Here is a 266940-nt window from a genome sequence, read left to right on the forward strand (position 1 = left end):
TAGTTCCCCACGGTGGCGAGAATGTCGAAGCATTCAGCAATGGACATGTGGTCTTGATGATGGGGGGTTTCCCGATTGGAAATGATGGAGAGGGTGTTAAACACGGATGCCCAGTACTGCAGGGCCTCCGGCATCTGTGGCAGATGCTTGCTTACTGCTATATTTCCAAGGTTTGACAAGGTTCTCAACCCTGCCCAGTACTGCTCAGGATGCATGACTCTGAGTGCCACGGACGCGATGGCTGCTGGCCTTGCAATGGCTTTGAGGATATTCTCGCAGGAAGGTCCCTTCAATGATGCAGATACCTCCGGATCGGACACATTCTTTGGGATTGGTGAGTATGACTGCCGGAATCACCATCTCATCAGATCCTACCTCATGTCCCTGTTGAAACCATGCCGGAGATAGATTGATGCATCCGGGAGTTGCTCCAACATCTTCGGAGCCCCGGTTGAACAACCTTTGATTAGTTCACCAATTGCCATCAGCCCTTACACTTTTTTCGAGGCTTGGAGCGAGCAAATCGGTGGCCTCCCTGATTTCCTTCTGTAGGTTCCATTAATATTCGATATCCATTGAGTAACAATGTATATTACACACCTGGGTGGTATCTGTCAGGGCGTCTGGGAGATACCATGCAATGATGGCACCGGATGCATCAAGAATTATTGCAGGTTCATCGACCAACCTTTTGCCTTCATGGCCAGGAGGACACCTCTCAATCAACCTCGCCTCTCTATGTTCATTATGCCCGGTGTCCTTCGGGGAGATCAATTTGCTATATCTTGCAATATCTATCTGCATCTGAACTGTCATGCAGGAATTTGAATGATAAATAGAATTTTTCGAATCTGCAGGAAGACCCACTGGGATTTTTAGATGCCTTTATGAGTACATCAGCCAAGCGATCGCATGCCATCACCAGATCAGTGTCTAGGTTGGGGGAAGGTATGACTGGGCCTCCTCCAGTCTTCTCTGCCTTGAATTTCTGTTCAGTATATTCCCCTGCTTCATAAGTCACAGTCAGGGCCCAAGTGCGCCAGATGTTTATGCTATCAGGAGGGGAAGGGGAAGAACCGTTCATGCTGGATGTTAATCTTGGGAAATCAGACGCTGAATGCTGGATGTCTGGACTTTGGTGTTATAGGGGGTGGAGATAGAGAGGATCAGATAAGGGAGCCATGGATAATTTTGGCTGTCAAAGATGTATTATTATCCATTGCTCAATGAAATACTACCTGATTGGAAGTGTGCTGGTCATCAGATATTCATTTGTCGACTCCTGGGTCCCGGAACTCGGAAGTCGGTACGGTTGACCCATATTTGGGTGGTCGGAATTTGGCGTCTCGTAGGGCAACACAAGCTTCGCACTGCCATATCAGGAGATCACCTGCTGCTCCGGGAACTCGGTAACTTTGATTTATAACCTCCTCTGAGTACGGTTGACTCACATTTTGGTGGTCGGAACTTGGCTTCTCGTAGGGCAACACAAGCTTCGCACCCCGGATTCCACATTCTGCAAGACAACCTAAGCACCATCAGAGGCCATGTCAAGAGAGCACCTGCTGCTCTCTTCAGAAACATCTCAACTTCGGTTGGCCATTTAACATGGAAAGTATTAACTAAATTATGTGTTGAGTTCCGGGTCCCGGAACTCGGTACAGTTGACTCCAATTCTGGTGGTCGGAACTTGGCTTCTCGTAGGGCAACACAAGCTTCGCACCCCGGATTCCACATTCTGCAAGACAACCTGTGCACCATCAAAAAGTATTAACTAACTTATGTGGTGAGTTCCGGGTCCCGGAACTCGGAACTCGGTACAGTTGACTCAAATTCTGGTGGCCGGAACTTGGCGTCTCGTAGGGCAACACAAGCTTCGCACTGCCATGTCAGGAGATCACCTGATGCTCCGGGAACTTGGTAACTTTGATTTATTACCTCCTCTGATTTGGTTGATGTACAACTACCTCAGCTCCATCATGTCTACAATTATGATACACATGGGCCCACCCATCTATATTGTATACCACCCTCGGCCCACCGGTCTAATTAATATGCGTCTGGGCCCACCCGTATAATACAATATTTTATAATACCCTCGGCCCACCCGTCTAATTTAATATGTGTCTGGGCCCACCCGTGAATGTGATAACAAGTACCTACCCATCTATCTCATACACATCTACCTTAATACACCCATCTGCATAATATCCAACTACCTCGGCCCACCCGTCTACCTAATATTCATTTACATCGGCCCACTCATCTACTCTATATATTCCCTGCATGGGCCCACCCGCCTCCATTGGGAATAATTTGCCTCCCGGCCCATCCGTCATAGTCGAGGATATTTTTATCATGGGCCCATGGTCCGCTGGCCCGTATCATACGGGATATTATGCACGTCTGTTCCCTCGTATTATACGGAGATAGGTCACTGTAATATGTGCTGCCTCACTCCCTGAAACCAGCCTGTCGACTCCAGACGATATATTGCCTGTGTTTACTCTCGATGAGATGCATAAACACATTGTCAAATTCATCATTGCTGATGATCAGGTGAGTCAATGTGCACTTTCTATGCACTATGGTTAGTGATTTTCTTCAGGCAATCAATATCATTGAATGCCTGGAATTTTGCCGCCTAATTCGTCTTCTGCGGCCATCGCTAAATGAGACTGATATATTCCATCACACCAAAGCTCGTGAGTTGGTCATTGATGCTTTCCATGAGTACTTCAATGCCCTGAAGAGGGACCTTGCGGTAGGTCTACCATTGTCAAGAGCTCTACAAAATATCTCATATCTTCAGGCTACCCAGGGAAAGGTTTCGTTCACATCTGACCTCTGGTCAGATTCTAACCTTTGCCCGTTCTAGTGCTGCCGCAGTCCGGTTCCGAACCTCAGTTCGAACCTGAACCTTTCCGAACCGGACGCATGGTCCGGTCCAAGGTTCGGCCAAGACTCAGAACCGAACCTTTCTAGAGGTTCAGGGTTTGGGCTGGTAGTGAATAGGTTCGAACCCGTTCGAACCTCTCAATTTTTGCACGTCCTCTTCACACGCCAGATTACCTGCCCCACCCCATCCCCACCCCCAAACCTTTACTCACACTGCCGCCGCTCTTGATCTCCTCATGCTTTCGTCATCCCCGCCCACCAAAGCCAATTCTAGAGCAGTATTCTATCATGAAACTTCTCACCCTTACTCGTCGACCTCCTCTTCCTTGTTGTCCTGTCCACCCAAAGCTCGATCCGCATCATACACATGCCCAGTTCAGACAAGGAGCTTGTCCCTATCGCGCTCTGGACAATGCATCCAACCCACAGATACGACGTAAGTCCAAACAACTTAAGCACCAAATTGAAGATGACTTACAATTTTTGCAGAGCAATATGTCAGTCAGTCAATTCCATGTTTATCTGGTATCACTACTCAGCGCTCGCCGTCATCTACCTATCAGATGTTCCTCCTTTGTCGAACTCAGGCGCGCCCGCAAAGAGCATTTGGAACACTCGAGGATGGACCGTTCAGGAGTTTCGCTCGTCAGTTCGCCTCCTGTATCATCAACCACACACTCTCAACCATCGCTCTAAGGAGCCATGCCTGGAGGATCTCTACATCTGCCCTTACATGCTGACACTTTCAGCTCTGGTACCACACCTCCCAAGGCGCCCAACTACAGCATGCAAAACTGACCCAAATAGCAGGTCTCTTTATCACCTTCCACCCGCATCTCTCCCTTCCCTTGATTGCTGCGAGCATCTCTCTGTCCAGTCTGTCTGTACAATGTGACGTCCTTTATCGATTAAGGTCATGCCACAGGAAGAGGCCGAGTCAAGCACGTCAACGAGATGGGGAGAAGCGCCATTGAGTGCATTATTGAGGGTCACTCCGAATCCGCTGGAGCAGAGGACGGTTTTCGTCCATATTGGTCTGTAGTTCTACTACCTTGTATTGATGTCGTCTGGTACATATTTACAAGTTGTTGATCTGGGATCTGTTGTGAAAAAACTAAGTTAAACCTGGTTCGAACGTGAACCGGACCTCCCGAACGTGTTCGGTGACGTTCGGTCCAAGGTTCGACCAAATGGCTGAACTGAATGTATGGTTCAGTTCGGCGTTCGGGAAATTTGCCTCAAGAACTGGACTGAACCGGACTTTGGCAGCACTAGCCCATTCATGGCCATGACTGCCCACTGGATCGCTAGGGAAAATCAGAGTTCAGCACTTGTCTTGAGGGCAGCCCTGATAGGCTTCCACCACATTCCAGGGAGTCACACAGGTGATTTGCTAGCATCAGTAATCTTGCATCTCCTCGATCATGCCGGTGTGACCGAAAAGGTCAGTGTTTAAGTGTACCATGTAATATGCTCTGACTTCGATTAGACTGGTTATTTCACTTTGGACAATGCTGCAAACAATCAGGTTGCCATGCGAGAGCTCTCGCAAAAACTGGATTCTCATGGGATTGATTTTCATCCAATTGACCGCAGAATACCTTGCTTCCCTCATATTATCAATATATGTGTGAAGCATATTATTGATGATTACCACAAAGCTGACTTTTTGCTCATGGATGAATATTGGGTAATTGGCAATCGCACTGTCATCAAGACAGAGTATGTCAAAGCTGTGATGGGGAAAGCTCTCAGCAGAGCTAGAGATGTTGTGCGCATGCTTCATGCATCAAACCAGCGACGCAATTCCTTCAGGGATACCATCGTCACAGGTAACGAGAAGAAGTGGTTCCTGGATGAAATGGGCGAGAAACTGCAGCTCCCTGTTGTTGAACTCCTGCTTGATGAGGCAACCCATTGGGACTCGGTTTATATCATGCTCAACTGTTTACGAACCCTTTACCAGGTGAGGTACCACTCACTAAACGTCTGCCATGAACTAATAGTGGCCCAGGCAATAGATCTATTCTTTGACTCTCCCACTCAACGCTCGATCAGCAAGTTCAAATTAAATTTGATGGAGTGGCAGATGTCAAAGTAATCTCAGAGGTTAGTTCTGTCATATTCGAAACTCATGTTCTATTTTATTATTTTATACTAGGCGCCCCACGCTGCCCAACAATGCATGTCGGGCGAACGCACTCCCTGCCTGAGTGGTGCATTTCCAGCATTCAAGACATTGATTGAGCGGTGGAAGTTTTTAGCTCGACATGTCCCACACTGTGAACCTCTTGTTCAGATAGGTCTGACTTGGGCAGATAAGTATGACGAGAAGATGGGCGCCACAAAAGCCTATGCAGTCAGTATGCATGAGTCCGGTATCCTTCAGTAATGTTTGGTTGCTCATGATTTCATTTATAGTTGTTGATCCTGCAATCCGAATGTCGTGGGTCTGGAGTCATTGGGAGGCACAACTGCTTGCAGATGTGGAGAAACATGTAATTGCTCTGGTACGTCTATCAAACCAATAACAACTTTAAACTGATGTTATCACATACAGATGCATCAAAAGTGGATTACAAACAGCTCGGCATCTGCAGAGTCTCCAGCTAATAAAGCAATACCTCAGCAACAACCACGCACGCTAGGCTCACGCCTTTACAGGCTTCCTGATATTGATGTCCTGCCATGTCACAGCAACAACACCCAGACGGTCGAAGAAGAATTTGAGGCCTACATCACGGCTAATCTCAGCCCCAAGGGAACCAATATACTTGGATTCTGGGCAGTGAGTGTCTCCTATCTCTGCAAGTTAAATCATCATCATTGACCATGAGGTGTTGACCAGGTCTCACAGACCTTATTTCCGACACTTTATGGCATTGCGATGGACCATCTCCCAATACAGGCCTCTGCTGTTCCATGTGAGCGAGTATTTTTGTCCAGTGGTGAAACCGACACGAAGAAATGTAATCGCATGAGCCCGGTCCTGATGGAGGCCCTGCAGATGGTAAAGTTCCTCCTGAAAAAAGAATGACTCAATTTTATGAAAGGTTGGGCAGCATCACAAAAAGATATGGAGTACAAGATTTTGGGCGAAGGAGACGAGACTAACAATCTCTTGACATTTTCTAGCAGCGAAATTACAGGCGATGTATGTGACACTCTTCTCAGAGCTATCGCAGAGGAAGAATGCGATGACATTGACAATGTTCCTACCACCTACGACTTCTGATGTTTTTCTTCCTTACACATTTTTCACAGATTTTTTTTTTCATTCCTTGTTTACCATCCTGACTTGTTCTGGCTACCTGGCATCTTGCTATACTTCTGTGTCAAGTGTATGCTATACTACCTTCCTTCACCGCCTGCCTTTCATCTGGTCTAACCTGTTCGGAGAGTGTCTACGACTCAACTCTTCACTAAGTCTTTGCGGTGGTTCTGAAGACTGGTGAGTGCTTGAAGGACATGCTAAGATGTACTGACTTGGAGCTAGGTTATTGGGCTTGGTTCTAACTTTCCCTTGGTATCTGAGTTGATTCTCATGATGTTGAGATCCACTGCCACTGCTGCAAGCATGCTGGTGCTGGTGTAAGTTCGGTTTGGGTGCAGGCCTAAGTGTCACTGCAACTACAACCGTAACTGCAACTGCTACTGTGGGCATGGGATTAGGTGCAGGCAGGGACGAAGTCGTAGAAATCATTGGTATGCTGATGCTGAAGCAAGTTCGGTTCAGGTGTAGGCCAAAGTGTCACTGCGACTACAACCACAACCGCAACTGCTACACATATTACAGTGACCTATCTCTGTATAATACGAGGGAACGGACATGCATAATATCCCATATGATACGGGCCAGTGGACCATGGGCCCATGATAAAAATATCCTCGACTATGACAGATGGGCTGGGAGGCAAATTATTCCAAATGGAGGCGGGTGGGCCCATGCAGGGAATATATAGAGTAGATGAGTGGGCCGATGTACATGAATATTAGGTAGACGGGTGGGCCGAGGTAGTTGGATATTATGCAGATGGGTGTATTAAGGTAGATGTGTATGAGATAGATGGGTAGGTACTTGTTATCACATTCACGGGTGGGCCCAGACACATATTAAATTAGACGGGTGGGCCGAGGGTATTATAAAATATTGTATTAGACGGGTGGGCCCAGACGCATATTAATTGAACAGGTGGGCCGAGGGTGGTATAAAATATAGATGGGTGGGCCCATGTGTATCATAATTGTAGACATGATGGAGCTGAGGTAGTTGTACATCAACCAAATCAGAGGAGGTAATAAATCAAAGTTACCAAGTTCCCGGAGCAGCAGGTGATCTCCTGACATGGCCTTTGATGGTGCACAGGTTGTCTTGCAGAATTTGGAATTTGAGGTGCAAAGCTTGTGTTGCTGTATGAGAAGCCAAGTTCCGATTACCAACCTTTGGGTCAACCGTACTCAGAGGAGGTAATAAATCAAAGTTACCGAGTTCCTGGAGCAGCAGGTGATCTCCTGACATGGCGGTGCGAAGCTTGTGTTGCCCTACAAGATGCCAAGTTCCGACCACCCAAATTTGGGTCAACTGTACCAACTTCTGAGTGCCGAGTGCCAAAGCCCAAGACCCGAAAATATGTACACAACATGTCCATTTTTGACTCACTGCACAAATCACCAAGTTTCGAGTGCCAAAGCATGAAACTTGAAACCCAGTGTGCAACATGTTGATTTTTCATTTATATCACACAAATAACCAAGTGCCAATTTGTCCAGTCCCACATATTGAGTCCCGAGTTCCAGGACCCCCGAACCCCGAAACCCAGCAGTCCACAATTTTGGGGTTTGGGGGTTGGTAAATTGTTTATGGATATCCAAAAGGTTGATTCAAACATTTTTGAAAAATGTCATCTCAAATGTCAAGTCCTGAGCTCTGGGTTTCGGGACTCAGCACCCGGCACCCGGCACTCAGGGTTCGGGGGTCAAAAAATGTGTATGGATATATGAGTATTTCCTGCGTTCCAGGTTTCGGGACTATTTTTCAAAAATGTTTGAATAAACCTTTGTATATTCATAAACATTTTGCCAACCCCTGAACCCCAAAATTGTGGACTGCTGGGTTTCAGGGTTCGGGGTTCAGGGGTCCCGGAACTCGGGACTTGATATGTGGGACTGGACAAGAATATCTTTGTTTTAAGTGTTGTGTTGAATATCGAGTTCCGGACTTCGGCACTCGGGACTCAGTAATTCAAATGTTTGCTACTTGCAGAGGTAACAGGCCGAACCCCGAACCCCGAGACCCGAAAATATGTATGCAACATTTCCATTTTTCACTTGTTGCACAAATCACCGAGTTTCGAGTGCTGAAACTCAAAACTCAAAACCCAGTGTGCAACATGTTCATTGTTCATTTACATTACACAGATCATCAAGTTCCGAGTGCCGAGGGCCGAGACCCGAAACCTGAGACCCGAGACCCGAAAATATGTATGCAACATTTCCATTTTTTACTTGTTGCACAAATCACCAAATTTCAAGTGCTGAAACCCGAAACTCAAAACCGGGTGTGCAACATGTCCATTGTTCAATTATATTACACAAGTCATCGAGTTCTGAGTTCCGAGGGCCGAAACCCGAACCCCGAAAATATGTGCACGACATGTCCATTTTTCACTCACTGTACAAATCACCAAGTTTTGAGTGCTGAAACCCGAAACTCGAAACCTGGCATGCAACATGTTGATTGTTCATTTACATTACTCAAATCATCGAGTTCCGAGTGCCAAGGGCCGAGACCCAAAGCCCAAAACCCAAAATCATGTACACAACATGTCCATTTTTCACTCATTTCACAAATCACCAAGTGTCGAGTGTCAAAACCTGAAACCTGGTACTTCAAATGGACACAAATTGTATTTGTATGTATTATCCATTGGTGTAGGGCTCAAATAACCTGGGAATTGTATTTGTCAGTACTCGGTACTTGGGACTTGGTACTCGGCACTCAGTGATCGGTGGTCAGTGGTTGGTACTTGGGACTCGGGACTCGGGACTCGGGACTCGGGACTCGGGACTCAGGACTCGGGACTCGGGACTCGGGACTCGGGACTCGGGACTCGGGACTCGGGACTCGGGACTCGGGACTCGGGACTCGGGACTCGGGACTCGGGACTCGGGACTCGGGACTCGGGACTCGGGACTCGGGACTCGGGACTCAGTACTTGGCACTCGGTGATCGGTGGTCAGTGGTTGGTACTTGAGACTCAGTAGTTTTTCCCTGATACCCACCAAAAAACCCACACCCACAAGGTGGGTGTGGGTATATCATGGGGTATGGGTGGGGGTAGTGCTACTCATACCCCGGGGTTCACCCACGCTATTCCCTATCAGTACTCGGTACTCGGCACTCGGTGATTGGTGGTCAGTGGTTGGTACTTGAGACTCGGTAGTCAATATAGGCAAATGATAATGAAAAATGACAGTTGTAGTCCACGTCAAGGTGAGTGACTTGGTAGTCTTTCCTTGTCATTCAGCAAAACATCAGCAATAATGAAAAAATGAAAGTTGTTATTATGCTTAACTTCCTTACCAAAGGTTGTAGTCCAAGTCCAGGTGAGTGTAGTGGTAGTCTTTTCTTGTCAATTGGTTATCTTGTTACTCATTACGCAGTACTCGGTACATGGTAATTGGTACTCAGTATTTGGTTTTGATACTCGGTATCTGGGAATCAGTAGTCAGCTTAATGAAGGTTGTAGTCCGAGTCTAGGTGAGTTTATTTGTAGTCTTTTCTCGTCCATTGGTTACCATGTGACCAAGATATAAGCTAAAGAAATCCAAAACATCAATAATGACAAATGAAATACATGTGTGCAGTAAGTGAGTCTAAAGATAAAAGAATGAATATTAATAGCGAGACTTGCACATTATGTCGAGATATCCAACATAACAAGCCTGTGATGTGATCAGAGACCTGGAATAACACCCATATACATCCATTATAATAGCTTAAAAGCTTAGAAATATTCATGAAGGATTGATGTAATGATAGGCAAAATGACATATGTGTGGAGAGTGACAATAGACATCTTTTATACAAAGTCACATTTATATATGATTCAGGCCGAAAATATCATTACAAATATGTAGGATAGATCGTAAACTACCCAAGGAACCCATACTGCCTACTGCCCTGAGGGTAGGGGGTGGGTAGAAGGGATATAGTGAAAATATGAGTTGACCCAGCATTAAAGTCCTACCACTGCTCAACTAACCATTTTCGATGCTTTGGGTCTTTGAAGTTTCCCACACTCAATTTCTTACCCATTTCACTTCCTCAGTACTCAATTCTTGGTTGATTTGTCTGTAAATTTATGTCTATGATACTTAAGATATTTGAAATGTACCCCAGGTTTCTGATTATGAAGATTCAATGTTTTGAAGGCATGGGCCCCTTATCAGGCGAAATGACAAGTATACACACTAGCTCACAAACTCCAGCCTATTGTGAGCTGATCTTGGTCATAAGAAGCAAGAATATAAGCTATGCTCATTATATATTAAAAGGTTGGATCATGGATGCAAGGGCAAGATACTGAAAATTGTATATTGACTACCGACCACCAACTACCAACTACCGAGTACCGAGCACTGACAAATACAATTCCCAAGTTATTTCAACCCTACATCAATGGATAATACATACAAATATAGAATCCATGTCCATTTGAAGTACCGGGTTTTGGGTTTTGGCACTCAACACTTGGTGATTTGTGCAATGAGTAGATGGGCATGTGGCATACATGTTTTTGGGCTTCAGGTTTTTGGATTCGGCCCTTGGCACTCAATGATCTGTGTAATGTAAATGAACAATGAACATGTTGCACACCGGGTTTTGAGTTTTGGGTTTCGGCACTTGAAACTCAGTGATTTGTGCAACAAGTGAAAAATGGAAATGTTGCATACATATTTTCAGGTCTCGGGTTTCGGGTCTCGGCCCTCGGCACTCGGAACTTAATGAATTGTGTAATGTACATGAAAAATGGACATGTTGCACACTGGGTTTCAAGTTTCACACTTTGGCACTTGAAACTTGGTGATTTGTGCAGTGAGTGAAAAATGGACATGTTGTGTACATATTTTCGGGTCTCGGGGTTTGGGGTTCGGCCCTCGGCACTCAGAACTCGATGATTTGTGTGATATAAATGAAAAATCAACATGTTGCACACTGGGTTTCAAGTTTCACACTTTGGCACTCGAAACTCGGTGATTTGTGCAACAAGTGAAAAATGGAAATGTTATATACATATTTTCGGGTCTCGGGCTTCGGGTTTTGGCACTTGGCACTCGGAACTCAATGAATTGTGTAATGTACATGAAAAATGGACATGTTGCACACTGGGTTTCAAGTTTTACGCTTTGGCACTTGAAACTCGGTGATATGTGCAGTGAGTGAAAAATGGACATGTTGTGTACATATTTTCGGGTCTCGGGCTTCGGGTCTCAGCCCTCGGCACTTGGAACTCGATGATTTGTGTGATATAAATGAAAAATCAACATGTTGCACACTGGGTTTCAAGTTTCACGCTTTGGCAGAACTCGAAGTTGTTGATTTAGATATCACCCGAAACCTGAACACCCGAATGTCAAATTTTCAGTGCCGAACCCCCAACCTTGACTGCTGGGTGCCGGGTGCCGAGTCCCGAAGCCTGGAACTCAGGCATTTGACATTTGAGATGAACGAAATTTTTCAGACATGTTTGAATTAACCTACGTATATCTATAAACATTTCACTAACCCCTGAACCCTGAAAGATATTTTTGTTGTCTTACATACCAAATTCCGAGTTCCGAGTTCCGGGACCCCCGAACCCCGAAACACGGCAGTCCACAATTTTGGGGTTCGGGGGTTGGTAAAATGTGTATGGATATATGAAGGGTTGGTTTAAACATTTTTAAAAGATGTCTCATATCAAATGTCAAGTCCCAAGTTTCGATTTCCGGGTTTCAAGAGTGCTGAGTCCCGAAGCCTGGAGTCCCGAAACCCGGAGTCCTGAAACCTGGAAATCAAAACTCGGGACTTGACATTTGATATGAGACATCTTTCAGAAATGTTTCAATCAACCTTTCATATATCCATACACATTTTACCAACCCCTGAACCCCGAAATTGTGGACTGCCGGGTCTCGGGGTTCGGGGGTCCCGGAACTCGGAACTCGGGAAATTTGGGGAGATCAATAAAATTTGATTTACAATCGAGTTGATTGACAAACACATTGATTTACCCATGTTTAAAATATATTTTTGTTCTACATACCAAGTTCCGAGTTCTGGACCCCCGAACCCCGAGACCCGGCAGTCTCAGGTCTCAGGGTTCGGGGGTCCTGGCACTCGGAACTTGGGGAGATTTGGGGAGATCAATAAAATTTGATTTACAATTGAGTTGATTGACAAACACATTGACTTACCCATGTTTGAAATATATTTTTGTTTACACATACTGAGTTCCGAGTTCCGGACCTCCGAACCCCAAAACCCGAGACCCGGCAGTCCACAATTCCAGGGGTTTGGGGGTTGGTAAAATGTGTATGAATATATGAAAGGTTGAATGAAAACATTTTTGAAAGATGTCTCATATCAAATGTCAAGTCCCGAGTTTCAACTTCCTGGGTTTCGGGAGTGCTGAGTCCCGAAACCCAGAGTCCTGAATCCCAAAATTCAAAACTTGGGACTTAACATTTGATATGAGACATCTTTCAAAAATCTTTCATTCAACCTTTCATATATTCATACACATTTTACCAACCCCCTGAACCCCAGAATTGTGGACTGCCGGGTCTCGGGTTTTGGGGTTGGGGGGTCCGGAACTCAGAACTCGGTATGTGTAAACAAAAATAGATTTCAAACATGGGTAAGTCAATGTGTTTGTCAATCAACTCAATTGTACATCAAATTTTATTGATCTCCCCAAATTTCCCCAAGTTCCGAGTGCCGGGACCCCCGAACCCCGAACTCCAAGACCCAGCAGTCCACAATTTTGGGGTTCGGGGGTTGGTACATCTCGGTTTGGGGTTTGGCACTGAAAATTTGACATATATATTTTTGTGAGTGTTGTGCTTCTGGTGTCCATGCTTAGAAATAGGATATGTTGCACACCAGGGTTCAGGTGTGGGGTTTTTCCACTTCAGTCCTCAATTATTGGTCAATGCCACACATGGTTCGATTCATGTTTTTGTGCTTAGGGGTTTAGATTTGGTGGTCGATGGTAGGTATATGCACTCATAGTGTACATGTATCCTACGTGTTTGATTCACTGGTGGCTACATCAGCTGTATGTCTTGATGAAACATATCTAGGCTCACCCATATATGTACCCATCTATGTACAATTCCCCCACGTTGGCCCACCGGTCTATGTAATATATCCTATGTTGGCCCACCGGTCTATATAATTATACCCCACCTCGGCCCACCTGTCTATGTAATAAATATTTTATCGCACCCTCGGCCCACCGGTCTATTTGATATCCCTTTCGTCGGCCCACCCATATATGTAATACTTTCCATGTCGGCCCACCTGTATATGTAATACACCCCACATCAGCCCACCTATCTATGTAATATTCCCCTACCTCGGCCCACCCATATATGTAATACACCCCCGTTGGCCCGCCCGTCTATATAACAATATTTGCCTTACATCTCTCTTCAGCCCAGCTGTCTATAATATCCTACTCTACATATTACCCAGATGGGCCCACCCATCTCCATGAATGATCATATTCCCCCGGCCCATCCGTCAACATCAAGAATATATATATCATTGGCATACATGGGCCCACCCATCTCCATCAGAAATAATATGTGTCCCGGCCCATCCGTCATCATCGAGAATATACACAACATGGGCCCATAATCCGCTGGCCCGTATAATACGGAATTTGTCACTGAAGGGGCTCACTGCTACTGTTGGCATGGGATTAGGTGCAGGTAGGGATGAAGTCGTAGAAATCATTGGTATACTGACACTGAAGCAAGTTCAGTTCAGGTGTAGGCCCAAGTGTCACTGCGACTACAACCGCAACCACAGCTGCTACTGTGGGCATGGAATTAGGTGCAGGCAGGGACAAAGTCATAGAAATCATCAGTAAGCTGCTACTGCGGACATGGGATTAAGTGCAGGCAGGGGCGAAGTCGTAGAAATCACTGGCAAGCTGGTGCCAGTGTTTGGGTGCAGGCCCAAGTGTCATCGCGACTATGACTGCTGCTACTCATGAGATTAAATGCAGGCAGGGGCGAAGTCATAGAAATTATTCGTAAGTTCAATTCCATTTCAATGAAGTAGGCTTTTCCAGGGGAGGGGGGGGGGATTTATACTAATACATGAATGAACTTCACATCTACAGGCAGCGTGCAGTACCACTACTGCCGCACATCTATAATGCAGGTTTGGTCTTTATATCTAGGTCATAAATATTGATATTAATTGTAAAGTGAGAAAAGACGCAGATACGCACCACATTATCCCTCCCGCTTCCAGCCTAACTTCTTCAACACCGCATGCAGCCATTTCTTCATTGGCCATTCAACAATGTCTGTTCCCTCTGCGACATTCACTCTTGCCCCCATCTCCGTTGGTCTATGCCCCGTCTTCACGCGTCTATGGTTTCAAAACTCCTTCATTTTTTGTTTGATCTCTGCTTGCTCTGCTCCATATTTGCAAGCACTATTAATACTGCAATACAGCTACTTGTATTTAGCTGAGTCAAAACATTGCGTGAGATTTTTCATGTACTTTGTCCTGTGGATCCATTTCGATTTGCGATCAATGTTGATCGTCAATATCTATGTGTTGAGTGATGATTTTTGGAGTATCTCAGACACAGGAGGCTTGTTTCGGTGAGTCGAGCTCTGAGATGTTGATCCTGTATGTTGTGTGTTGATATTTGGTCTTGCGAGTGGCTTATACTGATATGTTAAATTTTTCTCGCTCAATTAGCTTTCATCCACTCCAAGTCCTTACCCACTGTTCGCAGTCCGTCAGTGTGTTGATATGCCTTCGAGTCTTATGGTGGGTGGTTATCCAGCTCCAAATGTCCCCAAACCTTGAACTTGAGTCAGGTGCCTATGCTGTTGGCCTCATCAATGATGAGGAGCGATTCGATGTCATCAGACATTCATGTCCTGGCGCTGGTGCCTGCGGTGGTATGTATACGTACGTGTTCTGTCGCTTTTAAGCAGGAACCTTCTCATATGTCCTAGGGACAACACCATGAGCTCTGCTCTTGAAGTCTTGGGCATTTCTCTTCCCTACTCCTCAAGCACACCAGCAATATACCCTGGTGAGTTAGAAAATACTTCTGTTGCATGTAAAATTTTGAATTCGTGTATCAGAGAAGGCACAGGAATGCTTCAAAGTCGCCAAGTATATGAAATGTCTTCTAGAGCTTGATTTGAAGCCCAGAGATATCCTCACCCATCAATCTTTCCTGAATGCAATCACTATCGTCAACGTCCTCGGTGGCTTAACAAATGCTGTTCTTTACTTGCTGGCTATAGCCTGTGCCACCAATGTTCCCTTGACTATCGACAACTTCCAGATGATTTCAGACAGGACTCCATACCTTGCCGATTTGAAGTACTTTCGTATTCATGATTCGATTGCGTTCTCTCACAGTAAACATCGTCAGGCCATCTGGAAAGTATTATATGGAAGACATTCACAAAATTGGTGGCATACCAGCGATCATCAAATACCTTCTCAAGAACACTGATCTTATCGATGGTAACCAGATGACTGTTACCGGAAAGACCCTCGCTGAAAACCTCGTGGATGTTCCGGAGCTCGACTTTGATAAACAAGACGTCATCAAGAAGCTGGACAACCCCATTAAACCCTCTGGTCATTTGACTATTCTCAAAGGTAGCTTGGCTCCTGGAACCACTGTCGCCAAGCTTACAGGGAAGGAGGGTTTGCGCTTTGAGGTGATTTATGGTTATTTGTTGATTCCATGTCATGACTAACAGATACTGTGGTGGTTCAGGGTGTCACCAAATGCTTTGATAGGTACAGTGTAACGCCAAACCTTATGTTTAGCTTGCCTCATATACTTCATCTTTAAGTGTGCATGACTTTTATCCTGCACTTGAGCGCGGAGACATCAAGCATGGAATGGTCTTGATATTCAGATATCAAGGACCGAAGGGCGGGCCAGGAATGCCAGAGGTTGGATGTTATCCTTGATATTAGTTCTTGCATGCTCACATTCAACTCCAGATGCTGGGTACAGTCGTATTTTAAACGAGCCCTAGAGTCCTCCTAATCCTTTTACGCACAGGTCCCACCGCCACTCTTATGGGTGCTGGGCTGGGCAACTCGACTGCGCTAATCATGGATGGTCATTTTTCTGGAGCATCCAGAGGTTTCATCATTGGTGCGTCTTTTACGCAACTTCACTTGAAGACAAAGGCTGACTTCCGATCTACCAGGTCACGTCGTCCCTGAGGCAACCCTCGGTGGTCCAATTGCTCTTGTGGAAGACAGCGATCTCATTGCCATCGATGCAAAGAGTAGGACCATCGACTGGCTAGTGGGCAAAGAAGAGAAAGTATGCCAAAGAAAAGCATGGGAAGTCTCAGACAAGGTGAGCTCATTGATCCTCGTTTGGGCAAGAGCCATGCTGATCCTTGTCATTGCCTACCATTTACAGGGAGTAAGTTCATCAATCCTCATTTGGGCAAGAGCCATGCTGATCTGCGTCGTTGCCCACTGTTTGCAGGAGGTGAGTTTGTCGATCCTTGGTCAGGCAAGAGCCATGCTGATCCTTGTCATTGCCTACCGTTCGCAGGGAGTGAGTTCCTCGATCCTCATTTGGGCAAGAGCCATGCTGATCCTTGTCATTGCCCACTGTTTGCAGGAGGTGAGTTTGTTGATTCTCATTTGGGCAAGAGCCATGCTGATCCTTGTCGTTGCCCACCGTTTGCAGGAGGTGAGCTTGTTGATCCTCATTTGGGCAAGAGCCATGCTGATCTGTGTCGTTGCCCACCGTTTGCAGGAGGTGAGTTTATCGATCCTCGTTCAGGCAAGAGCCATGCTGATCCTTGTCATTGCCCACCATTTGCAGGAGGTGAGTTTGTCGATCCTCATTCAGGCAAGAGCCATGCTGATCCTTGTCATTGCCTACCATTCGCAGGGAGTGAGTTCCTCGATCCTCATTTGGGCAAGAGCCATGCTGATCTGTGTCATTGCCCACTGTTTGCAGGAGGTGAGTTTGTCGATCCTCATTTGGGCAAGAGCCATGCTGATCCGTGTCGTTGCCCACTGTTTGCAGGAGGTGAGTTTGTTGATTCTCATTCGGGCAAGAGCCATGCCCACCATTTGCAGGAGGTGAATTCATCGATCCTTGTTCGAGCAAGAGCCATGCTGATCCATGTCATTTCCCACTGTTTGCAGGGAGTGAGTTTGTCGATTCTCGTTCGAGCAAGAGCCATGCTGATCTGTGTCGTTGTTCGCTCGAGCAACAGCCATGCTGATCCAAATCGTTGCCCACCGTTTGCAGGAAGTGAGTGTGTCGATCCTCATTCGAGCAACAGCCATGCTGATCCAATGGCTGGACATTAGATAAATATCATTTGTATATTTCCTTTTCTTTGCTTTCGTTTGTCACAGATAGAATAGACGTATCTCAGGCTATCACTGAATAGACCAGCAACTGTATTTCTACCACATCAGCACATGTCCCTCAAATTTAGAAAACTGCAAAAATAAGCAGATGCGACGTGATTGGTCACATGCACAAAAGCAACTTTGTCATGACTTAACAGTTCCATACAGCCTGACAGATTCCTGGTGAGCAAGAACCATGCGGGTGAGTGACACACCAAGGTAATCATAAGATTATATATTGTGTAATTTTAAATCAGCTAAAGCTGGCTCTAGCTGACGTGAAGACCATATATGTGGTTCCATTGACCGAACCAAACCATAAATTATGTAAGCCATAACTAGGTACACGGCTTGGCTAACTGTAGCTCCGCCCACAGCTAAAGCCGGACATAAGCTGAAACTGCGGCAACACTAATCATGGGGTCCCAGTGGCACTGCAAGAGCTGAACGGATCACAAACTGCATGTATTTACCCAATGTCAATCTCCATTACTAGGTTACATGTCAATGCACATGGCACTAGCCTGAGCATGATGAATTCTAGGGAAGATGGGAGCCGGGGACTTGGTGTGTGAACATCGTTACCCATAAGTATAGTCACCTCAGCCTTCACAAAGATTTTTCTGAAGACATTACAGCAGCACGCTGATCCTCTCCAGTGATACCAATCTACCTTCCTAACATCATGGCCAGTATGGCTATGTAGTACCAATTGTCAGCCGGTATCCGGTTCCAGGATTTGAACAGCATAGATATCTTGTCCCAGAGAGCGGTCGGAATGTCCAATCTGGGTTGCACTATAGTCAGCATCTAACCAACGAAGGTTTCAGTTTGCAAGGCTGACCCTATCTGCAGAACTTATGTGACACCAGTGACTTAGTTGATCATGCTGGCAGTCCGGTGAACATTTCTGCTGGCCTATCACTCCATTTCAATGTTCATTGAAACTGGAAGCCCTTCAGACCTATTCCAGATACTATCAAGTAGACAAACCAGATTGGTGATTATGTACCATATCGAGCTCTTATCAAAGCAGAAGCCGTTAGTTTACAAAGAAGCCACACGACAAAAACGATGTAGTAGGGAAGACATTTTGGTTAATTTTTTGATTAACCAATTTTCTGATCTTTCATCAGGCCGACCCTACTACCTTTGCAGTCTGACGCTGATGGTTACAGCCACCATCGGTAGTTAGACAATCACAATATACCACATTCATTTATTGTAGATGTATATGTGAAGTAGGCCGATTCTGACCTGGGCACGTATATAAGTCCTGCGGGAAGCTCTGGACTGGACCAGTGACAATCTGCCTCTCTTTCAACTTTTGCACTCATCAGAAATTATATTTTGGAAGCTATGGATGCTCGCCCAAAGACAATATACCTCCCAGACACTATGGTTAACTGGCCCTGGCCTCGTACCATCAATCCTCATTATGAAGATGTGAAAGCTGAAGTCAATGCTTCATTCCGTGATTTCAAGGCCCTGAGTCCTAATTCACAAGAAGCATTCAACAAATGTGATTTTGGTGAGTGGACCTATGTCACGAGCCCTAGATTCAGACGGTGATTTAACACATTTTTTCTTATAGCCCTCCTAACAGCACTGCTTTATCCCAAGGCACCACGAGGTTCGTACTCTTGCCATTAATGCACCACATGACCCTAATTCTGTTTCTGAAAAAATAGAACACTTTCGAATTGCTTGTGATTTGATGAATTTATTTTTCATTTACGACGAGTACACCGACTTCGAAAATGATGCACTCACAAAGAATATGGCAGACATCGTGTTGGATGCTCTACACAATCCTCATAAGAAATGACCAGAAGATGAATGCATTCTGGGCAAAATTGCGCGACAGTAAGTACTTCTGAATGGTTTGACGATCATCTGAAATTCATGGGGTTTCAAATAGATTTTGGGCTCGTGCGATCAAATCCGCAAGTTTGTCTTCCAAACGTCACTTTCTCGAGACCTTCCCTGCATACCTTTATTCAGTGGTTGCTGAGGCTCTTGACCGTGGACAAGACCATAGGCGCAGCCTCAATGACTAGTTACAACTCCGGTGCAAAACTGTTGGTGTAATACCTTCTTTCCCAATATTGGAGATGGCAATTGACTTTCCTGATGAAGTGTTATACCATCCCATCATCATGGATCTTGCTGAATGTATCACAGACTTAGTTCTGATCGATAATGTAAATTGGTATTGAGGATGTCTTGGTTTGTAGTATGCTCACGATCTTCAACAGGACATGATTTCATACAACAAAGAGCAAGTAGTTGGGAACAAAGCCCATAGCATCATCAGTACCATCATGTTTGACCTCGGCCTTGACGTAAGCGGTGCAATGGCCTGGGCAGCGCACTATCACACCGAAGTTCAGAAACGATTCATTGATGGTCTTGCAAAAGTTCCTTCATGGGGACCTTCCATTGATGTCCTAGTCAAAGAGTATCTTGACAAGACAGCAATGTGGGCTCGAGGAAACCATTCTTGGAGTTACGAATCTCAGAGGTAAGTAATGTGAATTTCTCATTGGTAGCCACATCACTTAACCCAATTGGAATTGCAGGTACCTTGCCACCATGGGCCCAGAAATACAGCAAAATAGGCTTGTCCCATTGTTACCAAGCCCCAAATGCAGATCCATGTGAATATACCAGATCTGTTCAGATACAAATCTCTTTTCACAGAATCTGGCACCAGCTTTTCTTGTACCTCGCAAATTATGTTGTGATATATGACTACCATACTTCTCACTTGGTCTCTCATATATGCCACTCATGTCTCTAGCTTTCAGCTGACTAGTGCTTTTCAATGTTCATACATGGCTTTTGTAACCCCACTGGCAGTCGCAGTTACTGTAATGATATTACACTTAGGTTAGTATGAGAACTTTTTGCTGATGTCATTATAAACTGTCATTGATCGAAGCCTATAAGTTTACCTGTGCAGCTTGGACACTAGCCAATGGCATGTTTGTGCGTTGTTACTTGGAAGCCTACTCCCGATGTTACCTAATCCTGACCCAGCCACATGGCTACATACTACTAATACCGAACTTTGAGCGCAATTGCAGTGCACTAAACTGACCTGTTGGCATCCAAAGGCGTATCCCGAGGTAAATGGGGTCACTAGCAATATTCAATTGGCGGCTAAATTCACTTACTAGCACACACCTGTTCTGCCTTCAGCACAGGTCGCAAAAAAAGAGCGCTTCGCGCTCTTTTTAAGCTTCCTGGCCTCAGCTTCATCCTAATAATTCTGAAGGCTCCTGATGAGCATTGTTCCTTTGTCACAGAAAGCCAAGGAGGGCTGCGCCCTCCTTTGGCTTCCTGGCCTCAGGCTGCATCCTAATAAATTGTGTATTTTGAATAAGATCATGCCTTGATAGTGAAAATACATTTATGAGCAGCATTTCAAAAAAACTAAAAGTACATAGTACATAAGATCAGTCAGTTCTACATTCTTTGAGCAGGAGTTTGACAAAATTAAACTTACAAAATATGTAATAGTATCATTGAATGTATTTATTTTCCTGTTTTTCCCTGCCCCCCATCTTCCATTGTGTCCTATGTTACTGTCTCCCATTGTCTCTCCCGTCTCCCATCTCCCATTCTCTCAGTTTCCCATTTTCCTGTCCTCCCATTCTCCAGTTTTTGAGTCTACATTGTCTTTGTCTCCTTTTTTTATTTTTTCACAACCTCATCTTATCTCCTGTCACCATATTTGTTATCTCCCTGTCTGTAGTTGTATTATATGTTGTTCAATTTATGTACATATTCAGTCACTATTAACAATCACAGTAAGCAAAACACTCAAATCCCATCGTCCCCCTGCTCAAACACATTATTTAATGACATGTATTACTAACATCATGCTGGGTTCCCAATGGGCAACATTATTTGAGTCACTGCCCTCCTGTCCTCTGGTTCTCCCAGCTTCCCATCCCCATTTTCCTGTCCTCCCATTCTCCAGTTTTTGAGTCTTTAAGTGGTCTTTTTCTCCCTTTTGTTATTTTCTCATAACCTTCTGTCATTCATCTCCCAATCTCTTTATCTCATATTTGTTTTCCCCCTGTCTGTAATTGTATTATATGTTGTTCCATTATTTGCTCTATGTATACAAAAAATACTACCATAACAATTACAGTAGGGAAAACACTCAAATCTAATCACACATCTGCCTTTCCCTGCTCATACACATCTTTTTCATTATTTAATGCCATGTACATACACAGTTACCAAGGTTGTGCTAAGTTTCCAAAGGGCAACACTATTTGAGTCGGCTGTCATATCCCATATATTCACGCTTCTCTTCCGGACTTCGGACCCTGAGATCCGGTCCGGTCCGATGCTTCCGATCCGATATCCGATAAGCTTCCTATTTCATTTCCTATTCATTTAATGTTAAACACAGCTTATTCGGTATTTCCTATTCCCAGTGTTTCAATTATACCTATTACCGGTATGATTACTGATCCGTTAGACTATGCTTCATTTCCGACTCGTGCTTGATAACCTTTGCACATGCTTCGTACATAGCCTTCGGACCTCTGCTTACTTATCGTTTCATTAACCTCTTAGTATATAAGCCCGTGTATATGTCCTGTAGTACCTCAGTTCGAATATCATCTTAGTTTGTCCTCTTTCTGTCCTCCGGACTTGAGTCCTTCTTACTCTTGTCACCTTCCGAGACTTCGGATAGATTCCGATAGTCTATATCCTCGGCTCTACCTTCGGGTAGTCTTTACTCTGTTAGTTTCTAGTTCGGATACGTCCGGATTAGCCTTATACGCGTTTCCGATATCCGGAAGACATCCGGATATACTACGAGACCCGTCCGGACCTTCGGACGCGATATCGTTAAGTACTTTGAAATAAGGGACAGTACTTGGGAAAGGGGCACAGCGTACGAGCTGAGGCCGAAGTCCTTCGGATCCGATCCTACGAGAGTACGACCTTAACATCGGCGCTCGAAAACACATGACAAAACCACGCGAGATTTCCAAAAACAGGTTTAAGCGAGGTAAGCGAAATACGCGAAATACGCGAAAGCCATGCGAGCGCTCGGACGTTTCCGAAACCATTGTACTTTACTTCTTAGATATAAAGATATAATATAATATGGGTGTGGGGGGTGCGGATAACTATAGCAGGCACAGTTTTCAACCTTGATTCTTGAAAAATATGGTTCATGACCGCCCATCATTATGTCCTCATTCATTCTCTTGATTGATCTTATCTTGCTTGTTATCGTTAGTAGGGCTTGTATTTGACCTTAGCGTTCGACGAATCGCGGAACTCTGATTTCATTCGCGCAAAACACAACATGTTCGACTCAGAATTGGTTGTGGGTGCACAGTAGTATCAAAACTTCTACTGATGTAAAGCTGTGACGGTGCGGGTGTCACGGATATTAAGACTAGATAAGTATAGTCACCTCAGCCTTCACAAAGATTTTTCTGAAGACATTATAGCAACACGACGATCCTCTCTAGTGATTTCCTAACACCATCATGATGGCCAGTATGGCTATGTAGTACCAACCGTCAGCTGGTGTCTGGTTCCAGGATTTGAACGGTGTAGATATCTCGTCCCAGAGGGCGCTTGGAAAGTCCAATCTGGGTTGCACTATAGTCAGCATCTGACCAACGAAGGTTCCAGTTTGTAAGGCTGAAACTGACTCCAGAACTTACATGACACTAATGACTTGGTTGATCACGCTGGCAGTCCGGTAAGCATATGTGCCAGCCTATCAGCCTATTTCAACGTTCATTCGGGCCTATCAAAGCAGAAGCCATTAGTTCAAAAAGAAGCCTTGCGACAAAGACGATGTAGGGAAGACGTTTTAGTTAACCTCTGACTAACCAATTTTTCTGATGTTTCATCAGGCCGATCCTGCTACCTTTGCAGTCTGATGCTGACAGAATCGTGGTTATATACCACATTTATTTATTGCAGATGGATATGTGGAGTGGGCCGATTCTGACCTGGGCACGTACTATATAAGTTCTGCGGGAAGCTCTGGACTGGACCAGCGACAATCCGCCCCTCTTTCAACTTTTGCATTCCTCATCAGAAACTATATTTCGGAAGTCATGGATGCTCGCCCAAAGACGATATACCTCCCAGACACTATGGTCAACTGGCCCTGGCCTCGTACCATCAATCCTCATTACGAAGATGTGAAAGCTGAAGTCGATGCTTCATTCCATGATTTCAAGGCCCTGAGTCCTAAGTCACAAGAAGCATTCGACAAATGTGATTTTGGTGCGACCTATGTCACGAGCCCTAGATTCTGACGGTGATTTAACACATTCTTATAGCCCGCCTATCAGCACTGGCTTATCCCAATGCACCAAGAGGTTTGTACTCTGGCAATTGACTCATCGCAGAACCCTGATTCCATTCCTGAACAAAATAGAACACCTCCAAAGCAGTTGTGACTTGATGAATTTATTCTTCATTGTGGAGGAGTACACCGACATGGAGAATGAAGCAGTCACGAAGGAAAGGATGGACATCGTGCTCGATGCCCTACATAATCCCCATAAGATACGACCAGAAGGCGAATGCATTCTCGGCAAAATTGCACGACAGTAAGTGCAAGTGCTTCTGACTTGCTTGACGAACATCTGAAGCCCAAGGCTTTTTTGCATAGATTTTGGGCTCGCGCAATCCAATCCGCAAGCCTGCCTTCTCAACGTCACTTCCTTGAAACATTTGATGAATACTTTAATTCAGTAGTTGTCGAGGCCCTCGACCGTGAGCAAGGCCGTAGGCACAGTCTTGATGACTACATCAAGCTCCAGTGCGCAACTGTTGGTTAAAACCTTCTTTAACAATATTAGAGATGGGGATGGACCTTCCTGATGAAGTGTTCTACCATCCCATCATCATGGATCTTACTAATTACATCACAGAGCTCATATTTATCGATAATGTAAAGTGATATTGAGGGCATCATAATTTGCAGTCTGCTAACATCCTTCACAGGACATGACATCGTACAGCAAGGAGCAAGTGGCTGGGAACGAATTCCATAATTTGATCAGCATTGTCATGTTGGAACTGGACCTCGACAGTGGCAGCATGATGGCTTGGGCAGCACATTATCACACTGAAGTTCAGAAACAATTTATTGACGGTCTTGCAAAGGTTCCCTCATGGGGGCCTTCCGTCAACGTCCTAGTCAAGGAGTACCTTAATGGGGCAGCAAACTGGGTTCGAGCAAGCCATTCTTGGGGTTTTGAAAGTCAAAGGTAATAAGACTTTCTCGTTGGTATGAACCATCACTTAACCAGATTGGAATTGCAGGTACTTTGGCACCATGGGCCCAGAAATACGACAAACTAGGCTTGTCCCATTGTTGCCAGGGCCCGATCGCAAAGCCATGTGAATCTGTTAGATCCTTCCAGATACAATGCTCTTTCCACAGAATCTGGCGCTAGCTTTTCTTGTACCTCGTAAATTTCGTTTTGATATGTCACTACCATGCTTCTCACTTGGTCTCTCATATATGCCACTCTTGTCCTCCCATTTCTCTAGCTTTCAGCCGACTACTACTTTTCATGACTTTTGTAACCCCACTGGCAGTCGCAGTTACTTCAAATTTACGGTCATTTTTTGTTGATTATCGTTGGAGTAGGGGTTCTGCGGGCATTGTGTGCTGCTCTACATCAGGTAACTGACACGAAAATGATAAAGTTTTGTGAAGCTTTACCTGGCCTAACATTTGTATAATATCCATCAAAATTGCAGTTCAAAAGATAAAGCTTTATATACCTGGACTAAGTTGGATGAACACTGCCAACAGTACAATTATGACAGACTATTTGCAATTACTTGCCAATTATCACCAAACCGGCAAATGTTTGCAATCACTTGTCAGCGCTATCAGCTGTTACATAGTTTGCTAATGCTGGGCTGCACACAATTTTTTCACTCATTTGTTGGTTTGGTTTTTTGAAATTTTTGATAAAAAAAGAAGTAGCAAATATACATAGGTAATTCTACAATAAATGGAAGCAACAAGGAGATAAGAAAAGAGGATAGACAAGGAAGTAGGGTCCAGATCCAGATCCACGAAGGGCCACAACCATGAGGAAGGACCAGGACCGCGAGGAAGAACCAAGACCGTGAGGAAGAACCAGGACCACGAGAAAGGACCAGGACCGCGAGGAAGGACCACAACCACGACGAAGGACCAGGATTGAGGAGGGACCATGACGAAGAACCACGGAGTGACCTTGAGTGAGGAGGGCCTAAAAAGTGAGAGGGCAAAATAATAATAATAGCGGTGGTAGTGGTTGAAAGGGAAGTAGCGGTAGAAAGTTGAACTTGACGAAAAAATTTCAGATGGCTCACTTACATAAGCTTCCTTTAAGGCCAAGCATTGTGATGCACTGGATTACAATGTGATGCCATCGGTTACCATTCGGTCGAGAAATGCTGGTGCACTTGCATGACAAGACCTATTTTCATCTGAATTGTAGGTTTTTTGTCATATTTTATCCTTGGATTTCAGTTTGTTTTTCTTGTATATTACTTTATCTACCTTTGTTTTTGCATGTAATCTCGTGAATTTCTGATCTGATATTACCAAATTTTCCTGATGTAGAAGCCATCGACAATCTACCAGTGACCCTTTCAGTAAACTCTTCTTTCGCACAACTCGAACTTCATTTCAAACACCGCGCTTCGCCTGCCAAATCTACATCAAACCCAGATGACTACGTAACTTATAATTAACGTCACTAGACCATGTTCGTACTTAGCCGTCATCATCGCAGCCTGCCTGCTTTACTTTAGGCTTAGGCCGCTGGCTCCTGTCCCACTGTCATCTTGGATTCGCTCAAGGTCACCTTGCAGGCAGACTTGAGTACGCATGGGGACTACTTCCGAGTCCAAAATAACTCGTGGACACTCTTCCCGAATTGCGATGGAGGGCGTACATAGCACATGATGCATCATGACGCTCCTGGACTCTATCACGACCCAAATTCCTCCTGTTTCACCTTCAAGCTAATCTGATCCTGACACGTCTCTCAAAGTCGATTTGTTCACTAATGTTTCTGCTGTGTCTGTAGACGCCTCGAATCGGTGAAACTTTCTGTGCAGACTGCAGTTCAGTATGAAGTGAGTACTATGAGCACTTTCTAAGTCTAGATCTGATCGTTCTGGTCAATCACTAGTAGGCATCGCAAACAACGTGAATCCCAGCTTGTAAGTGGATCCGGATGGTGCACGTCCTACTTCGCAGTTGTAGCCCTATAGTTACTATCGCCATGCCTTGTTATTGTTGATACCTGCCTCATTCTATACTGTCTTCCCTCATCGGAAACAAAGTCTGTGAAAAAAACATAACTTACTCATCGTTTAGAATAACATGGTCAGCGTACAAGTACATGGGCACTATCATATCAATACGTAGTATTGCGATGCATATATATCTTCAGGGTTTCTCCACCGAGTCCAAAGTTCCTTTCTCATGCACTTCATGATGATGCTTCTCACTCGGTCGCCAGCCTACTGATCGCCAGGGCGGAATGCCAGAGCGGTACAACTCATCCACCTAGTTGTTCATTAGATGGGCAGCAATTTAGAACGTGCAATGAATTATTACCTCTTCTAAAGTTAAACCTTTGGTCTCAGGAATGGCAAAATACACGTAAATGTATCCAAAGACAAGCATGCCGAAGAAGACCATCATTATCATTGGACCAATCCTAGTAAGGTGTTCAGACACCGAGAAATATCTTCAAAACATTTGGCTGACTCACCGATCGACAATCCTTGGAGAGAAGAATGAAAGCATGAAGTTCCAGAACCAGTCTTGGACAAGCGTGAGTAACGAATTCAAATAGTGAAAATGGAGCAATCGTACTTGTCGCGCTGCCCAGAGCAATTGACTTGGGGCGTACTCGAAGAGGGAAAGACTCCCCAAGGTACACCCACGGAGTAGGTCCCCAAGTCGTACCGAAGCTGAACACTTGAAATACTGCAAAAGCAATAACGACGTCGCCCCCAGCTCTATTACGAGCAGTAAGTGCCGAAGTTGGTGTTCCGGTAGGCGCAAGAGTGGTATGCCCCACCACAGCAACCTAGTAGAAGTATCAGTCCAACACTGTTTGTCAACGGATGGTGTGCACGAACGATTAATGCACAGACAGCTTGCACAGCTGCGCCAAGTAGAAGGGACTAGAGGAAAAAGTAAATTTCTCCTCTTATCGTCTAACAGAAGAAGGAATACCTTTCGGCGACCCCAAGCCTCGATGAAGTACAGTGCGGGGAGAGTTCCAAAAACCGACACAGCACCAAGAACCGTCTGGATGATATAAGGTGAAAGCCTGACATTACATGAGCTAAATTGCATTAAATGGAGAAATTCAAGACTCGCCCTGCACCTGCACTCTGAAAGAAGGTGTCGCCATAGTAGTCTGTCGACAATTGTCATTATAAATCAAAAATAAATCAGCATGAGGGATCTTACAGTAAAAGTTCTGGCCGTTAAGCTGCTGAATAAATTGAAGCATCATGCCATTGATTGTTCGACGCCATAGTGCATTTCTCGTGGAGAAACATTCTAACCAAGTCGCTTTGCCACCCTCATTCTCTGCTCTGATAGCAAAATCGAGTCCCTCGACAATTTCAATGACAAGAGAGTCGTCCTCAGAAACTCCGTTGAGTTCTGCAACTACCTTGCGCGCTTCGTTACCTCGTCCAGTTCCTAGAAGGTGTCGGCTAGTAAAGGTCAAATTCGTCAGTTTGAAATGAGAAATTTTCAGCATTGCACGTACGGAGATTCTGGAAGGAAAAATATTCCAGACAAAAGTATGATGCCCCAGACCATTTGCAATCCGATAGGGAGTCGCCAAGACGCAGAGTTGTTGATTGTGTGACTTCCGAGTTCAAGCACGTAACTCAAAAATATGCTAGATAGCAACCGTTAGCGAGTGTTCTGATGGAGGATGAAGACTTCACGGACCCCGAGATAATTTGGACTTGGTAGATGACCAAGATCGTACCACGAATAGCTTTCGGTGCCGTTTCTCCGTTGTACAGGGGCACAATAGCTGAATAGATGTAGTTAGATTCACAGAGTCTTATCCTGACATCAGCACCGACCTGATAATGAACCGACACCTAAGCCTGCGATATAACGCCCTATTACCAACTGAACAAGAGAGTATGTCGTGCCAGTTTGGATAGCCACGCCGACAGTAAAGATAGCCGACCAGAACAGAATGGATCCACGGCGTCCAAGCCGATCAGATGTGAACGCTTGAGCGATGGCTCCACTTTAAGCATCGTCAGATTATTATAAGAGCAAAAAAAATATAGTTCCCCCACCAGAACGTGCTACGACAGGTGTGAATGTCAGCACAGAGTAGAACCAAATATCGTAGTCTTACCCAGCCGACAGAAGAGAAACGATTATCGATTGTCTCGAACTTGACAGGTAGTACTGACCATCCATTCCTTCTTGGCCGAATCGGCGAATAAAGTCTGGCATAATCAGACATCCCTAGAGTAGACGAACAATTTAGACTCGGATGTGCCGAGGATTAAGGAAGTATGAGTACATACGGAAATGACGCCCATATCATACCCAAACAGGAAGCCTGTATCACCGTAGGTGTCAATCTACTGGCCATGTAAGCAAAGAAGTGGGAGCTTTATAGTTGCTATTAAACGACGTACGTTTTATGGTCTGTATATGAAAACCGCGCACCTCCTGCAAAGAAGAGTTCAATGAGTACTGGATGGCAGTGACGAGAGTTAACTCACCGAACGCGATGAAAATGGCGAGTAAGACCGCTCTACGGCTCGTTGGAACATCTCTTGCCATGATCTAGTAGGACGAACGTCTAAGAAAAGGCGGTTGGAGAGTGGTCCCGCTAAGCAGGTAGGCTTAAGTACAAGATCTGAATAAGCGAAGTGAATATCCATCCATCGTGACGTATGACAGGGTCATGCGGTCCGGGATCAAAGAGAAGGAATTCTTCGATCCCCAAAGGTACAGGCTTGCGCACTCCCCCGTACACAAATGAGCTAAGGGAAACCGTTTTGTAGGTAAGAAATAGCCAATGCATAGAGTTTTCCAAGGCCTTCTCTGCGCGCACAAGCAACGACTTATCTGGCCAGTCATTCTGAGCATCATTCAGAAGCAGATTGGTCTACAATACCCGCGCGAAGTTTGTGCGTCGGTCGGACCTCGGTACATTTTGAGGGTCGGTTTTTATCCCTGACTCAACGCGTGACCTGAAAGCCTGATGCCACAGCCCACGAGCGCGTGAAATAGGGTCACTGGGCAAGATCACTGCTGAACAAGCACACCAGTATGTTAAGGCGGTCAAGGCATATTGCTATTAGCAAAGAGTGCTAGTGCACACGTGAGTGAACGACAAGGCACGTGTTCTCAGCTTAGAAATAGGTGTGCCCCTGTAGCAACCATACTTAGCATCGCTAGCTATCGCCGCACTTAGTCTAGTGTCGCTCCCTTTCCCGGGCAGTGCTGAATGCAAGGCGGCTGCACGTCGGAGCACCGAGGAGTATTCCTAGCAAGACATTCCCGACAAGACGGACACCTCGTATTTCAATATATATTTCCAAACAGAACGAACCACATAACTATGTTGGGTGGCAATGTTGTTTTGGCTCATTGGTTCATGGAATCAAGAACACTCACAATCAGAGAAAACAAATCAAGATCAAGGGCATCGATCGCTTTGCCATCGCATCTCTACATTATATTCCTGTGGAGCCTAGCCAGCTCTCCCACTCTCTAACTATGAAAGACAACTCACGTTTACCTTTTCCGCCTGCAACGGGGTCTCCAGCTCCGTCACCAACAGATTGGCGATCCTTGAGTGAGGCACTGAAAACACCCTCCACAATAGCGCGTTGCAGCCAAGGAACAAGAACTCGGGTATATGCTGCCCCAGCTGCTTGCAGAATCTGTATCTCTTTCGCATCCCCACCTCGCCAGTCTTTGGCATATTGTAGCAGACCGTGGCCTGTATTTGCAAGACACTCTTCGGCACCATCTACGATGCCCCACAACGCATCAACAGGCGCAAGCATGCGTAACCTGTTTAGCGCACGAATATATGCGTTTAACATTTTCGCAAGCGGCGGGAAGGCGGTTAGCACTTGCGGCGGAGAATGCGAAGTATTGGATGGCGAGAGAGCGAGCGTCTTGAACGCAGGCACACTGTTAGGTGTGGCAACCAGCCAGATGGAAGGAGGAGAGGCCTTGGGTTTGTTCGTGACGTGCTTGGCAAGCACGCCAGACCATTCATGCTCCGCACCGAGTCGCACATCTCGTACAAACCCGCTGATGACTGATCGTGAAATCAGTGGTGATAGTAGCGCACGAAAATCCTGTATGCGCACCAATTTAATGCGAGAAGGATTAAAAATGTATGACGCTTACCATCCCTACGCGTGCTAAAGCAGAACTACAATAGGCAAGCTGTGTCGCAAGTGGTGCGAGGTGAGGATAAGCACGTTCAAGGTACGATCGGAGAGTCGGAAGGAGCAGCTCCAGAAGTGTGGAAGGCAACGTTTGTCTGATGATATAAGAGGATGTCGAGGCATCCTGATCTGCAGGTGGTGTTATCCGTGCTCCAGCATGCGAACGGTCGAGGAATATCGTCGTATATTGCGTGACAAGATCGTATGCGCCTTCCCTCCAAATGTCAATGTACTTCTTTAAGAACCGGGCGACGTCATCAGCCTCTCTATCAATCTCCCGCTCTCTTTCCTCTACAGTGCTTCCAGCTGGGAACTTAAACTCCAGACTTCCAGCATCGGAAGGTATACCAGCATCCCTTTCAATACCATCCAAGGTATCACGAAGGCATCCAATTCGGGCGCTGATGAACACGAGTGCTAGTTCGTCCTCGTGTATGGCCTTCATTCGACGAAGAAATTGTACTGCTTTCCAGAACGCTGGTAGCTTGCGAGCGGGTTCATATAACGTGTTCAGGAGGATGAGTTGCATGGAATGCAGCGAAGAAGCTATCTCAGCTTGCAAGGAATCTGCGAGTTGAAGCGGCAAACCGTGCGTCGCTTCTTCGTCACCGCTGGAATTCTTCCTACTTTGAGCGATTAGAGAGGACAATGCAGATGACGCGTGGGCAGCTAGTGAGAGAGCTTCTGCATAGAGCCCGTTGCGGACGCATGTGTCAATGAGGACTGGAACATCAAGCAAGTCACATAGTTTGTCGTGCTGCTCCAGTACAACGCGTGCTTTCTGCCTTCCCTCGATAACCTCTGGACCAGTCTTCTCGCGAAAAACGCGTGCGGCGCCATCAAGAGCTGGTAGAGCAGTGTTGATTAGAGAATTGAGTGACGTGTCAAACGAAGAGAGTGATGTCAGCAGCGCTGTTGATGTGTCGTGAAGGGAGAGAAAGGTCGGATAAGATGTATGTGTCAAAGCAGTGAGTGAAGAAGTCAATGTATGAGATTGCGTCGTGAGCGCGGTCGGCGTTGACAGTAAATCTGAGAGCGCATTGGTAGGTAATTCGGCGAGGAAATGAAGATTAGATGAGCTTGACGCGAGCAGCGAGCCAGAGAGAACGTCTGGAAGGCTCGACAGCTCGCTGGATGTCGAGACCGCCGTAGTCATCGATATCGTCGACTGCTACTCACTTACATAGTTCATTACTGTTCCAGGACCAACAAAATGAAGAACGCACCTTGCGGGGGTCGAAGACTCAAAGCTAGCGTGTGTATCAAGAGTCAAATAGAATTCAAGCACAATAACCACCTCAAACTGGAATTATCTTGGCCGTTATGACCGTGACCGGTTAACCCTTGGAACAAGACAGTGACCGTGATCAAGAAGATAATTATTGCATGAATCAATGGTTGAGCCCTCGTTATGTGCAGTAGAGTAATAGTTCTGTCATATTGATGTATGTATAGGCTGATACGTATTCCGACAGCTACAATAGAAAATATTCATGAATGAATAAGGTGTGATTAGAAGATGATCATGATAACGCAAAAGCCGACGTAGAATGGGGGTCGTGTCCAAATATATTGGTACTCGTAGGTAATGGGATTCTTCAAGTGTCATGACGGAATTACAATCGTCGGATTATGCCACAAAAACAGGGCAGATAGCAGGTTGCATGCTGTCGAGAGTCTGAGTGCGCGGGTACGTCGGCGGCACAACTGGATCCCCGCGCTATTCGGTCGATCAATGTCAATTTTACAGCAGGAAAGAAGGCTGTTTACTCACTACCAACAAGCGCATCCTTCGCACATCCCGCGTTAGACGGAGATCAACACCGCGGTATGCGCACGCCATCTGGAGAAATGCGAACTGCGGATGACGGTGGCCGTCGCGCCAAAGGTTAACTGTTACTGCTTGCAGGTCGTCCCGAGTCTTGACGAGATCAACGATAGGATTGAGAAGGGTATCCAGGTCCAGCCCGAATGCTAGGTGTTGTATAGTCTCCGGCATTTGACGGCAAATGACAGGAGAAGACCATGAGCTCTCGGTGCGAAGCTCGCGAAGAGAGCGGCATCGCATCGCCGCATGTGCGTGCTCATGCGTGGCAAAAGATGGAATGGCTAGCGAGTGCAACGTTTCGCCGTGCTTCTCGACGAGGAAGTCTAAAAGTTCGGGACTTGGCTGACGTTCTAGGTCAATGACTCGTAAACTCTTTTCTTCCGCGGAGCGATGCAAGAGCCAGTCAAGAAATTCCTTGGCAGGTTCTCTTTGGCAGTTCAAGCGCAGTTCTTCCAGAGCGCAGGGGAATGGTAGATACGTCATGCCAGGCGATAGAACGGGAGATGTTCCAGTGATGGAGAGTGATTTCAAAGAAGGCCAAACTTCAAGAAGTTGGAGAAGGGACTGATTGTTCTCCGACCAGTTGCTGAAGTTCAAAGCCGTGATGTGTGGGCCAGCAATAAGTAATGCTAGGGAATGGTCGTCAAAAGACGGGGCGGGACGACGCATGCGTTCTTGGGCAGGACTTCCAACGACATCTTTACCAGCAGCCACGTACCCGTACTGAGCAAGGTCAAGCTCGTACAAATTGGGGCAATTAGCCACTGCAACAGCGAGTGACGATTGATTGAGGCAACCAGGCTGGTTATAATCAAGGACAGCACGCATTTGAACAACGGCGTCACCGAGTATTCGCCCGCGCGGAGAACTCCGGTTGACAGCGTGAGTAAAGGAAGCAAACGCCGAATGCGAGCGGAGGCGAACTCGTCGAAACAAGAGCTTTTGAGCATGGAGCGACCATGCTTTGCAAACAAGTGTGCACTTGCTTAAGAGGTCGATGTCAGGACCACCTTTATCATCGAAGTACGCGGTCTCCAAGATGGTCAGCACAATTTCAATAGGAATGCCGCTAGCAGGCACGCGCGGTGTTTGAATGTTGTCGTAAACTTCCGAGTCATGAGGAGGACTAGACGTGAATTTGAGTGATATTTCGTGTTCCACAACCTGCAGATATGTTAACAGTGCGCCCCGACGACCTGCATCAAACTACTCACCATTGGAGGCCCGGAATATGGTAAGTATCCGCAAAAAGTCATGATATTAGATCACTGATTAAGATACGCGATGTATAGGACAAGATTGGCCCAGTGCTATTCAGCACTTGGTCAGCTTTGGCAGGCTGAATATTGGTTTCAACGCATTCCGTGGAACCATATTTATATGAAGGCGGTGAAATGAAATGACCACAGCTCATAACAAATTTCTAACACTGCCGCCGGAGCATGATGACGAGACGCGCTGTTCCGAACCTTGCAATGATGGTAAGCAGATGGGCTAATTACCTCCGTCTACACGGTTCACACCTTCCATTTTCAAATCTCAATAAATCGAAACGTTAACGAAGCTTATACGTTTACTGAAACGAGACCCTACGAAGAGCCCACAAATTCTCCGATGTGACGGTCTGTACACATCATCGATTGGGAAGTCTTCCTTCAATTAGGAGGGACATAGTCATAGTAGGGACATGTAGTTCCCTAGACCTTCAGGCCACTCGGATTTATCGATTCCCTGATTCCAGTGCCATTGGATTACATCCCACGACTTACGGTCACCGTCTGTCATTATGACTCATTTTCATGTCTTCCGTTCTGTCAAGAACCTTCTTCCACTGCTAGGGGCAACCTACTGTCGGTTGTTGCCGCGCGGACGGCCCTCAAGCTTCTGGCGCTCAGACAAAAGCAATCCACTCCAATCAATCACAATCGATAGACTAAATCCCCCACAAACCCGCTCGATGCCGCGACGACAATGTATAAATTAATCGCAGACGGCACATTGCTTCAAATCGAGTCGGACGCGAAATGATGTTCTACCCAAAGGGTTCTGGATTCTGCTTCAGTGAGTCGGAGGCGAAATAGTATTATTTTCTCAGAAAATTTTGGTCTTCCCCCTGATTTACTAAGGCACCCGCGAGTTTACACAGGTTTACACGCGACGGTCGTGTTCTCACAAGTAATATAATAAATTGTAATAAAAGCTCATGAAGGGCCGCGGTTGCACCCGCTCATTGAAGGGAGTTAGGGAACGTTTCATTGGTGGCCGATCGGCAATTACGTTCTTGCCTGGACTGAGATCGTGATTTCAGCAAGAGGCCGCGCGTTAAGGTTATCTCACTTGATCAGAACGGAGTGATGGAACAGGGGGGATTGCGCCACCTCTCAAAGAGATTACAGGTACTGGGGAGCTGATCGTGATATCGCTGATAGCGACTGATCTCGGTGAGGTTGATCACAGAGTGCATCAGCCGCTTTAACGTTACTGACGTCAGCGATAAGGGGACGTACACTGAGTCTGGGGTATATCGTCGCTTGCTCATGACGCATATGACTGACTGTAAACCTTGCTATTGTATCGGATCGATAAACAAAAAGGCCTTGGAGTCGAATTACCATAGAACTCTATAAGTCGATCCGCGGAGCTCCCCTGAGCATGCCATGCGTCGTCTACGGAGAAACAATCACGCGAGACTTACACGAGACCATTCAAATTCATTCAAAGACCTTCTCGTACTTGGGCCGAGTCTTTTGTTTTCGTCAAATACTTAATAAGAGTCGACTTAGCAGATCAGGCGGTATGTGATCGAGCCGATGCCTGCGGAAAGTTTGATTTCGGAAGGGACGAGTCTCAAAATATTTGCCAATGGTGTCGTACTTGGGTCAATTGAAGTTCGCTCGCCTGTGAAGATGCATCCGAGAGCGAGTTATGATCCGCACCTAAGGTCGCCGACGGACCGGGAGCCACAATAAGCCAAACAATGACAAATATAGCTGTGGGATTCAGATTGCCGAAGACTCTCAGAGGGACGTTGTCAAACATGTCCAAGTCGTCGCTATCCTCCGTCGTTTCAAACCTCGTCCGGGCGTCCATGGGGACAGCCGTTTCTCCGTCTATCACTGACGACGACCTTGACAGACACGTTGCAGAGCTCATATTGAGGGAAGCCAAACAGAAGGCCGAAAGCTACGGCACCGTAGGAATTAGGGCATATCTTCCACCTGCGTGAGTCTACCATCTAAAAAAATCAAACCATCAACTCACCAAAGACTTGTTTAGGCCTGACCCAAATGCGCCTCGCCCGAACAAGCGTTTCCTCAGTTCAATCATTAAGAGCACAGATGATCACAACAAGACTATACTTCGCGCACAGGCGCTTGCTGCACAGGAAATCAAAAGGGAGAAGGATGAGCAAGAGCGCAGAGATAGGAAAGCTCGTGCGGAAGAGGCTGTCGCTGCCGAACGCATGAGGAGACGGAGACCTGACCATGATGAACATGGTTGGGGTATTCGAAGGGAACATGACCGACGGAGGGATAAAGACCGGAACAAGGGGAAAGAAAAGAGTCCTGGGAGGCATTACAAAGATGATAAAGATGATGACAGTCACTACAGAAACAGGCCCAGCAAACGGAGACATCAATCACGTTCACCATCAAAGGAACGGAATAGTGATACGAAGCACAGGACAAGCAGCCGGAGATCACCATCTTCCGAGAGAGCTAGTTCTTTCGATCACCGTCAACATACAAGACGTAGACGACATGATGACGACAACCCCAGAAGGAAAAGACGCCATACGAGCCGTTCTACTTCTCCACGTCGCATCGACTCGCTAGCGCAGCCTGTTCCAGGGATTCCGGTCTCCAGGAAAAGGACGCGATCAGTATCTCTATCTGATGATGCTCATAGAAAGACCACCAAGCAGACGCGGCTGAGTCGTCGTACGACTCGGTCCCCTTCCCGGTCATCCCAAACCTCCCCAGATGATGAAGCTGTGGAATCCACAGGGGAAATTCTACCTTCTTTCAAGAGTCAATCAGGAGCTCCCAACGAATTTCCCAAACCGCCCCCTCGTACACTTTCACCTTCCCCTCCACCACGCCGACCCCAACACGTAGTCACTTCGTCAGGTTCATACCACAGCGTTCGGTCACCGTCTTCGTCACCCCCTCCTTTACCGCCCGCGCGGCTTCCCTCAAAGATGGACAAATACTTTCAAGAGTCTTACGACCCCCGACTCGATGTCACAACACTCCCTGTCCCCAACGTACCTGCTACTGGCTTGGTCAGTGACGCAGAGTTCGAGGGTTGGGACGCCATGCTTGAACTCATTCGGCAACGACGAGAAGATAAAGCTGAAAAGAAACGTCTTGAACGTCTCGGAATATCAAAAGACAAGGTCAACAAGAAAGGCACAGACAGTGAGGTTGCTGATCGTTGGGCTAGTGGGGGTGATAACATTATGGATATCGAGTACAAGAAAAGGGGGACTGTTCGAGAATGGGACTTGGGGAAGGAGGGTTTTTAAGAGTTGCTTGTCAGCAATACTAATTTGTATCTACGGGACAGAATACCATCATCACATAACGCTCTTGCTTTCATGTACAATATGTTTTCGTAGTAGGGAACTGACCATCCAAACTCAGTGATCAATAGCGTGGCGCACAACCATAATCTCCTCAGCCGACAATTGTTCCATGCTTGCGGAAAAGTTGTTGACGTTGTGTGATGCGCATTCTTTGAAGAATGTCACCAAGTGCGCCTGAAATATCTGTCAGGCACGTACGAGTCGCCGTTAAACCAGCAACACCTACCTGCATGTCAATCTGAGAGATGGCGTCGTTTCTAAGGTCTTCATCATCCGTCTCTTCGAGAATGTCGTCATTATCAAAGTTGACGCCGCGGGGACCCAGCATCTCAGAAAGGAAGGCAAATTCTTCTTGCTTGAAGCCCTGATTCTGTTGCTCTTCTTCTGTCCATTCTTCATCCTGTTTATCGCTTAGCAGGACATATAAAGGAGCCTGAAAACAGTACGCACACCATCGTCCGAGTCCACATCAAACTCGGCTTTGGGGATCGTCGCAGAGTCGCCCCCAGCTCTGAGATCGTGCACGAGCAGTTTAAGCGCCTTCACGGGGAAAGGCACTGATGTAAATTCATGTGGTGCTGCGCCGCCAAAAGTCAGTACCAAACGGAGCAAAAAGAACAAGAGATAGGCAAATGATGCATACTCGTCTTCGTTCGCGACCGGGTCATGATCACTGTCCCGGAAGCACAAGCAGAAACCGTTGAATATCCAGAAACGAGTAATTCTTTATGCAGAATGAAGACTCACCATTCTTCGTCTCCGGCTTCAAGATAATATCGCCCTTGACCATCAATGATTGCAGGCTTGGACGACCAGAGGCGTACAATTTTGTGAGCGCCAGTGTGCTAACACGTGATTGCCAGAAGCCCTGGAACGTCTCTGCGTTCTCACACCACGTCTGGATAAGGATATCGAGACCGTTCCTGCCATTCGTCGTAGTAGATTCCAGCAAATACAACACTGTGTCCTGCTGGTTATAAGCGAGGAACGCGAATGGAATGACGAGGCTCTGGATGAATGTGGCCGTCTTGGCCGATAGCATACGCAATACCATAGCTTGAAGAAGCTCTGGAAGTACTGGGAGAACAGCTTCGCCTGCATGACGCAGCAAGTGGATGATGAGATCACCAATGACCAAACCACCGGATTCATCGTCGTTTTGCAGAAGCTTCGCAATAACTTTCAGAATATGATCGAGACCGGATTGGCCGGATTGGCCCCGCCATTCTAGGATCTGCCTGCAGTCTTTGCGGACTATTAAAGCAAGACACGCCATGCCGTTTTGTAGAACATCACGATCTTCTGCTTCACTAAGGCAGCTAAACAAGCTAGGTGCTAGGAGAGCGAAGAAGCCGTCTCCAAGGCCGCCTTCGGGTGCACCACGAACGAGGCTTGAGATCAAGTCAATGGCAGACCCTGCTATCCAGGCTTCTTGAGGTTTGGAACTCGCGATGGCAGTACAAAGAGTGGGAAGCGCCTGTTTGACAACCGTTTCGTACACTCCTGTGCCAATCGAGGAGGCCAGCGAGGTGAATATTTCGGTGAAAATTGATAGGAAGATGGGATCTATGATCTCCGATTAGTTTGTTGAAAGGTGGAGGTGAGGTCTATTCTACCTTTGTTGTTCTTCGCCCAGACTTCCAGGACGGCCAATACGAGAGAATTGGACAAGTCAGTGGTGAGCCATTGAGCCCTGTTGACATCTAGAACAACCGACATCGTCTCGAGAACCAAGGATAACGTGTCCTCAGTCGTTACCAGTAGGAATGGCCCCAGGTCCTGTGCAATCCGCGACACAAAGGGCGTAATAGCCGACTCCTCCGCGCCTTCACAGAAGCTGCTGAGGTATTAGATGGGTGTCATTCGAAGTACACAACACATACTTGTGAATGGCTTTGACAGCAGATATTTTCACGGGAATCCCAGCAGCATTCGATTCAATGACATGCATAGCAGCTTCCAAATACTGACCAGCCATCTGTAACGGCAATAGCCTGGCAAACTGGCTCGCGAATACGAAACCTCTGCCTTGCAAGAATGGAAAGTCTGGAGAAATATCAAATAACGTGAACCCCACGTGAAGATGCGTGATGCATACCAGACTGGTTTAGGACAGACGGGACGACATTGGCAAGCAAATCCTCCACATCAATAGGTTTTGCTCGGCCAGAATCCTGTTCATTTTCAATGCACTCGAGGACATCTTCGGATTGAGAGCCAATCGCAGCCAAGGATGCTTCAAGTGGTTTCCACCTGTGCTCGACCGATTAGAGGTTGAACGCAATCTATTTTCAGCAACTCACCAAGCAGTTGACCCATTTTCTCGTGCTCTCTGTGATGTTGCAATGACCTGATGAATCGTAGTCTGGAAGGTAGCACAAATTTGGGCGGGAGAACGGTTGAGAATAGTCTGCGGAAGACATTAGTCTTCTTTTGAATGTGTCTAGCCCAGCACGTACATATAGCAACTCGAAGCCAGCGACTCTGACGCCATAGGCCTGTGTGTCATCTTCCTCATGTGCCACGAAAGCATTGGCATTTGTCGCCCACGTCTCTTCCTGTAGTCAATCAATCAACATCCAAAAGCAAAGACGTGGGTGGGACGAACGTCATCCGCCGTCATCCGTGAATAATTGAAAATCGCGGAGACCAAACTGTTCAGGTTCTCCATCTGAAGCCATTCCTTCGCTTTTCCCCCTCTGACAACATTCGAAACAAAGTCGAACAAAGGGCAGATGAGGTGCGGTATTTCTACTGTTTCCTCCTCTGACGACCCAGGGGCACTTCCGGATCCTGAGATGTAGAATGTATCATATGTTTCGGACATCACCTGAAGGTGACGCAAGGATGCATCTAGATAACCACGAACGTACGAGGTCATGGCACGAGGGAATGATGTGTGAATGACGTCCAGTGTCTGAAATTGCATGCATCAGGAAGCCCGTCGGATCGTGTATTTAATCAAATACCTTGAAGACCTGGATTCTGACAGCTAATCCATCCCAGTTATCCTCGTTGGATACGTCCTTCAAAGGGTCAAGGTTAAGAAGCACTTTGAATGCATCCAACCAAACTGGCAGGATGGTTGCAGTAGCTTCCTTCACAGCTTGTGGGTGTTGATCTTTGACCATGTAGAGTGCTGTCACGCATTGACGAAAAACGGACACAGTTCGCGCCCGAGTCAAAGGTGTATGTTGCTATTCTCAGAATTTCAGTCACAAATCAAACTTCAGAACAGAAGTTGGATCGCACCTCCGTGGATCCAAGGATGGTAAGCAAGACGGGAAGAAGCTGTCGCAATACAGGTAAAATTTGATCTTCGGTGAGGTCCGATTTTATAAATTCGGTGAACACCTGCATCGCGCCATGCACAGCGTCAGAAGAACTTGAAGAAATCAAGGAAATAAGGGAATTGAGTAGTTCAGGGTATTCATCCGGCCAATCGCAGTTCCCAATATATGACATTGTATGAGCCTTCGCATAAAAATTGAGATATAAGTGTGCCAATGGCTCAAGTTGGGTTGGGACTCACACATAAAGACCGGATTTTCCGGTTCGAGTCTGATAAGCCTTGGAAGACAGCATGGCGTATGCGGGATTTGATCTGTAGAAGATCGATATGATGAACCCAGATAATGTCGAGAAGCATACCTCTACTGAAGGTGCGTTGCCCTTGAACGATTCAAAGTATGGAGACCATCGTTCCTTTACATATTTTCTGAGGACAATGCTTGCTGAGTGCTAGGTAAGATCCAAGATAAAGAGGCAAACATCGCAGCAAGAAGGGAAAGAACTTATCTGCCGGAGCGGGATATCAACGTCCTGTGCTAAAATAAGCTGTGCTAGAGCTAGAGCTGCCTCTGATAAACGCGTGCTAAACATCAGATCTGCAGTCAATGGTCGCGATTTTGAAAACCAGCCTTGATGGAGCAGAACCTCAGAAAGCTTGAGTTCAGCAGCGATCCTAGTATTTGCATCTGCGCTTAAGGTGTCTGCCAGTATCTGAGAGACATTCACCGCCGCCATCGTCAGTGATGATGATATACTCAGAATAGAGCAGGAATGATATGCTAGGGTGCACCTCACGTGCAGACGCGACGCGTTTGAAGAGCGGAAATTGCCGTTTATTAGAAAACTCAGTGAGCCCAAGACGATGGAAATTGGGTTCCGACCGAATCCTACCGTCTCTTGTTTCTTGTTTCTTTCCACCGTCATCACAGTAACTTTTCTGTCATAATTCTTGTTTGATTGGCAACATACTAGCAGTTCGTTGACAATGCGACCACGAAACTCGGTTGCACAAGCGCCCGTCGATAACGGCAAGAAGCCCCGCAGACCCCCCAAAAAGCGTATGCGTGGGTCTGACGTCGACGGAAATCAGCCAAATGTCGAACTCGTCAAAGTTGGTGCAAGGAGAGCTAAATGGCAGCCCAAGCCGGGAAAACTTGCCGCCCTGATGAATTTACCTCTGGACGTCTTATTCGAGGTTTGCCCCTTTTGCTATGGTCGCTATGTGTCTAGTATCTAAAAATGCTTCAGGTCTTTGGCCACTTGAATCCTTTAGATATACTTCGCCTGGCTCGTACGACGAAAGAATTTAGACGCGTGCTCATGCATCGTTCTTCAATGTCCGTATGGAAAAACGCTAGAGACAACGTGCCAAACATGCCAGATTGTCCCCCTTTCTGGACGGAACCCCATTATGCGAACCTAGCTTTTGATCCGCATTGTCACGTAGGCCCTCAATTTTAATCATAATATGCTTTCTTACATCTAGAAAAAGGAATGCGGTGCTCCTGGTGTGCGCAACGTCGACTGGCGCATCGGTAGGCGTATCTGCGCAAAGTGCTCCAAGACTTGGTGTGTATATCGTTTCGAACACTTGACTTTGCTCATCGAGTCGACAGCATGGTAGATGCCTACCACGGGGAGTCCGTAATTAGCGGCCTTGTTCCGAGTAAATATGGCAGTCTGTATCATTTATCCGTCATCTAAGAATGATTTTGAGTTGATATCTACAGAACGGGGTCGTCTTCTATTCTACCGCAAGGATGTCGAAGAGGTCCAGAAGAATTTGCATCTCCTCACAGGTTCAGATGGGCTTGAAGCCTATCGCGAAGAGCGAAGGGCATTCGTCAAGGAAATGGAAACGGTGAGTAATCTTTTCCCTGTGATATTAGCACCGTAAACATCTCTGTGCAGCAAGCGAAAGCGTTAGAAGCATGGGCAGCGTCTCAAGCTAAAGACCGATCCGATCAACTAGAGGATGCTAGGCGGGACAGGAAAACTGCGTAAGATACAAAGTTCGTGATTACCCCAACACTTAACCTGACACTTCCTAGGATCATCGAAAGGCTTACTGAAATTGGTTGGGGTGATGAAATCGAACATATCCCATACACAGACGATTTGAGCCATCACAAGTTAGTCAAGCAACCCACCCGCCTGACGGATCGCAGTTGGTTTTTCCCATTGATGATTCCGACCCAAATTCTTACCAGTTATCCAGTCTGGAATAACATCAAGAACGACATGATCAAGTACATGGAAGAAATGAGAACACGACGTCTTGAGCGCGAGCGCAAGGCCCTGCTTATTGCACGAAAGCGTACCGCCATTGGGGTTTTGCGTCGCTATAAAATCGCTCACCTCCCTTTCACCGGTGTTATGCCAGAGGCAGTGGACTTCTGTTCCTTCCCCGAGGTCAAGGCAATTGTTGAAATGTCCACAGAGACAGAAGTTACGGAAGCGTCCTTTGTGGACGTTTCTTCCCGAATGCATGACTTAGTCAACTCCTGGCGCACTCACATCCACTCCCAGCTCAGGGCTAGAGTCAAAGATAATCTGCTTTTTGCCGGCAAGCGGCGTGCGTCTGCGGAGCGAGTGGCATCGGATCCATTATACCAGGAGTACGTGGAAAGCCTTGGTGCTACTATAGACGTCAAAGGCAAGAAAAAGGAGGTATCGCTGCCAGTGCCCGGTGACGCTGAGATCGATCAGATGATTCCGTTAGCAACGACTGTGTTTCGCTGCAAAACATGCACTCCATCCATTGGACTCCCAGGCGATTCGTCCGATAGTGAATATGACGATTTCCTTGATATTCTCGGCGGACGTCGGTCCAGATCCGTTCCCCTCTTCTATCCCAAAGTCATGGGACATTGTTGCCTAACCAGATCGAGAACGCTGCCTTGGGACTATTTTGCCACGGACGACCCCAACTTCCGCATTGATTTTCCAATGAGCACCCGCACAAATTGGAACGCCCACCTCCTGCAGGTGGATGAACAGGCAAGCAAGGCTGCTCGTACCGTTGTGGAGGCATGCGGTGAAGATCCGCTCATCACCACTGCGACCAAAATGGACGAGTTAGATCCCCACTTGGCCTGCCTGGACTGCATGAGGTGGTCCAAGCACGAGGTGAATCAAGGCGAGGTACCCGTCTTCACTTGGCGTTCAGCGGTCTGTGCTTTACCATTCCGTGTCTCTGATTTCACGGCTTCTAACTCGTTTGTAGGTTCAGCACAGAATACGGGAGCATCGCCCTGACCGACAGCCACCTAAATGGAAGAAACTCGAGGGTGAATTACTCGAGGAGTCCAACCAAAATGCTCGCAATATGCATATACACATTTTCGATTTTCCACCTTTCGCAGATATCACCCAACCTGCTGCAGGCGTCATCTGGCTTTGCGTCCACTGCATGGATTTGCCACAGGAGAGAGAATGCCATGAACTTGGCAAGATGAAGAATCACCTTTCTACAATGCACGTTCTGCTCTTTTTCTCGCACTGAAAATATTACTCATTCGTAACATTAGTCACGGCGTCGAAGACCCTGTGGAAGATCAAGATTATTACAAGGATTATGAAGCACCGCAGGGCCGCAGACCAGACTTCAAACTTTCTGATTCCGTGGTCACTTTGCAAATGGAAAGGCCACCTCATGTTCCTCTACCTGGGCACGGTTTCTTCAACTTTGAGGATGATGAGGATGATGAAGATGATTATGGAGACTACGATGATGAGGATGACTTTTATTTGGGTAACTCTTTTTTCCCTATCTTCTGATTGGAACAATAACATTCACCGTAATTGCTGCCCCTAAAAATACATACTTAGCTCGAGTCTTAATATTACTGGACACATTTCTTGATGCAACGAATTTTAACACATTCTACATACATATACATCCTCTTCTCCAGGTTCATACCAATGAAAGAGTTTTAATTATTGATGTCAATTCAAACAAGAGCGACTCGCTTGCCGAAGTATATTGAACGAGATAATTCTGTAGATGATGATCAAACTACCAGCTCTCCTTCTATACTCGCAGCGTCGAGCCCAAGTCGAGGAAGAATAGCTTCATATCGGTCACGGTCAAGTTTCCTCAAATATTTAAGTATCTTGGCCCGCTTGTGCACAAGCTGACGAAGGCCCCTGCGATTATCTATGTCCTTGCGGAAAGCCAAAAGGTGCTTCCATAGCCCACGTATTTGGATCGTTAGCAAGGCAGCTACATCCAGAAGGCTTCAGCATAAGTCGGCGGTGAAAAAATTCTGTGGTAAGCACCTTGTACTTCAGGGCGGCCAGTATCAAATGGATTTCCCGGCGGCGAAAATAAGTTGATGCAACGGCGGCGGTTCTCGAATGCGAGACCTTTCGCATTTGCATTACGCAAATCAATAACCTTTGCGAACATGTTCGCTTTGGCCTTTTCGTTTTCCATCGCTTCTTGCATTTCGCTAACCACGTTCTCGCTGAACTTGGTCACGCCCTCCTGAGCTGACAACGGAGGTAACACTTTGAAAAGCAGCTCCTTGGACCTCTCATTAATGCCAAAGCTTAGATGCGGCGGAAGCTCGATGTCGCCTTCGGGACTGTGAATGATCTCAGGGACAGAATCCGAGTATAGCGCGTCCTGCGTGATGACGGCCTTTGCAAGGGCACTGCTCTGCCATTTGTGATCTTGCCCTGGACGGTGACCGAGAACAGCATATTCGCGTTGCGCGTCGAATGCGAGCTTGTGATTTATGCGTGCCTGCACCTTGGAGACCTTCTCATGTCGAGCTTGTTTGCTTGACAAGCGGGCATTGAGAACTGCTGAAGTATGGAGTGATGAACGGCTGGACGACGCGACGGATTGTGATACTACACTCTGTCAGAAATAGTCAGAACATCATGGAACTGAACACACCGTTAATTAGGCAGGATTTCAACATAGCAAACCCAACGCGCCTCGTCCGAAAACTTAAGTTGGCAAGAAAGACTAATAAGCCGTGGGAATTTTTGTGTACATTTCTTGAGGTTTTGAAGATCAAGCTCAAGTCTTCGAGCGTCACGGCCGTATAGCACAGTGCACGATGGCGCCCATAAAAAAGACCAAGGCTTCACCCAAGGTCCGCTCTTCTGGATCCAAGGAACCATCACTCAAAAAAGTGAAAGGCGAGAACTTTTACCGCAATGCGAAACAAGTCTCCCGTCTCAAGATGCTGTCTGGGGGGAAGGCCATCCGGGACAAGGATGGCAAGATAATCCAGGCTGCTGCTTTTCAGAAGGGAGAAGATGAGACAAAACCTGGCCGAGTCCAGCCCGATCGTAGATGGTTTGGTGAGCTGCGTCGGGATATGTGTAGGCCATTACTTATGAAAAATAATAGGCAATACGCGAGTGATCTCACAGACAGCTCTTGATCATTTCAGAACGAGTCTTTCGACGAAGAAAGATGACCCATACTCAGTGCTACTTCGCCGGAATAAATTACCCATGGCACTCTTGGACGATGCGTCTAATCCTAACACTCGAAAGGTAGGTTTTCTGGCAAATTTTATGTTGTTTGTGGGCTGATATTATACAGCGATCCCACATTGTAGAAACGGAACCTTTCAGTGAAACCTTTGGACCCAAGGCTCAGCGCAAGAAGGCCAGGATTGACGTCGGCACTTTTGAGGAACTAAGTAAATTAGGCGCAGCCGCGGTGGAAGACGCAGAACAAGCGGCCAATGCTCTAGAATTAGGTGCTTCATCACGTGGTAATTTTCTCCAATTGAACATGTTCTGATGTTGTGGTAGCGCAATCTTTCGAAGTCCCCGAACTGCAAACTCACGCAGACTATATTGAACCCATTTTCGCCAAAGGAACGTCAAGACGCATCTATGGGGAGCTGTACAAGGTTATCGACTCTTCAGATGTTATCCTGCATATCCTTGATGCTCGAGACCCCCTTGGCACCATGTGCGAATCCGTACTCGAGTATATGAAAAAAGAGAAAGCGCACAAACAAGTTGTTCTTGTCATCAACAAGTGTGACTTAGTTCCCAATTGGGTGACCGTAAGCTTCTAGTGATTTTATGTACATCCCCCTGCTGAATGTGCCACAGGCAAGGTATATTCAACATCTAACACCACGATACCCTACAATTGCTTTTCACGCATCGCCAAATCACTCGTTCGGCAAGGGCTCTTTGATCCAACTACTTCGCCAATTTTCCCAGCTTCATTCAGATAAGAAGCAAATTTCCGTTGGATTTGTTGGATACCCAAACGTGGGCAAGAGCAGCGTTATCAATACGTTGAAGAGTGGTAAGGTCTGCCGCGTTGCCCCTGTGCCAGGAGAAACCAAGGTACGTGTCAAGAATGACTGTTAAACTGCCTAACTCAACATGTTTCACTTTATGAGCTTAGGTTTGGCAGTATATCACACTAACCCGGCGGATATATCTCATTGACTGTCCCGGGGTAGTCCCCACGTCCGCACATGATTCCCAGACGTCCACTGTGCTCAAAGGTGTTCTACGTGTGGAGGCCCTTCCCGTACCATCTGAGCACATCCCCGCTCTCATGTCACGCGTCAAGCCTTTGTACCTCTCACGAACGTATGGTGTCGCCCTTCCGGACCCCGACGACCCCTCTCGCTCGTGGGATCCGGAACAGTTCTTGGACACTCTTGCGCGGATGAAGGGACGACTATTAAAAGGCGGCGAGCCAGATGTAGATGGTGTCGCTAAGATCATACTGAGCGACTGGGTGAGAGGCCGAATACCATTCTTCGTGCCTCCACCTGAGCGGTCGGAGGAGCTCAACAAAACTGAAGCCAAAGTGAAGGCGAGAAGTAAGGGCAAAGCGAAGGCTGTTGACGGCGGGACCGAGGTTCTGGCGGTCAAGCAGAACTTGAAGACCATTACACAGAAAAATACGTTCCTTGCTGAGGACGTGCAACCGTTGGACGAAGATGACAGCGAGGATGATGAAATTTCCAGCACCCCAGGAGATCATGCATTAGACTCGGACGAAGAGGATGAAGGTAGCGAACTCGGTAGCGACGAAAACAATGAAGACGAGGTCGAAGAATTGTCTTGGAACGATGTCTTTAACGATAGGAAGGAGCCGGTCGGCGAAGCTGTTGAAGACGATTTGCCTTCGGCCGAGCAAGGTATGGTGTCATTTCGTCGCAATATCTGTAGGCTAATCACGTCTACAGGTGACGCATCCGATATAGCGGCCACTGCCCCGACAAAGAAGCCACGCATGAAGACGAACAAGGTATGACCATTTCTCATTGCTGTTCGTTTCCTGCGCTAACCAAGTACGTAGAAAAAGGCAGAGAATTTCTACACTAACACTAACGTGAAGAACAAAAGTCGAAACAAGGCGGCTGTGATGAAGTCTCTTCCTGTGGGCAAGAAGGGTGAAGGACGTAAACGGCGCTGATACCTGACTAGATTATATGTTGCTGTACAAAGCGGTGTCTGGTACCCTGTTATGCATCCGGAGCTTTCTCGGTTCATTTGAACGACTTGAGACACACACAAAGTCCGGACATCCTGTGAGGCACACGTCATTCACAACGAAAAAGACCCCAGACTCTGCTCGACATTCAGCTTAGCACTATGTCGTACGTAGCCGGCATCAGTATACAACGACTTCAACATATTCTCACTCCCCCACATGCATCCCTTCCCTCCTCTTTTTAACTTCAACTTTGTCGGGTCGATCTCCTCGACATGTTAACTTCTCGCTACATAGTGACTCTCCTTTATTAACACTTTGCAACGAGTGTGTAGACAGTGTAGTATACAACCCTGACCATGGCAGCTCCCTAGGGTGGGAAACATGAGTCCCTGAATGGCATCAAATTGATTACATCAGCGGTAAAGACCTCAACCACTCGGCGGGAGCTTGTCATTAGTTCATAGCCTAGTACCTAGTACTACCTACCCTCGTGCGTTCCTATTCTGCGTTGTACTGCCACGTTCGCTTCACTTTAATCTCCATCACCGAGCTAGCTGCTCCGAATCCTGCGCCCAACCCCTTTGTGCTCCCTATGGACATAAGCACCGACGGACCTCGATTGGAGTCACCAAAACAACGCTTCCCCACTTTGCCTTCCTCATCCTCGTGTCCCCATCTCCCTCGTGTGTGCCGCCCTCTCCCATGCAGAACTTTGGTGTGCAGTCTAGCAGTATCTTCTTGACAGTGTTTTTCAAGATGAAATTTTAACCATGAACCAACTTTTTAAAATTCTCGTGTCTTTGGTTTGCTGGGTGAGATGAACGTGCTGCCCGGTCTTAATGCGCTGTTCCGAAAACAATCGACTGGCGAAGACGACATAACTAGGCTGCAGTGGGAGTTCACGAGCACTACAGTCTACTAACGTAACTAAGGTTGGCAAAAAAATGGCAGAGTATGCTGTGCGCAAACTTTGGCCGCGAGCGAAGATAGAAACCTTATAGTTCTCGGGGTCCGACCTTACTAAGTAACGTCAGTTGAATGGTAACATGGTTTCTGTAAAGATCTAGAGAGCCAATCTATAACAGGTCATAATCCCAACGTTCATCATAGCATTGGCAGGCACGCTGGTAAAGTCACTAGCTACTCTAACGTATCAGCCGGATTTGTGAAAATGGCCGAAATCTGGTACGAGGACTGCGTGGGAAAGCACAGAAGCTGATTATCTATAAACCTTCGACTGAGATTTCACCGAATCACCCCATCTTGACTTTTGTCCTTCATGTCTGTTACCAAAGTCCACGCTCGCCAGGTGAGTCAGTCATGTCTTCACTGCAAACTTGACTCGAATACTTGCAGATCTTTGACTCTCGTGGCAACCCCACCGTTGAGGTCGACCTTTACACTGATAAAGGTACGAGATCGAACGCGATCTAACTTTGGATTCCACTCTTACACGTATTTCTTAGGTCGTTTCCGTGCTGCTGTCCCCTCTGGTGCATCCACGGGTGTCCACGAAGCTGTCGAGCTTCGCGATGGCGATAAAGCCAACTACGTGGGAAAGGGTATATATCCCGTTTCATGAGTTCTAGTCACGTCCACTGAACATCACTCAGGTGTCTCCAAGGCTGTCAACAACGTGAACACTGTTCTTGGTCCAGAGCTGATCAAGTCTGGCCTTAAGGTCACTCAGCAGAAGGAGATAGATGACCTTCTGATCAAGCTTGATGGCACTCCTAACAAGGGCAAGCTCGGTGCCAACGCTATTCTTGGCGTTTCTATTGCCGCTGTGGAGGCTGGTGCTGCTGAGAAAGGTATTCCTGTATACCAGCATCTCGCTGAGCTGGCTGGTGTCAAGCCCCCCTATATTATGCCTTGTCCTGCGTTCAACGTCATCAACGGTGGTTCGCACGCAGGTAACAAGCTGGCATTCCAGGAGTTTATGCTCCTTCCTACCGGTGCTACTTCGTTCACTGAAGCGATGAAAATCGGTACCGAGACCTACCACACGCTGAAGAAGGTCATCAGCGCAAAATATGGTATTGATGGTAAGTAATATGTGCTTTGTCCTGCTTGGGGCTAAATTATGTGCTTCAGCCGTCAACGTCGGTGATGAAGGTGGATTTGCTCCCAATGTTTCGGGAGCTGAGGAGTCCCTGGAGCTCCTCACGGAGGCTATTAGCAAGGCCGGATACGAAGGCAAGATCAAGATTGCTCTTGATGTTGCTTCATCCGAGTTCTACAAGGACGGCAAATATGACCTTGACTTCAAGAACCCCAACTCTGACCCTCAAAAGTGGATCTCAGGCACTGAGCTCGCAGACCTCTACCTCAGCTACGTCAAGAATTACCCCATCGTCTCCATCGAAGATCCTTTCGACCAAGACGATTGGGAGGCATGGACTCACTTCACCAAGAATAGCTCAGTCCAGATTGTTGGTGATGACTTGACTGTTACCAACCCTCTTCGCATCAAGACGGCCATTGAGAAGAAGGCATGCAATGGTCTCCTCTTGAAGGTTGGTGTTCATCATTTTTCAGGCAGTCATGTTGTTTGACACTGGCACTACTTAGATCAACCAAATTGGTACCATCTCGGAATCCATCCAGGCGTACGTTACTGCTACCATGAGCGTGCGTATGAACCTTGGCTGACGATGTTTTAGTGCACAACTTGCTCAGTCTGATGGCTGGGGAGTTATGGTGTCACACCGCTCTGGTGAGACGGAGAACACCATCATTGCTGACTTGGTCGTTGCTCTTGGAACCGGTCAGATCAAGACCGGTGCGCCCGCTCGTAGCGAGCGTGTCGCAAAATACAATGCATTGTTGCGCATTGAGTGAGTGTCTGTTTTGTACTGAAAAGAACTTTGTTGATCATTTGTCAGGGGCGAGATTCAAGACGGAGTTTATGCTGGCGACAAAGGTCTTTCCGCTGGTTTGGCGGCACCTGCTCTGCTCAAAAAGTAGATCGAGAGATGCATGGACTAGTGACGGGAAGCTCAACTGTATGATTCATAATTTAGGTAAATGCCATGTTGACAAGTGTACATTTGATCATGACGATAACCCAAACATTTTCAAATGCCTGAATATACGTCATATGTAACTACGTCGCGATACGTACGTTGAGATGAAAGATGTAGTATTCTTGTCGTCGTATTCTGTAATCGATTACAGGGATTGAGGACAAGAATACTATTTCCCAGCAGCGCCCCCTGAGGGCATTCATCTCCGGCACTCCAATGAATGAATATGGTGGAGCTAGTTCCTACATCATCCGTGTCACTCCAGCGGGCTTACAAGAGATGAGGGGCACACGCATCAAAGGAACATTTCTTCATCCAGATCTTCGATAAAGGAATAGAACAGCTTAGGCTGCCACAAGCCATAAATAATATCAGCCCGAAGTAAGTCGAGGAATAGCCGTTCGTGAGCAACATCTAAAAGAAAAAATATGATTGTCCCTCGATCGATCGTGCATGTGTCCGACTACAAATTTGTCCTATTAAACCATCGCTGTATCCACAAATCAAACACCTACCCATTTCAAAGTAAGCCGATCTTGTTCCAGGAATGAACAGAAGCCCTGTATTGGAAAAAGGAGTGCCGGAGACGGTCAGTGTAAGCAGGATCCGAGAAAATAATGTCTCTATTGAAGTGCAAGCAAATTACTGAACCTGCCTTGCAGATCAGAAGGTCTGGTGAGTCGGGATTATATATGGTTTTCTGAGCGAGTAATGACTCGCTTATTGAAGTCCCAGATTTGCACGTAGCAGCAACTGTCAGCTGACTCGAGTACTCCCAGTCTTTGTCCAGGCTCAAGAGTACGATCTTGCGGAAGATCATAGGCCATTTTATTACCAACTTGAGACAAATTTTGTGGCTCGGGTGGTGCGGAAAGCAGCATGTATGCTGTGATCTCCACTTTAACCAGATAATCTGCACAGGCGTCTCCGAGTGCAAGGCCGTTTCTGAGGGGATGGCCATATCGATGACTAGGATAACCCCTTAGTCTAAGGGAAACTCTGAAACCATGATTTGTGACGTCTACCAAGGGCATACAAGTAGGCATATGTTCTGGGCAAGCCGCTGCGCCACCACGAAACGATGGATGGGCATGAACAACCATGAATAAATGCTGCTTATGTTGAGCCCTTCCTCCAATATCCCTACTTGCATGAATGCGCCGGACTGGGCTTTACCCATGTCCTCAAATTGATAGAAGACAAATACATGGTCATTCCAGATTGCAGGCGGGATATATTCGGCCGTTCACAACGGCAATTGCTTCCCCGTTTGCTTGCAGCGCCGACCTAAGCCCGAGCTGGAGTTATATCACATTTGCTCATGAATGCATATCATATCTCGACTCAAATATTCCTTGGGCCGAGTATGAGAGCTTCCGCACTAAGTGGCGCTGATTGCGGTTCTCCATATGTCACGGTGCTTCTGTTCGGATATATCAGCGCTTCAACCCTCTGATAAACAATTATAGAATGATAGTCCCGACAGGACTAGTGTGGCATGAATTTGCAAAGTTCGAATCAATCTTGACTCAAATATTCCTAGGGCCGAGTATCGCTCCTACAAGAGCTTCTGCACCGGATGTTGTTGATTGCGGTTTTCCGCGTATCACGCTTCTGTACGGATATATCAGCCCTCTGATAGAGGTAAGCAATTATAGACTCTACAGCAGATTGTCACGGAGCTTAGGAGTTTAGGCTATATCATGTGGAATGGCTTTCAACGAGTAACGCGAGCAGAATCGTCATGGCATAATCCACTCCTCGAGTTTGGTTAAGTGACTTGGTGCATGCAACTGTTCGCCGTGCGGGTTACTGACTGCCAATCGTAGTTACAGATTCTTCCTCTGGATTCGGCAGGGCGATGGTGGAAGACGTCTTGCATAACGGCGAGATTGCTGTCGCTACTCTGCGCAAGCCATCCGTCCTTGATAACCTCGCGGCCTAATAATACCTGCCCACTCAGCTCCTAGTACTACCCCTAGATGTGACGAACGAAGCGCAGGTAAAATCTGTCTTCGCACAGGCTAAGGATGCCTTTGGGCACATCAACGTCGTATATAACAACGCGGGGCAGGCAGTATTATAGGAATTGAAGGGAATGTCGTTGGACTTGCCAGGATGCCAATTTCTGGGGCGCGGTAACAGTGAGCTTTGAGGCGGTTGGATTCTTTAAAGAAGAGAACCCGAAGGGGTGTGGGGGGATGCTCATCCAAGTATCGAGCCTGGCAGCGACCACCGCAGTCCCGCTTGTCGGGTTCTATAACACCACATGAGTGGGTTGATGCTGTCTGGGTAAGCGTCGCTGAGACATTTGTTGTTTGTAGAAAAGCAGGTAAATTAGTTATGTTGCTTATGGCACATTGTGTGCCTTCGATTCACCACCGCTAGCCTTAGATTCGTTCACTGAGGTTCTGGCACAAGAAGTCATTCCCGCTTGGAAGATTCGTGTGAGTAATTGATTCGGAAGGGATGACTGCTGAGTGGCCATACAGCTCGTGAGTGTCCACCCAGGTTGGAGTCTGGACGCGCATGCTCATTGTATTATCAAGCAATGAGATGCTTGAGCCTCCAGCACTGTATGCATCGTAACCAACAACCGTAATGACGAAGTTTCGTGCTATATTCGATGCATTCATCGGAAATGATGCACTGGCTGCCGTTGAGGTTGTGACAAAACGCATTTGGTCGGTGACGATGAACGATGCGCAGAGGTGTTCAGGAGAGCATTCCAGTCCTGGTAACTTGCATACGGGCATGAACTTTCTGGAGTGTGCACTGCGTGAAGATTGGGCAGCTGCAGGTGAGCTAATGTGGAATACGAAGGTTGTGTTCTAAGCGAGTCTGAGGAACGAAGACGAGAATATTAATGTCGACTAGTAAATGTCGTGGTCACAGTCACGGTCACGGTGCAACACGCGCACTCAGGTATTAATATTAGTAATGCTGTCATTTATCAATGCCATCATGGTACTACTAGACAGAGGATTAATACTAGAAGGACTTCGAATGCCTACTACCTTCTCTTCTCTTCTTCTCATTGGCATCTCTAAGCCTGTTTCGGCCCCGACAACACGCCCCCATCATGATATACGGGGTGTCAATGCCCTATCTCGTCCTCTGCACGGCTATATCAACACGACATCTTATCATTTCAGGATAAGTTCTCCTTTGTAATTAACCTCTTTTTCGCGCGTCTCCAGAAACGTACAACTTCGTCAGCTGAGAAATACCTTAGATTGCAACACTGTAGGTCCTTTTACTGTAGCCAGGTTTTCAAACACTTATGCACGCCCAGTCCAATTGAAAGAATCGTACACCCTCGTTGCGTTCAATCGCTGTTACTTGCTTGTAACGTACACAAAACGTAAGTATGTGGATTCAACATTCTTCAATTATTGGAGGCAGGGCGCAACTCAAGGCATCCTGATTTCATACTTACGAGCTCGAATCCTTTTACAGACGTCTTCCAAATGTCTTCTGTTCATCTGTTTAGCCCCTTATCACTTTGGGCCCAGTTACCCCCCACTGCTGCTGTGTCATACACTACATCCTTGAAGATACCAGGGAATGGTACTCAAAAACTCATTCCGGCGAAGATTACACCTCGCCCTGCCTCGCGAAAACAGTTTCACGGACTCTGTCGGATGTTGCTTGACGCCTGACCTTGAGGACGAATTCATGCCATCGCCGAGTCCACCACCACGTTCCGCATCCCCTGCCCATATCGAATCGGTTCTACCCTCCACTGGGTCCTCCCAAGAGCCTGTACCTCAGTCTTGGCGACATGCATCTTCGTCAATAATTCCGGCCTCGCTGCGGCAAAAACGTGCTCCTGGCCTCCATTTTCAAACACCCAAAGATCGCTTCCGCGCATGTGTTCGGAAAGTGATTTCCATACACCGGAAAACAACAATCCTTTTGGGCTTCGGTCTCGCCGGTGCAGAACCTGGTGTTGACCCGCGCAGGCAGTCCGCATATCTCCATTACGCGCACATTCGCGAGCGCTGCGAGATCCAAATCGCCGACTATAGTACCTTGAGGAGTAGCTTTGGAAATATGGATAATGAGCGTTTTGTACAAATGTTAAATGATAAGAGAAGTTCGGAGAGGGAGCCATGGGTGAAGGTGAGGTGGATAAACGTGTGCGGCATTAGCTGGGATGTGATGAGTGCGCTTGCCCTGAAGTATGGTATGTAAATGGCCACGGTACTTCATGCGAGGTGTTGATAATAATCGTGCGTAGGCCTTCACCCGCTCGCCCTCGAAGCTGTCCTGCACAAACACGGACACACGCGCTCCAAAACGGACTACTACAGTCAACACCTCTTTATCCATGTCTTATCTCATACACTCGCTTCCTCCTCCTCATCTCCAAACTCCTACACACCAGAAGGCGAAGACCCACCATGGAGCTCCTCACCAGGTCCAATGACGCCAGGGGACTACCACAAAGAGTATTTCAAGGATGACGACATCCATGCAGATGCTGAAGGTAGCACGATGTATGGCGGCAGTGCGCCTGCAACCTGGCGACTTGGAAGCACTATCAGAAGCAGAACGTCAGCAACAGCTGACATGGAAAGTGTGGCAAGAGTCAGGGAGGATGGCTTAATCCCGCTAACATCCGCTACGCGGAAAGACAGCGCGGTGAGTTGCATCTCTCTTCATTCATCATATTTCGATTTGCACTTTTGTCGACGGTACTTTTCTACTCTTTTCTCTCCAATTCAGCGCAGTCCCAAACCAATACTCATTATAATGTCCTTACTGCGCAGTCCCGAAAACGCCGGGAGAAAGCTCAGATGACTCTCACTGATCTAAAGAAGGCGGGCCGCGTGGACGTTTGCATCCACCCGATATCAATTTTCTTATTGAGAGATGGTGAGTGCTAAACTCATTTGCCTAGTTGTGTCATCGTTGTGTGGTTTTACATTTGTTTCCTGCCATATTCTGTCCTTCCTTCTTGGCATACTTGTCTTGTCATGTATTAATTCATGCTGATCGGACTGCGACACATCTGGTGGGCTACGTGTATGATGCTTTGTGGTGCATATATGTCGATTTTGAGTTAACATTGATTATCGAGTCACTAGTATTATATACTTTTATTTCCACGCATATACCGTGATTTGTGCGCATTTTTGCGTATATGCTTCGAATGATAATAGCTGACTCTATGTGACACAGGCACAGTGATCTCTGTTATGCCGTCCAATTTCATCGACTTCACAGGTTCCATTATGGCGCGTCTCCGACAACCTGACACGGGGCTGCGTACATCTGCAGACCCCAGTCTACTCGTTCAAAGCCTGCTCGACCTCATCGTGGACTCTGCACTTGAGGTGGTGGATACATTCCATGAGAAGATATTACAGCTAGAATACGACGTGTTGATGAAGCCGGATATGAAAGTGGTTACAAGGCGTGCGCATTATTCCCCTTGTCCGTGTCTATTTGTGTTGACAGCCCTGAAATCAGTACACATTCTTTCCGGTGATTTGATGTTGCATCAGCGGACCCTTGGGCCCCTCAAGACGGTTATTGGTGGGCTACGACGGTATGACGAGGACCGGTGTGCTGCACTTCTCTCGCCTGCTGAGAAGTGGGTTCAAGAGCAAAGCAGAGAGAAAGTGAAGGGTTTCATGTCCCATAAGAGCAAAATATACTTGGTGTGTCATGACCTGTCTTCAGCCCCTTGTATAAGTTTTGGCTGAGTTGAGATGCGGTGGCAGGCGGACGTACACGATCATATGGAATATGTCCTTACAAGCATGGATATGTTCGCAGGGATCACAGAAAACCTGATCAACTACACGTTCAATGTGTGCAATTACTTGATCTCATTTTTTCGTGCTGATTGACGTGAGTGACAGATGAAATCATACGAGATGAACGTAATCATGTGCGTTCATTTTTATTTCATCGACATGCTTCGAGTTGATGTCGACTGTCAGGCGCCGCCTCACCCTCGCAACTCTCATATTCCTCCCGCTGACATTGCTCACGGGTTACTTTGTGAGTTTCTTCCCGCCTCACTTAGCCCACCGAGTTAAACGTATTGCATAGGGAATGAATTTCAAATCTATGTGGAGTGTCAATAACCATTCCGACGCCCTGTACGTATCCCGAACTCGCGCAAAACTCAAGCTGACGTATGCACGCGCACAGATTTTGGATGATCGCAATCCCTGTCACGACATTCGTCATGCCCTTAGTAGTCAGACTTCAAGCGTACTACGCATCATGCTGAGAGGCGGTGAGCGGCGAAGTTATTGATGGTGCGTTATTGCTTACTTTGTTGTGTGCTTATATGTTTATAATTGCCTGATAGACAAGTTGGCGTGAATGCCACTGACAGATGCCATAGCTCAGCGCGGTTGTACTGCCCAACTTTACGCGGTTTGTTGTTTTATAGATTTTGGAGCATTCACTTGTTCGGTCTGGGTATGTCTTGTTTTCTATTTATTGTTAGAGTGTAACTGTACTCGTTCGAAACTTCTTGTTCTTGACGTACCGGTCTTTGCTAAAGTAATTACTGCAAGTGATTGCCGCTGCGCAGCTTGTCTTGTAAAAGGACATTCTGTATGAGTTTCCATCTGCTTATAGAAGATTCCTTTTTGTGTATCAATATGTAGTATTGTGTATAGTATGTCGTCTATCTTACCCTGCGAAAATAACATCCAAGTATACGTGCATGGTATGTATAATTAACAGATGCTCAAAGAGCTGTATTGAAACGAAAGATAGTTTGAGTGTGAGGTGTTGGCTGCATGCAGCAGAAATCAGAATTCGCACACGGGTACTAAAAGTAAACATAAAAACTCGAGTTGCGTCAATTGAATGAGTCATGATTGAAATTGAGTACAGCTCAGTTGTGTGCACAGTGGGACGTTGGCTGTCGTTAAAAGCCAATGTAACTTGGTGTAAGATGAAGTAGACATTGAAACTCTAGCGGGCAACAAACAGTGTGAACATTCACAAAAGTTTTAACATGAGCGGATGAAAAGCCCAACAGGGTCCATCGAGTATCAAAGGCACATGGTCCTGTCACTCCTGTGGTTGAATTGTTGAGGAAAACTTCATAGCGCCGCAGCCAGTGCTTGAGGTCTGAAATATTAGATTACATACCCGCCGGGAAACAAAGGTTTATCACCTAGACGAGTAGGCAGACCACGGTTACATTCAAAAAGTACCTCGATAACCTGTGTATAGACATCATCGCGAAAGCACGGACCAACGAATGTTGGCGCGTTAATTCGGCGGCATAGATTTGAGGTAGTGATCAAGTTCTGACAAAGCGCTCCAAAACTTTCTTCCTGTTTCATGAAATCAGTTCATTTGAACGGAGGTAGAAGAAGTGAATATATCGAACAAACGGATCGGTGTCACCCGCCACCCTCAGTGGGTGCACCAGGCGCCTGTCTGTCTGTCTGTCTATCTGCGATATCCCAGTCGTCGACCAATCTTTCCCCTTGCACGCAGGTGACATGCTGATTTTTCAACTGTGCACGCGCAAGTTGGAGTACCCTATCCTACATGGAGCCTACGCTTGACGCGTGTGGCTCGGGGAGTATTTCAAGTTGTACTTTGTCACAATCAGTCACGGTGGACCGGTGAGTTCTTGCTGGCGATTATGCTGATTGCGGTGCATTTACATCCTTTATAATGGCCCGTGGTTCTGCTGCTGTAGTAGATGATGAATGTTGAACATATGGTGGGTCAAAGTTGGGAAGCTGAGATTTCCCTACAGTGGACAGCTTCAGTAGGAGATATATCCACGAGATATATCCATCATGAAGGACTCTTCTAGTGACGGTGTGATTACGTTTGACGCTTAAACGCTGTGGTGGCACGTGACCGTGAAATACAATTTCAATTTTTCTAGCATGCACTACGAATGCACTACGTCGGCAAAGCCTTCTCTCTCCTACAGCCAGAATATATATAAGAGGAAGACTACCCTATATTATCCCTCTTTCATATGGTCTAAGTATCTGACATATGTTTCGGCTGTTCGGCTGGGACACGCTGGGTTTGTGAGTATCGATTGACAGCGCATGGAAGGAACCAGCATGCACGGGTCAGTGGGAGGTCCAAGTAACTAGCCATGGCACAGCAGCCATAGCTGATGCGTACCCGCCATCTGGCTACATCGCAGCAGCGGGAGTCATGACTGTATTATCTGTGGCGGCAGTAAGCAACACATCTTCCTCAATACTTGCAGTCTCTGAGTCGGCAGGCAGAATTCATGCACGCAAAATCGACGCAATTATTGCCAGATCATTGATTGTGGTTCACTGACCGCTTCCAGTTATTGATTGTTCCTCTAGACCCGTGCAAAGGAGTTCAGGAGGGCATTCAAGATATCGTGAACATGCAAGCGGGCACGAAATTCACCGGAGTGTGGGCGGTTGCAGGGCGAGCTGGTCGCACTGTCTCCAGGGTTAGTAGTTGTGTGTTGGTTGTGTATATGTATGAGTGCACGCATGCTAATGACAACATTATGAAAACCAACCTCGAGGCACTATAGCTAAACGATAGCTCGTTATTGTGGCTGTGGTCGCGCAGCTATCCTGCAATTCATTGCGATCTCCGTATGCTCTCCACAAAAGCAAGAAGGTCATCTTCCAGCATTGGTTTCAATCCGTAATCGACGTCCAGCTGAAGGTCCAAAAGACGGTGGTCAAGTTCTTGGACCAACTCAGCAGGTGCAGCAGGTCTATCCTCTAGTTCAAGCTGGTCGAGCCATGACCGAAATGTATGGATCTCAGCATCTTCTACGTTGACGTTGAGATCAGGACCAGTCATCTCTCCTTTTCCGACTTGCTTGGGAGGTTTGAAACGTACAAATGCATACGTATGACATCGATCTCTTTCATTCCCAGAGCTGTCTCTCGGTGGCGTATGCAACGCAAACACCCAGCCTTCTCCTTGGAGACCTCGCAGCGAATACTGCGGAATACACGCGACCTCTCTATTCTCGCTATGTGCTTGGCGGAGCCCAGAAAACAAAGTGGCAGGAGTGACAGTGGATACGTGCTCCAGGAGATCAAGTTGCCATGGGGAATCTTTGGGGCCAGATGCCACATCTAAGATAGCGTGGGTGATGACAGTTGGCTGGAACAATGCTACGAGATCGAGGATAGCGTGGATGATGACAGATGACTGGAACAATGGCAGTGCGCATGCAATTGGATGGCTATGCGTGCCTGAGGCTTGTATGTAGGAGAAGGCAATGGGGTAGGGTGCGTTTTCACAAGTGAGGGCCAGAGGCTGCAAAAGAGCGGGATGTAATAAGGTATCGAGTGAGCGAAAAAGATGCATGTTGTATCGCAGGAGTTTATAAACGTCGTCATTTTCTATCAAAGGGCAACCTAGAGCTATTAATTTGTTCAAGTGTGGAGCAAGCTGCAAGATCCTTGGGACGATCTGCGCCGTGAGGTAGGAATTATGGGAGAGATCTAGTATTCTCATTTTGTTCCCATGGATGTTCAAGATTTCTTCAACCTGATCGTCTCGTACGGCTATCTCCGCAAGTGACAGCACGCCGTTGTTGTCGCTCAACTTTTTCACGACAACACTGTGCAATAATGGCATTCCATTGCGAGGAAACGGCAATAGTTCATGCAGGGCGCCATAAACTTGAAACGTTTTCCCAGCCTGCCAGAGTTTATACATCTGTTCGATGTCATACGTGTCATGGGTATCCTGTGTAATGGTTATGGTTGGAATTTGTGCATTCGATTTCGTCGTTAGTTCTGGTGCGACTGATTGTAACAGATGCATCCCGACAAGCTTTCTGACTTGCTCGCTGATCGTGAAGTCAAAGGCTTCAGATCCCGACGAAGCACAATCTTGGGGAATTTCAGTCCTCTTGTATTCCTTTGGCCAAACTGATATCAGAGTGTCCAGGTTTATGAGCTTCACGTTGTCAAGTTTTGTGACATGGCCATTGTCGTGTAAATCACCCTCCGTATACGCATGCAGATATTGGCGCGCAGAGAGCGGCATACGTGGAGATGGGATAGCTTCGCCCTCACCATTGCTTGCCGTCCTTGTAACGTGAACGAAGCAATACGTCGGCGACCTCACCTCGGTGAGGTCAATCACAGTAATATCTTGTTGATTGTCTGCTGAACAGACTCAATTGTCGTCTACATTTATAACAAGGTGCAAACCTGCACTATCGTTTCCGATATTCTCATCGAGGGGAGAATATTGGCTATACCCAACATTTGGGTTGCCAGGGATGATAAACTTTGTGCTCCAGCACATAGCCATGAGGAAAGTAATGAACGGGCAACAGACAGCCGGTAGATCCTCGTTACTGCAGTACTTGTCATGCAGAGCGCTTGTTTCTGACTCTATTACTTCCTTATTACTCCCATGTTTCATCGTGGCAAGAAAGCGAAGAAGACAGCACAGCGCTATTGCCCCTTGACATTGCATGACATGATATGCTGCCACACAGCGGTACTTGGAAGATCCTGAGCCCGCCGTACGGACGCGGGCGATGACGAATATATGTTGTCGTTCACCCATTGGAAATCTGAGTGACGACAAGCTTAAGATAGGACTGTGGTGAAGACTTGGATGGAGCTTTTCGGACGACTCGGGGACTAGTGGCGTTAAGCTGTACATGTCACGGGTCCGCGTCACAACCGCGGCAGGCGCGGCAGGGTCGGAGGACGTCAAAATAGTTGCGCCCAGTGGTTAACTTGAAAGCCAAAGCTTATTCTTATCTAAACTTGCGCCAAGTACCATTTGTTATCCGACCAATGAAATTTCATTCAACCTTTCAAGTTAACGCGCATGTCAGGCCTTAAAGCTCCAGCATCCAGCGACAGTCAACTTGTTACTCGGTTGAACAGACTTGGACCTGACTGCCTGAATAGTCAGCACTAAACGTATCTCCTTGCCAGACAATGTTCGACGTGATGGCCCTCAGAGAGAGCATCTGGGAAGTGTTGGATGCTACTTTGAAGAAGAGTGAGTTCCACAACCGTCATAGTGACCAGAGTACAACATTAATGCTGATTATCTTGCGCTACAGGAGACACTACCACTCAGTGAGCCAATAGCACTTCTGCCGTTGCAGTATTCTCATTGCATACCACAGGTTCGACCGTGGAGATATCTCTTTCATAATTATCGCAGGTGCCATGGTATTCTTTATGATACCAGGGATTGGTTCGCAATTTCTCTCACATCGCATTTCCCATCCGCTCACTTACATTGTTATATCAGCCTTTCTATATTCCGGATTGTCAAGAAGAAAGTCCGCTTTGTCTCTTATCTGGGCAGTCTCTGCCAGCAATGCAGTCTGTATTTTTCAGTGGTACTTCTGGGGTTACTCCTTGGCGTTTTCGCCAACTGCCACCAACGGATTCATAGGCAACCTTGCCAACTTTGGTCTCATAAATGTTCTTGGCGACCCGTCACCAGGTTCCCCGTTAATTCCTGACCTGTTGTACTCATTCTATCAGATGGAATTCGCATGCGTCACAGTAGGAATCCTGATGGGCGGGATCGCCGAGCGTGGACGGGTTCTCCCGGCTATGATTATCACGTTTTTGTGGATGACCTTGGTTTATTGCCCCCTCGCTTGCTGGCCGTGGAATATAAACGGATGGGCCTTTAAGTACGGCGTTTTCGATTATGCAGGTTAATCAATTATGTTTACTGCTGTATTGTTATCTCTGACATTGTTTTTCATTCTAAAAGGTGGAGGCCCTGTGGAGATAGGAAGCGGGATAGGAGGACTTGCCTATTCCTGGGTGCTTGGCCGCAGGCAGGAGAAGGAACTCCAAAACTTCAGACCGCACAATGTTTCCATGGTTAACCTGGGTACATTCATGCTCTGGTTTGGATGGCTCGGTTTCAATGGTGGTAGCGCTTTTGGAGCGAATTTGCGCGCCATCATGGCGGTGTGGAACTCTATGCTTGCTGCCGCATTTGGCGGTATTGTTTGGTGCCTCCTCGACTATCGTTTGGAGCGCAAGTATACCATGGTCGGGTTTTGCTCTGGAACTATTGCAGGTCTCGTAGCAGCCACGCCTGCTTCAGGATACATCCATCCCTGGGCGGCAGTCATCATGGGCATAGTCACCGGCGCTGTATGTAATTACGCAACTAAAGGTGAGACTACTGGATTGCTCGGGAGTGCACTTATTGACCGACCCTAAGTTAAATCTCTTATTCATGTGGATGATGCACTCGATCTTTTTGCCGAGCACGCTGTCGGCGGGATCTTGGGTCTCTTGGCGAACGCCTTTTTTGCTTCCCGTTCCATTATCGCCCTGGATGGCGTCAACCTGAATGTTACTGGTGGGTGGGTCGACCACAATTGGAAACAACTTTACATCCAACTCGCCTATATTTGCGCGGTGTGTTCATACACGTTCGTTGTTACTGCTCTCATTGTCAAGTGCGTCGACTGCATTCCTGGTCTCCACCTACGCACAACGGCTGAGGGTGAAAAACTCGGTCTTGACGAAGTCGAGGTAAGCCTTATTATACTCTTGATTTTATATTGGTCTAATAAGAGCCCAGATCGGTGAATATGCGAACGACTACATTGAAGTACGGCGTCACTTCATGGACTGGACGGTATTTGGCAACGGTACAGGTACACACCGATCCAGCGTCGCTGATGATAAACACGACCAACCAACCCTCGCACATCGGGATCAACAACAAGACCTACACATTGAAGAGTTAAATCCCGATGCTAATAGTGCTGACGAGAAGACCCTTGATCTCCCCCATGCCGACGCGGCCTCGGTCTCTTCTTAATTGCAGATCTATTTCAGCATCTTCTTTCGTCTGTTGTTTGGGTTATTGTGTACACCAATCTCCATTCTGTTTTCTATTCCTATTTCCATGCATAATTATTGGGAGGGGCACGTTGCTAACCTTCTGTACTTCACTTATAAGGCGCATCCCAGAAAGAGGGCGCGTCCACAAAATGGTACATATGGTTACCTAAACATCTACTAGTACTACATAGTATCCCCAAAAAAGAGGGCGTATCCACAAAATGGTATATAGTATAGTTACCTAAACATCTACTAGTATCCTCACTACATAATATTTATCACTGCTGGCGCAGTCAAGATTCGAGTCTGTTAGTTCTGAGCTCATAGTATCCATCTGGAGTGGAGAAAGGGCCTGGAAATCAATCGCGCTTGTGTCCGACTACAAATTGGTCACATCAAACCACCACTGTATTTACAACAAAAGATGCCTACTCATGTCAAATTCAGTCGATCTTATTCCAAGAACAAACAGAAGCTACACGCCGAAAAAGGCACACGGAAGACGATCGCAGTGTAAAGATGATGTCTCCATCGAAGCACGACCGGGCTTGCGGATGAAAAGGCCTTGTGAGTCGGAGTCGTACATATTTTTCAAACGAAAAATAATCCGCTTATTGAAGTCCCAGATGTGTACGTGTCCATGTAATCCTCGGTGGATATTTCTTCCAGTCTTTGTCCAGGCTGAGGAGTACGATCATGGGGAAGACAAGACCATCATGATAGGCCATTTTGCTACCGCACACGATGACTCCGAGTCCGTGACTGGTGATGCGGAAAGAAACATGTATGTTGAGGTCCCGGTCTGACCAGAACATCTGCACAGGCATCTATGAGTGCAGCACTGTTCCCGAGAAGATCTGTGCTGTGGAACGATAGATCGGCCAGACAGCTGCGTACTATGCAGAGGATGAACGGTGGCACTTTTGAAAGAGATAGGTAATTCGGTGTTGCAGTGACGCATCAAGTTCTTGTAATGTATACAAGGTTACGAAGCTGATGGCAACAACCATCTATCATCCTTCATGCAATAGTAGACAAATATACGATCACCAGATTTTAAAATTTTCCTTGACCCTCACACGATAATAATTAGACAGGTTCGCTGCAGGAAAATGCCCAATTACAATGTCTAGCTGCAGACGCTTAGGCTGCGACCGCAACATCCTGTAGAGGGACCAGGGTTGACATCAGAAACCGGGGTTGAGATGACAAGCTGCCTTCGGGTTCGGAAGAGTTGTGATTGTAGGTGCAGTCCTGAATGAAGAACGTTTGTCCGATCGGCAAACTAGATAGACTATTCATTCGGGAAGTGTAAAATATAACATACACCCGAAACCAAATCGCCACGGCTGTGGAATGAATGATTTCTATTTGGCCATATCATAAGATTAGTCACGTGATACGATATAATCGGAGTTTCCTAATGAATTTCCTATTTTGAGTTATCTTGGTGGAGTGCTGGTCATGACAACGTTCGTCATTGGTAAAAGCCGTGGGCCAATCTCAGCTACTGCTACTTCCGCTTCAAACCAGTAGCCGTGGTTCTGACATATCTTGGCCCTTAAGGATCAAAGGCAATGTTTCCGCCACCGCCGTCACCGTGGGATATCGCTTCCACCTATCTATATAAGTGAGACATTGTCCTTCAACCCTTCTACATGTCTACCACATCCTCCGAGAAATCCCCAGAACAACCGCATGAGACGGTAACCAATCGTCTCACCGAAGTCGGTGCGAAGGACCAGCGTGCCTATGAGCGCGCTAGGCACCAGACCAAGGAGCGGCGGGAGTATGCACAAGTGAAGGAGCGCAAGGAGAGAACGGTTGCTGGAGCACCAGCACCAGCCCTCAAGGAAGGGCATGCCAGCCGAGCTGCTAAGAAGGCTAGCTTGGAACTCTGGGATGGCAACGAGCTTGACTCTCGTATCCTCATTGGATCGGGGCGTCCTGTCAATGTCGCACCAGTGCCGAGGAACAAGTCTGGTTTCTCCAAGATGGCACTTGCAGATTTTGTGACGTTCAAGACCAAGAAACGGTTCAAGGCGCAAGGTACAGTGCTGCCACATTTCGTTCGTCATAATTCTGACTCAAAGTTGTGCATAGATGCTGACTTCGAAGTCCTCCCGCCTGTTCGTTCAGTCATTGCTCTTGATGACTTTGGACATGACATTGAGATCAATGAGCCCTGGGAATTCATTTCTCTCTCCCCTGAATCACCCGCCTGCAAGGGCCTGTCATACGCTCAGGCTGCTGCTTTGACGCTTTAGATTACGCTATTGTGGTTGATATTTGATTAGTATCACACCATATCACACCACACCCATTATGACTTAGTTCATTCCTAATTCGCTCATTACGAACTCATGCTATATCTTCGAGCTCCACGTCGTATCGTCTTGGTCCTTGTTATAATTCTACTTAATGGACTAGGCGGTTTATTTAGACCTGGAGTATCAATATAATTGATTGGTGTTGGATGCTGCTAGTGTATCGAGGGCGCCGAAGGTCTGAAAATGGTAAAGCTGAAATTGTCCCATGTTTCGATGCAGCCGATAAACCTATGAAAGCTAGATACACCAACCTGCTAATAATATTAATCTGACCATGGTACAGCGCGAATAATTAGGAAAAGCCGGTGCGTATAGTTGGATTAAATACAGGCAGAGGATGCGCCTGTCCAAATATGAGTATATGCGGAATGACAGATGCATGTTTCAGACTTACCTCCGTGTTGAAGACATAGTCTGTGAAACAATGTGATACATGAACTACGTCTTGTCAATTGAACGGGGGACTCACCGTTGAGAGGAAGTACACTTGAATCCGCAAAGAGTAGATACAGATACTTTAATGTTTCGCTCTGATGAGAAAACTGAGTCAGCTACGATCATGTGGGAAGGACAGAGTCACACACCATCAAGAAAGTCTCCATTTTATCGTCATACTCCACGGGAACTTGATCCACATTTATCACACTCGCATACCCACCCGTCGGGATACGGCAATGCTTTTCGATGGCCTGAAATATCGCCCAGCCGTAATCGCGATACTTGGGATCACCGGTGAGCCTGAAGGCAATGAAAATGGATTCGACAGTTTCCGGGCTGCAGTACAAGTTGAATCCTTTATGAGTGAACGGCGCAACAGAAAAAAAACATACCGGAGGATATATCGGGCATCAAAAGGAGGAGGGGCGTTAGGGCTGGTAATTCACAAGCAAGTCAATGTGCAACTCGAGTGACAAGTGAGTCAATATACCGCGCGCCTTTGATGTACCAGTCCGCAGGAACCACCGAATCATCCATCCCATCGCCCAGAATACGGAAGTGCGCAATTTCAGGCGCCAGGCCGCTGACCGCCATGTTCAGTGCACATGTAAACACTACCGAAGCACAACGAAACATACGTTTGGGTGTCATGTGTGGCCATACATGTGTCAATGAGTTCCACTCCTGTAAGCCAATCACGTTCGCCTTGGTTGGTGAGTTCGTCGGTTGACGGTGGAATCGAGACATTGTGAGTAAGGGCACCGGACGTCGTGGCACCGAGCATGAGGGAACCGCCAAGGAAGCACACGAGATGATCTTGCTTGGGCGTTAAACGCCATCCGCTATTGATCACGTTAGGGCAATTATCATCGAAGAATGAGATATAGCCAACAGTTCCCCATTTTGAGTCCGCTCTGGGTTAAGTTCAGCGATGTAGAGAAGCTGGCTGGAAAGCCCTCGTTTTACCAGGTGTGTTTGGATACCTGTCATCGCAGTGTCATACATCTAAAACGTATCATGAATGATGTATGGACCAGACTGTCAAATACCTATACCTCGCGATATACAAGCTCCGTTTGGTTCTAAGGGAATCATCAGACTTTCCAACATCGACCTTTCCTGTATACTATACTTACAGTTTGCAAGTATTGTTTCCTGTGACTCAAAGATGAGAGCAGCGTTAAACTTAACATGATGTCGACTCACAGTAGATATTCGTAGTAAGAATCCCCGCGAGATCCGAGTCGGATCGGCGAAGTTTGGTAGCGACCCATTTTCGAGCTGGCATATGAGCTGTATGCTTGGCGATTTTATGAATTCAAGACTTACTCAACAAAGATGGGGACTAGCCCGCTCGTCATTGCGCTCGCCCTCAGGACGGCCATTACCTGAGACAATGTAAAATCTAGTGCAGAACCTCAAGTAAAATACTCACATTTTCAGCCTTTTCCCAATACGTATCCTCATCGGTAAGGTACGCCAGATAGCGGAACTCGAGTTGTAATGTTGAAGCTTCGGCCGTACTGATCATTCCACCAGTATCCCTATCTGGCACACCTTCTCGAAGCGCCAGATTGATTAGTGATAATGGAAGACCAGACTCTGTCTCAAAAACGGGCAGAATGCGGCTACCGAGTTCCTGAGCCTTCTCGAGAAACACGGTGTCATCCCCAGACAAATGGTACGCCGACAGTAAGCCTCCTAGGACTCTGATTGTGACCTGATGATCGAAAACACATCAAGTCGCCAATATGCTATGAAAGTATTTTCTACTCACCTCAAAGGTATTGAAATTACCATCCCGTTCGAATGAGAGCTTGTCTGCCACCCATGCCCTTGCACGCTGGTACTCATCCTCCAGCCCCATAATAATCATCGTGTCGATAGAATCTGCCACAGTATACCCAATACCCCCCGCTTTAGTTAGATTCGAGCCAGTATGCGCGATCGGATGGTACTCGTCATCACCCATAGCGTCTCTTTCTACTGAAATCAGTTGTTTGGCTCATAACTATATGAACTGCGCTATTACCGTATGCAAGCCACGCATGCTAAGGTCAGGTGTCAGTCCACGAAAGGCTGAGAAGATACATGCTTTCGTACTTTGAAGGCCTCTACCACTGCGTCTCGTCTTGCTTCGTCTGCGGTGAAGGTGGGGACATAATGCGTTCGAACTCCTGGTAGATGTCTGGTAGGTGCACCGAGGAGCGGGCTCTTCACTAGAGCCAGAAACTAGCAATGGGTAAGTAGAATCCACCGACTCTGAAAGCATTTTATACAGACATTGTAAAGTGCCAAAGCCAACACGGCGGCTAATAATATATACACTTTTGGAAATGCTGGACCGGACTTGGTTTCACTGCCCGTCTGCATGGTTGGTGCCAGTCATTAGCGTATCAGCCTGCCGAAACAACTGTCAAGTGCGCACATCGTGACCATTCGTGAACTCAGTAGCTGCTTTCTTCCTCTGTCTAACTCCTGGTTCTTCCATGACTGCAAGTGACAAAGTGATCTAAGCAAGCGTGGGCAACTGGTCAACTTCCTTTCGTACTTGCCTAGGCCCGGGGAAAACCGATATTATAGTTCTTAACGGCAACTTGACGGGCGTAGCTGGTCCGCAATGGCATGCCTGGACCGCGCCTCCCGTGACGCGCCGCCCGTGACACGGCTGTGACAAGAAATAACTCTATATATATCCTAATTTGTCCATCTGGACATATCATAATTACATAAATCCTTGGTTGCCCAGGCCCTCCCGCAGGTTTGAATGTATACACTCGTCCCTACTTTTGGTCCCGCTCCTAATACTTCACGTTCGGCACCGGTTCGGGCCGGGGACATGTTTGTAATGAAGATAAGGCCGGATCAACCTCTTTCTGCTCGACTTGACTTTGCATTCTCATATCTGATTTTGAACGCAACATGGCTATCGAACTAGCACCAATCGCCCTCCCCGCCACTGCCAGTCGTACTGATTTTGACCCCGATTTTGGCCGGGAAGTCAAGGGCGTGAAGCCTGGCGAACTAACTCCTGAGCAATTCAAGGAGATCGAGACAGCTTTGTACACTGTAGGTCTCGGATCTTCACCCGGCGCACTCAACTTATGTACTTCACAGCATGGAATTCTGCTATTCAGAGATGCTGCACTGACACCGGAACAACAGTATGCTCTAACGAAGGTAGGCGAATTCATTGACATAGCTTTCAACGCAGTTCTCAAGTTCAGATAGGCTTTTGATCCTGAGTCCGAATCATACGGACATGGTAACAACAAGACGCAGTCAACCAAGAAGTCTATCCTTCATCCAGATCTTAAGACGATTCCCCGGGTGCCCCAAGTTCAACTCATCGGCAACGGGATGGTTTACAACCATGAAGGCCTTGAATCTGCTGCTCTCAAGCACCCCTCGCATACAACCTTCCACAAGACCCGTGTCTCTCCTGAAAACGAGGCCCTGGGCATCACCAGATTCTATCGTTGGCACATAGATGCTGCGTTGTACGATTACAATCCACCTCGTGCGACTACCCTCTATGGCATCACTGTGCCTGGGGGTGATAGGCAGACTGTCAGGTACAGCGACGACGATGATCCATCCGGGGAGATCCTATCTGTGCCTCTCGGGACCACAGCTTTTGTGTCAGGAAAGAAGATGTTTCAGATCTTGCCGCCTGAGTTGAAGAGCCTTGCCGTTCGGACTTCTGTTCGGTACGCACCCCACCCTTACGTCTGGATGGCACCTGCCCGTGCGAAGTCGGACGGTCTAGGAATTGTGAACGAAGGTCTAGAATTGCCGCTGAGCGAACTTCCAGAGTGGGAGCAATCGAAAATTAAAACGCTGCCTATTGTACGTCCTACTTCCATTCCGCGGACATGAGTTTAAAAAAGCTGAGCACGCTTAGCTTTGGAAGAACCCTGTCACAGGCGAACTACACTTCCAAGTGCATCCTTGCGGTGCTCAAGAACTTATCGTGAAACCCTTACCGCTTGGCGCTTCCCGTGAGGGTGCTTTATACCCCGATGGAGAACATATCAAGGACCTTGGGAAGGTTCGCGAACTTCTGCACTCGATGCAGCGGCCCGGTATTGCCCCCGGGGTATTATTTTTGCTTTCTTTTTCTCTCTATGTGAACTGATACGACTGCTTAGTTGGTGTATCCACACGATTGGAAGGAACGTGATCTCGTCTTGTTCCACAACCGCGGTTTGCTTCACACCGTCGTCGGTGCTTTCAAGCCCGATCAAGTTCGCGCATTCCACCAGTGTAACCTCGCCGCGTCCGATGTTCCCGCTGGCCCCACAGAGCAGGATATTATTGCATGGGCTTGAAGTACGATCACATGTCTGAAACAGTCACTATTTGACCATTCGCGATCGGAAGCATATATATGCGACACTATGGAACTATACAATATCAATATCAGTGACGTTCACTTTGCCTCGATACTCGTGCATATGCATTTATCTCTTGTAATCAATGTACTCACGATGGACTACCTGGTCATCCTGTATCCAAACTATAGCGTTGTCCAAACAATTTGTACTACAACTATTCAGGTATCGCAAGAAGAACATGACCAAGACAGGGCAGGTGATGTGAACCGTACCCGCAATTAGGGCTATAGAGACCAGATAACTAAGTGTGTGAAGCTAAGCGGATCCAGAGGGCATAGAAGAGGAAATCAAGAACTGGTTCAATCGAACGCGGACAAAAACGCGAAGACAAGTTTTAACGACAAAGAGGATAAAGGGATACGAGATCAATATTAAATCAATTTTGTAAACGCAAAGCATCAATGAGAGACAGGCAACATGAAAGACACATACAAGACAACGACCGATGAGAATGATCAACATATAAGGCAATCAACGTTATCCACGGCGACGATTCATTGGACGAGGATGCGGGAATATCAACAATTGTCATTGGATTTAGGCTGCGCGGTTGGCGGAGAATGCGGAGTTGACTTGTGGGCTTCGTCAGAACCTTCACGAGACATGGATGAAGGCGAAGGACTGGAAGATGGTCCAGGTCCTGCAGAGACAGGTGTGCTATCTAGGTGTTCATCAGCAGGTACACTGTTACCGCGTGCCATGTCTTTCCTAGGCACCATGGGAGCGGAACTGAAAGCGTTGCGGAAGTTGTACATCGAGCGGAGGTCGCTGAGACTGTGTGTTGTCTGACGATGGTGACCCTCATCCTCAGAAACTTCTGTTTCCTCCTGTTCGTGATCTGTCTCCTCAGCCTCCTCACCCATTACAGTCCGGAGGGAGGAGACTGCGATGTTGGTATTGTTCATGAAGCCAGCGGCAGCCGGGCCGTGATAGGAAGATGTTAAAGAGGTAAGTGGAGGAAGAGAGTAGGTGCGTGGAAGAGTAAGAGGAGCGCTTCGGCTCGCCGCTCGTGAAGCAGCAAGACGTGCCGGATGGATCGGTGGGGTGGACGCAGCCGATTTAGTCTTACGTGCTGGGCGGACTGCTCTGCGGGTGCTGCTCGTCTTAGATGAAGAGGCGCGCTGAGCAGCTGCAGAGGGACTGCCGTCATCAGGAGTAGACTCTGCAGTGGTAGCTGGATGTACGGAATCGACGGAGGTCTGAGAAGAATTGTCACCCTTGTGGACACGTAGATGTTGAAGCAAATTATCATTCCGGTTGAAACGTTTGTCGCACGTGGGGTGAGGGCAGTCAAATGCTGATCGTGACGGATATTATTAACAAAGTCCGGAGATGCGATGATGCAACAAAGAGGCTCACGTTTTTCATGTGTATGAATAGATCGGATGTGCCGTTTGAGATGCTCTCCACGGCTGAAGCACTTGCCGCAGTCTTCCACTTTGCAGACATAAACGCGTCCCTTACGTCCCTCAGCTGCTTCTCCTTCTACTGCGGCATCGTCGCCGGCGGTAGGGACGCGGCGACCGCGACTCTTTTTTGTCAGGTTCGGAACGGGAATAGGGGGGGCCGTGCGTATCCTCGGTCCACGACGTTCAGAAGTAAATGAGGAAGAGGAAGCGTCAAGGAAAGTATATTCCCCGGGCATTGGGGTGCCACTGGGTTCGAATGGAGGCGTGACTTCCTTTAACTGAGGGGTATCCTCAACCATTGAACCGGGAGACGATTCCGGGATCAACACGGTAGGTTCCATCTTGAGAAGCTTCGATGGCACGTAAGTTGGGTCTTGATCTGCCTCGACGTCAGTTTCGTCGTCGACTGCTCGCGCGTCGAAGGATCGTTTGAGAGAAGCACTAGATCCTCTATATGGCGTGTCTGGGGGGTCACCTCTGCCGTGCTTTCCCCAACGAACGGTTGGACGACCTGTTGTTTGGGAACGCGTTACTCTTCGAGAATTCGGATTTGAATCGGTTGAAAGATGTTGAGAGTCCTGTAAGACATTATAATGGAATATAAAGAGTGGCGTTATCCTGGTAAATATTATAACGGAATATAAAGCAAAAAAAGATACTGACCAAATTATTAGGTTGATTAAGGTCTACTAGAGTGTCGTCGTCTGGTAAATGTGTTGATAGAGCTCCGGGAGATTGGTTGAATTGAGATTCAGGGCTTTCCATCGTTTTTGCGACGCCTGATGGGAGAATGAGAACAAGGGGCTTTTCGGAGACGACGACTGCTCACCTCTTCGACAAAGATTTATCCAATGCTGTTAAAGACTAATTCTACGGTATAAACCAGCGTTGAACTGTGTTTTCAAACCAACAAAATTTCCTTGCAAACGAACTCTGGCGTAGGGGATTTCGGACAGGGGTCCTTCGTTGTTTTTTTGCCAAACTACCCCGTTCACACGATCGAGCCCTATCCACGTGTTCAACCGTGACGGTCCATGGACCACTCGTATCATAGTCCAGGACCGTCATGATCACTACGGTGCACAGCGGGCGACGCTGTTAACGTCTATACTATATCGTTCTGCGTTAACTCTGCTTTGAGTTCAGTTATCTTCATACTAATACACTGGGAGGGTACTCGGTGTTAGCTCCCACTTTTACCAGATTTACCAATATAGGCATCCTCTGCTCTGCTGCAGGTGTATCGGGACCACTACTGCTGGGCACTTGAAGCGCCCGCTGACGCCTCCACAAGATCCACTCTCTATTTCCTGCCTTGTCTCAACAGTTGCCGAACTGAAGTAATAATTTGCCTTTACCGTCATGTGGCAGCTACCAGCTTCGTTTGGCACGCTCCTTCGTAGCTTTGGTTTCGGATAATCTTGGCCTAGATTGTATGTTCAAGAATGTACGTATTGTGACGATAATCTTGTTGACGCGACTCAGTCTCAAGGCGATGTATTTATTCCCAATTTCCGCACTCGCGTCTACAACGGGCTGTCCAAGTAAACGACATCGTCGCGATACTTTCCGTTCACTTACCGGTGCTTACTTCCCTGATTCTTTAAATCGCCGTTTTCCTTGTTTTTTACTATTAATAACGTTCTCATCCATAGCTCCACTGGCCGGATCCAACCTGAACAGCGTGTCTTGGTGTCTACAAATGAACAGTGCCTGTTGGCTTTCGCACATCCGCGGCATCGACTGATGGGATGTGTCAACCTTCCCATGGACGATGGGGCGTCATCTGCTACTAAGCACTGAAGCCACAAGCCATTAACTCATCTCAAGGCCACAGTGACGTTGCCTGCTTGTCAGTCACTTTTCTCGAATGCGTGCTTCACGATAAGGTTATCTCTTCGAGGCTATGCACGTACACTCGCTAGAATCGTTGTGTATGTTCTCCGCTGTTCCATATCCACACACTACTAATGTATGCATTTGCTAATGTCGCAATTCTCAAAGCATCACATCGTCGGGACCTGCCGACTGATTGTGAAGTCATGCGCTTCGGCATTGTCCTTATTTCCTCTCCGAGTCAATCCGCACAGTTATTATAGTCTTCCAAAGAACGTGTCGACTTGCCTAATGGCAATACGGCGATTTTGTGTTTTTGGAATATATTAGTAAGTTAAGGGAGCCTATTTACTGTTCGGGCGCTCATGTTACGCTGACTGAACATGAAGCAGGTTTCTGTATTTGGTGATTGTCAAGTATTGCCTTCGCTGCTTTGAAATTCATATCAATAATCAAGATGCAATTGGCTGTAATTGAATTTGAGACCGTCAGGACACGCAGCACACACTGACGGTCACGTCAATTTCGCAGTCAATCGGCACCTAAGCTACTTTTTGAATCCAGGGATTATTGCGACATCACCCTTGGATCAGTCACCGCACGGCATACTCATGCTTGCCACTGGCACAAATCCAGCAAGGCTAGCTATTGGATTAGCATGGTTCCCCCGGTCTTCAGTTCTAATTCCATTCGACAATGCTAATTACCTGTCAGTTCGCACAGGTTTCCGCTTAATAATCGTTGGCGCTCCGTCCCAACTATAGCGCCACCACTCTTAGCCTGTTGAATCGGACGTAACTCGGATCTATGTTGGACAAGCGTTAGACAGCTGCGGTGCTTGTAGACCGCGCAGATGCAATCATCACATCCGCAGACAAGGTCAGGGTCGTCTATTACTGATCTTTGGTGTATTAAAATGAAAGTTGCCGACTGTCGCTCCAGATCAAGTTGTATGCTCATTCGAATTTTAATTAATTTTATGGCTATCTGATGGGGCCTTGTCCGCTTACGTCCCGTGCACACTCGCTCCCGCCAAGATGGCTAGTCAGAAAATGATTTGCCGAATTTAGCTATCTGGCGGGCATTTCCATAACGCCCCTGCTCTATGGAGATAGAACAGGCGCTTTAGATTCGAGTATCAACCGCAAAAAGGAAGGTTGAGCGGCATTGTTGATTCTTGGCAAGTCTCTATCCAGGATCACAATGGCGTGCACACGCCTGCCAACCGACCTCTTCATAAATGAAACCATCGATTAAAAACGATATGCGGCGCGATACGAATGTGATTCCCAGGGATGTAGTCGTTCATGTCAAGTGCCATGAATAGATTCTGGTCTAATTTCCCGTAGAAGCCAATAAATAGATGATACACACCGCAATCAGGGTGGCTGGGGTGATTGAGAAGTGCGTGATTGGAAAGGGATGGTGAGGTCTACGGCAACGCAGTATGAATTTAGAAGGTAAGTAGCACGGTTGGTGTGGGGACCTGCGGGAGTGGATTTCCGATCCATAGATATGAAAGTGCGAGGTGAAACTCTCAGGGAGCTTCTCGAGGAATTCTTGATTTACGTCGCTTTGCCACCCCTGGCGCGACTGACATGCGGTGACAGGATGGAGCGGAAGCCTTTCCTGGGTAACGGACTGATTAGCTACCGTAAAGAGGTTTTATGCTGCAGGGAGGAGTAAAATATCAGGCTGCAGGGAGCCGAGTGCCTCGCGTTGGGAAATGAGTGGTGTAGACGACAGATAGATCAAAGAAGGTAGCTTAGGCACAACTATGTACCTAAACTAACGATATCTCTGTGAGTATAGAAGGCAGCTCACGAGATCCCTACCTGTGCAAAATAAAGCACGAAGAATACTCTGACGTAGAGATGCTCTTCGAGAGGGCTAAAAGGGTAGAACATCCGTGTGATTTGCAAACCCGTTACGATGATGATAACGTAGATGAACGTTCACGGCTTGAGATCAGCTGCTGTTAGATCGGAGCTTCCGTACAAACCTTAGATCAGGCTCTAGCCTGAGATGGTACTAGCTGCTGCCTGCCGGTGCTTGAGAACCATAGCTCTCCAAAAGAGCAAAGATTGTCGAAAAGTGTTCAGTAGCCTCGTGCTATGACCACCGAGCATGACTCGGATAATGTGGCTATACTTTTCGATTGAAAAGGACCTCGTCCAGAGGATAGCCATTAAGGAAAGCTGGTACCGAAAGATCCCCATCGAAGAACTGGCAATCCGGCAAAGTAGGATCAACAATAGTACACAGGTAAGGCTTCTCTATGATCGCAAATGAGTTTCGCTAAATCGTTCTCTTGACTCCGTATCACTACCAGGTTCGTCGGCGGTGCAAGGTTTCTTTATGCTGTACTAAGTGGCACTAAGGTTGCAGTACTAGATTCTCGGTTTATCATCTGCTCTCGTTTCGCAGGCTGTCCCTCCTTCACCTTCACCTTCACCTTCAAGTTCATCGCCGCTCAGAAACTGCGGTACTCATTGACAGAAGTTGACTCTTTTATTGTTCTCCATCGCTTCTAACAGAAACATCAATTTGACGAACACTCACGATTTTTGAACACGACGTGACTCATTTGAAGAGCAGTGCACTCTGGCAGCAATTTGCTCCACAGCCCTCGATCGCATTTCCATACAACTTTCTAGGCCTCGGTGTCCCGCCGTCGACCAACGCGCTCCCCGCGATTGTTCCATTCTCAGATCTTTTTCCCCCTCAATTGTAAATTACATTCACAGCCACACGATCACATCCGCTTAAGGTACCTGAACGCGACCGCTTGCCTTGTGCGCGAACCTGGCGATTGTCCTTGGTATGACCAATAATTTCCAACTCAAATCAATTCCCTTATTTTAGTGTCCTCAGATAAATCTGGGCTTATATTCACTCCAGACAAGGCAAGACCGTATTACAACTCTGTCCTTAAATTCAAATGGACTCGAATATTCGTCCCTCTTATTTCGACTCTGCTCCTTATCCTTTCCCCCATCAGCCAGCCCCACGACAACAGTCTGGACGTTCGGCGGCTGTCAACATGACAAGCTCCCCGTATTTCGCTCGCACGCATTCACATTCTAGTTCTAGTCCTAGTCTTGGCCATTTCTCCCCCTCTATTCGTTTCAATTCATACTACTCTCTCGCACAGCAGTCGCCATATCCCCAGCCACTCCCAGACTATAGCCCATTCCCGTCGGACAGTTCAGCCGCTTCCGCTGAATCTCCGCTCTCTTCATCCTCGGCCAACGAGAGCCCGCTTCCCGAACCTCCCATTGATTCGATGGAGAACGACACATCGCATGTTGTTGGTGATGATTATTATCCCTACATCATGACCGATGACCTGGTCGCTACTGGATACTTGTTCCCGCACGCTCCACGGGCATTCCTATCGGGGTATGTGGCCGAGAACCCAGAGGTGTATAAGCAGCCTGTCGCAGCGCCACTGCCCATGCCCTTGTCAGTCGCAATGGGGTATTCTTATTCACCTGAAGCGAAGAAATTTCAACCGTTGTGTCCTCCACCGCAGCAGGAAACGGATCCTCAGCAATACAGCAACTCCTTGTATGGTTCTCCTCCTACACCTGCAGCTCATCTCACCCATCCTGTGGGGAGCGATGCACACTCTTATCCACAGGATTTTGATGCTGCATACCAGCCGCAGGCGGCCACAAGCTCTTATCATGCTTTCCCGGCTTCGGTCCCCCCAGCTTCGCATGCCTGCTACCAGCAGCCTCGTCAGAACATCAAAGTAGAAAGCATTACCGACCTTGTAGCTTCTTATAGCCCACCAGCTGATATCTCCAACTCGCCCACCAGCTTGACAATCTATGATGGTCTTTTTGAGACAGGTGCGTACTCGTCGAATGTTTGGACCCCTGTACCTGACGTCCTCAGCATCAGGTTCACCCCCAATTGGGCAGCATAACACTGGTATATCGGAACTGGTAATGCGCTATATACCAAGCCAAAGCAATTCGTTGTCATCGATGAGCATGCCTGTACTGCCTGCACCTGTTCCGCGACAAGCGTATCTTGGATCATCCATTGTCAGCGATTGTGAGCGCACGTGCCAGGAACAGGAACAGCAACGACAGGCTTTGAGAGTTCAGACACAGGGTTTGCAGGAGCAGAGAACTGTGCGACCTGCAGAGGTATCACCCGTGATGGGGTTCACGGATCTACCGGAACCTGAGGATGAGGATGCTGAAGGCGAGCCAGACATTGCAGCTTTTAATCACCATGGGTCCAGCTCCAATGGTGGACATAGTTCAGGGAAGCGTCACTTCATGCCACAGGGCTTCATGCAACAGTCTGGTGAGACTTTCCTTGTCGAGAGAGACGATGATTTCAGTTTGGACGACGAAGAAGACGCAGACGGTGTTGATGAAGTTGGCCTTGACAACGACGATGATTACGGCGCGGAAGAAGTACAGGATGATGATGGAGACGGCGACTTCGTACCCCACATGCGAACAACGTCAAAGAACACGCGAAGCTTACGTTCTCGATCTTTTTCCGGCAGGAATTCGGCGCGGTACCATCCCTATGGCTCAGGACTCCCACAGCCTGCACCAAAGCGTGCTGCGAAGTCACCTCTTATTGCTGCCTCCACTTTGACGCCAGGCTTGTCATCTCAGGTAGGAAAGTCTCGCAAGAACGCACGGTCCCTCCCTGTTCCCGTTCCAGTCCCTAACCTCACGAAGAAGTCGAGGGGTCGTCGCGTGCCGACTGTGAATAATACCGGCGGCAGCGGTCGGGCCCGAGGTTATAGTGACCCCCTCGGAAGTCGGATCTATTTGTGTGACATTAGCGGTTGTGGCAAGTGTTTCGCAAGAGGAGAGCACCTGAAACGACACATCAGGAGCATCCACACCAATGAAAAGCGTAAGTTAAAATTTTCTACCGTCTATTCCATCGTTCTTATCAACAACGGCAGCGCATAGATGTCCATACCCTGGTTGTGGAAAGGAGTTCAGTCGGCACGATAACCTAGGCCAGCACATGAAAGTCCATAAGGATCTTCCCAAGTTGATGGAGAGGATGGGTATGGTGGATGACATTTAATTACATCCACCGTGATTTCGACAACGGCTTCAGGTTTGTCGTTGGTTCGGAATCCCGGATGCGCAGGACTTACGCGTTCTTCGTGTATTCTTCTGCGGTGTAGTCGGCTTTTCGCCAGGTCTGGCCATTGCGTTATTGTTCTTCGACCCACCCTTTCTCTTTCTCTTACTCGCTCTACGACTCTTTTTCCATCTCTCGATCCTGACTCATCTCCTGCACCCGAAACTCATTTGATGACCCTCATTTTCTTGTTCCTTCCATGTTTGCATTGACCGGCTCCATGTCACAATGCGTCCTCATTGCCGCACGTCGTCCTGGTTAGCTTATGTCTGTTATTCGCTTCTCTGTCATGTCATCGCCACTTTCAAAGCACCTACATTCTCGTGACTCTCGCCCCGCTCCTTCGCATCATCTCCATGTCGACGGCTAGTATGTCGCTATCGTCGCCACACGCTCTCGCCTCTCAGTTACCCGGAGCTCTTGTTCTATCCGTAGAGCAGTCTTTGTTCGCCACAGAAGACTGCGCCCACTATGCCGCCGATTACATGCAATCCTTGACGAACGTTTTCTTGACATCCGACGCTGCCACGAAAATTCAATGCCCCATGCCAATCCTGTTGTATCTTATCCCTGCATTCCATCGCCACGCTGTATCCTTATCACTCATCGCTTGCACTATCATGGACAGCATTTTTATTTACCTCTCATCATTCTCAGTCGTATCCTAACGCCAGTCTGCGTATGTAGCCATACGTTATGGTTGTAAAGTATTTTACTCGGGTGTTTATTTTGGGGATTTGTTTTACGGGTTTTATTATTTTCTTAGTCTTCTTTGGGGAATTATAGGCCCTATGATTAAGGCTATGTAGCCACGAGTGGACAATAAATGCATGTGTTTTTATGTGCCATCAATTCAAGCTGCGCCGTCCGGCAGCCTGTTAGCTTCTTGGCGTCTCTCAAGCTTTACGGCTCCCGATCGTGGTTCGCAGTGGGGACCAGGGCCGCGTCACAAGGATTCATAGAATAGACATAACTCAGCGGCGTATTACATATCAACCGGTAGCTGTAGAATTACACGAGGGATTCTAATGAACATACTAGCACAGCTGTTTATATTACGAATAAGAGGGCGCCTTTCTTGGTTAGAAAATGACTCACAGGACGAAATTCGTGAATGTTCCAGACAGAGAACGATCGCAATATATTACTAAACAATTGGGAGTTAATAGATAATAACCAGCCAGAGCCGGTATAACAGTATACAACTCGAGAAAATAGGAAGAAATGACAACCATCAGGGAAGAGAGCTATGCATCATCTGTCATGATGGCGAAAAACTCTTGTTCGTTAATCTCTCCATCCTGGTCGAGGTCAAATTCATCTATCATTGCTTGCCTGCGAAATGGAAGAACAAGGGGTGAGCAAATTAGGAACACCACGAACGAAAAAAATCAGTCACTGCCAAACGGCGGTGAAGAAAAAGCGGAAATGCAAAAGAAGGGAGCTGATGCAGTAACGAGCACGAAAAAGGGTTACTGGGACGAAGTGCCTACGTGCCTCTCGCAGACCTTGCACCCCAAAACGAGAATGAATGGGGTTTACTCACAATTCATCATCTTCCAATCGGTCACCGATCTCTTTTGCGACACGTCGAAGATTCCGTAGACTAATTTTTCCTGTGTTGTCATCATCGAACAATTGGAAGGCTCGGCGGATTTCATCCATCGGATCTCGCGCCAGGATCCGTTCGCTCACTAGGAAAACAACGTTAGCAAAAAGGGCGCGCAATCACGAGAGAAGGCGCTGTAGGCGTGAGATATCCGATTTTATGGAGATCCAATCATGTAAACATGAGACGCGTGTTGGGGATCTGGCGCGGACTCATCGCTTGAGTAGAATTAATGGAGCTGAACTACTCAACTGATTTTTGCAAAATCCTCAAAGTCGATTAGACCATGACCGCTCTTGTCATGGTCTCGTAGTATCTTCAATACCTCTGCTTTCTTCATGTCAAAGCCGAGGGCGCGCATCGCGACCTTGAGCTCGTGATAATCCAGCGAGCCATCCTTGTCCGTGTCAAACAGTTCAAAGGCCTCTTTTATCTCTTGTTTTTGTTCATCGGTAAGCTCGGGACGTGTATGCGTGCGTCTCTTGGCTTTTTGCGCGGAAGCAGAATACATGGCGAGCGGATTGAGTGTGATGTTTAGCTCAAGCAGTTTAGTGGTGGCAGAATTGACGTTTGTTTGACGCCGACGCGTCTGGGACCCCTTGCACCACTACTATAAATGCCAGCGCGATTCGCGTCCGAGTCGAGTCACTCAACCTTTTGTCGTTCTTCGAGAACCATCGGGAGTCATTACGACGACAGAGTCACTATAAGTTCTTGAGGTACCGCTAACACGCCTATAACAACACAGAAATTTTCAGTAGAGCTATCCAGAAGATGACTTACTGTTCTCGCTGTAACCGCTCTTTCAACTCCTGGCCTGCTTACTACCAGCATCTCAGAGACTCCCCCAATCATTGGGAGTGTCAACCTTGTCAACAAGACTTTGAGTCTCGACTAGGACTCAAAGAGCATTACGTTCAGAGCCCCCGTCATCACTACTGCCAGTATTGCAACATCCATTTCGACTGCTCGTCGGAGCTACAGGATCATTACGAATACGAGCACGCCTACTGTAGCTCTTGTCACAAAGTCTTCAAGAACGAATTAGGCTTGCACGAGCATAACCGGCAGAGTCACGCCGACGTGTATTGTGTTCTGTGCAAAAGACTCTTCCAGACTCCGAGCAACCTTCAGTCTGTAAGTTTTACTCCGTTCTTGGACCTGCACAAAACCTAACTTAGACGAACTAGCATTTGAACTCTAGTATACACCGCCCTAAAGACACTATCTGCCCCTTCAACGGATGTGGCTTGGGGTTCATCAACAAGTCTGCACTCATTCTCCATCTTGAATCTGGCTCATGTCGATCGGGCGTCAACCGACGCGTCGTTGACAACTGGGTCCGCGCCAATGATCGCTCTAACGCGATTACCAACCCAGCGCGACTCATCACTGCTGGCGAACGTGCCAACATTAAGCTTATCGCCACAGAGCAGTCGTGGAACGGGCAGGCTTATGAATGTGTTCTTTGTCACACGCAGTACCGGGCGTTGATGGACTTGAACCGTCACTTGGATAGCCCTCGCCACCAGGAGAAGGTCTATCGGTGCCCTCTCGATACCTGCCGGAAGCATTTCGTCACCCTTAGTGCGTTGTGCCAGCACATTGAGAGTGAGCGTTGCGGTGTGATGAAGTTCAGGGCAGTCCGAGACGTCATGGACAATCTCCTCAACGGCGTCGCCCGCATGACATTGTAACATGGTAAGTTCTACGTGACCATTGAAGGTCTACAGGCTATAACCGGATACTTCGTATCTAGCCCTCGTGTTGTCTGCGTTCCTTCACATGCCATATCCACATGGTTTCATCACAGATAATCACTTTCTATTCTTCTACTATACTTTTTTTTCATTTCTCAACCGGCATTACCGCCTTACCTATTGCAAATCACTATCTGCGTACCTTTACATCCTTTTTGATAAACCAATTATGATAGTTTTGCCTGGTCTGGCCAAAGCAGGTTTCTTGGTCTCCCTCAGTTGTACATGGTAGTCATATCTTACATACGTCCTTACTTTCCGCGTTTCAATTGCGCCGTATTGTGAATCAAATCGAAGTTGATAAGTGGTCTCGTAATCCCGTCTCTGACTCCATCCTCACTGTGCAAGCGGAGGCAAATACTTTAAATGGGACCGCAATCATCCAACCAGCGTGAATTGTAAATGTTTGCTCTCATGCTTCACCCCTTCATTACCCTGCCCCTTATTGTGCTATTCATTTGCGAGGAAGTCATCGCCAACACGGAAATTATCAACTTCCTTGCCGCTGAGGAAAGCAATGTCGACTTCTCGTCTACCACGGTTGACAGTTGGTAAGTTCGAACACGATGCTTGGAGCAGCTCCTGGTGTCTTGACGCAGTCCTGCGTGCAGGCCAGTTTTGAATTACAAAAATAATCAGGGGTATTGGAACGTAGATCCCCCTCTACTCGACACGCCTTTGCAGCAGGTATGCGAGTCAGAGACAGGCATTGATCCGGCGAACCCCTTCTCATGCCTTCATGAGCTCTGGGTAGCGCTAGATCTCGATGATGAAAACTGGATGTCCTATTCAAAGTTTACGCTACGTCTATCCTGGCCTGCTTCCGTACGTCGCACGCTTTTTCATTCCAATCCCAATCCCAATTCACATTCGTCAACCATACGTCGCTATTACAGTCCCCCGCGGATTTTTTGCTTGAAATCCACAGTCCTCAGGCGATCTTGACCCGTTTGTCTAGACTACCGCAACAGTCAGCGATAGACGGTGCTTCCATCACTACGCCGCATTTATCGCGCACGGGTTTATCCACTACTCGCCTCAAGTACGCCAGGATACGAGTCGTTGATACTGGCATACGCACACCCACACGCACACCTGATCTCCCTGTTTCGGCTGCTCGACCGATATCATTCATTCTCGTTCTCGAACAACTCTATCTTGGCGTTATACCGGCTTCTCTCGTTCCTGCTGCGTGTTTCCTTATCCCCGTTCTGGCCTGTGCGGCTCTAGCCACACCGTGGATACTTGGTTATCTCGATCATTTCATAAAGGAGGCTAGACAGGAATTGCGCGATTTTAGCACAGTTGAGGAAAAGAAGGAACACTGAGATGTGTTAGTCGTGCGGTATACATGCATTTTTCTCGATGCTGTGGCGTTTCATCTCGACCGTGGGCGATCCAGCACTCGTGATACAAACACTGTCATTTTACGCGCGTCAAAGAGAATCCATTTCATACTAATAGATCGAGTTAGCATCTCGGTAGACTACGGCGTGTGCCTGACCAAGAAATACACCGTCTCTCCATCAAAACCAAGACTCCGCCACAGGTGTGATTGATATCAAGCAACGCTCTCCAATTCAACAAGATGAACGGCTGCAAACCACGCAAGGATGATTTCCACCCGTGGGCCGTGCAGCGGTATGTTGAAATTTAACGGCTTCTTTTTGTTCCCAGCTTTGACTTTCTCCGCTGCTGCCTTCTCAGCACGTTCCTTTTGCCTTGCAGCTACAGGAACAAGCAAAATTCTGGCACAATCCAATGCCTCTAGAAGATCCTCACGACTCCCACTGAATGTACTAGAAGGGGTATTTCGTCCGTTGGTGGGCAATGAGGAACCCGACGGGATTTGACATGTGTTTGAAAAAGATGTGAAAGCAGAATAGAATTCAGCGTCTGCAGAAGACGTGGACATAGTATCGGTCGAAGACATCGGCGGTGAAGGGGGCGGTGGAGGCTCAATTACAAGCCGGTTTGTCGCCTTCTTACCCTGTATGTATGAATGAGGTTGTACACCGGGCATCCACCCACTAGCAAGGCGTTCGAGGACCTCGATAAACTCGGCTTGAGCCATCGAACGTGGAGGTAGAAACACAGGGTATCCCTCCAGCCCGTCTACAACAACTGCAGTCCGCGAGAAAGTGGCAAGGAGAGTGGGTAACTCGGCGAGCATAAGTTGGCAAATAAGGATACTGAAGTGGGACTCCACGAGTAGGGGATGATAGGTGGTGAACGTTGGCGGGAGAATGGAGTCGACATGTGCGAGGCCAGTGGCGGTTGACGTATGAATATTTGGGCGCACCAGCTCAGTTAAAAGGAAGGCAACCTCCACCCTTTTGGCCAGATCTGCTTGCATTGGCGCAGGACCTTCTAGAGTGTCAAAATGAGAGAGGAAGCGTTCATGATCACGCAAACTCTTCTTCAGGAGGGAGTGAATATTTTCACGAAACCCGTCGTTTGCCAGAACTTGCCGGTACGCCTGGGCTTTGGGGCCATCACTGCGTCCCAGCGGTCCGTCAGGATTCCCCATCTCGACTCCCCCGTAGCGGCCATTAGAGAGGTAGCAAAGGCGCATCTCAGCTCCATCAAGGGATGAATTGACCTTGCTGACCCCCTCGAGCCGCAATATTGCAGATTCAATGAGGTACACGGCATGCTGCAAATACGCTGCCCCCCTCAAAAATAATAACTGTGGTTCGATAGGGTCTGGTGCATCTGGCAAAACCGAAGGATGTAAGAGTAATGGCTCCCCATTTATTCCTTCGATATTAGTCCCATTCGCAGCGGCACTAGTACCACTAGGGGGCGCCTGTCCGTGAATTTTATTGGAGCTCTTTTTCTTTTTAGTAGCTTTCCCTCGAAGCTCGCGGGAAGATATTAAATCTTGATGTGCGGTACGCGCTTTTCTCGCCGCACGGGACTCTCGTAGCGCATGAGTAAAGTCTTTTGTCGCCAAAGAATACTCGTCGCGGAAACAGTGAACTATTCCACGCGTCCGATGATATTCCAGGCGCTGAGGATAGGCTACAATCAATTCATCAAGCACTTGCGTTGATGTGGAGTCCGCAAGTTGCCTATTAGAACTGAATTTAAAAAGTCAGGTAAAGAATTATATACGCGTTGCACGAACCGGGAGGGGATTTTTTCATGGAAGAAATGAACATATCGTGCATCAGCGTCGTTAGGATCTGCGTGTGAGTCGCATCATTAGCGCTGCGCCCCAATGAAAAAATTGATGGGGCCTCCTGAACATACCACACTTGAGAACTTTCTCAGCGATATCATCAAATACACTTCCTCCTTGCATCACCATGACGCTACTGGCAATTTCATCCGCCTTATAAGCGGCCGCAAGCTTCTGAACAGCGAGGGCTCTAAGCCTATGTATGCGCATTGCGCTCATAGCGACATTCCTGCCACCGCCGATGTTATTGGAGCCGTCAAAGCCCAGCCCTTGAGCCGCAGCCCAGGAATTATTGATTGGTGTACGTATAGAGCCAGCAGCAACAGCCGAGAGACCAGAGGATGCGCGTACGGAAAGTTCAGAAGCCTCATCGATGAGCCTCCGAATCGCTGCAACGTTCCGAAAAACGCCAGGGTCAATGGGTGGCGGAGTAGCTTTACCCGGGGCAGGCAGGGGAAACGCAACTGACTGTGAGGTCGGAATATACGGCGTTGGTAGTGTGGTCAAAGTGTTGCCTGGTGATTCCGGAGGAGTATTATCCTTGAGTGAATACAATATGCGGTCGCGGTCGCGAGGACGTGGCGCCGGTCGTGACTGGATGTTTCCGAGTGAAGTCTGGGACGAATAAGCAAGAGCGGGTAGCTGCGTTTCCGACGAAGACAGGGTGGCAGGGTCAAGATTGAGGACAAGCAACGATTCCAGCAATTCCAATGGAAGTTGCAGCCACGGGCCCTGGTATAGTACGCGAAGGATCAGTTCCGCAGCTTCAATGAGATAGAGAGCACAGTTACGTGGTAAGAGCTGATATATTTCCAATGCTTGTTTCTACTAATACAAAGCACGGAAGCACGCTCAAAGTCAGGTGAAGGGGATGCCCGTGATTTTGCCGGAGGATCAATAGCTTCACGAGTCTTTGGCTTCTTTGATTTTTTCTTCTTCTTTTTCTTTTGGCTCGCCTCCGAAGGTAAAAGGTCGCATGTGGATGAAAGTCCAATGGAGGAATTAGTAGTAGCCGAGGACGTTATGACCTGGGTAGTGAACTCTATGGACTCGACTTGCACGCCATGTAACGGTGTGGTATCGTCCTGGGAAATGAAATCCATTTCCGACGACAAAGGGCCCTGCTTCGACATCGTCTGCGACGGTCAGGATGAACTTGGAAACTAGATGGAACAAGTAGCCTGTCGCTAGTCAGCTCTCTTTTCACCAACTTAATCAAGAATTAGGAATCCTTTCTTTGGACAATATTTCTCACGGTCTTGATCAACTACGTTCACTTGGTACTTGCGATTTGCTCATCGAATGCAAGCTTAAACGCTTGCGCTTATTCCTTGCATCATGCACTCAACAGTGGGCCAAGATAGATACACAGAAACGGCTCCGACTTCAAGCTTCAGCTTCAAAATCACATCATCTCAGACAAATCTCACATGCAGGTTCGGGTATTCGACATGTAAACAATCCTTCGAAAGGTTAAGTTGGCGTGTAGGAATGATTGTTGACTTTGTTCGACTTCTAAAAACAAACGATCCCACTTCCTTCTGTCCCCTGCCACAAGGAACGTGCATCAACGATCCCGCAGAATCTCGCAAATCTCACCAATGGATTCATGGCGGTGTGAAGGCACGACGGGCATTTTTTCCACCTATGACTATCTGATATTATCGTCGATATCGGGCGTCCCTCTTCATGCTTGGTCTTGAATAAGACTGCGAGGGTTTGACGGGAAATGGAATGGAATGATAAGGGTCAGGACGAGACACGGAGAAACTTCGATGGACTTGGGTAGCTAAATGGAATATGCGAGAAGTGTTAAATACTGAGGGGGATTAATCAGTGACTGGCTCTACGAAAGTTACCTGGAGTTCTCAAAACGGGTGGCGTGAAGGATGGGCAAAACAGAAAGGAGGATATAAGTGAATTCGTGAAAGGACACCGAAACGAGAAGCGGTGCATACGATTGTCATCATTCAAGTTGTTGAAGTGATGAGTTCGTCCAACGGTCAGGGTGAATGCGAAGCCTTCCTTACATTCTTGCATTTCAACAGAGACGTCGCCAGCCGCCGCTTGCGTCGGCTGGCAGTGCTCTCGTAGTAGGGACTACGTACGTATATAGAGCCCCACGTGTACTTGTGTAACTCCCTCTTGAAGTTAAGTCTCTTTTTGAAACGTACTAGGCTCAGGGAGTCGTCGGGTAGGATAGGCGTCGCCAGTCAAGTAATGACATAACAAGCCAGGATCGCTAAACTGATGAGCGCCAAAAGATTGTGAATGGTCTGTTAAGCCCTGGTGGGACATGGAGCAGTCCTAAGGCCTAAACGTTAAACCTCAGCAGCCTTTGGTTTAAAACTCTTCCAGAGAGTACCGGTGATAATCAGATCAAGAGTAGCGCAGCGTAAATGCGATCCTAATTTGGTATATTACGTCATCGTCGATATACGTTGAACAATTGAATTGAGCACGCCAAGTCGCGTAAACATTCTGGCTTTATTTTGTGTGCCGAGCATGCGGCTCCAACTCACCGCGGAAGCTCTCAAGGTAATCGAAGAGATAGAAGGCATTATCCACTTCCGCTATACACGGAAGATTGTTGCTCATAACAGGTTTCAAGATAACAAGAAGTCACGTTCTCGAGCGCGGGTTTCACCACAGCAACTTGGCGTGGATTCGCCCCTGCCAGTGTTTCTTGCTCAGCATCGCCATCTAACTGATTCGCGCTGCCGTCGGTTTAGTCCTCGTCGTAATCGTTCCGTTTGAGAGTCCCGGCCACACATGTGTACCCAGCTGATTATGACACGGAGCGCCATCAACCGGGTCCTGTAAAAATGTCGAACGTAAAGATGGGGAATTGAGCGGCTTCCGCATGCTACGGCACTCACATGACACCCGGGCCAATCTTTGAGGCTTTGACAAGCCCATCAGAATGCCCCTGGGCATGTTAGAACAAAGCCTTACCTTGTGGTCCTCTGTGTTGGCAAGCTTTTCCTTACACCAGATACCTTGGTTATTATAACCGTGTAGGCATCAATTCCGTGGCGTCTCACGCCCGAACCTCGTCTCGCATGTGATTCAGTCAAGCTCACGGATTGGGAAACCGGGATACCAACATATATCTTCCTATACTTCTCTAGGTCCATGTCCGAGTTCTTCTTCAGGATATCCACTATCTTAGCACCGCTCACGAGACCTACTTTCGTTCCTGCTTGATAGCTCTTATCCGAGGCAACCAGTTCTTCAACAGTGTCATTCTTTGAACCTGGTAGTCATGAATGAGCTTGGGTGTTCAGATGAGTCGCTCGGTGTTCAGACTAGGATGAGTATAATGAGTTTTCACGGTAATCCGGCTTAGTGTCTTCTCTGAACCCACACTCTCGCCACTAGTTCGCCTTATCAAAATGTTCTCAGTCATATCTTATCTAAGACTACTTGCAGGTTGCATCGTGCCCATTTACTCTCGTATTTATGATAAGCACTTATAACCTAATAATTACAGTTTTTTTTATTACTGACCTATAAGAAGGGCACAGTTTGACCCCCAGTAGCCTATCAGCCTCAATACTTCCGTGTTCTCTCCTCAATATGGCTCCTTCAGCCTCTCCTGCAACCGCTACGACGGTATACACTCCCGTGACAACAAAGTCTACAAAGTTTAAACACCCCCTAGACCCTCTGACCCCAGATGAGGTACTGATTGATTGGCTTTCTGCCTTCAACGTGTCCTCATTCCCTCTTCTAGATCAATGCAGTGTCTTTGGCGATCCGGCTTTACACTACCGCAAATACACCAATCAAGGCCGTCCGCTTCATCACTTGCACTCTTGTCCCTCCTCCGAAGAGAGCCGTCCTTGCGGCACTAGCAATCCCTCTGACTCCGGGCGCCCAGCCCGAAGCGCCCACTCCGATCGTCAGGAAAGCCGAAAGTGATGTACGTAATAAAAATGCATTTAACGTTCTACTCCTTTTTTTTCTAACTGGCGACGGGCCTATCACCTAGTTCTTGGACGTCGTCAACGGGTTAGTGATTTGGTACAATAATCGTGATCACACGACAACTCATCGTAATATAGGGGTACATATAACGCTATCCTGTCTCTTGAAGATGGCACGTGGAACGTCGATACCTGCGGGTTAGTCGCAGAGGGCGCAGAACCTCAAATTTCTCCAGAGGAGCTTGCCTTCTGCGAGCATGTTGTGCGCAGAGATCCCACAGTTCAAGCACTTGCGAGAGAAGTCGGTAAGTGCTGACTCGCTGTGACTTGGGATCCTACTCACTGTCTCATAGGAGTGGAACCCGACCAAATCTATGCTGACGGTTGGGCTATCGGCTATGATGACCGCTTCCCAAAACATACTCGCTTGCAACAAGCTTTCGTCTTCGCTCGTTATTCTGAGCATGAGAACCTTTATGCCCACCCATTGGTTGGTTTTTTTATTCACTTGCTGAATTTGTCGACTTAACATATGTGACTACAGGATTTCGTTGTAGTCATCGACTCCCTCGCAGAGAAGGTTATCCAGATTGACTTCCCACCAACTTACAAGAAGGCCAAGGATGGTTCGGTAGAGTTGGGTGTCTCGAGTACAGAGCCGTGCCCATTGTCCGAAGACTCTTTCACCGAGTCAAAACGAGAGCGCATTCCACCCCCTGTCCGGTCTTTTGATTTCCTCCCGGATCTCCTCCAGGCGGACCCGACTCACAAGCCTCGTGATGATATCAAGCCTCTTCACGTTCTCCAGCCCGAGGGCGTGTCATTCAAGATGGATGGCAATGTGCTCGAGTGGCAAAAGTGGAAGATGCACATCGGTTCGTCATTTGTAATACTCAGCCTTGTTGTTTATCTGAGATGACATTCATGCAGGATTCAGTCATCGTGAGGGTATCGCGCTTTCGACCATTACCTACAACGACGACGGCGAAATCCGTCCCGTCATGTATCGTCTGTCGCTTGCAGAGATGGTTGTTCCATATGGCGCACCAGAATTCCCTCATCCTCGCAAATTCGCCTTCGACAGGTGAGCAGTCTCTCGAACAATTGTTGATGGGTGTCTCAAATTATTCTAGTGGTGAATATGGCATGGGGACGATGGCAAACGAGCTTTCCTTGGGCTGTGACTGCCTTGGACAGATTCACTACCTCGTACGTATCCATAGGTATTACTTCATGTGATGATGTCTTACCGATCCTCCTCCAGCCTGGCGCGTATGTCACGCATTCCGGGACTCCGTTTATAATCAAGAATGCGATTTGTATTCACGAAGAAGATGCTGGTGTTCTTTGGAAGCACACTGACTATCGTCCCGGTGGCCGCCATCAGACAGTTCGCAGCAGGCGTCTTGTTGTCAGCATGGTCTGCACCCTTGCAAATTACGGTATGTTGACTGGGACACAAATCTGGCTTGTGGTGGCTGAGGTTTCCATTGCAATCAGAGTACATCTGGAACTATCATTTCTATCAAGACGGTAACATTGAAATTGAGATCCGTCTTACCGGAATTCTGCAGGTGTATGTCGCTGCTCAAGACGAACCCAACCCTTACGGTACGACTATCGCTCCGAGTATCAACGCGCACAACCACCAGCACCTGTTCTCCGTTCGGGTCGACCCGATGATCGATGGCCTCTACAACTCGGTCGTCGAGTCCGACATCGTCCCTCTCAGCGCCCCCACTGGCTCGAAAGAGAACTTCGCAGGCAACGGTTTCGTTGTGAAGGACAAGGTGCTCAAGTCTCAAGTGCAAGACGGCGCGCGCGACTTCGACTGGGCCCGTGAACGTCGCTGGCGCATCACCAACCAGGCGAGGACGCATGAGTCATCAGGCAAGGATGCAAGTTATGCTATCATGATGAAGGGAGGTGTGCTTCCGCTTATGGCGCATACTGACTCCTGGGTTGCTCGTCGTGCTTCATTTGCTCACAAGACGTTATGGGTTGTAAGAGATCAGGAGGGTGTAGATGGTAGCAGGATGTGGCCAAGTGGAAAGTACGTCCCTCAGACGCGTGAGGAGCCTGAGGACTCTGTTGGCAGATGGGTCAAAGATGGAAACGGAAGCATCGAGAACGAGGACATCGTGCTCTACCTGACTGTTGGTGCGTTGTACCCTTGCTCACATTCTTTGGTCATTGGATAAACGATATCCCCCCACCTCTTTCGTAGGCACGACTCACATTCCTCGCCCTGAGGATTGGCCTGTGTGAGTACCGCTCACTGCATATAAGAGTCCGGCCACCTAACCCTCCCTTAGCATGCCAGTTGAGCACGTTAATTTGATGTTCAAACCTAACAATTTCTTCACGAAGAATCCGAGCATGGATGTCCCAGGAACAAACGACCCGATGAGCAAGCCAGCCTTCAATGGAGCGAATGGCGCCAACGGCTCGAACGGCGCTTGCTGCTCCCATTAATGTGATACCACTCACCCGACGTTTTCTTGGTTCTGCGTACTCGAAGGACACCAGTGTATAACATTTTTTTCACCGCTATCGACTGCCCATGCGTGTATCAGATATCTCGAGTACCTAGTATGATTTCTCGGACAAAGATCCGAGCGTTTAATTTGTCTCCACTGTATTACCTATGCCTACTTGGATAAATTTCCAAGCTACTTAATACGATTTACTGCTGTCATCTGTGATCTGGCGAGAATGAGGGAAATTTGAGATTCAACGAAAAGGTGGACTTGCCTTGGGGTGGATATCCACATGTAAATGTTTTCGCGCGCGAAAGCGCGATCCTGGGTGTATCCTGAAGTCCTCCTCTTCTTCAAAAACTGAGTCCCTGCATCGTCGGTCTTCTCGCGTCTTCTTCTAATTTCCACACCTGTTTCTGCTGATCCACGCTTTGAACACCACCATCCTCAGTAGATTCAGCATCGACCGCTCTCAACGTAGGCTTCACACCAAGCGAAGCGCACAACGCCTTATATCGCGATCGAATCTGGCGCTGCAGCTTCGAAATATCAATCTCTTCCATCGCACCAGAAGCCACCACATCAGCAGAAGGATTTATCCGTGGGAACTGCGATACAAGATCAAGTAAATGCTTGATATGGTGCATCGCGCGTCTGCAAAAGAAAAAGAAAAGTCCGAAATCATCATGGAGAGAGGAAGCGAGACAACGCACTGGTCGTCCCGTCCGTGCTTTGCGTATATCGTTTGCCAGGTGGTAGCGAAGCCCTCGTAGAAACCGATCTCTTCCCATATCTCGAAGCCTTTTTCGCGCCCGAGGGCTCGACCTTCGATCAGGCCGTGGATGCGTCCGTGCGCAAAGCCGTCGGTGTACCCCGCGTCGTAGAACCTGAGGCTTGCTCTTCAGAGAGATCTGGCAATTAGAAAAATAATGAAGCCAACGTCTGTTCCAAGTGCACGAGTGCTTCGAGATCAAATTCATCAGCCATAGCTAGAGGGATTGGCGGTAAAAAGGCTGCATATGAGTTGTTTGGCAAAGGCTTTAAAACCTAACTGATACAAACAAATTGAAGTCCTACTTGGCGCGGTGACACTGCACTGAGCTTACTACAACTAAACATCGCGCGATGATATAAAGATAAAAAGTTATCAGTCCATATGCTCATATTGATTGTCCATATACATGACGTTTACTACCTTATCCCCTCCTCGTAATACATAGGGGTATACAACCTAATATTAGTAGAGTGACATAAAAAATGAAGCAAGGTATTAATGAAACCCCTCATAGCGCATTTGCACGATCCAATAGGCCTCTGACGCGTCTGCTAAGTCTCTCGGCCTCTATTTTCCGATCAAGGACTTGCTGAGCAGGACTATCCTTCCTCCGCATCCACATCTTCCCACCTTTACAATCACTTTCTGCTCTCTTTGCATGAAGAGCGGATAGATCAACAACACGAGGCGATGAGGAGAATTTGATGACGTCCCGGTAGAGAACCTTGGTTTCTGTGGCGAGCGAGCGAATGGTAGGAGGAGCGGATGGAAGTTCCGTATCGGATTCGTCTGTGTCGGATTGTCCTGAGGGGTCCAGTGGAGGTGTACGTACACGACTGATAGGTTCTGGGAGATGTGGTAGTGCTTGTATTTCCTTGAGCAGGTCCTGGCCCTTGAGATACGAGTTTTCTGTGCGCAAGAAGCGGACGGTGCCACGAAGAGCCTCGATCTATGTGAGAGTCAGAACAACAATGATAAGATGGCTCTAGACCTGCACGGACCTGCTCCAGAAGGTGTGATGTCTCCACATTACCTTCCATGGGGACATTCTCTGAATCGACAGGTTGTGTGCCAGCAGCTGGACACGACAAGTTATCGGACCGTGCAATTGACCCCAATACAAAGAAACATACCTTGTCGCTCCGAACCCGCAACCAACGCCTTCAGTTTCGCATTGTCTTGCTCGAACGTATCCAGGTCTGCCTGCAGTTGCTCCATTGCCTCTTCGTATGCACGTTCCTGCTTGCGCGCTTTCGAGAGTTCAATCTCAAGATCTCCAATGGTATCCGCTTGCTTCTTGACCGCTTCCATGCGCCGTTCCATGTGCTCAATCTTCACCCCTGACTCCTGTATCACTTGGTCTTTCGTCTTGAGACTCCGTACAAGTCCTTGTATTTCTTCCTGCAGCTGTGCGGCTTTCTGCTCGGCTTCGGCATTGATAGCCATGCTGGCTCTGATCTCCTCAATTCGTAGGACCCACGGTGGTGTGCCAGAGACTTGGTCATCGTTAGCATGATATTTGACGAATATTAAAGTTAAAAGAAGCCTACTCTTGAACACGTTCTCAGGTTCCATTGCCAAAGGAAGTAACTTGTTGCACTCCGCTGATAACTGGGCAATAGCTTCACCAACCGCCTCGAAGCACGAGGTCCCAGGTTTCATGTCCTTGGCGACAGTGGACATTGCAGTCTGCCTGGCGTACGACAACACTGTTGCAAGCTGAAACGGAGCCTTGGCACTACGGGCGTCGCTAAGGTGTGGAATTACTTGTTGGGCGAGCTACAGTTGTACAAATAAGCAGTCTTCCTCAGAAAGGGGAGCGAAAACACTAACAGAGATACCAAAGTTGACTAGCTCGGGAACTGCATTACTGAGAGTCTTGAGTTGCTGAACGAGATGTGACTTGAGTGCCGAAGACTCCTGGATAACGTCATCGAGGCGCTTTGTAAGTTTCCTGCCAACCGCTCAGCACATATCCGCAACGCAACAATCGACCTTACCTAGACAGCACCTTGGCGCTCTTACACCTTTCCAAGAGTTTCTGCAAGGGCTCGATGAGCTCTTCCTCGGGATCATAGCCACCCATGTCGAGGACGATATCTGTGGAGTAGTTTGTGTAAGCGATGTCGTGGCAGAGGCAGTGTCACGTACCCTCGTCATTGAGAATGACAGCAACGGACGTCTTCGTGAGCCCGATCGAGGCGGCAAATACATCGAGATCATGGTCAAACGAAAGTGCATACCCGAGTTCGCGCTCGCCCAGATCCTGTTCGAACCCATCGAAATAAGTCTCTGCCAGATGATCGAATTGTGCTAGCATCCTATGTCAGAAGTAAGCATTGTCTCATTCGTCGACATGAAAAGGCAGGGAAACGAAAGTCGCGAGGTATGGAAATGAAGACTAACGCACTTGAGCACGTCACTGACGAATTCCATCTCCCTAAACTCATCCCGTCGGAGAAGATCAATGTGTAGATCGATGCGTTTCTCCATGGGGGCAATCTCAGGGTATATTCGCCCGATATTGAGGAACGATGTAGGGTCACACCGCCTGAGGATACTAGCGAAACGTTTGCAGAGCGTGGAAAAGGACGCGGCACGGCCGCGCATCTGTTATTGGTAAATAAATGTTACAAGTGCCGCTGTTGAAAGTCAGAAAACACAACGCACTTCACATATTCCAACAAGCGTTTCCGAGACGACACCATTGAGTGAGTCTGGTAGACCATGAGCCAGTCCCACAATAGTGTTGATGAGGTCGGTTTTGTACCCCAGGCGTGCGAAGAAGAGATAACAACTTGTAGCGTCGCTGTCGGACTCGACGTATTGTTGAGGTAGGTAAGGCTAGAAAGTGAGAAGATAAGGTTGCAAGTCGAGGAGGGATTAGAACAAGTGAAGAAACACAAGAAGACTAAGGGAGTGATGGGAAAATAACGGACAGGACAAGAAGAATGAAGCAAATATGGGGGTCGAAAGGAGACAGACGAATGAAGTCATAAAGCGGAAGCGCGGTAAGGCAGGAATGCTTCATAATCGCGACTTCATACTTGCATTGCCCTGCACACAGCTTCTGCTTGACGAGAAATAAACGCAACGAAAGAAACGGGGGAGAGGGTGAAAATGAACAGAAAAGTCGGAAAGCAAAGATAATGGACAGAGGAGGGTAATGTTCTCAAACAACAAAAAATGAAGCCCACCTGCACAATTCCCAATAATTCTCCCCTCTCCCTCGCCTCGAGCTTCTTGATCTCTAGCTCTACTGCCCTTGCCTGGTTTTTAGCAGCCGAGGATTGGAGTTTCAAATTCAGCGACATCATCGTTGCCGTCTGGTGCGCAGCCGTAGCAGACTCGTGCTGCGCTGTTTGCGTCGCTGAACGCATGGAGTCGAGTTCGCTGGTAAGTGAATCAGCATGACTCCCGCGAAGACAAACAACTGAAGAAGCAAGCGAAAATAATAGGAAACCCACCCTTGCATATCTGCAACGACTTCCCTAAACCTCGCGATGGTCACATCTGCGTCTGACACTATATCTTCAAGTAACCCAACTCTGACCTTCTCTTCTCTCAGGTCCTTCTCGCGATCTAAAATTTCGTCTCGAAGCTCACGCTCAACTTGAATGTGGTTCTCTTCGAGTTCGTCTGTGAGTTCCTTGAGGGCCTCGAGGTCTTCGATCGTGACGCGCTGTTCTTCGATTTTCTGGGGAGGAGGATGAGCGGGTGTAAACGAGGCAGAGAATGGGTAACATTGTGTGATGGAGGATAGATATATATGTTAAAAACAATGCTCCTGGAGGGAAAGGCAGAGATCATACACACCTCCGAAAGCGATAAATTTCGTTCTGTAAGCTGCACGAGCAGATCTTCTGCTCCTAGTGCATCATCAAGTTGTTGTTGTAGCGATGATATCTGAGTTTCCGCATTGGAAAGCTTAATTAGTGTTTGTTCGTATTGGCCTATTGGTGACGTCAGTTTAAATTAAGTTCGAGGGAAGGGAGAAGAAAAGGGAGGCAGAGAATGGTGACGATCAAGATGACAGGTACTAAAGGGACATGCCTTGTAGGTCATCAATACTCGTGATGTCTTTCTCCATCTCTGCTATGCGGCGGCGCTGTTCTTGTTCTGTCTCCTGCGACATGTCGCGAAGGCTATTTCAGCGCACAAATCATGAAGAATTCGATGTAAAAACATAACAAATATAACACACCGTATAAGCGCCTCCTTCAATCGCTCGTTCTGTTTCTCAAGCTGGATATATGCGAGTGATGTCTTAGCGTTTGAATCACCATCTCTCCCCGAGGCTACAAGAAATAATCCGTCAGCTAATTGCCAAACCCAACACATTATACTAACCACCATCCTCCTTCATGACATCCAGCTCCACTTCAACACGAGCAAGCCTTTCCTTCACCTCCTCCAACTCCTGTTCTGCTAATTCGGCCTTCTCCTCTGCAACCTCCTTATCCAACATCGCCATTTCCAGCTGCTCTTGTGAATCCGCACCCCTTGTCTCGCCCAAATTCGCAAGTTGCTCTGCATCTGCTAATGCACGCTTCGTTGCAATCAGTTCAGACTGGAGTGATTGTAGTTTAGCTTGGAGTTTGGGGCGCAGGGCAACGAAAGACTCGGCATCTGCGAGGCGAGTTTCAAGCTCACGAATGTGTCGAGCATCATCAGCGCGTTTAGCTTCGAGTACGCGTATTTTCGCATGCACGGCGGAATCTTCGGTACGCTAGAATTTGATTGAAGTGAGTGAGTATAGAGTATATGCACGTGGACTTACGGTTATGGGTGATGCAGGCTCATGCGAGGGGACACGAGAGATGGAAGGTGACGGTATCAGTTTCGAACTGTTTAGAGACGGAGAGTCGATTGGTGCGGGGGGCTGCAGAAACGTGCGCGCGACAGGCGAAGGTGGAGGTGGAGGCTCCACGGCCACATTCTTTGGTGGCAGTGATAATGGAGAGGACGTCCTCTGCACCTGGACGAGAGCCTCCTGTGAAGAGGACGACCCGACCTTAGGGGTCTGCAAGGCGGGGCTCTGAGGGGTGGAGGATTCTGCGGATGGTTGACGGGGAAATGATTTGCGATGTTGAAGAGTTAAAGATGGAATGCGCTTCGCGGGCGACGAGGCAGCCGTGAGACGGGAATTGCGTGGGGTAGCTACGGCAGAGGCGGAAGAGGCTGAAGGCGTGGCCTTCACGGGACTGGACGACCGGGAAGAAGACCCTGATGCGCCATTTGAACGCAGTGATGCTGCACGCGAAACGCCAGTGCTAGGGGTACGCTGATGACCCATGACTGTCCGAGCGACCTGTGTTTTCTATGAATACAGGCCAGGTCAGGGTGGCTCTGGTAAAACAATTATACAGACTCACAGGAGGCTGTGGTTCAGGCTCGGCATTAATTACCTTGACCTGGCTTGGACGAACGAATACGCCATGGTTTGGCTTGCAAGAAAAGTAGGTGAGGCCTTGGAGGCTTCCATCGTTCTTGCCCTTGGGCTCAATAAGCTCAATACCAATCCATTTGCCCGACGAGAAAGACGTGGCGCCAGCAAACCGCACTATTCCACGCCCCGCTGAAACTTCGACGAGCGCACCCACCGGCGGGTCCATCTAAAAGATGAAAAACAAAACGAATGAAAGTGACGGTAAAGATTATTGTGCCAGTCTACTAAAACGCGTCTTGCCAAAGTAACCGAAATGGTCCATGTCACGTGGCAAGTAGTTTACGAATTCAAAAGTCCATGGACCAAGTACACGAACCTACCGAAGGTGATCGGACAAGATCAATCACTGTACTATTACCACTACCGACTTCTACTGTCATGCAAAACGGTCGGAATGTTCAAGGTTCGTTTTACATAATTATCATTCTTATTTACATTACATGATGCAAGTATAGACCTCCTGGGGTTCAGAGAGCGACAGAACTCAGACATGGGCTCGGATGTCCTCACGGAGCGCGCTTGGGGTTCTGCCTCGACTTCCGATCCATCGTCGACGCGCACTACAAATGGTGCTCATGGACTGCGAACAGCATCAGATGCAACATTGCCCGACCCAACTCCGATTATTCCATATTGGTCTGCAAAGCGTCATCTCACATGTGGTAATCCTGCCCCTCGTTCATCTTCAGCACGTCTCTTTCCATGGCGGGGAAGTGCACCCGGAAAGCTCAAGACCGCAAATGCAGCTCTCGTCCTCTGTCTGAACATTGACGTAGACCCCCCAGATATAATCAAGACTAATCCCTGTGCAGCGCTCGAATGCTGGGTCAATCCTCACTCCCTCCCATCTCACAAGGCTCTCGAAGCCATCGGCTCTAACCTTCAGCATCAGTTTGAGGGTCTGAGTCTCAAGATCCCTTACAAACCCATCCTTGATCCCTCCTATGAGGATCTCCGCCGTTTCTGCCTCACTCTTCGTAAACAGGCCAAAGACGAAACAGTTTGTTTTTACTACAATGGTCACGGCGTTCCGAAGCCCACCCCTAGCGGAGAGCTTTGGTGTTTTAACCGGAACTACACACAATACATTCCCGTTTCGCTTATGGAGGTCCAGACTTGGCTCGGTAGCCCAGGCGTATATATTTGGGATTGCAGTGCTGCCGGGCACTTGCTCTCCAACTTCATCACCTTCGCTGAACGTCGGGATCAGGATGCGTTCACCACACGTGGGGGATACGCAGACGGCATGCAGCCGTACATGCACTCCCTTCAACTTGCCGCGTGTGCTACCCATGAGCAACTTCCGACATGTCCGGAGTTACCAGCAGACGTTTTCACGTCATGTCTGACTTCCCCCATCGACATCGCGCTGCGATACTTCATCATGACCCATCATCTACCAAATAACATCACCCCCGACATGGTCATGCAGCTACCAGGAGATCTCAAGGACCGTCGGACACCTCTTGGCGAGCTCAACTGGATTTTCACCGCCATAACGGACACCATTGCGTGGACCACGTTCCCTCGGGACGTGTTCACGCGGCTGTACCGTTCCGACCTCCTCATCGCAAGTCTCTTTCGAAATTTCTTACTCGCAGAGCGTATCATGAAGAACTACCACTGCACCCCACACACACACCCTCCACTTCCAGCCACAAACACTCACCAACTCTGGGCCGCATGGGATTTAGCTCTGGACACATGTCTACGCCAACTGCCTGAACTTCTCGCGAAGAGTCCAGGCGCGCCCAATAGTCCCCCAAGTCCCATTATCGGCACAGGCGCGCGCTCAGGACACAGTGGTCAGCGCGGATCATCTGGTGCTCCGAATACCGAGAAACCCTACCAATATATCCCGAGCCGCTTCTTTACCGATCAGCTCACTGCGTTCGAGGTGTGGATTTCACGCGGTGGTTCTGCACTAACAAAGCGTGGTCCTCTGTCACTACCTCTCCAGAACGGTGGGGATCGCTGTGACACGCCTGACGTTGTAAATGGAACCACTGCCCCTGATGCTGATCTTGTCCCACGTAAACCCCCCGATCAGCTCCCCATCGTCCTGCAAGTGCTGCTCTCGCAGCCCCATAGACTTCGGGCCCTGATTCTTCTTTCCCAATTTGTAGACCTCGGACCCTGGGCCGTCAACCTTGTGCTCACCATTGGAATCTTCCCATATATATCTAAGCTCCTGCAAGCCGCAGGCCAGGATCTGCGTCCGGTGTTGATCTTCATATGGGCACGCATCCTTGCAGTAGATCCCAGTGTTCAAGTCGACCTATATAATACCGGGGGATTCAAGTACTTTGCGAATGTGCTGGCGACGCAGGAAGACAACGAGCTGCCTAACAGCAGTGAACACAAGGCTATGTGCGCATTCATTCTCAGTGCCGTTGCAAGAGACTTCTATAACGGCCAGATGGCATGTTGGCGCGAAAGGGTGTTCGACGCTTGCTCCGAGCGCCTGGAAGAGGGCGACTTTCTGCTGAGGCAGTGGAGTGCGCTATGTATTGCGCAAATATGGGACTCCAATGATGAGGTCAAAGTGTATGGTGTAGATCGTGGGATTCAAGACAAGCTCATTCTCATGCTGTCTGACGACTCGCCTGAGGTCAGAAGCGCAGTCCTATACGCACTCTCGACTTTCATGGGTGCGGCTGGGGGCAAAGGTCAGGGTGGCGCTGGGACTGGGACTCAGTATCAGCTTGAAGAGCGCATTCACTTCAGGATGGAGGTGGCTGTTGCAACTGGAGCCACTCTTGCTGTAAGGGACGATGCAAGCCCAATGGTGCGTAAGGAGTTACTCGTGCTCATAAGCTGCCTTGTGCGCGAATGGCGTGGGCACTTCGTCGTTTGCGCGTGGATGTACTGGGAAGAAGACCGGCGATGGCGCGCAGGTGAACCCCAAACCCATCACCATCATCATGCCGAAGAGGAGGTCACAGCTCAGGCGCTCGCTGAATGGCTGGACGGATTTGGCGATGACGAAGGCTCGAGGGAAGAAAACCGAGTGTTACTCTCAAGCTTTTTTACAATCTTTGTGGTGCTCATGGAGTTGACAATTGACCCATACCACGAGGTTGCGACACTCGCACAGACCGTGATGGACTACATTTTTGCGCTGCTCCTCGCATCACCTTTTGCAAAACTTAACCTTGTCCCACCACTACCCGTCGATTACAAGCCCGCTGGTGCAAATGGCGTGCACTCACGTGTGAGCTCGGCACAAGGATCACCGCTGATACAACACCCGCCCTCACCGTCATTATCCCGTCCATCAAATACACTCCGGCGCACGTCATCCTTTGCAAACACACTGCGTCATCTTGCAGGGGGTATCCCTTTCCCCAGTAGCGATGAAGCACGCGCCCCGCCAAGCCCTGTACCATCCTCGCTCTCCCGCTCTGATGTCCTTGCTGCATCCCGTCCCCCATCACCAAACTTCAACGTTGCACAGTATGCTTCGCCCTATTCACGTCCGCCAACGCCATCAAGGGATAAAGAAAGAGACTTGGCTTCGCCTCCGGTGTCACCAACTGCAGGGACTGCGACCTTCCTACCTTCGCATGTGATGGAAGCGCTTGTTGAGGAAGATATGGTGCGTTTGCGAGCACGGCGTCGGGAAGGAGCACATGGGCGTCGTTCTGCAGGGTCGGGGCTCGGTCACGCAGGGGCTAGTGCCGGCGGTGGCCTGAACAGTCCATGCGAAAGTACATTCTCTATGGACTCGAATGTCAGCAATGTGCCGCTTGGCTGTGGGACCGGTAATGGACTGCGTGATGTACTGCCTTTGAAAAGCTCGTTTTTTGCTTGGTGTTGCGAATACTTTACGGAGCCGCAGATGCGCGTACGTGCAATGTGACATTTGTGGGTATTAAATGTTGATACTGATTGTGCTCTTGTTTTGTTTTTGCAGCAAACGGAGGCGGACGAACCAGGAAGCGTGCAGTACAATTACCAAGTGTGGAGGCAGCAGCGAAATGAGCAAGTCATTACAGAGACGCAGAAACAGGCAATAGTTGCTGGTGCGTACTATGTCCCGATGTGATAATTAACGCCAACGCTGCGCAGAGAGTTCAAGATGGGATCGTCCTGTGGCCAACCTGCACGTGAACAGTCATCCCTTGTGCATGGCAATGCATGCGTACGACCCCCACCTAGTTATTGCGAATGACAACGACATGATCAGGTTCGTGTGTGGTTTATCTTGTGCTGTAATGACCCTATTGACGCAATCACAACACAGTGTATGGGATTGGACACAACGCAAGCGCTTGAATTACTTTTGCAATGGTAATCCCAAAGGCACGAGCATCACGTCGCTGCAAATAATTAACCAGGATGTGGGCGGGATCATCATGACTGGTGCAGGTTCGTACTTAACTTCTTCGTAATCTCAAATACTTATAAGTTGTGTAGCCGACGGCATCGTGCGTCTGTACCGGAATTACGACCCCACAGTGAACCAAGGTCCACTTCAGATGGTCAGCTCATTCCGTGCACTGCATGAGTTGATTCGGGTGCGTAGGGGTAGTGGCCTTGTGCTAGATTGGAAACAATCGGGTGGCACGCTGCTGGTTGGGGGCGACTCTCGTATCATCCGTGTATGGGATGCCCACACAGAGACTCAAGTCCTGGTAAGAGGGCAATACCTCGTAGTGAGAACTAATTACTCATAACTTCAAAGGATCTAGAAACTAATTGCGACAGTCCTGTGACCTCTATCACATCTGATCAGGGCTCGTCGTCCACATTCATTGTTGGCTTTGCCGATGGCCTGGTCAAAGTTTTCGATCGTCGACTAGAGGAAGAGGACGCTATTGTTAGATCGTATCATGACCATCACTCATGGGTACAGAATGTCAAATACCACCCGCGCATCAGCGGTCAGTTCTTGTCTGGAAGGTGAGCTGAAGCCGTGTAGTGTGTGTACTTGGATTCACATAAATGCAGCCTCGCTGGCGAAGTCCGTCTGTGGGATTTGAGAGGCTCTGATACAGCGATTCAGGCTTGGGACTTACACCATACGGGCTTGTCTGCGTTCGATGTACATTCACAGACGGGCGTGTTCGCCACGTAAGTGCGATTTTGTTTTAGGAAGAATGGTTGGCTGACTAGGTTGCAGAACATCTGCTCTTACTCCTGCCAACTTTAGGCACCAGCGGCTTATGGTACACTCTATATCAGATTCATTGTTACTCTCCACGCTTAGCCTACCAACGGGCCTCAATGCGTATCCCTCTCGACCACCAACGCCTTATATCCCTAGGCATACGTCTTTCGCGTTCCACCCAATGGAGATGTTGTACGCTGTTGGGCAGCCTGATGGTTCTGGTGTGTTGCACGTGTTACTTGATATGAGTCAAACCGCTAATCACTCCTTGAATATCTAGTTAAGATCACTGGATGCAAACTCACATAGAGAATGTACATTCATGAATACCCGCGCATCACCATCATCAAATTATATGGTGGCCGTGTCCATTTTCCTTATTTTCACTGCTTTCTGAAGCCCGCTGGGCTTTTTCTTTTTACAACGTCCTTATATCTCAGCTCAACTAACTCGTAATCAGATCTTTCTGTAACTATTACTACTACGCCCTGATGTATCCCCAAATGATCGAAGCAAATCAGTCTGTCCGACGAGTTGAAACTTTTCTTGTAAAGCCCAACCCTTCTGGCTCTACACGTTCTTGCAAGTGCATAATATACCTATAATTGATCCTACAAGTCCAGATATACCGCCCACAGTTCAGTAAGAGTAAGTAAAATTATAACGAGGACCAAGACGATACGATGAGCTCGAAGATGTAACGTGAGTTCGTAATGTTAGTGAATTGATAAGAGAACTAAGTCGTAATGGGTGTGGTATGATGTGGTATGATACTTATCAAATATCAATCGCAATGGCATGATCTAAAGCATCAAAGTAGTAGCCTGAGCGTACGACAGGCCTTTCCAAGCGGGCGATTCGGGGGTAAGAGAGATGAATTCCCAAGGTTCATTAATCCCAATGTCGTGTCCAAAGTCGTCAAGAGCAATGACCGAACGAACAGGGGGAAGGATCTCAAAGTCAACATCTACGCACAACTTCGAGTCAGCGTTTTCATAAACGAATCTTGCAGCACCATACCTTGCGCCTTAGATAGTTTCTTGGTCCTGAACGTCACGAAATCCGCAAGCGCCATCTTGGAGAAACCGGATTCGTTTCTCGATGTTGGTGCGACATTAATGGGACGACCGGATCCAGTGAGGGTACGAGGGTCAGGCTCATCGCCATCCCAGAACTCCATGCTGGCCCTCCTGGAAGCCCGGTTTGAGTGCCCCTCCTTGAGCGCTGGTGCTCGTACCCTCGCCGCCGCTCTCTCTTTGCGCTCTTTCATCTGCGCGTGCTCCTGCCGCTCCTTCGTCTGGTGCCTAGCGTGCTCGTATGCACGCTGATCCTTCGCATCAAGTTCAATGAGACTATCTTCCACCGTCTCACGCGAATGCTGGAGGGACTTCTCAAAGGATATGGTAGACATGGATGGTTGAAGTTCTCAAAGGACAGAGTACTGTGTCTCACTTATATAGATGACATCCCGCAGCGGTGACGGCGGCGGCGGAAGCATTGCCTTTGAGGGTCACAGCACCACGGCCAAGTACTGGTTTGAAGTGGATGATAAATAGCTAGGATTGGCTCACAGCTTTACCAAGCTAAGGCTACTGTGGCCCATAGCCTATAGGGCCATCACCCAAGATAACGAAACTCCGATCGTAAACGTCATCACGTGACCACGTGACTCCGTGTGGCTCTCTAATTTGAGTCTTGCCTTCATCGGAGTGCCGGAGATGGATGCCCTGAGCACTACTGGGAAATAGTAGTCTTATCCTCAATCACCACTGTAACCGCAATCGACAGTAAACACGATCGTCTTCGAAATGATCCTGTAGCTCCACTAATTGCTACAGATGAGAATTTGGCCACTTCCTAAGTCATTCTGCCGGACAATGACTACGTAAAACACCTTGTTAAGGCCTACAGTGGAACTAGTAGTCCAGGAAGCGGCAGCGGCACCGAAATTGCAAACTCCCAAAGTATGCAGCTCACTCGGTTCTCGAGTGTTTCTCTATTTTTTCCCGCGCACTGTGCGACCCTTCATGAGTGTATGGACCATCGCTTTATAAAATATACACACCTCACTCACGTAGCTACCCACAGACTTCCATTTCGTCTCCTTCGGAGATAACAACAGATGAACTTACCAGTGAAGCCGGCCAACAATCAGCACATTCTTCATCAGGCATGCTGCAAGATCTTACCAAGGAACTGCAGAAGAGCTCGCCGTTTCCCATAACTTGCGGAGGCTTTGGGGACATCTATAAGTGTCAGTTGGCGAGGCCAGATGGGACCGTTCCAGTAAGACCAGTCTGTGCACTTGCGTCACATATTTTCCTGAATATAATGAAGGTAGCAAAGCGCTTCCATTCGGGATATTCTGATTCCCCCTAATGTCCTGCCTTAATATCTTACCTTACATAGTACTTAGAGGTCGCAACTCACCACCATATTTACCTTGACGACAACATGACCGATGCGAACAAACCCCCGACTCGAGAGATTGTCCACGTCCATGTCACTCACCCAGACCGCGACAATCTTTTCCGCATCGCAGCAACTCCCAGTGATTTGATCAAAAAGAATGTGAAGACTTTCGGCGTACAGTGTGCGCAATGTCAAAAAACATTGGATAAACTTTTGAAATATTCAAAGGTGCGTGCTGGTGGCTGATATATCTAAATCTATCACAGGCGCTTATCACATGTTTTCGTAGTGCAAGGGCGTCTGGTATTGCTCAAAAGAGGTATGATCTGCGACTTGGACAAAACAAGGTGGCAGCTACATGGTCAAAACTACGAGACGCCAAGCTGGTTCTTTCTGATACAAACAATAAAAAAATCAACCATGTCGAGGCTTCTTCTTTGGCGAAGGCGATGATTCTTCTCTCGGTCTGGGCCTCTTCGGCTTCAAAAGGTCGGGGAGCGGACAAAGTTCTATACCAGTAGCACGCTGTTGCGCACCATCGAGATATTCTGCAGCTTGTCTGTGGATATCATTCAGAAGAGTGTCGTCAAGCACTAGCAGGGGATATTTTGCCTCCGCCTTTCGATAACCATGTTGGAGAGCATCTGCGAAATGAGGAATACAATCGCCAACATCACGGCATGTCTCTGAAAGGACATCATCACAGACGGTTTGAAGTTCGTCAACAAAGGAGAAGAAGTCCCGGCGTGATGGGCTGCCGACCGTACCAGGGAATGCCAGCTGGAATTTTTCCCACTGAGCATCAAGGGAATGATTGGCGTCTGTCGTGTCCGTGTCCGTGTGATAAAAGAAGATCCAGGTAAAAGCCCACCATACGGATTCGATGTCGTGCAGGAAATTCATGCGAAATGGAGGGCGGGACGGGAGGCTTGTATCAGGTTTTCTACCAACTGGTCGGACGTTAGAAGATGTTGGGCGGAAAAGGTAGTTCTGTTTTTCTACTTCCACCGCCATGAAATGGATTGTTCCCTGGTGACGAGTTAACAGCGAAAGAGATCATCTTCAAAAACTCTTACCGTTCGAACATCGTGAGAAGTTTGTGAATCTATCTTCTTTGCGTACTCGAAGTCACCCAATTTCCCGATACCCCCGACCCAAATTACGTTCCCGACGCTGAAATCGCGATGAATCCAGCCTGCTTTGTGCATATAATACAGGGCTAAGGCTGAATGAGCGACTGAGGAAAGGAGTGACAGTGATTTGCTCACCCTTAAGTCCGTCGGACAAGCAAGTCAGGTTGTCGGCCAAAGAGGTGACATCCTTGACAGCGACTCCAACATCATCGAACACAGTGCGAGTATGGACTCTGCGTGGGATGCCGGTGTCATTTCGCGCAATACCGCCCAATTGTGTGGGAAGAAAGGCAGACAGTCGACCAGAGTCGGGTATATCGCCTGCGCTAGGTAAATGTGGTCTTGCGGAGAGGATGGGCCGGAGATCGATGGACACCCACTTCCAGCTATGATTATGCTCTTCTCCAACCAGCGGGTCCAGCGTCACGTCTGGGGTATCGTCGATTATGACATCCTTCCAGAGTCGGATTCCAACAAAGTGCCTCTTGGCATCCGCCAACTCATCCGCTTGCAGCTTCTCCGCACAGGAAGCCAGGATGCTTTCTAGGATCTCACCCTCTGATTGACGTTCAACTTCTCTCCATGAATCTTTAATGGCAACCTTCTTCCCCCCGGCGTCCGTGGCTTCGTACACGCGAGTTCCACGCCCAACCATAGAGTCTGCGCCATAGGTTGCAAGTTCACGCATCGTGGTGAACACTTCGTCCCCGATAGTGAATTTATATTGGATTTTCTTCCCGTCACGGACCCGCTCGACAGTGGGGTCCCATCCGAGCTCATTCATAGTAGAAGACGCAGACGCAGATCCAAGAGCGTAAAAGAGAGAGATAACACCGTCGATGTTCTAGATGTACCATGCCTGTTAGTACCCTGACACACAGCGCGATACGTTTGCGTACCTGAAAAAAGTCGATAGGTTCTGTAACTGCGAGACACGCACGGTTACTGAGCCACAGTCTTAATTGCGTGTCCTCGATTGTGATACCGAATGCAAATCGCCTACAGGGATCCTCCCGCATGATACTGTGAAGGCTCCAGATTATCTTCTGTTCATCCTAGAGGCTTTATGAGCGGACGCCGACAAGATCTGCAAGAACTTACGTCTCGGAGAGACTCGGTATCCTGTTCCTTCTTGAACTCGAATGGTACGGCAATGTCGAACCAATGCATCTTTGCCTCAGTTTCTTGATCGTTAAGTACAAGGTAACCATCAGGCCTGGAAGTGTTGTTGCGCTGCGAGAGGGGTGTTCCGTTTGGGTTCGCTAGGAAGGATACTCTGCGATTCGGGACTTCTGCCAAAATTTCGGAGATGATGCGACCGAGGGGCTTAAACACATTCTCTTCGGACCCTTTCGATTTGGCAGGTGGGGTAAAGTCCGTCCATCGCAGGCCACTCTCGTCGTCGGTGAGAATCTTGCTCTCTTTGTTGGTCAAGTTGTTGCGTATTCGCTGCAGATCCTGCTGAGAGGGCAAGGCACCGACACATTTCACTAGGCAATCGAATGGAACCTGCAGATACCTTCCCAAATCAGCGAGAACAGCAATGCGACCGAGTTTCAGATCCCCCGTGCGGTAATCCGTTTGTGATGTATGACGAGCGAATACAGCTGTATCTGGCGGCAGCATTTGTGACTTCTGTGATTGTGGTGTATGAGGAGGGGTGACCATTGTGATTCGATGAGGCAAGTAAGGTCAATTTGGCCTTGGGGAAATGAAACTACACAAGAACAAGACTCTTGGACGTTGAAAGCGCAATGTGGAGGGGCCCTTGAACTCGTACCACCACCATGGTCGTTTTTTCCCACGCAAAATTTGCGGGCAAGGTAGATGTAACGGTCACTCAGAGATCGTGCTCGTCACTGACTGCTTCTCACCCTTGTCTAAAACGTATTGGACTCATTTATTCCTATAGCTACAGCTACTCTACTATATGCTCTGCCGACGTACTTACTACCCGTTTCTGTCCCCACTGCCTCTCTTTACCGTTATCCCCCGAGCCTCAGTAGTATAAAAACAGAGTCCATTCGTAGTCGTACAGTAGTGTTTTCTGGACCCAAAATATCAGACTTTAATCCTGTTATTTCCCGAGAACGTTCTTCTCTTGTGCCATTGACTTGGAGCTTCGCGAGCTAAATAGTCACTGTCACAGTAGAGCAACGCCTGCTCACAGTCAAATACTGGCCTTCCCTAACCCATGTCCCACTCTTAAAAACACCCAGAACTGACATGAAAGACATTGCACCATACACTACACCCCGCCTGCAAAAACTCATAAAGACCCCGAACACATGGGCCCAACATAACCCCAGTGTAACCTACAGCAACCAAGCCAACTCCCCCGATCCCCACAACATAAAAAGCAAACAGCGACATGCCGGGTACCTGTAAGACGAGGTCTGAATCATACATACTGAAAGTCGTCCAAACGATGAAACTTACCACGTGGCTCTGCCACCCCACCCGGCCCACTAAGTAAGACTCACCCGCCCACGCAAAACAGCTGGCGTCTGCCCCGCGTAATAAACCATGAGCATAACTCCCACAGCGAAACATAAACGCCCCATACAAAGTAAGGTGGAAATGGCCACCTGGTCGCACTGCCCCGCAGTAACCTCTGAACGAAAACATGGCCACAAAACAAAAACACTGCCTCCCTGACCACACCTAGACTCAACCGATACACTCCGACCTGCCATCACCATAGTAAGCCACCCATCCACGTAAAAAGACTGCAGCAGCCCTGCTATAACCTCCTCCCCCCAAGCTAACCGGGCCAATGCTAAGCCTCACTCCCACACAACAACCTCAAGGCCCCTCGCCCAATGTAAAAAGCCCTGAACATGCCTACCCCCTCAGCCTCGGTCATCACCACGACCTCCGGACACAGTTACTGCCCCATTCGCCAGCTGGCACCGTGCACCTACCACGACACAATATAAATACTGTGCACCGATTGAACGAACCTCCCCACTCATCAACATGAAGGACTCCCATCCCACATCTATTAAGATCTCTGCCCAAGCATCCCGCCCCTACCCAGGCACTCCACGCCCCAATCCATCCACACCCCGTGTCGGGCCTAAATTCTTCCCGCAAAACATTTTGCAGGACGATGACGATATGGACACCATCACCCAGCCCCGCAGCACCACATCCCCCCTCCCTGACCCATTGTCGCCCACCTCCCCGTTGACTCCCACCCCACCTGCGAGGGTCGGTCAAGTCCATACCCCGCCATCTGACCTGCTCCTGTCCCCAGAAGGCCAAGGCTCACCCCTGCTGGGAGATCTGAGACGTAACAATAGCGGCCTTGCAGGATCTATGCATGCCCCCAGTGATGAGGAGGAGGATCATCCGATGAGCGCCCCCGCCGCCCAACACACCCCAAACGCTGAGGAACAGGCCATTTTAGCACACCTCGCGCTTGCGGAGAAAAACCGCTCAGTGGTCCAACACGACGGCCCCCAACACAGCACCGTTCTGCCCCAATTCACCCCTACCCCCCTCGGTGGATTCCCCCTCATTCATATGTCACACTCGGCACAAATCTTTGACCACCTAGACAACAAGGTGCTCCTAGCCTGGTTCCAGGTCGAACACCCGAAATTTGTCGTCCGTGTATTTGACTGCACCGGAAGGGATGTATCTGAGAAAGCAGCCATTCTTGCTGAACGCATCCGGGCCAACATCGCGGTAGTCGCGAACTTTATCCATCAAGGAGCACAACCAGTGAGAGTCTCCCCCCCCCAACCGCAAGGCGGGAAAGATGTGAAGGAGCTCCCCCTCAGCTTCCTCGTCCATAACATATCCTTGGAAGCGAGAGACCTCATTGTATCACAGCGCATATGGTCTACCTCGGACATAACCTTTGAGGCACGCCCCTTCAGCTGCTACCGCCCACCTGACCTCCTTTTCTGTATCACCGGCTTCACGACCTCAGACACTGACGTAATAACAAAAACAGTCGCGGACGTCTGGGCATACGAAGACAACCGCGCCCAGATCAACGACATCCTCTCGATGAGTGAGATACCAGAAGAGAAGGTCCATGTGGCCATGTGGGACTTGATTAGATCCATCCACGTAGAGCGTCTCGACTTTAAGATTGCTGGCGGCCTCCCAGTCCCCCGCTTCAACATTTTCGCGCACAGCCCCACCTGTGATGCAAAAGCTTGGACAGAACTGCGCTCCTTCCTCCACATACTGGAGTACCCCACGGGCCTAGACGGCTGCGGCGCCGCAGTCGCCCTGACCCCTTGCCCCATTTGCCACTCCATTGCGCACCCCCGCGGCCTATGCCCCTTCCCCTCCGTCCCACAATGGAACAGCCCGAAGACCAGCAACAAATCCCTCCCTCAACCCTCGCGGTATGTCGGGAACGGCAAAGGTCGTGGACGCCGCCAACAAGCCTAGACCACCTCTACATACCTGACCTGTAACATACTGCACATTAGCCCATCCCCACTCAGTCCCCTCCCACTTATCTTGTACGTCTTTTCGTAGCTCACATTCCAAACGGTCTCTAGAATACCCTAACTCACGCTCACACAGCAACAACGGTCTTTTCGTGTTATCCTGCGCATCCACAACTGAGTCACACCACCACCTGGTAACTCCAACCACCACGCTATAAGTGACATCTTGTCTAGTCTAACCCCGACCTACACTAACCACAGACCCCCCTGAACCAACTGTAGCCCAACTACTACAGACAAAGCGCTCAGGAAGGAACTCTGGACTCAGCCCACGTGAGACCCGGACTGACACTGTTAGAGTCGACTGCCCACATCTACTGACTGCATAAGCAGGACAGGAAAGCGTCGGCGTCTCTGAAAAGCATGGCGCATGCCAGACCACGGAAGCCTATTTAGGCTAGGACGAGCCGTGCCGAGAGGCTGAAGTCTTAGTTAGTATGTGCGACCGGTTGAATGGGCGCCCCTCAAACAGAAAGCTCTGACATAGTCCACCCGTGAAGCTGGGAAATGTCACCCCTGACCCATATATTAGTCGTGCTATGGGTAAAGTAATCCAACTGCCAATATCAATACATACAACAACCCCCCCCCCCCCCCCTGGTCTGTCTTCTGGTCTGTCTTCTGGTCATGGTTCTTGCCTCCCCGAGCACAGAGGGAGGTCTCATCCTGTCGCCGGAGAACCTCCCAATGATGCGCGAGGGGAGTTTGGTGGCGAAGTACCCCCTCCTCGGCCACACCAGGCCCCTGCCTACCCTACCGCAGACAACAACACAAAAAAGAAAACAAGGGCAAATATCCTAATTGCCACGCTAAACACTAACGGTCGAGCGTCTGGCACTCTCGGCCCGAGCCAAAGCCAAACATCTAAGTGGCCTGCTATAAACCAAATGATGAGAGAGAAACGTATAGGGATTTTGTGCCTGCAAGAAACTCACCTAACACACGAGCACGAGCGCCAAATAGACAACCTCTTCTCCAGACGACTGTTGGTACTCAACTCTAGCGATCCTGACCGCCCAGGCAACTCAGCAGGTATTGCTTTCGTAGTAAATAAAGAACTCACGAACACCGCAAACGTGAAAATGACTGTCCTCGTCCCAGGACGGGCAGCTGTCCTATCAATGAAATGGCATAACGAAAAAAATATCACTCTCCTAAATATCTACGCACCGAACAACGCACATGAACACCCCATCTTCTGGACGAAGGTTAGGGAAAAATGGCTGGAGGCAGGTCTCAACAACCCCGACTTCATGCTGGGAGATTTCAACCTTACCGAAGACCCCCTGGACCGATCTCCCGCCAGACTAGACAATGAGAATGCTATTGAAGCGCTAAGACAAACGAGAAACGCACTGAATCTCCAAGACTCCTGGAGACTGACTTTCCCCCACCGACGGATGTTCACCCACAGCAGCAGCAACAATGACTCCCTCTCGAGACTCGACCGGATCTACGTCTCAGCTGCCCTCAATGAAAGCACCACGGACTGGGACTCATATATCAGCCAAGTCCCCACCGACCACAAAATGGTACTCACCCGTTTCGCCCCCCCGGGGCTACCACACATTGGAAAAGGACGTTGGGCGTGGCCCATTGGCATCCTGTCGGACGAATCACTGATAGAGAAGATTGTCAAACTAGGCATTGAGACCCAACAAGAGATCGAAAAGATGACTCACCGCGACGACACAATGAACCCACAGATAGCGTGGATGAACTTCAAAAGCACCATGAACAGCCTAGCGAAAGATACCGCCAAGGTGCACATGGCCAAAATAAACCAACATATTAGACAACTAACGAAAGACCTACATCACACGACGAACTCACAGAGCCTTGACACCTCCAACGACCTTAGGTCCCACTGCATCCTCCTGGAAAAAGAGATTGAGCACCTGCAGAAAAAGCGTTACAAGAACGCTCACCTTCGAGCCCAAGCCCAGTGGGCGATCAAAGGGGAAACCCTGTGCAAATACTGGTCAAAGGTCAACAGCCCCAAGAAGCCCAGGGATATTATATATGGCCTCCGGAAGCCAGGCTCCCCCCACCTAACGACAAAATCTGAAGACATGGCGGAAATTGCCAGAGATTACCATGATAAAGTACAACAGACGGACCTGCTCCCTGAAGAGATAGAGTTAAGGCATCAGACCATCATAGAAACACTGAGCAACATACCGTGCAAGCAACGTCTCGAAGTACCGCCCGACACACTCCTCGAACCCCTCCGCAGAGAACAGATCCTGGAGGCGCTATGCTCGTCCAAAGCTGGTAGCGCAGCTGGGATCGACGGCATCCCATACGAGGCCTGGAGGGCTCTACATGAGCACCACACCGCGGCCAACAGGTCCAACAAGCCGAATTTTGACGTTCTAAGCACCCTGACGTATGTTATCAACGACATACAAATAAACGGAGTCCTGAAAGATGTTAAGACCGTGCACAAAGGGTAGGACTGATTCCGAGGGGCTTGGCTTCAGCTCATGCGCTGCACCCCTTACCCGAGTATGTGCCCTTAATTTCAGAATGATGTCCGAAGAAAGTCCAAGGACGTCCGAAGCGCGGGAAAGTTCGGAAGGACTTTCCGGACGAGTGCAAGTAACTTCCGGACGAGTGCGGGAAAGTTCCGGAGGAACTTCCGGAAATTACGATGAGGTTTCGTCCTGATACGGATACGTGTAATGGCTACTTAGGACAAGTCCTAAGTAGAAGCAAACAGAGGAAAGGCTGCAAGGACAAAGTCCGAAGCAGAATAGGTCCGGAGGACCACGGGAAAGTTTCGGACAAACGTCCGGAAACTTCGGAGGATCGGATGAGCGGATAAGCGGAGCTCTGGCCTAGGGAATTTCTCCCTAGGCCCGAGATGGATATTGACTAAGTCGATAGACTAGAACTGATATGAGGATTTAGAGTGAGATCTAGTGCGAGGACTAATATGATATTCAGACTGAGGAACTACAGGACATATACAAGAGTTTATATACTAAGGAAATAACGGAAAGATCAGGAAGCAAGCGTCTGAGGCTATGTATGAAGCATAAGCAAAGTTATCAAGCGCAAGTCGGAAATGAAGCATAGGTTAACGGATCAGTAAGCGTACCGGTAGTAAGTATAACCGAGATACCGAGGACAAGGAATACCGAATAGAGGAATAGGCTGTGTTAACGTTATATGTGTTACGACTAGGATAGGTCGAGCTCTCCCTAGGCGGATTGCCTAATCTGATAGCGGGCTCGCTACTGGAGAGACGGGGATCTTCTCTCGAATGAGAGGTTCGGGGGTTCCACTAAAGGTAGCATCGGCTTTCCTTTAGGTGCGGCTTAGACTGAGTGATTGGGATGATCACACAGAGGAAGTTCTGATGAAAACCTAGTAGAATCAAGTAGGGAATATACATGATTCTGTCTGCTCTATATACTGTCGTCCGTGTGCACAGACCAATACTTCGTATGGTAGGTAAGTATGAGTGTGTCTATACAAGGGCATCTTATCTGATGCCATGCGGGCGATTATCTATCCATGAGGCTTACCATGCCTCTTCTATCTGTCCTCAAGGCGAAGCATGCCTTGGAGTCTAACTGCGCATGCTGCGGCATGCGGCTTCTCTTCTGACCATGAAGCAGAGCTTCTTTCATGATCCGGGTCGAGGACCATCTAGGTCCGTCCAGATGTTGCCTAGGCTGGTCTAGGTCATCTAACGGCATCCAGGCCGTTCTAGGCGTCTCTACGAGTCTCCGTTGAGTCGGTAAGTCTTCCAATGACGGTGTATAGGCGGGATAGGGGCTAAGGTCATGGTGACCTCCGTAGGAGGGGTTCTCGGTTACATGTTATTGTAACAATATGCACAGGAAATGAATTAGGAAGCTTATCGTATATCGGATCGGATCGGACCGGACCGGACCGGATGTCCGGACAAGAAGCGTGGATATACGGGATATGATATTAGGGCAATAGGACAAAGGATGAATGATGCAGGCTAGCTGCGGAGGTATGGAGGTCCGATGTACGGAGGTAAAGGGATCTGGACATGGATGCGCGGATGTGGATGTGCAGAGGTGCAGGGATCCGGATGGGTAGAGGACTGGAGACATGGATAGGGCGTCCGAAGGTCCGGATGAGGCGTGTGAACATTATCGGATGTAGGTCCGGAATACGGGATATGACAAAAGACTCCAACTTTACCCTCGGTTGGATGTGCCCTCTGTATAAGAAGAAAGACCATACCACAATAGAGAATTATAGGCCAATAACCCTGTTAAACACGGACTACAAACTATTAACAAAAGCACTGGCTATGCAACTAGGGAGGATAATACATACCCTAGTACATCCTGACCAGAGCGGGTTCATCCCGAAAAGATCCATATTCGACCCTATCCGCCTGGCGCAGGCAATGGCGACATATGCGGACATGCTGGAAGAAGACAGGGTAATCATAGCATTAGATCAAGAAAAAGCGTACGACAGAATCAGACACGATTACCTACTCACCACGCTGACCAGTTTCAACCTGCCACCACTTTTCGTAAACACAGTAAAATCCCTATATGAATCGGCTTACACGAAGGTAGCCATAAACGGCTTCCTTAGTAGCCCGTTCCAAGTCACAAGAGGGGTGCGCCAAGGCGACCCACTCTCATGTCTCCTTTTCGATCTGGCCATCGAGCCCCTAGCGTGCGCTCTGAGGAACTCCCCAAAACTGTGGGGATACAACGTACCAGGACTGACAGAGAAAATAATCGTCAACCTATATGCCGACGACACTACAATCTACCTAGCCAAGGAGGACAGGTACTCAGACCTCGAGGACATCCTCCAATCTTGGTGCCGGGCATCAGGCGCCAAATTCAACCTGGAAAAGATGGAAATCCTACCTATTGGTTCCCCGGCGCATCGAGCATCAGTCGTAACCAACAGAAAATTCAACGAGGACGACGAACCTTGGTCTGACCACGTCAAGATTGCAAGTGATGGTAACCCCATCAGGACCCTGGGAGCCTGGGTAGGGAATGAGCTGGACCACGCTGCCCCCTGGGAACCGGTACTTACGAAAATAGAACAAAACCTGACACGGTGGAACTTAGGCCACCCCACACTAGATGGCAAGCGACTCATTGTCCAGATGGTGGTGGGAGGAATGACGCAGTTCTTAACCAAAGCACAGGGCATGCCAAAACCAGTTGAGACCGCACTAACAAAATGCATCAGACAATTCATGTGGGACGGGAGAACAACCTCACCCATTAGCCTCGGCAGGTTGTATCAACCTAAATCAAAAGGCGGCATTGGCCTCCTGAGCATTCATGCCAGAAACCAAGCTATCGAGATTACCTGGCTACGCTCATACATGGACGTATCACCGTCACGCCCCTCCTGGGCATTTGTCACCGACGCCATCATCAGCTCCTTGAAAGCAGCGTACCCAAGTGCCTCTGACGATCCCCGCTCCTTCCTTACAGCCTGGGCCCCACCGGCACAGGGCCTGCGGGTGTCCTCGCTGTCCAAAAACATATCCAACCTACTAAAAACCGCCAAAAAACATTGCGTGAGCTTCGCACCCATCAAAATGCACACAAACCTTAAGCTCCTGCTGCCTGCTTGGGACCACATGGGCGCCCCGCCCAAGACCTACAATAAGAAAAAGGACGCATGTCTCCGAACGGTTCACAGGATCAGGACGGTGAACGACCTCTTCTCCCTCACGACCCGCCTAAGGACCAACGGACCTCACCAGGCCAGGCGGAACTGTGCCTGCAACCCCTGTAAAAACGATCTGGTATCTGGATGTCCCAACCCCCACAAATGTGCCAGTGCAGCGCAAAACATCCTTCAAAAGCTTCCCTCCAAGTACGACTACTCATACTCCCCGCAAAGAGATAACCTAACCTTGACGCACCGAAGGAAAGAGAAAAACACCAGAGCCATCCTGAGCCAGCGGGGAGAGGTCACTTTCGACCCCTCCGTCACCGAAAACGACCTGTCTGCCTGCATGAGGATCTTCACCAATGGGAAGGAACCCACCTACCCCCCTGCCTATAGGCTATGCGCACCCCCAGCCAGAGAACCGCTGGTCGATGACCAAACCATCATATACACTGATGGTTCGTGCCTGAACAATGGGAGAGCAAACGCGAAGTGCGGCAGCGGAATCTGGATCTCGCCCGAACACCCGCTAAACCGAGCAATCAAAGTTCCGGGGGACACACAATCCAACCAACTGGGAGAACTCACTGCAATACTGGTGGCACTACAACTCGCCGACCCTCGAACCCCACTAAAGATAGTAACGGACTCCAGGTACGCCACCGAAGGCCTAACGTCCCACCTCAGCCACTGGGAGGATCGAGGATGGATAGGTATATCGCACGGCGCCACGCTAAGGGCCATTGCCTACCACCTACGGAAGCGAGCTGCTCCAACGGCCCTCCTCTGGGTGAAAGGACATGCCGACAACGAGGGCAATGAACAAGCCGACCACCTCGCGAGTCTTGGCGCTGCCAAGGCCCTAGACGACGAGGTGGACCTCTCCATTCCAGACAACTTTGACCTACAGGGAGCAAAATTACGCTCAGTGACACAAGCCATAGCCTACTCCAAAATATCTGGGCAGACACACCTTGAATACAACCGGAAAACGATAGAACTGCTGGACGTAACTAGACATGCCGTGCACCAAATATCAACCAACATGGAAACCGATGAGACAATATGGCTCAGCTGCAGGAAAAAGGACATTGCGAAGAAAGTTCAGATATTCATCTTCAAAACGCTACACAACGCTTACAGAATAGGTGAATTTTGGCTGAACATTCCTCAGAATGAACACCGCGCAATGTGCTCGGTGTGCCGCAACGAAACTGAATCAATGGACCATATCCTGACAGAATGCACCCACCCAACTCGGAGGACCATCTGGATGTTAGCACGCGATCTTTGGCCGTCACAACACGGTCGATGGCCAGAGCCGACCATTGGCTCCATCCTTGGGTGTGGCGCCCTGAACCTCCCACACACTACTGATAACGCAGATCCAGAGGACAAAGCAAGGGCAGCGCGGAAAAGAGGCGCCTCGCGCTTGCTGAGGCTACTCCTGTCGGAATCTGCACACCTTATATGGACCCTGAGATGTGAACACGTCATCGGCGGCACTGCGCACCCGGAGGAAACCATCGCCAAACGATGGCAGAATAACATAGACCGGCGGTTACAAATAGACCGAGCAATAGCGTGCAAGAAGAAATCCATCGCACAAGTCCGGAACACGTGGGCTGACGTAATTGAAACAACCCCCCCAATGAGTAACGACTGGGTAACCACCCATGAGGTTTTAGTGGTATTAGACTACCCAGGCCCCCGCAGAACGGAGGAACCGGGTAGTACACAGAGTCCCACACTACCCTACTGACAGTAGGGCGTGCATAAGAGCATTTTTCCTCGGACGATACCTAGGTATCGCTATAAGCGTTTATGTAAGGCTCGACGGTGTCAGTTGTTACATAATAGACTCGCTTTTCCAAAAAAAAAAAAAAAGAAAGCGCAATGTGTCAGCGATGAATGAAACTCCGACTGAATTGAGCTGAGCGGCTGACATGCCAAACCCAATGACATGCAGTGGGATACAAAATTCCTGAAGTCCATGACAGAACTGGCTACTGTGGCCCATAGGGCCATCATGCGTCATGATGGGTGAATATATTTTACTCCGCTTATTCAGAACTTATACTGAAGCATGCTTGCTTAGCAGGGGGACTTCTTCAACCGCCTTTTCTCAGACATTTGTCCCAGTAGATCATGACAAGAGATGTTCCAACGAGACGTAGAGCAGTCTTGCTCGCCATTTTCATCGCTTTTGGTCAGTTCACTCTCGTCACTAGTACTACCATGTGCTCACTGAACTCTTCCTCGCAGGAGGTGCGCGGATGTCATACACAGAATAGAAAATGTACGTCATTTTTTAGCAACTGCAAGATTCCTATTTCTTTGCTCATATAGGCAGTAGATTAATATCCATTTAATCAAAATTCGGTGATAGGCTTCTTGTTTGGGTATGATATAGGCGTCATTTCCGTATGTACTCATACTTCCTCAGTCCTCGACATATCTGAACTTTTCGTCTACTTCAGGGATGTCTGATTTTATCTGCCAATTCGGCCAAGAAGGAACGAATAGCCAGTACTACCTGTCAAGTTCGAGACAATCGATCATTAATATTGTCTCTGTTCTATCGGCTGGGTAAGACCGCAATATCTGATTCCACTCTGTGCTGACATTCATACTCATCGTAGCACGTTCTGGTGGGGAAATTATATCTCGTTGCTTGTAATATGGTCTGACGATACCTAAAGTGGAGCCATCGCTCAAGCGTTCACATCTGATCGGCTGGGACGCTGTGGATCCATTCTGTTCTGGTCGGCTATCTTCACTGTCGGCGTGGCTATCCAAACCAGCACGACATACTCTCTTGTTCAGTTGCTCATAGGGCGTCATATCGCAGGCTTAGGTGCCGGTTCATTGTCAGGTTGGTGCTGATGTCAGGATATGACTTTGTGAATCTAACTACATCTATTCAGCTATTGTGCCCCTGTATAACGGAGAAACGGCACCGAAAGCTATTCGTGGTACAATCTTGGCTATCTATCAAGTCCAGATTATCTCGGGGTTCGTGAAGTCTTCATCCTCCATTGTAACAATAGGTAACACTTGTTATCTAGCGTATTTTTGAGTTATGTGTTTGAACTTGGAAGTCACACAATCAACAACTCTGCGTCCTGGCGACTCCCTATCGGATTGCAAATGGTCTGGGGTATCATAATTTTGTCTGGAATGTTTTTCCTTCCAGAATCTCTGTACGTGCAACTTCTGAGAACCTCTCATTTCAAACTGATTTGACCTTCATTAGTCGACATCTTCTCGGAACTGGACGAGGTGACCAAGCGCGCAAGGTCATTGCAGAACTCAACGGAGTCCCAGAAGACGACCCTCTTGTGATTGAGATTGTTAGGGAACTCGATTTTGCTATCAGAGCAGAGAATGAAGGTGGCAAAGCGACTTGGTTAGAATGCTTCTCCACGAGAAATGCACTGTGGCGTCGGACAATCAATGGCATGGTGCTTCAATTTATTCAGCAGCTTAACGGCCAGAACTTTTACTGTAAGATCCTTCGTGCTGATTTATTCTGACCCCTAATGACTATTGGTGACAGACTTCTATGGCGACACCTTCTTTCAGAGTGCAGGTGCAGGGCGAGTCTTAAATCTCTCCACTTAATGCTGTTTAGCTCATGAAATGGCAGGCTTTCACCTTATATCATCCAGACGATTCTTGGAGCGGTGTCACTTTTTGGAACTCTCCCCGCGCTGTACTTCATCGAGACTTGGGGTCGCCGAAAGGTATTCCTTCTTCCACTAGACGATCAGAGCAGAAATTTACTTTTTTCCTAGTCCATGCTCCTTGGCGCGTCTGCGCAAGCTGTCTGTGCACTAATTGTCCGTGCACATTATCCGTTGGCAAACAGTGCTGGACTGATACTTCCGCTAGGTCGCTGTGATTGGGCATGCTACCCTTGCGCCTACTGGAACGCCAACTTCAGCACTTACTCCTCGTAATAGAGCTGGGGGCAACGTTGTCATTACTTTTGCAGTATTTCAAGTGTTCATCTTCAATACGACTTGGGGATCTACTCCGTGGGTGTACCTCGGAGAGTCTTTCCCTCTTCGAGTGCGCCCCAAATCAATTGCTTTCGGGTGTGCGACAAGTATGATTGCTCCCTTTTCGCTATCTGAATTCGCTACTCACGCTTGTTCAAGACTGGTTCTGGAACTTCATGCTCTCGTACTTCTCTCCAAGGATTGTCGATCGGTGAGTCTAAACTACAGCCAAAGATTCTGGGACATTTTTCGATGTTTGAACACCTCGCCAGGATTGGTCCAATGATAATGTTTGTCTTCTTCGGCATGCTTGTCTTTGGATACATCTACGTGTATTTTGCCATTCCTGAAACCAAAGGTCTAACTTTAGAAGAGGTGATGATTCGTGCGCGTTGTAAATTGCTACCCATCTGATGAATAACCCAGGTGGACGAGTTGTATCGCTCTGGCATCGCACCCTGGCGATCAGTAGGCTGGCGACCGAGCGAGAAGCATTATCATCCCGAAGTACATGAGAAACAGGGGTCGGTGAAGGTACAACAATTCAGAGAGTGAGTCTGAACAATGTTGGGTCTTGCAGAATCTAGCTGCTATTCGACCCTAAAGGGTTTCTGGACCAGGCTCAAGGCTCAGAGGAGAGGAAATATCATGAAAAACTACTGAAGACCCAGACTCATACTGATAACTGGTGAAAAGATAACTTGCTTATGTAAGCTACAAAAGTGCCAACATAAGGTAAGGTAAAAACAGTCTCTACAAGCCCAGCCAGAAATGAATCCCTACATCGGACTCTGGAAAATTGCTAGAGATATAAGTATATATGCTGCCATATTACGTATTGATATGATGAAGCGGATCGCGATGGAGTCCATCATGATCGGGCCAATGTTGTGTCATGTGCTATCTACGCCCTCCATCGCGAATGTTCGGGATGGGTATGTCTTGTTTTCTATTTGTTGTTAGAGTATAGCTGTACTCGGTCTAGATTTGTCCTTGTTCTTGATGTGTCGGTCTCTACAGAAGTAATTTCATGAAGCTACAACATACAATACACCAAACCTCAATATTCAATACAAGCACCTTTCTTCCACAATCCTATGCCTGAAATCTGACTGCATCTTTCTGCTTGGTTCGAATTGGCTATTGACCGGGAAAGACAATTTGTAGCCTAAACCACTGTCGGAGTATGCTCTGTCCCTCGGCTTGTAGCCCACGTTTCTGGTCCCTACAATATTCCGGTTACTATGGTCACATCCACTGCAACAGACTGATGGAGTGCTTACCAATCTGTTATTGATTCTCTGATTCTTGATTCTTCTCGCGAACCACTCTGCAGCAGTAGAACCAGTCTCGAAATTTTTGTCAGGTCGCTTCTTCACCGCTTCTGCAATAATATGACCGGATTCGACAAGAGCCCGCAGGACCTTCGAGTTGCCCGGGCGGGGGAAGAAAACCAAGGACCACCGCTCATATTCAGCCTGTACACCAGGAGGTGCACTATCCACAGTCATTCGACAGATTAGCAAGGTTGACAATTCAAGTACTCATGCACGCACACAACACGGTGAATGTTAGATTGCAGGATGCCTCCGCTGAAAAGAGATAACGCATCTCCAATATTGCAGACAGCATGTCCAGGGATGGGCTATCAGTAGATAAGTGTCTGTTGTACGTGCACGCGAGCACCAGACTCGTGCTCACTCGAATGTAGGACCACTCTTCGTGACCTGGGGGAAGTACTTGGAGTCCACCGAGGCGATTGTGCAAGAAGCTCTGGTAAAGTTTGATTAAGAAGACAAAACCCACGTGGTGTCCAGGTACCCACCAAGCTGCCGAAATCAGTATGCGCACCTATAGCAGGGATTTTCGCTGCTTCTTTAATCTGCACAGGAGGGTTACGAATACATCTAGTCTCACTACCACTATGCTCCTCCATGTCATGCAGACTCTCCAAAGTCCCTTTCGGCAGTCCAAGCTTGTCGTTGAATATATTCAATACAACATATGTCACTTCGAGACCTTTGCGGGCAAATGGTGCAATCGTGTTTTCCATGCGAGCATTTACGGTCGATGGGTAGGTGCGGTGAATGACCTGCGGGTATGCCAGAGCATCATCCTTAGAAACGTTTATGAATTCGACAGAGTCCAAGGTGCCTGCATTTGCGTTAGCCTACTACTTAGTAGTAGATTGGTCTAGAAATCCTACCAGCTGCATCAATCGCATTAGCCCCTGCTTTCTTGTATCTGATAAGGAACCCGTATAAAAGAGAGGCGCTCATGAGCTAGATCAAAACCAACCCGAAAGATCGACCGTTGTCTCCTTGCTCGAACGCCATAAGTTCTTCGAAGGGCAAAGCCATTGTCTCAGCTCCCATATCAAACATCTCGCTGACTTCTTGGTCTGCGCCATGATTCTTTAAACTGTTAGAGTTAGGTCCGGCGCAAATTCAATAAAATATTTAAACATGACGTACTACCAGAATCCGATAGTCGTCGCAGCCTCCCACAGTCGATTTACTTCCTCCACATCCCCAGCCTTGATGAGCTCATAATCAATAATCGAGAGTGGATGTGTTCGAACATCGTTGGGGAAAGGAGGAAGAGTACTTCCAGGCATAATATGATCTAAATAAGGATGTGAGAATGGTCATCGTAGTATGGTTAAGAGTGGATATACCGACTTTGAGTGGAGGCGGTAGGGTAAGTACTAGAGAATGCTTTGAAAGTGCTATGGGAACTTGAAGGCGACCATTATATACTATGCGAAGTAGTGCAATCACCACCTGACTTCCAATAGCATCAGTATTACCTATAAGTACTAGTTTACCTAGTGACTTTCCTGTTAGAATCATGGGGCAATCACAGCAGGGTTAGAAATATTTAAGATAGGTTTTAATGTTATCCGGAATCCTAGCTGCCAGACGACAGGCCTTCAAAACGTCGTGACTCAGGTCAAGGGGACTGGGTCAACTAGAAGGTAAGCACATAATTTACTCCACCGACTCGACCACATCGACCAATTTGAATCGGTTCGTCGACAGGAAGATGACGATGCACTATCTTTGAATCGCGATTGGTTGCATATAATGTACATTACATCCTCCTGGGTTCAACAGAATGATCTTTGCTCCAATGATATCCATCAGATCAGGCATGAGTCAAATGAAGACTACGGTTCTCTTCGCTACCCCGCTGACCAATGACAGAACTTGCGAGGTATTGGGAGTCACCGCTGATGAAAAGGGCGAATGTGATGAAGACGGGCCGATGGCCCCACACTGAGGCTTACTTCATTCGCCAGAGGACTTAATGCATGTGGGTTCATTGATCAAGAGTAGGCTGCACCAATACTGGCAGCTATGTAACAATAGTAGATAATTTACTTTGCGATGCCAATGCGCCATGCACCGCCACCTCAGCACGGCGCGGGAAGGTAATGGTGGAAACAATGTGATGACCAAAATGTACTTCATAAACCCTGTCGTCCGGGGTAATGAAGTATAGGTGGCGAAAGGAGGGGAACATCCGGGATTCTGGTATGGAGGTTAAGGATCCATCACATCTCCTCTCAAGTAGTTCTAGGTCATCGCTGGCGACACGAGCTCCATCCGGATTCAGAAATTCCACAGTGTAGATCTGGTGCTTAGGGATCTGCACGGGTACGGGTACTACTGGGGTACGGGTACGGGTCGGGATTCTAAGACCCGCGCTCTTACCCGTACCCCAGCTATACCCGTGCCTTCCATAAATGGTAGCACCTCCTGCATCAGTAATAGCGGACGCCATACTTCCCGCGTGCATGCTACAACCAGCACCACCACCAACACCGGCACCTAACGCACCTTCCCAAGTCCACCAACTCCACGTTCACAGCGCGCGCGCCCGAAACGCGTCAACAAGTGTTGACGCGATGCAAACACACGCGGACAACACGCGAAGACGAAAGGACAAGAGAATCGAGGAAGGGAGAAGGGATGGTATAGAGATGAAGGAGGAAAGAGGAACTCGAGGAGACGAGACTTTGGGCACGCTGAAAGTGAGTACTCACATTGAAGACTCTACCCCCAGCAACAACAACGACGTCATACGCGTCACGTCGCCAGCGCCTATCTTTGTGCGCCCAGCACTCGCACCACCACATCAGGAAAACAACTCAAAATTGATATGACCAGTTAGACCTGACAAATAAAACCCATTATGATACATCTAGATTTAGAATTACATATTATGATCTTTGCACAACATGTGTATGAAGAAATACATGACAATGTCAAGGACATATCAATTTGCTATGCATCTTATAAGTATACAACAAATATATGAAGGGATATATAGCTATGCTAGGAACATATCATTTTGATATGCCTCTCACAAATATATGACAATTATGTGAAGAAATATATGACTGTGTCAGGGAAATGTCATTTTGATATGCATCTTACAAATATGCAACAAATATATGAAGAAATATATGACTATGCCAAGGACATGCCATTTTGATATCCATCTTATGATTATGTAACAAGTATATGGAAGAATATATAACTATGCTAGAGATATGTCATTTTGATACCTATCTCACAAATTTACAACAAATATATGAAGAAATATATGACATGCTAGAGGCATCTCATTTTGATATACATCTTACAAATATGTGACAAATATATGAAGAAATATATGACTATGTCAGGGACATGACATCTCGATATGTGTCTTACAAGTATGCAACAAGTATATGGAGAAATATATGACTATGCTAGAGGCATCTCATTTTGATATACATCTTACAAATATGCAACAAATATATGAAGAAATATATGACTATGTCAGGGGCATGTCATCTCGGTATACATATTACAAGTATGTAACAAGTATATGGAAGAATATATGACTATGCTAGAGATATGCCATTTTGATATGCATCTTACAAATATGCAACAAATATATGGAGAAATATATAACTATGTCAGGGACATGACATCTCGATATATGTCTTACAAGTATGCAACAAGTATATGTAAGAATATATGACTATGTCAGGGACATGACATCTCGATATGTGTCTTACAAGTATGTAACAAGTATATGAAGAAATATATGACTATGTCAGGGGCATGTCATCTCGGTATACATATTACAAGTATGTAACAAGTATATGGAAGGATATATGACTATGCTAGAGACATGCCATTTTGATATGCATCTTACAAATATGCAACAAATATATGAAGAAATATATGACTATGTCAGCGACATGTCATCTTGGTATACATATTACAAGTATGTGACAAGTATATGGAAGAGTATACAACTATGCTAGAGTCATGACATCTCGATATGTGTCTTACAAGTATGCAACAAGTATATGAAGAAATATATGACTATGTCAGGGGCATGTCATCTCGGTATATATATTACAAGTATGTAACAAGTATATGGAAGGATATATGACTATGTCAGGCAGGGACATGACATCTCGATATGTGTCTTACAAGTATGCAACAAGTATATGTAAGAATATATGACTATGCTAGAGGCATCTCATTTTGATATCTGTCTCACAAATATGCAACAAATATATGAAGAAATATATGACTATGTCAGCGACATGTCATCTCGGTATACATATTACAAGTATGTGACAAGTATATGGAAGAGTATACAACTATGCTAGAGACATGCCATTTTGATATGCATCTTATAAGTAGAGATCAATGTGACAAGTAGCCTTCAATAGTACACATTATTTGGCTGGCTGATGATCAAACTTATAACATGTTGTGACACCCATTTCATGTTACTAGTAAGTACCTGCACAAATGACAATTGTGACAATGACTTGACAATGTATTATAACCTGATGTCCTGAATTATATTATAAATGACCAGATGACTCCATCTTCAATCCATCTCCTCCCGGGCCCGCCCTCATTTGACATGCTTTTGATGAGCCTGGAGATCTGACTGACAACTGACTGGCAATCAGGCTCATATTCCTTGTCATCATTATCATGGGCAGACTTTAACAAGAGCCTCCAGGTGAGCTTCTCCAACATATTATCAGGGACAACTCCAACACTTGCAAAACATTAATAATTGGTCTATAGAAATTCTAAGGACACAATCACATCTGAAGACAAAAAAATCTATACCCAGCACGACGCACACTCACAAACTTGAATACCCCTTCACCTCCTCCTCCCAAGTCCAGGCATCTCCCCAAAAACAACATATCTCTACTACCTCCTCAGGCATTATCACATGCCAACTCGTGAGTGATCGATGACTTTGTCTGAATCCTCAGGTTCTGATTGTTGTCCTACTCAGCAAACATCAGCGCGACAGATTCCTGACGTTTTTTGTGACAATTACCAGTCGTGAAATCTTCTAGTTCATCAGCTTTCCATTTTGTGAGCTAAAACACGGTCAGCGGACATTGTAAGAACAATTCTATCCAGAACTGACTTTGACCACATTTTCGGTGAAGTTGGCCAGTTGCGCAATGTGGATACTGAAGCTTTGGTCCGAAACACCTTCATCCAAAAGTTTCAGAGAAAAAGGTTTGGTTGGAAAATCAAAACACATTTGGTTTGACCTTGTACAAGAGCGTGATATCCTTCTCACGCAGCGCAGATGCATCTTCTTGGTTCACATGAGCCACAACGTGGAGGTTTTTCACGTGAGGAAGCTCCTGGTCGAGGGCAGTCAACTCGTGAAAGTGAGTAGCAAACAAGCAGAAAGTGCGGATGTGGGGTGCAATATGCCTTTGGGTGCCATCAGATACGACTTCAGGAAATAAATGTTGTTCTCATACTCAGATATAGACCATGCCAGGCCGAATCCGTCATACATTGAAGTTCCTGAAGACAAGGCAAATATTGACAAAACATGCTTCATCGTCCAACAGAAGACATACCGCGGCCGAGCTCATCGATGATAATGAGAGAATCTTGAGTAGCAGACTGAACAGTGCACGACAGTCAGACAGAAGAAAGATTGTGTAGATACCACTTACTCGGAGGATCAAAGCAGTCTCAAGCATCTCGGCCATGATAGTCGAGACACCCTTCAACTGACTGTCACTGCCTGCACCCACACGGCAAAGCACCGAATCAAAAATCAGTAATGTTGCCTCCGAGCAAGGAAAAAACATCCAGTCTGTGCCATGAGAGCAATGACTCCAACCTATGAGGTAGGTTCAAGTTGAGAAGGGCATTCGCGAACGATAGGTAGGTTAGCTCTGTTGGAATGGTACAGGAGCAGCACCTACTACTGATTATCTGAAATTCACAAGCCGGCACATGACACATGTAACGGTGACAGTGCCATAAACCTTACCCTTCACCATTTCCACATCATTTAGAATGAAGCTTATGATATCGTCCTGAACTTCGAGGCAAGGATGCTGCGCGTCGCGTAATATTAAGCCGCTAGAACCTGATGTGCGTTGATCAATTCCTGCGTCAAACATCATCTCCAAAACTCGCCTTTCTCCAAGACTTTCAGTTTCACGTATGGCTCAGGAGCATTTACAGAAACATGAGCGAAACTAGATGATCGTTACCACATGTGCAAGCTCCAGTCACAGGGCTCACCTGATGATAACGTCTAGGTGTGCAATGATGTGGTCGAGATTCTCTAGTACAGATGTATATCATGATGTTGCTGTGCGAAGGAAAAGGCATATGTGAATGCGAAAGTAGTAATGAAAGGAGTATCTTACATACAATGCTCACAACTTCCTTCACTAACCCGCTCTGCATTTGCTGATATTCATGCGTAGCCTCTTGATGGTCCATGGAAAGTGCTTTTAGCTTCTTGGTTGTAAAGTAGACTCCGCTCTTGACAGTCCCGAGTTCAATATATTTGTTGTTCCGCATGATGGCTTTCGCATCCTGATAGGTATGTGGGCTCATGGAATCTCGCAGTACGGGAAGCTTACATTCTTCATCAACCTGAAGCAGTATCTTGCCGGTCGCACGATGTTCAGCATCAAGACCATCCCAGATCTGAGAAAACGTCAGCCCTGTTCGCCATCATTCTGATAGACATAATATGAACCTCCACAAGTTTATCTGCCAGAACTTACAGACGCTCGTCATAGTCAGGCTTGATCACGTAATTATGATTTTCGAGTTCTTCAAGATCTAGCGTTGACTCTACCATTTCACCATATTTGACGAGATTCTCGTTGACAGCCTGGTAATAGCAGGTGTTAGAGGGAGCGGTGATGATGTAATTCGACGAAACTATGACATGCGCACCTGGAAAGGCTTGATATAAATTTCATCGATAAGCTCCTTGTGCTCCTTGTGTTTGTACTGGACACCTTCGAGAGTCTCGAGAAAACCAGGCAGCTAGTTGGGTAAAGTAAATAACACTGAGGGCCAGGAATTGAAGCAAAGTACCTTGAGGATCACTTGATATACGCTCACAACATCCTCAAGAGATGCGATAGATTTCTTGAATCGTTTGCTTAGTCGGTGGAGGTCAGGCATTAGCTTCAAGTAGTCATCCTGCGGAATGAAAATAAATGACGCCCTTGACAAAGGGTATTGTACTAACCTGCAGTTTTCTCCGAGAAGATCCATCATCCACAAATGTCTCCACAAGGTCTTGCCGTTTACTTGCAAGGCTAAAGTTTTGTTACGTCAAGTGGAGTAAGAAACGGGCATACGTGTTTCGTGCAGATTTACCAAGGGTTGCTTAAGCCATGTCCCGAGAAGCCTAGTTCATTGAGCAGTCTTGCATTTATTTAGCAGACCAAGGAGGGTTGCATGTTTATTGATACTTCCCTACAGGGCGACCGTTAGCAGGGAAGATATCAGTATGAACTGCATCTTGAATGACTTACAGCACTCCCAGGGGCGTCAATCAGATTCAGTGCACGCAATGCACTAGCATCCAAGCGCATACATCGTGCTAGATCGTGTGTCCGTAACTTGTATGCCCCGTGATTGGAAGGATCAGAAAGGAGAGAAAGATAGCTGATCGAGGCAGAAGGTGCAGACAGGGCTGAAGGAAGGGAGAGCTCAGCTAGATGATATTGTGAGTGTTGCTTGAGCAGTTAAGATATCAAAACCCACGAATCGAAGCAGCAGAGTCTGAATCCGTTTCTGAGTCGATCGTTGATTTTTAACGTCGTCTTGGACATGTTTTGGAGTAAACTCGCCTACTAGTAGGACCTGGAATTAGATGGACTTAAGAAACTGCATGAATGTTGACTTACTTGGTTTACGTTCAGTCACAACCACAACACACCTCTCGAACACGGCTTTTAGCTTGCTCAAGTCGAGGTCGCGGTCTGTTGTTCCAGTGGGAATAATGGCTTCTTTGACTGAAAGTCGTATGAACAAGAGACTATTCAACCAGTGTGAGGAGATAGCGATGACGGTCTGCAACTAAGTACACCCACCTCAAGGTTCGAGAAAAGATCGTTGTCAATGCAGTCAGCAACTCCGAACTCCCTCACACTGGTATCCGCGAAGACAATGCCGATTGACTTGGTCTTGGCTTTGTTCGTGACTGAAGATGATGATACTTTGACAGCTAAAACGATAGGTGCCGATGTAACATCGGAGCTGACAAAGAGAAGGTCTTCAACAGCTTGGAGATTTCCAGGTGATGCCTTTCGAATGGTTAATTATGGCTATAAAGACAAGACATTACTTACTCACCTCCGATGTTTCCAAAATGAATTTGGAAGCTTTCCTTCCCTGCCCAGGTGCGGGCACCAATATTTCTACGCATAGCTGTTTAGATGTAAGGGTATCTCGCAAAAATGGGCGAGCCAGGGTATGGCTGGCCGCAGTGAGCGTGACACTCGGAAGACCACCAGCCTTGCCTCCAGCACCTAGACACTTGAGGACGGAGTTGGTACGAAAGACGTGTGTTGCGACATAGTGAGCATCCTGCCCGTGGACAGAGTAGTAGTCTGTGCGATCAAATAGACGGATCGTTCCAGTTTCAGGAGATTTCTTTGGGAGTTTGGAAAAGAATGCAACGAAACCGGGGTCAGAGGCTGGTCTCAGGTCAGAGTTAAAATTCTATGGTCGAGCAATCAAAGACTCACTCAGTTCATGCTCTGCATCCTTTTCCTTCCCACACATGCCAAGAGCCACGCTACTAAATTTTGACCTGATAACACAAGGAAAAAGCAAAAGACGTGTCGCGTCACGTGTATTGAAAAATTGCTCCCGCCAAATCTGCTGCCATTTCACGACTTCGTTCATTATGTAATTCAGCGTTGTTCAACTTCAGTCCCAGCAATGTTTCAATGTGAAATTCTCCCCTGTGCAGAAACGAGGAATTCACATCTCGACTCGATAGAGTAGTACCATAGAAGCAATGGTGATCATAGATACCTGTTAACTGGTCAATAATAGCCAGCTTGTACGGAAAGTTGTTCATGTGGCACAACAAAAGATAATTCCACGTACTAAAAGTCATTAATTATCTATCTTGTTCCTTCCTAGTACAGAATCGTTATTGATCAGTGTTCTCATAATAGACTTAGGACTCGCGCACACGGGCATTATCGGTATTGTATCAGATTGCGGCACGTAAACATACCAAATCTGACGTAAAATCCATCAATACCAAATCTAAAGTCTGATTCGTCCGGTAAAAACCATATGATGCCACCCCTATGAATTTCATGTACATTAGTAGATGACTTGCCATGGTCTTCTCGGCAATTTCACCGAGTACTAGAGCAGGCACGAATCATCATACTCACCCGCACCGCAATCTTTTTCTTGTATTCCTAGAACACTGCGTCAGTAGTGTGTCCTCAGATCAAATGTAAGTACTGACCTCCTTCAATGTTGTCCCAATAGAGGGCATAGTATGCACTTGCTAGTTCGCGCTGGTAGCTACTGTGCAACAATGAACGTGACCGTCATCAGGATGGCAATGATAGGTGGAAGGCGAGGGAATGGTGGGTGCTGACCGCAGAGGATTTGCGAAGCACACGATAATTTGCCCTTGCAAAGGTGACAATCGGAGGTTGCAAATTTAAACTTGAATAGGTTGCTCCTTCGAGAAGTTTAGAGCAATCTTCACAGTAAAAAAAGACCATACCTGTTGTGAAAGCGTAACTTTACTACGCACGCTTCCAAAAATAGATACAAAACTATCAGAAGTCAGTTCCTTCATCACAACGGTTTGGGGCATACTGGCAACTAGCGTGTTCAGAACGTCATCAGTTTTACCAAGATCAACATTTTGAAACTCTGAATCGCTGCGAAGGTATCCAAGATAGCGGGGGTTGTGATACAGCGAATTGGCAGTGTGCAGAGCTAAATGGTGGCAGAGAGTTGAATGGCAATGCAGGCTCATATCGTTCCGTCACACCCGGTGGTGTAAAGACACTGTAAAAAGACCTGTGAGTGAGTGAGATCATCAGAGGGGGAGAGATGGAACAGACGTTGTCATCACCAGCGCAAAAGATGGACATGACTCCAGGGTTTCAATGATAGTATAATAAATGCTTGACGATTTCCCCCTTGTATGAACTGTCAATCTGCACGCATATAAGAACCACACGCACAGACCTTGTTTACAGCGATCGTGTGCTCTTCTGCGACCACGAACTCCGTCGACTCGGAAGTCGTATTCATTCCGTCCCTGAGGGGCATTATCACTCCGAAATCTGCAGCGCGTGGATTTCGTCCTCTCTGAGGGTTTGGTGACTGTTGGAGTTGTCGCAGACTTGGAGGTGATGTGTGCAAGGAGAAGGCGAAAGTAAATGCGATAGATAAAATAAGACAGGTGAAGACGTGATAAAAAAATGCACGCACTGGTGGTGTACGTGTGCAAAGTCCAAACTCCGAGTGATTGATCTGCGCGACGGTTTACGAGACTTCAAGACGCTCGAGCTTTGGGGAGTCTGTTAATGCAGAAAACGGCGGCTGTAAACGGTATGTAGAGTCATTCATCAATATATGAGTATTGCAGTCAGATGACAGCACACCTGAATAAGGATGACAGTTTGCGCTGCCACTCTGGGTAATCATGCAAGAGCTCCTCAAACGCACGGAGCTGGTGTTATACCGACAATTTGAATGATGGTGCAAGGAACAGCCAACAAATCAACAACAATACAACCATGTGAGAAAGAATAGTCACCTTTTGCAAAAACCCCTCGACGACATCCAACTTATCCCTTCCTACGATGATCTTCTTGTCTGCGTACTCAGAGTACGCGAAGGACTTCGAGTTTCGGTTGGACGCCTGGGTGGAGGCTGGTTCGCATGCGTGCGGATGCGTTAGAATTGAGTGATGTCGCTACTAGTATAGCGAGCATTCAAATTGGGAATTGGGTGAATGTGTGCGTGCCCATCAGTATCGTGACATAAGCGGGTGTTAGAGACAACGGGGCTGCTTGACGGTTGTATTGAGTGCTCCAATCTCTTACGACTGCCATTTGCGAAATATTCACATTGTTTCGCTGTTCTTCCTAATCAGTCACTGAAAAATAATTTGAGCTATGGGCAAACAAAAAGCAGTGAGTAACTTACGCGTGTCACATCGATATCTACTAATTTATGTCAGGACTGTTGTCGGTGCCCAACGAAGGGGGAGGTGGAGGAAGTAGTACGATGTCGAACGATTACACTCAGGCTGAGGCGGCGGGTAGTAGTGAACAAACAGTACGTGCCTCCGCATTTTGCATCAGTTTGTGTTGACGTTCGCGATCCAAGGGAGGGCAATGCTGACGGCGGGGAGACGTTGGGTGAGATACCTAAAGGAAGGGTGAGGAAGGTGACGAGTACTATGTCTAGCGGGAAGCCCAAGTATGCGCCCTTTACGAAAAGCTTCAATCTCACCATCCTCGTTGATTAATGACGATTGTCGGATAACCTACTTGACTGTATCACAATATTTTGCATCCATTCGACGAATGCTTGATATTTTTTTAAGAAAAATTTATACTCAATCCTACAACATTGTAACAGCATGTAGCATCAGATCAAGCCTCCAATCCTAGCATGTCTCGTGCCAGTGAAGACTCAGGAACAGATCAGGCTGCGAATATCGTTAAAAAAGAACGTTGATCAGTCTGACTGAGTATCGCCGCCTAGATCCCTGCAAAGTATTGATGTGAATAGTTGAAAGCGAATCTATGGCAAAACTCGAACCAATCGTAAGTTGTGTAGGCCGTATTGGTACAGTTCGTGTGTATTTTGGGCCTGTCGTGTGTTATGGGATATACATGTACTCGGATCGCCGAAGCATTCTTTGCACGAGGGGAGTGAATGGAGTGCGGAAGAAAAGTAAGTAGTAGGTTGGGTCCAGTGTGGCTTGCTGCTGAGAATGCCTTCTACTCCGTCATGCCCTGATATCTAATGGACATTGACCTTGAAGTTACGGTCTCGGCTAACTTTCTCTAGGTTATCGATTGCGCTACGGAAGTGGTCGATCAAATAATGGCCTGGTTTAGTTGAGAACCGATCACCTAATTTAATGGACGCTTGATTATCGACATAGATTGACACCAGGTATGTAATGTCCTCTTCTTGGGAAAGGAGTTGAGCTGCTAACGTTGGGCCTACTGATTCCACCTCACAGACAGTGTTTTTTTTGCTGGTTCCGAGATGAAAACGTAATATGCGCGGGTGACTCTGTCCTTGTCTGTATAGGATTGCCGCCTCTCCTATATGATCATCTATACCTGATCCATCGCAATATATCTTGATTTCGTCCTTATTGGCGGTGTGGTTCTTGATATCTTGTTCCCTGGACTCAGCAATGACAGTAGATTATGAGTTTCGGCCATTCGGGGGATGTCTGCTATGAGTGATGGTTTCGATAGAGGTAATGTCGAGTTGGGAGGCGTGATATAGATGGTGGAGAGATGATCGATGACATTTGACATATTTCCTGGCAGCTTTGCGGACTGGATCACGTAGCGGATGGGACGGGGGATGTGCAGCAAGACGTACAGCGGCCTGGTAGCAGAGGTTCTGCATTCTATGTTCCATTGGTAGTAGCTTCGCGTGTACTTTTAGGGTGTCAGTAGCCGTAGAGCGCATTGCCCCCGTAATACTTAATGCCGCTACTCTTTGAACTCGACCTAGTCGACGGGCCACTCCTATGGATCCGGATTGTTGCTTGTCGTCAATACCGGTGAATAGAGGGCGAAACCACAGATCGACTGCGTATAACATTTTAGGCATAGCTACTGAAAGGTATAACTGACGCATCAGTGAGAGAGGTATGCCTGTGGAAGTGGAGGAGATGCGACGCAGCTGCATAACAGAAGCTGTGCCTTTTGCGATGGCGTGAGCTATGTGGGGTTTCCATCTTAATGCTTGATCTAGGATGACTCCTAGGAACTTATGCGTTGCTATCGGAGTGATCGTAGTTCCACGAGTGCCGTCAGACCTTGCAGGCCACTGAGACTGGTCGACACGTTGGCTCGAGCTCAGAGGATCAACGCTCTCACACCCTGCGAACAGTAGGCAACGTGGGTACGCAAGGGTTAGAACGGTCGTGTTATAGTACTAATAGAAATCGTACCTTCACTGAAACAATCCAACAAAATGGATTAGTAGTCTGTGAGTGAGGACTCGGAGACATCGAGTGGCTCGGATGTGGGTAAACGACCTAGAGGCGATTAAGGCTGAAGGCTAAATGCTTCAATGTCGTCTACTTGTCAAGACAGGGACGGAACCAATAATAATTGGTCATCAAAAACGAAGTAAATCAAATAGAGGTAGCACAAATAACATAGATCCAGTCCGACTTACAACCGAGGTATGGTACAATTACAAGCAAGGGTAGTGTTACATGATTATAGAGCCATAAGAAGAGGTGTATGAGATTGAAAAGCATTCATCAAAGCATTCATCGTCAGATGTAAGTGACGCATGTGTGACAGCACTCCCTGGAGGTGTGCCTGAATTTATCTTAGTATAGGAAAACGGATGTGACTTATATACCTACCATCATCGGTACCCTCGAACTCAGCAATGCGTGCTAGGGCCTCAGAAAACATGTCCACTTCGGCCTGTGCACGCTGCTTCTTCAAGCCCAGGATATGCATGTCAGACTTGAGAATATCCGTAGTCTTGGACTTCATTGGTTGAAAGTCGTCGCTAGTGTCGATGTGTAGGGATCTGCTTTCTGCAAAGGACGCGCTCATGTATGCACGATATGTCATATTATCAACCCAAGTCCTCAATAAACGAGGCAGGGAAAGAAATTGATCGTCCAGCTGCATAACATCAGCACATCGGGTCCTCGTAGTATAAAGAGCACTCACCCCTTGAAAGGATTCATAAATATAAGGATCGTCGTCTATGGTTTGTGGGGAACCAAACAACGTTCGGTTTGCATGAGAATCAGGCCCTACGATGCCTTGAAAATGCGATGTCGTCATAAGCCATGCATGGCATTTGTCTTGAATGGCCTTCGTAGGTCGGAACTGATCGAACATTATCGAGCTGGGCGCCGCGCATGCTCCCGCGTATGCGACATCCTTCACTGTGGATCCTAGCTTGTTGGAGCCAACTAGGAGTAAATTTTGAGTATCGGACATAATCCTCGACGAACATGGCTTACTCGAGAATCTGATTTCTAGCTCTTCAGACAGGTTTGCAATAGCATTACTAAACAACGAAACTTCCATCTGAGCTCGATGTATTCTATGCTCCATCAAACACCCCCCTCAAGAACGGAATGCCGCACAGCTCCTCTCCTCTTCTTGCTGAAGTTACGTCTGCATGGCAACCTCCCTGAGGCTCACGTCCATGAGAGCTATAAGATCGTGGGTATCGACCCATCCAAAGAGCACCGAAGCTGTGATATAGAGAGAAGCTGGAAGCTGAAAATGAAGTTAGAAGACAATATCAAGAAATGTGAGCACTCTCACAGTGTTGCGGTCCTGTTTCTGAAGCCAAGATATGAGAGCTGTCTCGGTCTGCTCAGTTCCAAGAAAATGAGTCTTTGAAGATGTGTCATATGTAGAAAGAAAAGGGGAGCTGATATTTAACATGTCGAAGTTAGAGGGTAGCAAGAGGAAGGCTGAGGAATACTCTCGCGATCGCTGAGTGCTTACACAACCTATAACACTAGCTAGGAAGGCGATGTCCGTGTCACGACACGTTGGCCATCAAACTCTAAATACATCATGTTAGAGGGTAGTAAGAGGAAGGAGTATGCTCACATAACTTATAACACTGGATGGCGATATCAGAGTCATGATACGGAGACGATGGCCATCAAATCAGACGTGGCCATCAAATTCTAAATACAAAAATAGATTAGAAGTCATGAATGAAATAACAGTGACTTCACTACAAGTAATTGTTGACTAGTTCCGTCCGCAAGTATTAAAGATTGTTTCGAAGAATTGTACACGACTGTCACGTTATCAAAGGTCTACAGTCTGACGGAGAACAAAGTACATTTCAGACCATGGGCTCATTGCAGATACAAATTGTACAATATTGGACACAATTACTGGGTCAAGGATGGGTCGCTCCATTTCACCGGCCAATGCGGTACACATGGCCTCACTGCATCTCCGAGTCAGCATTACATAGTAAGATCCCATCCTGAAAAAACTCACATGATTGTGCACAACTCTCCTAGTTTGCCCATGAAGGGCACGTACTGCGGGTCCTCAACCTGCAGGATCAGCAAGATGGCTGTGTCGCGAAGTTCTGTATGGACTTGGCTCGCAGATGGATAGTCTGGCATGAGTCAATTGTGCCCCAAATGGCTACGAGTCTTGCCAGCAGCGCTTGATAACACTAGTGTGAAAACAAACGTGAATGAAGCATCTAGAAAGTAGAAGGCACTTACGCATGACCCTATCAACGCCAGTGTGTCAACCGGCGGATTTGTAGCATTCCTGAAGATTTGTGGCTCGAAATCAGCGATGGTGAGACGAACGCGGCATGTGGCCGTGGTTCGAAATATAACGTGATATACTAATTCCTTCGCCATCTGGTTCTCCAGAAATTTCACAAAGGAATTGACCTGTTGGACGAGGTAGGTCATCTGTCATAATAAGAGTGAATTCATAGAACTTACGCTGAGTGGTAACGAATGAGCGTAAGGGCGTATGAACATTTGCAGCAAGTCCACAATGCAGTGTCTTTGAGCTAACCCAAAGAAGTTGCCTAAGCCAAAGATGCGACTGTCGTCCATGGAGCAGATAGCTACTCTTCTATTGTCATACATGAACTGGCTCATCCACGGAAGAGCCTATTATGGAATAAGAGAAATCAAAATAAGATAAGCAAGACACGTACGAGCGCCAATATTGCGGACTCTGACATCGGAACCTGGGTGTCTTTGGTGAGGACTATAGAGGATTCAGCATGTGATGGTATGTAGGATTAAGCACCCGACCTGTTTCTAAATTCTCAGACGCGACATCTGCCCGAATGAGGGCTTGAGGCCAGCAGACTCTGAGTAACTCGCGTCTACGGTCAGCATAATCCGCAGTTACGAGAATATGTGGGTTGTCGGAGTGTCCACAACACACATGAACCCTCATGAGGATGCGTAGGTATGCGAGACCCCTTCGCCAGTTGGGACAGGTCGTCATGATTCTTTGGAGACTGTGTCTGGCTGTCTCTTTCTTGGTACAGGGAAGAGACCTGGTTCCGGTCACTGATGACATGGCTGACGAACCTACCCATGTAGTCTGGAGAATTGATTCAGAGCCGTTGACCGACTGATCACTGGGGAGGTAGTACCCGTAAGGATACTGCGCGAAATGAATCAGAGTTTCAGGCTCGTGTTCGCGAGCCACCCCAACCTGCGACCGTGACATTGTAGTACAAGAAACGATACAATCATAAGGTGGACATACATGATCGTACACACCGTATATGGCGCTGTGGAGGAAAATTTTCCCGTAACCATGGCAAATTGAGAAACGGCATGATTTCAGGCAGCTACACACAACCAATCAGTAGGAAGGCGTGGCACAGTCGAGATTGAACCTACAGCTAAGACAAATACAGGGACTTCCTTGCCCTCTCGCTCATATGGCGTGCCATGACTCATAGGAGCATGCAAATAAGCAAATAGTGACAGTTTTAGTTTGAGCTGGGAGGAGAAGGTCAGTATATCATGTAGCACACGTAAAATAAAAATCTTACATCATCCAGACTGGCAGGCGGACACTAAGCTCATCATAAGATACCCAGGATAAAAAGAGATACAAGTTGCATGCTTACATAGAGAGGATAAAGCATGGGCTGCGTGCCTATCCACAGATACCCCACAAATGACACGCAAACGGCGGGCGTACCCTGAAGGATCCAGTGTGAGTAAGGTATTTGGGTTTACAACAAAGAAGACAACTGACAGCGAAATATTGCAAGCTGGGAGGATGGATACCGTAAATACAAGCATTGTCATCGACGCTCGGTACGGAGTCGACCAACATCATCACTGTGACTGAGGAACTGGAATGTAAAGTCTATGCAAAGATTATTTAAAGCAATTTGCACGTCTGATTTGAGTTTTGATTATTTTCGACCTGCAACAGGCCATCGCAGCGCCATCGAAGAAGTCACAGGGCCTAGGACACTTAAGTTAAAGTCAGATGTGCATATTACATGTACATACCTCGCTTGAGAGACAGGCCATCACAGCGCCTTGAGCATATTACATGTATGTGGCTCCTTTAAGGTATACGCCGGATATCAAGTGGTATTGGGCGACGGCGACAGATTATATGTACGTATACGTTCTGAACTGTATTTTTGATCAGTCATATAATTCAGCGCCATCCCAGCGCTACAAACACCGTCTATCTCTGCAACGGCCTCTTGGATCTCATTACGTGGGTGGAACAGCATTCCTAAATATCCCGAATCAGTTCTCGTAGTCTAGTTCTACATCACTACCGTACATCTCATTAAATTGAGATATCAGCGACTCGCTACTGGAATCTGATCCCTGTAGAACGTTTTGCGTCCTGAGATCTCCACCTTCCTCTTCATCTGAAGAATCGTCTTCCTGGCCCTCGTCTTCATTATAATCGTCAACGACCTGCCCATCATCTTGTTCTGCACTGCCTCCAGGCACAGGCACATCCTGTGAAGTGGGGTGGTGAGAGTAAATGTGTCCAACTCCAAGACCAAAGTGGAAGCGCATCAGCATATCGCGGTCCACGAATCTAAAATGATGAGCTCCATATAACTTATATGTGAAACAGACCCTCACTCACCGATTGACATAGTATTCCCGCCAATCATCCTTGTCCCTTGCACATGCTGACACCCCCAATCCATTTTGGTATCTCCTGAGGCTGGCGAAAGCAGGTACGATGTGGCAGCCTCTGAGGACAAGCGCTGGATCCAAGAAATCGAATGAGTACTCGTCCGCCATAGGCGGAAATCTGACTCGATCTAAGCTCAAGGTGTCCCAGTCGGAGACCTGATCCGTGGGCTCGTACCATCGGATCCACAGGAATTCCATTCTGCGTGGAGTGTAGTCGACCATTCCGACTCCAATAATGATTACATTCACATGATAAATACCCAGGACCTTACCATAGGTGAACTTGTGACTTGCGTGCTCCACATCGTTGTCGGGGCGTAGCACCATAATATTACAGTGTTCAGTTCGTGGGTTGATTACATCTTGCGCACGACGAACATCGTATGTGGTGTAGTTAATCCTTGCGATGTTGTGGCGATAGATGTGATGTCCTTGATAATGAGTGTGTTGAGAGTGTGATCTTCTCCCGACTCCGACAGATTTTTTGACGTGTTGATTCGACGGACTAAATGTTCCTTGAGTTCAGCACGAAATTCTGCAGGAGCATGTGAGACGAGTCGGTTGCGGAAATACATTTAAATGACCTTGATTGCCGGATCGCCTTCATGGCTGCGTAAGTACGAGCCTATATGGATAGGGTACTTCTGCGTCAGGCCAATGTGATGGTGGACGTACGGGCTTGTCACTATCTCGGCAAGTTCGATGTGGGGGCGATGAACAATTTTGTCCCCTATACGACGAATGCGAGCTTGACGGCGTTCGATCCGAGTGAGCTGCCTCACGAAGGACTTGCGATCCGTGCGACGATATCTGGCCTTGGGTGAACGGTGTTCGAGTTCACCCTGGGGAGGTTCGTCAGTCAGTCGGTCAGCGAAGTCTAGACATGAACGATAGACCACGTACCGGTTCGGTACTGTAGGAATCGGACGTGCCATACCGGCGAATTGTCGACACATAATCGCCCAATGCATGAAATTTGTAGGTCTGAAAGTTGAATACCTTTGTTCGCTGTGCATTCCTTACAGGATTCTCTGCCTCGACCGCTGCCCCTTGCTTTCGCTTGCCCTTCTGGGATCCCTTTTGTTTTGCCGCTAGCTTCGCATGGCGTCGGGCGCGAGCTTCGACCTCCAGACGAAGTTCGCGGGTGTCGTACGCAGAACAAACTTTGGCTTTGAATTCCCGGAATTGTTGACCGACCGCAGAAGTGACGGAGTCCATGATATCAAGGGTCAAATCAGAATGCATTCTAAGCTTGGCCAGTCCGTGCCAATGCGCCATGGTGAATAGCAACTTGAGAACAGCCGTGTTGTGGGGTTCGGGAAGAAGACGGTCAAAAACAGGGATAGAACACTGCAGTGTGTCAGACCTTATTTAACTTCAATTGCGGTGAAATCATTACCTGAAGTAGGTCTTCGAAATTGCGAGCTGCCATCCGTTTCATCTCTGAGGAGTTGGCCGAAAACTTTCGGATAGTAGCTTGTCCGAACGTTGGAATTTGCCTGAATCTGGTCAGTAGGAGGGTCAGCGGAGTGGGTGACGTGTATTCCGGTAACATACCTCCGGTCCAATTCGTCGATAAGTCCCTTGTCTTGCGCCTCGACGATTCGTAGTAGGTGAACGAAAAGCATTTTCCAAACCCCGATTTTGAACTCATGTAAGAGATCTACCATGAGGGCGCAAAAAATGTTGAAACCAAAACGGCTGAGGCGATCTGAGAATGCATTCTGAGGCGTGTTAATCATCGTTACTAGCATGAAACTTGCAGCCTCACCGTGGTGGGTACCCAGGACTGTGGTTTCAGTATTTGTTCCACCGCGTGCTACCGACCCCCAAGTCCTTTTCATAGATCAATTTGCGAGCCTCGCTCACCAAGGAATGCCTTCCGACATCGTCGTGCAAGAGTCTCACGTTGTGTTCTATCCTGAGGCCGACCCATATTATGGATGCGATCCTTGGGTATAAGGCAACGAGGGCATGGGCAACCTCCCATGTTTCGTACTGTAGCTATTAGTACCCTATTCAGACCAGAATCAGCACAATCCAACCTGCCTTAAGAATAATACATACTTTTCAGGATAGTCTGCGGAGTATGTGAAGATTCTAGGATAGAATCTACGCATGACGCCGTCGCAACAGTGAATCACGACACCATGTTCATATACCTCCAGGAACTCGTCGTCCAGTAAAATCTTCCACTGCTCGTGGAAGAATTCTCGATGACAGTGCGTCGCACAATCACTATTTTTCCCGCCTATGAAATCCTTAAACGAATCTGGAAGCTGATAGCGTGAAGTTAGGTACCCTGCAAAGCCAAAATTATGGTAAGACATACTGTTTCGAAGTAAGCAATGTGATTGCTCAAGTTACACGATGGCTTGCACCGGCGATACTTGGATTCATTACCAAAATACATATATGTAGGCCAAAGCTTGGCATTGCCGAAGGAAGTGAGTTGCGTGGCATCAGACCAAAACATGAGGCCAGCCACTACTCGAGGCAGATCACAGCCGGGTTCCGCAGGCAAGCTTTGCACTTTGCTATGAGCTTCGTGGAAAGCCGGAGATGTGTAGAGGTCGCCATATATGGAGACCTCCGCGTCCAGATGGGCAGGGGTCCAACGCAATTTATACGGTTCGTAATGAAAGAGCTTACTATCTCTGGGGTTGGCAAGCTTCTCCCGCAGAACGGCCACAAGGGACCGATGATACAAATCAGCAGCTTGGTAGACACGAGGACCTGGTACTTCGGTGGTACGGGGAAAGGTACTTGGATAGAGACTGACTTTTTTTCCATCCAGCGTCTTCGTCCTCCCACACTTCTCCGTCTCCCTCGTCATACTCGTTCGCGCCCAACTTCATGTCGATGTTCCTCCAATGAGTAGAGCTAACGTCACTAGGGACGAAAGAACTGCAGCCCAATATTCCCACCAGCTTGGTATAATCTCGTTGCGACTTTTGGACTCCTTGGTTCCAGTACCAATCACCCAGCTGGAGAATGAGTGATTGGGATAGGGATGGTATGGAGAGTCGCTGATTGATGGAGGGGGTGAAGGGGGTAATTCATCGACTTGAGGGGCGCCAGGAATAGTTGAGAGGTCTGCTAATGTAACGCATTCTTCTGGATCGTGTAATGGTGGTCTCGAGGAAAAGTATTGACGCACTAGCCCGAAGAGATTCGGGCGGGTGCGAAACACCGTGTGCATTGCTGAGGCTGGGCGGTCTTCTGCGCTGACAACAGAGCCAATAGATTGTGGAAGTTGATCACGGATTTCCAGAGGGACAGTTGGTGGGGGCTGAGGAAGGACATCCCTAAATCTCATCGGTAGCTTTCGGTTTTGACGCCTCGGTCTACGTTGCGCTAAACTCATATCCGCCCCGTCTATGTCCCCTCCCTCACAGGAGGGCCCTCCTGCATCAACTGATGGATTGCGCATAGAAGACATCGTGACTTCGAGACCTTGAGGGACTGGAGAAGCGTCGGCTGCACGGACGAGCGGCTGGTTGGGATGCGAATCAAATAAGACATTGGGTGAAGCATCGACTGCAGACCCAGCTTCATCGTTTGAGAGGCGGGGCCTTTTCCTGTGGCCCATAAACTGTTTGAAAGAAGATAATGCCGACGAAAGACGCTTTTTGGTGTGAGAACATGAATGTTGGTGTTGGCTGAAGTGGTTCTGCGCCGTGAATGTGCGCTTGCAGATACAGGTATAACTGGACGCTGTCATGGAGGAATGTCAGGATCACAAGGAGTGGCCTGAGGTGACTCGAAAAAAAATGATGCGATGGCGCAGGGATGACTGATGGAAAATGTGATAGCGTGGTCATTCCTATGTTTAGTCAGGCACGCGATGGCACAGGGATGAGACCCAGCCGCAGGAGGCTATATATTTTGGGATAGACGCATTCCAGCCACCTACTGTCCTTGCGACTGTAATGTCCGCACCCTCTTCTCCATGTTCTATGTGTTCAACTCTCCTGGAGTTCAAAGCCGACCCCAACGTGGTAAACATGTTAGTGAAGATATTGACTTCACGTCACGGTGTCCTTCATTACCACGGACAAACAGGAGAACTAGCAACGTTTCAATGGTGAGTTAATTGTCATTGTACAAAAAATAGCTGCGCACACCTACTCATCTGGATTCCAGGCCGACCACTAAATTTGGGCATAAAATACACCCTTCAAGATTTGCGCTTTATCGAGAGGTGCACAACTTTCGTTACCCATGCTGCCTGTGCGCAACGGGGGGCAGATATGTCGAGGCATCGATCTTTCAGCAACTAGAGGTGTATATCAAGGGCAGTACGTTGCCGAATGCGCGACCAGCACATGTGGTTACATGCGTAAGTCGACTTTTGCTCCACCAAAAGGAAAGGATTTCTGATCTATGACTAAGTAAATGTTGAGAGATTTTTTGCAAGAGCCTACGTACCGGCTATGTATTATCCTCGGAGGTGTGTGTTTAAGATTGTGCACGTCCGTACATGCTCATATGTTCAGGGACAATCAACCGCCGTACATGTTTCCGTATGATTGATGTCAGGCACAACGATAGATGGACTGAAGTGGGCAACGCACTATCAGTATCTTGTCCTTAGTTTGAAGGATACGTCCACGCCTCATGTCAGGACATTCGCGCACTCGAAAGTACGACAGGGACACTGTGGGTCCCTTTTACGTTAGACTAGGACGTATTGTCCTACCTGCAAAGTGACAGAAATCCTAATCAAATCAAATCAAAAATAAATAGAATACGTACAATTTAGCAGGAGGAATGAGGTGTGGCGCGCTGTCATGCATGGTATGTGATTCATACCATGTCAGATATATATAGAGAGTGATAAGGAAGATATGAGAGACTGTCTAGCCCTCTGTCACTGAGTTACCTTTCTATTTTTCCTTTATTTCATTGTCTTGTATTTTATTTCTCACTTTTCAGATTTATTTTACCTTGTATTTTTATGAGCATGTGACCTTCTGTTTATTTCTCATTATTTATTTTTATTTGGCTACTTTCAGCCACAGATTTGTTTGTCAAAGTTTTGTATCTCTATTTATTTCTGACTGTTTATTTTATTTGGCTTCTTTCAGCCACCAGATTTTATTTGTCAGCACATCATGTGACTGGGGAATATTCTGGTTTGTAACATTATTTAAGCTGACTCAACATGTTTAGTCATGATTGGTCATGCTTTGTAACAACATTCACATGACTCATCATGTTTTGTCATGATTTGTCATGCTTTGTAAATTCTTTGTAAGATTACACTGTATTTGTAATGTACTTAGTAATAAGCTGATTCATCATCTGGTTTGTAAGCCACATTCTTACCAATCCATCTGATAAATCATGCTTAGTAAGGGGGTTCCAAAAGGTATAAAAGGACCCCATTTTCACCCATAAAATATAACTTCCCATTTTTCATTCTTCTCTCAAACCGTGTGAGAGTACGTAAGAATAAAAGTGCAGGCAACGTGCCTTGAAGTAAGACTAAGACACATCATTATTCTATTCTAAAGTTATATACTACCTTACAGGGGTTGACTATATAACTTTCATTATCGTTATTCTACTCTAGGTTATATACTACCTTACAGGGGTTGACTATATAACCATCGAAACAGCTCTCATTCTAAGCTTTACGTGTATACATAAGACTCTCTCTTTCAACGGAAAGTGAGACACATATCTAAGGACGACAAAGTTGAAACAGACTTCATAGGTTGAAACACGACCTACTAGGCTGAAACAAACCTAACGAATTTATCCAGAACACAGAACATTCCACAACACTTCGTATCAGACTACACAAGAAGAGGACAACAAACTAAATCCTCCCAAGAACTCACCACGTTACCTCCCACGAAGTAGAAAAGTCGGAGACCGTGGACTTAAGGACTGGCAAGAAGTCTTCCCTGTGTATAATTGTGTTGTCATTATACACAACTTTTATATAAGACCCTTAAGTAACAAGACATCACTGGAGCCCACCGCGAGGGAGGCTTCTTCTTGTACCAAACATAACGCAACAATCGTAAACAAAGCCATACTTTGTATAAATCACTCCACCCACACACCACACCATCAACAATCATATCAAAGCAAACACAAACAAAAGTCAAACATGACTACACGATCCGTATTAACATTACCTAACCCTGGAACTAAGGCAGCACCTGCCAAATTCAAGGGTGGATTTTCAGAAGTCAAGGACTTTCTGAAACACTATGAAAAACTGTGTGATTATCACAATGTAACCTCTGATGAGGAGAATGTGAATCTATTACCCAGTACATGTCCCGTCACGTAACAGAATTTGTAGAGGGACTACCCAGTTTCAGATCAAATAACTGGAGCAAACTCAAGGCTGACATTCTGAAGTATTATGATGCAGACCTTGACACGAAGCGATATAGACGCAAAGATTTATTGTCCTATGTAAGGACAACACGAGGAAAGTAAATCCCTACACTCACTGCTTGGAAGAAGTATGTGAGAGGGTTTATTCGTATTGCAGGATGGCTTGAACAAGCCAAGAAATTAACAAGTGAAGAATATGCAAGTTACTTCTGGGAGGGAATTTATAAGAAACTCCGTATTAAAATCGAAACACGCCTCATGGCAAAGGATCCAGACAGAGATCTATCCGAAGCCTTCCCAGTAGACCGAGTTATTGCAATAGCAGAGAAATTGCTACACCGTGACCGGTTTGATGCAGACCTATTAGTTTCTGAAGTAGAGACCGAGTCTGAAACTGACTCCTCAACTGAAGAAAACTCTGATGCCAATACAGACTCAGAGTCTAGTGAGTCTGAAACCGAGTTTTTTCGTAAGAAGAAGAAGGCCCAGAGCCAAAAGATAAGAAAGTAGTAAAGAAAGCTCAAAAGAAAGCAAAAGGGCATGTCAAGGAAGCCAAGACTAAGACTTCCTCAAAGGATACTAAGAGTCCTGGTATCACTTCACCAGAACCTATGGATGAAATGGAGGGACTCATCAAGAGACTTAATGCAATCTCACTCGATGACCCAGACTATGCTCTGTATTACTACAGGGCAACACGAATTGATCCTACCATCAAAGATATGATAGCAGCCCCTATTTTGAAAAGAGGTAATGCTACCCAAGGAGAATATAAGCCTTACAACAATCAAAATGGACAAAGTAATGTAAGGCAAAACAATAATGCAAATCAGACATTCAGAGGACCACAACCAGGTACTAGGTTCTATCACCCACCAAACACCCCTTTCAATGAACGAACATGCTTTGGTTGTGGCGAAAAGGGGCATGGCATTCCAATGTGTCCACAAATCAATAAACTAATTGCTGACGGTAAACTCCAACGTACACACCGTGGGCAAATCGGAAAACCAGATGGAAGAGCCGTAAGACGGTTACCTGAAGAAACGATTATCGAAGCACTAAAGCGAGAGGACAGTGTGCCAGTAGCTCACTTTATTAAAGTGAATAGCGGAGACGCACAAACCTATAGTGCAAATAAGCAAAATAAATTTCAAGAGTCTAGGACTGCATACATTGAAGAGTATGTGAGTTCGGATAGCAAAGATAGTGACACGGACGATTCAATCAACCGGCACGAAGAGACTGATGAAGAAGAAAGTGATACAGATGAAGAAACATATGCATTCCCGGTTGAAAGGGTCACACGAAACTCCACACAAGGAAGACGTGAAAGATTTGAGGAGGTATTCCCTCCAGGTCAAAGCAAAAATTTAAGGAAACCAAGTGAAAAAGATAAAGGAAAAGATAATGTTCCCACCACTCAAGCCAAAAAGGCTGATACTCATACCAAACCTAAATCCACACAACCCGTTCCAACCACAAAGACAAAGCCCGCAAATAAGAAAGAGACGGGAAAAGGTCTAGATAATGGGTGGGATAGTGAAGACATTGTCATGGATGATGTGGATGAAAGGAAGATCAATGAGAAACACCCAAAGACCAATGAAACACCTTACAAATCAACCCCAAACTCGGATCGTAAGAATATGACAACACGTCAACGTGTCTCCGACATAGCGGCTAAGATTAAGCCAGAGAAAATTCTTGAAACAGTGTTGAGGACTCCTATCCGACTTGAGGTAGGAGAGCTTCTTGGCACCTCTCGTGAGCTTAGCGGAATCCTCGCTAATGCTATTAAACCGAAGTCCTTACCTAATGACTCAAAGATAGAAGCACATTCGGTATGGACAAAGACACGCGGGCTATTAATCAAAATAGCTATGCATTGTGACGGTCAAGCGATTAACGCAATAATTGACACAGGTTCACAACTCAATATCGTAAATAAACACGTCTGGAAGACTATTATTAATAGGCCTATTGATATTGCCAAGTCAGTATCTATGAATGACGCAAACGGTGGTGAAGGCAAACTTCGTGGATTGGTACAAAATGTTCCACTAGATTGTGGAGGAGTTAGTACTCACGCAAATTTGTTTGTTGGCGATCACGTACCATTCAGTCTATTATTAGGTCGTCCATGGCAAAGAGGAAACTACGTCTCCATTGACGAAAGAAAGGACGGGACGTGGTTATTATTCAAAAATCCACTCGATTTAGAAGTCCGTTATGAACTTCTATGCACTCCTGACGGAAATGATCCTAATTGGGACTTTGAACCGTCCACTTGGGTCAGTAATATGGGCGAAACAACCATGTTTTGCGAAATTAATGAAGAATTGCCAAATTCGGAATTTAGCGCGCGAAACTCTAAACTCAAAAATCACGTGACTAAACTTTTGCAAAATGATCTCCGTGCCGAGAATTTTATTGGTAAGAAATTTATCAGCAAAGGCCGGGATCAGTCAGCCAAAATTGAAATAAAAGATTTCTCAAAAAGCATAAAAGAAGCGCCAGAACCAGCGCTACGCCCAGCGCCCACTAGCCTCGTGTCTGAGAAATACAGCGCGAGGCATCCAGAAATCACACACACATCCATTTTTGGTAATCTATTGCGTTTTCGGAAGATGCCGGAACACGTGTTCGACAATACTCGCGCCGAACTGGCCGATTTCCTTTTGAGAATCCCGGCAATTTCCGGTTCAGCACTTCCATTGAGAATGATGCGCTCACACTTTCCTTCCACGCTACTGCCTTCTCCCCACCTGCCGGCAACGACCAGCTTGACATTCCCTCTCCCTCTTACTCTCCCGTGCTCTGGGAGGAGTCATCTCTGGACACGGACGATCCTGTAGAGGGCACTGGAGTTGGAGATTTTGTTGGAAGGGAGGGTACGTCTTTTTCTATCTTTGATTATATTCAAAATCTAACTAATCAAAACGCTATCTCATATTCACCCCCTCCTCGACAATCCTTGGCCAACGCCAATGCTAATGTTATGCGCGGCACTTACGCCAACGCCGACACCAACCTCGCGCCTCCAACGCCAACGGCAATCTCTGCCCTCGCACCACCAACGCCAATGGTGCTCTCTGCCCTCGTGCCACCAACGCCAATGGTGCTCTCTGCCCTCGCGCCACCAACGCCAATGGCGCTGCTCTCTGCCCTCGTGCCACCAACGCCAATGGTGCTCTCTGCCCTGGCGCCACCAACACCAACGGCACTTTCTGCCCTCGCGCCACCAACGCCAACGGCGCTCTCTGCCCTCGCGTCTCCTCCCAATGCCACCTTTGGGACGGCTGCCACCATCCTTGCACCCAACGCTACCTTTGGGACGGTCGGCACCATCCTTGCACCCAACGCTACCTTGGGCACGGCCGGCACCATCCTTGCACCCAACACTACCTTGGGCACAGCCGCCACCATCCTTGCACCCAACGCTACCTTGGGCACGGCCGGCACCATCCTTGCACCCAACGCTACCTCTGGTACGGGCGCCACCATTCTTGCACCCAACGCTACCTTGGGTACCGGCGCCACCATCTTTCCACCCAACGCTACCTTGGGTACGGCCGGCACCTCACCTTCGCATATCGCTACTTCGGGTATTGCGACTTGTTCGCTGCCCAACGCTTACTTCGTACCTAACGCTACCGGTACTCTATCAACTTACTCACGCATACTACCTACATTCCCTGTACACTCTACTACCAATGAACCTTGCTTTGCTCCTACCTTGCTCCCAGACCTTGACATGGGTTTAGACTCTAACTCTGACACCATAATCCCGCCTATAGAGACCCTTCCAGACACAGTCTTTGTCAAGGACTTTGCCCGTGGACAAAAACAGGGTAAGGAGCTTCCATCGGTCCAAGAATCGAGCAAGAGCGAAGTATTTGATTCATTTGAAGGTACGAGCATTGAAATGATAAATTTTAATGACGTGCTCACTCTAGTTCTATCATCTGTAGAACGAGACGATGATATCATATCCCATTCCTCAGCTGCATCCATCACGTCAACGCCATCACCTGTCTCTCCGAAAGAAGACTCCATCAATGTCTTCCTAGTCTGTCTGTCGTTTGACAACGACATCGAGTCTACCTATTCGAGTGCTTTACCATCCAGTGCCTTTTTAGTGGCACCACCGAACTCTGTCACCAGTCTTCCCCACGAGGATGAATATATGCCCTCGCTCATGCCCTCTCGTCCTTTTAAGGGCAATCCTGAATATAATATGCCGTCTACAGCTACCTTGAGTGATTCGAGGCTCGCGCAGGATGACGAAGACATCCCTATGTTAACTCTACCTGATGCAGCACCCACACCTACAGAAGGGACCATCCCTTATCGAGGCCCGAGTCGACCAGATGGAAGGAAATATGTTTCGTTTGAAGGTTTAACAAGACTCGAGGCTGAAGAATATCCGAGCTCTGAATTTGCGAAGTACAATGACTATCATTCTGTTTATATTCCTAACGTTGTTCAAGCCATTGAGTCCTATTGTTTCTGCCAAGACGAGATTATTGCTAATGATTGGAACTACCATATGTTCCGAGATGGAAGCTACCCTGGACATCCTGTCATCCCTGGAACTGTCAAACTGCCCACTGGAGGTCCGCGTTCTGGGAGGACTTGGCACGAACGGGTCCGAGAACTCAAAGACCACAGGGCACACACTCGGCACTTAATCCATGTCATTGAAACTGTCCTTTCGACTCGCATGCTTGCTGAAGCATCCTCTCGCGCGGGAACCATCAAATGTGACCAAACTCTGCACATCCAGGGAGGTCTAACTAACAAAGTCTACACTGGACACTACGACGACGTCAATCCTTTTTTCTCAGAGAGTGAGGCTAAACGGATGAACTCATATGCAGCTATTGCCGAAGCTCATGGAGAAGGAGAGCTATCTTCTAAAATTCTTGATTCCCTCCTAATGCCTTTCCCTGACGAGGACACTGTCAGTGCCCTTACTGAATCTCGTCTCCTCGATGTTGGGACTGTCAAGGACATCCTTCGTCTCGCATCAGACAGAGACCTTGTCCTTGGGATCGCGCGCTCAGGTCTCACCATCATAGCTACCTCCCCCTTTCGCAGTGAGATGTTCGAAGACCCCTTTTATTCAAAAGAGTGGTTCGTTCTCTCAGATATTGCCGAGGAACCTGAGGAGGAGCCGAAATCTAAGGCTAAGAAGTTTTTTCTCTAGTGCTCTAGAGGTAAACTTCTATCCTTCGTTATTATTTTTTCAACTTATCAATTTCTTTAATAGAAAATCTAAAAACTCGTTACTGGATCTTCAAGTCTCAAAATTTCGTATATGTCCATCATGTCCATTTCCCCTTCGACTTCTATTGCCTCGTGTGAAAATTCACATAATCCCAAAAACATGGACCCTCGCGTCTTCGAACCAGTGCCTATGTATTTATATCTCCATTTTCATGTCACTCTCAGACTCAGAGTCTCGTTTCACATGTTTGTCTTTGCTTGTTTTGATTGTCTCTAGTGCTCTTGCCTATTCACAAAAACTACATTGCAGGCTTATGTGTATGAGTATAATACTATGGGAAAAAGGTGTAAAAAGTCAAGTGATAGCCTTAGATATGAGTTACCTGTTCTGTAATTCAATTCTTTGGTGGTCCAAAACTTTGTCCGAAAATCCTAAGTCCCAACAACAACAAAATCAAGTTTTAAGTCTAAGTCACTCAAAACCTATTGAACAAAATTCAAGTAAGGAGATCCTAGTGTATCCTTCAGATTTACTTGAAAATGAGTCTATAGAAGACTGTTTTGAGAGACTTAGAAATAATCCCACATCCAAAAATCAATCGTCAAATTTCAAAGAAGACACTATACTTCAAGACTCAGACTATAATGAAAATTCTGATACTGAGTCTGATATCTTAATTTCCTGTGACTCTACCAACTATCCTGAGGGAAATCCAGTGCTTACAATGTACAAGAGGGTTGACAAAAAAGTCAAGCCCGTGTCAGGAACTTTTCCCCAAGGAGCCAGAGTAGATCGTCATTTTCCTCATGACCCACTCCGAAATCTAATCCCGTTAACCCCACATCCTCCTGAATTTGTTCCTAATGGACGTCTAACTCATGATCGTATGGTTGACCTTAAGATAAATTCACAAGGATTTCTTTGGCCTGAAGAAGATAAACTTTTTCAACACATCATGAATTTAAATCAAGAGACCCTAGCATTTGAAGAAACAGATAGGGGGACTCTCAAAGAAACATATTTCACCCCATATATCATTCCCACTGTACCTCATGTACCTTGGGAATATAAGAATATTCCTATCCCACCGGGGATACGTCAAAAAGTTATTGAACTACTAAAGTCCAAGATTAATGCAGGAGTATACGAACCAAGCCAATCTGCATACCGTTCACGTTGGTTCTGTGTACTCAAGAAGAATGGCAAACTAAGACTAGTCCATGACCTTCAACCTCTCAACAAAATTTCTATTCGAGATGCTGGCCTCATTCCTATAGTGGATGACTTTGTGGAGTCATTTGCTGGAGCTCAGTGTTACACCGTATTCGATTTATTCTGGGGATTTGATGCACGTAAAATGCACCCAGAAAGTAGAGATCTTACAGCTTTCCTAACACCATTAGGACTGCTGCGATTAACAGCCTTGCCAATGGGCTATACAAATGCACCGGCAGAATTTCAGAAATGTACCAGCTTTGTACTGCAGGATGAAATTCCACACGTAGCCAATGTTTTCATAGATGACCTTCCAGTCAAAGGTCCACAAACTATCTATCCTGACAATAAAGGTAATCCCGAGGTCTTAGAAGAAAACCCAGGGATTAGACGATTTATTTGGGAACATGCAAATGATGTTCACCGTATCATGCACCGTATAAAAGACGTAGGTGCAACATTCTCCGCTACGAAAATTCAGTGTTGCCTTCCAGACGTCCTTATTGTAGGACAGCGCTGTACTCCGGAAGGAAGACTACCTGATACGAGAAAGTGTCCAAAATTCTCAACTGGCCAATTCCCACTACGATTAAAGAAGCCCGAGGATTTATGGGACTTTGTGGGACAGTTCGTATTTGGATACTAGGATTCTCTGAACTAGCAAAACCTATCACCCAACTTTGGAGAAAAGATGCCCCTTTTATTTGGGGAGATAAGCAAGATATTGCTTTCGAAACTTTGAAGGAACGTATATGTTCAGCACCAGCAATGAGAAGCATTGACTATACTTCTTCAAACCCCGTATATTTATCAGTTGATTCCAGCTTCATAGCTGTAGGAATCATCCTTTCGCAAGTAGACGATGAAGGACGACGACGTCCAGCACGATATGGTTCTTTACCTATGGGCGATGCAGAGTCACGATACTCTCAGCCCAAGTTAGAATTGTATGGACTTTTCAGAGCACTTCGACATTACCGACTTCACATCATTGGAGTTCAGAACCTCCATGTAGAAGTTGACGCAAAATATATCAAGGGCATGCTTAATGAGCCCGACCTACAACCAAATGCCACAATCAATAGATGGATTCAAGGAATTCTCCTATTTGATTTCACACTTCACCATGTACCAGCAACAAGTTTCAGAGGGCCTGATGGCTTATCTAGACGCCCTCTAGCTTCAGACGAAGAGATTATCCCTGAAGATGACTCTTGGTTAGACGAAATAGCCCTATTCACGTCAATCTCAAATTTCACTACACATCCATATAATCCCAATAACCTACCATCTATATTTTTGTCAGCTGCTGATCAAGAGCAGACTTTGACAGATATTTTCAAGTTCCTTACCACACTTGAAGCACCAAGTTTTGAAAGTACTGCTAAACGCAAGAAATTTGTCAAGCGTACAACTCGATTCTTTGTACAAAAGGGAAAGATGTACAAGCGTCTACCAGATAGACCCCCTTTGCTCGTTATTTTTGATCCTGATAAACGGCTGTCTATACTATCAGGAGCACATGAAGATTTAGGCCACAAAGGAGTTCAGTCTACCTTTGAGACTATTCGATATAGATTCTTCTGGCCACATATGTATACCGATGTTAAGCACCATGTACAATCTTGTCATGATTGTCAGATTCGAAGCACAAAGAAAATGCACATACATATCACAGTCTCTACACCTGCCACAATCTTCACAAAGATCTACATTGACATACTCAAGATGCCTGCCGGGAATGGTATGAAGCATCTAGTGTTAGCTCGAGATGATCTTTCACGATATGTAGAAGGAAGAGCATTACGATCTGCCTCCGCCAAAGCTATGGCCAAGTTTTTCTGGGAAGACTTGTATTGCCGATATGGAGCAATAGGGCAGATAGTCACCGATAATGGCTCCGAAGTCAAGGGAGCATTCCAAAATTTACTTCAACAAGTGGACATTCCACAGATTCAAATTTCACCCTACAACTCACAAGCAAATGGGGTAGTTGAACGTGGACACTTTAATATCAGAGAAGCAATAGTTAAAAGTTGTGAAAAGCACATCTCACGATGGCCTGAGAAGGTTCCTCAGGCACTCTTTGCTGAAAACATTACCACAAGCCGTGCAACCGGATTCTCACCTTTCTACCTATTACATGGAGTCCATCCTGTTCTACCTTTTGACCTTAGTGAAGCCACATTCCTTGTTGATGGATTTCACACGGATATGAATCCTGTCGATTTCCTCGCATTACGAATACGCCAAATTGAACGACGTCCTGAAGACTTGAGACGTGCCGCTAAGACATTAAAGAAGGCCAGATTTAAGTCCAAGCTTCAGTTTGAACAGAAATATCATCTGAGGATGCACAGAAAATCATTCGCACCAGGTGATCTTGTACTAGTCCGAAATACCCAAGTTGAGAAAGAACTGAATCGCAAAACTAAACCACGATACTTAGGACCCTTTGTTGTCGAGAGACAAACCAAAGGTGGATCCTACATTCTTAAAGAAATGAACGGAACTTTGTCTAGACGTGGTGTAGCCTCCTTTAGACTAATTCCGTATATAAGCCGAAATGATCCCACTCTACAATCAATTGCAGATACTCTTGATAATGGTCAAGACTCTGAGAAAAATTCATCAGGATCAGATTCAGATACTTCTTTCCTCTCAGAGGACGAATAACAAAACACATCACATCATGAACGGCAAAGACACCACAATAGAAAACCGAATTCAACAGAACATTGCAAGTTTATTTGACATCCTTTTAGAGGATTGCAATAAACTTCACGAGTACTTTATTTTTCAAGATATCAGAACCCATTATAATCAAATGATATACTTCTGGGATCACAATCACCAGGAAGCATTATCACAAATATGTCCTACATGTGCAGTATACTTCGAAATTTTCAGACTCCTAGATGAATGGCACCATCTTGTCAACCCAGAGAACAGATGGAGGAGTCACCAACATCATGATTAATAAAATGACATGACCTACCCTTCAACTGGGGACAGTTGCGATTTTTCGTTCGGGGTGGATGTCATGCATGGTATGTGATTCATACCATGTCAGATATATATAGAGAGTGATAAGGAAGATATGAGAGACTGTCTAGCCCTCTGTCACTGAGTTACCTTTCTATTTTTCCTTTATTTCATTGTCTTGTATTTTATTTCTCACTTTTCAGATTTATTTTACCTTGTATTTTTATGAGCATGTGACCTTCTGTTTATTTCTCATTATTTATTTTTATTTGGCTACTTTCAGCCACAGATTTGTTTGTCAAAGTTTTTGTATCTCTATTTATTTCTGACTGTTTATTTTTATTTGGCTTCTTTCAGCCACCAGATTTTATTTGTCAGCACATCATGTGACTGGGGAATATTCTGGTTTGTAACATTATTTAAGCTGACTCAACATGTTTAGTCATGATTGGTCATGCTTTGTAACAACATTCACATGACTCATCATGTTTTGTCATGATTTGTCATGCTTTGTAAATTCTTTGTAAGATTACACTGTATTTGTAATGTACTTAGTAATAAGCTGATTCATCATCTGGTTTGTAAGCCACATTCTTACCAATCCATCTGATAAATCATGCTTAGTAAGGGGGTTCCCAAAAGGTATAAAAGGACCCCATTTTCACCCATAAAATATAACTTCCCATTTTTCATTCTTCTCTCAAACCGTGTGAGAGTACGTAAGAATAAAAGTGCAGGCAACGTGCCTTGAAGTAAGACTAAGACACATCATTATTCTATTCTAAAGTTATATACTACCTTACAGGGGTTGACTATATAACTTTCATTATCGTTATTCTACTCTAGGTTATATACTACCTTACAGGGGTTGACTATATAACCATCGAACAGCTCTCATTCTAAGCTTTACGTGTATACATAAGACTCTCTCTTTCAACGGAAAGTGAGACACATATCTAAGGACGACAAAGTTGAAACAGACTTTCATAGGTTGAAACACGACCTACTAGGCTGAAACAAACCTAACGAATTTATCCAGAACACAGAACATTCCACAACACTTCGTATCAGACTACACAAGAAGAGGACAACAAACTAAATCCTCCCAAGAACTCACCACGTTACCTCCCACGAAGTAGAAAAGTCGGAGACCGTGGACTTAAGGACTGGCAAGAAGTCTTCCCTGTGTATAATTGTGTTGTCATTATACACAACTTTTATATAAGACCCTTAAGTAACAAGACAACGCGTGATTTCAGTAAAGGTCATCGTCAACACGCGGGAAGAAATTCCCAAAAAACTGAAAAAAGTGCCCGCAGCTGCGGGCACTTTTTTTGCATCTGAGGAAATTTGTTTCCACGGTCCAAAGATATGTCATACTTTCTTTCTTCGAATTTGACTCACCCTAGCAAATATCTTGGACGGCCTAGAAACAATGCGTACTTGCCCTCCTTGCACCTCAGGCCTCATTGCCCTCTTCCTCACATTGTTACCCTCCTCTCGGCACCTTGTTACCCTCCTGCGCACCTCATTGACCTCCTCTTGGCACCTTGTTACCCTCCTGCGCACCTCATTGACCTCCTCTCGGCACCTTGTTACCCTCCTGTGCACCTCATTACCCTCCTCTCGGCACCTTGTTACCCTCCTCCTGTGCACTTGTTGCCCTCCTTTTTCAATTTTTTTTGGGAATTTCTTCCCATGTGTCACATGGCTTTGCGACAAGCTGTCTGGCATCTGTAATATGTATGGTCTTTGTGCACGTAAGTTGATGGGCATTCTTCTCGCCATGACTCCAACTAAATCCCTCAACACTCGTAAAGCTCAACTTGTTTCCTCTGGCCTTGGGCAACACTTCGTAAGCCCAAGGAAAGCCAGGGATAGGAGGAAAACTCAAACACTCGTTGAGTTGCCTGGCGCACAACTCAAGCGTCGTCGGCTACTTGCTCAAATGCAACGACTCTTGGATCATGCACCCTCCCAAACAGGGTCTTCTCCTTGTACCGTGTTAGGAGGTCATGCTGATGAAGTCAACAAGATGAACATTCTGGACGACTTGGATTTCACAGGCGCTGAAGTTGAAATGTCAGGGGAGTCATTTTCTGACAGGCCTGCAACCTTGGGGAGCAATTCACACAAGCGACGTGTTCTCCCCGATAACCCGACAAATATATTATACAATAACTGGCGAAAGCTCATACCTACACTCGTGGACCCGCATTTGAAGTATTATGCCCGAACTATTGGTCAAGGCTTGGACAAGCCCCACAAAGTGATCTCAGCATGTGCAACTCTCTCCTGCGCACAGAAAAAGACTGATTTATTGTGTCTATTCTTTGACAGTAAGTACTCATGCTTTCAGCCCACCTGATGATCTAACGAACGTCAAACACATCAACAGGATTTGAATCGATTGAAGTACTGAGCTGTGAATGCTCCAGCCTTCCGCAGGTCCTCCTTCATCATGGGCTGTTCCCTACCGCACCTTTACAACCTCGTATGGCAGTATCTGTTGATCTACTCTCCTTTTATCGCGCACTTTTCGAGCGCTCTTGTGATGCAATCAATGCTCTCGCATCGGCTCTCAAAACGCACTATTCACGCAGAGGTTTTCAAGTTACTGACTCGGAGGTAAGACATATTCATATGAGATATCACATCACTGAACTAGCCCCAAGGGTGAAATCGTGCAGGACCCATTTCGTCGTGGTCTAGGCCATGCTGTACAGTGGTATGATATCCTACAAGTCGAAATCGAACAGCAAGTGGACACAGTCCTCCAACACAGCCGAGACTGTGTGGCTATTCACCGACCACCCCAACCACCTACTGTAACCAGGAATGAAAGTTCAGCATCAACTATTTTGCACTTTGCCCGATGTGCACCACTTCTCGCTCAGCGCTGCCCAGCATGCTTTGGTGGGACACTGTATGGGAGGCCCATTGATCAAGGCGCGGACATACATGTTGCTACAGATGGGAATTTTCATCATCGCCACCGACGTTCTGCGGGTGATTGTCCTCACTTCTATGAACCGACTTACTTCCTTTCAAAACAGTTTGTTGATGCAGTTGGACGCCGAATTGATGGACAACGTAAGCGACCTCCGAAGCAACACACATCCCTCGTACCTGATGAAGCTATCGACCAATGCGAGAATGCATATGAAGCAGCTGATGGGAAGAAACAAAAAACTGCAATGGACAGCTTCGACGACACGGGAATCATGGCCCTCATCTGCCGTCATGATATTCCCTTATTTTTTGCTAACATTGATTCTCCGGGCGAACAGCAGAAATATTCGGTAGCGCTGATAGAACATCTGTTCACATTACTCCCTTCTCAAGCCACGGTTGTTACCCTCTATGATGTAGGTTGTGTTCTCGCTCGGTCCCTCTCAAAGGTATGTACACAATTGTAATCAGATTTATTACTAATTAGTTTTAGTTCGAGATTCTCCCCCCTGATGTTGTATCATGTCTGCGCTTTGCGACTACGGCTATGCATGCCTATGGTCATGAATGGGCCTGTCAGCTGGTGCACAATCCACGGATGTGTATAGGCCTTGGCTTATCTGACAGCGAGGGGACTGAGCGGCTGTGGTCACGGTTTGTTCGGTTGATTGGTGTAGAAAGGTCATCATCAGTACGTTACATTATATTACATTTAACAACATACTAACTACCTTGAGTCATTTAGCGCCAACGCCGTCTGTGGTTAATTGACCGCCAAGCAACTGTGATAGGATCAGAAATGAAAGCAGACCTCGGAGACTGGATCAAACACCGTCTCAAGCGGGGCATCAATGCCCAGAGCTCTGCTGCCCTCGACATTATCAATCACTGTGAAACGTCTGTGGAGGACCTACAGGCTCAGTGGGCTCACCAACGACAATCTCAGCTCTTGATTCGCGCTCGTGAGTTAGCCCATAGTATACACACAATGAGTACTTATGTTGGATGTTTCTAGATGCTCCTGCTCGTCTCAAGAAGGAGCTGGATACTGTTCTCGCTCTACAAGCTGACTTGGATGTGTCAGATCGAGCCCTGCAGACTACTAGGACTATGCTGGAGAAGGAGGCATCATCCGATGACACCTTCAATGTCCTTGCGAGCCTACAAAGGGGCCACGATCGTCTAATGACTAAAGTCGAAGCATTATACTCTTCTCTTAATGTTCAGGATAGATTCCCCGAGCTTGACGGAGTCAATCTCAACTTCGTCCAGGTCCTTCTTATGGCACGTGATCTTAAGATAAATATTCGAAAGCGTGCTATTGCCAGCTTTTTTGAATGGGATAAGCTTGATCGTGCTGTAGGTGGATCCCACCAAGCATTAGGTAACCCTTCATGTATGACCGTTCCTCCATTCTAACCTTATTGTTCAGGGACAAAGCTTCACCAACACACTTGCAAAGCTATAGCGAAACGCCAACCTGCTCTCATGACAGCAATTAGAAAATTCAATTCTTACTGTGAGCGCTTAGAGTCGCTTTACAATCCTGCTTGGAATGTCCCGCTTCCTACTCCCCTCCCGACAAAATTAGCTGAACTACGTGCTGACCAGACGTTAATGCAAGATGTCTGGGTTACACCCACGATTGGAGACGTACCTCGATGGTTGGAAGACTCAGACGTTAGGGACGGAATTCGTGCCCTTCTTAAACGTGACCGGTGCAGGGAGGAGTAAAAACGCTTAGGCATGGAGGCTGACAATTTGTGTCGCTTCTTTGAAGAAGAGCTGACAGCATTGGAGCTTTCGATTCGATTGTCCCAAAGTATGTATGGTTCCCACTTAATCATTCAAGGTTTCATTGACGAAATTTCTTATTTATAGATGAGCGCTTCCTCGTTCCATTAGAACAGAGGCGCTCACATTTTCTCAAACTTAAGGTGCGATGGTCAAATGCACTAGCATCTTCGGTTCGATTTAGCAGCCGTGCAAAAGAGGCACTAAACAGGGCTATAATTTACTCTGGAGGTACTCATGGTACCCCTCTTCATTTGACGAGTGTGATAGTGCAGGATCCTGTTCCGGAGGATGAGCCACTACTGCCCGAGGCAGATGACCCCATAGAGGTTGAGCCAGAGCAAGCTGCACTTGCCGACATTCTGGAGGGTCATAGTGCTGGAGCGGATTTCAATGAGGATCAAGACTTAGTGTCTAATGTTTGTGCTGACATGGTCTGGGATTGCCCTGAGGTACGTCAATATCGTTGATAGGCCAAATATCACTAATGTATTGGCAGGGTCTCCTAATTGATGACTTCTGCGTCCCATCTCAAGACTTGCATGTCATTGTGCCTGGACGCATAGTAACTAGAACCACATCATCAACTGGAGCCTTCCCCTCCCAAGTGTTCGAGCCGAGAGACATAACTTTTCTCACTCATCCAACCGCATTCCTCAATGATGTGTGTATTAACGGTTGCGCTGTCCTTCTACAAATGGATATGCCAAATCCTGCCGTGGCTGTCTTCTCTACGCATGATCTTCCTCGCATCTGCTATAATGCAGCTGACGATATGCTCTGGCGCAATACATCATCCACACGTTATTGGGAGAAAGATGTGTGGGTTCTTCCTATTCATAGACCATCTGGTGTTGGGCATTGGGTCGTTTGCGTAATCTACTTGTCAAGAAAAGAGCTTCATCTCTTTGATAGTCTAGCTGAACGGAAACCATGGAAACAGGATGTCAAAGTCGGTTTCCTTCAACTTTCATCCGATGCTCACTTTGATAGATTTGCAGGATATCATGAAACTCATCTGTCAACTTCTGATGGTGGCACGTCAACGAAATAAGAACGTTCACATTGACATGGATAGATGGGTAGCTCGCCCATTGACCGTAAGTTCAATAACATTTCTCTCCTCTTAGCCCTCCGTTTTTGATGATGCACGCAGGTCAAACCTCTTCAGACTAATGGTTATGATTGTGGTGTATGGGTATTAGCAACAGTCATTGCTGTCCTATGTGGACGACATCTTACGCAACTCCGAGAGGATGAAATGAGTGATCTTTGATATTATCTACGATCTCGCATACTTTCTATACCACTATTCTAGCATGCATGTAGGTTCAAGCCAAGTTGAATTAGTGTAGTATGATGTCTAGACATATGGATTCTTCCCAGCAATTAGCAAGTCCTTCTCCGTTTGATAATTCACGATCCTTCGTGCTACCCACTGGCGGTAGCATTCAGCCATGATCTTATGTCTTGCACATGCTTGAAAGTGGGAGACACAAGTATGAAGCTCATCCCAGCGTGAAATCAAACTCTTCTGCACCTCTCGAATCTCCTCAAGAACCCTGTCACTCTCTCCCATATTATACATGGCTGTGCGGTGTGCGCAAGATTCCCTTTCAACCTGCAAATGTCGTCCATGCATCACATCGACAAGATTATGAGTAAAACACTCTTCCTCTGGTGAGTCAGGTGGATCGGGGAAATCGTAAGGAGGTGATTTGTCCCATTGCAAGAGGTCAGATTCGTCGATCAAGTTTGAACCAGCAAGAGATTGGTGAAAGAGATAAGAATGGGGCAGGGGGAGAGCCGCAAATTGAAACAAGGAGGATGTCAGAGGTGCTTCAGACTGGATCTTGAATGTACGAGGTCCACGTCGACCATTACACTTGGCGTAGGCACAAGCATTCTGAGCTTGCCTCATCATTTTACCTCTGTAATAGTGAAAACTTGTGAATCAGACCTGGACAAGAGTTGTATAATGCTTACCGTTGTGACTGAGAATATGATTCTCTGTGTCGTTGTGAGGCATCCGCTTTCTTGTCTAATGTAAAGTACTTTGCTCGTCGGCCCATGATGATTGTGATAAGCAGATGAATTGTAAAAATGGTCCCTAACAAGATCACGGTTGTTGTGAAGTCCATACTACTGGCACATTGTGCTGCATTGGAGAAATAGAATACAGCCAATGATTGACTGTGGTGTTCTTGTTCAAAATTTGGTATTAATACAATGGGGCGTGCTGCTAGAGTTCATGAGGCTAGTTCAGACACCTTGAATGCTAGTGAATGCCCGTATGTTTGTCTTTTTAATTCAGTATGATGTATATATTCAAGCTCATTGGCTTACAGATGGTTTCCACCTCGCAGGAGGCTCCCAGTAGCCTCAATGCCAAGCCTCCAGGCAAACTGATAGCCCTCTTGGGTGCTTGGTGCTACTGATACTACATTATTCCATGCTCATTTACTAGTTTGGTAAGGGCACCAGGAAAATGCTGCGACTGCTGCAGTATTTGCTGGCACGACACAACGAGTATGCTACTAAGTACATAGCACCTAGAGTGGATTGACCTCCCGCTGGAAGAGCGGCCACAGCTTATTCCCAGGGAAAACTGGACATGGCCAAAATGGTTGAGATCAAGCGGAATATGACGAATTTAGAAGCACCATATTTCACTATAGGAGACTCGCCGTGGAGACAAATAGAATATTTCGCATCTGTTGCAATCTTCTCGAATGTTGTAGGATATGTTAAGAATATTGATATCATATTTCAGCATATTTCAATCGAGTTCCACTGGTACGACAAAATCGGTTGTATTCGGGTGAAATATGCTATAATCTACTGATACAAATGCTTCGACCTACGACCAGAAAACACGATATAGGATGATGGTGATAGAACTAGCACGACAGTGTAAAGCAGGCAACCTCGACGGCAGCAAAAGAACAGGAGCGACATGGACAGGCGAGGAGGGAGACAATCGGGAGGAAACCGGCAGGCAATAGCAAAAGAACAGGAGCGATGTGGAGTGAGACAGGCGAGCACAGGTAATTTGGAAGCGACCAGCAGGCGATGGCAGGAATGATGTAGACAGTAGAGGAGTTAGACGAGCGAGCAGGCGGCAGTGGGCAAATAGCTTGAATAGGCCGGGCAAGTTAATACATGGGACCATTGACGACTTCGCTGTTCTTCGTCCAGCGCCCTACTTTTTCCTAAGAAGTCTCAGCGACTTGATAATATGAGTAGCAAGGCTGTACTTACAAGTTCTCTAGCCTCCCTATCATAAGACTGTGGACAGAAGTGTCAGTAGAATGAAAGGATATGGTATCGAGGACGGTAGTGGTTGTCGGTACAGGTGCCAGCTTCAAGTTCGAACTTGGAACAGTCTCGGAGTCATTAGACTGGACAACATAAAGAAGAGTTCCACTTACTGAGCATACAACCTTTGTTATGATACATACGGTGATAACATACTTAAATCGAAGATTCATACAATCTGCTGAGGAAGTTGGCGACAGTAGGAGGATGACGACTTGGCAGGAAGATGATGTTATGAGGAGAAGTAGGAAAAATAGGGTTGCCCCAATGAATTATAACTTTGGGGTGAATGATGTCACAAACTCTGCGCAAACAAAAGAGTACGTACTATAGCTAGCCGTTGTGCGATAGTATGTGATGCAGCACGATGTGAAGTAGTCGATGAATTGCATAGCAGAAGTGCATGCGGTGCACGTGCGTCGTGCGAGCGCTTGACAAACTTTAGTGCGATTGACAACGCAATGGCCGCAGTGTGCGCATCAAATCGACAACGATGTAATGTTTTTACGATGCGATGTGTAGACGATCGTGTCGTTGAAGATTACACAATATTATAGCATAAATTATATGTCTAAACAATATTCCGCTTGATCTCAACCATTTTGGCCATGTCCAGTTTTCCCTGGGGCTCACCTCCGAGTCAAGACCTGTCAAGACCACTGTCACAATTCGGAGGTCACCGGTGTCACCACAGCTATATACAGTTGACAGCCAACTCTAACGCCATGATGTCACGGGACAGTGATATACCCTGCTTCGATCACGGGTCATCGTACATATTCTTTTCGAGTTTTCTCGACAATAAAATAGACTAAATTCAACATTAGTTACACAGTATTGACAGTCTTCTCGCCTTGCAATGTAGATTGAATCCTCGAACTTCTCTGCTCACCGCTTCCTGACTCGGCATTGTCCAAGTCGACAGTAGTGAAAACCCCTACCCGTAGTAATTCGCGTCGTGTAATCATCGTCATCGATAGAGATCGAGTCGTCCGCACCCTGCGGAACTAATGATGCGGTACAGGAGAGTAACTATCACAAGGAGGTTGCAAACAAGAAGCGACAGGGCTGTCTGGTACGTTTAACACTCAGATTAAAGTACCCCTAGAAAAAAATTTGACTGTACCTCGAAGTCTGTCGTCAGGGCAAGAACAGTGATATATTTCGATATTTGACAGACTCCCCGGAAGATGGATATAATGGTGACGATGATGCTGGAGGAGAATATGGCGAGAATCATCCTTTTTTGTCTTTTTGGCAGTCTGAGACTCCAGAGTAAGCGCAATGGCAGAATAATCAGTATTGTGTCGGATAAGCAATCAGCTTACAAAGCGTGTGAGTTCAAGTCGTGTAAGAGCCACAAGAAAGTCGCACTTATCAGTTCGAACATGATCATTGGTTGCGTCATAAGTATATGCACCTTTCTAGTTGTTTGATACCAGCAGGTGTTATGCCCATAATGCCACGCTTTTTGTGCAACAAGTCCTGCCCACAAACCGAGGAAAAGACCAGCAAGACAGAATATCAGGCGACAGAGGTGCTGCGTTGTGTAAACAATGCGAACGATGGAGAACAAGATACTTTGCCGGACAGCCCTACTTATCCTTGAGAATCGATGGTGCAAATTTAAACACGAAGATACTTACCACACGACGGAGGGGAAAGTAAACGAGTACACCCAGAACGATATAATTCCTTCTTCACCCACTGCAGGCAAGAGTTCAATAATGAGTAGGCAATATGCACAAGCGGACTCCTTTTACCTGCTTTAGTGTAAGTCCAGCAAGAAGTAAACGCGGCTACCCCGCAGAGAAATGCGACGCCTGCCCAAGCATCCTCGACCCAGAACCTGCCCAACCAAATACGATATGCGAGTCTAAAAATCGTCAATACCAGCCCTAAAACCATAAATACACTCGAGACGGCTGTGGGAGGGTCAGTGAAGCTTTTATACCATGCAAAAAATTACCTCTCAGAGTCACGAAGGTCGACCAAGAAATCACCAGTGCCACTAATATCTTCAACTTTTTCTAACCTAATGAGACAGAATGGCTGCGTCAAGGCTCGTAAGTACCGTGTTACATGCATGTCACACCACGTCACAACCACGGCAGGCTCGGCAGGACCACGTCAAAATAGCTACATGCCCTGTTTGGTAAGTCATGCTTTTCGGCGCTACCCTCATTCAAGGCTTCTTCAAATATATTACTCACATTCCAAAGATTTCTATGGCCTCTTTTGTGTGTTATCCATCAACTCCATCGGAACATGACTGCGACCATATTCGAGCCCTCACACCTTGTTGATGCTGCCACGCAGACAGACGCCCATTCTTTTACAATTACTCACCTCGTAAGCCCCCCAGTCAGTTTCATATCCAAATTCTGCTAATCGCTTCTAGCTTGTGGATGCAGCAGTGTTGACAGAGGACCCAGGAGTTAGTGAGGTTACTGCCAGTCTCCAAGTCAACGATGAATGGAAGGCCCTTGATGGTATTCCTTGTATTATAGGTGGCATAACGGCGCTTGCTGGTAAGTTTTGTGAGTTCACTTTTACACTAATTTTGACTTAATTTCAGCTTCTGTTGGTGGCACCCTGCGCGGGCGTGCCAAAAATGACTTCCCCTGGAAAAAACTGCCCAAAGAACTAGCACGGCTTGGATGTTGCCTTGTCAACTATCCTGAAGAGACTTTGATGCCTGGCGAGACTCGACCCACGCTCACTCGGAGCAAAGGCATCCACGATTTGACCTTCCGTCATCGTGCTAATCTTGTCAACGCTCTCAAGACAGGTACCCTCACTATTCGAGCCATCACAAGCGATGTTGCCCGAGCACGCCTTGTAACATCCAAAGACCCAATTATCATAGGCGAGGCACCCTCACATCGCTCAATTCACTCTCGCGGGCGACGTATGTTTGCTGACGGTGATATTGACCGCAAAGGGCCTCGCCGTCTCCCCTCACCTCCTGCTACACCATCTACTCGTCCTGCTACACCTGCTATACCTCCTACTGCACCTCCTCATTCTGCTACTCCTGCTACTCGTCGTCGTGTCCAAGTTTTTGTAGAGATATCACGCCCGCCGCCCCGGCCAGCTTCTAGAGCTGTGGGCAAATCAGCACCCCCATACATCACTCGCACCAAGGACCTCATTCCACCGATAACTTCTGTTGAGCCGTTTTCGTCTACCTCTGAATATGCCGAGGATTCTGATGAAAGTATCACTGTGGATGAGGAGCCGTATGTTAATAAGAGTGATCGTCCTGCCAAGCATCTCAGACGTTGATGGGTATAGCTGCAAATAATTGAATATTTTCCAAGAACGTAGATAGCATGTTAGTATAACAATTGTTTTCGAAGTTGTACTTTAATTTCTGACAATGGAATATCAAATCTCATTTGATGCAAACTCGGTAGAAGTAAGCTCATCCTTTCATTGATATGTTATCTTTAGTCATGACTCACAATATGACATTCATTTTCCAACCTCTCTGTAGCCTCTCTGTAGCCTCGCTGGCCTCCCCAAACACTCCCCTGCTTACTTCCTCACCCTTTATACCCTCGTCAGCTACGACCAGCATCTAGGGTCACAATTACTGTTTCTGGCTACCCCGTCATTTTTGGTAACCACTTCGATTCGAAGTTTTGATATCCAACATCTGGGAGTCTAAATCATCGATTGTAAAGTAAGTCACCTGTACTTTCTAAAGCTCATTTCAGCCTTTCTGACATGATGATACCACCAGTCCGAGTCTTCAGCTGCAAAGTAAGTCATTTGTGTTTCCTTATGCTCGACTCTATGTGTATCTGTATCTGTATTTGGCGCTGTACATATTCACATCATCCTTAATATTCTTTCAGCCTTTCTGATATGATGGTACTACCAGCGGGTCTAGACCATATCTTCGGCTGCAATGTAGGTCGCTTGTGCTCAACCTTATCCATATTAACATTACTAACGGGAACCTCTCTTCAGCCTCCTGAGGCTCCCCACACCCTCACTCACCCTCACTCACGAGCTTGTGCATCTCGGTCACTATCCGAATAAATTTAATGTCTTGTACGTTTGTTTAGCTTCTGTTCTACCGTTCCAATCTAACTTTTTTTAGTCCGAATGAAACTATGGATTACTGTTGTGCAGAGGGACCCAGTATCAGCTCAAACCAGCCTCATAAGTATCAGGGCTCCGGTGCTTTATTTTTGTGTCCCTTCTGAATTACCGCCAGATTTTCTCTCTAGTATTTTGCATACAGGTCAGTAGGCATGCACTCACATTCTTCTTCTATGGACTATCATTGACTATATACTACAGAAATGACTCAAAACGCCCCCGATAACCCACCATCTTCTCACTCGAGCTATGTGGGCCTATCTTCAGATACCTTCGATTACATGCAAGAACAGTTCGGTGGTGGTCGTCGATGTGCAACACCACCTGTCGAGCTTACTCCTTCACGACTCAGGAGTAAGCTCAAGGCCACAGCACGTGATGTTGGCCTTGTCAAAGGTGCATCAATCCGCCGCCAGGCCTATGAAAACCTCACTCTGGGAGATCAAGATCCCGCACCTGTGCAGTCTGGTACAACGGACTTCACGCATACGGTGGCAGACAGCACTTCGACAAACGAAACATCATCGCTAACAGGCCACGTGGCTAGTAGTCGACACGCGTCGCCATTTCCTACTCCACATGCTCCTGCCCAGCTCCAGGATATTTTTTATGGCTCTATGAGCCAGCAACCTGCGTGGATGGATCCCAACTCCTCTGACGCCTTTACCATGATGGGGACTACATCTTTTTTACCTGGAGGATCACAACATCACCTCATCACACAGGACATGAACCGCTTAGCACTGCCTCCAAGTTTTAATTTTCCTGCAAGTTCGTCAGGTCAAACAATGGCTTCTCGTGCATGTTCCCTAGAGCCTCACACTACAGGCCAAACACCTTCAGGATTTACGCAGGATTTTTCAGGCGAAGTCGCACCATTCATCCTTAGGCCTGTTCCATCATCATCGCCTCAAGATCATGCACCTCCCCTCCCAGCAACAAACATAATTCCACCAACACCATTCCAGACTAACACTTCCACCTCGACGAATTCCATTGGTGTGGCCACTGCTTTTCATCAACGCTTTCCCGAAGAGCATGAGCCAGTGACCCATCAAGAGGGGCATACTGTTACCGGGCGTAGGTCCGCAGAACTGAACACAGCACTCGATGTAGGGTTTGCTGCAGTCGAGCGCTGCTTTCTCGACCTCTCGACATCTACTACGCTTCCTGTTTCACAGTTGATTAACTTGTTCTTGAAGAGTCATGGACGCACCGTGAATGGTACCAACTATTGGAACTTGTACGCCAACTACTTCAAGGAGCATATCAAGACGGAACTTGCACGTATTGGCCGAGAGGCCCCAGCCGGAGGTGGCACACCTAGTGAGTTATCATATTACGTCTTGTTGCACAGGAGGTTTATATTTCTTACAGGTGCAACCGTGCGCACTCAATGTTATGACAAATTCAAAGAGGCCTATCCCGATTCTTATCAAGACCTTCTGTTAATGCACGAGGAGGCGTTACTCCTTGGATCATCTACTCAAACAATAGCTCAGCGTGGACAGGGATTCCAGAAGCATTATCGAAGAGTAATACAGATTGTATGTTATCTCACCCGAAGTTTCATCATCGCCTCATATTGTTATCTTAGCTTGACTCTGCTTCCGCTAAGTGTGGCTTTGAAGCAGCCGTTGTCTTATGTGGCAAAGTGGTCAATGAAGACGGATCACTTGGTCACTCGTATAGTACGCCGGGTGCTGCAGGGGTAGGATTATTTGTCGTCTAAATCCTTACATATACTTAGCAAGATGTAGTTCTGGCAGACACGATGCCGAGCCAGTGATGATGCCATCATCGGACATCTTAAAGCACACGTATAGTAAGTATGAATATGACTACATTTATGCTACAACTGACGCTGTGTCTCCAAATAGCAATAGCACGTCCTTGGCTGCGGTGGATGAAGTGTTCCATGACGATACCCACAGCGACTCATTGACCCCCCGCTCGACTTCGAACAATGGTCGCGATCAGTCTCAGGCTCCCGAAGGACGTGATGATGGTTTGAAGTGGATTAAGCTCGAACTGATCAAACAAGTTGGTACGTTGGAACGTTGCTGGTCTTTTGGTTCATCTAACTAAATGTACACTAGCCCAGCTTGGGGGCAAGTGTGCCTGGGATAAAAACTTCCCTTGGAAAGGCATGGCCAGCGCGCTTGCTGATGCCAATCTCTGCATTAGAGGGTATCCAGCTGACAGGTGTCTCTTGCCTGGCGAAGCTCACAATGAGAACTCAAAGAACAAGGGTATTGGGGCACTGACCCAGAAAGAAATCGCGGTGCTTGTGGAGGCATTGAAGTCAGGAACTATGCAAGTTGTCAAAGTTGACAAGGTACATCGAGGTAAGTTTCGATTACGTTGTTGTAAGCACATTATAATTCTAATATTATTTGTAGCATCTGTTATGGCCTCCGAAAGGCCGGTCATCACAGGCATAGCGCCTCCCTCTGACTGGCCACATGCCGGTGCTCGACGACTGTTTGTTAATGGTGACACAGACTACCACGGCCCAGCTCGTCTTAAGCCCAGCAATGCAGCTACCAAAGTCAAAAAGGCCGATAAAGTGACAAAAGCCCCATCGCCACCTGATGATGATGACGATGACAGTTCAGATGATGATCATCCAGTGGTACCTCCTGTTCGTAAGTTCCGAAAAGCTAACATGCGAGTAGAAATCACTGCACCACCACCAATACCACCTCCGTTTAAAGTCGTTGCACGACCACCCTCACGCCAATTCAAAATTGTTCCAAAGCCGGAACCGACTGCTGCACATGATGAGGTGATTGAACTTACTTCGGCCGGAGAGAATGTCGCCACAGAGCCTGACAGCGAGTATGAAGAAGCACGTGGAAAGAAGAGAAAACTGAAGTCTAGGAATACATCGCATGCATCAAAGAAACCAGCCTCATCCAACGAGAAGGCTGATGTGTCAAAAGTGGGGAGAAAAGTTGCACATTCGAAGCAACCCAAAGCACCTGCCTTACCAACCTCAACGACTTCTCCAATGAAGGGTGGCCCTCTGTCCCCATTGACAGTGGGGTCATCGAGTGTGGCGGCATCACCAGAGCCTGAGGCTGGGGGTGAGTACCCCCCTTTATTCTAACTTAACTCTAGTTGACTCAAGGTGTATAGCTGCAGCAGTAGCGTCACTTCAGGATGGTCCTTCTAACGCGCACACAAAGGGTAAGTCTTTTCTTTTCTAAATCAAACATTCTTGTAAAATATCTATTGATCTACCCTCTAGTAAAACCACGTCCAATCACCAAGGAATCCAAGGGTACAATGAAACGTGCTCTTCGGATGGCATACAGCCACTCAGATGGATCTGAAGTGGACAAGGGTAAGAAGATGGATGTGGCTGTGAAGAGTGTTGTCCCCCCTGCTTTAGATAATGTCGCTGTGGAAACAGTACAGGAAGACTTGCCTTCAGAGGCTCGAACCACCAATCCTATTGAGGAGGATCTTCACCATATCGTTCACGACCCTCGCGACCCTCCAGATACCACACACCAAGCTCGTGATGAGCTTCCTGTCCATCATAACCCTCCCGAGGGTATCCAGCAAGGCTCCAATGAGGCTGTCCAGCGAGACCCTCATGAGGGTGACCCTATACATCACCCACGGGAACCTCAACGTGAGGTTGTCCCTCTCCGCAATCCTCACGAGCCTCGTCACAATGTCCTCCATGACCCTCGAGACATTCCCCATCACACCCCTCGCGACATCTTGCATGACCCTCGTCAGCCTCTTTGCAGTCATTCTCGTGAGCCGTGGTACATGCACGAGGCTGTGCGTCGTCGTGAGGTCCATCATCTGCGTGAAGATTCTCCAATCATTGAGCATGATGCTCTCCGCCCTCACGATGCCTTCTATCACCGTGACCATCGCAATCCCCGTTATCCTAGTTTGCAACCTCACGACCGTTACGGATCCAACGAGCCTCATGCCAACAGTGACTTCACCACACGGGATAGCTCTCCAGCCTTGGAGGTATACCGTGATGACCATTATGCTCACGGTGAGCGTGAACGTACATACCCAGGTCGATACAGCCCAGTACTTGGTCCTGAATATGCTCACGAAAGTGGATACTCTCGACGTGATGATCTCGATGAGCGCCGGGCATTTGGTGGAGGAGCTTACCGTGAAAGCGGATACCCTCCAAGAAGAACTCGTCACCTGGATTCCAGATGGATGGATCGTCGTAATGCTCCATCTTTGGACTATGCTCATCATGAAGCTGTGCCGCGATCATTTAGTCGAGATCCAGTTGACTCTCCACGCCCTCCTTCATCTTAATTGACTTTTGATATGGGCCTGGCTGCAGTTGTGTTTTTTTAGCTCATTATTTTAGCTCATCTTCGTGCTTGCTTTGTTTTTTCGCAGTGATAGTTTGCCATGATGGTTTGCTCATTCCTGCACTTGTCCTGTCGTACTCTTGCCCTGTCGTACTCTTGCCCTGTCCCTCTCATACCCTACCTATGTTGCTATGGACCTTGTTGTTTTGACTTTGACAATATCAGTTTAGTGGCTCCAGCAGCTGCTCTTGTTTGCTTCAGAACGGGCTCAATATTGCTATGAAAATTAAGAATGACCGTACTGGGGTGCAATATATTTTATTAGAATAACATAAGTACGAACTAATAAATATAATTTCAACGAAGAAAAACATGTGATGAGATAAGACGACATAGGTGTAAGTAGAAACACAGCGGATATGACAAAGAGGAAAACATAATGCATGTGAGAGGAGCACCAGAGGCTCTATATTATTTTGAGGGCAGTGGGATCCACTGGCACGATAACATGCTTGAGGGCTCTTCTAGGAGCATGGCGTGCCACGGACAACCAGAGCCAACCCTTCAACAAGGCCTATGAGGGTACTCCAGAGGATGGGAGGGAGACTCTCTCAACGAGGCTATGAGGGTACTCTGGTGACTCTGGAGGATTTGAGGGAGACCCTCCTAGGAGAGGGTTATCTCAGAGATGTGTTATGTCCTACCACAAAACCGGGTCTGACAGACCATGGGAAGCACTAAAAAGTGCTGCCAAGGGTGCCATCGTGATGCAAGGCATGGTCATGGCATCAAGTGGATGCAGGCCCTTCTCTTGCCGCATGTTATTGTTGAACTGGTAGGCCGCAATGGCTGCTGAAATCATATGTGCTTCGACATTTGAGCGATCTATCTGCGTCTTGTTCATTTGTAGAAGAGGTACCATCTTTGTTGAACCAAGGTCCTGCAAGCCCAAGCTTGTCTCCGCGAATTTGCGGATGTCATCACAAATCAACAACGGGATCTCCAACGGTCGACACACGCAATACCGATGTTCTTCGAAGCCAAGAGTAATGAGAAGCTGACGAGCGAAGTCGGTAATCTTCGGCACACGAATGTTTCGATCATCAATGGACGGCGTGGTGGCAGAGCGCAGATATTGGAGAAAACAGTGTGTACTGTCCGAGACATCGGCGCTGTACGAGTCGGCGGTGGCGAGTGCGGGATCAAGGCCTGCCGCAGTTAGAGGCACATCTGTTCCCTGGGGAAAGAATTGCTGTGATGGTACAGCAGTGACGGTTATGTTGTATGCGATCAATTCATTGTCATCCCATTTGCCGCATGACTTTGGAGAACGAATGATATTGGCCATGTTCCCTTTCTCTTTATAGGGGTCAAACTTGAATGTCAGAGAAATAAGAATGACTCACAGAAAACTTCCTTCACCTAGGGGTTAAGTTACGTCCCAACTGCGTGTTACTTTGTGCAGGAAAAGATGGAATGTAATAAATAATGCGCACAAGTAGCTAGAAAACAAACCAAGGAGGAATACAACCGGGAAACCTCACGACAGCTGAGTCATCGTGGAGTGATGGCATACTTGCTACTAGTGATGTGCGGGCCCGGCTCGGCCTGAAAGCCCCGGCTTAGGCCCGGCTTTGGGGGGCTTGGGCTTTGCAAAAGCTCAGGCCAAGCCGTGAGCCCAAGCCAGGCCAAAGCCGCGGCTCGGCTTGGGCTCAACGACGGCTTTCAAGAACAAAATGATCTAAAATTCAATCTAAGCATATTTGTAACGGTGAGCAATCAACGACACGCGCATACCAATGTAAATCGGTACTCCGAGTCGCGCGTGAATTCACCCAGGTAACCAGGTTGAGAAGCTCCACCACGCCATTCCCAACACCACGAACGCCATGCGCAAACGCCCAGCGCACGTCAGCAACTGCTGATATGGCTCAAACGAGTGCGGACGACAGACGTGAGTAGGAGGAGGGAAGAGGATGAGGAGATGATGTCAGGGTCACGAGTGCTGAGGTAGACCCAAAGCAGGAGTATGTTGTAATAGTAGAGGTACCAATCGAAGTATAGGTGATCGAAGAGAACGCATCCCCACTGTTAGTGCTGCCGCGGTCCGGTTTGGTCCGGTTCATTGAGGGTTGAGCAAGAACCAAGAACCGAACCTAGGTCCGGTTCTAGTAGACTTGCCGAACCTTGGACTGGACCTTTGCGAACGGTTCAAAACGGTCAGGTTCGGTTTTTTTTCGGTCTGAACGCGAACTGAACACAAAATTTTTTACAGCTAGTGACAAAAAACATAGACAGTGTAGCTACTTGTCCAACGAAGCTGCATGGCCCTCAGCCTCTACTGCTGCAGAAAGGTGCCCATTCCTATATGCTCCCTTCAGCAATTGTAATGCAGTGAACGTGGAAGTCGCGAGTGCATTGCGTCGCATACCCATTCCTTGTCATTGCGAGTGAAGACAGTGCGAACATCAGCAGTGCGCTCACTCTTTGACAGAGTGGCTCGGATGTTTGAGTCTTGAGGTTCATCGTCAGGTTCGTCGTCAGGTTCGTCTTCAGCTGTCGGCGCATCGTCATCTTCGGGTGCGTCCTCATCTTCGACTGACTCAGAGTGGCCAGTGTGGCCAGTGCCAGGATCAGTGTCAGTATCCGTATCGGCACCAGCCGCGTGAAAGTCGTCATCATCAGATAACGGGGCTGAGAGCTGCAATGCGACCTTTTTGCTGACTAGCCGCTCGGTCGCACTAGATAATGCACGTTTGCGGGCTGTTGAGCTGTTTGAGGATGATGGGTGAGAGCAAGCGTTGTCGGCATCGTGGAGGCGAGCAGAAGGCTTGAATGTCCGAATGGAGCGACGAGCACCTGCAGTAACCGGTGCTGGTTTGCGCCCAGCCTTCAGCAGCACTGAGAAGGCGTCTGAGCCTGTGGGAGTGGTAGATAGTGTTGGCTGGGCAGAGGACGGAGTGCCAAGTGGGATAATATCATCAGGGTCATTGTAAAATACAATATCTTTGGCGTCCTTGAGGGAGCCGTCAGCATTGAGAGCACATCCGTCAGATTCGGACATGTCGAGAGGAAATGATACGACTCACCTGGTGGGGCTTGCTCCCTTTATGTGTGAAACAAGCAAACAGTAAATCTATATCAATGATATATCAATCAGTATATTGAGCTTATTGACAGTTGACATACCTCGAGCGTCTCCTGGAAACCGGGGGCAAGCAAAAAGTAGATCTATACCAATGTGATATACCAATCAATATATTGAGATTATTGACTGGCAGTTCACATACCTTGAGCATCTTCTGACAACCGGGGGTGCGGGATGCGAGCGTCCGATTCAAAGACAATGCGAATCTTGAGGATCCCCGAAGTCGACATGACCATGGGGGGAGAAGTCGAAGTCGAAGTCGAAGTCGAAGTGAGCATGGGTGTGCCTCGCCGATATTGCGAGGACAATTCGGTTCGGGGTTCAGAACGGTTCGGGAACGTCCGAACCTATGTGAGAACCGTTCAGAAAATAGTGGACCACGAACCTCATTTCGGTTCGGTCCGTCCAAAATATGGAACCATGGACCGAACCATGGACGGACCTGACCATTGGTCAGGTTCGAACCAAGGTTCGGGACCGGACCACGGCAGCACTACCCACTGTGTGTAATTGGCGATGTCGTGCTTATGACATTTTTTGCAACTCCAGCGAAGCTTAGAATCACACAATAAGGTCAACACATTCGGTCATAGCTCTAATGACTTACGGTGAGTGAAGAGTAGTGTTCACAGGACTTCCGCACAGAGATTGTGGGATATGGGAAGATTGTGCACCTGGCACTGTTGTTGGAGAGCCTCCGGGGAACGTGGTTGGTAACGTGGGAGTTGGTGAATCAGAGGAACTAGTCTGCGAGGATTGCGGAGTAACGTTTTGGGGATTGTCTGAAGTTGACTGTTGGCTGGATGTCTGTTGCCCCGGAGTGGAAAGATTCATGACCGACGTTGTAGATGGAGAAGAGGTTCTTGTGGTCAATGTTTCCGGTATGGATGGTAGAGAAGTTGGTATAGATGAAAGTAGTGAAGTGAGTATGGAGTAGGAGGTGGTATCGAATGGAGGGATGTACATGGTTGGTGGATTAGCTGGACTGACCCTGTTTTCATAGTTACATGGTCGCAAATATCGAGGCCGATAAGGGACAAAAAGCCGCGGCCTGAGCCGCCGGCTCAGGCTTTTCAACACCTCAAGCCGGGCCCTGGGCCGTGGTCAGGCCCTGACTTGGGCCCGGCTTGGCTCGGCCTAATCAGGCTCGGCTTTGGCCGGCCCACGGCCTGAAGCCGGGCCGTGCACATCACTACTTGCTACTAATGGATTCGACTCCCGCCTATACGGGAGTAACGGGATGCTAAGTGCAAATTGGCATGGACCAAGCTTGGACCAAGCTAGTCGGAGCTCAGGTAAATGACCATTTGATGTGTCCTCGCCAAAGAGTACTGACGTCCTAAAAAAGGACAGACCGAAGCAATTCTAGGGGAGCACGGTCACCTACGGTCACCTACTGCCACTTATAAATATATTTGTCATATGGAATACTCGTTCTCATTTACATAAAGTCGGTTATAGGTTTCACATCTTCGCCTCTTCGAAGTGTCCCATCCTTTTGAGCTCCCCGCAAGCTTGTTACAAGTGTTGAACGGTTTGCAGTTCTTTCGACCCCACCCACTAGGCTATCATCAGTGTACTTTGGGTCAGATTCGTGTCTCCTTCAGCCCGCGGTCTGCGTCTATCAATCCTGATCCGAACGCGCCTAGAATCTAAGAAGGTCTGTATCTTAAAAGCCCATATCTTATCCCTCACTTTTTCTTTTTACCGCATTGTTGCTTCGAGTTCAGACGCGGCACCTTCCAGCCCTGCTCTGGCGGTGCTGGACCTTTCCTCTCAATCTCTCAACAATCTTTCTCTATTAACCTGCTTTAACAGATTCTTTTACTAGATCCATCAAATCTGTGAATTGGGAGTCTGACTCTGTCAGCTCGTCTTCCCTTCTCTCCATCCTGACATAACGCCGACATACAAAGGCCAACACTCAAGTACTCATGTCCAACCTTCCTACCACGAAATCGGCCAGTAACTGGATCTACAATTTGCACAATTCTTTCCGTCTCCGACAAACATACCATTGGGAGGACTCGAGCCAGCGCTAGCTACTGCCACGGTCAACACTATCGGTGTCTCAGAACAGACACACACATTCCTACAGTACTTGAACGTCACAACGCGCGAGTCCAAGGTCGACGACTTCGCTCATTTTGCTCTCACCGTTTGCGGCTTCAAGGAACACGACTCACTCATACATGAAAGATACTGGATTTCTCTGTGGATCTGTGGTGAGGAGAAATCTGCAGAAGCAAATGTCTGCATGGTGGATCCAGACACAAAGATGATCCAGGTGATTGAAGAAAATAAAGCGGCGCGGAATATCCAAAGTCCTGAGCCACAGGTGATTGCAGAGGCCATCTCTGCATTCCAGCACAACAACCACATTCGACAATCCGTGGGCCTCCCAGCACTTGTCCAGATGACCTTACCCTGCATCACAATGGCGGGAACGCACCCTGCCTTCTACCTCATCCCCGTCACGAATGTGCTGAGTAACGCTGTCCTCGATGGAACATACCCGCTGTCTCGAGCAAGGGTGCGAAGATGCAGATGCGAAGTCGTTGGCGTCAACGGTGGTATGGAGAACCCGGCATATAAGACTCGTGTCCTACAATATTATGTCGCGTTCAGGGTCCTGGCCAAGAGCTACTGGGAGATGTTTTCCGTTTAATACCCCTCATGCATCATGTTTCGTGTCACCTTTGATTGTAAAACAAGTGATACCCTATCCTGTATTCCAATTTTTCACGCACAACGACATGTAATATACCTACATTTGCATCGTATCCTCCTTCTCCCACCCAGGGTTCTTCTGTAGTATAACAAAGCCCTCTAGAACATGTGCATACGGAATGAATTCTTCTGTCGCCAACTCTGCACGCTCTGTAGTCCCCAGCCGTACAGGCGTCTGGTGCGTCTGGAAGCCCGATATCGTGCGTGGTTTGCCGGCTTGGCCGACGACGTCCACAGCCTATGTAACGAATAAGGATATGCCGCATGCGACACGGAAGGGGACAACTATGAACTCACCTGACCGACACGAACTGTCACAGGCTTGCTCTCGAGGTTCTCATCGAGCGTGATGAGGAAGCGAGGGTACATGGCAGTCACCAGGAAGTAAAGCATCCAATGGTACTTGTCGAGCACGACTATATGCACTCATCAGAATACGCTTGCATGAATTAGAGCGAGAGTACTTACAGGCTTTAGCATCCGTAAACGCCATGATCGTCGCCAATAAACCCGCAACAGCCGGTCGACTCATGATGTTTCTATCCGAGAAGAAAGGATTGATCCCAATCGTGCCCTTGCCCATGTGTACGAGACCTTGCGCGATGCGGACCATGAACAAACAATCAGGCTCCTTATAGTAGTATCCCGCGAGCTGACGGAGCATCTGTGCAAGCCGTGCGTTGTTCGTGCCCGCGCCCACGAGGCCCATTGCAAAGATAGCGTTGAGTGCGACCGCGAGGTCGTGGTCGTGGCTGTATTTTGAGAGTGTGTCGAGGACGGGGAGCTGTGGATTTGAGGCGCTGATGAGGCCGAGAGCAAGGGGGACAGATTTGCGGATGATAGGATCGCCGTAGTGCATCTGATAATGATACTCGTCAGTAAGACGACTACATATCATTTCTCCCAAAAAGTTATACCAAGTGGTTGAATTGCCTCATGGACATCTCGGCACCAATATCCTCTCCCATGGCGATCATCGCAATACCGAGAACGGCGAACGATTGGAATGTATCATCGGGTTTCTTGTCCTCTTTCTTTTCATCTTTGTTCTCGTCCTTCTTTCCCTCCGCACTCTCAGCTTGCTCCTTCTCCTTGAGGGCATCAAGGTGCTCGCCACACAAGTGCAGCAATCTCTGCACCCGCAGGACGTTCCCGGTGGCAACGAAGGAGCACACCTCCACAAGAATCTGCGCCTGCCTTGAAATCGGGTGCTGAATAGCCTTCAGCGTCTCAAGCGTGGCATCTGAAGCATCCTGCAAGCCTGTGACTCCGACTCAACACGTCTTCCAACGCAAAAAAAAACTATGAAAACGTACCAACGTAAAGCAGCGCCAACCCCAACGCCATAAATCGTCCCCACTTCTCGTCCAAAGCCTTGTCATCTCTCTCCATCAGTGTCTGTAAGATCGTGCTCGTAATCTCCCCGTTTCCGCTACCTACGAACACGAATCCCAGTGCAAGCGCGCTGAGTGCAGCGATCTCCATCGACACGCTGTCGTCTGCGACTGCAGGAAGGAGGAGAGCGAGTAAGTCTTCGCGATGCGAGCCTGCGTATGCTACACCGAGCCCCATGATTGCGGCTATTTTGAGTGGGACGGATTTGTTCTCTACGTGTTCTGCTAGCAGTGCAAGGGCGGCGTCTGCTTCCGTGCGCACACCTGCATTCAGCAAGCCTGTGGCTAAAAATGCACCAGCCTAAATAATTAATAAGGATGTATCATAACACGGAGTAGATAATACCTTGATCCACTCTTCAGGGGAGTATGTATATCTGTCGATGTGGCTAAGGCCAACATCCGTATCCCAGAGGAGTCCAAGACCAAGACTGGCTGCAGCGCTCATCATGCCTAGAAAAAAGTTGTCAGTATACCAGCTTCACGAACTGGTAAGGTAGTCACCGTGGTCTTTGTTCTTGTAAACCCAGCTGCTGCCCTCTTCGGCTTCTACCATCAGTTTATCGTTACCAAAACCAGCGTTAACGAATGCATTGACAAATGTGCCTGCAAGGTTAGCACGAGCCGAGTCGACGTTGGCAGACAGCCCTGATCCTGATAATCATTCAGAAACAGACAATGAAAACAGCTTCAAAAACGCACTTGTAGTTTCCAGATGACTCTTATAGACATCTTCAAGGCTCTTCGGATCTGCAACGCCCACTTCTTTCCCGAATTCCTTGAAATGTCTGCTGAGCTGTGTGTTGCTTAGACAGTCTAGGATGTCTTCTGGGAATTCATCTTCTGCATCTGCATCTGGGTCTTCTGAAGCCGACGCTTTCAGCCATTCGATGGGAATTTGTGCACGTGCAAGAAGGAAAGCAAGCTGTTTCCTCATTATTCTGAGCAGATATGAGTGGATATCAATGCGCGTATGACACGACTCACGGGTTGCCAGAGGCGTTGAAATCTTGTCGAATAAGCGCAGCGTCATTGAGGCGGATAGCCACACCGAGAGCCTCGGGGAATTTGGAGAATTGAAGGTAGATCTTGTGTATCGTGCGCAAGAAAGTGACATCGTCAGGAGGTGGGAGGAGCATGACGCATCTATAAAAGAGATTAAAGACACGAGATTATGTACAAGAAGGCAAAAATACCGATCCATGTATGCACACACACGACCGAACGTGTTTGCATCCACGAGACTTGCTATCCTATCAACAATCTCGAGCTCCACGAATAAGTCTACGGCATCTGGCTCGGCGTTGTGCCCTAAGAAGAATGTGGCACATTCTAAGCCGAGGTTATGTAAGTCTTCGATGGTGCCAGGGACCGGAGCAGGCTTTGATTTAGGCGCGTCTGAATCAGCTTCTGCTGTGGGTAGGGGGACTGCCTCTTCACCCTCTTGACGGATGGTATACTCCTCTCCTAGTTCAGCAGCGAGATGACGAACGTATTCATGCCCCCAAGAACCCGGTTCAGATATTTTGGATGTAGGAGGGAGGAGGGATGCAGAAAGAAGGCGATAGCGGAGGGTTCCTCGTGGTTCAGTATCGGAGTAGGTCATAGCGAGAACAGAGAGAATATCGGCGAATAGACTCTACAAGATGATAAGCCAGTGTTATACAGAAAGGCTTTCCTCGCACCTTGTTTTCAGATGCGGGCCATGTCTCGAACAGCTCCTGCAGGCCGGGATAATGTGGGCGTAGAAACTTGAGTGGTTTCGGAACGGAAGTCATGGACGACGTGGATGTTCTTATGAGTGTCCGGAGCGTTTCAAGAGCAGGACGGTAGAGATCCGTGTTCAATTCCTGCTACCAATTCAATTACTTGTGCTACCTCGATCGTGAGTGGCACGCACCCTTAACCGTTCAACGAGCATCTCCAACTCAGATTTGAGCTGTGCATCTTCTTCTGACTGGGAGATATAAGTCAAGCTAATGTTGATTTCGCTAATGTGATTAACACTCACCAGTTCCTCCTCCTCGTCCTTTACACCATTCGCTTTAGTGTCTAGCTTCTTGTCCTCTTCTTTCTTCTTCTCCTTTGGATCCTGTGATGGAACTGTAATATCTGCTGCTGGTCGTTCTGCCATAGCTCGTGGATGTCTATAAGATGATAGAACTAAAACAGTTAAAGTACTTGGCAGCCAATAAGTCTCGACGCGCGTCGGGGACGCGTCACGCACGGTTCAGGTGTCACACATATTCTGTTTTGGGTATTGTGACATTATGTTCAATTCCATCACGCTGGCTACCCACTATAATTGGTTTGTCTAACTTCACTCTCAGTGGGCGTCTTCGGTGTCGGTCGCAGTGACAGTCGCGACGCGTCTTTCATGTGTTCATTAAAAGGCCTCAGATCTCAGATATTATCGGATACTCGTCGGCGATTCTTACTTCGGCGAGTCTCGTTTTCTAAGGATCAATATCGTCCCTTCACGCCTTGGGCTTCGTATACTCTTTTGCCTAACGATATTTCCGCGGTTGTGACCTTCGCGTTCGGCTGTGGAGATCTCGTTCCATCCATGTCGCAGGCTTGCTATGCAGGACCAGTGGCGAGGCATGGAAATGGAAATATCGGGGTGTACGTAGGATTTTGCGGAGGGGGCTTAGTATCACATACGCGTTGGCAAGGGGTCCCAAAAATTGTGGTATACGAAGATGAGTAAATCAGATACCTAACAATAGTCGTTTATTAAAGCAAATAGCATGCATGTACAGTGTACACGAAGTGTTCTGTGACGTCGAAGAGACAATATAGTTTAAAAATAGAATGCTGAATGGTTTACAATGGACATGTCATGTGCACCCGTAAATTCTGACCCCCCTCATGTGGTATGCAGAGATATGTTCACTGAACCATGCTGCGTCATTCCCGATTTGAAGCGGGAACGACACAGATCCGAGTCGAGAAGTTCGATTGATCAATTAAAGATCATGCTGTTTTGATGTGCCAGTATGTATAATCCGTAAAGTTTCGAATCCACATGCTTGACTTCCGCCTATACTAACAGCATTTAGCAACCTGTAGGAATTTAATGCGCCCGACTCGGTTGGCACTCTCACTGACGCTGTTGCATATCAATCAAACTGAAACGCTCGATTACTACTCACGCAATGTAGTCTTACGCAGTAGAGTGGAAACAGGACAGGTGGGTTGAACTACCATTCCAGACCCATTTGTGTCCTCTGATGAGCATACGAGGGATGAGAATATGGAGGACAGTCGCTATCATATAGGATTCCTCAGACGTACTACTCAATTACTTTTCCAGGTATGGAATTGAAACCCATGAGTGAGTGAGATGGGGTTGTGACACTTGTCCTTGGATAAGCATCGCGCCGGTGCCAGCGGTCCAAGAGGAACGTCTCGAGATTCGGTGGTACCAATTTTTTTTTCGTTTGGTAATCCTCTTGCATGAATATCTTGGCGTGCGCTTTTATTGCTGTCTTAATTCTGGTGCATTTCCCTGATCTGCCTAACACCTGCAGATTTGGTTTTGGGGCTGCTGGCCCTACTTTTTTTCCCTGGGAGTTCGCGACATCATCGTCATTGTTCACCTGGTGTAAGTCGACAATTCACAAAATCTCGATCTGCAGCGATTGACCTTCAGCTAGATGTTGTTTATTGCCAGGATTCTTGCGGGTTCTTCTATTCTTCTCTGCACGTTTCTGGGGACTTTATGATGCACTTGTGCCGTTTTCGATCCAAAGCTTGGCATGCGAACTATGATACAAGCAAGGTTCTCATGGGGGTAAGTTATTTTTCCAACTGCCGGTATCATTCCCTGACGGATATCGGTGCCATCGTACCGGCTGTCTTCAATATTTTTCTCCTTGGAAGGCTTCCTCATTTTGAACTGTATCATTGGTGAACAAACGCTTGCAAGCCTGTCTTCTCGTCTTGATGAGACCCTTGGTATCGTATCCCTTGTAGTATGCCTGAATTCTTCCCGCTGCATCGAAAATGACAGATTTCGAAGTCGCTTTCTGTGGATACCGCGTTATTCATTGGTGGGACCACTTTAACACCAATAATCCAGAATTCTGACTGAATGTCGACCCATAGGTACGAAAGTGTCGCCTGGATCCCGAATGTGATTGCATTTATCGCCATGAATGGCTACAGGTTATCCGCAACTACGCGAAAACCTATCAGCTCCCGCCCCTCCGGCAACACCTGCTAACATCATCTCTTTTGCATCGTTTCCTGCATCTAGCATTATTGGCTGGTGTCTCATAATCCCTGACTATGGCGTATACCATAGCCCTGATGCTTCATCGTGAGCTGTCCCTGGGCATTACCAGGGCTCTCTTGACATTCCCATACTAGTGCTCAAAATTTTGTTTACACGTGTCTTGGGTTCTTCATATCTAATGTAAGCCATCTATGTCAGTGTCAGTTACATCTTGACCTTTTTCTTTCGAAAAAGGTGACTGTTCAGGCTCTGGATGCCGCATTTGCAGCAGCAGCTCCAAGCGTGCCTGCTTGGAATGCAGGATTTGATAACAGCTCTTCCGTCGGTGGCTTATTACACAGCGTCTTGTTACCTACAGGTGCATTCGGAAAAAATACCGACTGCTTTGGTCGCTCTTAGCATATCCGGTGCCTGTGCACCATCGATATACGTTCAGCAACAGTTTGGCTATTACTATGTGGTTTGCTGCGGTGCCGAGATGGGTATATATCCTCGCATCAAAGGGAATGTGAGTGTCATCAAGTGGATGCAAACCTCAGCGATGTTCACGATTTTGATTCAAGCCTCATACCAGTGGTCATTGTTGGTGCCAAAAGGTTTTATGCTACCTTCGTGGACATCCTTGCACAAGTTCCAAATATCGGTATTATTGTCAGCACTAACATGCTGATCTTTCAGACATCATTGGATATTGGTCATCAGTATTCTCTGCGATAATACTCGCAGAGCATATGTTATTCCGACGAGCCTCATATTCCGAGGTCCAATACCTCATCGCGACTTGGGCTTCGTATGCTCTCAGTAGTAAGTCAAGTATAATAATTCCTAATTGGGCAACCCCCAGTTGCCGGGCCAGGTGACCGGTTCATTAGCAAACTTTATTCAAGACGGAATGTTCGCTATTGAATCGGCCTGCTATTATCCTATTTCATTCTACACTACTTCGTTAATATTGCTCAACATTTAACCATCGGTGTTGTCGCGACAAACGGCTCGCAATTGTTCCACAATGGCATTGTTTGACATTTTACGATATTCTGCGTTCACTTGCCATGTGATTGTCCTCAAACCCAGCCCTGTAGCCAGCTGGCATGTCCCACCAAGCGCTCAAATGGTAGGACAGATAAAATCCTAGCCACCAATGGAGAACCTGACCTCAAAAACATGGCTACACCCACAGTTTCAGGCTTCGTTGACGCTGTGATCATCCGTCCCGTCGTCGTGGCTATAAACAGTCTTGTGCTCGCATCCCTCATGTCCTACGTGATCGCTGAACGGCTTGACTGGAGGCCGGTAAGCTCTTTGTTTGTGTATTCCAGTCCTTACGGTCTTCTGATTGAATAGCACAAAAGATCACCGTATGCGTTACATGTGACATTCTTGCTGTTGGCATTGACCACTTTAAGGACCAAAAAATTGTCATTAGCGCATGCGGCGCAGCTGTTGAACAACGCTTCGCTTCCCTGTTCTTTCTTGCCCGCATGTTTCTGGTCCTGAATGCATCGCTGCTTGTAATCGCTTGTCAAGGTTCACCAAAAATGACTATCGTCACCGCAATTTTTACTACCCCCGCTTTCCTGTGGGCGACGCCGCTCAACCCTCGGCGAATTGGTGCGGTCATCCAGAGATTCATACCTGCAAAGCATGGTCAAGAAGTGGGGTATAGTTCATCGATACCTGGTACTCCATTCGTCATCAAACGAGTTCCTGGCATGAAGGCTATATTCAACGGCATCATCCGAGGGTATGTGATATTGCATCCTGACGGTTCATGGGTTTTAATTTGAAGAACTTTAGTTGTGGGATATTTTTCGTTGTTCACTCGGCACTGCAGGCATCGTGGAAGTCAGATTTCAACGCGCTCCCATGGACGATCATTGAGATTGTCATTTGGTCAACGGTCAATCGCATTATTCATTCTGTAAGGCAGTGTTCTACATGTAATAGAACTCCTAACTCACGAACTCCGAAAGGTCATGACAGATGTGCGTGACTTTGATGAGGACGAGAAGGCTGGAGTCCCCACCATACCCGTCCTTCTTGGATCCCCTCTCAAAACTCGGATTTTATTAACTGTCAGTCAAGCAGCCCTTCTGATGGCCTCTCTCGGCAACCCATACATTTTAGGGAGTTCCTGCTTCATGATTGCTCTTGTTTGGATCCTAGGGAAAGATTCCCCGAAAGTTTCCTTCTTCCTGAGCATTCACTCGCAGTCAATATTCATTGCTATGTACGCTGTCATAAAATGTTGGTCTCTCTAGACTACTGTTACTGTTACATTGCGAAGGAAGAGAGGCTCGTCGAGACTGGAAACGGTAAAGGGCCTCAAACTTGGATCAAAAGACTAGATTAGCTAGCTATGGATCATACTTAGGAACAGGACCAGGTAGGATAATAGTCAGGAAAGTGTACGTGGAACCGTAAATAACAACTCAAGGAGTGATTGCGTATGTATAAGAAAAGAATGATATTGAGTATATCCTAATTTGTTTTACATCTTAGAGTTACGCCTCTAGACTTGGAATCAATGTATCAGGGGCCCACACCTCAGATTTCAAACTTTTTATACCTTGGCTTCAAGGCACGCCGTGTGTTTATTTGTCCTTTCCGGCAGTCTCCGGCCCTGTTACAAAATCGGAATTCCAATTTTCGTTCTTTCACTTCTCTCTCTTCCCCTTTCCTCTCTACAAATCTCCAGCACTGCAGCTCGTGTCCATGACCGGTCATTGAGTCGAAAGCATGAGGGACCGGCAAGCAAGCTCTCCTACCGGCTTCCTCTACGAATATCTTGCAACGAGGCTGCGAACCAGACAGGCAAATGTCTCACAGTCTCTGTTTCACTCATCGCCCAAGACCACACCATAGCTATCCAGCGCCGAACCGATATTTTTCAATGCTCGACTCAATTTCGATGCTTTTACCACTTGTTTCGCCGTTGATCATCGCTCTGAACCTGGTGCATTAGAATCAAATGATACAATCGATATCAGGGGTATGGTGATGTCTTTGCATACGAGGATCATTTGTCTCCATTCATTGACATGGTCTATCGGTGCATTTGTGCGTTCGCGTGCCGCATTGCTATATTCCCGTCAATTCTTATACAGGGTCGAGTGCCTATTTTTGTACATGAGGATTACCTCGACAATACGTCGGGTGTGGTCTCTTGGTGCATTCGTGCGGTCGTTCGTACACATGCGGCATTACCCCCCTCGACCCGCCGACCCAAAACTATTTGAGAAACCCATGACATTGGCCAGATCATTGCATACCACACAAACTTGCATAACCACGCAACCATATCGTTGATATTCGAACCGCATGTGATCACCAGGGTCAAGTGGCTTTGTCTTTGTATACGAGAACCATTCGCCTTGATACGTCAGGCGTGGTTTATCGGTGCATCGTGCGTTCGCGTGCGGCATCGCCCTCTTCCCGAATCCAAATGCATTTTAAACAGGGTCAAGTGGCTTTGTCTTTGTACACGAGAATCGTTCACCTCGATACGTCGGGCGCGGTTTATCGGTGCATTTGTGCGTTTGCCTGTGCACGTGCGGCATCGTCCTCCTTGACCCGCAAACCCCAAAGTACATGATAAACTCATACCATTGACGCATACCGCACAAGCTTATATGACCCAGTCATATGGTGACCAAACCAATGCCCGCGCACAAAAGCCACGCAGTCATCCATTGACCAGTGTATAGCTCCACAGACTCATTATGCAAGCCCATCATAGTCCGTTGCCTATCCGCGTGGACGAGACCAAACATGATGCATGATGCGTTGCTCATATAGCAAGTTGTGGACCAAGCATACGATGATGACCTTGAAGGAACCTATCGATGCTCCTGTGCTTCACACGGCGCGACTCAGTACACCTGGGCTTTCGAGCCGTCATCCGATATCGGACTTGTGACTTATGATTCACAGACTATTGTCATCGAAAGCTCTTTTATGATGTCAAGCTCTTGCTATACGCCGTTAGCTTCGACTCGAATCTCGTTTCACGATTGTTTCAGGCGTATGTAGGGTCTATGTGTATCCATGCAGGGAGGTGGGGAGCCCGTTGGGAGCATATCCAGTCAAACCCAGTTGCCAGTAACGCAATTCGTCAAAATGCATCCGGAAATTGTTGATGTTATGTAACCCACACATTTCCTGGGGAGTCCTTCATGCTTTGCATGGTCGTAAGTTATACCTCTGTTCTAATTCCAATGCTCATTGTACGATTTGCAGTGGCTTTGCCGCCTTTGATTTTTTGGCAGCTCTTTCCGCCAGAGCGAAGCAGATTCCATGGCTTTATGGGTCTGTCGTCTTCAACTGGAGCCCTTGGGCCTGTTGATGATTCTCGCACAATCTTTTGCCCCCCATCCCTTCTTTGTGAAGGGTCTTCATCTGGAATACGGTTTCGCGCCGTTTAGATAGAAGAAAGTGTCGTATTTCTTGACACTTTGTATTCATTCACGTATGATAATGTAATATTCTTCCGGTGGTGTGGCCCTCCTTTCGTCTGCCTTGTGCCTATGCTATGTTTTGGAGTCCTAAGCTGTGCATGTGAGTCTGAATGTACTTGCGACACTCTTAGCATTGTAGGTACTTTAATGCAGTCGTTTCTGAGCGAACCAAACCCCAGGTGGGTATTAGTTACCCGCTATTAGCAGAGCCTGGTCGTAATCAGCTGCGCAATGTACCAGAACAGCCAAAATGTTTTTATACATGCCTTTTACATAGCTATAGCTAGTATCATCCTCCAAATCGCACCTGAACAGACATCAGATGCATCGCTCGATTCTGTCGCAGAGCAGCAGTGGTGGGACGTGATGAGATGTGCATGGAATTACCCTCCCCATGACTTTCACAACACACGCAATATAGACCTCCTTCCTGTCCTTGTGGATGGCACCAAGAAGTATATCGCTTCGAAATCTGATCTAAAGCAGCTCATCGGAAGATTGGATCGTTTTCTCAAATATCTGGAGCGGGACATGCGATGGCAGAGGCGGCTATAGGAGTTGCGTCTGGACACAGGGCCGGGGATACAAAGCTTAGAGCAAGGAGAGGGGATTGCCGTTGTTGTGAAGGAGTTAAGGTTTGCAGCCGGTAACATGATAGAGAGCTTTGGTCAACAATTATTAGTGGCTGGCGCAAGACGTGTTAGGAAGCAATGTGGCAGTGCATGTGCGGAAGCGAGAAGATTGAGACCTGAACGGAAACGATATTGAATCATCAGCTGGTCGTCTCTGACTTAGTATATGCATGTCAGGCGTGAGGAACAACGGGCATGAGATGCAAATATTTTGGACCAACATGTAAATGTCGAGGGGAGGTTGTTTGTTCCACAGGGTCAAAACTAGACAGTCACTAGCGAGGTTCTGTGCTTGCTCCAGTCACATCCGTTATTGACATGCACGGAAAGACAAAGACGGGGCGACAAATGCAGACTTATTACCATTCGTATCACAATCGCCCGAAGTTCTTTGGCAGAAATGTAAGTAATAGCACCGAAACCAATGAAGTTGTCCACCTAAAGCGAATCAGTATTGACCTCGCCCGCGACAACTATCGTCTCCTTCCTCATGCTCCACGACATTCTGCCCTTCGAGATGATCGGTTCTTGATAGGCCGTCAGCGTTTCCCTAGCATAGGGTTCGCGGTCTCAACCTTCATTTTCTGGGAAGTCCGGGCGATTGATGGGGCTTTGCGGCTTGAAGGTTCTTCGGCAGCCGGCCGCTGCAGAGCGATGCGAGAGAATTGTTGAGTCTAGAACTGCGGCGAGGACTTCAGTAATGTGATCGAGTAGTATGAGTAATACGTACCTCGGTAGCCAATATCTCGAGGACGTCAAATGAAATCCAGTGCAATGAATGTGTCTGGGATGATTTATGACAATTTATTGATGTTGCTAGGGTGCGCCGAATAAGAATCATACACGGACGCAAATGTCAGGTTCTGTGAACGCAATACTCATCAGTTACGCCACAGAAAAAGGCTTGAAGATGATGGGACACATACAGCACTCGAGAGCGGTCGATATCATTTACGTAGCGTCGAGACTGAACAAAATTGGATGGGGCTGCCGGGCACTTCAGCAGGCGCGTTAGGGTGACATCGGGGACGGATAGGTTCTGAATGGCCGTCACTGTGAGCTGCCTACGTCTGTCTTGATGTAGGGCTGTACGATGGGGAGGCCTGGAGTTGTAGTACGTGTAATAACTATTATGTCCTTATACAGCCTCTGAGGAGCGAAGAAGCTTGTCGTTTGTTGAGTCGATCACCAATGTCAAGTCGTCAAACGTGTTACGAAGACGAAAACTGCTAGAGCTTGACTTAGACAGCCGATGTCTTAGTAACGCGTATGAATTGATGATGCAGTGTCAAGTAATATGAAGTCAAACAAAATGTGGTTGACCGTTGCGCTGCTGGAATTTCAAGATGGCGATGAAAGTAAACGAAACCCTAACCTTAGAGTTGATTTTCCTTATCTTCACATTGTTCACAACTTGCAACGATCAAAATAAGGTTTACAGTATATCCTGGAGGATCTTGCTGCATTTTTACTGCAAGGACAGCTAGTTCTCTAAATATTGTCGACCTAAATCCAAAGGGGTCATGACTCGGTCAAAGGTCTGTGGTCTGTGATTAAGAAGTTCTGTCTCAAACCATACTCATGGATGAATTCCACTACACTCCATTTCTTAGAAACGACAGCGAGGAGGCCGAGCGGGAAAATCGCGCGACGATGACGATCGCGGTATGCTAGAAAAGAGCGATATGAAAAATGAGCGTTTCAGCTCGTATTACAAGGCTCAGCACATCATCCCTGAGGAGGAATGGGATCAGTTCATGGAGGCATTGAGACGTCCCTTACCTACCACCTTCCGCATCGCCGGAAGTCGAGAGTACGTGCCTTTCTGTTCTTCCATACCAACTCCAATGACGGAGGTGTTAGGATTGCTCATGCTCTCAATGACGCTATCAAAAAAACTTATGTCCCGTTGTTGAGCGATGTTGTTTTTGAGGGTGATGTTGTACCGCCTCCATCTCGGATTCCTTGGTGCGCCATATTCCCTATGTATATACAATGTGCGAGACTGATGTTTTGCTTAACCAGGTATCCAGAAGACCTAGCCTGGCAATTCAATGTGTCCAAGAAAGTTCTGAGGAAGCAACAAGCGTTCAAAAAATTTCACTCTTTCCTTGTACATGAGACCGAAGTCGTACGTGATTTTTCACCTCGAGTTACGCGGTCTATGATGCATGTAACAGGGCAATATATCAAGACAAGAGGCAGTCAGCATGCTTCCACCGTTGTTCCTCGATGTCCAGCCGCACCATAAGGTAAGTATACCGGGCTGCTTCCGTAATGTTCAAAGTACAAACCGTAGCTCGGCAGGTCGTTGACATGTGTGCCGCCCCTGGTTCAAAGGTAACCCATTTCTTGTGCCATTGCGTTCGTCTTTGATAGACCTTAGACAGCGCAACTATTGGAAGCTCTGCATGCGCAAGACACTGCAACAGCAACTTCTATTCCTCCGGGACTCTTAATAGCGAACGACAGCGACAGCAAGCGGGCGCATCTTCTCATTCACCAATCTGCTCGTCTTCCCAGTCCGGCTTTCATGGTCACGAATTTGGACGCGTCAATCTTCCCTGTCCTAAGACTTCCCGTGACAACTGCGGATCCTCGCCGTGGATTCAAAAAGTCTTCAAATCAGCTCCTGTTCGATCGCATTTTATGTGATGTACCTTGCAGTGGTGACGGCACGCTACGAAAGAATATTGGGATATGGAAGCGGTGGCAGCCTATGGATGGGAATGGCCTACACAGGTCTGCTCAGTACATCCGCTCATCTTTCATCCGCTCATTTCCAACAGCCTCCAAACCCGCATCCTGCAGCGGGCCATGCGCATGCTGGAGCCTGACGGTCGCATTGTTTATTCGACTTGCTCACTTAATCCCGTCGAAAACGAAGCAGTTATAGCAGCTGCTTTAAACTCTAATCATGGTAGGTGATTTCAGGCCGTTACGGATCGATCATTGCAGTATGTTGACGCATAATATAGATTTCCAGTTAGTCGATGTTTCCGCGCAGTTGCCGGAGCTGGTCAGACGACCGGGCATCAGTTCGTGGGCACCCACCGTCAATCGCACAATAAATACAACTTTCAAAACATGGGATGCCTACAACGAAACTCTGACGGAGGAACAGCGAGCAGACAGTAAGATGTCGGAGACCCACTGGCCGCCTATTAACGCGGATTCCCTGCAGCTACACCACTGGTAAGTTGCATCTCGTGGCGGTTGTATCACAACGTCCTCTGACTACGAGGTTTCACAAGCATGCGAATATATCCCCATCTTCAGGATACGGGTGGATTCTTCGTTGCTGTACTCGAAAGAAAGTCACGAAGTAGTCATGCGAGTGCTGCAGTGTAGGTTCAAGCGTCATCTTTTCCCGAATTATTTCTTACGCTTGTCCAGAAAAAGAGTCGCAGAGGAAGTTGAGATCACTGTCCCGGAAGCCAAAAAGGTTAAACTTGACCTCGACAATCTGCCAGAACCCCAACCTAGTGCTTCATTTCCGCCTACACCAATGTCTGAGGACGATAGTTCACGCCTGTTGGTGTTGGACACTGTGCAGGCAGATGTGCAGGCTGTCACCGACACAAAGAAAACTACATTCAAGGGTAAACCCAAGCTCTCGGATCCCTCCTTCAAGGAAATGCCCTATACCTTCCTCGAACCCAATGATCCAACCTTGATGTCCTGCATGTGCGTATTTCTGTATCATATTCAGACTCCAATTCACACTATCACAGAGATCAGCTTAATCTTATGGCCAGCTTCCCGTCGTCGAACGTCCTTGTCCGCAATCCGGAAGGTGATGCGGTACGATCTTTCTACCTTACAAACGACCTTGTGAAAGCCGTCGTTCTGAACAACGACTACACTCGCATGCGCCTGATGACGAGCGGGACGAAGGTTATCACCAAGCAAGAGGCAGGACGGGGACTTGAGGCGCAGTTCCGTGTTCTTGGGGAAGGTTTACCTGTCGTTCTTCCGTATATCGACCCGAGCGTGATATTGGACGCCGAGTTTGCGACTCTGAAGACTCTTTTGATAACGTACTATCCGCTCTGCGCATCGTTTTCGGACCCGTTCCGATCTGTCATTGAAAACAGAAGTATGGCTCTTGCAATAATCATTTGATCATACTTCGCTTACATCGAGTCGTAGGTCCTGGAAGTCATATTGTCCGATTCTCAGCTGGTCAATCAAACGACTCAACGTAGGTGTATTACACACTGGTACATGCATCTAGCTGACGTTAACAGGCTGTCACACGACCTCCTTCTACCTCTGTGGAAGTCCAATGTATCCGTAACTCTCATGATCGACAAGAAGGCAAAAAGGTTCGTTCGACATATAACACATCCCGTTTCCCTGGGTAACCCATAGACCGTTCTTAGTGCGCTCAGTTTACGACTTTTCGGTGAAGATATAACAACTGCTGCGCGTGATGGCGGAAAGAAGGTTTCTCAAACATCACAACTGCCACAAAATTCAGGCGATGTGGTTCCGGATGAAGGCGCCGATAACGAGGATGAAGAGGCAATCCTCGAAGACGAAGGTGACAATGAAGCAGAGCAGTAATACTAAAGCGGGTTGGTTTTGTACGTTCGCTTCCTCGGCATCATCGGGACTGCTCTTGTATTTGAACTCGTGATCATCGTGACCCTTCGCAAGCCGTGTTGTAGATGCTGTCGCATTCTCACTTGTAATGGCTGTGTTGCGATTTCAATGTTCACTGCAAGTGGTGCCCTGCACGGTTTGCACTTCAAAACAGAGCGTAAGCAAAGCTATTATTGGTTGTTCACGATAGCTTCTCGATGAGCACACTGAGGACACAATCAGCACATACCCCCAAAGGTTGTCGTGTCGGACGCGCCCATCCCCTCTTTGCTGCCCCAACCCTGGTACGTGAGAACCACATAACATGCGCGCGGGTGGACACCACTCCATTATATGTTGTGGATGTAATTTGCTCGTCCGCGTGTCACTTACATCAGTAGCGTAGTCAGCCAATCAAACATCGTTTATCGTCTATCGCTTACTAGGTCACTTGGTTTGGCTTATCTTCACAACTTACGAACTTACATCAAGATGGAACATTCTTCAGCGTCAAGAAAGACGTGCTCGTGATGGTTGTGGACGCTCAACCAGCTGGTGCTTATCTATGTGCGCTCAGACTCTTCCTCTCCACTGGCTTCTATATAGCTCTCACTTATTCATGTCAAAACTTGAAGTATCAAGCACTGAGGGCGCCGAGTACCAGCCTGAGTATGACCATACCGACGAGCAGCCTGCCCCAGGACAGCCGGCGCACCCTCTCTCCTAGGCCAGCCAGGGTGGTCCTCAATGGGGATTAGGGGTGATAAGCAACGAACATAGGAAGGGTTCCCAACAAGTTCCCAACGTTCGGCATTCGACTTTGGCTCGGATTACCGCAGCAGGCGCTTGCCACTTCACATAGCCCTACGGCTTATATGGTGACACCACTACTCGAACGTGTCGAATTTCAAATTTAGGCGATAACCATAGTTCACTTGGCTTGGCTTATCTTCACAACTTACGAATTGGCACCAAGATGGCAACACCCTCAGCGTCAAGAAAGACATGTTCGTGATGGATTCAGGCGCTCGACCAACCCGCTGTGTATCACCACTACTTATATCTGTGCGCTCAGACTCTTCCCAATCCCACTGCCTTGTATTTGGATTCAAATATCACTTACTCATGTCAAAATTGGCATCGAGTACTGACGGCGCTGAGGACCAGCGCGTCCGTGCCGACGAGCAGCCTGCCCAAAAACAGACCCTAGGACCCCTGTATCTTGATGTTTCAGATGCGCTGCATCAGCTGTCTGATATTGATATTTTTATGAGTTGCGTCGACATTCAAGATCGCATCGTACCATCATTGGAGGAGAAGGCCTCGGCATGTACAATGGCTCCAACTCATTTATACTATGCACGTGTTCTTCAGGCATATCCTAACCGTGGCGATTTCATTGGCAGGAGAGGAGGAGACATCAACGTGTTTCTTGAGATTGCCCAGGGGGGCGCGCATACAGCCGACCGCACGGTGCTTGACACGACTATAAATCTTTGTGTTCCAAATAGTCGTCCGTGCGCTCCTTATTTGCCAGAGGCTTTCCCTAACACCGTTCCCGAGCAGCTGTCACATCTTCTTCCTTATCACGTTGTCACTGGGCGAGTGAATACAGACATAGAAGACCTCACGATAACGGTGATATCAAAACTGCTATCCTCTCCATCCTCTCCGTCGACTCAAATCATAGCCAATTGCACACTTCTTGCTTGTGTCATGGGCGGGGTTCAGGTTGACAAGAAAGACATAGCTCGGATTGATAAAAGGTGCTATCGACTCATCTAATAGTTTTTCTACCATGATTAACAAAGAGATCGTGCAGTTCTGCTCTGCCTCGACTCGGGGAGTCACTTTTGGCGCAGTTCCAAAAGGCTCTCTGGGCATGGGATGGAGGCGAGCTCGACGAAGATAGCACGGGAGTTGTACGCCAGGCATGGAACCTCCTCGACGTCATTTGTCGCGTCCTCGAGCTTGCTGGATATTACAATCCTTCATGCTACACCATGCGGAACCTAGACGTGTGCAGGAATATGTATTAACGAGCGATGTCATCCAAACATAATGATGCCTCAGTTTCGTTGGCAGCGCTGCGGAAGGCACTGCACTTCACATTCGCTGCTGCTAACATATCTCGTGACCCTGCTGAATTGTGGTATGCCAGCCAGTCTTTGCAGAGCGGTTCCTGCACACCAGAAGACACCGACTGGCTGGTGGACTATCTTGACTACATCTGTTCCGACGACCACGAAGTGGCATACGACATCCTTTTACTCCTGGGTAGCATGGGAGTGAGCTGCAGCCCTGCCAAACAACATATGTTCGTCTAGAGCCTCATCGCCTGCATGGACAGTAACATGCCTCCCCCTTTACGCCATGCTGCTCTTCGCGCTACTCACAGTGCCCGAGAAGAGATTGCCTCGATTGATGCCATTGATGATGCGAGGCTATGGGACATGGTTTCGACCAAGCTCTCCCCCGCTATTCTGTTGGTGCTTTGTCCACACCCGCCCGTGTACAATGCCCACCAATGATGATCCAGACTACTTTTTCGACTATGACCGCGACTTGTGCTATCTGGAATTAGTCCCTGACCTCGCGAGGAATTCCGACTGGCACCCCCATTTGTCTGGAGATCGCCATGTCGATCGATGCATTAGCATGATTTCAGAGTACTGCGATCGCGAATCACCCACGGGGCATGCCTTATACATTGCTGGTATCCTCCTTCGAATCGCAGCTGAACAGACGTTAGTTACATCGCTCGAATCTGTTACAGAGCAGCAGTGGTGGGACGTGATGAGATGCGCGTGGTATTATGTTCCCTATGCCATTCGCAGAACACGCGATTTCGAGCTCCTTGCCCTTGTGGATGGCACAAAGAAGTATATGCAGGTTACTTCGAAATCTGGTCTCAAGAATCTCATCAGAGATGTGGATCATGTTCTGAACATGGGACTGGAGATGGGACCGGAGATGCAAGGTTTAGAGCAGGCAGAGGGGACCACTATTGCTGTGATGGAATGGAGGACTACAGCCAGTAGCATGCTGGAGGGCTTTGATTAGTTGCCTAATTATGATGGTGCTTGCATAGTGTTGGAGTCCTGGAATCGAAGCAAGTCATGGGACAGTGTATGTGGGAAGTATCAAGACCTCAATAAAATCGATATGGAATGCATCAGTCGTCTGACCCTGACTTCAGTGGTAGACACATGTCATGCGTGCATTGATGAATCAGTTGCGCTGCTAGATGGCAAGCATGGTGCTCAATCAAATGATAACCCTAGAGTTGGTTTTCCTGATCGCAACGATCAAAATAAGATTTACAAAGGATTTCTACTCGGATCCAAGGATAGCTAGCGCTAGTTCTCCGTTATCGACTCAAGTCATGACTCGGTCAAAGGTCTTTACAAAAGACTTTATGGACAAAGGAAAATCATCTCTAACATGGCAGTGGACACGTCCTAGACTCCTAGTAATGCATGTAGCTCGACAGCCATGCATACGGCCTGCTCGACGTGATCGAGATTCGAGAACAAATCAAGGAACCTCAACCTTGCTCAACCCTAAGTCAGAGCTCGGTTTGGCTTATCATAACACTTACGAACTTGAACCTAAATGGCAACGTTCGCGAACAGCCTTGCTGAGCGCTGAGCGTCAACAAAGACTTGGACGTATTCGTGATGGTTTTAGGCGCTCAACTGCGCTCAACAACCTTGTGCTTATCTCTGTACGCTCAGACTCTTCTTCATTCCACTGGCTTTTATCTCTCACTTATTCGTGTAAAAAGCATCCGAGGAGCACTGGCAGTGTCGAGGACCAGCACGTCCATACCGACGAGCAGCCTACCCCAGAACAGGGAACCTAGGCTGGCCAGGGGCCAGGGCAGTCATCCTGGGGTGATATGCAACGAATAATAATAGGATGGCTTCCCAACGTTCGGCATTCGACCTTGGCACGCCGATTGCCGCAGCAGGCTTTGTCACTGTACATAGCTGGCCCTACGGCTTGTAATGTGACACTGGTACCTACTCGACCACAAATCGAGAACGTGTCGAATTTCAAATCTAAGCGAAAAGGATAGTCCCTTGGCTTGGCTTATATTCACGACTTGGGAACTTACACCAAGATGGCGACATTCGCGGACACCTTCAGCGTCAAGAATGACATGTTCGTGATGGTTTCAGGCGCTCAACCAGCTTGCTGTGTACCACCACTGCTTATATATGTGCACTCAGACTCTTCCCGATTCTACTGTTGTATTTTGTATCTAAATATCCATAGCTCTCACTTACTCATGTCGAACTCAGCATCGCGCACTGACGGCGCTGAGAACCAGGGCGTCCATGCCGACGAGCAGCTTGCCCCAGAACAGACCCTAGGACTCCCAGAGGATTCAGAGTAAGTGACTGATTCCTGAGATCTGTCGCTGATATAACAGCAAGATAGGGAGAAGGAAAACGATGGACTCTCAGCGGTGAATCCACCATCAGGAATGTAAATAATTCTGCTCTGATGCCTCTGTGTAACTCCTCACGAGAACTGCAGCTCAAACACTGGGCCTTCCCAGTCATCAGAACATCACGAACAGGAAAGTGCTTCCAAAGTCTCAAAGGACGGCGATTTAGCTTCGTAAGTCCCTATCGATGGCAATTTTAAATGAAGCCAATAACTTGTTTCAGCTGGGCGGAAAAGGACCAGCCGACTCTAGGAGAATTGTGAGCGACAAATTAGGCAAGTGATCGCAGCTAACGACACCCTACATGCAGAGCACATGTCATGGAGAGAGTATTGGATGTTCTCCAGAACTCGACGATTGCGTCGATGAGTACTAGTGGCCAGGACAATCGGTATCGTTTCTGGGGACTTTATGGACAAGTCGCAGGGGAACACGACCAGAAGTTTCTCGACCGACACACCGACGACATGGAGAGTATCTTGCTCTTTGTAAGTTTCGCCTGCTTATCTTTGATCCGTTGTGAGACTGATGTTTGATCAGTCTGGTCTTTTCTCCACTGTTAGCTCGGCTTTCATTGTCGCGATGGAGTCCGATCTCAGTCCCGACCCCAGCGACACCACGAATGCCCTTCTCGCGCAACTCGTGCAGATTGGACTTGGCAACCTCACTGCTGCGGGCTCCACGCCCGTAGACCCAGCATCTACGTGGTCGCCGGCTGCGTCGATTGTGAGGATCCAAATGGTCGCATATGCAAGCTTGTCCATGAGCTTGCTAGCAGCATTCGGGGCTGTCCTAGGCAAGCAATGGCTCGGGTATTACAAGTTCTCCAGATATGGTCGCGGCTCGCTGGAGAGCCGAGGAAAGCGCAGACAAGAGATGTTTGACGGCCTCATCACATGGTATTTCGATGCTGTCGTACAGTCCTTTCCCGTCTTGCTTCAGATCTCCCTCCTTCTCTTTGAGATTGCCCTCTGTGCCCACATGTGGTATCAGCGGCCCAGCATCGCTTGGGTGATCATTGCCATCACGGTCTCTGGATTTCTGTTCTATTTTCTGACAGTGATAGCACGTTTGATATCTCCTTCTTGTCCATTCCAAACGCCGATGTCGACGATCTTATGTATGTTGGGCATTGACAGTAAGATCATTTCGTGAATTCTCGTGGTCGTCCCCCGTCTGAATCAACACTGCAGGGGTTCTACGCCCAGTGTTCAAACGAGTCTTCGCTTATCTCCAGCAGCTTAAGACATCAGCGCATGGTGAGCCATATTTTCTTACGTGTTCTTCTATTTTGACCGTTGTTGATCAGGCGTATTGCTAGGGATATCTGGTACCCTCAGATCAAGTTGGACCCGATTTTATGCAGCGCTTGCAGGTGACCTTCTTATATTCTCTTACACAGGATGCCCATTGCTCATCTCACTCCCCAGGCCCTGTGTGCGCTGCTGGCGCATTCGCACGATGGCCTCTTCAGCTATTATCCGCCGTACTTCGCAAAGGGTTGCGTTATTTGGCTCCGCGCCCTTCGACAATGGTTGGGGACTCAGAGGCACAACCGCTCGACCAGGATCTGGATGTTTTGGTGGAGGAGAAATCTATCCTTACCCTCGACCTCCGGGACATATCCACCAAAGATCTCGAAGCACCTAGTATCAAGTGGCTGCTTGAGACATCCACTGATCCTGAAGTAGTTCTCGCTACTGCCAAACTTGTTCCGCAGGTCGAATGGCCCCTGGATCTTGATGTTTCAGACATGCTGCATCAGCTGTCTGATATTTTTACGAGCTGCGTCGATGTTCAAGGGAACATCGTACCATCGTTGGAGGAGAAGGCCTCAGCATGTACAACGGCTCTAACTCATCTATACTATGGACGTGTTCTTCAGGCACATCCTCGCTGTGACAATTTTATTGTCGGTGAGAGAGGAGACGCTGACGTGTTTTGGGAGATTTTCCGTGGAGGCATCTGTACAACAGACCGCACGGTTCTTCACACGACTATAAATCTTTGTAGTCCAAATAGCTTGCCATATGCTCCGCTTGTGTCAGAGGCTTGCCCTGACTCCGTCCTTGAGCGGCTGTCGCATCTTCTTCCTTATCACTTTGTTACTGGACGAGCGAATACACACATAGAAGACCTCGCGATAACGGTGATATCAAATTTGCTATCCTCTCCATCCCCTCCGTCGACCCAGATCATAGCCAATTGCACTCTTCTTGCCTGCGTCATGGTCAGGACTCAGGTTGACAAGAAAGACATAATTCGGATTGATAAAAGGTGCCATCGACTCATTTGGTGGTTTTTCTCGATGATTAACAAAGAGATCATGTAGTTCTTTTTTGCCTAAACTCAGTGGCCTCCTTTTGGCTCATTTCCAAAAGGCTCTCTGGGCATGGGATGGAGATGAGCTCGACGATGATAGACGTCGGGCACGGAAACTCCTTGACGTCATCTGTCGCATCCTCGAGCTTGCTGGATATCACGATCCTTCGTACCACATCATGCGGAACCTGAAAGTATGCAGGAAGATTTATTCACGAACGAGGTCATCCGAACAAAACGATGCCTCTGTTTTGTTAGTAGCTCTGCGAAACGTACTGCACTTCACGTTCGCTGCTGCTAACATATCTCGTGATTCTGCTGAGTTATGGTATGCCAGCCCGTTTTCGCCAGGCGATTCCCACCCAGCAGAAGACTTCGACTGGATGGTGGACTACCTCAACGACATCTATTCCGACGACCACGAAGCGGCATACGACGTCCTTTTGCTATTAGGTAGCATAAGAGGGAGCTACAACCCTGCTAAACATCATATGTTCATCGAAAATCTCATCGCCTGCATGGACAGTAACATGCCTTTCCATTTACGCCATGCTGCTCTTCGCGCTGCTCACAGTGCCCGAGAAGAAATTGCCTCTATCGATGCCATTGATGATGCGAGGCTACGAGAGATAGCTTTGATCAATCTCTCCCCCGCTATTATGTCCGTGGTTTGTCTGCACCCAAGTCTAATGCTCGCCAATGATGATTCCGACCGCTTTTTCGATTATAACCGCGACTTGTGCTATCTGGAAATAATCTTTGCCCTCGCGAGGAATCCCATCTGGCACCCTCATTTGTCGGAGGATCGCCATATCGATCGATGCATTAGCATGATTCCAAAGTACTGCAATTCCGAATACTACAGCCAGCATGCCTTTTGCATAGCTGGTATCCTCCTTCGAATCGCACCTGAACAGACATCGGATACATCGCTTGACTCTGTTACAGAACAACAGTGGTGGGACGTGATGAGATGCGCGTGGTATTATCTCCCCTATATCATTCACGAAACACGCGATTCCGAGCTCCTTGTCTTTGTGGAACGCACAAAGAAGTATATGCAGATCGCTTCGAAATCTAGTCTCGAGATTCAGAATCTCATCGGAAAAGTGGATGATGTTCTCGAAAGTATGGAGCCGGAGAGACCACCGGACGAGGGACTGAATATGCAGGGTTTAGAGCAGGCAGAGGGGTTCACAATTGCTGTGAAGGATTTGAGGACTGTAGCCACCAACATGCTGGAAGGCGTTGTTCAACCATTAGTCCCCTAGTTATGACGCATATTTTAGGATCTTGGAATCGGAAAAAGTCGCGGGACAGTGTATGAGTAAAAAGTGTCAAGACCTCAACGGAATCCACGAAATCAAACACTGTCACTGGCGAGGTTCTGCGCTCTTCCTTGCCAGTCGCATCCTTTCATCGATATGCACGGTAAGACAAAGACGGGCCAATATATGCTGACTTTATTGAAAATCATTCGTCTCCGTATCACAATCGCCCTTCTTTGGCAGAGGTGTAAGGAATAGAGCTGAAATCGATGAATTTATCTTTTCTGGGAGGTCCGGGCGATGGATGGGGTTTCTACATCTGAGACGTAGATGGTACTATCAAAGGACATCATGAACTTGCCTTCACGGAGCGCTGCTGGCTGTTCAGAGCTACGACTCGGATGCGTAGTAAGCCTAATCAGCACATACCGGGCCCCCAAAGGTTGTCATGTCAGGAACACACTCTCGTCCTCTCCTTGCTACCGCAACTTGGAACCAGCTGACATATAAGAACCCCGTAAAGTGCACGCGGGCGGACGCCGCTCCAAGGTCAATATAGGATTAGATGTTGTGGATGTCACGGTAACTGAATTTTCATACGCGTACCACTGTGGTCTCACTTACATAAACAACTGCCCTTCATAGACGAAGGACTCATCATATCATCACCAAAACTGTCCAACGTATATATAACTATATATACACCTGTAACCACTGTAACATGCTGTGACGACTGTGACGAGTATCTATAACTGAGCATAGAATACATACCGATATGACATATCGATTTTTGTCATATGGTCAGAGGCATGTTCCAGACCGCGTCATACATCAGGAAAAAACATGTTGACTATATAGAACTATATAGTCAGGGTAGTGCGTGTAGTTCCATAGTCAAGTCCCTTCTATGTAGTCAGCGCTGTACTACATAGTATCACGTAGCAGCTATGAAGTACTACTGTAGTTAGTGCTGCCGTGGTCCGGTCCAGAACCACGGTTCGAACCGGACTTTTGGTCCGGTTCTCTGTGGTTCGGTCCGTGGTTCTCTCACCAGCCAGAACCGGACCGAAAATCGGTTCTCGGTTCTAGGTCATCCCGGAACGGTTCCGTTCTGGTTTGGGACACCCGAACCGTTCCGAACCGTCGACTTCGCCATCATTTACTTCGACGTCGTCGTCATCTGATCGATCGATCTTTGGGATTTGCACTACCTTCGACTTCGACCAGGATTTGTATTATCAGGCTGCCTTTAGCCTTTTTCAAGGTGAGTACTAACTAATTCGTCTCTGAAGCATCTAATCAACTGACATATGTTTAGCTACATCTCCCTAGGCCGCTACATCAGGAAACCGGCGAGAAGAAGGTTTTTATAGGTATAAATGACAGATTCAGATCACATGTCTGCCTGAAGATAACACGATAAATAATCATAGCATAATAGTATCAAAGGATAAAAAGGTGGAAGAGGAAAATAATCCTGATGAAGATATATATGTCTCGCAATTGTGACATACAATAGATAAACTGTTGCAGGAAGTCCAGCAGCTCTCCATAATAGTGGTCATCCTTTGCCTAAGATGGACTTCATGATGGCTTCTTACAATGCCAATGAGGTAGCAATCATAAGTCACAAAATACATGTGATGATGATGCCAAATGGTCATCAGTTATAATTGCGATATGCCTAGGGTAGCATATTGCCAAACAACACAAGTGTGATCCTGGATGGATAGAGCTACAAAAGGCTATAAATTGTTTATCGCAGTGAACACAAGTGGTCACTGCTACGTTCTTAAGCTTGACCTACCGCTTGCATCATTTGGTGGTCTGCTACCGTGACAGTGTCTTCAATGATATGGCTTGCACTTTAGTACAAGGTCTATAGAGATGATTCTACTACAATCAGGATAACATATCACTATCCCGCTGTGCAAACATGATGTACCAGACATGGTTACATACGACACAAAGTTTGGAAGTTACATTTGCTGCAAGCGGTGTTCTTGTCAAGATGAGGTGCTACACAATACTTGTTGGGCGTGCACAAACCACTATGAAAACTCATTGCCATTTTAATGGCATTTTATTTGCAATACACAAATCCCGCATCAAAATGCGAAAAAAACATAACCAGAAAGGCCCTAAGGCTGCTGCACTAACAGGATATCGCTCAATGAGAGAATATTGAGATAGCATGGAAAGCAATGTCAGATGTAACGAGAGCACAACACTGCAAGCCCCAATGTGAGAGTATGAGTGCCACGAGGCAAAGTTCAATTTGACTTGATTTGAGAAGCGGTCGGCGGGTCCAAGTGATGGACACAATAACCCAATCTGGTCGCCCACATTCTTGCTCATGATAGGAAGTAAGGGAGGCAGTGGTGGATATGGCGGTAGTGGTTCTTTGGGTTTTGCTCTGAGAGTGGAATAAAATCAGACAACAAATCTGGAGACTGAATAGACAAGACGTACTCGATAGTAGCCCCTGCTGCTCCTCGTGGTTTCCCTTTGAGTAGCTTCTTTGGGATAGTGAGACTCGATAACCCCAATTCGGCAGCAATGCCAGGCTCCCGTAACCCGAGAAAACCATCACCAAGTGAGTCAGAAAACCCACCCATGACAAACGCACTTTCGTCGTCTTTGTCGTCTTCACAAGCAAACAGCGCATCATCATTGAGAATTTCTACTTGTGTCTCTGTATGTGGTAAGTAGTGGGGATGTTAGCCAAGAGTAAGAGGAAAGATTGACTAACAGTTTCGCAGTATGCTCCAACAAACTTTTCCTCGAGGTCAACAAGGCGTAAATCGTGCCAGACGACATCGTCCTTGATGTACTGCTCAAGATCTTGGATTCTCGTGACTCCACTCTCGAAGAGTGTATGCAGGATGATTTCCTATAATACGCTACTAGTGAGTTACAAGTTAACAACAAAAGGGACAAGGTGAGAGGTACCTCTAGCATCATACTCTTTGCATACTGGTCGCACATAAATCATAGTATTCGACTGACATTGAGAAGATTCTCGGACATTACCCATACCAACGCATCCAGTGCAGCGCTCGATGTCCCTGGACATGAAGTGAAAGTAAGTACGCCAGTCTTTAGCCGCCTATCACACCAAACAAGATGATGAGCAAAGGAGAATATGGAACGAGCCTTGAAATCCTTCATGATCCAACACCTTCCAATTCATCCATTTTAGACATTCGTCCACATTCTTCTCACCGACTTCTAGTTCAACTGGTCCCTTCACTTGTCTAAGGCCAGCATATCTCACTCGCCATGGCCGCTCATCTATAACCTCATCAACCATGCCTTCTTCCCCTATATCTGGCGGCTCATCCCCCATGCCACCTTCTTCTGCGTTAAGGTTGAGCGCAGCAAAATTCGCATGCATACGTTGGACCCGTTTGAGAGTTCTAATGTTCGTGTTCATAATACTGAGGAGTGTGTCGGGCGTGGGTGTATCTCTGTCCCTTTTTGCTATGGACTGGGGGCGGAGTCTCCATCGTTTGCGAGGCCTTGTAAATCGGTGTGGGCTGGGATTGAATAGAGGGTCGATGCAACGAAAAGTTGGGGAAGGGCTGGAGGTCCATTCGCAAGAAATGAGTCAGATTGAACAGAGGACCCCCAGGTTGAGTTCGGGTCATTTGCCATGGGAATAGGAGCAGGGACGAGACATATGTGTTTACGAGGATGATAAGATGAACCGTTTCTGCATTGAATAAGCGAAGGGTTACTGCAGTCAGTATTTACCGATCAATGTACAGAGGATGTATTGGCAAAGGAACAAAATGGTGAGGCTCACAGCTTGCATTTTTCCCCCAAGTCGACAGAATGTAGAGGCTGGAGTAAAGCAGCAAGGGTGGTGGTGGTGGGAAGAGCAGTGGGTAAGTATACTGCTGCTCGAGTTCAACTTGCGAAATCGGGTAAAATCTGAAAATTTGAAAATTTGATTTTTGTGATGAAGTAATAAGTAAACAACTCAAACTTGAGAGGTACGCCAAAGTCACTATCATGATTCACGATGTTGGGTGCTTGAACACATCGTTTGTATTCTCCCAAAATATGCCCTGCAAGCCAAATACTTTGCACATGTCAAACCTACGTTAACTGTTCCATAACGATGATATTAAATCCAAGCAGTATTTTATAAGAAAAGACAAGGACTCTATGTCGTGAAGTTCAAATTACTCCGATACAGCCACAGGTGGAGGTGTGAAATAGTCGAGGGAGTAAGAAATATCTGTGAACGACCTGTAACACCTAAAGCCTCCATTGTTCGGCAGGCCACCGAGTGTGGCACTGGACGATGGTTGAGAAAGGCTGATGTTGGTAACGTCTTACATAGTTCTCATCACCTTTTTCTTCCCGACCGTGCCCTTTTTTCGAGGAATTTGCTTCTTCGGGTCAAAACCCAGCATGTTCGCACACCTGAATGTAGACAACAATGAGTGACCTTAGCAGCAAACAAACGACACTGACGTGATGAAGGGCAGGTGCGTCACCTCCTTTGTGAAGTCAACAAACTCGCATGGGTTTTCATACATCGGGCTAAGCGCAGACATGATGATTCCGTTCATGGTCTCATGTGCCTCGTATTTAGGGCCATCCGTTGGGCAATAACCATCCTTTTTGGCTTCTTTGCGACATATTTCTTTCAAGACAAGGAGCATCGTATTGTATACCTGGGGCTTTTGTGATTGCCTGAAATGAGACGAAGGGAGAAAGGACTCACGAGTGTCATTAGATTACACACAGTATCCTGTGCTAAGCACCCAGTTGATGTGCAGACCTCTTCGGTAAAAAGGTCTGCTACCCTGCCATCTTCTTTGCCATGCGCCAACTCTTCAATCGGGACAAACAACGCTGCCCAGAGCAGTTCCCTGAAGGCTTGCAGCCCTATAAATAGGGCGATGGTGTTTTGTATCTGGATGGCGAAAGGATTTGAGGTAAAACATTATAGGTGTGAGCATCTAGCCTCTTACATCACGAAGTTCTTTTGAGTTGAAAAGCGTAACGAAATAAATGATTTTGTTTTTCCTATGCAAGGGCAAGCTACCACAAAACCCAGTATAGTGGGTCATGGCTCCCTTCAGGATTTTTCGCAATTCACCCTTCGCGTTGTCGAGCATTTTAACTAGCTGTACCGACAAGTCAGGGATGAGTTAGAGCAGGGATGAGGGAGAGCGCACACTGGTGCGGATGACCGACCACCCGATAGTGGTATGATGCAAGACCACTGATCAAACGGTAAGATAACGACAAGCAGCATCAAAAATGCAAGGCACAAACACGGGTGTTCGACAAACTGCGAGTACATCTTGCCATCAATCCGTAAAGAGGTTAGAAAGCTGTTTGTGATGAGGCGTCGTGTTTCCACTGCTGAAACCCTGAATGGATTTCCATGGAGTCCGACCCACAGACTGCCCAAGAACAGGCATTTCGTGAGCTTCAAGACTTGCTCCCAGCCTGTCTTTTGCACCACAATTCTGTATCTTTTTTTGTCGTCCTCATCCAAATTCCCCCATAGATTATCAGAGTCTTTCCAGGCGAGCTCTGGATACAAATCCATATCCGAATTGGTGGGGGCTGGATCGCCAACCAGAGTATGAGGTTCCTCAAAAGTATCAGGTGCTGTCATACCGCTGGCGGAGATGTCAGAGGGTAGTGGCCAGAAAACGTGGTTACCCAAGTCTAGAGGATCTACAAGGGACATATCTATATCGAGGGACTGCATATCGAAGGGCCGCATGTCGTAGGCCTGCACATCGAGGGCCTGCATACCGAGGGCCTGCACATCGAGAGATTCACTAGTGGCGTACCGGATGTCAAGAGATTCGGGAGGTGTGAATGGCATGTTAACAGAGATGGGTGCAGGAGGAGCCAGTAGGGGTGTCTCAACTTTGGCAGTCGAAAGGGTAGCATGTGATATCTCGTACGCATATATTAGGTTCTCTGCAGGAACAGGATATGCGGGGGGTGGGAACCCATCCAGAAATAGTGGCGGGTGGAATTTTACAGAGGCATGCGATAGCTCGGCAAGCTATCAAAGCGCAATGAATACACAGAAATTTAGCACTAAGAAAAATCCTCACCAACCACATAGGTCTTGGCTCACCCAGTTCATTCGGCCTACAATAGGAGGCCTTTACCTCCTTCCGAATGAATTCTCCATCAGCATCCTAGGTCCATCATCTCAAAAACGAACTTTCCAGCACTGCAAAGCTCTCACCGTTGATTCAAACAATGGGTGAGTACGGGTGATGTCCACACTGTCGGTGATACCCAGGGTCCCTATATTTTTTATTACCGCCAGCCATGGCTTGACCTTCCTGTAGGTTTCGTCCACCTACGAAATAGCAACGTGAAATGAACAGTTTCAAAGATGGAGCCTTACGTATATCGGGTATATGTCTTTGTGGATAGCCAAATACCCAATGGTGTTGAAAGATTTGCCCGAGAACCCTGAAAACGGGTGCTGAAATTACCAGTTATGAACTGATACAATTGCTGAAAGATGGTGTCAAACCTCCTCGTGCTAGAGGGAGACCATCAGTGGCAGTATTCAGCATAGACAGTTCACATACCGCAAGTTGGACCAGCCGGAGGACCTCCTTGCACTCGGGGACATACAGATATGTAGGGTGCATGTCTAACTTCGTGTGGTAGAGGCAGAATAGGTTCAGACGGTGCTGGTCAGGAGTCGCTTGAGGTATCGCAAAAGTAGCCGCGAATGATTATATATTGAGAGGCTAGCTTATGAATCATAGCAGTTAGCATGAATCGGCCAAGTTCGAATATTAATGAGGGCCAAGAATTAGTGATGGCCAGGAGTTAGCATGGGCTGGCGAGATTCATATACACGAGCGCCAGGAGTTGATAGTGATGTATTGATGACTCGAGTGAGCGATGGCCAGGAGTTAGCATGGGCTGGCGAGATTCATATACAAGAGCGCCAGGAGTTAGCATGGGCTGGCGAGGTTCATAAATTCACACGCGCCAGGAGTTAGCAGCAATGGCCAGAAATTAGCATTGATGGCCAGGACTTATCAGTGATGACCAAGACTTTGAAATAACCAAGAATCAGCGGAAAATGGCCTTTCCCAGGATGCTAGGTAGATTGCTGTGATTTAGTTCTCATAATTGAATATGTGATCTGCATGAATTTCTTCCAATGCGTCTATCACTGTCTCCATGCTTTCATTTCGTCCCTGCTCAAACAGTATCAGCTCCTCCGCACCAACATAATCTTCATCCTCTTCGTCCTCTTCGTCAACTGGACATTGATTGACTTCCGCGATATTTTCCACAGGTTCATCTTCGGTCAGGGTAGATGTCTGACTGACAGAGTGTGATTCCACGTCAAAGACCCCCGCCCTATGGGAATACAAGTGGCCTACGCCAAGGCCGTGATGGAACCGCATGAGGGTATTGCGATTGACGAAACTATTAGAGTTATGGTATCAGTAAAGATAGCAAAAATATATAGTAGCTCACCTGTTGACATAATATTCATGCCAATCGTGTTTATCTCCGGCAAGAGGGGAAATACTATTACTCTGATTGTGTTGGCATCGAGAGAAGGCTGGGATAATGTGACACGCTCGAAGAACGTCTCCTGGATCCACGAAACCGAATGCGTTTGGATTTTCCAGAGGTAGAAAACGAACCCGGCCCAAAGTGTGGGTGTGCCAAGCATGGCTTTGTACGGTTTCATACCAATGAACAAAAAGAAATTCAATTCGGTGGGCATTGTACACATTCCCTGTACGAACCACATTGACGTGATGAATGCCAAGAACCCTGGCATAACAGTAGTTGCCATTGAGAGCATCATTGCAACCACGCTGGAGCAGCATGATATTGCAGTGAGCAGTCTTCGGATTAACGACGTCCTGAGCCCGTCGAACGTCGTATGTGGTATAATTGAACTTGGCGAGATTATGATGGTAGATTCTGTTCCGTTTGAAGAGAATTGAACTATATTCTGCATTAGAACGGGTGGGTTTCTCGCACAAAGATTCAGAAGTCCCAGAAGTCCCTGGGTCAAGGCGATCAAGAATATGGTCCTTCAATCGAGGCAGGAAATCCTAAGCCATACGTCAGGATGATGGCTATCCACGAGAGAGTCAAGTCAACTACCTTTATAGCAGGATCTCTCACATGACTGCGGAGATAATGACCAATTTCATCATAGACCTTCTCACTTTGACCGATGTGATGATGGAGCTGGGGATCGCACGCAGTTTCATTAGATGCTGTATGAGAAGCCTGTTTATACTGCCGTTGCTTGATGCGGCGTAATCTTGCTTGACGACGCTCAATCTGCGTCAGCTGGTGAATGAAGGTCTTTCGATCGGTTCGACGGTACCTGCCCTTCGGTGTACGATGTTCCAATTCCCCCTGATGGCAGTTGAGTTGGAAAGCGAGCAGTGAGAGGGTTGATACTTACTGGCTCCGTGCTGTAGGAATCTGTGGTACCAAAGTGACAGATGGAAGCTACATAATCCCCTAGCGCATGAAGCTTGTAGGTCCGAAGGTTGAATGACTTCTTCTTCTTGGGCTGCCTTGGTAAAGGTGCGTCCTGTGATTGCTCTGGCGTTGCCTTCTGCTTCCCTTTAAGGCTGGCACCTGCCATAGGCCCCGGAACTGCAGCCCCACTACCTTTCGCCCTGCCTTTCTCCGTGCATTTAGCGGCTTCTTTTGCTTGCCAACGAGACCTCGCATTGGCTTCACGATCAAGTTCATGGGTGGCGTATGCAGTGCACACTTTCGCCTTAAAGTGACGAAGATGCTCACCAAGTTCAGTTGTTTGCTGGTCGAGGATGTCTAGGGTCAGGTCGGAGTGCATGCGAAGCTTGGCAAGTCCATGCCAGTGTGCCAGAATGAACAGGAGATCGATAACGATCTTGTTGTGAGGTTCGGGGAGAAGGCCCTCGAAGACTGGGATAGAGCACTTGTAAAAAGTGAGTACACAAGGATCTATGGGAATCATCCCAAGACATACCTGTAAAAGATCTTCAAAATTCCGTGCAGCCATATGTGACATTTCGGAGGTGTTCGCTGAAAATCGTCTGATGGTCGCAGGTCCAAATGGGGGGACCTGCCTGTATCTGTCAGGTGAGGGTGAGTATACTGGGCATTCAGCGAATACATATGCTGCACCTTTTATCAAGCTCGTGTATTAAGTCCTTATTCAAGGCGAAAAGGATTCTCAGCAAGTGAAGTAAAAGCATGCGCCAAACCCCAAGTTCGACCTCGTGCAAGAGGTCGACGACGAGTGCGGCAAACAAATTGAATCCAAAGGCACTAAGGCCATCGGATAAAACATTCTAATTAATAGTCAGTAAAGGCGGCAGGTAAGACTGATTACATGGATCATGCTCACCGAGGTTGGTACCCAGGAGTCTGGCTTGAGAAGCGACCCGACGGCTGCACTGTCCACACCAAGGTTCTTCTCGTAGATGAGGCTGCGTGCGGTGGTCACCAGATGACTCCTTGATGTATTGGACCATACCAGCGTTAAACGTTGCTGCCTATCACGGCTCATTCCAAGATTTTGAAGCCGTGTAGTCGGTATGAGACATCGCGGGCAGGGACAGCTTCCCATCTGCCGAATTGTTGCAATAAGAACCCTGCCTTTGATGAGCTTCAACTTCTAACAGATAACGCCCATGACTCACTTCTCAGGATAGTCTGCAGAGTAAGTAAACACTCGTGGGTAAAACCTGCGTTCGACACCATCGCAGCAGAGAATCACAATTCCATGCTTGCAGGCCTCTAGAAACTGATCGTCAAGTAAGACGTTCCACTGAGCCTGGAATAATTCGCGCTGGCAATGTGTTGTGCAGTCACGGCCAACCCCTTTGCCGTTAGTGTAGGTGCCCGTAAAATCCTTAAACGAGTCCGAAAGCTGCAAATGCATGAACTTCAATGCTGAGTGGGATTCGTAAGGACTAACGTACCTTTTGAAAGTAGGCAACATGATTACCTAGATTGCACGATGGTCTACAACGGCGATACTTTGATTCATTCCCGAAGTACATATATACTGGCCATAGCCTCGCGTTGCCAAATGTTGTTAGCTGCATGGCATCTGACCAAAACATGAGCGCAACGACCACACGCTCTAACTTACATCCAGCCTCTCCAGGAGACTCCTGGAGTTCACGGTGCGCATCCATAAATGCTGGCAAAGTATACAATTCACTGTGAATGTTAACTTCATGGGGAAGATGCGGGGCGTTCCATTTGAGTTGGTAAGGTTCATAGTGAAAAAACTCATTGTCCTGAGGATTCGAGAGCTTTTCCCGGATGACGGAAATGAGAGGCCTATAGTACAGTTCCGCTGCCACATAAGTTCGAGCGCCTGGTTGGGCAGTCGTCCGAGAGAAGGGTACTTCAATGGTCACCGGTGCTTTACACCAGCCAGCATTTTCATCCTCCCATTCATCCCCCTCGTCATTACCACTCGCACCCAACTTTGAGTTGATCCTACCCCATGGCGTGCTCCGCACGTCATCAGGGTCAAAATTCGGGTGTCCGACAATACCAACCAGCTCCTTGAAACCCTCCTGCGACTTCTGCACGCCGCCATTCCAGTACCAGTTGCCAAGCTCAAAAGAAGATTTATTGGGATAAGGGTAAAATGCATTATCTGTGATTGGGGGATCGGAGGTGAAAGCTGGAACAGAGCTGATATCGTGGAGCGTCACCGCCTCTTCGGGGTCGTGATGTGGGGGGACGGATGAGAAGAACTGGCGTACCAGTCCAAAGACATTGCAAACTGTACGGAAGGGAGGGGATCGAAGCAATGTATTAGTGCCAGTGGATGTGTCAGTGTGATCTCCTGGTAGGTTGGGATCTGGTACTGGGATGGTATGATCGGACGGAACACTTGGGGGGGCTTCTGGAAGTACGTCTTCATACTGCCTATAACGTTGCGGCATGGGAACATCAACACGCCTGCCCCTTCTCTGCGCCAGCGATAGGTTCTCATCGTTGTCCACCTCCATAAGTATGGCACCAAGATCAGATTTGGATGCCGAGGCAGGTGCATTTTCTTGCAACCAAAGGCCTGCACACGAAACCTCCTTTGCGGGGCACATTGCCAACAGGGTTGAGCTGGTGCTTGAAGGCTCTGCAATAACCTGGCCAGCGGATGGAGATTGGTCACATGAACGGGGGGCTGCATCTTGCTAAGGTGCGCATACGGTCTGCCACTGCCATCCACTCTGGACCGTTTTGCAGAACCTAACAGGTCTTTTGCTTTAGATAAAGCAGAAAACAGCCGCTTCTTACCCTTCACGCATGAACATTGATGTTTGGTGTAGGCGCTCTCCTGCGTGAACTGGCGTGTACAGCTGCATCTGAAAGGAGGTAAAGTCAGCGATAAATCTTCCAGGTCCATGAGAAGTTGAAAGGACGACTGCGTTTGATTCTGAATTTATTATACTGGTTGGCGCTAAAGACGGCTAGCATGATTACGAAAATCGCCATCACTGCGCCATATTCCCACAGCCCAGAACTTCTGGCCTGGCGGACATAATGACGGCAGGGAAGACTGGCCAGGCCAGACACGGTTCAAGGTAGTGGCCTCATATATAATCCCAATAGAACGCACATCCCTGCCGCACTGGACTACTCAATGGAAGCCCCGTCCTCGCCCTCCTCTATCATCACTGCCCCTCCGAATCATCATGAAACCTATCAGAGGTTAGGTAAACTTATTTCAGAAGCTATGACTTGCCGTTTTGCCATCCTACATTATGACAGCTTCTCCAAATCCATGATCGAATGGTGTTGGTAAGATGTTGCTTGCATCCTGTGCAAATTCTGGGCCATGACGCTGCTTGCATATAATGCAGGCCAGTCGACCATGATGGAAATAAGATTCCGCCATCCAGTCTAGAAACACACCGAAATGGATATGAATTTAAATACCCATGCTGCCTCTGTGCTGACGATGGTGGAAGAGAGGCGTATGTAGAAGCAGCGGTGTATCCTTGGTGGGATATGAGTGCAAGTAGGATTGACTGGACTACAAGATGTGCATCAGATAGATGCGGATACAAAGGTTAGCACTCTTCGTGCTCAAGGAGATCCTAAACTCACAATCATAATACAGTGAAAATTGATATGCACTTCCAGCTATCGTCTCTGGCCACCTTCCAGTACCCTCAAAGAGGTAGGAGCTTAATTTACTGAAATACTACAGCTTCATTAACTGAACGACAAAGAACGGCGGGTTGTCTTACCAGTTAAACTCAAGTGGAATCGCAGGGAGCAAACAGAGTTGTTAACCAGACTTGACTCTTTTGACGGTGACGGGATCACGGAGAAGGAGTTCCGTGCTTTGTTTAAACGCTGCAAGAAATGCTTGCGAGTAGGAGTCAGGAACCGCCATGTCTGCCATTCAAAAGGGGTGCAGAAGGACCATCATCGTCATATTATTGCTTGACTTGATGGATGCAAATACTTGTGTGATCGTGAAATGATGCTGGTGTGTTTAATATAACAAGTCCTGGGTCGTACGTGTTTGATTTGTTCCTGACAACTTGTGTTTACAATGTACAATAACAACAATCATAGTAAATATATATATATTTTATTTTATCTAAGTATTAATAGTGCTGCTTCAAGATGGCGAAATGCTGCATGAGGCATGGCCAGTAGCACTTGGAGGCAGCTAGACGCCTTTTTGTACCACCAAATCAAATCGTGATGGCCAGATCATTATTTGTTCTCACAGGTAGGAGCATACACTACATACACTACATAGCTACTTGAAGATTCCCAGGATTCTTCGAGATTCTCACCATCCACTCACCCGTCACTTACTAGTATAAATAAGCCAGTGTTGATTCACGCACCTGCTTGTACGCCTTCCCTACTACCAGCAGTTAGGGGCATGCATCATGTCGGCCTGTCTTTCACCAGAGCTGTTTGACTACTCCACTGCCCGTGCAAGCACTTTTGAACTATCTAACTTATTGGGCACTCAATTCATCGATGCCTACATGGGACTCATAGCAAATCAGAAGGTCAGTCGATCATGATAATATGCATATACTGATTTTTATTCTTTCCGTAGCTCCAAACTGAACTATACATTCTGGCCTACTTGCTCAAAGATCGAGTTTATACTGGCGATCTTTGGGAACTGATTGGGGAGCGCAGTATAGAGGCGAAGCAGGAGGAAAGCTTACGCCGACACCAGATCATCTGTGGGGGTGTGAATGAGGGAAGGCATGTGACTGTAGAGCGATTTCTCATGGAAGAGAGGAGGAAACGGTGTCAAATGGAGGTGTCTTTGTACTCCCAGGCTATCGAAAACTTGGAACAACTCCGAATGCGTAAGTTTAATTTATCTTCAGATGAGATACGATCTGAATCCTCCTTCTGTAGCATATATTGGAGTTCTATCCAAGCACAATATCAGGACCCCCTCAGCAACCTTAAAGCATGCAACTGCACATTTACCCTGTGCACCATTACCCTGCGCACCTTTGGCCTGCTGGATTGCTACGCAAGAGATGTATAAAGCTTGGCTAACGAGAAACGGCGCGCACCTCAAACCAGCTGCGGAGCCTTCAATCAGAGATTCCTCGCCTTTGGAAGGCTCCACCCCTTCGGTCCTCGGTCCGCCTCCCGCCACGTGGGACAGACGAACGATGTCCAATAACTTGCACGTCAGTAATGTATCTTTCTGTTAAGCCATGCTCAACTGTCTCTTTCTATAGCATATTGGCCCTCCATCACTCCTGCTCAGTACATGGATCACCGCTGACGTCCAAGATACCTTTTTCAAGGCATTCCAAACTGAGCTGGACATGCAGTCAGACCTGATGACGAAATCTCTTGTTACGAGGCGTAGCAACGCCTATTTACGCAATCTTGGGCTGGACCTACTCATCCTGCAAGCCAAGAGGCATCGCGCCCACGCTGAGATAGAGCTATATACATTAGCCATTGAAAATACACACGCATTTAACTGTGACCGCAGTGAGCAAAAACAGGTCGTACCATCCTCCACCACTGATGATATTGCAGGTTCACAAACATCCTGGGATCAAATCATCCCACGACATATACTTCCCAGGAATGTAAGCCATTATGACGAGAACATTGACGATGACGATGGCATGAATGACTGGAGAGTTTGGTAGTGCCAATTGTCTGGATTATTCTTTCCGCGTGAAACTGCATTTATTTATATTTAGCCCTTGTGAGGGCACTGGCCGCCATGACTTATTCTATCTTTGTACCGATTATTGTATTGACCGTGTAAAGTAGTGTGGCTTTAATAGAATGATGTGTCGTGACCGGCTTTGAGGATACTTCAAAAAATTAGGCTGGTATCTCAATTTCTCAATTTGCTATACTCAATCATAGCGACGCTGGGAAGCGCTAGTCCCCGACTTCGTCACTACCGCACCCAACAGAATGACGATGAGTGTACAGAGCAACAAGTGCAGCGCTACGAGACTGTTCAGCTCTCCTGGGTGTGATACCTCCAGCTTCGGGATGCTCCTCACCGTATAGTAGCCCGAACCCAGGGCCATCTCTCCACCGCTATGTGGACGACTTGGAAGGTCAGAATGACGAGGCGTTGGAAGGCCTGGCAGCTAAGGTGAAGCTGCTCAAGGATGTAAGTGGTGCTTCCCGTCTCGCCCACCCATCAAACTCATCGTTTTCATACGAAGATCACCATTGGCATTGGAAACAAGGCCCGAGAATCGACTGTACAACTCAGTCAGATGATATGTGCATGCTGTTGTTCTACTCATCAGCGGCTCCCAACTTATCATGCACTCTGTAGAATGACGCATTCACGGAGACCTCAGGCATCCTAGCTGGCACATTCCATCGTATGAATGACATGGTACAGCGGCAGGGTTGTCAATGGTTATGGTACATTCTATCTCTCGTCCTTGTATTCTGGTTCTTCATCGTTGTATGGTGGTTTCGCATCAGGAAAATGCAAAATTCATGTAGGCACGTGCTACCCACAGCCACCTACATAGACCGTGCCATCCTATATACACCTCGTAGGACATGTAGCCCTCATATACGCCAATGAAAGCCAAATAATTCAACAAGATAAATTACGCACTGTGCCTTTGTTTTTTTCTCAATCTCAATCTCAATCTCAATCCTCTGAGCTCTTGTGCACGCCACCTGTTCAATGGTTTTCGCAAGGTAAGCCTCACGCGCCCGTGCCATGACACTCACAAACCAGCTTTCAGTACTCAAAAGCCGAAGTATTTGGACCAAGAAAATTTCCCACTGCTGGCAGTGAACTCACCACTGGCAAATGTCTTCCTCGGCCGTTCTAACAAACGTCAAGATGCTCCAGGATGTTATATTCATTGAGATCAATGGCGTAGAGTCAGCATGGGACACTTATTGTTTCGCCCTAGACATTGAATCTCCGGGACCAAAGGTACGTTAGTCTGAATTCCGTTTGCTGATGCTTGTGCTAATCTTATTTGTAGCGAGTGGTTTTTCGGATCAAAGACCCGGCTGCAAGCGGCTCTGCAATATTGGAGGAACGTATGAGTGTCCAGGAGGAAGTCATTGGTGTCAAGATTGAAGACCAGGATGTCGGCCTCAGTGAGCCAAGGTACGAGTGTCATTTGTTTATACACTTAATCTCATAGATTTCTAGCACTCAGTGTGCCGTATCCCCATGCCACACTCAGGTGCATGAACGGGAACTGAAAGTATGGCAAATTGAGTGTGACAAAATTTTGGGCTTTTACATACCACTTGTTCGTTCTTGCCGACACCAATGATGAACACCTTTCCACCAAATTGCGTTACCTGGGTACCATGCAGCATAAGCGGAGACTCTTGACGGCATAGACAACTCCAGCGTTTCTTACATCACCGCTGCACTCAATCGCAACCTTCACAGGGCCATTAGCGGCAGCTTTGATCTTTTGGGTCGTGTCCTTTGGCATCAAACCACGCTCGATCAGTACCGTACGCACACCAGTAACGAGCTTCTTTGCAAAGTCGAGGCGGCTCTGGAACAGATTGGTGATTACAATGGGCTTGGCGCCTGCAGCACGTGCCAAAAGAAGAGAAACGAGACCAATCGGTCCAGCGCCACTGAATGCCAATCAATTACAAATCATAACATGAAATCCCTAATGCAAACACACCAGATCAAAGTGGGGTCACCAAGGCAGAGACCAGCATGCTCGATGCCTGCGAGAGCTACGGCCAGAGGCTCGCAAAGAGAACCTTCTTCAAAGGAAAGGGAATCAGGCAAACGGTGTAGCCACTCAGCAGGGTGCAAGTGATAGCGAGTTAGGGTTCCTAGAAGGTAGCTAGTAAGCATCAATAAAAGTTGAATGTTTGGGAATCCTACTACCATGGAAAGGAGGAGTGGAGAAGACAACATCAGAACCTGTAAGGAGATACCACGTTACGGACTGCTTGACAATAGGTTAAACTGGACACGTACAAGCGTTATACCTACAGGAAGGTTTCGAGCAGGGCACGCCGTAGACTGGCTAGCACGCCGGCCTCAATTGCAACGCGGTTAGCCCTTTACGTCATCAGCATGCTGGGATGGGTAGCTTACCTTAAATATTGAATATTGAATTCTAAGTGCAAGTGCAATGCTACTTCAATATTTGTCTGATACATAATCATGTGATCCTTTGGCTACACGAGCTGAAAGTACCATCCTGGGACCTGGCCAAGTGCTGACCCAAAGAGAAATGCTTGCGTCATTTCTCACATCTAAATAATCCACCGGTGTTCCCGCATCCTCCGATCCTATAAACCACAATTTTGTGCAGCAGCACAACTTGAATACTGTGATATGCCTTCTGCATTTACCTTTCGTCCTCAACTTCGAGGTTGTATTCACCTGGGCAGTGCAGTCAGTTAATTTCAAGGGAACGCGCATCCGGCATACTTTGAACGGGAGAGGGAGCATCCCATGCAATCTGGTGGGGAGGGCAGGTGTTAATTCCATTTGGTGCGTATTCTTCCAATACTCTTGCTCGATAATTTTCCTCCAACCAACGAAGTCTGTACTTTTGACGCAGCTCTTCCAACCTCGAGCAGTTCTTCTCCGCAAGCTGCAGTCTCTCTTTGAGCTTCACCATGGAGTCCACCTCGCCATTTTCATATTCTCTCACTGCCAGAGGCGGAGCCTCGTCATTCTGTACTGAGGGACCGCTGTCATCAAAGTTTGCCTTGCTAGTCTTCGGTGGGCTCTGAGAATCATTGATAGTGTTGGCAACCTTTACGCTGGCAATTTCCTCGCCGCTTTCATTAGTGTTGTCCACCAATTCTATCCTAGGCAAAGGCATCAGCACATACTGCCGCCAGGTAGGCGCATCAGATTTACCGCAGGTTCAAGTTGATAATATGTCTTTGCAGTGCGGTCTGACGCCAGGGCTGTGGCATATTGGGCTGGGTGGATGCGCTGTCTTGTTGTAGTTGCAGGATGCAGGATGCAAGTTCAAGGGTGTTATATTCCTGCCATGCTTTTACTTACCCATGAGATTTCAGGCTAACCATCTTGGCACAAGGTTGATACATTGAGGTACAAAATCGACGGGTTGGGCTGGAACCATCCTAGCCATCTTGGCCAATTTTTTTCTGGGCCAAGTGTCCACTTTCCGCCAGTCCCCCTCGGATGTTATAGGTTTGACGTCAGGGCTGCAGTATAGTGGGCATAGCGGATGCTGCTTTCTAGTTGTGAGATGCAATGAGGTGTAAGTTCGAAAGAGCCATATACCAGCCACGCTTTTGCTTAGCTATTAGTTTTCAGGCTGACCATCTTGGTATAAGGTTGATACCTCACGGCACTCCGTCAGTAGACTGGGTCAGATTCACCCTGGCTACCTTGGCCAATTCTTCTCTGGGTCATTGCTGCCATTTACGGCGGCCCCTTAGCGCCAGTTTCCCCCAAACATTACGTAGCGCAGTGCTAGGGATAAAAACATTCAGTACCGGTGAAGCCCGGGTTGTCTATTCTTCCTCCCCAACTATCATGGCTACCCAGGAGGCCACCCCCAGCATTCCGAGCAAATGTGGCTCATCAGCTCTTCAAATGGGGCCTCGAAAAAAGGCGTAAGATGTCCCTATGTCAACCACAGGTTTTGTAGACTCATTTTACCTCTCAGCTCCTCGTCGGATCCGCTTGTCTCCCATGGACGCCACTTTGGTCGAACGGTATTCGCGCTTTGTAATTACCCTTCCTTGCTCACCAATGGTATCCTGAGATTGGAGCAAATGGAAGACACCCCATTAGAGGATTTCCCTGCTGAGTCAAGGACGTTCATCTCTCCCACTTACTTGTTTGCTGATGCGCTTGGCAGAGAGCGGCGGGAACATCGCGTCTTTGAGCAGCTGTTGGACTCCTATCCCGGCCTTCTGGAGCGACTGAAGGATGGGTCTGAGGAGGAAATCATTCACGTTGGAGAGCTGGTACATTTTTATCTGGCCATGCAGTTCTTACTTATGATTTACAGATTGGTAGGGGAGCGGCGGGTGCCAGAGGCGACGACACAAAAACACTCAAGTCTGCGGTACTCGATTGGATGACCCCGAAGGGTGAAGCAATACAGCCTCCTTTACATCGTAACTCCAAAATTGACCGCGGCTTCAACCATCCACTTACTGGATCTCTCCTCTGTCCTGCTGGGCTGGACTGGAACGACCCCCAGTATGTTTCAGTTTGAGCTAACATAAAAAATCTGATTCCTTTTGCTCTTTGTAAACAGGATGAAGGAGAACCTGCGAAGTGGTGAAATACTGGTCTGTGGGGATCAATGGCCCATTTTCTTGTATGCCCACCACATTTATGACCCTGAAGACCCGTGGTACGGCCTTCTCAGAAGCCGCTTACTAGTATGTGTGAGTATGCACTCGTATTCATAGAGTCCATTCACTGTATGGTATTCTATCAGGCCTACAAGCATGTTTTCACCTCTCCGAGTTCAGTTGACAGAGAGCCGAAAGCTACACGATCCGGAAACACTCGTCTCCACGGGATGAAATCCGTCACCATCGCTTCTATTGCATACATCGCAACTCAGGTTTGTGAAGTATCCTTTTGTAACGGAGAGTTTCTAATGTACAGCTGAAGGTGCGATTCGCTTTGAGCTCATCCTCAGTGTTTTCGCGGACCGACACAACAACAGACTCAGAAACGTTTTATCATAGTTTCCTCGATCTGTTAGAAGACCCCGAGGAATCCAAGGAAGTTGATGAGCTATTGACCTGGTGGAATCGGTATTTCTATCACCCTTCACTATGTAGTTACAATGCTAATACGTTGCTCAGTCAAGTTTTTCCCACCTCCTTTGCTGCCAAGAGGGCTATCAGTGTCAACAGCGCCTTATTCAAGATCCGACAAAAGCGTGTTGCCCTCAAACAGGCTACAAACGTCCCTTCGTAGTTTACATGTATACAATCTTAGTACAATGTTACCTAATGATGACCTGCTGTGGCCTCTGTAAACCATTGAAGCGATCGGATGAGAACGAATATGTAATACTGCTGGAAAATAGTAGCCATTGCCATTGCATGCCGCATCTGTCTTCTTTGCAGTATTCAAGCACGCTCTGCAGGATAAGATCTGAGAAAGCCAAGATTGCATGCTATAGCTATATTTTGGCTGCATGCTGATGGTTACCGGTATCAGCGTCCTGGCGCCTTTGGCACAATGCAGCCTTTGGTTCAATGACTCTATCTGGCGACGTCATCCTGGGAGAGTTTGCGGAAAGCACATTGGTTCTCTCACGTTACATGGGAGGACTATGCCTCAGCAATCAGCTGATGAAGGCACTACACTGTTGTCAAGCCTCCGCACCGTGGGACAAAAGTAACCCCCAGCCAAAGCAATCTGGCCTTGGAAGGCTCCAGCATTTAGAGAGAGTATGCGGAGCATAAAATGACAATATAAATGGCCATTGCATCTTATCGAAATTTGGTAGAATGTCAATGCATCACTACTCATTGCCTGAATTGTGTAGTTAGTAGATCTGAGCAACACAAACTAGCATCACAATTACATATCTAACATCAGCGACGAGAGAGATTTTGCTGGGGGTGCAATTACAAGCTGGATCGAGGGAGCTTGGCAATACATTGTAGATGCTCACCGCCCATGGGCCGTCGGCAGTGTTGGTCCAACACAGTCCGGCCATCTAAAACTTTGTCTAACACTGAAATTTGTTGAGAGATGATGGAGAAAATAAAAACAATCAAAAGCTACATACCATCACCGGTGAAGGGCAGAGTTGTAGTGTCATTGTTGCTGGTCCTCAAAAAGGCGACGGTGGTCGCTCTCGACAACTTAATCTTGCTTTGCAATGGTGGGTGGGTGTTGCAACATGTATCATCTCGGCAATAGGCTGGTAGGTGATTGCAACTAGACTCACAATTGTACATTTGGCGGGTTCTGTCCAACTAAGTCCGGGTATTCAAAGCTTTGTCATGTGGGGTATAATTCTGATAGGTATTATGCAGATTTTGGATTAGATAAAGCTTGCTAAGAACTTATCTTTTTTGGGTCGGTTACCTGATGTATGATCCTCCACAAGCTTTTTGCTGTGACTGATCTCCTAGGAGACCAGTATTCTGTGGTGCGCAGATGTCTTCTCCCTGCCCTGTGTACAAAACAAGGTCGTGACGACGAAACTGTGAGTTGTCTCCCTGAAAATGTCAGACTCCTGCGCTCTCAATACTGATGGCACCCTCAAGGATGCATCCAAGATCACGTTCTACAACGATCCTGACGACGATGTGCCCTTGCCACCAGTCCCATCAAACGACCCTGACGACAATGTGCCCTCAACGGAACCCAAGAAAAACGCCTTCTCAGTTCTACTCAAGACCGGACATACGCCAGCAACCGTCACTGCAGGCTCTCGGCGCTCTGGCTGCCCTTCCAAGCCCTCAGCTCGTATCCGTGATGCTGACAATGTTGCTTCATCCTCAGGCACAAGGAAGCGTGCACGCGCATCATCTAGTGCTACAGAGCACCCAGTGTCTAAAAAAGTCGCTATGCGATTCATATCACCTTTGGACTCTGATGACGAAGATACGGCTGATGAAGATCTCCCTTCGGCTGCTCCTGATCCAGGAGAATCACCCTCTGATGAGCTGATCCCCCAGCTTGATGATGATGATGACGAGGCTGAGAGTCAAACTGCGAGTCAAACTGTACGTCGTATCTTCATCATTGTCTTCCTTCACTGACACTTGCATTTAGGTCTCAAAAAGCAATCGTACAGCAGACATCCGGACTATATTCACTCGTATCCCTGAGGGATGGGTCTGTACGCTGTGCAAGTAAGTTTTCATTTGTTTTTAATTTAAATTCAATTTTGATTTTGGATAAGGGACACCGGTGAACCAGCACACAAGCATACGTTTCGCGGAGGCACCTCAACACTACGAACGCACATTGTTCGCCACAGACGCACCCATTTTCAAGTGTACAAGGCACGTTGCGATGCTGCGGGCATCACCATGCATTCCCGCGCAATCCCACCTGGCGAAGACCTCACCACAACGCAACAAACTCTCGATCGCAATCTTGTTTCAAAACCTGCTGTATTCACAAAGGAAGGGTTATTGGAGTACATAATGGAGCTTATCGTGACAGAAGACGAGGTGCGTTTTTTAATTTTGTTATTTGCGTTGCTGTTTAATGACATTATGGCAGGCAATCCAGTTGGTTGATAAACCGGCTTTCCGACGTTTGCTGTTGTACACCCGTTCAACTCTATCTGAGAAAGATATCCCGCACCGCACCAAACTCACTGATACCATCAAGTCTCGCGCAATTACTATCGTCGAAAAGATCAAGGAGCGCCTTGCTGTAAGTTTATTCTATTCACATTATTAACTATTATTGATGCAGTTTTGGTAGCATGTCGACAGTGCGGTGTCCATGACGTTCGACTCATGGACATCTATCATCGGGGATCCTTTCTTTTCCGTCACTGGCCATTACATCGGGGAATCACATCAACCTTGCGCCGCAATGCGCTCGCATCATCCACCTTCTCTGCTCTACAGCTAATGAAGGCCGCTTACTGTAATGGACATCTTTCGGCAGCTACAGAGGCAGAGGGGTACGCACAAATTTTATTAGACTAGTTACTCAATGTGTAGCTAGTATTTTGTCAATTATTTTTTGCTGTACCTATAGAAAAATTTACGGTTCGGTTCGAGTTCGGACCACAAAAAAAACCGAACCGGACCATTGAGAACGGTTCTCAATGGTCCGGTTCTCGGTTCTTGTTGAAGACCCTCTGAACCGGACCGAACCGAACCACGGCAGCACTAAAGTCTGTAGTTCGTAGGAGTGCTACTACATGCAACTACCCACAGCTATATAGCACGCAAAAGAACCCATAGTTTGTCGGAGTGCGCAGCAACCAGCAGCTAAATTGCATGCAAAAAAAACCAATAGCGTCTGAATTCGGGTACCCAACACACGAGATAGTATAGTATAAATGTCCTACTCAATCCTCTTCATCCGCACCTATAAACATGCCACTCTCGCTATAGGCCTCCAGATCCTCCTCCTCTTCATCCACATCTATAAGCTCACCACTCTGGCTACGACTCGGAGCCTCTGCGTCATCCTGCTCCTCCAGCTGGTACTCTCGAATGGCATCTTCAAAGGCCTTGTTCTCAGTGTGGACCCGGGATGTAGTACTAGCCGATGACAGACCGAGTGATTCAACACCTGCATGAAAACTTCGAAGCATGAATGTTAGAATACTAGAGTAATAGTAAGTCAAAACATACCGGCCTACATCATGCAGATTGGTACAGATTCTCTCGAGAAGTTTGTAAGGTGCAGTGCGCTCATCAAAGCGCAGCAGTGAGCCCAAATGATTATTGTAGACAGCTCCATACGTAGCGGATGTGAACTTGATGTCTTCTTTGATGCCTGGCAGCCACTCGTCGATACAACATTCGATCTATGAATAAGACATTGTTAGCGCCCTTGTAAGAACTTGAATACAAAATAAGCTCACCGCTGTAAGCACGAGTGCGAGAGCTCTAACAGGAAAGGGATTGAAGTACTTATGGTGGATGAGGCCCTCGTCGTTCCGATTTGAGAACCACATGAGGTTGATGCCCTCTTGGAGCAATTCGGTTTTGTAGACTCCCTTCTTTGATGACCAGTCCTATTATCCAATGTCAGCACACAGTAATATAGATTGTCATCTGCATACCTTGAATATAAAGGCTGAATCGGTGTAGGGATTCATTTCTGGCTGGGCTTGTAGAGACTGTTTTTACCTTACCTTATGTTGGCACCTTTGTAGCTTACATAAGCAAGTTATCTTTTCACCAGTTATCAGTATGAGTCTGAGTCTTCAGTAGTTTTTCATGATATTTCCTCTCCTCTGAGCCTTGAGCCTAGTCCAGAAACCCTTTAGGGTCGAATAGCAGCTAGGTTCTGCAAGACCCAACATTGTTCAGACTCACCATCTGAATTGTTGTACCTTCATCGGCTTTCAACGACTCTGCCCGATCTCGGTTCTGTTGCATCACCTGCATGGAATTACTTGCCCAGAAACCATAAAAAGAACTAGTCAGCAAGCGCATCTTGGTTTTGAGTTCACCTCGCACATGTGATGTGCGATTTAAGAGCTTCATATCAATCAGACCCAGAGCGTGGTATGAACAGATTGCTTACCATTTTGACTGCTAAAGGTGTTATTTTGACATCAATATCTTTAATTTTGCACGCCTTGTGCCAGGCCTCTTTGGCCAAATTTGTCTCGACGGCGACAGAATCAGGAAATGGGGCTTGTGTGACAATCAGACATTGAAAATTTGAGCAGGCCGTTGTGAGAATCTCTTTGGAGATGTTGTCAAAGTCGCTGGCTTTGACACGTTGACGCGAACCGTCCGAGTTTTTCTTGACCTTCAGGACTATCAGGACATCTTCTAAGGACATGTTGAATTGTCGCTTGGTCCCCCGAGCTATTGGCAATGGTTCACCAGTGTTGTCGTCATCGTTGTCGTCATCCAGGTCGGTTGACTCAGACCTGTCATCGTCATCAGCATCCAAGGTAGGAGTGTCATCTGGAGCATCATTGAGATGGGCATTGGCCGCATTCAAGTTGCTTCGTGGTGCTGGATAAAGTCAAACAGAGGGATATTAGGGTAGTCAGGCTAATATTGATAGAATAAACACATACCCTTTTTTCCTTTCGTGTTCCGGTCAGTATTAGTAGGCACTATGTGTGCGCTGGTGTTGCTGTGGCGCCATCTCGGGGGAATTTTGCCTGCGCTGAACTTCAGGGCACTAGTGTTTGACAACTTTGTCTTGATGCTGTGATCGGAGAACTGAATAAAGTATGGTCAGTAGCTCGTTTAAGTTAGGAAAGAAGAAAAAAGCTCAGACCATCATATCTTCTTGCCTGTCGATGTCACTATGCAGCTCCGAAGGCTCTTGCTCAAAGTTGTCGGGACGGTCTTGATAGGCGGCCTTCAGTGCCTTTTTCTTCTGCTTTTCCGACTTGTGTTCCTTGACTTCTTGATGACGGGTAATATGTTGAGATTCAGAAACTATAGAGGATCATGAGCGAGTAAAATACAATATTTTAGTAGTACTTACAACGGTAGGATTCTTTTTCAGTTGGTCAACGCTCTCAACCGCTTGCGGTGCGCACACTCGGTGGTGCTGCAGGCATTGACGAGGTAGTGCGCACATTCAGCGGTGCTGCAGGCATTGACGAGGTGGGCTTAAATTTTTGCTGCTTGGAGGCAGCCTTAGTATGAGGTGCCATGGTCGCTAGAGCACAAGGTGTGATTAGCGTTAGCAAAATATATAAGACCATAAAACATACAAACAACTCACAATTGAACCTTGATTGTTCGTTGATTCCAGGGCTCGTTTGGCTAAAAGCTGTGTGTTTAATGAAAGAAAGGATAAAAAGATTTGAGCATACCGTCACAATATTTTTTCACTGTCATGGATACCCTCAATGTTACAAAAAAACGGTACAAAGCTTGCTTCAAACACTCACCACACTCTGACAAATCCTCCAGCACAATGTCACCATCTGCCGGTCACAAAGACGCTGCTTGTAAAGACGGGAAACTCGAGATCAAAAGGTCAGTTATCCCATTGCCCCTCCCAATTATCGCAATGTACTTACCAGTGGCCTGCAGGCCAAAGCTCGAAGAGCCTGACACAGGCCCCATGTTCCCGCGCCCTCCATTTCATCAGACTCCAGGCCCCATCTCGGTTTCCCAAATATACTTGCGCAAGCTCATTTTGGAGCGCTGGGAGGCAGAAGTGAAGGCCTGCGAGAATGCCAAAAAATTGCAACTAATAGAATTAGTACCAGGCACTGGCACTCCTAGCCTCTTACAAGCGAGCTTGCGAAGACTCATTAGTGAGCGCTGGGATGCAGAAGTGAAGCGTTGTGAGGAGGCGAAGCAGGTGCAACTTTTAGAATTGCTTCTGGCCGCCCATGGTATTTTGAAACTAGTGTAGCGTGGCAACCAGAAGGTACAGTCATCTGGTAAAAATTTACAGCACATGTCAGAAATGCTATGGAGTTGTGCCAGGAAAATAAACTTGAACCTTGTGATGAGGAGAGCCTACCGATATTGGTGAAACAACGGAGCTAGTCTCCATAAGCGATTGCATTCAGGTGGGTTCTTGGAAGAGCCGGGAGCTAGTCTCCATAACCTACTGTGTTCATGTGGTTTCTTGGGAGAGCTGGGAGCTAGTCTCCATAAGCGATTGTGTTCAGGTGGGTTCTTGGGAGAGCCGTCCACTGCACCCCATGGATCATCCTCCCAATCAACAAAACCATTGGAGCTAGTCTCCATAAGCGATTGCATTCAGGTGGGTTCTTGGGAGAGCCGTCCACTGCACCCCATCGATCGTCCTCCCAATCAACAAAACCAACATGGATAGCTAGTCAGACTAGTCTCCATAACTGACTGCGTTCTCGGTGTGCCTAGATTGAGTCCAGGCCAGGGCGCATGAAAATTATTTTAAGTAGGTACATTACAAATCAGAATCGAAACACTCACTCGAAACACTCACTCGAAACATTCACCAACCATGCCCCAGTGCTGCGTATTTTGTAGTAAGGAGTTCCCTACAAGGGGTGGTGTCAAGAGACACATAACTGGCCGCCCTGAATGTAGAAGGGCATGGGAGTTAACGATCGAAGAAACTGAGGCCACCTATGATGAAGATGGCCCACAAGTGGACTTTGCTTACGATGATGTTGGCAGCTCATTTGGCCTGCCACTTCGTCGCTCATGTTCCAAGTCCTCCGATGCTGATCAAGGCAACCCACCAGCGCTGAAAAGTCGGAGGGTGACCATCGAGGAGGTTGCTGATGAAGATGCTGTGAGAACAAATAGTGGGCGATATTTCAAGGAATGCCCTGATGGTGGACGGACTCTGCGGGAGGGAGAAACTGGTTTTGAGAGCTATCGGAAGTATAAAAAAAGCATGGGTGAGGACGAGTGGGCACCTTTTTGCGATGAGTACGTACCCTGTTGTCTTCATCTCCTCTGCAAAATGATTGATTTCAGTCGCCAGGGAAGAATGGGGACTTGCAGAGTGGCTTGTTAAAAGTCTGGGCCAGACCTGAACCAATGATTTTCTAAAGTTGCCGATAGTAAGTTTCACATTGACCGCTGAAAGAATTGGACTTACTGGTGTGACAGACACGAAACCGAATGCAACCATCCTTCCACAACAACCGATCGTTCCTCCAGAAGGTCAATGAACTTCCGCATGGAGCTGCCTGGAGCTGCAAGAAGATCAGTGTCCGGGGAAACCAAACAGACGAGAAGGGTGAACCATTGCATGAAGATGTCGAGCTTTGGATGCGTGATCCTGTGGAGTGCATCAAAGACCTGATCGGAAATCCTCAATTCAAGGATCACATGGTGTACGCACCTGCACGAGCATACACAGACTCTGCGGGACTCAACCGAGTGATTGGTGACATGTGGACTGCAGATTGGTGGGGGGAAAAGCAAGTGAGTATGTGATCCAAAAAGTTAAGCAAAGACTGACCTACAACGTCCAGAAACAGTTACCGAAAGGAGCGACCATAGCACCTATCATTCTTGCTTCAGACAAGACATGTTTGTCACAGTTCCGAGGTGACAAATCTGCGTGGCCTATATACCTCTCAATCGGCAACATTGCCAAAGAAAAAAGGCGACAACTGTCAGCATGAGCGACAGTCCTGATTGGGTACTTACCTGCAGAAAAACTTGAATGCTTTACATCAGATACACGCTCCCTTGCTGGTTACCGGCTCTTCCACCATTGTATGTCCCTCCTGCTGCAACCGCTCATTGCTGCAGGACAAAATGGCATTGAAATGGTATGCACTGACTCGATGATCCGCCAAGTTTACCCAATCCTTGCAGCATATGTGGCGTATTTCCCTAAACAATGCCTGGTTGCATGTTGCAAGGAGAACCGTTGCCCAAAATGTCTGGTTGCGGCGGATGAAAGAGGTGATCCACTGAGTACACCGATGCAGGACCCTCCATTGATAAAAGAGATATTGAAGAAGCGACAAAATGGTCAACATCCAGCTGAATTCAAAGACTACGGATTACGCACCGTCTATCATCCTTTTTGGGCTGACCTTCCACACACAGACATCTTCCTTGCCTTCACACCCGACCTCCTACACCAACTCCACAAGGGCATCTTCAAAGATCACTTGGTTAAATGGTGCCTTGATATCGTTGGTCAAGCTGAAATGGACGCACGCTTCAAAGCCATACCGGATTATCCTGGTCTTCGGCACTTCAAAAAAGGAATCTCGACGGTGAAACAATGGACGGGTACAGAACACAAGCAGATGCAGCGTGTTTTTGTAGGGTTGCTTGCTGGTGCAGTACCAAGGTATGCTTCAAACATGCTTAACAAGGCTCTGCGGCACTGACAGAATCATTTTTAATATTTACCAGTGGAGTGTTGGTGGTTGCACGCGCTATTCTAGATTTTTCTTATTATGCGCAGCTTCGAATACACACAGTTGACACCCTTGATCATCTGGAGAGCGCCCTTTCGGTATTTCACGCCAACAAAGAAATCCTGCGCGAACTCGAAGTTCGAGATCATTTCAATATTCCTAAATTGCACCAACTCTCGCACTACGTCCAGTCCATCTCATTGTTCGGTACTACTGACGGGTTCAACACCGAGCTTCCTGAATGACTGCATATCGACTTTGCTAAAGAAGCTTACCGTGCTAGCAATAAGCGTGATTATGAGGAACAAATGACTTTGTGGCTTCAACGCCAGGAAGCGGTGTTTTTATGCAGTTCCTATCTCGAATGGCTGTCAGATCAGTCGGTGAGCATGGCCAATCGCACAGACCACAAGTGCAGCGATGATTCAGGCTCGGATTCAGAGATAGAAGACTTGCAATCTGGGTCATGCACTCACAGCGCTACTCCCGCCAAAGCAAGTCTAATGCCTCCCATCGCTGGACAACACATTGTCCACATTCTTGCCAAAACTCCTGCACACCCTCGGCAGTCTGTTCACCAGCTTGCCACTGCGCATGGCGCAGTCACATTTCTTCCTGCCCTCAAAATTTTCCTAGACAAGCATATGCCGCACAATACCATCGTTCCCGGTCCACAAGACCGTTTCAACGTTTATCGACAAGTTATAATTGCTGCCCCGCCAGATCTGCGTGTAAGTGATTCACCACAACGGTGGCGCATTAGAGCGACACCCGAAGTATCTCCTGGTCCTCGCCGGAAGCCTGGGTCCCCTGCCAAGTTTGATATGGTCTTGGTGAGTGATAGTGTTCAGACCTCAAATCTGCAGGTGTTAGATGGTAAGTGATCATTATTTCAGTGCATCGGAATATTTACATTAATGCTGTAGGTGTACGAGTTGCACAAGTCCGTGTGATATTCACTCTGCCTCGTCAGTTTGGGGCATACTCCCGAGCTTTGGCTTATGTCGAGTGGTTCACTCCACTTAGGATACCAGATGCCTCCTCTGGCCTGCACCAGGTGTCACGTTCAACTTGTCGACTGCACCGGAATGCAGTGGTGATACATGTCGACGAAATCGCTCATCCATGTCATCTCATTCTGAAGATGGGACAATTTGTTGACCGCGGATGGACCAGTACAAATGTCTACGAGTTGGTAAATGATTTCTACTTAAATACCTTTATCAACCTTGATACGTTCTGCATGTCCGCTATCAATTAATTTTGTTACTACTCAGCTACTATCGACTACGAACTGAAATTTTGCTATTGCGACTCCAGTTTACTACCAGCGCACGCCATAGCCTCCTGTAGCCCACTGTAGCTCTATATAGTCTGACTTATAGCTACGTGAGGTACATAGACCTATGGTGACTATATAGTACTATATAGGCGTCACCAGGACTCCTACGATTTTTGTTTTTTCCTGATGTATGCTTGCTGGCATAATCCAGAAGGCTCTGAGATTATATTATCTTATATTGAGTTATAACATTGAATCACGCTGATATCCCATCATAACCACCTATCTGTTACGACTTGGATAGGTCGAGCCTTCTCTAGTCGGAATGACTAATCGTCTAGCGGTCACGCATAGACAGAAGGACAGGTTCTAAGCTCGATCGAAGGTCGAGGTATCCTCCGACAAGCTTAGTAAGCACGGCGGCTCGTCAAGCTGTAGGGCTAACGGATGTACGGCTAAGGTAGCGTCGGCTTGCCTTAGAAGTGTGGTCTGGACAGAGGGACTGGGAGTCACTCTGAAAGGATGTTCAAGGGAAAACCAAGTACTGGGATTGTACTAGTTCTAGGGAATACCAAGTATATCAAAGTAAGGAATACAATGATATGTATCTATGTTATATAGTGTCTAACTACATAGTTCGGGAGGAGTCTGTATCTGTGGATCTATCCTAGTCAGAGATAAGATCCATGAGGCAAGCCATGCTTGTCTGATAAGATGCATTGAGGCGCCTCTTCTATGTCAAGATAAGTACATGAGGCGCTCCGGCCTCTGAGTCCATCAGCGCATGAGGCGGCATGCGTCGGTCTAGTTCTACATGAGGCGGACAGCCATCATGATGGGATTGGGAGGCCTTCTAGGCCAGGGGTGACGTCATAGCAGCTCTAGACTGCTCTAGGTATCCTGTGGCATCCAGGCCGCTCTAAGCTTCTGGCAGTGTTCCGCTGTGTCGGTAAGTCAGGAAGAGGGTGAAGGCGGCATGTTATTGTAACACTATCATTGAGATATTCGAATACATGCGGTACAGTGGAATGTAATGTAATCTATTAGTGGTAACCACGTACCGATCGTCCCACCTGTACCTGTAGGTTTGATGTATCACTTCTTACAATTGTAGATGAAATGGGATACAATAATTACTGAAGTCCATAGATACCTATCATTGTAGGGCTGATATATCAATGGAGGATCCTGTCAGGACACTCCCATAATAATCTCACACCCCTAATTTTCGCATTTTTGACCACCTACTGTGGGAATTTCCCCACAACACTTAAAAATAGATTGCTTCTCCACATTTTCGCATTTTTAGCCACCCCACTACACCTAAAACATCACCCATTTTGGGAATCTCCACAATATCAATTATTCCCACACCCTCCCCACCTCACTGCAGCTTCACCACCACACCACAATAGGTCCCCTCTTGTATCTAAGTAGTAGTTTGGTATATATATGTACAATATAATGTAATAGACTGCTTTTTTTGCTTATTTGTGTGCCTGCTCCTCCTCTAGAGGCCATTTAACATATGTTAGAGTAGAGAACACTTTCGCACTTTTGCCCCTTTGGTGGGAAAGTGTTCTATTATATTCAAAACATGTTTATGAGCATATATGAGTATATTCCCATCTTTATTTGACCCCCTGAAGCGCCCTACATCAATAGATATAGCACATATGCAAGAAAACACAGAATATGTTCCTATTTAATTATTTCTAGGTGGACAGACTTGGAAAATGATTCCCAGTATCTATTCAACAATATGAACAATGTATCAGGAGCCCAGGACCATGGGATAATTCCCTGTTGCATGGTGTGCCCCCCCTCTCCTGGTGGTTTACCCCCTGTGAAAAATTTTCCTGCAGGACAGGACCTTAATTGAGGTGAGGGGTCTATTTCTATGTATATTTGGAGTAGATCTATCATATAGCTGGCCCAGAACACACATAGGATCCTGCTACAAGAACAAAAACATAGAAAATCTCACTTTTGACACTTTTGATGTTTTTTAGTATCTTACTCTTGCATAAATAACCATCCCTGCTCACATATTATCAGTAGTACATTCACACATATGTTCTATGCCAAGGATCAGCCCTACATAGGGCGCAAATTTGATATCTGATGTACAGGGGGTATTTCTACTGATAGGAAACCTACAAAGTAATCCAGCCTGTGATAAGTGATCAGATACCTGTGATACCTCTTATATATGTCCCTAATGATGGACTTGAAGTTTTAGAAAGATCAGTGAAGGACTGACTGAATGACAAGTAAAATGACATATGTGTGAAAAGTGACAATTGACATCTTTTGACACAAAGTCACATTTATATATGGTACAGGGCAAATATTTCATTGAAAATATGTAGGATATATGATAGACTACTAAATGAACCTATTCTACATACTGCCCTGAGGTTAGAGGGTGATGGAAGGAATGTGGTGTATATTTGAGTTGACCCAGCATTAAAGTCCTACTGCTGCCCAACTGACCATTTTCGATGTTTTGAGTCTTTGAACTTTCCCACACTCAATTTCTTATCTATTTCACTTCCTCAGCACTCAATTCTTGTTGGATTGTTTTGTAAATTTAGGTATATGATAGTGAATGTACTTTAAATCTACTCCAAGTGTCTGATTATTAAATTTCGATGTTTTGAAAGTATGGGCTCCTTATCAGTAGAAATAGCAAGTATCTACACTAGCTCAAACCTCCAGCCTATTTTGAGCTGATCCTTGGCATAGAACATATGTGTGAATGTACTACTGATAATATGTGAGCAGGGATGGTTATTTATGCAAGAGTAAGATACTAAAAAACATCAAAAGTGTCAAAAGTGAGATTTTCTATGTTTTTGTTCTTGTAGCAGGATCCTATGTGTGTTCTGGGCCAGCTATATGATAGATCTACTCCAAATATACATAGAAATAGACCCCTCACCTCAATTAAGGTCCTGTCCTGCAGGAAAATTTTTCACAGGGGGTAAACCACCAGGAGAGGGGGGGCACACCATGCAACAGGGAATTATCCCATGGTCCTGGGCTCCTGATACATTGTTCATATTGTTGAATAGATACTGGGAATCATTTTCCAAGTCTGTCCACCTAGAAATAATTAAATAGGAACATATTCTGTGTTTTCTTGCATATGTGCTATATCTATTGATGTAGGGCGCTTCAGGGGGTCAAATAAAGATGGGAATATACTCATATATGCTCATAAACATGTTTTGAATATAATAGAACACTTTCCCACCAAAGGGGCAAAAGTGCGAAAGTGTTCTCTACTCTAACATATGTTAAATGGCCTCTAGAGGAGGAGCAGGCACACAAATAAGCAAAAAAAGCAGTCTATTACATTATATTGTACATATATATACCAAACTACTACTTAGATACAAGAGGGGACCTATTGTGGTGTGGTGGTGAAGCTGCAGTGAGGTGGGGAGGGTGTGGGAATAATTGATATTGTGGAGATTCCCAAAATGGGTGATGTTTTAGGTGTAGTGGGGTGGCTAAAAATGCGAAAATGTGGAGAAGCAATCTATTTTTAAGTGTTGTGGGGAAATTCCCACAGTAGGTGGTCAAAAATGCGAAAATTAGGGGTGTGAGATTATTATGGGAGTGTCCTGACAGGATCCTCCATTGATATATCAGCCCTACAATGATAGGTATCTATGGACTTCAGTGATTATTGTATCCCATTTCATCTACAATTGTAGGTATTTAATGTATCATTCTTACAGTATGGCCTGATCGTCCGGACATGAGCACTAAGTTAGAAATCGTAAAAAAGAGCATATGAGTGATGTCATTGAAGACCGCAAGTGAAAATGAGACATGTCCATGAGAGCATGAGAGCAGTAGAGTAGTATCGAGTCTGTGAGTGTAATGCGAATGCGAATGGAGCTGGTAAAAATGGTCATAATGCAGTAGTGTGATTCTAAATACAAGCAAGCGGATGTTATGAGTATCGAGCAGTCTACGTGACTGATGCGACTCACCTATTTCCTCGACTTGCGCTTAGTTGGAGCCTTCTTGGGTTTCTTAGCAGCGGGTTGTTGTGTGCGCTTGGCTGGCTGAATAGTATCCGGTTCTTCTTCTGTCAGAGGGCTGTCGTCATCAATGGCTGCAACGAGTGTGGAGGCCTGTTTGCACTTCCCTGAGTTGACAGGTGGATTGGGAGTAGGCAAGCGCATAGGTACGGCCTTCTCCTTCCGTGAGTCGACAGGTGCATCGGGAGTAGGCAAGTGTGTAGGTACGTCCTTCCGTGAGTCGACAGGTGGATCAGGAGTAGGTGAGCGTGTAGGTACGGCTGACTCTTGAGGAGACGAGGGAGGCAGTGGTGAGGGCTGCTTCAAGTTGTCCTTGCAAGGAATAACTGGTGGTTTGGCTACCGGAGGCTCTGGAATGGGAGATCTTTGAGGTGCAGGAGGTGAGGACTCAGGACGCGACTCCTGTTGCTTGTCGACTGCCGAAGACTGTGCAGATGTTGCATTGGAGGTTCCGGAAGCCCGCGCAGCACGCACGGCGAGTTGTCGTTCCATGGCAACCATGTCGTCCTCGTCTGAACACTCGCTGTTCACGGAATGAGTAGCTTTGGCGCTGTTTTCATTGTCAAATAATTTCCTAGACACACAAGCATGTTAGATGATAGAATAATGCAGTGAATTACTTACTCATTATAATGTGCTAGGAGGGAATCGACCCACTCTCCGTCTTTCCTCCCCCGAATTAACTTTACCATCCTAGTGTAGAAGTCAGGGTAATGAAAGAGGGTGTCCTTATCCTTCCATTTGTCGAGTGAACTGATTGCAAAGCGAGCCTGTACAAAAGAGACTGATTAAATCAAGTGCACATTTTAAAGAAACTTACCTGGACCGCGGCATATGCAATATGTTCGGCCTCCACTCCTGTCATCCTGTGGAGTTTCGCATTGCAAGCACGAGTTCCATTGGAGACGCCAACCTTCAGTGCAGATGAAGGAGAAGTGAATATATGTTTAGCGACCTGCATAGTAGGTTAGAACTACACAATATTATTTTAAAAAAACGTACCCGCTCTAAGAGATACCCACGGAAAAGTCCTTCGATGATATCCTCAGCATCGAAATCTTTGCCTGGAATGTCGCCTGGATACAGATAGGCGGGCCACACAGCAGAGGTTACCTTCAACGACCCACTATCGAATTTGTCTTTCATCCTGTAGTACTGTTAGTACTAGTAATTCGAGAAAATTAAACATACCTTGCGGGATCCTTGATGTAGTCGACTAGATGCTTAGCAGGACAAAGCATTTTGCCCAGCTGGGCGTGGTTGAATCCCATTTTGGCGTGATTCTTGCTGTCGTCAGCAATTGGAGGGTAGACGAGCTCTTTATCAGGGTGCGGAGCTGCGTATGAGCCCATGTGGGCCTTGAGGCGACTCGCGTCCTCGGAGCGTGTGTGATTGATCATATGCTGCATCTGTTGATAGTGAGTTGCAATCAGTACACGTGGAAAGTTACGCACCTCGCCGATGAGTTGCATGAGCTCCTCGCGTTTTTTCCTCTGGCCAATCAGAGTCCCAAGATAAGGGGCGTGTTCCGTGACGTATTCGAACGTCCGCTTGTACCGTGCACGAGTGATTTCATCACTAAAAACAATATTAGTGCGCATATATGCGGTCATATGTACTTACCAGTCAGCCAGAATCTTCTTCCGGGCAGCCCTAATTTGCTCTTCTTCCGTTTCATCTCCGTCCTCGGCTGCTTCTTCCTGCTCTAAAAGTAGACATACCTGGATCACCTGCTTGAGATCGCAGAACATGTCTAGGCCGCGTGGGATCCAATGTGCAATGTGGATACACTGCTCCTGTGGCGTAAGAACTTTATTGCGCGATCTTCTAGCATCTCGTCAATCTGAAATGTAGATGAATAAAAAATCTCTCACCTTTTTGGCTTTTCATTCTTCTTATTGATCATCGCAGGGCTACTACTATGTCTATATGCTGCAGGTGAGTTCTGATCCGAACAACTGACAGTATCACTCACCTGGCCTTTTTGGACTTATGTCCGCCCTTGTCAGACGATTGAGATGCGTCCCTTCCACGTTTGCGTGGTATAGTGGGTGGTGGTGTGCTGGGGCATGTACTTACATCAGAGTCTTCAGAGCTTGTAGATGAAGAGCTAGACCCCGAAGATGCAGATAAAGATGCCAAAGAAATAGAGTCAGAGCATTTGCGGCGAGCCATGGTGTTGGAGAGCTGAGAAAGATTCAAATAAGATGGCAATCATGCATATGATCGATGTGTTATTGATATTTGTTTGTATCTACTATTAATAACATATCAGACCAATATACCAGACTCAATACAGGTGCATCTGCAATATTTTATTGCAGTATACTGACAAACGAGTGCATGTATCATCGGACACAACACACGATAAAATTGAGCAAAATATTGTAATGTACATACAATCGAGCAGCTTGAATCTAGTGATATACATGTAGCACAATTTAAAAAAAAGAAGACCTACACTGATGCAGTGGAGCCATCTTCCTCCTCCTGGTCATCCAAGTCCGACTCTTCATCTTTTGTCTTGACGTAGTAGCTCCAGGGTGCGGTGGGATTTTTGGGATCTTCATTGGGGTTACCAGCGCGCCTGGTAAGAAGGTCACAAAGAGATGCGATTACAGGCCTTAAGAAAGATCAGTTGAAATTTAAATTGAAAACGCTGGCAACTTACTGAAAATCTGGACCGATCACTTCATCTTCAACCACCGTGACATTGGTTCCGACCTCCGCGTCATCAGTCTGCATCTCCACATCATCCCCGCTATCGCCGTTCCCCTCATCTTCGGGCTCGGATTTGGTTGCCGAGTCATCTGCACCCGCCAAGTTGTTACTTGTATTGAAGATGGTGGCAGGCTGTTGGCCACCGATGCGAAAAACAATAGTCTATCAAATAAAAATTAGTTTATTTTTTTTATGAGAAAAGAAAATTACCTTGAGGCTGGGAGAATCTACATTGAGATTGAAGAAGTAAGTATTGTCTACGGAGATGGCATTTTGGATATCAATAAATGCGACATCGCTGAAGACGTTTAGCGCAGTGTCGGCAGCAGTGACGTTAGACATTGGTTAATATTAAAGTTGGTAAATTTAGCCACCGAACAAAGTTTTGATATTTTCGGAAATTTCTGACGGAGGTTGAATTTGATATCAACCAAACAACGATCATGATATCACCTTACTTTCGATCACATGTCGATCATATACCCTCATTTTCAATTATATGCGAGCTACTATACATCCCACTTAGATACAGGTAGGCATCCAACTCAAATGTCTCTACTGAAATTTCTAGGTTAAGATCTGCCACCACGAGATCATCCTGCCTACTAAGGTGGATGTCATGCGTGTCATTTGCGCAAACTTGCGCTTGAGACAATGAATTTTATTGCAGTAAGTTTCTAGTAATTGACCTGCCCATTGACGTGTCGTGCAGGATTTATCTCACTCGTCATGCGGCATGGATTCACAGGATACTCTGCCAGGTTTCGGTGATTCTGACCGATGATTCTCACAACATTTCTAGTTAATGGTATGTCCATTTTACATTTTCTATTGAGATTGGCGCTTGACTCTTACTTTCAGTTGTTAAATTATAAATGTACATTTAAAGTGGACTATGGCAATATATCATGGACTGTTTAAATATGCTACTCGTAAGTTCTGAAACTGATCAAGACGTGTCCCCTCCCCTCCCCCTTCTCTGCATTTTATCCATGGTCAATGACCTTTGCTGCTTAGCCTGTGGTGCAGTGTTTCGTTCGCGCAGGCAGCTGTCAGCGCATACAAGCCAATGCGCACTTAGTTTCTCTCTTACTGACCAAATTTTCGATCGGAAGCGGAAGTCAGAGAAGAAGAGAAAGAGAAAGGACAAGAGGGCTCGTCGTGGCGAGTCCCCCAATCACTTACCTGACGATGTTGTTATTCCAGAGCAACCGGAGGTGCAAGACATCATGTCTATCGATCAGGAATACTTTGACAATGATGTATGTATTTTATTTGCTTCATTGGTGTTCAACTGACTATAAGTAAACATTTCCTAGATTGAAATGGGTCGCCCACCATCTCCCTCACCCCCACCTGTTGTCTCCCAGCGCTCTGGGCGGAGAATCCGCATGCCCGCTCGCTTTGCAGACTTCCTGCCAGGGTCCGCAACTCACCTTGCGCATATGCCGCCCTCTGACCGCCAGCAATGCGGACGTCATAATGATGTCATTGCGGATCAACCTCTCCCCAAGCCTTGTACACCTTCCCCGCCGCAGTCAGAGCATGAGGACCCCTTCCCTCTCGTCCCCTTTGAAACGGAACCTGACGAAGCAGGTCTCTACCGCCTGTATCCTACCCGCCCCACCTTACTCTCCAACAATGATACCCTCGAGGATGTTACCGATGCTCCCACACTTGCTGGAGGTAACTGTATTCCCAATTCGAGTCGCATCATTGAAGGCTTGTCGTCCAAGGAGATCGGTCAGGAGGATCTCTATGCAGCTTTCTCCAATCCCACCTCCGGCCTCCTTATGGCCTATCAGTATTCTGGAACTGGTCAGCAGTCTGTCGCCGAATTGCAGCGCCTCACCACTTTCATTGGTGATCCACTATTTGATCATAGCGATGCTCTTTCATTTTCCCATACCCGGGAATCAAAAAACATTGATGCCTATTTGCAGAAATCGTCCAATCCATTCCGCAAGGAATATGGCTGGCGCCAATCTGCCGTCAAGATCAGGCTACCTAAAGAGGGTAAGAAATGGAGCGCTGAGGCTGAGGCCCCAGAACTCGAAATACCCGGAGTCTATCACTGCTCGATCACTGATATAATAGAGTCCGTTTTCAAGGATGACGTCGCGACGACCTTCAACATGACTCCTTATCGCAAGTTCTGGAAATCTCCCGATGGACGTAGCATCGAGGTGTTCTCAGAAGCATACTCCAGCCCCGAAATGATCGAGACATACGCCGAGATTAACAATCTGCCTCGCGAAGCAGGAGACAACCTTGAGCGTGTTGTCGCATCTCTCATGATGTGGTCAGACGCAACTCATCTTGCGAGTTTCGGTGATGCTTCACTTTGGCCTTTCTACCTTTATTTCGGCAATCAATCAAAGTATACTCGAGGGAAACCAACCGCATCTGTGTGTCACCACATCGCTTACATTCCTTCAGTAAGTGATCTATTTGAAATGTACTGAGTATCTACTAACTCTAAACCGATCTTCAGTTGCCCGAAGATCTCCAAGATCAGTATATGAGTGTATTTGGCGAGCCTAGTACTAGCCAAGTCTATACGCATTGCAAACGCGAGCTAATGCAGGCTATATGGGCTCTACTGCTGGATGAGGATTTCATGCACGCCTACCAGTACAGCATGGTAATAAAATGTGGTGATGGCATCACTCGCCGAGTCTTCCCTCGTTTTTTTACATACTCAGCCGACTATCCCGAGAAGTAAGTACCTTAATTAATATCCTGACACATGTATGTTAATGTTTCTCAGAGTTATTCTCACAGGCATCAAAAATCTCGGACGGTGCCTTTGTCCGTGCTGTCTCACAAGGAAGGACGAGGTTCCTTTGATGGGAACAAAGGTGGATATGAAACATCGGCTCAGACGCATGTGAAAGGACAATCGGATACACTGCCGAGAAGTCGATGACACCCGGGCACTCATTTTTCAGTTGGGCATGTCTGTTGATGGGACTCGTGTCCAGAACATACTCAACTCGGAGTCATTGGTACCAACTCGAGTCAGTTTTTTATATTGTTTCACTCCCTACTAATAATTGATGGTATTTGATACATAGAACACATTTTCTGTGAAGTTATCACCTCACGGGTTCAACCGTTTCCGTATGTTCGTGGTTGACAAACTTCACGAGTTTGAACTCGGTGTATGGAAGGCAAAATTTACTCATTTGATGCGCATTTTGCATGCAGCTGGTGGAGATTCCGTCCAGACACTGAATAGAAGGTATGTATTTTCAAATTTCTATTACATCTACTAACGGATCTTAATAGATATCGAGCTACGCCGACTTTTGGTAGAGGAACCATCAGGAAGTTCAATTCCAATGCGTCGGCTATGAAACGTTTAGCTGTGAGGGATTTTGAGGATCTGCTGCAGGTAAGTGTCAGTTCCAACTTTCTTGATTTGGTTTTCAATGATCTGTATATATTTATAGTGCGCGCTTCCAGTCTTCGAGGGCCTACTGCCAGGCGACGATAATACCATGGTTTTGGACCTTCTATTCGACCTGGCAACTTGGCACGGCTTTGCAAAGTTGCGAATGCATACCAAGGACACCCTTAGGTTTTTTGATGCTGCCACAGTCACTCTGGGGCAGACGGTGCGCAAATTTTCTCGTACTACATGTAAGGTTTACGATACATCAGAACTACCCCACGAGTATGCAACACGCGGCCGATTGGAAGCTGCATTAGCTTCCAAGCTTGGAGAAGCAGACCCAAAGGGCAGGGTAGTTTCTTCCGGCCCAAAGCGGAAGAAACTTAATCTAATGACCTACAAGTATCACGCTCTGGGAGATTACCCTGATACAATCTGACAGTTTGGTACTACTGATAGCTTCAGCACACAGCCAGTAAGTTTTGATTTGATCGCGCGTGTATATACCACATACTAATTAGTACTGTTTCAATTACTAGGGCGAACTTCAGCATAGGCGTGTAAAACGCTGGTATCCGAAAACCCCCAAAGGCAAGAAGAACACGGTCTCGAGTATGATGCGGATTGAGACGAGGGAACGACTACTAGGAAAGATTGTCAAAGCACGAGCTGCGTTGGCATCAAGAGAAGGTGATGCCGGATCACAGCGCCGCCAACGTGATCGGACGTCACCAGCCGATCACTACCACATTTCCAAATACGCCAGAGCCTCGTTTGATCTCACAGAATGGCTCAGTGAACTACCAGAGGATGATCAAACAGTAGTGGTGTGTCTTTGTTTTTAAAACCTCTGGATTATTTCATTTGACATGAGGAACAGGATTTTATTCCAAGACTCAAGGATCATCTGCTTGCACGTCTTCGGGGCATCGAGTACACCGGAGATGAGCTGGATTTTACTGATGAAGATCGCGCACAGATTATAATTGCTAACAATAAAATCTACGAGCACAGCATCCTCCGGATCAACTACACTACATATGACTTATGGTGAGAGCAAGATTCGCTGAACCCACGTACCCATGCCGACATCATGGTCTTGTCGCACGAGAACGACGATGCGCGGCACCCTTATTGGTATGCACGGATCATCCGGATCTTCCACATCGATATTTGGGACTGCGATGACGTATCCATGGAGAAACCACGCCAAATGCAATTTTTGTTGGTGCGATGGTTTGGACGCGACGCACATTACCAATCCGGTTGGTCTGCAAAATGTTTGCATCACATTGGTTTTCTCAGAGGCGAGGACAGCGCCTTCGGTTTTCTGGATCCTGATGTCATCATTCGAGGCGTTCATCTTATTCCAGCATTTGAATCTGGCAAAACTAATGAGCTTCCTAATCCATTTGTTCGACACGGGCAGATTTGAATAAAGATTGGCTCTATTTTTACGTAAACATGTGAGTTTAGTGTACCTATCTACTTCTAATCAATTCATTGACCCTATTCATGGGTTCATAGATCGAGATATGTTTATGCGATACCGAGGGGGAGGTATCGGCCACACTATAACCCGCTGTAGAAACAACAATACTGAGAGGAACAAATGATGCTCCTGACTGTATCTGTAATGTTGTGAGGTCGCGCGTTGCCTAGTCTGCTATACCTGAGACAACAAGTGCGTTCGACCCTAAAGGGGAAGCGAGTGCAGCAAGGATTTAGTAGTGTGCGCTGAAGGTGCTACTGGTCAGCCAATGCGAAGCGCGAGAAAGCGCGCAGGTGCGCGCGAGGCGCGGGAAAGCGAAAGTGCGCGCGAGGCACGGGAAAGCGAAGGTGCGCGCGTGAGCGGTAATGAGAGAGAGTAAGTGTGAGTTTGCTTAAGTGGTGATTAGATACTAGACAAGAGATACGAGTGCGAGGTGTCAAGGAATAGATTTTAACTATATTCTGCTAGGTAGTAAGTGGGTAAGTGGGAGGTAAAGTAATTGTTGGAAAGTGAGTTCAGTATGTAATGCTGGCGCTTATATGGCGCCTAAGCGCTGTCATGCGGAGCCGAATCGCTACCGAGTAAGGTATGCAAAGATATATGTATGTAAGTAAGGGTCCATGATAAAAATAAAGGTGGAACGATACACAGATAAGAGAAATGGAAACATACGCACTAGAGAACTTGGTGGACAGTGGCACTTCAGTCACCCCTCTCAAAGTACCTCTTAGGTACATATATTCTGGCTTATAATCTCACCTAAGAGGCATGATCTTAGGCGGTATTCCCATGCAATGCAGGTTGTAACCCGGGCCAATCCAATACTTTCCCCAGGATGCCTGGGCCTGCTGGGCCAATGTATTTAATCTGTCCCATGACCCATCTGGGGTATCCTAAATCCTCTATTATATTAATACACAGGGGGTGTCAGGGGTCACTTCTTATGAAAAATTGCCCACACATTCAGACACTTAGAGTATAATGTTTGTCTTCATAAGGTCCTTGACCTATGAATGGAGGAGGTGGGAAGGAATTTGTGGTAGGAGGAGGGTTGTCTTTGATGATGAGGGAAGAATGTAAGTCGGGTAAGGTCCTTGACCAACAAAATCCAAAGTGGTTGTCTTTGATGATGAGGGAGGAATGCAAGTCGAAATCCAAAGCGGCTGGAGAAGGAGGGAAGAAATTTGTGATAGGAGGGGGGTTGTCTTTGATGATGAGGGAAGAATGTAAGTCGGGTAAGGTTCTTGACTGTTCCCTCGCTCCAGATACTGACATATCTCGCGCTCCATCTGGTTAATTTTGCGCAATTGAAACATGCCCTGCACCACAATACTCTAGGTTTTATTGGAGTAAGTGTCATCACATATTACTTTGGATGTGAGCATGAAAGCAGAAACAAAAAGACAGTGACTGGTCAATGCGGGATAGCCCACCACCAGTTTATATGGTGACTGGGCTGGCCCAACACTCTCCTATGCAGGATCCGGGATAGCCCACCACTGGTTTATATGGTGACTGGGCTGGCCCAGCACTCTCCTATGGCTGATGCGGGCTAGCCCACCACCAGTTTATATGGTGACTGGGCTGGCCCAGCAATCTCCTACACATGATGCGGGCTAGCCCACCGCCAGTTTATATGGTGACTGGGCTGGCCCAGCACTCTCCTATGCATGATGCGGGATAGCCCACCGCCAGTCTATATGGTGACTGGGCTGGCCCAGCACTCTCCTATGCAGGATGCGGGATAGCCCACCACTGGTTTATATGGTGACTGGGCTGGCCCGGCATTCTCCTACGGATGATGCGGGATAGCCCACCACCAGTCTATATGGTGACTGGGCTGGCCCAGCACTCTCCTATGCAGGATGCAGGATAGCCCACCACTGGTTTATATGGTGACTGGGCTGGCCTGGCATTCTCCTACGGATGATGCGGGATAGCCCACCGCCAGTTTATATGGTGACTGGGCTGGCCCAGCAATCTCCTATGCATGATGCGGATTAGCCCACCACTGGTTTATATGGTGACTGGGCTGGCCCGGCATTCTCCTACGGATGATGCGGGATAGCCCACCACCAGTTTATATGGTGACTGGGCTGGCCCAGCAATCTCCTATGTATGATGCAGATTAGCCCACCACTGGTTTATATGGTGACTGGGCTGATATGAGATAGCTCATGTCTGGGATGCCCAACCATCTATACATTCTAAGATGGGATAGCCCATGATATATTTGCACTTTGAATGTATTGTCTGTCTTATAGCAATCACTTGAGAATTTCGGATATTGTTACAAAAGACTATATATCATATGAATCTGAGTCAAGGTCCATATATGCCCCAGCCAATGCAGCTTCCTCCAATTCATCTATCAATTCATCATTCTCCCTCTTGTCATCAGACTCCCAGTCATTCTCAGAATCGTACACAGCAGCTGTGCCGTCAAGACAGCTTGGTTGATAATACATATTAGCAGCCTCAGCAAGGTCATTCGGGGTGGGGCCCCATGAGTCAGGTAATGGCCAAGCACAAGGGATAGGACGAACTTGAGATTGCCAATGCACAACAAGACCACTCAATAAGCGAGCACGGAGGTCGAAATGAAAACAGAGATCTTCATTCTCATCTTAGTATACTATCAGTGTCACGGCAGTAGAATGTTGTTCAAACTTACCTGCATGAGTGCGAGCCTCCTGTAAGGCATCCCACTCAGCCATCGTCCACTCCTGAAGAACACAACGTTCTCGCATGATACGAGCCCCTTCCTCATTGCACCGGTCCACCTCGAGTTGAAACTTAATTGCTGCGCGCATATTCTCATCTGCTAGCCAGGCAGGTGGTGCCATATCATTGCCGTCAAGTCCAACATCTTGCCAGATGTCATCGTCTACGTCAAGCTGAAAGATACCAGTCGGAGAGATAGAATGAGGTGCTATCGCACCGGCAGGAGCTTCCCCTCGTCGAATTAAATCAATTAGTTTACCACAGAGGTTGTTGTAAGTTGAGATGAGCTTTCGAATGGTAGGGTTGCGCCGTTGAATTGAAGCTTCTGCATGCACATGAAGCTTGTGCTCTAAATCAAAGATAATCACGGACATATCAACATGTTGGATCAAGCTACATACCATTTACTGTCTGACAGTACGACCGTTCAAACCTCTCAATTTCAAATTTGCGCTGGCGAAGACGTTCATGAAGGCGTGCCTTGACAGCTTGCGCATCAAGACAAATTTGAAGGAATATACTGCGTCGGAGTTGTTGAAGATCGGTAAGTTGCCCGATGCCGAGGGCCGCCTTCCATCGTCGCAGAGTATCAGCGACTTTGGACCGGTAGGTGCGTTCGTCTGTAAGTCGAAGGTTGAAGTCAACAATATTAAGAGTGTTGCCAGCACAGAGCTGCATCTCAAGAGCACGAACGGAATCGTCCAGGTTACTGAGTGTTTGCTCGAGGGTCAAAATCTTCGATATTTGCTCGTCATTGTTGGTTTTTGATCTCCCTTTTTATAAATGTTAGGGAAATACGAAAATATAAAATAAAGCACGCACTGGATAATGGTTTCGTTTGGTGCTCGACCTGAGCCCTCCATTCCGGGCGTATATTAGCCTCATCCACAGAGAGTTGTCGAAGCACATGTTCTGCACTGCTCTTCTTTGTCTGGCAACGAGTCCATCTGCGACTCAGCCACTCGCCAAATGTATCGAGATTTTTGCCGTCAAGATGGTGAACTTGTGCATTCAGCACAAAAAGACGTTGGTGGTACTATCATGATGTTAGTCAGTCAAGGTATCCCAACGAATTAAGATACTTACCCCAGAGACCCGCAAAGGGGGGATCAACATCTTGAGAGCGCTCCACAAGCGCTCACAGCCCTCTCCGTCAGAAAGTCCAAACCCTTCACATTTGCGAGGGTGATAAATAAGCTGACAAGGCCACTGATGTCCGTACGCGTGAAATACAGATATAGAAAATACGATACGTGAGAGAACACCTTGCTCGAGAAGTTGGTATTTAAGACAACTACGCTCGAGCTGACATGCAATATCATACAAGATACCGACGGTCATGGTTGGCGGAAGATGTTCAAAGAGTTTTTTTATAAGTGCAAGGGCATAATATTGTTTTTCACCTGCTGATGTCATATTGACCAACCATAAGACACAGTCATGACGACAAAGTAAGGCCATGATTCCCGTATCGGCGAAAAAACGGGTGCTAGCTTTCTCTCGTTTTTCGTCCGCAGCAAGAAAAGATTCCCCGCAGGCATCCAATGTCGATACAGGGATGCGCATACCATCTTCGTACCCATCTTCGTCGCCTTCGGGCTTCTTGCGTTTTGTTCCACGACCAGGTAGGGAGCCTCGACAGGCACGTACGTGAGCTTCCATCCGTGCGACCTCTTCGTCCGAAATGAAAACTGATCGTGTTGGGTTTGGCGGATCTAGGCCATCGGCCCCACGTGAATTGGCTGACCTTTTCTGTGTGAAGCATGCATCGATGCATACATGGCAATCTAACCTGCAAAAACATCAGCACGGGGAAAAACACGGTAGGAAAGACATACTTGAGACGCGAACCGTGATCCTTTTGCCAATCCTGCATTCCAAAACAAACTGGACAACGTGAACGTAGATAATTGCTTGGTTGTGTGGGCAAGACTTCGTCTCCCAAAGAACGCGAAGGAAGATGTTGTGAAATGAGGCTGTATATGTGGTCTTCAGCATTTGTCACAAGGACTGAGTACCAATGATACGCGTTACTGAAGCGGCGGCGAAGATTGTCCTGAAGATGCCGGAGTTAGCTTACTTCAAAAAAGAATCATGTAGGCAGACCTTGGTTGAAAGTTTATAACCCCGAGCTGTTAGAAAAACTTCCAATGCTTCACACCAGGCTGTTGTATTGGGGGTGATCCGCACAAAAAGAGTCCTAACGAGCTCTAGTACACGTAGGTCAACAGCAAGAGATGGAGCTATGGGTGCACAGGCAAATAGCCCCAACTTAAGAAGTTGAAGGGGTGCGGGTGCGCAGGGGCAGCAGTCAATGTTCAAAACCTCTAGATCTGGACTACGGTCAATTCGAGCCACAGAACAATATGATGAGTTCATACAATTGAAGAAAACACAAGTCACTTCTAAAGTCTTCCTGTGGCATGAAGCCGTACACTCGACATGATCATTTTGATATACAGGCCGATGACGGAGCGAAGAGGATTTGCATTGATATGTGAGGTATGGACCGATTAGCGAAGGAATCACTTCATTTGACCAGCGTTGCCACTGATTGAATTTTTTCTGTCGCCCGTCGGAGCGGAAGGATCGAGGAGCGGAGGGATTGGAGAAGAAGTGGACATCGTCATAAAACGAAGGCCTGTCCTGGTCAATCAGATCAGAGGGTGGGACATCATGCCGAGGATTGGTATTGGAAGCGATTTGTTGGGCGAAATACTGCCTACCCGGAAGTACTAGAACTGGAGGAGGACCTGGAAGATGAAATGTGTTGCTTCCTCGTGGTTTCCGGCGCTTCTTGACCATGGACGGGGTAACTAACATTTGCTGCGAATGACAACGGACGGGAGTTGCAGGAGTAGACGTCGAGGCAATATTCCGTGGATGTGGTCCTCCATCCATGGTAGATGTTTCTGGTAGGCACAAAGCCTGCAAGAATATTGTCACTGACTCGAAGTCAGTCAACAAGCACAGAGGAACACGAAGTCCCAGTTCGTATAACCTATGTAGCAAGAATGAGTAGATACTAAACTGGGAGGAGGATAATGGTCATGGACGCCAGTGATCAACAAACAGTGAATAGCACCGGAGCAACAAGTCAATAGAATTTGCTAACAGAAATTGTACATGAAAGAACCACGCTACATAGCAACTCACATCAACGAACAAATACAGAAGCGAACAGAAGCGAGTGTAAATCGTCTATGGAGCCGCGTAAAGTATATGAGGGACCACGGGGGGGCGACCTGTGTTGTCGTAAAATGATTGTACATAAAACAGGGCACATTGCTTCATGCGTTGCCACTTCTCTCCCTCGGGCATCGACTCGGTGAAAGGCTGTTTAAGATCTTGAGGAGCACCATCCCATGCGATCAACACTTGACGAAAATTCTCGAAATATGGAAGAGCATCGTGGAAAGACTCAGCATTAAGTCCATCATTCCGAGTCGAAAAATCCTTGTCCCACATGGTGAGGGCATGCTGAGGAAAAATTCCACGGAGCAACTCCATGCGACGCTTCTTCGCCTCCCGATCCAGCCGCATATGACCGGCAAGATGTTCATCAAGTTCCAGAAGGTCGTATCGGAAGCTTTGCTCGCAAATCTCATATATGATCTGTTGAACGAGATAATGCGGTGGATTCTCAAGCATTGCTGCTTCGATTTTCTGACCCCTCCATTGCAACATCTGGGATCCAGTCCAAAACTGGCGTAGAAGCGATAGTTCATCTCCAAAGAATACGTCGAGTTTGGCTTTGGACTTGCCAGTCTTGCCTGACGGCATCTGACCACTTGACGACGAGGGCTGTGGTGTTGGCTGCATGATCAATAGATCACGCCAGCTTTGGGACCGAGGGAGCGGAGATGGAGGCGACATATAAACATGCTTCAGCCACAACTCACGGCATGCCAACCAGTTAGCGAGATATTTTTTGAGAGACTGTGAGGAAAGGACGTTGACAAATAATCCAGGATCAGGGAGCCTGTATCCCTCATCCATTCTTGCGCGGGTTGGCTTGACACGACTCAAATCTTTCTCCGCGTGACTCATAGCCGATGCGAAGAAGGTGTTGATGTTGGGCATGAATGGGTGAGTCACGTCGCACCATTTGTCACGTCCAACTTGAGACTGGTTCTGGCGCAGAGCGGTCGGTTCATCTAGATAGTCATTAGATAAGAATGGCGAACCGAAATTAGACACTGCACGTACATACTGCGGACTTATTTTTCATGGTCCTGGTGGGTGCTTTACCCGATGACGGCTCTCTGGAAGCTGCAAAGCGATTGACTTCGGTGTGATCTATGGGGATCTCTTCAAAAGTAAGGTATGGCTGACGAACCGCAGCCTGGCGTTGATGATCACTTGGACCCTTGTGCCGGATATCGAAAGGTTGAGCGAAGTTCTTAATGGGATGGAGGTACATCCCAAACACAAGGTCGGCAGGAGTGAAGGGAACGACTTGGCGGATGTTAATATTATCATCGACGAGCCTGACATCTTGTATCAACCACATAGGTACACCAGCCTTGTGGAGCCTCAACGCGATAGCGGAGTCTTTGGTGAAGCACCCCATCCAAGTCTTGTTGACCCCGTGCGCTCTGTCCTCAAATTTCAACCGCGGCTCAAATATCTCAAGGTAATCCATCATGCTCCATATCTCCAAGAATCGCCTCTGAAACTCGGCCAAGATCATCACAATATCTCGCCATGCCCGCGTCTCTTTAAAGCGCTCAAAAACAGAGCGCAACCCAGTGACCCATCCAACAACCGCGTCTTGCTTGTTTTCTCGGAATAGCTTGTAGGAACCGACACGCTTGTTAGCCTGTTCGTAGAGTCGAAATAGATGATCACGGTGGGTGGACTTCAGCTTGCCAAAGACATGACCAGGAGATAATGGCTCAAAATCGTCAGAAAAAGCTGGCGACCACCAAGCATACCACAGGTCAGTGCCAGGCTCATGGAATTCGCATCGCGGAATGGTAAAACTCCAGGTGTAAGCGTCTGCGTACATTTGAGGCCATTGGAAAGGATCCATCGCCCAAAACTTCCCATCCGCCCTTGCTTGCACGATATTGGAGGGATTGTCGTATAGTTGGGGAACGAAAGTCATGTTAGGCGAAGTGAAAACGAGTTGACCGTCATAGGCGAGAGAGCGTGCGTCTGTAGCTGTAATAGCATCTATATCAAAATTAGAGGAGGATCACAGGACAATCACTAAGGGCACTTACTGTCACCATCGCGTAAGAATGGTTTAAATTCACGAGGTATTGTCAGAGGCATTGTCAGAGGGACTGCGAATAATGGAAAGATGACTATCCGATGAGAGTGAGTGATCGAGCGACGAACCAACAAAGGCACAGTAAGTGCAAGCTAAGACTCGGAGGAATCTGCCAGTGAACGTGTTGAAGAGTAATACTGTAACCGAAGTTAGAGTAGCGAGTGCTATTGCACAGTAACACGAAGTCACTGAAATAGGGTTGTCTACCACGAAGGCAGAATAGTCGGCAGCAACGATGAGATGGGAGGAGATGGAAGAGTTGGAAAGAGAACGAGAAAAGGTAAAGGGTAAAAGGTAAGTAAAGGCGCAAAGTGTTTGGATTACGCCCTGGGATAACCCAAATGGGTTTGTGACCAACTTGTGAGACTTGTGAAGTGAGAAGTGTTAGAACAAACATTTGACAACCTCAGCCAACTACGCCGGTGACCTTCCTCCTCTCTATTCCAGCACTACTCTGCACCTCGACTCCTCTGAAGCTGCCTTCGCGGTAGCTCACACTATCGGAAGTGACTTCGTGTCACCTCAGATACATTACACAGTCTGACTTCGTGTTAGCACTGTTACTACTACTCAATCTGCCACCGTCCTCCGATGTCCAGCTTACCGTCTCCATTTGCTTCGACACTCATCAGTCTCTTGGAGCTCCTGCCTTCGCGATAGCAGATGTCGTTGGGTGCTATTGTCGACGCTGTCTGGTAGCTAAGTCATAGTTTGCTTTTCATCTTCTTGCACTCAACTTATGTTCCAGTATTTCCTAGCACAACCATTGATCGGTGTCTGTCGAAGGCGAAGGATCAGACATGGTCTACATACAGGTGTGTAGAACCATTCTTAATTGTCTAGCTCGCATCTAATCGTCAGCGCCCATTATCACTCTTGAATTAGATGCAGTCTGCGATGCTCATGCCTATTCCTCACAGGGTCATTGAATATCAGCCATATTAGGTGAGAGCGTTATCATTTGTCGACCATGGTGTCTGATAATAGATATCAAGCAATCAAGCTGGGTACAAACCTGTCAGTGCACATCATCCTGTCTGGCATGTCGCTCCTCAGACTATTAAAATGTCATTGACAGGACTTTCCGCTTGCGATGCTGTTAAGCCTTCACTTCAAGCCGATAGCTTGGTAGGCGGCCCCACGCACTCAAAGAGATTTCCTTGGAGACTCGCATTTAATGATGCGCCATCTATCTACGCTCAGGCTCTCCTATATTGGCGACACTTGTCATTGCGGTCCCTACTGATGATCCGGCCCTATCAGGTTAGTCCAGCCTGCGGTTTCTGTTAATTCTTCTTCATTAATTAGTGTCCACCCACAGCTGTGTCCATGGATGGCCTCGCCCATTCCAAATGCGATCTGTGTGTCATATCTGCCATCTGGGAAGCCACGCCATTAGAGTATTGAACTCTTCTGGCGAAGTTTGTTCGTCGTCCAGCCGATGATCTTATAGTACACTGTAGGCGCCCTGTTCCTACCTTTAAAAACCAGGTATGCTCAAATTTCTCGCCATCAACTCTCTGTCACTCAACGTCATTCTCACTACAGTATTTTCCTTCTCGTCTTGAGAATTTGCTTGAAAAGTCAGGTAGATTAGAATTCTCCATCACGCTTGTATACTGTTCTAACTTACTCCTACATCAGTTTTTACTTGCATTCGCTGTTTGTGAGACTTCGTGTCTTCTTGGCCGCTGAAAAGGACTTTGTGTTCTTCAAGCACCTTGCTGTCATATTTGAGGACTTTGTGTTCTTCAAGCTCCCTCTGCCATGCCTCCCAAAAAAGCTTCTTCCACCAAAAAGGGCGCTAACCCGCGGATGGAAACTCCAGTCGTCGACTTCGTGATGCGTACCCGCAGTGGTGCGCCTATCAACCAACGCATGGTACATTTATTTTTATTTTTATTTTATTTATCACAAGACATTGATATTTGTTGTCTTTGAAAGCTTCAGACTAAGACACTACCACCCGCCAAAAAAATCAAACCTACCCCCTTGCCGAGAGGGAACTCGTTCCTGAACTTCGACGACTACAGCGCCATCCTTGCCCGGCGCGCGAAATCCTCCGTTGCTACCACAGAGCCGCGCACTGACACTGAGTCTGACAAGGGCAATCCTGTAGATGATACCAAAATTCATGGTATGTACCACCGTCTCCCATCAATTCTTTTCACTAATAGTCCTTTTTTCGTCTCCCAGAATCCTTACCCCCCTCTGATACTCCAGAGGATGAAGGCTCTTCCTTCGATGGCACCCCTTCCTCGGAGAGCAACTACCCGTACCGAAATCGACAAGCAAGGAGTCGGGCTGAACGCCGTGCAATGCTTGCTCAGCATGATCCTTCCTCTTTGGAAGAGGAGTCTGATGAAGATGACGATGAATACAAAGAAGATCAAGAAGCCGACGAAGAAAAAGAAGAAGAAGAAGAAGACGACGACGACGACTTACCTGCGCCTCCATCAAAGGCGAAGTTGCCCAAGAAGCGCGCGCCTCCAAAAGCTCTCCCCCCGAATTCAACAGTAACAGAGACTTCCTTGACCACCCAGGTACTCCAGGCTGCCGGGCATGTGACGACGAAGTCGGTCGAGAAGAGTGCCGTCTCCAGTGCTCTGCCGAAAAGCTCCATGGCAATGGAGACTGATGATGACGACGACGACCTTCCCGTCACTTCTAGACCTGGGCGGCTGTGCCAGGAAGGCATAGACGACGCGCAGGAGCTCGGGCGCAAGACGCTTCACACTGCCAAGATAATTGGGGACAAATATGGAAAATCTGCACGTACAATACTCATCGAGGCCGGGTTGTCTGTGAAACACTCCAGGGCCGAGACCCCATGGAACATGCACCAAGGATGGTACAAAGGAAAATATCCTCGAGAAACCGATGAAGGTGAGTTTTTATTTCATGTCGTGGTGCCCATAATAACCAATATCCTCTGGTAGAACTTGTTGATTGGAGAAAGAGACAGCGCGACCACTACTACAGCCTTCAAGACAGTGACCCTCTGTGGGATGACATACAAACCCACTATGATTGTCACTTGGGCGGTGCTAATAACAATCGATCGCGTGCCAGTATCATTATGTCTACAAGGGATGCACTCGCTAAGCGTGTAATTATTTTGACAGTACTTGTTTGTATTATGGCTTACTGTTGCATAGTTTGCAGCTTATTCTCGCCTAGAAGGCATTGAGGTCATTGGCTGTGTCTTTGATTCAACTCCTGATGAGGCGGCCCGACAGGCCTCGGGTTTTGTCGCAGGCTCATCCACGTTCATGGATCTCATCAATGAACGCCAAGTGGACGCCCAACTTGCGTTAGATTGGATTATTACTGCAGTGAAGTACGTAGCTTGAAACTACTATGAGTTTAATCTTACAATGTGTCCAGGGCAAAAAACTACCAGCTCGCAATGCCGCGGTTTGGAGGAGCTTATGATATTTTATTTTCGAAGCCTGGTGAAGCCCCACGGGACCGTTACCGACGTATCTGGCCGGTCATGGTGCTTGAGAAACTAGGTAAGCTCAACTTATTCCCGTCCATGACTCGATTTCAAGTCTATTCAACAGAACAATTCGGCTATAAAACGAAGTCCGTCCAGTGGCGGAAGCTACTCGACGTTGCATACCAGAACAAGTTCCAATTCGAACTCTGGCCTGACGAAGTTCCCCCGGTTGGCCCGGACTTCAATTACCACACCCTCAGCGCACAACACCTGAAGTTACTCGTCGTGCCTTACATCAAGCGCAGGGCTTCGCAATATTATGACGCCGAACTGAAGACGGAAGCTGAGAACTTACTCGAACTTCGGCGCAAGCAAGGACGCAGCGATAAAACTCTTGATGATATCATTGACGAGTTGGATGTCGCTGTGTCCGAGATTGATATTGTTCCTTGGCCGAAAGGTACTTATTGCCCTGTTCATTTTCATGTCTAATGTTGTTGCTGCAGATCACATCGAGCAATGTGAAAAGGACGACGCTAAAATGTTTGACATTCCTTTGGTCACCAGCGCTTCCCACATCGTTCTCCGGAAACTCGCAGACTCCGAGAAATTCAAGCAGTCCATCCCCAGAGGGTTGCTTCAAAAGTACAAGGAAGCAACATCAATACGTGGTTCGAATGTCGGCGCTCCTTCGGGAGGGAGGCAGCTTGGAGATACTACTCGGGATCGCCGGTCTCAACAACAGACCTCCGCTGCTTGTGAATATTCTATTGTTCATGAGGACCACTACACTGCTGATGGTCTGCCCCGTCCAGAACGCCGCCCATCGGCATTTCAGCTGCAGAAGTCTTGCAAGCGACCACATGCAGAGGATTTTGGCAAGTCCATTAATTACTTGCAGATTCTCTTCTAATCGAGTGTCCAGCAGATCAACAACTTGAATCTGAGGCTGATAGCTTGGATGCATCAGACTCTCGTATCAGGAAGAAGTCAAAGGTGAGCTGAAGACTAATATCTTCTATCATTATCTCATTCAAGTTAATTTTCAGGTCGTACATCATCGTGATGGTGCGCCGCATGTTGAATTGCCACCTCCGCACTTTGTCCTTGCTCATCCTCGACTTCAACTTCAACCTCGCCCTCGCCCTCGTGCACCTACACCTGACTACGAACCACGTCAGCACTGGGATGATGAGGTACAGCAGGTGTCTCCGCATCATCTTCATTCCTATGGGCATAATGTTGCCCATCATCATCGCCATGATTTTTCGGCTGCAGGCCCTTCGAGAGTGGTTGCAAGGCCACGTGAGAGATCCGATTATGGCAGGAACACTCCGGCTCCTGGGTATGATTCATATGATCGTGATTTTGTTTACCGTGACTAATGTTTCATATCACTTGAACTATTGCGTATGTACTTGTGTATGATAGCTTGAATGACTATGTGTTTTGTGGTCCCAAACTGTGGTGCACAATGGGCACTCGAAAGATAATGTCAGCATCGAGGAGTTTTCATATGTGTAAATTTAGGTCATCATGGTTATCCCACTCAATACATTAAGAATAATGAACTATCCCACTTATATATAGATTGGGTTGCTGGGTCATCCCAAGGATCAATTGATGGTAAGTGGGCTATCCCTGGTGGTATGTTGAAGCTATATATATATGCAGTGGGCCAGCCCAGTGTCTATGTAATATGCGGTGGGCCATCCCAGGGCTCGTATTGGGCTGACCCATACATATGTAAGTAGTGATGGGCTATCCCTGGTGGTATGTTGAAGATATATATATATGCAGTGGGTCAGCCCAGTGTCTATGTAATCTGCGGTGGGCCAGCCCAGGGCTCGTATTGGGCTGACCCGTACTACGTATGAATACTGATGGGCTACCCCGCTGTGTATAAGGGCTTGTATTGGGCTGACCCGTGCATATGAAATTAGTGATGGGCTATCCCACTGTGTATAATAGACTGTCCCTTGAATATTGAACAAGTAAGAAGCTAACCCATATCACACCTATCAGGCAGTTGGGTAAGAAGGGATAGTGGAGTACTAACATAAAAGTCCTGCACTTGGATATTGTATGAGGTTAGGCGACAAGAACAGGAGGGCTTGGTGATCTGGTCCGTGGAAGAGGAGTGGTGATGGGTTGAAGCCCAAGGGCATTTAACCTATTGGTAGTTGTGCGTTGAAGATACAGAATGTAGCTTCCATATAGAATGACCATGATGATAAGGAGGATGAGGACAATTAAGAACCAGCGATTGATGAAATCATAGGTCAGGAAATTGAGAGATCGTTGGTGAACCATGGAATGTGCTGCTAAACTAGTGTCAGATTTGCAAGAGCAAGTCACCACTGGGAATATTACAATAAAAAATGAGTTAGTTAAAGTAGAGAGGCTTAGGAGTAAGTACTGACCCAGATGAGCAACCTAGTGAAATAGTAAAGAAAGGAGAGAGAACAATTGAAGGCCTAATACTGGATGTGGATGTTGCAAAATAGAATGTAGAAGAAAGAGAGAAGAAAAACTGTACAGAACTTTTATAGAATGTGGAAAAATAGTGACAAACAAGTAATAACATTTGGACTGGGCCAGCCCAGTCAGCGGTGGGCTAGCCCGCATCATGCATAGGAGAGTGCCGGGCCAGCCCAGTCACTATATAAACCAGCGGTGGGCTAGCCCGCATCATGTGTAGGAGAGTGCCGGGCCAGCCCAGTCACCTTATAAACCAGTGGTGGGCTATCCCACATCATGCATAGGAGAGTGCCGGGCCAGCCCAGTCACCATATAAACCAGCGGTGGGCTATCCCGCATCATGCATAGGAGAGTGCTGGGCTGGCCCAGTCACCTTATAAACCAGCGGTGGGCTATCCCACATCATGCGTAGGAGAGTGCCAGGCTGGCCCAGTCACCATATAAACCAGCGGTGGGCTATCCCACATCATGCGTAGGAGAGTGCTGGGCCAGCCCAGTCACCATATAAACCAGCAGTGGGCTATCCCACATCATGCATAGGAGAGTGCTGGGCCAGCCCAGTCACCATATAAACCAGCGGTGGGCTATCCCACATCATGCATAGGAGAGTGCCGGGCTGGCCCAGTCACCTTATAAACCAGTGGTGGGCTATCCCGCATTGACCAGTCACTGTCTTTTTGTTTCCACTTTCATGCTTGCATCCAAAGTAATATGTGATGACACTTACTCCAATAAAACCTGGAGTATTGTGGTGCAGGGCATGTTCCAATTGTGCGAATTAACCAGGTGGAGTGTAAAATATGTCAGTATCTGGAGTGAGGGCAGAGTCAAGAAGGATTTCTAGGTCAAGGACCTTACCCGACTTACATTCTTCCCTCATCTTTCAAGACAACCCCCCCTCCTACCACAAATTTCTTCCCGCCTCCTCCAGCTGCTTTGAATTTCTTAAGTCAAGAACCTTACCCAACTTACATTCTTCCCTCATCTTCAAAGACAACCCCCCCGTCTACCACAAATAGGACCTTACCTGACTTACATTCTTCCCTCATCTTTCAAGACAACCCCCCCTCCTACCACAAATTTCTTCCCGCCTCCTCCAGCTGCTTTGAATTTCGTAGGTCAAGACCTTATCCGACTTACATTCTTCCCTCATCTCCAAAGATAACCCCCCTCCTCCAGCTGCTTTGAATTTCGTAGGTCAAGGACCTTATCCAGCTTACATTATACTCTAAGTGTCTGAATGTGTGGGTCATTTTTCATGAGGAATGACCCCTGACACCCCCTGTGTATTCATATAATAAAGTATTTAGGATGACCCAGATGGGTCATGGGACAGATCAAATACATTGGCCCAGCAGGCCCAGGCTTCGTGGGGAAAGTGTTGAATTGGCCCGGGATACAACCTGCATTGCATGGGAATACCGTCTAAGATCATGCCTCTTAGGTGAGATTGTAAGCCAGAATATATGTACCTAAGAGGTACTTTGAGAGGGGTGACTGAAGTGACAGTGGATGGATGCTTCCGGATGGCTGGCGCTATAGGGCGCTCAAGCACGGGAAAGCGCACGCGTATATACATCGCGAAGCGTGGGAATGGTGCGCGCATGGCGCGCGTTGCGCGGGAAAGCTGCGCCTCATATAGGGATAGCTGCAGATAGCACACAGAATGGTGCTGCAAGTTCGTGCAATGAACTCTCTAGTGAAAAGTGCCATATCACACCATGAGAGGCATGAGTCTCTACACCGCGAATGGGATGAGTTCCTGCAAAGTGATGGGGCGCAGGTGATAAATGAAGAGGCAGAAGAACAGGAGGATGAAGCTGGGGAGGACAAGGGGGAGGACAAGGGGGAGGGGGATGAGGGTGAGATTGGGGAGGAAGAGGAAGATGAGGGTGAGATCGGCGAGGACGAAGATGACGAAGAAGAAGATGATCCCAATAGGATAGAAGCGGACGAGGGAGAAGAGTTAGATGATGATTTTCTGATAGCGGAAGGCTATGGCGCTCTGTAATTTGATATTCTAGGTTTTCATGTTTAATTTGTGGTGTGACCCGCTATTAATTCACCATGTTCAATCTTGGAGCTCATTATTGGGAGGCCGCAGAGTGCATTTGTTTCTATTGCGCATATATGCATTTATAACTGTAGCGAGGTACATATAATAGTACTACCACCTTATAACTACGATATAATGTTGCTACCACTGTGTTTGAGCTGCGCCAAAGGTTATGTAAGGGTGGCGGCGTGTTTATAATGTGTAATGTTTGTATGACGCACGCATACATGCGTCATAATACTCGAACATTTTCACAATTCCTAATCAGGTAATGTTACGTGTTGTGACATTTGAAGAGTTTTGCTGATGATACTGGTACACTCAATTCATTCCTTCATTAACACGACCACATTGTCGACTGTGACTTATCACTATCCTTTCACAGCACTAATAACCTTTATATTTCACCATATGCATGGACCATTTAATTGAGCACCGATTTTCATGAAGAACCAAGACTCGCGGAGAGTTGTCGGCAATCCCCGACCATCATCATCACTGAAAGTCAAGATCCACTATAAACCATTATATCCCCCTTATAATGGTCATAATACCTGCAATCAGGTGAAATATGGCACGTAGTTATATAATGTCATACATACCTTTAAACACCTAGCCTCCTTGGCCAAATTAAATAATAACCTTACATATTTGCCAGACTACCATGCGTGACATGTAAGTGAAGAAATCATCATCCTTTTCGTGTGATACACTACCATATAACTACACATCGGAAAGTCAGACGTTATGCAACGGCAACTGAAATATTTACAAGATGATTAACTAGCAAGTATTGGACATCATACATACCTTTGCACACCTAGCCTCCTTGGTCAATTTAAATAATAATTGTATACATTTGACAGATTACCAAGTATGCCATTTAAGTGAAGAGATTATCATCTTTTTCGTGCGATACATTGCCTTATAACTACACTACGGAAAGTCAAACATTTAGGCAATGGTAACTGAAATATACGGAAGATAAATTGTATTGCAGAATTTAGGTGCTTCGAACATAATTATCTGTATGGAGCTTGTAGCCCACATGTATCAGTGTGGTGTATGCTAACAGAGCTTGCAAGTTATGTAAATGTGTCCCCGATCACTTAGTATTGTTGCCCTTGAGACAAACCCACCCAACTTTCAATACTGCGGCATCGCGCACAACTCATAGCATGAAGTCCCACATCTATCATATTTTTGTTGACTACTAGATACCAAATGAGTGATGAAGGTGGACCATTTGTCTCGATCATATGGTAGCGCGGAATGTCTGGCATATTGTCTATCGCAGGTCTTAATGTCAAATATTGCTGATGGTACTAGAATCTCACTCGGCAATGCGTTATGAAAAATTTTAATCATTCATTATGTACAATGTAAAATTACATACAGCTAGCAGTTTAACATTTAACATTAAGTACTAACCAAACTTAACTACATCTAGCGCCTGGCCAAAGTCATGGCGACCGACATTTTGTTCGCATGCTGCGGGCGATAATCGGAGACAAATTTTCTACCAAAAACCTTTCTAAAAAACGAACCCCAAATGAATCAACAAAAGACGGTGATGCCAAAACTACTCACTGATTCCACCACAGCAAAAGGTCGTCGACATCTTTCGCGGCTTCTGGCGACGGAGGGAGCTTGAGATAGTCCACAATATTGTCGTAGAACTCTTGATGGTTGAATTCGTCGTCAACGATGCGCCAAGATCCCGCGCTCGACAACGCAAATCTTAGCTAAATCCCTAATCAGCAAAGCGCACAACATTGAGTTAAATAGTCTGTACCTGAACAGACACATAGGCTATGGCTCGAGGTTGAATAGATCGCATATTGAGGAGTGTTGAAACATCGCGCCGAGTGCGACGCTCGGCACTGTTCTTCTTCCGTACAGAACAAGCCGCCGAGTCAGCAGGTTGTTCCTCGTATGTGGAAGTTGGAGAGGTGAACACGTGTTTGAATGCCTGGAGACTGCATTCAGTATGCTTCTACCAAACATGATAATCTTACCTTTACAAGTAGTTTGCCTTTAAACAAACCATTGGCAGGATTCTGGGGGTCATAGCATCCATCCTCGTACAGGAATGACGGCCAGGAGCAAGCGGTGATACGGAAATCGGGATGGTAGTCTCGAATGGAGGCTCGAACACTTTGAAGACATAAGATGATTGTGGCGCAGGTCAGAAAAGAGTACTTACATGGGATTGCTCCAGTCGTAATCAACTGGGCACAGGAGTCCGCCCGTCACGTCATTGTAGAAACCCCGACCAGACTTGTCTTGTCTGTGAATGGTGGGATTTGGTGTGGGAGTGCGTTCCATTAGCCAATCGGCGACAGCACACTTAAGACTAGCAGAGTCGTCTCCTCTGGCCCCGTCAGAGCCTTCATTCAGCTGGATGCGAGATACAATCACATTTCGTCAATGAATTGTTTTTGAGAGACTCACCTTGTTGTAGGCAAAAGCAAGAATTTCGTGCTCGGCTGACGACCGTAGTAAATTACGAGCCGAGGGACACCATTCCATAAGTTTCTTGAAGGAGCGATACCGCCTATTTTCACTGAAACATGACCTGAGGGCTAACCAGTGAAAGTTGTAAAGATGTACTTACTCTGGGTCATCTGAATCCATCTTGTCCGTGTCTGATTCATTGACGGCGCCCAGTACAATGCGCCTATTGAATTCTGCTACCAAATCTTCAACGCGCTCGGTCAGACATACGAGTCTTCGAATTGGTCGACCATAGTATGCATTCGATTCACTACTTTAATTTTTTATCAAGTTGTGCCGCAATTTTGAACACTAGACGTACCTTTTGTTCCCAGGGAGCCCACGGACTCGGAGGTCTGCATTTTCTTCCTCGAGTGCGGCGATTCGTCTTTTGAGAGCGACTAGAGGGTGGATCTCGTTGTTGTCTGGTTCAGATGGAGACAGAGATGAGGTTGCCATTGCGTGGATGAGAATACCAAGTGGGGGCTTAGGGAATACGCATGATGGTCAATTTAGCTAAGGAAACATGGCGGAGATGAAACACGGACCTTGAGGCAGCTAACTTGTTGGGGATCCTTAGCCTGGACCTCACACAACGTGATGAATATCGGCTCCGTACATTCTTCGACGTTGCAACCCTGCATGGACGGCACATGCGCCACATACATATTGGCTGAAACAGATGACAGGGTCAGTAAATTGTTAGTAGAGTTTGCTCCAAGATGATTCTGTCGATCATGCGACAGCAGTTACATAATGCCTGAAAGTCACCTTTAGTGAAGCGGAAAGCGAGGGCGATACCCCAACCATAGGTCCGCGTACTGTAGCCCCAACAACGCAAACTACATGACATCTATACTTACCAACTTCGAGCTCGAGACTGACCCCAATGTCTCTTATCCTTCCATCAACGACTTTCTGGCAAAACTTGACAAGGCAGAGCCACGGCGCGGGTGGATCGAAATGTTTCTCCGTCCGCTCACCTCACTGGGGGTTAGGACATTAGACGACATTGAGATCATATCGCCTGAATGCCTTACCGTGTTTCACCGCCTCTGTCCCCTGATGGTTATGGACTTCTTTGTCCACATCATCAGTTATCTCGATAAAGCCGGCCATTTGGCACATCAGAGCTCTAGGCTGTAATATGGAAAGCGGTTAGAAACAGTAGGTGAGCCCGTCCAGTAGAAAGCAAACCTTCACCATTAGCAACCTATCTGCCGTAGTATCCACACGCAAAAGAAAATGTCTTCGAGCGACAAGACAAGACAATTCGTCGGAATCATGCGTCTAAGTCCACCAGGTCCTTGACATAATTCGTGAGGCGTACTGTTAAGTGTAAGATATATTTTAGTACCATTTGTATTAAGAGGCATTGAGCGGTAGCACTTACGATTCTTGGTGTAGTTTAGTATCATGTACATGCCTCGAGCTGTAAGACTCAAAGTTGTATTCATCATCCAACTTCATCTGCAGCTCCAGAGAACTATCATCAACGCCAATCTGGAGGGTATTAGGCAAGAATCCATTCTTGCCATCCGTGACATCAACGCGATAGTTGTGCTCAAAGGCTTCATTGTCAAGGCCAAAGGTCTCAATCTTCTGACGTTCGATGAAACGCACCGTCCATACCGTCTCCACCATACACGAACTGGATGAGATCTCCAAGCGAGTTGCGAACAGTGCCATCATAGTGTACCATCACGGCCGTATCAATAAGACCTTCTCTTCCAGCCATGGCATGGAAGAAAAACTCCTGCGGCGTCAACCCTCGTAGATATGAGTTCTCGACGAAGCCACGTGCCTCCGGGCTGAAGTCGTCCTTGGTGAAAGATATGATAAAACTAAGCACGCAATTTCAGCAGCAGTCTCCCAAAAGCACGAGTACACTTACTTTGAATGTCCCAGTAGATGCCGGTCTTTGAGCAGCCACGTGCGCAAGCCTCTTTCTTGAATTCAGATATCTCATAGGCGCGGGTTTGGCAGGAGAAACGAGGGGATGTTCAAGTTTGAACCAGGCTTGAAGCGCGCGATGATTGGGATCGCATGAGCGCTGAGCCAATCGATACTGCAGCCACGACTTGCACAGTACATCCCCAGTCAATGGATGCTATGCAGAAAGTCGTGCTCAGTGAAATTTGGCATCACAAGGCAACTATGAACGTCTTACCGACTGACGCTATGGTCACAATGGTGTTCAAGTCTATCAATACACCTCTGCTCATCATTACTATAACAGAATTACACCCAAAAATGAGGGTGGCGCAACGTCAGCACTCATATTCAAGAGGTATCGACGAAAACCGCGCTCACCTCTTATATTACGTGCAGAACGCACCGCTGGTGGTGGCCTCACAGCAAGTGGGGCAGTCAGGGCCTGCAGTGTACACGAAGGTGTCGGTCGATACACACACTCATAAATGAATGCATTCCCGCCGTTAACACTCGAGTCCTGTAAGCATCCAAAATCACCTGCAAGCAACCATAAGCACATCCCCCACAGCCCGGAACACAAGACTACGCGGCACGAGCACTCACCTGGGAAATCGCAGGACCGGCCAATAGGGATGTATGCGGTAGCTCCACAAGCCATCGCCGTAACAGACACGATCATAGAAGTGGGTGAGATGAATTTCGTGTTTGTAGCGAGGAGAGTCCTAAGGTTTGATGATTTATCCTATCATCGTAGGTACCGTTTGTGATGAGTCTGAGGATGTTGTTGAGTTCGTTGGAAATGCCTCCGGATTTAAAGACGTAGTCGACACTAACGGGGAGGAAGAACTTATCTATCTGTCATGCTGTGAGAAGATATTCATGTCAGTGCGAGTCAAGCAAAAAGAGAGGGAAGTACCTTCAGAATTCCAGATCCTGAAGTAAACGGAGGCTTGATCCCACCAACAGCAGCAGGGTCGATAAGCAGCATGTCCTTCCACCAAAGGGGTAAATCATAGCTGCCACAGAGGGGCGCATGCGTTTACTGTTGTAGGAAATCCGATATTCTCCGGATGGTACATGGCTGGAGACCATAGACGAAGCTGCGGGTGTCTTCGTTGAATGGACTTGATCTGGAGCAGTTGGTGCATTGACGGGAGGACATGTAGGATATGGCTGACGGCGGGATAAGACGATGACGAGGCATTGACAAACCGCCCGGCATTTTCCGGACACGCTCACCCCCCAGTGGGGTCATGGATATGTCCTCCGAGTCCCTGTCAGTTTGCTCTTCTGTCCAACTCTTGCTCAATCAAATGCGCTACCATCCCGTAGCATCCAGAACAATCCCTATCCGCATCCATACTAGACTCCCCTGGCCCTCTAATATTTGGTGAGCAGCGGTACAGTACTTGTACGGCTAGGTATTACAGCTCTTCTTATGCCGACTGCATAGTATTCTCGAAGTCTGTTTCTTTCCCTGCTCTCACCACCCCATTCATTATCGACATGGATGCAGCATCCGACCCATTATCTTGGGATAGCATACCCTCAATGCCCCGTCTGCGATGCGAGCAGTAAATGTTCGGTAGTATGCGTTTCCCAGATTTTCTCGAGCCAAAAGACTGACAATCAGTTCCTGTGACATAGTTCGCAGGCATGGTTCCAAAGTTGTCGAGCATCCATTTGACTTGACAAAAGTGCGATCGCAATGTCAAGTTCTCGATACCACCGCCGCTAGATTCAATGGACCAATGGACTGTCTCGTTAAAACATGGAGAAATGAAAGCGTCAGAAGTCTTTACCGCGTACGTTGTCTCCTCTTAATAGAACTTTTCTCTTGTTGACGTGAGCTCATACTGGTCGTAGGGTCTTCCAGCAGCCGATAGTGGCTGCCATGCTGAGAATGCCTGATTGTATGTGCATAACCTTCTCCTCACCGTGCTGCATTTCTAAAGCCATCTTCAATTTCAAAGTACTGCCTTCTTGGACAGACACGCTAGCCTGCGGGTGACTGGATTTAATCATGCTTCTCCCTGACTTATATTCTCATGCTTTAGGCTTATACTAATGCCACTGGAAGATTCACAAGCCGTTACCAGGCCTGCATTCATACTATGGACTTGTCTCTTGATTTTGACCTTGTCAGATCTGCAGCTTTCTATGCGGAACTTTACCTTGTCATGGACGGGAACAACCACGATGCGCGTCAACTTTATGCCATACCGAACTCCAAGACGTGATACGGCGGATTAACTCTCAGCACTTGTCACACGATCTTTCGTTACCTCAGCTTGCATTAGCTGGTGCAGGCGCAGGCGCCATCACCAGTTTCATACTGCAAGTCACCCACACCTTGCGCAAAAGTTGTAATTGATCATTGTTTTCAACTAGCACACCCCCGTGGAGCTTGTAAAATGTAAAGCGCAGATGATCGCTCCTAGGCCGCTTTCAGCCTCTATACATGAATCCACCGCAGCAGCAGCCCTAAACTCATGCTTCGGGCCCATTTCTCGCCCTGTTCCCGGTCCTATAGTCATTCTCAGGAGGCAAGTTTCCTCGAGCAGTATAAAGGTTCATTTTGTCTCGGTGCAGACCCTCCTACTGAATGTGTTAGCCGCTCATACGCGTGTTTGTAGGATAAAAAGACATACTTTGTGTACTAGCGCGTCTCCAATCTACTACTTGATCAGCACCCTTCCAGAGAGACATGTTGTCACCTCCAAATTCACCCCAGGCAGTGGGAACTTGAGATGCCAGCACGATGCGAGAGTCGCTGAGGGAATTAGACTTCAAAAATGTTTGCACTGCGTCGATATCCTCGGAGATGCGAAACACAACTACTTGAAGGTTTGACGAAGCAAGAAGGGTCGTCACTAATTCTGGCTTAGTCCTCCGCGTATGAATATGTAAGCACAAGTGTGTCAGTCCATGAAGATACTCCAGACCAACTGTGGAGTTCCATAACACCCAAGCATTGAGAATTTCAAGACGTGTCGCTGTACTGAAGGCCTTGAAAGTGGAAAGAGAGACAAATTGGGTGTATTGGAAAATCGAGGATAAACTAAGCGATAAAGATGTTAGGGGGAGGTCATTTAAGGGCCGCAGCAGAGGATTTGTTGTTCCGTTGAAGTCTGATGGTGCAATCCATAATGCAAGATTGGTGGTACCGCTGCACAGGGAAAGGATATCTGCGGCTGTACTCAGAAGTACGTCGCCCTCGATGCACAGTGACTGCACAGCCCCTTGAGCGAAATCACTGCAGCGCTGGGACCGAATACGAA

At 47.3% G+C, this 266940-nt stretch overlaps 77 protein-coding genes across 77 annotated transcripts in view; 42 read left to right on the top strand and 35 right to left on the bottom strand.

Annotated features, from left to right (window-relative positions):
• HD556DRAFT_1196637 (uncharacterized protein) overlaps positions 1-65 on the bottom strand; it is a gene marked incomplete at both ends in the record, with an annotated part of 252 nt that extends 187 nt beyond the window's left edge. The window contains one exon of the mRNA XM_041296287.1: positions 1-65. This exon is cut by the window's left edge and continues 187 nt beyond it. Coding sequence (XP_041159829.1) covers positions 1-65 — 65 coding nt within the window.
• Positions 66-86: 21 nt separating this feature from the next.
• HD556DRAFT_1219998 (uncharacterized protein) lies at positions 87-795 on the bottom strand (the record flags this gene model as incomplete). Its single annotated transcript, XM_041296775.1, is given in 4 exon segments — positions 87-323; positions 376-460; positions 476-546; positions 601-795. Coding segments are annotated over 4 exon segments (588 nt in total), but the record flags the coding sequence as incomplete, so codon positions are not given.
• Positions 796-14981: 14186 nt separating this feature from the next.
• On the top strand, positions 14982-16532 carry HD556DRAFT_1237744 (dihydroxy-acid/6-phosphogluconate dehydratase; the record flags this gene model as incomplete). The annotated part of the gene is made up of 8 exons (XM_041297926.1): positions 14982-15103; positions 15151-15230; positions 15283-15526; positions 15579-15873; positions 15933-15955; positions 16012-16121; positions 16227-16322; positions 16378-16532. Coding segments are annotated over 8 exons (1125 nt in total), but the record flags the coding sequence as incomplete, so codon positions are not given.
• A 2381-nt stretch (positions 16533-18913) lies between these two features.
• On the top strand, positions 18914-20218 carry HD556DRAFT_1432229 (isoprenoid synthase domain-containing protein; the record flags this gene model as incomplete). The annotated part of the gene is made up of 6 exons (XM_041305104.1): positions 18914-19085; positions 19246-19348; positions 19476-19560; positions 19615-19758; positions 19813-20078; positions 20137-20218. 6 exons carry the CDS (start codon positions 18914-18916, stop codon positions 20216-20218), a joined length of 852 nt encoding a protein of 283 aa, XP_041159832.1.
• Positions 20219-23664: 3446 nt separating this feature from the next.
• On the top strand, positions 23665-25111 carry HD556DRAFT_1478943 (terpenoid synthase; the record flags this gene model as incomplete). Its single annotated transcript, XM_041308571.1, has 6 exons — positions 23665-23836; positions 23991-24165; positions 24228-24391; positions 24418-24509; positions 24563-24828; positions 24884-25111. The coding sequence occupies 6 exons, from the start codon at positions 23665-23667 to the stop codon at positions 24963-24965; spliced, it is 951 nt and encodes a 316-aa protein (XP_041159833.1). The 3' UTR covers positions 24966-25111.
• A 1668-nt stretch (positions 25112-26779) lies between these two features.
• On the bottom strand, positions 26780-29536 carry HD556DRAFT_505219 (general substrate transporter). The gene is made up of 16 exons (XM_041310801.1): positions 29357-29536; positions 29301-29303; positions 29156-29190; positions 28981-29093; positions 28919-28927; positions 28694-28866; positions 28554-28641; positions 28366-28500; positions 28059-28309; positions 27966-28005; positions 27819-27915; positions 27722-27766; positions 27453-27669; positions 27349-27400; positions 27192-27294; positions 26780-27140 (listed from the first exon to the last, which is right to left on the bottom strand). The coding sequence occupies exons 1-16, from the start codon at positions 29415-29417 to the stop codon at positions 27021-27023; spliced, it is 1542 nt and encodes a 513-aa protein (XP_041159834.1). The 5' UTR covers positions 29418-29536; the 3' UTR covers positions 26780-27020.
• Positions 29537-29976: 440 nt separating this feature from the next.
• HD556DRAFT_1373949 (Dor1-like family-domain-containing protein) lies at positions 29977-32336 on the bottom strand. The gene is made up of 3 exons (XM_041303021.1): positions 32272-32336; positions 31005-32216; positions 29977-30952 (listed from the first exon to the last, which is right to left on the bottom strand). The coding sequence occupies exons 2-3, from the start codon at positions 32199-32201 to the stop codon at positions 30317-30319; spliced, it is 1833 nt and encodes a 610-aa protein (XP_041159835.1). The 5' UTR covers positions 32202-32216; positions 32272-32336; the 3' UTR covers positions 29977-30316.
• A 339-nt stretch (positions 32337-32675) lies between these two features.
• HD556DRAFT_1443523 (uncharacterized protein) lies at positions 32676-34129 on the bottom strand (the record flags this gene model as incomplete). Its single annotated transcript, XM_041306629.1, has 3 exons — positions 32676-32765; positions 32820-34037; positions 34088-34129. The coding sequence occupies 3 exons, from the start codon at positions 34127-34129 to the stop codon at positions 32676-32678; spliced, it is 1350 nt and encodes a 449-aa protein (XP_041159836.1).
• Positions 34130-35910: 1781 nt separating this feature from the next.
• HD556DRAFT_1443524 (uncharacterized protein) lies at positions 35911-37401 on the top strand (the record flags this gene model as incomplete). Its single annotated transcript, XM_041306630.1, has 2 exons — positions 35911-36095; positions 36150-37401. The coding sequence occupies 2 exons, from the start codon at positions 35911-35913 to the stop codon at positions 37399-37401; spliced, it is 1437 nt and encodes a 478-aa protein (XP_041159837.1).
• Positions 37402-37515: 114 nt separating this feature from the next.
• HD556DRAFT_1237859 (armadillo-type protein) lies at positions 37516-41487 on the bottom strand (the record flags this gene model as incomplete). The annotated part of the gene is made up of 16 exons (XM_041297934.1): positions 37516-37635; positions 37688-37861; positions 37912-38039; positions 38105-38134; positions 38209-39027; positions 39078-39298; positions 39345-39507; positions 39560-39714; positions 39765-39871; positions 39921-40019; positions 40112-40378; positions 40431-40658; positions 40714-40935; positions 40994-41065; positions 41113-41202; positions 41233-41487. The coding sequence occupies 16 exons, from the start codon at positions 41485-41487 to the stop codon at positions 37516-37518; spliced, it is 3150 nt and encodes a 1049-aa protein (XP_041159838.1).
• Positions 41488-41605: 118 nt separating this feature from the next.
• Positions 41606-44697, top strand: HD556DRAFT_1373967 (uncharacterized protein). The gene is made up of 10 exons (XM_041303022.1): positions 41606-41947; positions 42001-42195; positions 42245-42321; positions 42369-42430; positions 42483-42613; positions 42664-42752; positions 42804-42919; positions 42971-43923; positions 43979-44229; positions 44283-44697. The coding sequence occupies exons 1-10, from the start codon at positions 41738-41740 to the stop codon at positions 44530-44532; spliced, it is 2334 nt and encodes a 777-aa protein (XP_041159839.1). The 5' UTR covers positions 41606-41737; the 3' UTR covers positions 44533-44697.
• On the bottom strand, positions 44698-45735 carry HD556DRAFT_1270814 (uncharacterized protein). Its single transcript, XM_041299170.1, has 3 exons — positions 45659-45735; positions 45034-45612; positions 44698-44977 (listed from the first exon to the last, which is right to left on the bottom strand). The coding sequence occupies exons 1-3, from the start codon at positions 45681-45683 to the stop codon at positions 44766-44768; spliced, it is 816 nt and encodes a 271-aa protein (XP_041159840.1). The 5' UTR covers positions 45684-45735; the 3' UTR covers positions 44698-44765.
• Positions 45736-45762: 27 nt separating this feature from the next.
• Positions 45763-48269, top strand: HD556DRAFT_1373971 (NGP1NT-domain-containing protein). The gene is made up of 8 exons (XM_041303023.1): positions 45763-46071; positions 46121-46269; positions 46319-46478; positions 46534-46793; positions 46843-47085; positions 47147-47894; positions 47943-48004; positions 48056-48269. Exons 1-8 carry the CDS (start codon positions 45825-45827, stop codon positions 48170-48172), a joined length of 1986 nt encoding a protein of 661 aa, XP_041159841.1. The 5' UTR covers positions 45763-45824; the 3' UTR covers positions 48173-48269.
• Positions 48270-49180: 911 nt separating this feature from the next.
• HD556DRAFT_1373973 (enolase) lies at positions 49181-51504 on the top strand. Its single transcript, XM_041303024.1, has 8 exons — positions 49181-49502; positions 49550-49604; positions 49660-49755; positions 49807-50238; positions 50288-50709; positions 50765-50802; positions 50857-51030; positions 51079-51504. Exons 1-8 carry the CDS (start codon positions 49473-49475, stop codon positions 51158-51160), a joined length of 1329 nt encoding a protein of 442 aa, XP_041159842.1. The 5' UTR covers positions 49181-49472; the 3' UTR covers positions 51161-51504.
• A 3282-nt stretch (positions 51505-54786) lies between these two features.
• Positions 54787-57469, top strand: HD556DRAFT_1237955 (uncharacterized protein; the record flags this gene model as incomplete). Its single annotated transcript, XM_041297938.1, has 10 exons — positions 54787-55408; positions 55463-55866; positions 55995-56100; positions 56407-56643; positions 56698-56888; positions 56952-57041; positions 57093-57121; positions 57174-57234; positions 57286-57335; positions 57388-57469. 10 exons carry the CDS (start codon positions 54787-54789, stop codon positions 57467-57469), a joined length of 1872 nt encoding a protein of 623 aa, XP_041159843.1.
• Positions 57470-59594: 2125 nt separating this feature from the next.
• Positions 59595-62069, bottom strand: HD556DRAFT_506041 (uncharacterized protein). Its single transcript, XM_041310802.1, has 2 exons — positions 61398-62069; positions 59595-61352 (listed from the first exon to the last, which is right to left on the bottom strand). The coding sequence occupies exons 1-2, from the start codon at positions 61858-61860 to the stop codon at positions 59800-59802; spliced, it is 2016 nt and encodes a 671-aa protein (XP_041159844.1). The 5' UTR covers positions 61861-62069; the 3' UTR covers positions 59595-59799.
• Positions 61931-64332, top strand: HD556DRAFT_1374020 (ammonium transporter). The gene is made up of 7 exons (XM_041303025.1): positions 61931-62208; positions 62273-62288; positions 62339-62409; positions 62467-62883; positions 62944-63357; positions 63406-63722; positions 63772-64332. The coding sequence occupies exons 1-7, from the start codon at positions 62145-62147 to the stop codon at positions 64012-64014; spliced, it is 1542 nt and encodes a 513-aa protein (XP_041159845.1). The 5' UTR covers positions 61931-62144; the 3' UTR covers positions 64015-64332.
• Positions 64333-65695: 1363 nt separating this feature from the next.
• HD556DRAFT_1308570 (uncharacterized protein) lies at positions 65696-66304 on the top strand (the record flags this gene model as incomplete). Its single annotated transcript, XM_041300157.1, has 2 exons — positions 65696-66086; positions 66141-66304. The coding sequence occupies 2 exons, from the start codon at positions 65696-65698 to the stop codon at positions 66302-66304; spliced, it is 555 nt and encodes a 184-aa protein (XP_041159846.1).
• A 288-nt stretch (positions 66305-66592) lies between these two features.
• HD556DRAFT_1478987 (glycoside hydrolase family 47 protein) lies at positions 66593-69296 on the bottom strand (the record flags this gene model as incomplete). The annotated part of the gene is made up of 18 exons (XM_041308572.1): positions 66593-66710; positions 66762-66781; positions 66837-66897; positions 66952-67141; positions 67198-67239; positions 67296-67388; positions 67444-67647; positions 67698-67810; positions 67861-67887; positions 67942-67960; positions 68012-68086; positions 68135-68193; positions 68241-68525; positions 68583-68788; positions 68838-68856; positions 68909-69037; positions 69089-69172; positions 69234-69296. The coding sequence occupies 18 exons, from the start codon at positions 69294-69296 to the stop codon at positions 66660-66662; spliced, it is 1740 nt and encodes a 579-aa protein (XP_041159847.1). The 3' UTR covers positions 66593-66659.
• Positions 69297-69628: 332 nt separating this feature from the next.
• HD556DRAFT_506724 (Clavaminate synthase-like protein) lies at positions 69629-71428 on the top strand. Its single transcript, XM_041310804.1, has 4 exons — positions 69629-69985; positions 70037-70654; positions 70710-70904; positions 70957-71428. The coding sequence occupies exons 1-4, from the start codon at positions 69728-69730 to the stop codon at positions 71134-71136; spliced, it is 1251 nt and encodes a 416-aa protein (XP_041159848.1). The 5' UTR covers positions 69629-69727; the 3' UTR covers positions 71137-71428.
• Positions 71429-71572: 144 nt separating this feature from the next.
• Positions 71573-73736, bottom strand: HD556DRAFT_506342 (uncharacterized protein). Its single transcript, XM_041310803.1, has 4 exons — positions 73441-73736; positions 73275-73390; positions 72562-73189; positions 71573-72499 (listed from the first exon to the last, which is right to left on the bottom strand). Exons 2-4 carry the CDS (start codon positions 73374-73376, stop codon positions 71721-71723), a joined length of 1509 nt encoding a protein of 502 aa, XP_041159849.1. The 5' UTR covers positions 73377-73390; positions 73441-73736; the 3' UTR covers positions 71573-71720.
• Positions 73737-78922: 5186 nt separating this feature from the next.
• On the top strand, positions 78923-79520 carry HD556DRAFT_1237816 (uncharacterized protein; the record flags this gene model as incomplete). Its single annotated transcript, XM_041297929.1, has 2 exons — positions 78923-79340; positions 79393-79520. 2 exons carry the CDS (start codon positions 78923-78925, stop codon positions 79518-79520), a joined length of 546 nt encoding a protein of 181 aa, XP_041159850.1.
• Positions 79521-80395: 875 nt separating this feature from the next.
• On the bottom strand, positions 80396-81758 carry HD556DRAFT_1374069 (Ca2+-binding EF-hand protein). Its single transcript, XM_041303026.1, has 4 exons — positions 81442-81758; positions 81127-81274; positions 80679-80915; positions 80396-80626 (listed from the first exon to the last, which is right to left on the bottom strand). Exons 1-3 carry the CDS (start codon positions 81698-81700, stop codon positions 80828-80830), a joined length of 495 nt encoding a protein of 164 aa, XP_041159851.1. The 5' UTR covers positions 81701-81758; the 3' UTR covers positions 80396-80626; positions 80679-80827.
• HD556DRAFT_1374074 (uncharacterized protein) lies at positions 81748-83268 on the top strand. The gene is made up of 3 exons (XM_041303027.1): positions 81748-82326; positions 82380-82890; positions 82949-83268. Exons 1-2 carry the CDS (start codon positions 81964-81966, stop codon positions 82884-82886), a joined length of 870 nt encoding a protein of 289 aa, XP_041159852.1. The 5' UTR covers positions 81748-81963; the 3' UTR covers positions 82887-82890; positions 82949-83268.
• Positions 83269-83363: 95 nt separating this feature from the next.
• HD556DRAFT_1443540 (uncharacterized protein) lies at positions 83364-84277 on the top strand (the record flags this gene model as incomplete). The annotated part of the gene is made up of 3 exons (XM_041306631.1): positions 83364-83500; positions 83561-83774; positions 83846-84277. 3 exons carry the CDS (start codon positions 83364-83366, stop codon positions 84275-84277), a joined length of 783 nt encoding a protein of 260 aa, XP_041159853.1.
• Positions 84278-84510: 233 nt separating this feature from the next.
• On the bottom strand, positions 84511-87315 carry HD556DRAFT_1270854 (uncharacterized protein; the record flags this gene model as incomplete). The annotated part of the gene is made up of 4 exons (XM_041299171.1): positions 86925-87315; positions 86205-86865; positions 86080-86137; positions 84511-86032 (listed from the first exon to the last, which is right to left on the bottom strand). Exons 1-4 carry the CDS (start codon positions 87264-87266, stop codon positions 84511-84513), a joined length of 2583 nt encoding a protein of 860 aa, XP_041159854.1. The 5' UTR covers positions 87267-87315.
• A 1278-nt stretch (positions 87316-88593) lies between these two features.
• Positions 88594-89542, bottom strand: HD556DRAFT_1536479 (uncharacterized protein; the record flags this gene model as incomplete). The annotated part of the gene is made up of 5 exons (XM_041309632.1): positions 88594-88950; positions 89013-89062; positions 89089-89132; positions 89186-89381; positions 89501-89542. The coding sequence occupies 5 exons, from the start codon at positions 89540-89542 to the stop codon at positions 88824-88826; spliced, it is 459 nt and encodes a 152-aa protein (XP_041159855.1). The 3' UTR covers positions 88594-88823.
• A 6-nt stretch (positions 89543-89548) lies between these two features.
• On the top strand, positions 89549-92770 carry HD556DRAFT_1374094 (copper amine oxidase). Its single transcript, XM_041303028.1, has 11 exons — positions 89549-89817; positions 89870-90058; positions 90128-90147; positions 90201-90367; positions 90416-90552; positions 90607-90937; positions 90993-91146; positions 91196-91271; positions 91327-91504; positions 91563-92222; positions 92290-92770. Exons 1-11 carry the CDS (start codon positions 89713-89715, stop codon positions 92328-92330), a joined length of 2058 nt encoding a protein of 685 aa, XP_041159856.1. The 5' UTR covers positions 89549-89712; the 3' UTR covers positions 92331-92770.
• HD556DRAFT_1374099 (uncharacterized protein) lies at positions 92201-92770 on the top strand. The gene is made up of 3 exons (XM_041303029.1): positions 92201-92222; positions 92290-92326; positions 92378-92770. The coding sequence occupies exon 3, from the start codon at positions 92379-92381 to the stop codon at positions 92535-92537; it is 159 nt and encodes a 52-aa protein (XP_041159857.1). The 5' UTR covers positions 92201-92222; positions 92290-92326; position 92378; the 3' UTR covers positions 92538-92770.
• HD556DRAFT_1374115 (uncharacterized protein) lies at positions 92461-93627 on the bottom strand. The gene is made up of 4 exons (XM_041303030.1): positions 93483-93627; positions 93256-93429; positions 92817-93196; positions 92461-92768 (listed from the first exon to the last, which is right to left on the bottom strand). The coding sequence occupies exons 1-3, from the start codon at positions 93527-93529 to the stop codon at positions 92896-92898; spliced, it is 522 nt and encodes a 173-aa protein (XP_041159858.1). The 5' UTR covers positions 93530-93627; the 3' UTR covers positions 92461-92768; positions 92817-92895.
• HD556DRAFT_1374118 (dynein associated protein-domain-containing protein) lies at positions 93628-98980 on the bottom strand. Its single transcript, XM_041303031.1, has 17 exons — positions 98693-98980; positions 98098-98637; positions 97668-98046; positions 97522-97615; positions 97371-97462; positions 97134-97270; positions 96785-97014; positions 96515-96710; positions 95988-96161; positions 95728-95927; positions 95469-95638; positions 95318-95417; positions 95151-95271; positions 94868-95096; positions 94451-94813; positions 94319-94395; positions 93628-94266 (listed from the first exon to the last, which is right to left on the bottom strand). The coding sequence occupies exons 1-17, from the start codon at positions 98930-98932 to the stop codon at positions 93826-93828; spliced, it is 3783 nt and encodes a 1260-aa protein (XP_041159859.1). The 5' UTR covers positions 98933-98980; the 3' UTR covers positions 93628-93825.
• An 87-nt stretch (positions 98981-99067) lies between these two features.
• Positions 99068-104417, top strand: HD556DRAFT_507195 (raptor N-terminal caspase like domain-containing protein). Its single transcript, XM_041310805.1, has 10 exons — positions 99068-99169; positions 99222-102613; positions 102683-102791; positions 102838-102955; positions 103013-103137; positions 103186-103403; positions 103454-103671; positions 103720-103842; positions 103892-104100; positions 104160-104417. The coding sequence occupies exons 1-10, from the start codon at positions 99145-99147 to the stop codon at positions 104186-104188; spliced, it is 4566 nt and encodes a 1521-aa protein (XP_041159860.1). The 5' UTR covers positions 99068-99144; the 3' UTR covers positions 104189-104417.
• A 265-nt stretch (positions 104418-104682) lies between these two features.
• Positions 104683-105290, bottom strand: HD556DRAFT_1443546 (uncharacterized protein; the record flags this gene model as incomplete). The annotated part of the gene is made up of 2 exons (XM_041306632.1): positions 104683-104846; positions 104900-105290. The coding sequence occupies 2 exons, from the start codon at positions 105288-105290 to the stop codon at positions 104683-104685; spliced, it is 555 nt and encodes a 184-aa protein (XP_041159861.1).
• Positions 105291-106573: 1283 nt separating this feature from the next.
• On the bottom strand, positions 106574-109184 carry HD556DRAFT_1374126 (uncharacterized protein). Its single transcript, XM_041303032.1, has 5 exons — positions 108526-109184; positions 108324-108479; positions 107560-108268; positions 107368-107510; positions 106574-107320 (listed from the first exon to the last, which is right to left on the bottom strand). Exons 1-5 carry the CDS (start codon positions 109090-109092, stop codon positions 106706-106708), a joined length of 2190 nt encoding a protein of 729 aa, XP_041159862.1. The 5' UTR covers positions 109093-109184; the 3' UTR covers positions 106574-106705.
• A 1711-nt stretch (positions 109185-110895) lies between these two features.
• HD556DRAFT_1213293 (uncharacterized protein) lies at positions 110896-111762 on the top strand (the record flags this gene model as incomplete). The annotated part of the gene is made up of 1 exon (XM_041296609.1): positions 110896-111762. A coding segment is annotated over one exon (867 nt), but the record flags the coding sequence as incomplete, so codon positions are not given.
• A 676-nt stretch (positions 111763-112438) lies between these two features.
• Positions 112439-114355, top strand: HD556DRAFT_1237876 (Endonuclease/exonuclease/phosphatase; the record flags this gene model as incomplete). The annotated part of the gene is made up of 1 exon (XM_041297935.1): positions 112439-114355. The coding sequence occupies one exon, from the start codon at positions 112439-112441 to the stop codon at positions 114353-114355; it is 1917 nt and encodes a 638-aa protein (XP_041159864.1).
• Positions 114356-117249: 2894 nt separating this feature from the next.
• Positions 117250-117903, top strand: HD556DRAFT_1237847 (uncharacterized protein; the record flags this gene model as incomplete). Its single annotated transcript, XM_041297933.1, has 1 exon — positions 117250-117903. A coding segment is annotated over one exon (654 nt), but the record flags the coding sequence as incomplete, so codon positions are not given.
• A 174-nt stretch (positions 117904-118077) lies between these two features.
• On the top strand, positions 118078-119274 carry HD556DRAFT_1218240 (RnaseH-domain-containing protein; the record flags this gene model as incomplete). The annotated part of the gene is made up of 1 exon (XM_041296739.1): positions 118078-119274. A coding segment is annotated over one exon (1197 nt), but the record flags the coding sequence as incomplete, so codon positions are not given.
• A 753-nt stretch (positions 119275-120027) lies between these two features.
• Positions 120028-122153, top strand: HD556DRAFT_1479035 (general substrate transporter; the record flags this gene model as incomplete). The annotated part of the gene is made up of 14 exons (XM_041308573.1): positions 120028-120134; positions 120188-120196; positions 120248-120420; positions 120473-120560; positions 120614-120748; positions 120802-121052; positions 121105-121148; positions 121217-121291; positions 121343-121387; positions 121440-121656; positions 121709-121760; positions 121822-121924; positions 121976-122083; positions 122130-122153. 14 exons carry the CDS (start codon positions 120028-120030, stop codon positions 122151-122153), a joined length of 1431 nt encoding a protein of 476 aa, XP_041159867.1.
• Positions 122154-122542: 389 nt separating this feature from the next.
• On the bottom strand, positions 122543-124406 carry HD556DRAFT_1374143 (uncharacterized protein). Its single transcript, XM_041303033.1, has 9 exons — positions 124024-124406; positions 123848-123970; positions 123756-123793; positions 123375-123703; positions 123251-123322; positions 123106-123194; positions 122833-123046; positions 122677-122774; positions 122543-122615 (listed from the first exon to the last, which is right to left on the bottom strand). The coding sequence occupies exons 1-8, from the start codon at positions 124164-124166 to the stop codon at positions 122718-122720; spliced, it is 1065 nt and encodes a 354-aa protein (XP_041159868.1). The 5' UTR covers positions 124167-124406; the 3' UTR covers positions 122543-122615; positions 122677-122717.
• A 545-nt stretch (positions 124407-124951) lies between these two features.
• Positions 124952-125725, top strand: HD556DRAFT_1308590 (uncharacterized protein; the record flags this gene model as incomplete). The annotated part of the gene is made up of 4 exons (XM_041300158.1): positions 124952-125047; positions 125132-125231; positions 125305-125585; positions 125618-125725. 4 exons carry the CDS (start codon positions 124952-124954, stop codon positions 125723-125725), a joined length of 585 nt encoding a protein of 194 aa, XP_041159869.1.
• A 1697-nt stretch (positions 125726-127422) lies between these two features.
• Positions 127423-133191, bottom strand: HD556DRAFT_1479045 (muts domain V-domain-containing protein; the record flags this gene model as incomplete). Its single annotated transcript, XM_041308574.1, has 30 exons — positions 127423-127630; positions 127725-127844; positions 127876-127967; positions 128018-128085; positions 128177-128316; positions 128379-128412; positions 128469-128514; positions 128568-128638; positions 128891-128989; positions 129148-129160; positions 129280-129447; positions 129495-129561; positions 129642-129751; positions 129817-129909; positions 129961-130068; positions 130118-130187; positions 130249-130279; positions 130317-130347; positions 130407-130588; positions 130782-130947; positions 130968-131180; positions 131230-131573; positions 131625-131689; positions 131867-131916; positions 132125-132261; positions 132291-132317; positions 132368-132429; positions 132665-132686; positions 132730-132852; positions 133104-133191. The coding sequence occupies 30 exons, from the start codon at positions 133189-133191 to the stop codon at positions 127423-127425; spliced, it is 3048 nt and encodes a 1015-aa protein (XP_041159870.1).
• A 5546-nt stretch (positions 133192-138737) lies between these two features.
• HD556DRAFT_1308592 (uncharacterized protein) lies at positions 138738-140167 on the bottom strand (the record flags this gene model as incomplete). The annotated part of the gene is made up of 10 exons (XM_041300159.1): positions 138738-138769; positions 138817-138849; positions 139053-139148; positions 139202-139328; positions 139393-139467; positions 139520-139621; positions 139675-139698; positions 139753-139827; positions 139884-139997; positions 140147-140167. 10 exons carry the CDS (start codon positions 140165-140167, stop codon positions 138738-138740), a joined length of 699 nt encoding a protein of 232 aa, XP_041159871.1.
• A 4568-nt stretch (positions 140168-144735) lies between these two features.
• On the top strand, positions 144736-145485 carry HD556DRAFT_1308593 (uncharacterized protein; the record flags this gene model as incomplete). Its single annotated transcript, XM_041300160.1, has 4 exons — positions 144736-144890; positions 144950-145104; positions 145224-145256; positions 145346-145485. 4 exons carry the CDS (start codon positions 144736-144738, stop codon positions 145483-145485), a joined length of 483 nt encoding a protein of 160 aa, XP_041159872.1.
• Positions 145486-158736: 13251 nt separating this feature from the next.
• On the top strand, positions 158737-158931 carry HD556DRAFT_1200292 (uncharacterized protein; the record flags this gene model as incomplete). Its single annotated transcript, XM_041296370.1, has 1 exon — positions 158737-158931. A coding segment is annotated over one exon (195 nt), but the record flags the coding sequence as incomplete, so codon positions are not given.
• Positions 158932-159047: 116 nt separating this feature from the next.
• HD556DRAFT_1237822 (uncharacterized protein) lies at positions 159048-160563 on the top strand (the record flags this gene model as incomplete). Its single annotated transcript, XM_041297930.1, has 4 exons — positions 159048-159224; positions 159323-159997; positions 160042-160243; positions 160328-160563. Coding segments are annotated over 4 exons (1290 nt in total), but the record flags the coding sequence as incomplete, so codon positions are not given.
• Positions 160564-164523: 3960 nt separating this feature from the next.
• On the bottom strand, positions 164524-165287 carry HD556DRAFT_1374160 (uncharacterized protein). The gene has a single exon (XM_041303034.1). The coding sequence runs from the start codon at positions 164831-164833 to the stop codon at positions 164600-164602; it is 234 nt and encodes a 77-aa protein (XP_041159875.1). The 5' UTR covers positions 164834-165287; the 3' UTR covers positions 164524-164599.
• A 343-nt stretch (positions 165288-165630) lies between these two features.
• Positions 165631-166583, bottom strand: HD556DRAFT_1237829 (uncharacterized protein; the record flags this gene model as incomplete). The annotated part of the gene is made up of 5 exons (XM_041297932.1): positions 165631-165732; positions 165787-165983; positions 166035-166255; positions 166307-166367; positions 166424-166583. Coding segments are annotated over 5 exons (741 nt in total), but the record flags the coding sequence as incomplete, so codon positions are not given.
• Positions 166584-168392: 1809 nt separating this feature from the next.
• HD556DRAFT_1308596 (uncharacterized protein) lies at positions 168393-173085 on the top strand (the record flags this gene model as incomplete). Its single annotated transcript, XM_041300161.1, has 15 exons — positions 168393-168428; positions 168559-168578; positions 168639-168722; positions 168902-168915; positions 168975-170099; positions 170151-170320; positions 170371-170484; positions 170534-170598; positions 170654-170820; positions 170873-171121; positions 171176-171421; positions 171452-171862; positions 171915-171965; positions 172027-172800; positions 172835-173085. The coding sequence occupies 15 exons, from the start codon at positions 168393-168395 to the stop codon at positions 173083-173085; spliced, it is 3777 nt and encodes a 1258-aa protein (XP_041159877.1).
• A 695-nt stretch (positions 173086-173780) lies between these two features.
• On the bottom strand, positions 173781-174428 carry HD556DRAFT_1308597 (uncharacterized protein; the record flags this gene model as incomplete). The annotated part of the gene is made up of 1 exon (XM_041300162.1): positions 173781-174428. The coding sequence occupies one exon, from the start codon at positions 174426-174428 to the stop codon at positions 173781-173783; it is 648 nt and encodes a 215-aa protein (XP_041159878.1).
• Positions 174429-175383: 955 nt separating this feature from the next.
• On the bottom strand, positions 175384-177194 carry HD556DRAFT_1308598 (uncharacterized protein; the record flags this gene model as incomplete). Its single annotated transcript, XM_041300163.1, has 8 exons — positions 175384-175517; positions 175565-176096; positions 176170-176216; positions 176270-176311; positions 176371-176575; positions 176614-176721; positions 176761-176782; positions 176836-177194. The coding sequence occupies 8 exons, from the start codon at positions 177192-177194 to the stop codon at positions 175384-175386; spliced, it is 1449 nt and encodes a 482-aa protein (XP_041159879.1).
• Positions 177195-178162: 968 nt separating this feature from the next.
• On the top strand, positions 178163-178980 carry HD556DRAFT_1479048 (uncharacterized protein; the record flags this gene model as incomplete). Its single annotated transcript, XM_041308575.1, has 2 exons — positions 178163-178193; positions 178253-178980. 2 exons carry the CDS (start codon positions 178163-178165, stop codon positions 178894-178896), a joined length of 675 nt encoding a protein of 224 aa, XP_041159880.1. The 3' UTR covers positions 178897-178980.
• On the bottom strand, positions 178884-182563 carry HD556DRAFT_1374164 (26S proteasome regulatory complex non-ATPase subcomplex Rpn1 subunit). Its single transcript, XM_041303035.1, has 13 exons — positions 182364-182563; positions 182253-182309; positions 182038-182202; positions 181549-181991; positions 181340-181498; positions 181055-181293; positions 180857-181006; positions 180699-180805; positions 180275-180653; positions 179876-180219; positions 179427-179817; positions 179256-179374; positions 178884-179196 (listed from the first exon to the last, which is right to left on the bottom strand). The coding sequence occupies exons 1-13, from the start codon at positions 182484-182486 to the stop codon at positions 178996-178998; spliced, it is 2877 nt and encodes a 958-aa protein (XP_041159881.1). The 5' UTR covers positions 182487-182563; the 3' UTR covers positions 178884-178995.
• Positions 182564-182659: 96 nt separating this feature from the next.
• HD556DRAFT_1374166 (uncharacterized protein) lies at positions 182660-183362 on the top strand. Its single transcript, XM_041303036.1, has one exon. It carries the CDS (start codon positions 182730-182732, stop codon positions 183060-183062), a length of 333 nt encoding a protein of 110 aa, XP_041159882.1. The 5' UTR covers positions 182660-182729; the 3' UTR covers positions 183063-183362.
• A 1150-nt stretch (positions 183363-184512) lies between these two features.
• HD556DRAFT_1443568 (uncharacterized protein) lies at positions 184513-184991 on the top strand (the record flags this gene model as incomplete). Its single annotated transcript, XM_041306633.1, has 3 exons — positions 184513-184676; positions 184727-184772; positions 184827-184991. 3 exons carry the CDS (start codon positions 184513-184515, stop codon positions 184989-184991), a joined length of 375 nt encoding a protein of 124 aa, XP_041159883.1.
• Positions 184992-185756: 765 nt separating this feature from the next.
• Positions 185757-186853, top strand: HD556DRAFT_1237750 (uncharacterized protein; the record flags this gene model as incomplete). Its single annotated transcript, XM_041297927.1, has 4 exons — positions 185757-185885; positions 185945-186336; positions 186390-186513; positions 186566-186853. The coding sequence occupies 4 exons, from the start codon at positions 185757-185759 to the stop codon at positions 186851-186853; spliced, it is 933 nt and encodes a 310-aa protein (XP_041159884.1).
• A 4513-nt stretch (positions 186854-191366) lies between these two features.
• HD556DRAFT_1237824 (S-adenosyl-L-methionine-dependent methyltransferase) lies at positions 191367-194250 on the top strand (the record flags this gene model as incomplete). Its single annotated transcript, XM_041297931.1, has 14 exons — positions 191367-191494; positions 191545-191649; positions 191707-191812; positions 191862-191933; positions 191989-192021; positions 192068-192423; positions 192471-192601; positions 192660-192876; positions 192936-193028; positions 193078-193368; positions 193416-193780; positions 193834-193885; positions 193932-194009; positions 194067-194250. 14 exons carry the CDS (start codon positions 191367-191369, stop codon positions 194248-194250), a joined length of 2211 nt encoding a protein of 736 aa, XP_041159885.1.
• A 1143-nt stretch (positions 194251-195393) lies between these two features.
• Positions 195394-197564, top strand: HD556DRAFT_1536490 (uncharacterized protein; the record flags this gene model as incomplete). Its single annotated transcript, XM_041309633.1, has 5 exons — positions 195394-196034; positions 196091-196286; positions 196434-196556; positions 196596-196764; positions 196808-197564. The coding sequence occupies 5 exons, from the start codon at positions 195394-195396 to the stop codon at positions 197329-197331; spliced, it is 1653 nt and encodes a 550-aa protein (XP_041159886.1). The 3' UTR covers positions 197332-197564.
• Positions 197424-198264, top strand: HD556DRAFT_507640 (uncharacterized protein). The gene has a single exon (XM_041310806.1). The coding sequence runs from the start codon at positions 197516-197518 to the stop codon at positions 198131-198133; it is 618 nt and encodes a 205-aa protein (XP_041159887.1). The 5' UTR covers positions 197424-197515; the 3' UTR covers positions 198134-198264.
• An 840-nt stretch (positions 198265-199104) lies between these two features.
• Positions 199105-199531, top strand: HD556DRAFT_1194027 (uncharacterized protein; the record flags this gene model as incomplete). The annotated part of the gene is made up of 2 exons (XM_041296240.1): positions 199105-199212; positions 199265-199531. Coding segments are annotated over 2 exons (375 nt in total), but the record flags the coding sequence as incomplete, so codon positions are not given.
• Positions 199532-200154: 623 nt separating this feature from the next.
• On the top strand, positions 200155-201140 carry HD556DRAFT_507673 (uncharacterized protein). Its single transcript, XM_041310807.1, has one exon. The coding sequence runs from the start codon at positions 200256-200258 to the stop codon at positions 201054-201056; it is 801 nt and encodes a 266-aa protein (XP_041159889.1). The 5' UTR covers positions 200155-200255; the 3' UTR covers positions 201057-201140.
• A 3344-nt stretch (positions 201141-204484) lies between these two features.
• On the bottom strand, positions 204485-205750 carry HD556DRAFT_1479090 (uncharacterized protein; the record flags this gene model as incomplete). The annotated part of the gene is made up of 7 exons (XM_041308576.1): positions 204485-204544; positions 204598-204730; positions 204787-205009; positions 205063-205207; positions 205267-205290; positions 205348-205382; positions 205438-205750. The coding sequence occupies 7 exons, from the start codon at positions 205748-205750 to the stop codon at positions 204485-204487; spliced, it is 933 nt and encodes a 310-aa protein (XP_041159890.1).
• A 754-nt stretch (positions 205751-206504) lies between these two features.
• Positions 206505-208967, bottom strand: HD556DRAFT_1443574 (uncharacterized protein; the record flags this gene model as incomplete). Its single annotated transcript, XM_041306634.1, has 12 exons — positions 206505-206619; positions 206662-206748; positions 206800-207021; positions 207093-207244; positions 207303-207458; positions 207510-207556; positions 207610-208360; positions 208413-208499; positions 208550-208666; positions 208715-208795; positions 208847-208855; positions 208905-208967. 12 exons carry the CDS (start codon positions 208965-208967, stop codon positions 206505-206507), a joined length of 1887 nt encoding a protein of 628 aa, XP_041159891.1.
• A 9048-nt stretch (positions 208968-218015) lies between these two features.
• Positions 218016-218831, bottom strand: HD556DRAFT_1479094 (uncharacterized protein; the record flags this gene model as incomplete). Its single annotated transcript, XM_041308577.1, has 6 exons — positions 218016-218036; positions 218086-218169; positions 218205-218433; positions 218487-218643; positions 218696-218734; positions 218786-218831. Coding segments are annotated over 6 exons (576 nt in total), but the record flags the coding sequence as incomplete, so codon positions are not given.
• Positions 218832-218994: 163 nt separating this feature from the next.
• HD556DRAFT_1308606 (uncharacterized protein) lies at positions 218995-219882 on the bottom strand (the record flags this gene model as incomplete). The annotated part of the gene is made up of 6 exons (XM_041300164.1): positions 218995-219035; positions 219071-219108; positions 219172-219202; positions 219251-219631; positions 219661-219770; positions 219839-219882. 6 exons carry the CDS (start codon positions 219880-219882, stop codon positions 218995-218997), a joined length of 645 nt encoding a protein of 214 aa, XP_041159893.1.
• Positions 219883-220336: 454 nt separating this feature from the next.
• Positions 220337-221746, top strand: HD556DRAFT_1432254 (uncharacterized protein; the record flags this gene model as incomplete). The annotated part of the gene is made up of 8 exons (XM_041305105.1): positions 220337-220416; positions 220470-220613; positions 220665-220773; positions 220818-221011; positions 221070-221202; positions 221256-221384; positions 221435-221580; positions 221632-221746. 8 exons carry the CDS (start codon positions 220337-220339, stop codon positions 221744-221746), a joined length of 1050 nt encoding a protein of 349 aa, XP_041159894.1.
• A 1265-nt stretch (positions 221747-223011) lies between these two features.
• Positions 223012-223551, top strand: HD556DRAFT_1308608 (uncharacterized protein; the record flags this gene model as incomplete). Its single annotated transcript, XM_041300165.1, has 1 exon — positions 223012-223551. One exon carries the CDS (start codon positions 223012-223014, stop codon positions 223549-223551), a length of 540 nt encoding a protein of 179 aa, XP_041159895.1.
• A 1562-nt stretch (positions 223552-225113) lies between these two features.
• On the bottom strand, positions 225114-225485 carry HD556DRAFT_1214716 (uncharacterized protein; the record flags this gene model as incomplete). The annotated part of the gene is made up of 2 exons (XM_041296653.1): positions 225114-225290; positions 225348-225485. Coding segments are annotated over 2 exons (315 nt in total), but the record flags the coding sequence as incomplete, so codon positions are not given.
• Positions 225486-227299: 1814 nt separating this feature from the next.
• On the top strand, positions 227300-227827 carry HD556DRAFT_1308610 (uncharacterized protein; the record flags this gene model as incomplete). The annotated part of the gene is made up of 2 exons (XM_041300166.1): positions 227300-227442; positions 227500-227827. 2 exons carry the CDS (start codon positions 227300-227302, stop codon positions 227825-227827), a joined length of 471 nt encoding a protein of 156 aa, XP_041159897.1.
• Positions 227828-228406: 579 nt separating this feature from the next.
• On the top strand, positions 228407-231558 carry HD556DRAFT_1443582 (uncharacterized protein; the record flags this gene model as incomplete). Its single annotated transcript, XM_041306635.1, has 9 exons — positions 228407-228840; positions 228896-228923; positions 228966-228974; positions 229024-229341; positions 229392-229449; positions 229600-230227; positions 230293-230504; positions 230565-231173; positions 231224-231558. 9 exons carry the CDS (start codon positions 228407-228409, stop codon positions 231556-231558), a joined length of 2631 nt encoding a protein of 876 aa, XP_041159898.1.
• A 4699-nt stretch (positions 231559-236257) lies between these two features.
• HD556DRAFT_1237773 (uncharacterized protein) lies at positions 236258-237391 on the bottom strand (the record flags this gene model as incomplete). Its single annotated transcript, XM_041297928.1, has 4 exons — positions 236258-236390; positions 236829-237046; positions 237092-237215; positions 237261-237391. Coding segments are annotated over 4 exons (606 nt in total), but the record flags the coding sequence as incomplete, so codon positions are not given.
• Positions 237392-245547: 8156 nt separating this feature from the next.
• On the bottom strand, positions 245548-248872 carry HD556DRAFT_1443587 (uncharacterized protein; the record flags this gene model as incomplete). The annotated part of the gene is made up of 8 exons (XM_041306636.1): positions 245548-245873; positions 245922-246320; positions 246373-246744; positions 246794-247007; positions 247058-247763; positions 247810-248027; positions 248078-248304; positions 248353-248872. 8 exons carry the CDS (start codon positions 248870-248872, stop codon positions 245548-245550), a joined length of 2982 nt encoding a protein of 993 aa, XP_041159900.1.
• A 300-nt stretch (positions 248873-249172) lies between these two features.
• Positions 249173-251251, bottom strand: HD556DRAFT_1479101 (uncharacterized protein; the record flags this gene model as incomplete). Its single annotated transcript, XM_041308578.1, has 3 exons — positions 249173-250128; positions 250181-251149; positions 251200-251251. 3 exons carry the CDS (start codon positions 251249-251251, stop codon positions 249173-249175), a joined length of 1977 nt encoding a protein of 658 aa, XP_041159901.1.
• Positions 251252-253016: 1765 nt separating this feature from the next.
• HD556DRAFT_1443589 (uncharacterized protein) lies at positions 253017-256076 on the top strand (the record flags this gene model as incomplete). The annotated part of the gene is made up of 10 exons (XM_041306637.1): positions 253017-253130; positions 253194-253386; positions 253446-254135; positions 254189-254358; positions 254408-254589; positions 254637-254764; positions 254816-255151; positions 255198-255491; positions 255617-255687; positions 255741-256076. 10 exons carry the CDS (start codon positions 253017-253019, stop codon positions 256074-256076), a joined length of 2514 nt encoding a protein of 837 aa, XP_041159902.1.
• A 2783-nt stretch (positions 256077-258859) lies between these two features.
• HD556DRAFT_1443590 (uncharacterized protein) lies at positions 258860-259183 on the top strand (the record flags this gene model as incomplete). Its single annotated transcript, XM_041306638.1, has 1 exon — positions 258860-259183. The coding sequence occupies one exon, from the start codon at positions 258860-258862 to the stop codon at positions 259181-259183; it is 324 nt and encodes a 107-aa protein (XP_041159903.1).
• A 1491-nt stretch (positions 259184-260674) lies between these two features.
• HD556DRAFT_1237899 (uncharacterized protein) lies at positions 260675-262000 on the bottom strand (the record flags this gene model as incomplete). The annotated part of the gene is made up of 7 exons (XM_041297936.1): positions 260675-260762; positions 260819-260973; positions 261087-261200; positions 261247-261385; positions 261435-261628; positions 261683-261794; positions 261846-262000. Coding segments are annotated over 7 exons (957 nt in total), but the record flags the coding sequence as incomplete, so codon positions are not given.
• A 4198-nt stretch (positions 262001-266198) lies between these two features.
• Positions 266199-266940, bottom strand: part of HD556DRAFT_1443592 (uncharacterized protein) — a gene marked incomplete at both ends in the record, with an annotated part of 981 nt that continues 239 nt past the window's right edge. The window contains 2 exons of the mRNA XM_041306639.1: positions 266199-266257; positions 266311-266940. The exon at positions 266311-266940 is cut by the window's right edge and continues 85 nt beyond it. Coding sequence (XP_041159905.1) covers positions 266199-266257; positions 266311-266940 — 689 coding nt within the window. The remainder of the gene's footprint in view (positions 266258-266310) is intronic.

Source organism: Suillus plorans (genome assembly GCF_016647745.1).
Source record: "Suillus plorans strain S12 chromosome Unknown HD556scaffold_30, whole genome shotgun sequence".
Classification (NCBI taxonomy): domain Eukaryota; kingdom Fungi; phylum Basidiomycota; class Agaricomycetes; order Boletales; family Suillaceae; genus Suillus; species Suillus plorans.

Bases quoted from the DNA above. Each gene is read 5' to 3' on its own strand.
- HD556DRAFT_505219 (XM_041310801.1), bottom strand. From the start codon at position 29,417: ATGGCAAGAGATGTTCCAACGAGCCGTAGAGCGGTCTTACTCGCCATT. The intron at 28,310-28,365 runs GTACGTGCAATG...GACCTTTACTAG, and splicing joins TTTTTCCTTCCAGAATCTCC to CCGACACCTTCTAGGAACTG. The intron at 27,401-27,452 runs GTACGATTGCTC...CGCTTGTCCAAG, and splicing joins TGCTCTGGGCAGCGCGACAA to ACTGGTTCTGGAACTTCATG.
- HD556DRAFT_1373949 (XM_041303021.1), bottom strand. From the start codon at position 32,201: ATGACTACGGCGGTCTCGACATCCAGCGAGCTGTCGAGCCTTCCAGAC. The intron at 30,953-31,004 runs GTAAGCGTCATA...GTGCGCATACAG, and splicing joins CTTTAGCACGCGTAGGGATG to GATTTTCGTGCGCTACTATC.
- HD556DRAFT_1373967 (XM_041303022.1), top strand. From the start codon at position 41,738: ATGCGACCACGAAACTCGGTTGCACAAGCGCCCGTCGATAACGGCAAG. The intron at 42,196-42,244 runs GTAGGCCCTCAA...ATCTAGAAAAAG, and splicing joins CTTTTGATCCGCATTGTCAC to GAATGCGGTGCTCCTGGTGT. The intron at 43,924-43,978 runs GTCTGTGCTTTA...ACTCGTTTGTAG, and splicing joins TCTTCACTTGGCGTTCAGCG to GTTCAGCACAGAATACGGGA.
- HD556DRAFT_1270814 (XM_041299170.1), bottom strand. From the start codon at position 45,683: ATGTTGAAATCCTGCCTAATTAACG. The intron at 45,613-45,658 runs GTGTGTTCAGTT...GACAGAGTGTAG, and splicing joins GAAATCCTGCCTAATTAACG to TATCACAATCCGTCGCGTCG. The intron at 44,978-45,033 runs GTGCTTACCACA...TTCTGGATGTAG, and splicing joins TGGCCGCCCTGAAGTACAAG to CTGCCTTGCTAACGATCCAA.
- HD556DRAFT_1373971 (XM_041303023.1), top strand. From the start codon at position 45,825: ATGGCGCCCATAAAAAAGACCAAGGCTTCACCCAAGGTCCGCTCTTCT. The intron at 46,270-46,318 runs GTAGGTTTTCTG...GATATTATACAG, and splicing joins CTAATCCTAACACTCGAAAG to CGATCCCACATTGTAGAAAC. The intron at 47,895-47,942 runs GTATGGTGTCAT...TCACGTCTACAG, and splicing joins TTTGCCTTCGGCCGAGCAAG to GTGACGCATCCGATATAGCG.
- HD556DRAFT_1373973 (XM_041303024.1), top strand. From the start codon at position 49,473: ATGTCTGTTACCAAAGTCCACGCTCGCCAG. The intron at 49,503-49,549 runs GTGAGTCAGTCA...GAATACTTGCAG, and splicing joins CCAAAGTCCACGCTCGCCAG to ATCTTTGACTCTCGTGGCAA. The intron at 51,031-51,078 runs GTGAGTGTCTGT...ATCATTTGTCAG, and splicing joins AATGCATTGTTGCGCATTGA to GGGCGAGATTCAAGACGGAG.
- HD556DRAFT_506041 (XM_041310802.1), bottom strand. From the start codon at position 61,860: ATGTACAGCTTAACGCCACTAGTCCCCGAGTCGTCCGAAAAGCTCCAT. The intron at 61,353-61,397 runs GTTTGCACCTTG...GAGTCTGTTCAG, and splicing joins TATCGGAAACGATAGTGCAG to CAGACAATCAACAAGATATT.
- HD556DRAFT_1374020 (XM_041303025.1), top strand. From the start codon at position 62,145: ATGTTCGACGTGATGGCCCTCAGAGAGAGCATCTGGGAAGTGTTGGAT. The intron at 62,410-62,466 runs GTTCGCAATTTC...TTGTTATATCAG, and splicing joins CTTTATGATACCAGGGATTG to CCTTTCTATATTCCGGATTG. The intron at 63,723-63,771 runs GTAAGCCTTATT...ATAAGAGCCCAG, and splicing joins TCGGTCTTGACGAAGTCGAG to ATCGGTGAATATGCGAACGA.
- HD556DRAFT_506724 (XM_041310804.1), top strand. From the start codon at position 69,728: ATGGCTATCGAACTAGCACCAATCGCCCTCCCCGCCACTGCCAGTCGT. The intron at 69,986-70,036 runs GTAGGCGAATTC...AAGTTCAGATAG, and splicing joins AACAGTATGCTCTAACGAAG to GCTTTTGATCCTGAGTCCGA. The intron at 70,905-70,956 runs GTATTATTTTTG...ACGACTGCTTAG, and splicing joins GGCCCGGTATTGCCCCCGGG to TTGGTGTATCCACACGATTG.
- HD556DRAFT_506342 (XM_041310803.1), bottom strand. From the start codon at position 73,376: ATGGAAAGCCCTGAATCTCAATTCAACCAATCTCCCGGAGCTCTATCA. The intron at 73,190-73,274 runs GTCAGTATCTTT...AATGTCTTACAG, and splicing joins TTAATCAACCTAATAATTTG to GACTCTCAACATCTTTCAAC. The intron at 72,500-72,561 runs GTGAGCCTCTTT...CGTCACGATCAG, and splicing joins TATTCATACACATGAAAAAC to CATTTGACTGCCCTCACCCC.
- HD556DRAFT_1374069 (XM_041303026.1), bottom strand. From the start codon at position 81,700: ATGTATTCTGCTTCCGCGCAAAAAGCCAAGAGACGCACGCATACACGT. The intron at 81,275-81,441 runs GTTGAGTAGTTC...TTGTTTTCCTAG, and splicing joins TGAGGATTTTGCAAAAATCA to TGAGCGAACGGATCCTGGCG. The intron at 80,916-81,126 runs GTGAGTAAACCC...TCCATTTCGCAG, and splicing joins CGATTGGAAGATGATGAATT to GCAAGCAATGATAGATGAAT.
- HD556DRAFT_1374074 (XM_041303027.1), top strand. From the start codon at position 81,964: ATGACTTACTGTTCTCGCTGTAACCGCTCTTTCAACTCCTGGCCTGCT. The intron at 82,327-82,379 runs GTAAGTTTTACT...TAGACGAACTAG, and splicing joins CTCCGAGCAACCTTCAGTCT to CATTTGAACTCTAGTATACA.
- HD556DRAFT_1374094 (XM_041303028.1), top strand. From the start codon at position 89,713: ATGGCTCCTTCAGCCTCTCCTGCAACCGCTACGACGGTATACACTCCC. The intron at 90,368-90,415 runs GTAAGTGCTGAC...ACTGTCTCATAG, and splicing joins AGCACTTGCGAGAGAAGTCG to GAGTGGAACCCGACCAAATC. The intron at 91,147-91,195 runs GTGAGCAGTCTC...AAATTATTCTAG, and splicing joins CGCAAATTCGCCTTCGACAG to TGGTGAATATGGCATGGGGA.
- HD556DRAFT_1374099 (XM_041303029.1), top strand. From the start codon at position 92,379: ATGCCAGTTGAGCACGTTAATTTGATGTTCAAACCTAACAATTTCTTC.
- HD556DRAFT_1374115 (XM_041303030.1), bottom strand. From the start codon at position 93,529: ATGGCTGATGAATTTGATCTCGAAGCACTCGTGCACTTGGAACAGAC. The intron at 93,430-93,482 runs GTTGGCTTCATT...AGCAAGCCTCAG, and splicing joins CTCGTGCACTTGGAACAGAC to GTTCTACGACGCGGGGTACA. The intron at 93,197-93,255 runs GTGCGTTGTCTC...TTTCTTTTGCAG, and splicing joins AAGCACGGACGGGACGACCA to ACGCGCGATGCACCATATCA.
- HD556DRAFT_1374118 (XM_041303031.1), bottom strand. From the start codon at position 98,932: ATGGACCCGCCGGTGGGTGCGCTCGTCGAAGTTTCAGCGGGGCGTGGA. The intron at 95,097-95,150 runs GTTAGTGTTTTC...GTACAACTGTAG, and splicing joins TAGTCAACTTTGGTATCTCT to CTCGCCCAACAAGTAATTCC. The intron at 94,396-94,450 runs GTATGTTTCTTT...TGTCGTGTCCAG, and splicing joins TGCGGGTTCGGAGCGACAAG to CTGCTGGCACACAACCTGTC.
- HD556DRAFT_507195 (XM_041310805.1), top strand. From the start codon at position 99,145: ATGCAAAACGGTCGGAATGTTCAAG. The intron at 102,956-103,012 runs GTTCGTGTGTGG...ATCACAACACAG, and splicing joins AATGACAACGACATGATCAG to TGTATGGGATTGGACACAAC. The intron at 103,843-103,891 runs GTAAGTGCGATT...ACTAGGTTGCAG, and splicing joins CAGACGGGCGTGTTCGCCAC to AACATCTGCTCTTACTCCTG.
- HD556DRAFT_1374126 (XM_041303032.1), bottom strand. From the start codon at position 109,092: ATGGTCACCCCTCCTCATACACCACAATCACAGAAGTCACAAATGCTG. The intron at 107,511-107,559 runs GTGAGCAAATCA...ATTCAGCCTTAG, and splicing joins CTTGTCCGACGGACTTAAGG to CCCTGTATTATATGCACAAA. The intron at 107,321-107,367 runs GTAAGAGTTTTT...ACTCGTCACCAG, and splicing joins CTTCTCACGATGTTCGAACG to GGAACAATCCATTTCATGGC.
- HD556DRAFT_1374143 (XM_041303033.1), bottom strand. From the start codon at position 124,166: ATGCCTGGAAGTACTCTTCCTCCTTTCCCCAACGATGTTCGAACACAT. The intron at 123,971-124,023 runs GTACGTCATGTT...TAACTCTAACAG, and splicing joins ACGACTATCGGATTCTGGTA to TTTAAAGAATCATGGCGCAG. The intron at 123,047-123,105 runs GTGCGTGCATGA...GACTGTGGATAG, and splicing joins TCTAACATTCACCGTGTTGT to TGCACCTCCTGGTGTACAGG.
- HD556DRAFT_1374160 (XM_041303034.1), bottom strand. From the start codon at position 164,833: ATGAATCTTCGATTTAAGTATGTTATCACCGTATGTATCATAACAAAG.
- HD556DRAFT_1374164 (XM_041303035.1), bottom strand. From the start codon at position 182,486: ATGGCAGAACGACCAGCAGCAGATATTACAGTTCCATCACAGGATCCA. The intron at 181,992-182,037 runs GTGCGAGGAAAG...ATCATCTTGTAG, and splicing joins GGCCCGCATCTGAAAACAAG to AGTCTATTCGCCGATATTCT. The intron at 181,294-181,339 runs GTGAGTCGTGTC...ATATCTGCTCAG, and splicing joins TTCAACGCCTCTGGCAACCC to AATAATGAGGAAACAGCTTG.
- HD556DRAFT_1374166 (XM_041303036.1), top strand. From the start codon at position 182,730: ATGTGTTCATTAAAAGGCCTCAGATCTCAGATATTATCGGATACTCGT.
- HD556DRAFT_507640 (XM_041310806.1), top strand. From the start codon at position 197,516: ATGGCAAGCATGGTGCTCAATCAAATGATAACCCTAGAGTTGGTTTTC.
- HD556DRAFT_507673 (XM_041310807.1), top strand. From the start codon at position 200,256: ATGGTTGGGGACTCAGAGGCACAACCGCTCGACCAGGATCTGGATGTT.